This window comes from Antechinus flavipes, chromosome 2, assembly GCF_016432865.1.
Source record: "Antechinus flavipes isolate AdamAnt ecotype Samford, QLD, Australia chromosome 2, AdamAnt_v2, whole genome shotgun sequence".
Lineage (NCBI taxonomy): Eukaryota > Metazoa > Chordata > Mammalia > Dasyuromorphia > Dasyuridae > Antechinus > Antechinus flavipes.
Window position 1 is genome coordinate 296,377,891 of NC_067399.1, and position 249,594 is coordinate 296,627,484.

The following is a 249,594-nucleotide window of genomic DNA, read 5'->3' on the forward strand; positions in this document are numbered from 1 at the left end:
TGAAAGGTTATTTAAATTTGATAAAAATTACTGGAAATTCAAAAGCCGAAACTGCCAAATAAATATTGACTGAGCTGTCAGATTATCTACTAATAAATCATTACCCAAATAATTCAGTTTCAGTAAGTTAAAGCACAGAAATGCAACCTCTAAGCAACCCAGCACTGCTAATAGCCATTCAGCTACTTGTCATGGGCAATTAAGTAGCAAAGATGTAGATGTCATTTCTGTATTAGCTCCTTGGCACACCAGATTTTTTGATGAAATTATACTTTATCTGTTAATTTTGGTTTTTTTAAGTTTTATTGTTGCCTTTTGTTTTTGCACCAATCATTTCCCCTTTACTCCTTCCCAACTGGGATTTCTTCAAACAAAAAACATTGACCCAAAGCCATCTAGCAGCCATGTCTTAATATTCTCCATTCTGCACCACGATTCACCTCTTTTCCTTTAAGGTTAAGGGGTTTCATAATCAGCCCTTCATGATAGAAATTGTTCATTACCATTCAAGACTGCTTCTTAATGTTATTTATGTTATTGTAGATGTTTATATTCTCTTCTATATCCTGTCTTCCAAGTTATTTTGAATTCCACATATGCCTTAAATCACAATGATATTTCATTAATGACTACAACAATTTTTTCTCAACCATTCTCCAATCAGCTTATTTTGTCTCCAGTATTTTAGTCTGGTAATTTTAAAAATAGCTTTAAGTAAGTGCTAAATCCAGGTAAACCCAGGACTTGAATTTCTCTTTTATCTTTTAATCCATTTTTTAAAGTGAGAATTTTATTTTTTAATTTTCATCACTTTTATCACAGTTCTCAAGAGCCAATACAAAGGATTTTGAAATTTCCCATTTCGCCAGTGGTTTCATACACTTGAAATTGGACTGTTTTCTGGATTTAAAACTTACATATGCACAACTTTTGAATACTTTGAACCATGAGATCTGAAAATTGAGACAAAACCATTTTATTAAAATACTTTTCTACCCAAAACATCTCTATGAAGGTAGGTGGATAAAATCAGAACAGAAATGTAAATGATCCAAATGATTACCCACTCATTCTGAGAAATAATTGCTGTAACAAAATTCTCATATAGCCAAAGCAACTATCTAAATTCTTTCATAATTTATTGTAATGAGATTTGACCATCTCCCTCCAGAATATTTTCAAATTGTTGTTTTCTTCTTTTATATGGGATCTTTTAAAGTTCTTCACATTTTAAGGGAAAGTTTGTTGAAGTGGAAAAACATTTCCTTTTTTCAGTATAGTTATCCATATACTTCTGGAGAGAGATTGAAGGAAATGTCTTGATAGCCTTTCTTGACCCAACTGTTGGATGTTTTTCTAATACTCAAAGTTTGGTTTTATTCTCCTGAGATGTTTAGGACCAGAGAGGCATGTTGTGCAATATTCCCTAATACTGTAGTTGGAAGGTGGATTTTTAATGGATTAGAATTTAAAATTGGTAACCTTGTCAATGGGACACAAGTAGATGGAATTATTGATATTTCTTCCAATATACTTTAGTATTTTAAAATAAAAATTCTTACAATCCTATAAACCTCTAAAGGGACCACCATTTGAACCATCATGGGAGAATAGATTACCTTTGGGAAGGCCCTTTAGAAATCCTCTAGTATTCATTTTACAGATTAGAAGAGAACAAACTCCAGCATGTCAATTAAGAGGTTTCTAATGAAAAAATCTAGCCAGAAAAACATTAGCATAAATTTTAACTTAAGCAAAATTTTTTAATGCTATTTTTTTATTTTGTGTTGTTTAGAGCAGTGGGATGAGTGAACTGGTCAAATTTGTGGCCTTATTTTGATTCAGTGTTGTAATTCACAACAAAGTGACTTTTAGGCAGCAAGTTTATAACCTTTTGAATGCACATTGTGTATTTAAGATAATATGGAAATAATTGTTCAGTAAAATATTTTATATCCTCACTGATTTATTCCAGTTACTTAAATTCAGAATAGTTTATCTGGAATAGACCTCAGGATATCCTTTTCTGGTCACTGTGCCAGTGAGTGCCCAAGTCATTCAGGATAAAATTTAAATCCATTCAAAAGTCAAAGCAAATGACAAATCTGGGCTTTGTTTCTAGAATAATCTTGTTTCTGTTTAAAGATTATCATAGTTCCTTTGGCTTTCCTACTCTCAAAAAAGTTATCTTGATCCTAAGATTATAAGATATATATATGGTAACAAATATAGATGCAGACACAAAGTTAATATTTTAAATATCTGGATGTTGGTATCATTTAGAAGGAAGTATACAAATTGATTCCCAGATTTTTGCTTTTTATCTAGATGCTTAGGCACTGTAGCCATGACCTAAGGGAATTTTTGATCATGAGTGCAAAATGGAACAAACACAAAAAAGAGACAAATTTCCCAAGAAAGATAACTGAACATGGCTTATATTGCTGAGATTTGTTTCTTAAAAGTAATATTTAGGGTAAAAAAAAAATTGTGTAGGATAGTTTTTTAAAGAAAGCAAATTCTTTTATAATGCTAAAAATTATTCCCTAATTTATATTTTGGGTAAGATTTTTTAATTATAGGACTGTAGATTTAAAACTGGAAAGGACTTTGGAAATCTACTTCAACTCCTTCATTTTACAGTTGAGGAAATGAGGTCAGGTGACTTACATTTATTATTAGTAAAGTGACTGGGAATTAAATCCATGTTCTCCAATTCCAGATTTCTCTAGGGTTTGCTTAAATTTATAAATCTTTGTTAAGAGATGATGTTCTGAATCCATGTACTTTGAAATGAATTCTTTTACACTGGGATTATCGTACCTTGATCATATAACTGGTAAATAGGAGATAAAATCCTACGGCCTATCAAGTGGTGAATGAATTTACTTTGGTCATTTTTCTAGCCATTGTTAGAAATAATTTAAAATGGATAATGTCAGTTTACTATCAATGTTAAAAAGTTTAGAAATTTCACAGATGAGAGTCTCATTTTAGTAGTATTAATGGTAATAGTTTTGACCAAGATACACTTGAATCTTGTATGTTTGGCCTATTTTATCCCTGTTTTTAAAAAATCACAATTTAGACTGTACTATATGAAAATGTGAAAAAAACCAATACATGCATTTTGAAGTGTGCTGATTTATGACCGTGTTAAGCTAGCCTAAAATTTTATAAAAGGAAAGACTGCTTTTTTTTTTTTTTTTTTTTTTTGCCAAGTTTGAAAAAAAGGATGGAAAAATTGAGAGAAAGTGGAAAAAATGGTATAATGGGTACTGCTGAGATGGGAATTCATCATGCCTAATTTTGCATGGTGAGTTTTAGCACATCTCTGACCTCATTCTCCTTATCTATAAATAGGATTGAATCTGAAGATTGGGCTAAATGACCACTATGATTCTAGTTGCACCAGTGTTTGATTCAATATTTGCTTCATTGACTAAGCTATCTGAAATATTCAGTAAAATATAACAAAAAGAGCAATATACTTTCATATAAACATAATCATAAAAATGGAGTCACCCCTGGAAAAAGTTAAGTTTTAAAGTTTGCTCTATCATGATTATAATTAAACTTGGACAAGCCTCTGTCCTTGTTTCCTCATTTGTAAGATGTGTTGTTGGACTAGATAGTTTTAACATTACTGGGATCCTTCCCTTTTCCTTCAGTCAGATTCCCTGTCCTTGAGCCACTGCCTTGTTAATGATTTTTTTTTTTTTTTTTAACATACTGGAGGGTCCAGGTGTAATGAATTTTATTTATAAATAGTCTAGCAGGATGGAGCCAGGTTAAGTCAGAAGCTTCAAACAATGTTCTCTGGCTGCCTATTCCAGTGGGAAGGATTAACTCTGTACATTACAAGTGCTAGAAAAGTTGCCTAGCTGGTGCTTTCTCACGGCCTGGCTCCTTAGAATGACCAGGCCTTTTATGTGACTTTGAACGGGGAGAAGAAACCAAAGTCAACACTTTCCCTTTAAGCATCATCATGGTCAAAGAAACCTCACAGAGCTGCAGAACCTCATTGAAGATATTGTCAAGACAACCCCTACCATATAAATGAAATTCCAGTTCCTCCATTAAGTTATTGTGGATTGCCCAAGAAGTGCTTCCCTGTACTATGAAACATAGAGCCTTCTACATTAGAGTTCTTGATTTTGCTCCATCATGGGACTGGCCTTGGTGTCCCACTTCTAAAATACATAAATCTTTATCTAAATGTAAATAGCTTAGTCTCCATGCATGTATTGGTTTGCTGTTTCTGTGCTGCTGTCTGTATGTTCTGTACACACGCCTGCATATATACATGTCTTAAAAGTGTAAGCTCCTAAAGAGCAGGGTCTGTATTATTTGTATAATTTCTAATACACTTCTGTGCAATGGGGTGTATTTAATAAATGCCTTCTGATGATAATGATGAACACGTGTTCCCTGCTATGCACAGGAAAGCAGGACCACCATTTCCTTTGATTTTTCTTCTTCCAAACCAACTAGAATTGTTAGGTCCTGAAAAGAAAAGCATTAGTTATGCGCACTATAAATATATTTTAAATTACTGTTAAAAACAGAACATTCTAGTCCATTCTAGGAATGAGGCTCCTGAATGCATGACAGCATTGACCTGAGAACTTTCTGAAGCTATCAGTTCAGTTGCCACTGAAGAAATGAATTATGCTTAAAAGTTGGCATTTCTTAATATTTCCAAGTTATGACATTTTCTCTTTTACACCTTTGTTAAGATTGATGACTGTGGTTTAAAAAAAATTCAACATCTTATAATTTTCTCAAAACGAAACTATTAGCTAGGCTAATCTTTTGCTCCAAGCATCATGATCAGAACAATCCCATGGAGCTGCAGCACCCCACTGAAAACACTTCCAAGATAACCTCCATCATGTAAACAGTTCCTAAAACTGCAGTTTCAGCAGACTATTTTGGTTGAGATTAAATTTTTTATTATCAGATTATTTTAATTGAGATAGTAGTTTATTTGAATACTTCATTATGGTAGAAATGCTGGATTTGACTAAAGGGTCTAAGTCCAAATCCTACTTTTTTGAGTTTGAGCAAGTTGATTCACCTTGAGCTTTAATCTCTTCATCCATAAAATGAGGTTAGACTAGATTATTTCTAAGGCCCCTTCCAATTTTAAATCTATGGTTTTTTAATCTATGGCCAGGTTTTAAATCTAAGATTAAATCTGTACATGTAAATTTAAAACCTGGCTGTTTGTTATCTGTGTGACCTTGAGCAGTCATTTAACTTTTTTTATTGGTAAAGATATTAAAATGACTGCTAAAACCTTTCCTCTACTCCAAAGAAGCTGGTCTGTCTGCCAAGGTCCAGGATCCCAAATTTGCTCTGTTCACGCCAATCTCCACAACCTAGAATGTTTTGCTGTTTGTTCTTCCTCACCAAACTTATTGGGCCCAGCTCAAGTCTTGGGAGTAATTCCCCACCAATCCATAAGCATTTCTTTTTGGAGGGGAGGTGTTCAGTCACTTCAGTCCTTGTGGTCTCCTTTGGGGTCTTGGCAGAGCAACTAGTTTGCCATTTCCTTCTCCAGATCATTTTATAGATGAGGAAATTGAGGCAAATAGAGCTAAGTGACTTGCTTAGGATCACCCAGCTAGGATTGTCAGACCAGATTTGAAGTCAGGAAGATGAGTTCCTGACTCGAGGTTTAGCAATCTCTCCACTGTCACCTGATTTCCTGAACAAACATTTATTAAATACCTCCTACATGCTAGGCATTGTGCTAAGCACTAGGGATTCAAAAAACAAAGAAAACAATTCCTGTCTCCCAGGAACTCATCATCATCATCATCACAACTAGCATTTATGCTTCAAGGTTTGCAAGGTACTTTACAAATGTTAGTCTCATCAAACCATTATACTGGGAAGTGAATGCTGTTATTCCTATTTTACAGATAAGGAAACAAAGGGAGGGTTAAGTGACTTGCTCAGGATCACATAATATCTGAGGCCAGATTTGGACTTCTGCCTCCAGATCCAGTGATATATACAGTGCTCACTGCTCCCAATCTAAGTAGGGGAGATGTGTATGTGTGTGTGTGTGTGTGTGTGTGTGTGTGTGTGTGTGTGTGTATACACACATACATGAGTGAGACAGTATGATAGCTTGATGAGATGGTAGTGCATAGTGAGGGATTTTTAAGGATGGGGGAAATATGGGCATGTTTATCAGAAATAGGATGAAGCCTGTAATTAGGGAGATAATGAAGATTAGATAGAGGGAAGAGATGATTGGGAACAATCATCTCCAGCAATCTGCTGGAGAAAGAAATGGATATGATTCAATTGAGGGTACACATAATAAAGAGTTGATTTTGGCGAAAAAGTTCCACCAAGTCATCAGAGATTGGACTAAAGGGAAGAGAATGGAGAAGGGAATGATGTCAAAGAGATTTGTGTTGCAGAGAAAAGAAAAACAGGAAGCCTGCTGAGAAAGACCTCCTTTTCTTTTTTTTTTTGCTGAAGCAATTGGGGTTACATGACTTGCCCAGGGTCACATAGCTAGGAAGTATTAAGTGTCTGAGGCCAGATTTGAACTCAAAAGACCTCATTTCCTAAGTATGAGACCAGGTTTTCAACAGGAACATAAAAGAAACTTAAGAAGAAAAGAGGTTTGGAATAATTTTGGGGAATATAGGATTGAAGAATCAATTACAGAAGAAAAAAAAAAAAAGGATTGTATTCCTACAGTAATGTGACAGCCCAGTTAGACGTAATGAAAAATTTGTAGAGGATCCAATCAGTATAGTTGTGAGACTTGTCCAGTTCTGATCACCAATTTGTGAGTATGAAGTGATGGTAGGGGGTAATACAGAGATGGGAGTTGGAAGGTATGACCTACACAATGTTTAAATAGGAAAAACCAATAGGTAAATGGGAATGCAGAATTTGACACTAAGGGAGTGTGATAATAATTAGCATTTCCATAGCACTTCCAGATTAGCAAAGTGCTTTATAAATAGTATCTCATTTGATCTTCACAATAACCCTGAGAAGTAAGTGTTATTATTATCCCAACTACATATTATTATCCCAACTACAGATAAGGAAACTGCCCAGGGTCACAGATAGTGTCTAAGGCAGATTGGCACTTAGGTCCTCCTGACTCTTAAGTACAGTGAAGTATTCCCTATGTCATCTGGATGCCTAGTGTAGAATTGAATTGGCTAAAAGAGTGAGATCGGAAAGGAAGGCCATAACAGGGGGTGATCATAGGTTAGAAGGATGGAAAGATAGGAAGTTAGGGGGACAAAGAATAAGTTTAGGGGGAGTTACCTACTCACTTTCCATACACCACTCCTCTACTCCACCTGAGTTAAATGGTCATACCTGTACATCCACAGGTGGTGTACTGTCATGTTCAGGAATTCTGAAATCTCCTTATCTGACTACAATCTGTTGGTCCCCATATCATATTGTTGATTACACCCAGCCAGACTTTAGCCATTTCCATCATTTTCACTTCTACACATCTGTTGCTGAAAAGAAATAGAGAAAATCATGGGACCATTCTGACTAGGTCTATTACAAATTTATATTACACAATCTCAACTAGACCATTACTGCTGCAAGGTAATCTTACTATAACTCCCTTATGAATTTATTATCTCACTTCACAATAGCTCTTCTTCTAAATCTTTTCATCCCTCCTCAAATCTTCCATAGCTCTTCCTCCCCTTACTATCTCAGCTAAGAACCCTGCCTAATATTTTATGGAAAAAAATTGAAATCATCTGGCATGAGCTTCCTCTCCTCCCCTCTTCCTCATCTATCACTCAAGGGCCTTCTGTAACTATCTCCTCTGGCTCACATGATGAGATGGCCTTACCCCTGACTAAGACTTACCTCTCTACTTATTCCATCTCCAATCTCCAATAGATTGCCTTTTCTGACATTCCCACTCTTTCATTTACTTTCAATATCTCCCTCTCCAATGGTTCATTTCCTACTGCCTATAAATACTCCCATGTCTTCACTAACCTAAAAGACCCTCCATTTGATCTTTCTATCCCTGCCATTATTATATCTCTTTTGCACTTTGTAGCTAAACTCCATAAAAAGGTCATCTATATTTAAGTCCTCCACTTTCTTTTCTCACTCTCTTTTTAATCCTTTATAATCTGGCTTTCAACTTTATTCCACAAAAACTGCTCCATCCAAAGTTATTAATGATCTCTGAATTGCCAAATCTAATGTTGTTTTTCTCAATCCTCATACTCCTTGACCTCTCTAAAGCCTTGATATTGTTAATAACTCTTTCTGCCCTGGTAATCTTTATAATTTTTGGTTTATCACTCTCTCCTGGTTCTCCTCCTACCTAACTGCTCCTTCTCATCTTTTTTGTTAGATTCTCCTCCTCTAACTATAGTCTGTCCTGGATCCTCTTCTTTTCTAATTCTATAGTACTTCACTTGATGATCTCAGCAAATCCCGTGAATTTTATTACCATCTCTCTGTTAATGATTCTCAACTCTACATTTCCAGCCCCAATCTGCCCACTTTCAATCTGGCATAATTAATTATCTTTCAGGCATATTGAACAAGACGTCCAATAGACAATTTAAATTCAGTATGTCCAAAACAGAATGCATTATCTTGTCCCTTTAAACCTTCTCCTTTGCAACCTTCTCTTTTTTATTATAGATGGCAACACCATCCTCCCAGTCCCCCTCAAACTCCCAACCAAGGAATCATCCCAGATTTACTATTTCTCACCCACCATATCTAAGCTCTGGTCTAGATTTGTTGATTACACCTTTGCATCATTTCCCAAATATGCTCCCCTCCCTTCTCTCCCCTTACACTATCAATAATCAATACTCTAGTACAGGGCCTTATTACCTCACACTTTGTTTTTGGATGGATCTACCTGCCTTCAGTCTCTCTGCACTCTAATCCATTGTTCATTCAGCTACTGAAAGGCTCTTTCTAAAACACAGGTCCAATTATGTCAGTCCCTTAATACTCCAGAAGTTTCCTCTGGCCTCCAGAAGCATGTACAAATTGCTCTGGCATTCAGTTTTTTCTCCACAGCCCCAATACCTTTATTTTTTTCCCACAAATAGTATTTTTTGAAGATGCCAAACATTTTTTAAAAAATAGTTTTTCTTTTCTTTTCTTTTTTGCTGAGGCAATTGGGGTTATGTGACTTGCCCAGGGTCATACAGCTAGGAAGTATTAAATGTCTGAGACCAGATTTGAACTCAGGTCCTCTTGACTTCAGGACTGGTGCTCTATGCATCACTCCAATTAGCTGCCCTAATAGCTTCTATTTTCAAAATGTATGCAAAAATAATTTTCAACATTCATCCTTGCAAAACCTTGTGTTCCAAATTTTTCTCCCTCCCATCTCTCCCTTCAGCCCTCCCACCCCTATCAGCAAGTAATCCAATATAAGTTAAACTTCTACAATTCTTCCATACATATTGTACTGCACAAGAAAAATCAGATCAACAAGGAAAAAAAGATGAGAAAGAGAACAAAAAGCAAGCAAACAACATCAAAAAAGGTGAAAATACTATGTTGTGGTTCACACTTAGTTCACATGGTTCTCTCTGATGGTTCTCTTCATCACACAATCATTGGAACTGCCCTGAATCATCTCATTGTTGGAAAGAGCCACGACCATCAGAATTGATCGTCTTATAGTCTTGTTGTTGCTGTGTGTAATGATCTCCTGGTTCTGCTCATTTCACTCAGCATCAATTCATGTAAGTCTCTCCAGGCCTCTCTGAAATCATCCTGCTGATCGTTTCTTTCTTTCTTTCTTTTTTTGTTTTGTGTCCCAATTTGTTTTTTAATTCTTTACATTTTCTTTGATCCATTCCTGCATTCTGTTTATCATCCTATTATCTTTACTTTTTCTTACTTGCTTGGTTGTTCTTTTTGATCACACATTTCTTGGATGATGCTTTTCACTCCATTTCCTTTAAGCAAGACATAGTTGGCTACCTGCTGATAGTTTCTTACAGAACAATAATATTCCATTACATTCATATATCATAACTTATTCAATCATTCTCTAACTGATGGACATTCACTCAGTTTCCTGTTTCTAGCCACTACAAAAAGGGCTGCCACAAACATTTTTGCACTTTCCTTTTTTTTTATGAACAAACATTTTTTAATATGAAAGACTACACTGATGTATGCAGACTCTCAGTGAAATTTTCTCTTGTCTTGCCAGTTTCCTTCCTTTTTTATTCAGATTTTCATTTAAAAAAATTTATTATTGTCATTCAGTCATGTCTATCTTTTTATGACTCCATTTGGGGTTTTCTTGGTAAAGGCACTGGAGTGTTTTGCCATTTCCTTTTCTGGGTCATTTTATAGATGAGGAAACTGAGGTAAACAAGTGTGATTTGCACAGGGTCATAGTTAATCACTGTCTGAGACCAAGATTTGAAATCATAAAGATGAGTCTCCCTGACTCCAGGCTCAGCATTCTATCCACGGTACTATCTAGATGCCCCTTCCCTATTTTATGCATCCTGGATTTGAAATATATAAAGTGTATTCTTCGCTTGTGAAATCCCAATTGGTTATCATTTAGTGATTTTTTTTTAGCTGAAAATTGTGTCGGTTTGTAATAAGGCTTTAAGAGTTGGAACTCACAGGTCTTAGAATTATATGTTGTATGCATTTATTTATGCATTTAATAGAGCTAAATATACATCAGTTCCCATGTATTTGGGATACTTCTCTCCTCCCCAAAATTTCTCTGAGAAATCATATGTTCCTCTAGCAGTTATGGGTGTGATGGGACTACATATTTATGTATATGCATATATATACACATACATTTATACATGTATACATGTATATGTATAATAAATATATGTTTGTTAATTATTTATGAAGAATTCTGCTAGTGTGGTAAAGTAGAAAATTTCCTATTGACTATTAATAGGAAGTATATCCAGAAATCAGTAAAGTCAAAAGAAGATATTAGTAGAACAACTAAACCATAAAATACGCATTTTAAATATATTCACAAGTTATTTTTACATCCACATTATAAATACAAAACAAAAGAAAGCTTTAAGGGATTTAAAAGTCTGAGGATAGATTAGACTTCACAATAATTTTAAGAATTCCCAACAGAAGTTGCTAACAGATATTAGCCATCCCTCCATTTTGCAGCTTCCTGTGTATACATTAATAATTTTTTTTTTTTTTTTACAATTAGGAATAGCTCCTGCTATCCCACCTAATTCCTGATGTGGTCTGACCTTCCTCTAAGATGTTAACTAAGATCGTGATTAGGAACATGACCCCTAGAGGTTAGCGTCTTCCTATCTAGCAGCAAGATACTGGAGCCAGCACATTCAATCACATAAGCAAGTATAATGAAGATGGGGATCAAAATCTTGAAGGTTTTTAAGGGAAATTATTGGAGAGGTTTTGTTCTTTGCTCTTCCTCTCTCTGACTACCCTAATGTAAACAGAAATGATTCATCCTCAGGCTTGTATTCAGAACCTATTTGGCTTATAGGTCATAAAGAGAAATTATTTCTTTGGTTCTGAAACTCCATTATGAGACTTGAGATGCAATGGTGTGGAAACTTCCCTTAGTTCCTCTTGGGTTTGGTGTCCATGACCCTATTGGGGGCAGAGGAAAGGCACTGAAGATACTAGGTGAACTGACTTGGATATAAAAGCTGATAAAAATGTAATCTTATTTTGATTCTTGTGGTAGTCCATTACACTGATAAATCCACTCTGAAACCCATTAAGTTTTGTTTTTATGGAACAACATTCTGATTCACTTATGATGTATTATTTTTTCAGTGTCTTCCCTCTGCCCTAATGTGGCAAATATTTCCTTAACATCCTGAAAATCCTGCAGTAGAATGCAACAATTTTGTTTCATGCTCTTGTCAGATTGTTTCCATCAGATGTGTCTCTATACACAGTGCTGGAGTGAGAAGAGAGAGCCACAGAAACTTACTGGAACAGTTTTCATACCTTTACTTATAAAGAACCTTCTCCCATTACCATCCTGAACCTAATCACATTCCTCTTTTTCTAGCAGTGAAAGATTCAGACTATTTTTACCTGCCTAATACATAAACTAGAAGTTTCCAAACTTGCTGGTCCCACATTTTTATCATTTAAAAATTTTGAGAATCCACTCCAAGGTGTATATATTTTTTATTTATAAGTTAAATCCCCCAGGGAGCCTCCGGCATTAATTTTAGAGACTCCTGATTTAAATTATGATATATAATTGGAAAGGAATCCAGTGTACCTGTATTTTGGATAGGCATTGTTGAGACAATTTTTACCTGCCTACTACATAAATTAGGCATTTCCAAACTTGTTGATCCTATACTTCATCATTTAAAAATTTTGAGTACACACCCCAAGGTACATATTTTCTTATTTAAAAGTTAAATCCCCCAGGGAGCCTCCAGCATCAATTTTGGAGACTCCTGTTTTAGATTATGACACAGTGTTGAGGAGGAACCCTGTGTGCCTGCATTTTGGATAGGCATTGTTGATAGATGATAATAAGGTGGGAGAAGAATTAAATGGGAGGAGGATTTGGGGGTAAATCATAATTGGAAAACAACACGGCATTTTACTGATCTGATGTTTCTCACTACTATACAAGCCATTCATTTTAGCACATTCTCTTGGTTTTGCTAAATGGCTTTGAATCAAAGAATGCCATCATCATGTCTACATACACAACACATATTGCTAGTGTAAAAAAAGTATGAAACACATGATGGGTATAAGCTGGGTGTATACCACATTATTAACCAAGAAAAGTGACTGGATGGTATACATGTGGAGTTGGGCAGGTGCCAAATGTTACCAAATCTAGAGATGGTCTAAGTGTTCTATTACTATCCACTATTCACCAAATATTAAAAAATGCAAAGGAATGTTTCTAGCCTGTTGGATGGATTCTCTATGGAAAATGTATGAAAAGGCATGAACCAAAATTGTTCAAGGTCTGATGATGTGTGCACTAAAAAAAGAGATGCTCACTTTGACAAAATCACAGGGTAATTTGTAAGGGCCCTCAAAAGTATAGAGTTCAGCCCCTTCATTTTCTTTTTTCTCCCCTCTTAATATATTTTATTTTTTACAATTACATGTAAAGATAGTTTTCAACATTCACTTTTGTAAGATTTTGCATTCCAATTTTTTCTCCCTTCTCTTCCCCAAGAGAGCAATCTGATATAGGCTCTACATGTACAAACATATTAAACTTATTTCTATATTAGTCATGTTGTGAACAAAATCAGAACAGAAGGGAAAAACCATGAGAAAGAAAAAAACAACAAAAAGTGAAAATAGTCTGCTTCAATCTGCATTCAGTTTCCATAGATCTTTCTCTGAATATAGATGGCATTTTCCAACCCAAGTCTATTGGAATTGTCTTGGGTCACTATTACTGAGAAGAGCTATGTCTGTCACAGCTAATCATCACACAACATTATTGTTACTGTGTACAATATTCTTCTGGTTCTGTTCATTTCACTCAGCATTAGTTCATATAAGTCTTTCCAGGTTTTTCTGAAATCAGCCTGCTCATCATTTCTTATAGAACAATTGCATTACATTCAAAACCACAGGTTTTTTTCCCCAATCATTCCCCAATTTATGAGCATCCCTTCACTTTCCAATTCCTTGCCACCAGAAAAAGAACTGACACAAACATTTTTTTGCACATGAGGATCTTTTCCCCTCTTTTATGATCTCTTAAGACACTGTTGGATCAAAGAGTTTGCACAGTTTCATGGCCTTCTGGGAACAGGTTCAAGTTGCTTTCCAGAATGTTAACCCCTTATTTTTATTTTTTTAAACAATAACAACAAAAAAGTGAAAATACTATGTTGCGTTCCACACAATTCCCACAGACCTCTCTCTGGTTGTAGATGGCTCTCTTCATCACTGAACAATTGGAACTGGTTTGAATCATCTCATTGTTGAAGAGAGCCACATCCCTCAGAATTGATCATTATATAGTATTGTTGAAGTGTACAATGATCTCCTGGTTCTGTTTGTTTCACTTAGTATCAGTTCATGTAAGTCTCTCCAGGCCTCTCTGAAATCATCCTGCTGGTTGTTTCTTACAGAACAATAATACTCCATAACATCCATATACCATAACTTATTCATCCATTCTCCAACTAATGGACATCCATTCAGTTTCCAGTTTCTAGCCACTACAAAAAGGGTTGCTACAAAGATTTTTACACATGCACAACCCCTTATTTTAAAGATAATTATTGCATCTGGAATTATGCCCAAAAAGTTATCAAACTGTGCATACCCTTTGATCCAGCAGTGTTTCTATTGGGCTTATACCCCAAAGAGATACTAAAAAAGGGAAAGGGACCTGTATGTACCAAAATGTTTGCAGCAGCCCTGTTTGTAGTGGCTAGAAACTGGAAATTGAATGGATGCCCATCAACTGGAGAATGGCTGGGTAAATTGTGGTATATGAATGTTATGGAATATTATTGCTCTGTAAGGAATGACCAGCAGGATGAATACAGAGAGGCTTGGAGAGACCTACATGGACTGATGCTAAGTGAGATGAGCAGAACCAGGAGATCATTATACACTTCAACAATGATATTGTTTGAGGATGTATTCTGATGGAAGTGGATTTCTATGACAAAGAGACCTGAGTTTCAATGGATAAATGATGGACAGAAACAGCTACACCCAAAGAAGGAACACTGGGAAATGAATGTGAACTATTTGCATTTTTGATTTTCTTCCCGAGTTATTTTTACCTTCTGAATCCAATTCTCCCTGTGCAACAGGAGAACTGTTCGGTTCTGCAAATATGTATTGTATCTAGGATATACTGCAACATATTTAACATATATAGGACTGCTTGCCATCTTGGGGGGGGTGGAGGGAGGGAGGGGAAAAAACGAAACATAAGCGAGTGCAAGGGATAATGTTGTAAAAAAATTATCCTGGCATGGATTCTGTCAATACAAAGTTATTATTAAATAAAATAAAATTTAAATTAAAAAAAGATAATTATTGCATTGACATATCAAAGTACAAAATTATGGGTGAGTTTTTTTTCTTTACAGGTAAATTCTTAAGGAATGTCTCATAAACTAAGGGAAAGAAATTATCTAGTAATAACTAAGAACCACCATGGATTCTTGGATGTAGGAGAATTCTTCCTCTGGCACCTGTGTAATCTTGGACAGGTCATCTAACCAATCTAGGTCTGAGTTTCCTTATGTTTAAAACTGAGGTGACAATTAAATGTTCTACAAGGTCTCTTTTCAGCTACTCTAAGAATCTATAAAATTCTAGCTCTATCTGTTTGATCCTTGAGCAAGTTGTTTAATTTACTCATCTCTAAAATGAAAATAATACTTTACTACCAACTTCACAAGCTTGACAGAAAACTGTTCTGTCAACCTTAAAACATTATAAGAATGTATTATTTTTATGGTAGAAATCCTGTGGTTTGCTAAAGTATACAATGAGATTATTCTCCTTGGGAATTCTACTTTCCTAAACATAGAATCTCTTTTCAATTCAATCTCCTCTCCCACACTTGATCTCTTTCCTCTCCAGGGAATTTATCCCCTATTTGGGTAAACTAAGTCTACATTTTATTTCTTTGGGTATTGATAGTTAACAGAATTGGGCTGCAGTACCATACTTTACCAGGAGGTGCCATAGTCCCAACACTTTGCCATTTTTAAGCCCATTGCCACTCTGGGCGAACAAATTACTGTACCTTGTTTTACTGGTTCTGCATTGTAAATTCTGCATTATTTATTTAGGATAAAAGATACTCTTTATCTTTTCAAGATGGTTTATGATTCTCACTGTCTGGATGCAGCAGAATAGACTAAGTTGCTCACTTCATGTTTTCATTCATCCCTAACAATTTTCTCTTTGGGAATGAAATAACTTTTGTTATTGGGGAAGAGCTTCTTGGTTATGGCTTTGGTTTCTCACTTTATAAATCTATCCCCCCATTCTTTTCAAACTTTGGTGACAAACACACCCTGATTATTTACAAACAATATCTATTCTGAGACCATCACTTAGGTCCAGGATTCAGCTCAAAATCGTAGTCACAGTATATGAGGTAAAAGAGATGTAGTGGTCATTTAATTCAAATTCCATTTTACAGAGAAGGAAATTGAGTCTCTGAAAATGGAAAAAGATTGCTTACCTAAGTGCCCTGGAATTATGCCTTTTCTCAGGATTAAAACTGCCTATCAGAAAAATTGTCAAGACAAATCAGTTCTGGTTTTATGTGTATTTACGAATTTTTTAAAGTTCAAAGTTTATTTCAGGATTGAGATTTTATATCAGAATGATAGGTGAAAAAATGAGAAATAATAGTGTCCAATAAAAAAAAAGTTCTAGCACCAACTTTGAAGGAGCTTATTATTGTTTTACTAGTTCTGCATTGTAAATTCTGTATATTATTTTATTTAGGATAAAAGATACTCTTTATCTTTTCAAGATAGTTTATGATTCTCACTGTCTGGATGCAGTGGGATAGACTAAGTTGCTCACTTCATGTTTTCATTCATCCTTAACAATTTTCTCTTTGGGAATGAAATAACTTCATTCATCCTTAACAATTTTCTCTTTGGGAATGAAATAACTTTTGTTATCGGGGGAATGGGAGAGATAAGGCATGGACACCATCAATATGTATACACTACATAGTGGAGAATGATGGGGACAAATGGGATATAGGGATGAAATAATTTGTGGAAACTTAAAGAAATAATACCTTGGCGGTGCGTGTGGCTGCCTGAGATATAAAAGAAAAGGATTTTGAAAGGTAGACTTAGGGGCATGTACCCAGTGAATCCATAAACACAGATCTGCTTTATCCCAAGGCTGCTTCCAGGCCAGGCTGGAGCAAGTGGGTTTGACAGATAAGGAAATAAGCATTTATCAAGCATCTACTATGTGCTAGGAACTGTGCTAAACATTTTACAAATACTAGCTCATTTGATCTTCCCAACAATCTTTCATTTTATAGTTAAAGAAACTGAGGGAAACAGATTTTTTTTTTTTTTAAACTGACTTTCCCCAGAGTCACTCAGTATCTTAGACTAAATTTCAACTCAGGGCTCTATTCACTGTGCCACTGGGCTGCTTGGAGCAGAAAAAGATCTGAATTTAGTCATTGGATCAGTGTTCAGTTCAACTCAACAAATGTTCAAAAAGGGCCTCTAGTATGGCAGACACCATTTGGAATTGGGGATATAGTTTCCATCCCACAGGGGAGAAATAGCACACAACAAAATAAATTTAAGAGCTGCTGGTAGGAAGTATGCTTGAGCATAACCTCGAAGGGAGCTGGGGTATTTCAGTTTTCAGAAGTGAGCAGAAGTCTTTCTAAATGTATGTTTGTAGTCTCTTGTACAGGGAGCATTAACCAAGCCCATTCCAGCTGTATAACCTTGTGTGAATAATTTCATCTCTCGGCCCCAGTTCATCTGTGTTGTTTTTTGGTGTTGTGCGTGTGTGATGATCTTTCAATAATCATTTATTAAGTACTTATTAAGTGCTGGGCACGGACATAAATCTAGAGATACACAGAAAAGGTAAAAGAATCTTTTCCAGAGACTTTATCACTTTCCTCAAAATCAGATATGTAACTTAAAAGATTTAAATCCCAGGGACTTCGAGAGCTTGTGACCTGCCCAGTATGTGTCAAAGGGGAGACTTGAACCTAGGTCCCCTAAACGTGAAATGCGCATGATAAAACATATATAGATTGCATAGATTAGATGTATTTTTTCATACATATCTATTTATACACCACACAGTTGTTGGGGGGAATGGCTTAACGCTGTAAAGAAGCCTGAGTCACAACTGTGGGAGTTTCCCCAGCTCCTTAGGACACGTAAAAGTCGCCTCGGGCTGAGTGCAGCTGCCTCCTAGTTCGGGTGGGACGCTTTTTGCAGTCTCTATTTCGAGGAATGATCTCTGCTCACACGGCTTTGAAAAATGCTTCCTAAATGCCCACCTACTTCACCCACAGAGATGCCATCCAAGGCCACTGTAGGAGAAGAGGCGAGGAAACCGGGTTTCAACACCTGGTGGAGGTGCCCTCGGGGCCTCTTAATCTGCCCGCCGCGGGTTTCCTGACTGCAGGGCGGTACAAGGAACTCCTACAGTCCGCTCACGCCCCACCCTCCACGGCAACGGTTTCTGGGTGCCGCAAAACTTGTTTCGTTTGACTCCTCCCAACTTCCGTGGGGGGTGCCCAGACATATAGAGCAGTGCGCTGTGCAGTCCTCTCCCCCGCCCACATTCAACCGTGGTCTCAGGGGCAATGAACCCTTCCTCTCCCCACCTCCCGTGGAAGGTGAAGTCAGCTTGTCTTTTGCAATGTGCCCGCCCACTCCCCCTCCCTTTTCGCGCAGCAGTATTCCCACGTGTAGCGAAGCCCTTCCCCTCCGCAAGTGGGTATGTGCTCCAGTACAAGTCCCCCTGCACTTACTGCAGCCGTGATCCCGCTTTCAATGAGCCCTTAACTTCCACGTGTGAACCGCCCCCAATTACGTGCAGCGGTGTTCCCACTTACAGTGACCGCCCCCCCCCCCTTTCGTGGGGTTGTTAGTTCCAAGAGCAGGGTGACACCCTCCCTTCCTTTAAGGATGCTCCCAGTTGCAATGATCCTCTTGCGTCCCACGTGGAGCCATGGTCCCTGAGGCCAAAAGCCGCCTCTCCGCAATACACCCTTACTCTCTTCCGTGCCAGTCGTGTTTTCAATTGCAATGAGTCTCTTTCCCGCAACTTAAAGGTATGGTGACAATACCCACACTGTGCAGCTGTGTTCTCACAACCAATGAATCCTTTTCCACCCACGTGGAGGTATCGTCCCAAGGGCAGTGAACTCCATTCTTCCCTCCAGTGTGCCTCCCTAACCCCGAAGTGCAGCCACGGTGCCACGGGCAGTGAGTGCCTTTCTAGATCCCCAAGGTAGGCAGGACGAAGGCCTCGGCGGGCAGCGATCACCTCCTCCAGCTAGGTCCTGCGGACAGAGACGATTGCTCCCTCCCTCCCTCCCACATCTCTTCCCCATTTTCAGTCCTGGTCCAAAGTGCAGACACCATCGCTCTGCTTCCCCCACGCTCAGCCCCGGCACAAAGTGCAGAGACCACCCCTTCTTTGCCCCACGCTCGACCTCGGTTGCACGCTCTTCGAGCGCCAGAGCGCTTTCCGCCCGGGGGCAGCTGCGGAGCTGCGCTGCGGAGGCGGCGCGAGGGGGCTGCCCCGGGGACCCGAGGGGGCGGGGCCGCCTGCTCATTGTTCCTTGCCCGAGTGAGTGCCGGGTCCCTCCCACCCTCCCTGGGCTCTTCCCTCCACCTCCCCTGGGCTCTTTCCTCCACCCACCCCCCTTCCTCGCGCGCGGGGGACGCGGAACATGGGCTCGCGCCCCGCCTTTGTCTCCCGGGCGCGAGCCGCAGCCCCGCGCAGCGCCGCGTAGCCGCCGCTCGGCTTTTGTGCCCGGGCGCCCGGGGGGGACGCGCAGCCGGGGAGCCGCTGGTCGGCTGCTGCGGCAGCATGGACGTGACCATTTCGGAGCTCTTGGAGCTCTTTCTGCAGAGCCCGCTGGTGACTTGGGTGAGTGCCCTCCCGGGCGCCGAGGGCTTCTGGAGGGCATGCGGGGTGGGGGCACCGCGAATGGCAAGCTGCCCGGGGTCCCACGCTTCCAGTGTAGCACCCACTGCCCAGTCGGACTGGCACAGGATAAAAAGGGGGCGGCGGAAGGTTGGCCTCGTGCCAGGGAATGTTGGCCCCTGTTTTTCCCCTCACACTCCTCCCTTGAAAAGGTTTGCACTCTTTGTTTGGAAAGTGTGCCCCCTCCCTCGCCTTATCCAGTACGGTTCCATGTGGGGTCCGCGGCACTCCCCTCACTCCTTCGGCCTGACTAGGGTTCCGGAGAGATCCCCTTTGCAACCTGTCGCCCTTCCAAACTCGGCCTCCCCTGGCCCGGGAAACTATGCGCCCTGGTCTGGAGAAGGGACGCAGCAGGTGGTTGTTGCCGACTCCGGTGGGTTGGTTTAATTGGGGGAGGGGAAGTGGGAAGAGGGTAGAAGTTATCTTTCCAATACCCCCAGGCAACTAAAACCTAGTTTTCTCTACCCTTGCGCTAACTGGGGCGCTGGAGCTGTAATCTCTTTATGGAATTAAGACTTTCTCCTTTTCACCTGTTTCCTCTGCTCCCGGAGCTGTATGGGAGAGGCTGTCTGTGTCCCAGAGAGTGGTCATCCCGGAATTCCCGGTGGATTTGGCCTCCTCTGAAGGATCCACAGCGACGGGGAATGGGTTTTGGATGTTCTCTCCATCCCTCCCCAGTGCCTTCTGCGGCCGTTTCTATAGTTCCGACTGGAAGCATTTCTAGGCAGTTTGGAGAGAAAGCTTCTAGGCAGCTAGAGACATGTGGGAAAATTGTTTTTCACTCATCTTCCTTGTACAAGGCGGCTTGAATGTGTGCCCACGTGTACGCAGGCTGTTGGGTATTCTAATCTATTAGGAAGGGCTTGTACAATTACAACTTGGGCTTGGATACCTCCTTAATCTTGCCTTCTTTTCCCGAAGGTGAAAACATTTGGTCCATTTGGAAGCGAAAATGAAGACAATCTGACCATGTACATGGATTTAGTGGATGGCATCTTTTTAAATAAAATCATGTTGCAGATGTAAGTAACTTCTGGAAGGGTCAGGGAAGGGAAAGAGACTTTGGGGGCGATTGCCTTGGGATTGATGCAGACTGGCAGGTCTGTTTCAAGGTGGGCCATGCATCTAATAATATTTTAAGGACCCCAGAATGGGGTTTGTAGCTTCTTTTGAAAGTCGAATTTGAATGGCCTCCATTAACAGTGTTGCAACGAACAATTGACTTCAAATAGGGTATTGACTTGATGGGTTGTGCCCCTATGAATCCAAAAGCCCCTCTTTTCTATTCTTGTGCATGAAACTTTTATGTGTGTGTCTGGTTACAGGAAGTGTTAGGACTAGAGCATCCACAAATGAAGATAAAGTTTCATGCTATGTTGGGAGTACTTTTTCAAAAATGTTTTTTCATTCTAATCTTTTCTGTCAGTCGTAGGATATCAGATACAGTTGGGAAACCATCTTTCCTTTTAAGTTGTTTCAAAAAGCTAGTTTTCAGGAAAAGCACAGGACTTTAGTGCAGTGGTACCTGTTACTTGTCTTGAAAAATGTGACTCAGAACAATTTTTTGTAAAAGTTATTTTACTTGCTCTCATGTACTCTTGACCACATCCGTTTCTGTTGCTGAATTTTGCATGCTTGGGCTGCCTGTTTGACAGGCAACCTGTCTTTTTGTATTTTATTGGTGTTTCACTCCCATGATTCTTCAGTAAACCTATTCAAGCTTCATTTCACTGTGAATCAACTGATGTTTGAAGAAATGCGGACTATTGGAATTTTTTTTTAAAATTAAATTGTTTTTCTTTTTATTTCTTTATATTTCCTCTCTCGTCTCCCCCTTTCTTCACTGAGAAGAAAAGAAAAAACAGAATCCCTTGTTACAAATATACATATTCAAGCAAAACAGATTCCCATATTAGCATGTCCCCCCAAAAGTCTGACTGCACTTTTAGTCCATCATCCCTCTCTCAGGAGAGGAGTAGTGTGTTTCATCATGAATCCTCTGGAATCATGATTGGTCATGGTGATGATTAGAGTTCCCGAGACTTTTAATTGATTGTTTTTACAGTATTGTTATTGTATAAATTGTTCTGGTTCTGTTTACTTCATTCTCCATCAGTTCATGCTGGTCTTGGTTTTTCTGAAGACCTTTATTATTTCTTACAGCACAATAATTTCCCATCATATTCATCATGTACCATAACCCTGTAATATAGGTTTTTTAATATTTGGGTTCTTTTCTTCTCTCTTTGATCAATCTATATTTATTGGGCACCTACTCTTTTCCAGGCAGTGTGCTAAGCAAAGAGAAACAAAAGAACTGAAAAACCTAATGGTCTCTTTGAAGTAGTGACCTAGTATTGATATTGTTATAACTTAAAAAGTACATACAGATTAGAAGTTTTTTCATCTTTTTTGTTTTTTAAATAATGGACATAGTTGGAAACTTGTGGAATGGTGGAGAGAACTATGCTTTAAGGAAGTGGTGGACCTGGATTCTAGTTCCAGCTTTACTATCAATTAATTAGCTGTGTGAACTTGGTTGGATACTTAACACCTTACTTTTCTGGGTTCCAAATTTCCCATTTGAAAAGGGAAGAGTAGAAATCAGCTAATTGTGGAATATTAGTTTATACTAGATGATAAACAAAAAGAACATTATACCTATAATCAAAAAATTTTCTTTTTTGGGAGAAGAAAAACCTAATTTCATTTAAAAATGCTATTTAAAAGAAAAGGAACCTTTTTACTTATAATCAAAAAAAGCTTTCTTTTTTTTGGAGGGGGAGGAAGGGAAGAAAAATCTAATTTCATTTACAAAATGCCATTTAAAAACCTATAATTACAAAGCTTAATATTGCCCATTTATTTCCCTTCCCAATGAGTACTTTGAGTCTTTTAGCAAATTATTAGACATTAGAGTTTGGATACTAGCCTTCTTTATATAAAATTACTAAAGCCCAGTGTTTGATTAAAAGCTTAAAAAAAGAAAAGATGACTCCCTTGTTTCAAATGGAAACTGTTTTGGCAGGTTTACTTGGTGTGCAGAGATGAAACTAAATTCTCTCTGGAATGTCTGTGATAAATGTATTATTTTGGCTGTACTTCTTCATTCTGTCACGCCTGTTAAATTAGTGGATTCCATTGGTCCAGAATCAATGAAATACCAAGCTTTTTTTTTTGTTGAGATATAGAGGTTGTGTAAAATTAAGAAAACTGAGTATATATCTACAACTTTTACACATAGACCTCAAGGGGTGTGTGTGGTGTGTTTACTGCCGGACGTTGCCCTCTCCACTGACCACTGGCATTCATCAGGCAGTGACTGCTTACTTTTAAAATCAGAAAGCTCTTTCTGACTGGGTCAGACAGAACAGGAGGGGCAGTCAGAAAAAATGCCAGCTTGTCAATTCCTCAGGTTTCACTTGTGGCTCAGTTTCAGCTGAAGAGCTCTTGCTCTAAAATTACTCTATTATGATTGGATTTTTAAAAACATTCAATTCAGTAAATATGTATTAATGTGTTTGCAGAGCCATGTGCTTGCTAGATGGTAGAAAAGATAGAAAGTTTAGATAGAGATAGGCCCTGTCTTCATGATGCTTGTAGTCTAATGGGATTTTGAGATAAAATAATGCATATATTTAATTAATTAATATACTATATTAATATACTAATAATGTTTATATTTTTCTATTTAATGCAATATATTATAATATAATTTAATATTTAACTAATATCCATTTAAGCCAGCCCTAGAACATGCTTCTCATTCCATCTCATGATCTTTCAGGAAACATCTTGTCATCTGTCCAACACCCCTCTCCCCCTTTTCTCCCTACACTGAGACTAGGCCCCACCCCCTAGGGAGAAGTAATTCACTCACTTTTGGAACTCTCCCTGGATTGGGCTGCCCTGATTGGTAGATGAGTTTAGCATCCAACCTTTCCCCAGAAAATCAGGACCTACTCTGGCCACCTGAGGTGTGGAAGTCCCCTCCCCCATCTTCTCCTACTGGACATCCAAATTCTCAAAGCTAAATTCCTCCTTATCCTCAAATTCACTCCACCTCCAAACTTCCCTTTTATGGTGTAAAGTACCACCTTCTCTCTAGTCATCCAGGCTCACAACTTTCCATCAAACTTAATTCTTCACCCTCAAGCCTTACATCTCAGTGGAACTGGCTTGCAGCAGGCACTTGATAAGTGTTTATTGAATCAAAGTTTTGTCATTTCTACCTACACCACATAATCTTGGTTTGAGCCCCCTTTCTGTACGCTGTGGAGATTGTTTCAACAATCACCTGGGGGAACTTGTTGTTCTTATATTAATTATTATTATTAATTATTTTTGTATATTGTGTATAATTATATAGTAATAGTATAATTAATGTTAATTATTTAATTTCCATAAAAGATGACTATGCTTGTTTGGGCTTCTGAGAATAAAATACTGACTTTAGACAGAAAAATTTGATTCTTCTCTTGATATTGTTATGGAGGGCTTGCTGGGTGGTTCAAAGGCTCAACTCTAAAAGGAGAACTCACTTGGAGTAAGATATAAAAAGAAGGAATAGGAGAATCCCTCTTAAAATTAATCAGAGGAAATGGCTAGGATAGCAGAGATGAGAATTTAATCTTTCTACTCTTTCTTGGGAAAAATCAGTTTTACTTGACACTTTGGAAAAACCTTGAGGCCAAAGACTTTAACTTTTTGTGTGTCAAAGACCTCTTTGGCAAGATGGGTGAAGCTTGTAAATGTGTTTTCAGAATCACTTTTCAAAATATTTAAAATAAAATATGTAGAAATGCAGAGTAAAAGACTTATATTGAAATATTTTTAAATTGAATTGAAATAAAAATATTCTAAAAATCAAGTTCTTGGATGTGATCTTGGAAAATTTATATTTTTCTGGGATTCATTTTCTTCTTTTAGAAAGTGACAGGCTGATCTTTAAAGTCACTTTTATCTTTTGAACTAGTGATCCCAAGTACATGCAAATAAGTATTTGTGTGTATCTTTGATCATGTTTCCTTGCCGCAGTGTTGTTTCCTCTTGACAAGATAAGATTTGTTCCCCCAAATCCAATTGGGATTGCAAGATTGGGGCAGAGAAGCCTGTCCCAGCTCCCTTTCCTCAGTCCCAGGGATCTGCTACAGAGTTTAAATTGTTTGCTTTTTTCAAACTTCCCTCATGCCAGGTGGTGGTGTGGTTCTTGTGGGATGATCAAGAACAGACTTATTACTGGCTGTTAAAAACACGATGTTGTATTGAAAATGGAGCCACAAATATAGAGGAGACTTTGGGTTTGGATTGTACTGAGATTTATTTATTTTTAAAAGCAATTTCAACCTTTTAGACTTCATGTTTCTGTCCTTTGAAGGGTTGTTTTTTAAGTTACAAAAATGGAGACCAAAAAAAAAAAAAAAAAAGATTGACTGCTTGGCTCTGAAGAGGTAAAGGATTTGTGCTCTAGCCAGAATTAGAATGCAAGAATTTCTGGCTCTCAGCTCCTTCCTTGTGGACTTCCGTGAGAGTCTTTCCCAGTCCTGTCCTATTTTGACTTTCTTGTGGACTTGAAAATAGTTTTAAAACTCAGGAAATTATCAGATGTCTCTCAAGATTTGTTAGAAGTTAAATCATCATGTTTTCTCCAGAAAACAGAAGAGTGTCTTTTTTCATTTTCTAACAAGATGCATTGAAGAGAATAGAATGTTGAGTTGTTGGCCTGGTGACATTTGGACATGTCTTACCACTAGATGTTGATTCCTTATAAAAGAAGGAAAATATTGGATGTTAGGAGACCTTCCTTATTATGGCTGTAATGCTAACAGCTTTGTGAATCTAGATATCAGGGTGCCAGGTTTTCTCCCTTCTGCATCTTTCTCTGAAGATGGGATTTAGTTAGGATTAATAAAATACTAATAAAAGACTTATGTTCTTCTAAATAAAAGAGGCTGGAGATTATAAAAGATGATGATAATCATTATCATTAATTATGGAATCCAAGGAGCATTGGGTTTTTCTGATAACCTTGTTTTTCTGTGATTTGAAGATGGAAAAAAAGAATCACTAGTTTTCTGGTGAAGTGGAAATGGAGCTGAAAAGAAACATTTTAATTTCCTCCCACTCATTTTTACAGATGAAATGAAATGCAGCTCGTCTGTCTTTTGTATTTCTCCAACTTCTCTGTACATTGTAGGTGTCTAATAATTGGTTTTGGAAGGGATAAAAGGAAAAAACCTTAAGGCTTAAAAGGATGGTGGAACTATACTTTTTAGAATTTGAAGGGATCTTAGAATTCATCTACTATCATCTTAGAAAATAAGATATTGAAGCTCTGAGAGATTAGGTCAAAGTAATAGAGGTAGTAAGTGTCCACACTGGCTGGGATTTGAGCTCAGGTGTTTTTATTTGTCTCTGTGGCTCCCTAAAGGTATATAGCTAGTTGCTAAGATTTGTCCTTCTGAATTAATCTTCTGAATTAGAATCAGTTTTTCTCTCCTACCATCCCAGGGCTTGTAGTGTGGAGACAGAAGAAAGGTATTGCTAAAAAAGGCTCAAAGCCAGTTGAGAGATTTGCTTTCCTAAATAGTCTTCATTTACCCTGGTTCCCTCATAAACAAGTAGTGACCTGGTCATGATCCCAGCCAGTTCCAAGGTAGGTGTCAGTGTTCCTTTGTACTGGTGTTCTCAGTTAGGGAAGTGCTTCCCAGAACTGGTTGAACAGTCGCAGGCCCCCCTTGGCTCCCGCCTGGCTCCCGGGTCCTATGTACCTTTGTAAAGCTGTGTGCAGTGGACAGAAATGCATGGTTCTTTCACTTTCTGCTTGTAATTTCTTCCTGTGTTTGTCAGAAGCCACTCGAGTGACATCTGCAAATGGGGATAATGAAAACAACTAAAGTCTCCCCCTGCCCCTTTTTAAAATTTTCCTCAAAACTTCCAAGGCCTAAGACTGAAGTGATGATTTGGGTTCTTTATGACCATTTCTTGTTCTAAGTATTTTTAAAAACATATATATATATATATATATATATATATATGCACATAGACACATATACAATATACATGTAGATATACATAAATATATATATGTATATGTCTATACTATCTCTTCTCTTTCCCTCAATTTTTTTGGGGGATTTTTATCACTATAAAGGCCTTTTGGTTTGGAAACTGCCTCTACTAGTACAGAGGAATAATTTATCTATAATAATTTATCATCTTAGTAGCCTGGGCACTGAGAAGATTGACATAACTTAATAGAAGTTAAAGATGGAAGAAGTCTTATTAGAAGGCTGTCCTTTTACTAACTACATTGAACTGTCTTGTCTCCCTTTGTCATTTTAAGATGCTCTGATTAAAAACAAGAACAACAAGAAAGACCCAAGTGTTGTAGCTTTAATGTAACACATTAAAAAATACCCCATGGTTGTTATATCCTGAATATATTTATATTCTGTTATATTCTGAAATTGCCCCATCCTTGTAAGTTCGTTTTCAGAGAATTACCTTCACCCTCAGTTTCTTGGTACTGAGGAGATTGGAAATAAACATGTAAAATGTAAATATTGGCCCGCTGCTATTGAGGAACAATAAGATCACATGGCTACTGGATTGGGCAACCCTAGCTACCCTAAGATGCCTGTATTTCTATTTTAGGGACAAACAACGAATTATAAAATTGGTAGCTGGGTTATTCTGTAGCAGACAGGGGCGGGTATACATAGGCATAAGTGGTTGTTATTTAGTGGATTTTTAAAAAATTGGGTCTAGCCAAGTGTGAAGCATGTTAAGTGTTCAATAAATACCTTTTTTTCCCCTTGACTTTTAAACAGAGCTACATAAAGCTATTTTATTTCTAATGGTATTTTAAAAGAATTCCTCTTGTAGACTTTCCCTCCTTTATTGGACTTTTGTGGGCCATTTATCATAGAGCTTTAATTCTTTAACTCCAGAAATTCCCTATCCCCTCAGCTTCTAGTCTTTCCTCAGTCTTAGATACCTATTATGTGTCAGGCGTTGTGATTGGGGCATTTATAGATGTTTGGCCCTCACGACAACCTTGGGGGGGTATCTCTATTTTACAACTAAGGAAACTGAGGCAGAAGTGAACTGGCTTGTCATTAGCAAATGTCTGAGTCCAGTCCCAGCACTCTCTCCCCGGCCTCCTTCCTACCTTTTCTAATCACCACCAGATGCGGTAAGGTATTTACACACTTTCTGAGGGTAACAGAGAACTACAGCACTCTTTCCCCCTCCCTGGCTCCCTTATTGCCCTGACCACCTCCCCCAAGAAGCTCTTACCTCTTAACAATCATGGCACAGTGGATAGAGCACCAGACCCAGTGTCCACATGGCCCGCACTCCAATTCTGCCTTAAATTTCCTAGTCATGGGACCTTAAAGAAGTTAGAAGCTTCTCATCCTCATTGTCCTTGTCTGTAAAATGAGGATAATTATAGTATCTACCAAGGGCACTGTGATGATCCAATCAGTCTACATTTATTAAGGGCCTATGATATGCTGGATCTTATGCTTAGCATTGGAGATATAAAAAATTAGTTTGCTACTCTCTTTTTTAAAATTTATTTTTATTTTTAAGGTATTTTTTCTAAATATATGCAAAGGTAGTTTTCAACATTCGCCTTTGCAAAACTTTGTGCTCCAGATTTTTCTCCTCACTCCCAAAGACAACAAGCAATCCAATATAGTTTAAACATGTGCAATTCTTCTAAATATATTCTCATATTTGTCATGTTGTGCAAAAATATCAGATCAAAAGAGGAAAAAACATAATAAAGGGAAAAAAGTCACAAGCAAACAAACACAATAGCTGTTCTACCCTCATTTTTATTCAGTTGTATCTCCTATCTAATCCTGTAGACCATAAGGCTGTCCCCAGAGTCTTTTTGGCAAAGATTCTGGGATGATAGTTTGCCCAGGGTCAGTAAATGTCTGACGCTGGATTTGAACTCAGGTCTTCCTGATTTCAAATCCAGAACACTGAGCCATTTAGCCACCCTCCTCCCTTTTTGTTGTTGTTGTTCAGTTGTTATAGGTGTAAAAGATACTCTGTGACCCCATTTGGGCTTTTCTTGGCAGAATTACTAAAATGTTTTGCCATTTCTTTCTCTAGCTAATTTTTTACAGACGAGGAAACGAAGTGAAAACAGGATTAAGTGATTTGTCCAGGATCACACAGGTAGTAAGTGTCTGGAGGGGAGTCTTCCTGATTGCTGTCCACTGAGCCATCTAGCTGCCCTCTGGAAGTTTACAATCTAATCCCCAGTAAATGGAATAAGGTGTATATAATAAGTATAATTTAACTACCTGCCTCCAAAGGGTTGTGAAGATGAAATGAAGTAGCATTTATAGTACTTTGCCAACCTTCAATTTAGCACTTTATAAATGAAGAGTATAAATAATGAATAAATAAATAACAAATTTTCTATAATTAAATTATTTATTTGATTAAGTCAGGATCCTGGGATTTGAGACCTAATCTCTGAATTTCCTGAGGTAGGACTTCGAATAAGTTGTGGAGAAATGCAAAAAGATAGGTGCTGTAGCAAGATCTCAGGGCTGTCCCTTTTGTGCCCCTTTTCAAGTAATATTGCCTCAGCTTCCTCCTCTAGTAAAATAAATAAATTAATTAATTAAATTGAGTCACAGAGCCCTTTCTGGCTAAAATCCTAAAATGCTGGACTTGACAGCTTCCTTCTGTGAAATGAGAATAATTTGTATTGCCTCCTCCTCCCCAGTGGATATGGGAAAGTCCTTGGGACTGTAGAAACATGAATTGCTGTTCTTTTGCAAAGCAGCCTCTGGTAAATGTGTCTCTGCTCTGTAAATAGGACTGTGTATGTGTGACATATTTACAAAGAAATGGGACAGATTTCTCGTGTGCACATCAGCCCAGTGAAGTCACTCTTTCCTTTGGTTTCGACTCCACAAGGGCTGACTGAGGTTGGGAAAGAAATGGCAAGTCCCAGAGGAATTAGTGGTGTTCCTCCCTGGGTTATTCTGTCGTGGGATATTTTATGTTCCGAGTATTGTTGCAAATGGGCTTTTTTTATGGGCAGAGACTACAAGGCCCCAGAATCAGACCACCATTCCCTTCTCTGGTCGATTTAACACGCTCATCCGCTGCTCAAGTCCCCCTTTCCTATAAGAAGATTTTCCCAATATTCTCTAATCTTAGTGCCTTCTGAGATCATCTCCAGCTTAATCTGTAAATACCTTGTTTGTTCGTAGTTATTTAAACGTTGTCCCTATCTCTCTCTCTTTTTTTTTTAAATAACTGTTTGTTGATAGAACCCATGCCAGGGTAATTTTTTACAGCATTATCCTTTGCATTCACTTCTGTTCCGATTTTTCCCCTCCCTTCTTTCCCCCCTCCCCCATATGGCAAGCAGTCCTTTACATGTGGAATAGGTTACAGTATATCCTAGATACAATATATGTGTGCAGAACCGAACAGTTTTCTTGTTACACAGGGAGAATTGAATTCAGAAGGTATAAATAGCCTGGGAAGAAAAACAAAAATGCAAGCAGTTTATATTCATTTTCCAGTGTTCTTTCTTTGGATGTAGCTGCTTCTGTCCATCTTTGATCAATTGAAACTGAATTAGCTCTCTTTATCGAAGAGATCCACTTCCATCAGAATACATCCTCAAATAGTATCATTGTTGAGGTATATAATGATCTCCTGCTTCTGCTCATTTCACTTAGCAACGTTGTCCCTGTCTCTCATTAGTCTGTGAGCTTCCTGAGGATAGGGGCTTTATTTTTTATTTTTACTTTTTTGTATTCTTTATATTCTCATTAGAATTTCATTTATTTAGGATTCTTAGGCATTTAGTCCCCTTTATTTAGGATTTGGAGATGGGAGGAATCTTACAGGCCATCGACTCTAACATCCTCATACAGATGAGGAAACTGAGATTCAGGGAAATGATTTGATTTGCTCATGTTCATGGTGAGCCGATTTGATTTCACAGTCAAGATGATCAGGGTCCAATTTATGCTGTCTCTATAACCATGGATGGATCACTTAATTTAAAAAAAAATAATATTTTACTTTTTCCCCTTTTATATGTAAGGACAATTTTTAATGTTAATTAAAAAAAATTCAATAAAATTTTATTTTTCCAATTACATGTAAAGATGGTTTCTCATTCATTTTTCAAAGATTTTTGAGTTCTAATTTTTTCCTCCCTCCTTTCCTTCCCTCCTTCACCTCCCAGACAGCAAATAATCCAATACAGGTTATGTATTTAACATTTATTTAGAAAAAATATCTGTAATTTATGGAATAAAATAATTTTTATGACCTAGTACAATAAGAAAGATGATTGCACATGAAATTTGCAAATCTCCTATGTCCAACTTGTTCTATTCCATTCAAATATATAACAAAGTGATCATGTAAATTTCTTTTTTTTTTCTCCCTCCCACATGGCTACCATTAGACAGCAAAAAATTTGATATAAATTATACATGTTCAATCATGCAAAAATTTGCTAAATGTTGGACTTGGAGTCCAGAAGAATGTAAAGTGACTTGCCAGCCTTAAAGCACTCTGTAAATGATAGAGATTATTATTTGAATTTGAAGGCTACCTCATGGACAGCTTCATGGAGAAGTGAATGGAGCTTGGCCCTTGGACTCTGAAAGATCTGAGTTGGAATTTTTCTTTAACTTAGTAGTTTGTCTTACTTGCTACTGGAGATGACAATGAATGCAATGGGAGCCTTATAAAGCTAAAGCCTTTAACTTGATTTTATTTAAGCTGTGAATCTCTTCTCTCCTGGCATTGTGAGTCCTTGGTAAAAGTTCTCATTAAATTAGTAATAATATTGAACATTTACATAATTATGAATATGATATTTATATAGTGTTTACCGTGAGCCAGGAAATTTACAATTATTATCTCATCTTTGATCCTCATAACAACCCTATGAGTGAGGAAGATTTTGTTAACTATCCCCATTTTACAGATGAATAACTGAATTAAGCAGAAATTAAATGACTTGTTCTGTGTCACCCAGCCAAATTTGAGGTCAAATTTGACCTTGGGTTTTTCTGACTCCAGGTCCAGCAGCTGTCCCTTGTCGATGCCCCATTTCAAAAGGTGTTTGACTTTTGGTGCTTTTCAAGAAATGTCTCATTTCTTCTTCTTTTTTTCCTCTAGAGACCCCAGGCCAACAAATCAGCGGATCAACAAGCATGTTAACAATGATGTCAACCTTCGGATACAAAACCTCACCATCCTGGTTAGGAGCATTAAAACCTACTACCAGGTACCTCTTGTTTCTCAAACCCTTCTGTTTTGTTATGTAGCTGATAGGACACTGTAAATAGGGAATAAATATGTTCTTTTAAAGTTCTATGAACCTGAGTTTCTGTTGTCAGGTGCCTATTAAAAACCTTTTAAGAATGCGCAATTAATCATCAACTATTGATTAAACTTTTATTATGTTCTAGGCACTAAAGGCATATGGGGACAAAAATCTAAGAGTTTATATTTTCTCAGTGCCGATTTTCCTTTAATCTTGATGCTTTTTAATAAAGCCTAGAAATTATCAGTGAGATTGTTTTTCTCTTAAGTGACTTTTCTGTGTTTTTTTTCCTAGTTGGTTGTCATGGTTGGTGAAAGACCACTATATTTTGGGTTCTAATATGAGAATTAAAAGCTTGTGCCTTAGTTTCCCCAAGTTTACCATAAGACTATGTGATTGTATATCCCTTTGCTCCCATTTTTTAGCTTCTAAAACTTTAGACTTTAAAAGTCTTTAGCTCATTCTGGATTCAATCCTTAGCCCTAGACATCTTGAATTCTGGGAGGATCAGTTCTTTGTACACTTTTCAGAAATTCTCTTGATTCTCTTTGCTTATTCGTGGCTATGACTTTGATTCCATTAATGGCAACCTTGGTATAATCTTTCATGTGTATTTGTTTATATGATGTCTCCTTGGTTCAAATATAAGCTATTTTTTTCACATAATATTTTCAAAAGTGCTTGTTGATTCTCGGTTTGTGTCCCATGTTAGGGTATTTAATGCTGTAGTTCAACCATTTATTGGGCCCCCATTCCCCTGGATACAATCAGGTACTTACGTAATTTTAATCTCTCACCTACTGAATATTGGGGGACAAAAATAGAGAAATGTTTGATTTTTGAGGAATAAATTTAATGTTTTTGATATGCCCTTTTAACAACTGAGAGGTCTAATGCAAGGCTTCTTGGAGTATTTTTATGGTTTTTCCTCTGAGTGGGTTTTTGGAGCCCATCTCATTCCCAACTGGGTTAAAAAGGCTTTGGAGAAGAGGTGGATCTCCGGACTTGGGAGGAATGCTGCTGTTGGGGGATGCCTTCTCTCCCCATCTCCTTGCATCTGCTTGCTTTGTTCCTCCCTGGGAGACCCCTTTCTGATCAGAACTAGCCTGATAACTTCAATTATAACCATCTGCGAAACTAAAGAAGTAGTTAAGGGGAGCTTTCTGCTTGTTAGAGCTGCAAAGGCTAAGAAATGTAGGACAGTGCATTCACCCTGAATGCTTTTGGTCTTGAAGGAGCCTGAGCAAGAGTGATAACTGTAGTGTAAACTGTTGGCTGGGATAGCCTGGTGCTGAAATTCATCTCATTCCCTTTTTTTGACAGGGATTTCTTGTCATGTTGTGCCTTTTATAAGGTATTTTAATTCTAGGATTGTAGGATTCATGGTCATCTAATCAATCCCCTCATTTTATGGAGGTCTTATGATCAGAATTGAAATCCAGATCTTTCATTTCCAAATGCGCAGAGATAATTATTTACAAATAATATTTGTGAAGTGCCTAGAATGTTAGAAACTGGTATATAGTGGATGCTTAATGAATGTTTGTGCCCTCCCCCTTCACCCTTTTGACAATACTGTCCTGTCCCAAAGTTTTTTCTGCTTTTTTCTGTATTATTAGATGGGGAAATGTGAGTTGATGTTAGGGGTGTTGACATAGTTGGTTGGAAAAATATTTACAAATAGTGTTGATGGTGACTAATATGGTTTAAAATGATTGTACTTCAACATAGAATTTCTACCTTTTTTGTTGTTGTTTCCTTGTGTTTTTTCTCTTTCTCATTTTTTCCTTTTTGATCTGATTTTTCTTGTGCAGCATGATAATTGTGAAAATATGTTTAGAAGGATTGCACATGTTTAACCTATATTGGATTACTTGTTGTCTAAAGAAGAGGGGGGGAAGGAAGGGAGAAAAATTTGGAACACAAGGTTTTGCAAGGATGAATGTTGAAAACTGTCTTTGCATATATTTTGAAAATAAAAAGCTATTTTTAAAAATTAAAAAAAGATTGTACTTGTATAACTTATGTTACATTGCTTGGAAGGAGAAAAAAATTTAGAACTCAAAATTTTAATGTTGAAGGTTTTCTTTATATGTAACTGGAAAAATAACATACTGGTAAATGGAAAAAAAAAAACAAATAGTGTTGATTTATGTCATCCTTGAGGGAATTTCTACTGCCATGTCCAAAGGGCATGTGGGATAGCCATTGTGGTATTAAACCCATTTTATAGAAGTGCTCTGATGCTAATCTCAATGTAATTCCTAACCTACTAATGTCATGATGGTCCTGTTCACTTTGTATAGGAGATGATGAAAATGTCACCAGATTGGATATATTAAAACTTCCCACAGAGCCAGTGAGCAGTACTTTATGTAGGTTCTGTGCCTCATAAGATTTATTTTCCCTCATGGCTGAGGTCTTTTGCTAAGCAAGACAGAAAGAGAGTGCCAAAATAGGAGTTGGGAGAGCTGGCTTTGTCATTGACTAAGACTTGAGCTTCCTCATCTGTAAAATAGGCATAACAACATACCTTCTTTACCTACCTCATAGAACTCTTGTCAGGAAAGCACTTTGTATCAAGATTTGCTTTTGAGAGGAGGTCATGTCATCTTTAAGTGCTTTTTGTCCTTTACCCCTAACCTAACAGGTTGCTATTTAGCTTTAGCTGGCTTACCAAAGTAGTGAGCTCCCCATCACCAGAAGTATTCAAGCAGAAATGAAATAAACATGTTTAGGAATGTTATGAAGGTGATTCCTGCACTGAAAAAAAGGCTGGGTTAGATGACCTCTCTCTTGAAGTTATATGAAATTGTGGGTATCTGAAACTCCCTTTTTTGTTTTTATTTTATTTTATTTTTTTGGGGGGGGGGACAAACAGGATTAAGTGACTTGTCCAGGGTCACACAACTAGTAAGTGTCTTAAGATTGGATTTGAAAGCAGATCCTCTTCCCTCCAGAACTAGTGCTCTATCCCCTGAGCCACCTTGAAACGTCCTCTTGGCCATTATTTCCTCATCTGTACAAAGAAAGGGTTGGATTAGTTAGTCCGTAAAGTTAGGTCCAAGATTCTTAGGGCTAAAGACTCCAAGGTAGACCCTCAAATTAAATGCAAAAATGTATATTTTTGTCACTGGCTATTGTTGTAAAGGTACAATGCCAGAAGACACATCAATTAACTTTTCAGGGGAAAACAACTCCAAATGAACCTGCTTTTCTGTTTTAAAGCCTCCATTGCTGTAGTGCTAATTTAGAAATGAAGAGAGAATGAAGAGGGATGCACTGTGACTGAGGAGTGAACTTGTGCAGATAGTGGAGGGACCCCCGAGGAGACCCGGTTTGACTGGAGGCAAGGTCAGCTTCCCTTTCTCCTGATGAGTGGAGCTTGTCTGGGGCACGTGCTGGGCTAAGCGAATAAGCTCCCCCACTTTAGTTTTTGGGACCATCACCTGGCTGACCACTTCCCAGGCAAACAACAACAAAAAAGGTGAAAATGCTATGTTGTGATCCACATTCAGTCCCCATTCTCTTTGAATGCAGATGACTAGACAATCCATCACAAGTCTATTGGAATTAGAACAGTAATGAATTGAACCAGTTACATCCAGCGAAAGAACTCTGGGAGATGACTATGAACCACTTATATAGAATTCCCAATCCCTCTATTTTTGTCCGCCTGCATTTTTGATTTCCTTCACAGGCTAATTGTACACTATTTCAAAGTCTGATTCTTTTTGTACAGCAAAATAACTGTTTGGATGTATATACATATATTGTATTTAACTTATACTTTAACATATAAAACATGTATTGGTCATCCTGCCATCTGGGGAAGGGGGTGGGGAGAGGGAGGGAAAAAATTGTAACAAAAGGTTTTGACATTGTCAGTGCTGAAAAATTACCCATGCATCTATCTTGTAAATAAAGTTATAATAAAAAAAAACAAGTTTATTGGAATTGACCTAAATCACCTCATTGTTGAAAAGAACTAAGTTCATAAGAGTTGATCATCACATAATTTTGTAGAAATCCAAACTTTTTGATGATTAGAATTCTTTAAAATTAGAATTGCTATTCAGGTATGTCTGACTCTTTGTTAACCAGGGGACTTCTTAGTCTGTAGGGATTTGTTGGCAGAGATATTGGAGTGGTTTACCATTTTTTTCCTGAGTGGCAAGCACTTGAGGGTATATGGGAAGTTCCTGAGGCTGAATTTGAACTCAGTTCTTCCTGACTCCATCAGGTCAAATAAAATTGGGAGAAGGAGCATAAGTTAATTACATCATTGTGGTTTGAAACTTCTGGAGATTTCTGTGTTTTTCACATGTTGAAAATATATTATTGGGTGGGGGGAGGCTACATAATGAACATCTTTTTATTCTATCTTGATCTTTGTGGTTGAGTTAATATTGTGGATGCCTTGTTTGAGTTGAAGATGCTTGGGCCTGATAACTCTGAGATGGTAGAATTTGGAGACCCAGTAATCATTGAAGTTCATGCTGTCTCCCTTTAGGGTAAAATGTGAATGTTTAGAAGCTGGTCTTATGTAAGGAGGTGGTGGGACCCATGTGTAAGACAGGAGACTATTTGCTGTTTCTTATTGATATGTTCTTATCTTCGGGCACATACCTTTCCCTGCCCCTTCATGCTACTAAATTGTTGTTGAATAAATGAATGGATAAATATCCCTCCCTGTTTTGCACCCCAGGTTCACTCTCTGCTCCCGCTACTATGATCTCTGCAGTTGCAAATGCCCTGTTTTCATATGTACTTGACAATTTTTCTATTAGAATGCAAGCTTTTTGCAAGGAGGACTTGTAAAAATGTTGCTCGATTGTTTTGTTCCATGTTGACTTGGTCTTATGGAAAGTGATTCCCAACTTTTCTTTTAGACAAATTTCGATTAGAATATAAGCTTTTTGCAAGCAGGACTTATTTCATTCTTTGTATATATTTCCCTTGTGTCTAGCTCAGAGTGTGTTGGATAATTAGTAAGTATACATTGGTTGATTTGTTTTGTTTCATGTTGACCTGGTCTTATGGAAAATGATCCCCAATTTTTCCTATAGACAAATAGGGTATTATTCATAATATGGGCCACATTGTCCCTCATCCTCTCCTCCAATGTTCTGAGTAAAGCTTAACTATTTTTACTTTAGAATCAATACCTCTGTATATTTTCTTTCCAAAGAGAACTTATTTTAGGAATGTGACCTATATGTAAGGTGGCCTATATTTAAACCAATATAATAAAATGTGTTTAAGAGATAAGCGGAGGAAAAGTCTCTGGAAAAATGAATTGTTTTGTTTTTTCACAGCTGAAAAGCAAATTCATGGAATACTATTTTCCATTGTTGCTGAACTTTTCATCCAGCCCTTAGAAACCTTTTCTAAATAATTATGAGTCCATCCGTATGTGAAATTTCATTTTGGCAAACCTATTTAAAGTGCATGCCAGGTATTGTACTAAACGGAGACAATGATGAAGAGTTTCTATCTCCAAGGAATTTAGATTTCTAGAGGAGAGATATATATACAGTTACAGATAAATCAACACAATACACTATAAAACTGTAACATACATAAATATGAGAAGAATGGCATTTATGTCTCTCTCACCTTCTGTGTGCCAGGCATTGTGCTAAGTATTGTGCAAATATCTCATTTTGATCCTCATAAGCGACTCTGAGAGGTAAGTGCTATTATCAACCCCATTTTACATTTGAGGAAACTGAGGGAAAATGGTTTAAATGATGGTCTAGGGCAGGGGTCCTCAAACTTTTAAAATAGGGGCCAGTTCCCTGTCCCTCAGACTGTTGGAGGGTCGGACTATAGTAAAAACAATAACTTTGTTTTGTGGGCCTTTAAATAAAGAAACTTCATAGCCCTGGGTGAGGGAGAGAAACGTCCTCAGCTGCTGCATCTGGCCTGCCGGCCGTAATTTGAGGACCCTTGATCTAGGGTCACCCAGTTAATGTGTCTGAGGCTGAATTTGAACTTAGGTCTTTCTGACTTCAACTCTATGGTGACAACTAACTGCCTCTATAATTTGATTTAAAGAGGGAGAAAGCTGGGGCAAAGTTTCAAAGAGTGAGTTTATGGATCCCCTCTTGGACATGTTGAGTTTGAGATGCTCACAGGATATCCAAGTCAAGCATATCACTGGAGAGATTAGGGCTGGAAATTGTGTGTTTGTGTGTATGTATGTAAGACATAAAATATGTATATTTAAATATATATCATGTATGTGATTGTGTGTGTGAATATATGCTATTAATATGGAGATAATGTGAGAGCTAATGAGATGAACAAGATGTACAGAAAGAGCAGGTCTCCCTCAGATAATATATGTAAATATGTGTGTATATGTGTGCACACACATGTGCCATTAGTACAGTGTCATTGCTAGCAGCGTTGTTCGAGCCCATGAGGTGAAGAAGTCATACATAAGAATATGGCTCACTCAGGTGTTTGACTTGGGAATGGAAGGGCACCCTCTTAGGAAGGGGGGAGATGGCTGCTGATCCAGTAATTTGAGAAATGGTCAAAAAGGTGTTGGAGAATGCGGCAGGAGAGCAGTGTTAACAAAAGGAGCTTCTAAGAGGATCGTGGGACTAATAAGGATTTTCAGAAACAGTATGAAAGTCAAGGAGATTGGGGCTTGAGAAAGAATCATTGAGTTGTAATTTAAGGAATATTTGTTGACTTTGGAGAGAGCTATTCAGTCAAACGGTTGTGTTGGAAGTTAGATTATAATGCATCAGGAGAAAGAAACATCATGTGTGAGAAAGGACACTTTCTCTGCTATGTTGTCTTGCTTTATTTCCTCTCTAAATATAAGGTAATGGTGAAATCCAGGAGATCTAGCCCTGTGATTCACTAGATTTTCTTTATTTTGTCCTCAATTTCCTCATTTATAAAAGAAAAGAGATGGATGAGAAGATTTCCAAGGCCCGTTCTTTGATCATCCAAGACAGTTTAGACTTTAATTAAATTCAGCTTGAAAAACAGCTAATTGAATTTGTGATACAATCTACCACCAAAGAGGCATTTAACACTTGGTGAAATGTTACTCTACTTCAGTGTCCAAAGTGGCTTCTCAAATGTTCTTTCTTTTCAATTAATTAATTAATTTACAAAGCATATGCATAGGTAATTTTTCCAACATTGATCCTTGCAAAACCTTTTGTTCCAAATTATCTCTTCCTTCCTCCACCCTCTCCCCTAAATGGCAGATGGTCCAATACATGTTAAATGTGTTGAAATATATGTTAGATCCAATATATGTATACATATTTATACAGTTATCTTTTTGCACAAGAAAAATCAGATCAGGAAGGAAGGAAAAAACTGAGAAAGAAAACAAAATTCAAGCAAACAACAACAGAGAGAGTGAGAATGCTATGTTGTGGTCCACACTCAGTATCCACAGTCCTCTCTGGGTATAGATGACTCTCTTCATCATACAATCATTGGAACTGGCCTCAATCATCTCATTGTTCAAGAGAGCCATGTCCATCAGAATTTATCGTCTTAGAGTCTTCTTGTTTCTGTGTACAATGATCTCCTGGTTCTGCTCGTTTCACTCAGCATCAGTTCGTGTACGTCTCTCCAGGCTTTTCTGAAATCATCCTAATGGTCATTTCTTACTGAATAATAATATTCCATAGCATTCATATACCATAATTTATTCAGCCATTCTCCAATTGATTGGAATCCATTCAGCTTCCAGTTTCTAGCCACTACAAACAGGGCTGCTATAAACATTTTTGCACATACAGGTCCCTTTCCCTTCTTTAGTATCTCTTTGGGCTATAAGCCCAGTAGTAACACTGCAGTAACAAATGCACAGTTTGATAACTTTTTGGGCATAATTCCAGATTGCTCTCCAGAATGGCTGGATTCATTCACAACTCCACCAACAATGCATCAGTGTCCCAGTTTTTCCCCATCCGCTCCAACATTCGTCATTATCTTTTCCTGTCATCTTAGCCAATCTGACAGGTGTGTAGTGGTGTCTCAGAGTTATCTTAGTTTGCATTTCTCTGATCAATAGTGATTTGGAACACCTTTTCATGTGACTACAAATAGTTTCAATTTCTTCGTCTGAGAATTGTCTGCTCATCCTTTGACCACTATTAATTGGAAAATGGTTTGTGCTCAAATGTTCTTAATTTATCCAGGAAGCATTAGAATAAGCTTATGACTATCACTCTATATCTCTGTGGTCTTATCAATTGTGCCCATTGAAACTAATAAACAAGGGTTTGATAAGCAAGTGATATTGACTCATAATTATAAGTTTTATTGATGCTTTTGAAAATATCACAATTATTTCTCAGCATAATCTCCCTCAATAAACTTTCCTTTTAAAGGAAAATTCTACCAAAACTAATTGAGGTAGCAATTGCTTCAGAAATCATTCTGCCCCCATTTTTTTTTTTGGTTCTTTACTGAGGGAAGATGGTATTACCAAATTCATTAGATAGGTTTTATCCTTTGTTCTTTAGGACCAAGTGTGATCATCATGGTTTTATCATACTATATTCTGCTTAATTTGTTATACAACAGTTCATAAAAGTCTTCACATTTCTACATTTGTATATGATTTGTTCAGCTAATTATTCCTTGATGATAGGTGCTTCCTTTTTATTTTTATTTTTAAAGCAGTTAGATGGCTCAGTGGATAGAGCTATCAGAAAAGATGTTCAAATCTTTTTGTCTCAATCAGAAAGATGTTCAAATATGACTACTGATTCTTACTAGCTGTGTGACCATATTCATGGGGATAATAATAGCATTTACCTGCTGAGATTATTATGAGAATCAAAGGAGTAACAATCATAAAGCAATCATTATAGTGTCCAGTGCAGATTCTTGCTCTCAGAGAGCTCATGGCCTCATGAAGGAAGCAATATGGAAACAGCTTTGTACTGAAAAGATAAATACAGGATAATTTGGAGATAATCTCAGAGGGAAGGCATGAGGATTCAGAAAGAACTGAAAAAAGTTTCGATGTGAAAGGTGGAATTTTAGCTGAGACTTGAAGGAAGCCGGAGGTGGAGAGGAGGTGAGATAGCAAGTCTAGCATCTTCAGTTCATTTTTACAAAGAAGGAAAATAAGGCTCAGAACCCTTAATTACCTTGTCTAAGGTCCACAGAAGGAGTGTGATAGAGAACTCAAAGACAGTCTTCTCTGATTCTCTGTGTCCAGCTGCTTTCTGCCTCACAGATGCACTGAAATTTGAGAATGAGAAATGAAAACATTTTTTAAAGTTTCTGTTACACCTGTCTTCCAAGGTTTCTCTCCTTATTTCTTTTTTTTAAAAATTTAATAATATTTTAAAATTACATGTAAAGATAGTTTTCAGCATTCATTTTTGTAAGACTTGGAGTTCCAAATTTTTTTCTTTCACTTTCCCTTCTTCCCTTCCCAAGACAGCTAACAATCTGATAGAGGTTATACATATAGTCATGTTAAATATATAGTTCCACATTAATCATGTTGTGAAAGAAAAATCAAAACAAAAGAGAAAACCATGAGAAAGAAGAAGAAAAACTAAAAATAGTAAGCTTGAATCTGCATTCAGTCTCCATAGGTCTGTCTCTGGAGGTAGAGAGCATTGCCCATTCCAAGTCTATTGGAATTGTCTTGAATCACTGTATTGCTGATAAGAGCTAGATCTGTCATACTTGACTATCACATAATCTTGTTTTGTTCTCCTGATTCTGCTCATTTCTCTCAGTATCAGTATAAGTAAGTCTTTCCAAATTTTTCTGAAATCTGCCTATTCATCATTTCTTATATAAAATAGTATTCCATGACATTCATGTTCCACAACTTGTTCAACCATTCCCTAATTGATAGACTTCCCTTCAATTTCCAATTCTTTGCTATTACAAAAAGAGCTGCTACAATTATTTTTCTACATGTAGGTTCTTTTCTCTTTTTTATGATCTCTTTGAGATACAGACCCAGTAGTAGGTTTTTTTTTATTGGATCAAGAGATAGACTCAATTTTATAGCCTTTTGTGTGTGGTTCCAAATTGCACTTCAGAATGGTTGGATCAATTCAGAACTCTATGCAATAGTGCATTTTCCCCACATTCCCACCAATATTTGTCATTTTTTTTCTGTCATCTTAGTCAATCTGATAAGTGTGAAGTGGTACCTCATAGTTGTTTTAATTGGGCATTTTTCTATCAATAATGATTTATAACATTTTTTCCACATGTTTATAGATAGCTTTAATTTCTTTATCCATATCCTTTGATCATTTATCAATTGAAGCATGAGTTGTATTCCTATAAATTTAATTCAATTCTCTATCTATCTTAGAAATGAAGCTTTTATCAGAATCATTGGCTGTAAAAATTATTTCCCATTTTTCTGCTTCCCTTCTAATTTTGGTTACATTGATTTTGTTTGTACAGAATCCTTTTAATTTAATGTAATCAAAATTATCCATTTTATACTTTATACTGTTATTTATTTATTACTTGGTCATAAATTCTTCCCTTTGCCAAAGCTCTGACAGGTAAACGGTTCCTTGCCCTCCTAATTTGTTTAAAGATGCTACACTTTATGTCTAAATCATGAGCCAGTTTTGACCTTGGTATAGGGTGTGAGATGAGAACATTCTATTTTAAAGTGATGTTCTTTTGGGTGGACATGGTGGTACCCACCTGTAATGGGGAAGGTTGAGTTCAGTGGTTTATGCAGTGCTTGAGTTTAGGTGTTCTGCGTTTTGTGGTAGGATTAAAGTACCAATAAATTTGGTACCATTTTGTTTACCACCCCAGCAGAAACTCATCTGCCTATGTAAAGAGGGGTGACCAACTTAGGTCAGAGAGGGTGTAGGTTAAATCTTTAGGGATCTTGAATGGGATCTGGCCTGTTCCAAGCTGGACTTGCTAGGGAGATCTAGGTTAATTAATAAATAGATAGATTTGGTTCTTAAAATAAAAAAATACTATTCCAATCTGGAATCCCAGAAATGGACAGTAACTGTTTCTAAAGGAAGACTTAACTAATTCTAAAGTGCTTATCTACTTTTTAAGGGGACCACTACATAAATGATTATTTCTTCTGAAAGGTTGAAGACTTTTTATGTTTCTCTTGGATTGCTTAAGTCCCTCAGGCAATTTTTTTCTTTTGCCTTGGAGAATTTCCTTCTCTGAAACTTAGAAGCCATTTGATATCTTTATGGAATATCTCCAGCAAAATTACCCTAACCACCAGTTGTTATTTGGGTCAGAATTCATTACAGCATTGATTTTAAGCTTATCATTTAAAATACTACTCCTTACCCTCAAAATTGGAAGCTGTTGAAAGTAATTCATCAGAAACTGATCCTTCTATCAGCTATCAGTTCTGGGAGCAGTTTGTTAATGTTCAGACAAACAGGAAGGTGGTCAAGGTTGCTTACTTTTTCCGGTTAAAGTCCGAGAGAAAACCTTCAAGGCTGCTTTGGAAACTGATAGTTGCAGCTCTAAAAAGGGGATTGACCAGTTTGTGGGTCTCCTTTGTTCCTGTTCCTTCTCTGCCCCATGTTTCTTCTCCCTCACACTAGTGTTCACATTAACTCCCCTTCTCTGTTCCCCTGTATTTTTTCTTACTATTTCCTCCCTCTTTAGCTTTTGTGTTTGATACTGCTCTGTTGAGGCTTCTATTTTTTTTTTCTTTTCTTTAAGGCAGACACCAATATTTTCCCCATCTAGCTGTAATAAGCACTCAGAGATTTTTTCCCTCTTGAACTATTGTAGTTCCTTTTGGCAATCTGGTGAAGCCTTCAAACATTTTCCCAAAATAATGACTTTAAATGCATTATAGTAAAATACTTAGTATTACAAAGGAAATTAATTTTATTGAAGTAGTTGTCAAATTTTTAAAAAATTCACATAACTTCCCACTCTCCCCTGGAAATCCTATAGACTGGTAAAGCCCAGTTAAGAACCCCTGCTCTATTAGGTGCTCTTTGGTGGTTTGCTGATATTTTAGCTTTACCAAGATATGATAGATTTTTATTAAGGACTTACTATATGTCTAGAATGTGATAAGCATTTGGGATACAATTTATAAATAAGCAAGAAAGCTTTTGTCCTCAAGGAACTGGGGGAAGACAGCACATAAAGGAGAGATGGAAAGTGGGATAGAAGGGAGGACACATTGAGAAGGTCATGGAAAGAAAGATCAACCTTATAGGTCTTGTCTTCTCCAAATAATACTTTTTAAAGAACATCAGCTTCATTTTTTTACCCACTCGCAAAAAAGAATGATATTAATAGTCATATAATTTCATTTGTCCATCTATGGAGAGATGCTAAAACTAGAATCAAACTCATACCCTCCCTTCCCTCTTCTAAAAAAGAAAAAAAAATCTTGGAGATTGAGGGTGAGGGAAAGCAAAGAAAATGAGATGTTGGTTTGAGATCCAGCAGATGAAGGCAGCTGGGACTTGGGCTTTAGCTTTGTGGCTTTGTTTTTGTAAGGATGGCATTGCCAGTTTTTTTTTTGGAGGAAGCCAGGCTTTTGCCAACTCTCTCTACATTTCTTGGCTTGGTTCTCGTACCTTGTCATTCTTCAACTTGTGGAAAATGGGCTTTCCATTTTTAAGGATGTTGGAATTAAGTTTCTTTCCCATTTTTCCCCCTTTCCATTTTTAAAAAAAAGGTCATCAAGATGCATTGAAAGGCAAACGATACTCTCCAAGGACTAAATTTGGGTCTTAGCCAATGGTTTTTGTAAAACCCACAGTTTGGGATTGTTTCAGCAATCTTTTGGCTGGCTCTGGCCATGAGCTAACATGCCACTTTTCAATAACTGGGATTAACTAAGCTGCTAAAAATGACTTAGCAGTTGGGTGGTGCTAATTTTTATCCCTTGTGTTTGATTTAGGGAAGTCAGACAAGTGTCCAACATTATTAGCTCTTAGAATTTAAGACTTGACAGGGTCTTAAAGATCATCTCGTCCAGTTTCCAGAATAGGGTTCCAAGAATTTAAGCTAAGACACTTCAGCTAAGAGCCTTGTGGCTCTCTGCTATAGGACCCCTTTGGTAACTTTTCCTGTGTGGGTCCTCCAATAAAAAAAACCTGATTAAATGGCTTGCTCAGAGTCACACAGCTTTAATGTGCCAGGTGCAGTGTTTTTATAATCATTGTTTTGACAATTGAGACAATTATTGTTTCAATAATTTACATTTATTATCCTCATAGAAACCTTGAGATGTGGATGTTATTATTTTCCCCATTTTATAGATAGGGAAACAGGCAAACAGTTAAGTGAATTGCCAAGAGTTACACAGTGAGTTGAGTCAGGATTTGAACTCAGATTTTCCTGATTCCAGACTCCAGGGCATTGTCCCCTGTACCATCTCATAGTCCTGAAGCTCAAATAAATGTCAGAAGAGCTCTGAATCTCCTGTGTCAGATTGGCCAGTGCCCTTGGCACAGAAATCTCATAATATCGTCCAGCTTCTGGCTTATGTGGAATTTTATGGGGCCAACTGAATTGGTTGCTTCTTCTTTCCCCAAGTTTTGTTTTCAGTTTGCAAACCTCCCTGAACTGTCTTTTCTAAGCTTTTCTTGGATTTTTCATCCCTGCTCTTGACAAATTGTACTGTTTGTCCTCCAATAGCTTGAAAGCCCGACTCCCTCCATAAGGATGGGTCATGTCAGCAGTTTTATGGGATAAAAGTCTTAGAAATTCACTTCAGTGGATAGGTAATTTCTCCCTGTGTCCCCCTCCCTTGGGTTTGGAGATTGGAGGCAGTGTGGATCGGTCACTAAGTTGCCACTCTCATTGAAATCCTGCTTGCCCTTTAAAAGTCCAGTTCAGTATTTCTTGTTTCTGTCAAGCCCTCCCTGAGGCTTAGAATGATTCCTTCTTAAAACATGGACCATGCTGGGAATTTCAAAGAAATAATTATTAAAAGAGTGATATTAAAAAAATGTAATGATGGTGGGATTAGTGGTACTGGGAGAATCAGGAAAGGTTCCTAAAAGAAATAAAAGCAGCTTGTTTCCCTTTAAAAAATATTTATTTTCTGAAATCCCAGACTTAAAATAGAAAAGAAAACGGGGATCATAGGTATCAGTTGCATTATCATAAACAAAAGGGAGTCATTCTCCTGAGTTTTCTGAAGGAAGAAGAGAATTTCTGTTGACTTATGTGCTCAATGCTGTAATCAACTGCACTAGTGTTGTGGCTTGAGGCTTGTCTGAAGAAATAACACCATTTGAGGTCGTGTTTGGGCAAGCAGATCCCTATTAGTAAAGATCATGGTGGCATTGGTTCATTTGTAGGACTAATGACTTTTAGAAGGTTCTTTTTTTTTTTTTAAAGTGTTTTGTTCCTCTGAAAGCAAAATTCCAGATGTGCTTTTAGCAGATGCTTACTGATACCAATATAGTTTCAAAATCTATGAGAAAGATCTTTTAAGGGGAAGAGGAATTACTAATTTTAAAGTTGTCAGTTTGCCTAGACTCGGGGTTTTAAATCTTTTTTTGTGTGTCAAAGGGTCCCCACTGGCAGTCTGCTGAGGCCTGTGGATCTTTTCTCAGAATAATGTTTTTAAATATATAGAATTACAAGGGAAACAAATTATATTGAAATATAGTTAGTATATTTTTAAAAATAAAGTTAATGTTTTAGAACTTTTGGTCTCAGAAGGGTAGGATATTAGCTTTATTGGACTAGGTAAAGGGTTTCCCCCCTTTTTTAAAAAATTAAACCTTTTTCTTTTCAAAACATATGCATAGATAATTTTCAACATTTACCTTACAAAACCTTGTGTTTCAAATTTTTTTCTCCCTATCTTCCCCCTCTCCCTCAGATGGCAAGCAATTCCAATATTTGTTAAATGTGCAATTTTTCTATGTCTGTATCTCCACAATCATCATACTGCACATTAAAAATTGGATCAAAAAGAAAAAAGTGAGAAAGGAAACAAAAAGCAAGCAAACAATAACAAAAAAGTGAAAATACTATCTTGTGATCCACACTCAATCCCCACAGCCCCCTCTCTGGGTGTAGATAGCTCTCTCTTTCACAAGATCATTGGAACTGGTCTGAATCACCTCATTATTGGAAAGAGCTACATTCTTCAGAATTGATCATCATATAGTCTTGTTGTTGAAGTGTAAAATGATCTCCAGGTTCTGGTCACTTCACTTAGCATCAGTTCATGTAAGTTTCTTCTGGGCCTCTCTGAAATCATCCTGCTGATTGTATCTTATATTATACATAATATATATATAAAAGTATATATAATAATATTCCATAGCATTCATACACCATAATTTATTTAGTCATTCCCCAACTGATGGGCATCCACTCAGTTTCCAGTTCCTTAACACTACAAAAAGGGCTGCCACAAACATTTTTGCACACGTAGGTCCGGTAAAGGAGTTTTTCAACATTTATTTGCAATGAGTGACTTTGGAAGGGGAAAGAAGGGAAGAAGCCAAGAATTGACTTATTAACTGGTTCTGTTGGCTTATATAGGGGTTAGGTTTTCTGTAAGCTTGTTCTAAGGGTCCCAAGGAAGCCAAAGGGAAGGGGGGGAGACTAAGCAATGCTTGCAAGAAACTAGGCTGTGGAGGGAAGGCCCTTGCCTTGCTTTTGCAAGCACCCCATGTGCTAATCCCTGGGGGTTAGCCTGTCTGGCAGGGTTTCAAAAGGTACTAATGAGGTTTGCTTTTACAGTCAGTGATGGCAGGTTAACCAGTGTTAAGGTGGAGTAGTTCTGCCCCCTCCTCTCTAGAAACTTTCTAGGATTGGTAATAATGATACAATATTTCTCTAGTCCTTTAAGATTTAGAAAGTGATCTCCTGCTTTTAATGATAATAAATGATATTTATATATGCCTGCAATTTTGCAAAGTACTTTATATGTGTCTGCAATTTTGCAAAGTACTTTGTCTGCCTTATTTCATTCGTCCCTCACTAGAACCCTGTCAGATATTGTTATCTTCTTTTTTTTAGAAGTCTGAACCTGTGATTTCTGTCTTCTAGGGAAGTGAGGAAATTACCTCTCTGTAGTATAGACAGATCAATTCACCAATATATTGTCTTAGAGAGTAGCTAGGGGTCCTGAGAGGTTAATTGTGAGTGTTTCTCCTTTACTATGGGAAATAAGCTTTGCAAATACACCCTTATTATAGAGAAAGCAAATTAAGCCACTGAGGTTTGGAAATTTGCTGAAGAGCAATGCTTTTTCCTCAATTAATTAGTGGCACCAGACTCACCAAGTAAAACTGAGTAAATGTCCCACCAGTAAAAAAAAACAAAACAAAACAAAACAAAACTGGTGGTATTTATGCTCTTAAAAACCTTCTGACAAGGGGTCCATAAGCCTCATCAGATTTCACCCTGTGTCTTCATGAGAGAAGCAGGACTAAATGAATGTGATACTTCTTGTTCCTCTCTCCTCCTGGGGGAGGGTTGCCACCTCCCCCCCTGTTTTCACACAGACAGGCTTTTAAAATGTTGATTTTCCCCCTTGCAGATAGAGATGCCATATGTCAGATTCCCTGGGGCTCTGTGCCCCTGATGGTAGGGGGAGGGGAGAGAACTGGAAGGAAGGAGTGGAAATTTAAATTGATTGTTTTAAACTGTGTCTGGCCTGCCTGACTCCCCAGAGACTGCTTGTTTTTAGGCTTAACAAGGACATTTCTCTCCTAGCTTCATAAATTTATAGATCCCCTTTATAAGTCTTCTCGGTCCATCTTTTTATTCCCCCAGCCTTTGGTATATAATAACTTCTATTATGACCACACCCTGTCTTCATATTTCAATATATAAAAAAACAATCTCTTGATATGGTTGTTGAAATTTGGGGCCATTTGTCCCTAATGGAAGAGAAAGCTAGAACTAAAAGGGGTTCTTATAAGAACTTCTTTAATACCCCTCAATTTTTTTTTGTTTTACAGTTGAAGAAACCAACAGGGGGGGCAGCTAGGTGTTGCATAGGATAAAGCACCAGCCCTGAAGTCATGAAGACCTGAGTTCAAATCTGGTCTCAGACACTTAACACTTCCTAGCTGCGTGACCTGGGCAAGTCACTTAATCCCAATTGTCTCAGCAAAAAAATAAAAATAAAAAAGAAACCAAGCTAGGAAGTTACTTGCTCATGAAATAAACATTTAGTTCCTGACATTTCAGCTTTTGCAGAACACTGTTTTCAGATCAAGAATTTATAAGATTAGAATTCAGAGTTTGCAAAATTGGATTTTTCAGGTCAATCTAATAAAGAACCTACTTTGTGTAAGGTACTGTAGTAAATGTTGAGAATTCAGAGATAGAAACTTGAGAACCCTGCCCTCAGGTAACTTTTTGTTGGCAAAGATAATGGAGTGGTTTGGCATTTTCTTGACATAGACTTGTCCAAGGTCATACATCTAGTCTGTCAGAGTCTGGAATCTGGTATTTTCTATAGCTGTGCAAGTGTGGTATTTCTGACTGAATCTTAAAAGAAGGGTATTGATCTGCTTGAAGAGAATTCAGAGATAGCAACTTGAGAACCCTGCCCTCAGGTAACTTAGAGTGTAATAGATTTGACATGCACAAATGAGTAGGACACAGTGCACAAAGCACAATGCATTATAGCAGGTGTTGGGAATTCAGAGAGAGAAAATGACGAGGACCCACCCTCATGTAACTTACAGTCTTAACTGGAGATTTGACTTGCACGGATGAGTAGGGTGCAAGGTATATGTAACAAGATAAAAGAGATCCAAACAGTGCTTTAGGAAAATTTAAGAGAGATCATTTTCCCTAGAAGAGAAAGAAAAGACTTCATGGAATAAGGGTCACTTCAGTAGGTCCTTAAAGAAGATTTTAAAACTTTGATATATTAAAATTTTTGGGAAAGAGAAGAAAAAGCAAGTGATTTTTCATATCTTTTCACCCTTTTTCCTTTCTTTACTTTAAAAAATTGCTATTGGTACCTCATGCTTTTATATTACAGTCATTTCTGAATAGGCACACCCTTTGTTCCCAAACAACAAAGAAAAACTGACAGGGGGATTGTGTTTGACAGCTTGGCTCACACTCCTCATTCTCAATACTCTACACTTCCCCAGGAACAAAATTATTAGTCATTTAGTGTCTGGCTTTATTTTAGTGTTCTTTCCTATTTTTGTAATTCTTGTGTATACTGTATTTCTGATTCTGTTCATTTACTTCTGTATCAATTCATACAAGTCATCCTTTATTTCTCTACTTCTTCATAGCTGCTGCTTTGTGTAATACATTACATTCATGGAACATAGTTTGTTTAAGCCATTCATTCCCAGGTTGATGGTCACTCATAATCTTCCTGTTATTTTGTTAATACAAAAAGTGCTGCCAAGCATATTTTGGTATTTACATGCCCTTTGACCTTTTTATGGCATTTGCTGAATAGTAAGGTCTTTGGGTCAGAGGTAAAAATAATTTTGTAACCTTTCTTTCACAAGTCTAAATTATTTTCTGGAAAGACTGGGTATAGTTAAACTTTTTTTAACTCAAAGGAATTTTGCTGTTATTAATTCAGAATTTATTTGCCCAAATTCCAAGAATCTTTTGTGGATTGCTGTGTAGTTTTGTGAATGAGGACAGAATTTTTCTGATTTGAGGCTTTTTTTCTTTCTAATTCTATAACTAACTCCTGTCATTTCTAGGTTTGGTTTATAATGTCTTTAATATTCACCTTTTTTTCATTCTTACTGCTGTCTTGGAGACCCTCCAGGCCTTCTTCTATCACATCTGGATTTCTGTGACAGCCTGGTTCTAGTTTTCCTGACTTCCTGGGCCTTCCACCTCATCCTTTCTATCTATTATTGTCTGATTAATTATCTCAAGATGCTGCCATTTTGGTGCAGTAGAAAGAATGAATGTTCATTTATGATAACTTATTTCACATTCTTCATTGTATCCTGTCATTAAGCTTGAATTTTTTTGCCAAGCTTTCAAGAACTTTTGTAATTTGGGTTTATTTTAATCTGTCCATTTTTATCTTCTACTAGGATTTAGCTCTGGTAGTAACAGAGTCAAGATTTGAACATAGAGCTTTCTGATTCCAAATCTTTCCCCATAATAATCTTGTTCCCTCCCCTTCTCTCAAGGAAGATCTCTCATTCTAGTCAGTTTCCTTATTGATCTTGTAGTAAATCATCCTGACTTCAGTCCTTGAAATTCCTTTTCCTTTTCATGGCCTCTGAAACAGAATCCAATTCCCTTTCTACAATAGACTTCCTCTTTGGAGCCATACTCATGGTTCTTTTTGTTGGTAAAGATAATGGAGTGGTTTGGCATTTTCTTGACATAGACTTGTCCAAGGTCATACATCTAGTCTCTGTCAGAGTCTGGAATCTGATATTTTCTATAGCTGTGCAAGTGTGGTATTTCTGACTGAATCTTAAAAGAAGGGTATTGATCTGCTTGAAGAGAACTCTCACTGATGAAAACAGTATTGATTACCTATTAACAGGATTTTTAGGTTGGGCAGTAAGGGAGATACAGGTTTTGGGAAAATGTGGAACTAACCGACTTTGGGTAAATCACTTCTACCTGCCTCAGTTTGCTCAACTACTTGTAAATCAGGCATAATAATAACGCTGGGTTGTGAAGATCAAATAAAATATTTCTAAGTGCTGAGCACATAGTATGTGGCCAATGAATGCTTGTTTCCTTCTTTTTGTTAAAAGTGGAATTCAGAATTTTATGGACAGATTTTTTTTTCTTTAGGAAATCTCTTAGTTTCAATAAACCTTCAATAAAGCCTTTGAAACTGACAAAAATGAAATCAATAAAACCAGTTCAGTATTTAGCTGAATTTCCTGTTTTCCCTAGATTTTTGACTTTGAAATTTTATTTCTTCCCTCTAAGGGAAGTCCAAGGTGGTCAAGTCTAGTTACATTATGGCTTATGTCACTATTTATACTCTGGACATGCATGTGTACACATGTGCACACCCTTCCAGTTTTGAGAATAATATTAATTCTTGGCAGGGTAAATATTAGTACATTCCTGAGTGTTTCTAAGCTCTTCTATGGAATGATAAGCTCCTGAAAGGAAGGAAGATTTTTCAAAATACTCCAAAAGAGTAAGAGGCACTCTGATGTAGTAGATAGAGCTCTGAACTTGAAGTCAAGAAGGCCATAATTCTCTGATTGTAGATAAGTCATTAATGTCTCTAGTCTCAATTTCAGGGTTTGAATTGTTGATCTTTAAAATTCTCTTGTAGCTCTAATGTATGATCCAGTAATTCAGGAGAGAAATCTCAGAGGCAAGGTTCTTGTCATAGCAGGAATGAGGATTGTGTGATAGAATTCACATCAGTTTATTTGGCCACTGGGTTGTGTATTCTCTATATAGTCTAAACATGGGACTATGTCATTTGTGATTCCATATAAAAATCTAGGTTTGATTTTTAAAAATTTCTTTTAAAAATAATCTGTAAAGGGGCAGATGGAAACATGGACAGAGAGATAGTTTTGGGTTCTAGTTCCTTTTCTGACATATACTTCACCATGTGATCCTGTAAAATTGCTTTTTTTCTCAAGTGCCTGTGAGATTTTTAAGTAATGTACTATCACAGGGATTTATATCTTGCAGGTGTCCTATCTAAATAAATAAGATCGCAGGTTCATCTTTCTCCTACCAAAAACAAGGAAATGGGATTTTTTTTAAACTTATAAAGATTAAAGATTTAAAAAATTGGAAGGTAACTTTTTTGAGACAACTGTTCAGTTCTGACTTTTTCTTCCTACTTGGAAAAGTCATTTAAGATTCTTACTATCTTTTTTTTAAAATTTTTATTTAATAATTACTTTATATTGACAGAATCCATGCCAGGGTAATTTTTTTTTACAACATTATCCCTTGCACTCGTTTCTGTTCCGATTTTTTTCCCCTTCCTCCCTCCACCCCCTCCCCTAGATGGCAAGCAGTCCTTTATATGTTGGATATGTTGCAGTATATCCTAGATACAATATATGTTTGCAGAACCGAACAGTTCTCTTGTTGCATAGGGAGAATTGGATTCAGAAGGTATCTTTTGATAATTAAGTCTCAGTTATTTTATCTATAAAATGAAAGAAGGTTGGATTGTAAATGGAAAGAAGAAAGGACCTGATTCCATTTTTTTTATTAATATAGCTTTTTAATGACAGAACATATACATGGGTAATTTTTCAATACTGACCCTTGCAATCACTTCTGTTCCAACTTTTCCCTTCTTTCCCTCCACCCTCTCCCCTAAATGGCAGGTGGTCCCATACATGTTCAACATGTTAAAGTATATCTTAAATACAATATATGTGTATATATTTATACAGTTCTCTTGTTGCACAAGAAAAATAGGATTTAGAAAGGTAAAAATAACCTGGGAAGAAAAACAAAAATGTAAGCAGTCCACACTCATTTCTTTCGCTGGATGTAGCTGATTCTGTTCATCACTGATCAATTGATTCAGTGAACTGAATTGATCCTCTCATTGCTGGAGAGAACCACTTCCATCAGAATTTATCCTCATATAGTATTGTTGTTGAAGTGTATAATGATCTTCTGGTTCTGCTCATTTCACCTATCGTGAGTTCATTCTCTACATTCTCATGTAGAGAATACAGCCTCTCTGTATTCATCCTGCTGGTCATTTCTTACAGAACAATGATATTCCGTAACATTCATATACCATAATTTACTCAATTATTCTCCAATTGATGGGCATCCATTCAATTTCCAGTTTCTAGCCACTATGAAAAGGGTTGCCACAAACATTTTTGCACATACAGGTCCCTTTCCCATCTTTAATCTGATTCCATAATTTTAATGACTACAGTTGGTACCAGACAAGAATTGTGAGAATAACCTTGTCCTTTATTTTTAGAGGAGAAAGTATGTGGTTGGACATGGTAGATTTGTTGGAGTTTGGGGATTTTTTTGCCTCTCCTTTTAATCTTTCTTATTTACAGCATTCTTTGTTACAAGTGCTGGTTTGTCATCTAGGGAAGAGGATATAATTAGAAAGGAAAGCAAATAAAAAATATCAATAAAAATCAGATTAGAAATGTGAGGGTGGAAATTGATTGATTGTCTCTAAGGATCTTTCTAGTTTGAATCCTATGAAAAGTCACTTCTTTATTACCTGTCTCATTATAAATCATCCAGTCAGTAAGCAACTACTAAATGCCAGATGGGCTGGGAATCAAAGGGATCCCCCCCAACCTCTAATGAGGGAGACAAAATGATAACAAGTATGTATTAAAAACAAGCTATAGAGATGATAAATTGAAGATAAGCAGTGGAGGGAAGCACCAACATTAAGGGGGATTGGAAAAAGTATATTGTAAAAGATGGGATTTCAGCTGGCATTTACTAACTCAATACTGGGCATTTACCTATGTCAGGATTTAGTCATGTATTAGTGACCATTATTCATTTGAATCTGCCAGATATTTTTTGAGTGCTTGATTCCAATGTTATAAATTTAGCACTGTGCTTGGCACATAGTAGGCACATAATAAATGTTGGTTGATTATAAACTAATTAAAGGCCCTGACAGAAGTCAACTTTGTGCTTGGTTTCAAGGCCTGTATCTAGAAGAGTCCAATGACAATGTGAGGGAGAATTTGGTTCCATTTTCTTCTCTTTTTGTTCCTGGGAGTCTTGAAATAAAAGAGAGATCAATTGTTGGTTTGATAGAGAGACAAAGAGAAGATCAGACTTGAATTAAGGTGATCTGGCTTCTAATAAGTACTGTTATTGCTGTATGACTCAAAGCATAACATGGAGCCATGATTTAAAAATTTTAAATTGCTATATTATTATATGTACTTCTATATTCTTTGTGCAAAAACACATCTCTTTTAAGTCTGATTGTTAGTGTTTTTTTCATTCTTCACAGACCTTGAAAAGTTGTAATCCAAAAGAATGTGATTGGGATTATTTCTCTCCAATTTATTTTCCTTATAACCAATGTTGAGTCAGTGAACTAGCATTTTTTAAAACACCTGTTATGTGCCAGTCACTGTGCTAACAACCCCCTGGGAATACAGAAAAAAAGCCTTTCTTTTTAATGAGTTCAGATAACTCTTCTTAAAGTTCTCATTTTACTTTGTTACTATAGTGTTTGAGGAATTTCAGGAGCTCTCAGTGACCTCCAAAATAAATGACAAATTTTCTGTTTAACGCTGGGAAGCCCTTCACAGCAATCTAACTCAACCTCTTTTCCTAAAGTGGTTTCCTGATACTTCCTCTCATGGATTTCCAGTCAAACACCCCAGCTTTCTTTCCTTGGTATAAACCATTTCATTTCTCCCCTTTTTGCCTGTTCAGCTATCTCTTATGCATGCTATGCCTTTTGTCACCTCCGCTTTAAGGATGTAAGCTTTAGCTAATCTCCTTGTTAACACTTTGTATTTTCTGTGTGTTGTTTCCTTTCACAGTGGAATGTAAGCTCCTTGAAAGCAGGTAGCTGTTTTAGTTTTGTCTTGTGTATCCTTATGATCTTACATATGATTTAGCATATAGGCTTTCAATAAATGTTTGTTGAATTGAATTTTGAAATAGTATCAGAGTGAAAAGTTTTATTTTTTCAAAGAGACTGAGAAGCATTTACTTGTCACTTGTGATACCTGATGTTTTTAATCAGTTGGGACTGCAGTCTTTGTTACACAAGTTTATGAATGAAGAGTTGCTTTTATATATATATATATGTATGTATATATATATATATACATATATATATATAATTTTTTTATTATTAAAGTCTTTTATTTTTAAAATGTATGCACAGATAATTTTTCAACATTGATCCTTGCATAGCCTTGTGTTCCAAATTTTCCCCTCCTTCCTCCCATTCCTACCCTACATCTGTCTATATTTTCAATTGAGAGTCTGTTATTTATATACTATTAAAATGTATCAGTGCACCACAAAATATATCAATATGAACCATATGGCACACATATATTATAATATTAAAAACAAATTCTTGTTTTTTGTCTTGTAACTATTATATTAAGATTTCTTGTATCATACCTTGTTGCTAGATTATGAGACAAGAGGTTATTATACCCCTAGGTGTTCAAGGATGCCTCTGTTGTCCATCTTTATAAAGGTAAAGGGAATTGATTATCCTGTGCCAATCGCAGAGGGGGTTCTTTCTTGTTTATTGCTGGCAAGATTCTTGTTAGAGTCCTACTTAATAGGCTGACCCTCCCCCCATTCCTAGTCATCTACCTTGAGAATCAGTATGTCTTCAAAAGGGGCCAAATACCAGTTGATATAGTGCCTAATGCCTGACAACTTGAGGAAAAATGCCAGGAGTAGAACAGAAGTCTGTATATATCATTTGTAGATCTGACCAAGGCCTTTGATACTACACTTGGGAGGATTTATGGAAAATTATGTCAAAATTTGGTTGTCTGGCGAAATTCATGTATAGTACATCAATGGTGGGGATGGGTCTATCTACTTAAAAAACCACAAATTAACATTATTTGTGTTTTGTTGTATTTTTATTATTTTGTTAATGATTTCCCAGTTGTATTTTAATCTACTCTAAATCAGATTGTTTCGCTGCAGCTTGTTTGCTGTCTTTGCAGTAACCGACTGATATTTCAAGGCAAGAATTGTCTTATTTCTTTTTTTTTGTATCCTTATTGCTTATCCCAGGGCATTGCGCAGAATAAACTCATAAAAATTTTGGTTGAACTGAATTCAAATACCTCTTCCTAGTTCCCAGTGCAATAAATACTCGGCTCTGTTTGATGCTTAGCAGAAATGCCTTTTATAGAATAAATGCTTGAGTTGATTTTTGCTATAGTGAGTGATCCCTGCCAACCATATAATAATAGCTGGAAGGAACTTTAGAAATCTTCCCCTTATTTTTATAGAATAGGAAACTGAGGCCCAGGGAGGAAGTAATTGACATTTCATCATTCAGTTGCCTTGTAGCAGAAGGTAAACCAGGAGCAAACTGTAGGGGCAATGGTGATTTTTTCTTTCTTCATACTTTCTCCTTTTTGATGTCATGTGGAAAGGTTACAAGATATTGTTTTAACTTGTCTTAAGAGGTCAAAAGAAAAGTGGAGGAGATAGTATAAATCAGGGATATAAGTCACTTCCTAAAATGGTCTGAAAGAGTTAATAGCATCTCACACACTCCCATTCAGTCCCAAAATAGGCATGCTACACATTCTTTAATTGGTAGCATCAAGGGCAGTGATTTCTTTTTAAAATGTTAATGTTTTTCTTGGTTGAAACTTGATGCACTTGAAGATCTGTGTTTTTATAGTCATTTCCCTGTTTTCTCCTAATTGACATTCTGTGACAGCTTGTGATGTGTCTATCTTATTTACAAACTAATTGAGAATAATTATCTTGAGATTCTTGTGTTAAGTAGAGAATCTGTATGTGTGATATCACCAAAGAAAGCAGAGAGCCAACTAGAGAGCAGCATAAAAAGTAGTAGATTTCGTTGGAGGAATTGTATTAAGAATTATAGCTTTGCCCTTTTATGTTGGGCTGGTAATTTCCCCTCTGACTTCTTATCTTCCAAAAATTCTGACTCCAAATATTTGTATCCAAGTATTTTCGCTTGTCTTGTATCTTTCACAGATTCAGGCTCAAATCTTGAATTTTTCCTTAAGTCAGGGGTTGTTAACTTGAGGTCCACAAACTTCTCTGTGTGGTTTTTTCCTTGTTTTGAAATATTTGATGTCTGGGTTTCAATATAACGGCAATCCAGAAGCAGTTCTGTCGATGGAGATGGAGATTCCTGTCCTCCTTGAGTTGAAAGTGGGATGTTAAGGTGAATCCCATGACCTCTGGCTATCCTCTTTTGTTGTAGGATTTTGTCCCTGAGCCTAATTCCTCCTTTTCCTTCCTCTCTTTCTTTCTCTTTCTTTCTTTCTCTCTCTCTCTCTCTCTCTCTCTCTCTCTCTCTCTCTCTCTCTCTCTCTCTCTCTCTCTCTCTCTCTCTCTCTCTCCACTCTCTTTTTGGGGGTATAAAAAATATGTTTACCATTTTCTATGGATGAACTTGGCCAAATTTAATTTCTCTGGAATTTGAAATGGGCAAAAACAGTGCAGAGATTTCTGAAGTGTTAGGACCATCATTTCAAGGAAGGAATACATGTAAAGCAAGCCCAGTCCAAAGACCATGGATTCCCGAAGTATTTATAGAGTGTATATATTGTGCCAGGTGCAAGGGAAGTAAAAGGACAGTAAGTCACTCTATCTTGGGGAAGGAGACTAAAACACATGAATTCCAAGAATCCCAAAGGGATCTTAGAAGTGATCTAATCCCATTTGTTCATTTTGCACGGTGTGAGAAAACTTGAGATCTCCTCCATGCAGATAATTCAGATAAGACAAGATCACTGTGGGCTGGAATTTTTGTGAAGGGGAAGATGCCTTTTGAAACTGATTTTGAAAAATGGTTTGACTTAAAGTGACAGAGCAACCCAGAAAAGACTATCATTAGCTGAGACATACGTGTTGAGAATGAACATCATCAGACTGGATGAACAGATGACCAAATTATTTTGTTCCTTATGTTCTCATTTGGCCAGGACCATAGACTGTGTAGAAGAACAGCTTTCCATAAAGTGATTTAAGAAGAGGTTCTGTGATAATATTTTAATGCTTCCAAGGAAAAATTCTGATTTCAATTATTTGTATCCAAATATTTCAGTTTGTCTGTACCTTTCACAGATTCAGACTCTAATCTTTAATTTTTTCTTAAGTCAAGGGTTGTTAACTTGAGGTCCACAAATTTCTATGTGTGGTTTTTCTCCTTGTTTTGAAATACTTTGTGTCTGGGTTTCAATATAACAGGTTTCCTTTGTAATTCTATATATTTTATTTTCTACATTTAAAAACAATCTGAGGGCGGGATCTGTAAGCTTCATTAGATTGCCAGAGGCATCCTTGATACACAGAAAGGTAAAAAATCTCTGTCCTAGGTGATAAGACCCCTTATTTTTCATAAATAGATTTGTGAGACACCTTGCTTTGGGTGTGCATTGCTAATCTACAAATCTGTCTGAAGAAAAATTATTATTATTATTATTATTTTAAATAGTCTTTTATTTACAGGTTTATGGGTAACTTTAGAGCATTGATAATTGCCAAACCTCTTGTTCCAATCTTTCCCCTTCTTCCCCCCCACCCCTTCCCCTAGATGGCAGGATGACCAGTAGATGTTAAAAATATTAAAGTATAAATTAGATACACAATAAGTATACTTGACCAAACAGTTATTTTGCTGTACAAAAAGAATCGGACTCTGAAATATTGTACATATCAAAAATGCAGGTGGGCAAAATTATAGGGATTTGAAATTCAATGTAATGGTTCTTTGTCATCTCCCAGAGTTCAAGAAAAATTATTTTGAGAGTCTGAAGAACTATGTAGATTTTCAGGGTTTAACACAAATAAATGAAATACTAAGTTTCTGTTTTGAGTATGGCTTTGGAAATTGGGAAACTTGAGGAAGAGATCCTAGAATGAGGCCACAAAATAACATTTTAGTTATATTTACATTTTACATAATTACATTTTAGGTATTTTACAGGATACTTCATCTGTACCTGGGCTATTGTTTTTAGTGTTGCATTGTTGAGGGTATGTGTATATGTCCAAGTTTTTTTTTTTTTTTAAACAACATCCTTTTGGTGCTTTCATGCTCATTTCCATGTATTTTTGTAGAAGGGCTGGTTGTATAGCCTAGCAGTTCCTCACTTGAATGTTTAGCTGGTTTCTGGTAGTTGTACAAAGACTAAGAATCCAGTCTCCAGCCCCCTGTTGGGCTGAGAGCTGGATTCCCATCCCCCCTTCTTTTTAGAAGCAATGTTCCAAAAAGCAGCAAAGCAGAAAGAGCAAGTAATAAAATTATCTCCAGGCTGTTGCCTTGTGAAAAGCACTTGTCCCCTTTAAGCTCTGTTGAGCCTTGTCTTAGTGCAGGATTTGGAGACAAAATTCCTTTTTTTAGTATAAGGGTAGAGAAAATCCTTGATGTTTCCCCTCAAAATTTATAGCCTCTCTCATATGCTATATTTTTATATATTTATATAAATATAGGCGTTATATATTTTTCTTTATTGGTGCATCTTATTCAACCCTTTCTGAGTGCCTTCTCTTTGTTAATTATTTCCTATTTATCTTGTAAATAACTTGCTTTGTATATATTTATTTGCAATTGTCTCTCCTATTAGATTAGAAGCTCTTTGAGGGCAGAGACTTGTTTCTTAATACTTTCTGCATCTTTATGGTTTACATTGTGCTTAGCATACAGTAGGTGATTAATAAATGTTGATTGATGGAATGTTTGTTTCATTTATTTCCCATTATTTAGGGTTATGGGGCATTATTGAGACATAAAGCTGCTGCTGAGGCTGTTGATTAAAAAAACAATCGCTAGTATTTGTTGTTCAGTTTTTCAGACACATCTGACTTTTTGTGACCTCATTTGGAGTTTTTTGGGCAAAGATATTGGTTTACTGGAGTTGTTTGCCTTTTCCTTCTCATTTTACAGATAAGAAAACTAAGGCAAACAGGGTTAAGTGACTTGCCTAGGGTCACAAATCTAGTAAGTCTCTGAAGTTGGATTTGAACTCAGGAAGTAAAATCTTCCAAACTCCAGGTCTGGCATTCTATCCACTGGACTATCTAACTGCTGTAGCTAGCATTTATATAGTCCTTTAAAGTTTTCAAAGCACATTTCCAATATTTTCTCATTTTATCTTCACAATGACCCTGGCCATTGTGGTAGGTACTCATGATACTCATTTTGCAGATTTATTTGAAGCAAATGGTTTGGTTAAGTGAGTTTGACCAGGATCACATTCCTAGAAGGTATCTAAGGCTGATTTTGAACTCTTTAGTTACCATTAGGTCTACCATCCTGAGTAGAAAAGTGGAGAGGGTAGAGTGAGTGTGCCTTAACTCAGTATGAACTCTCTGGGCTAAACAGGTTTGATTGGAGTAATCACATTCCTTCACAGGGAAATGAGCTTCCTCCTAGATTCACTTCCATTTCATTTCCCCAGGAAGTATAAAGTATTTACCAAGAGCTACCTGTTAAACGCCGAAGTCTTAATCTTCCTATTAACACTGGCTCTTGGTTTAAATTTTCTGGAATTATACTTTATTTTTTTCCATAAGAAAATCCTAAAGACTAACCATTTTGGGAGCATTTAAAAAATTTCCTTTTAGTACTGAGGAATAGAGGAGGTAGAACTTAACTCTTCTTCCCCCTATTGGAAAAATTTCTCCTACTAATTGTGTCACAAGAAGGTAAGAAACATGTCCATACATACACCATGGAGAGAAGACAGAGGATGCCCTGAAGGATTGTAGTTGTTAAACAGCCATCAAATCAGGACTGAAGCTGGAAAATGTGTTGAAACCAGTCTTAAGAATAGAGATGTTTAAGTGTATATGTAGTTTTGTATATACAATGCAGCCTGTAATTTTGGGGTAAGCCTGCAGTTGTAAGGAGGTTTTTTTTTTTTTAAAATCCAAGGTGAGTCAGTTGAGAAAATTATCTCACTAGGAAATAAAACTTTCCATGTTAATTTAGACCATATAAGGACACCCAGCAAAAGTGTCCAATAAAATTAAATTATAGAAGAGATGGAAACCACCATTTGGAATTGTTTTTTCCCATACATGTTGTTAATAATTCTGCAGCATACTTAATAAACCAGCATATTCTTTCAGCCCTGTACTTAATTTTATTTCCTATCTTCTGGATTCACAGAATTTAATAATATTCTATTTGAGGATATTAGAATGTAAAACTTTCTTTTCACTTAATCATATTTTATTTTTCCAAATTTCATGTACAGATAGTTTTTAACATGTATTTTTGTAAAATTTTAAGTTCCACATTTCCCTCTCTTTCCCTTTCCTTCCTTTTTCCCAAGACAGCAAGCAGTCTGATGTAAGTCCTACATGCACAATCATGTTAACTATATATTTTCATACTAGTCAAAATGTGAATGAAAAATCGGAACAAAAGGCAAAAACCAAGAAAAAGAAAAAACAGAATAAAAAAGTGAAAATATTATGCTTTGATCTGTGTTCAGTTTTCCCATAGTTCTTTTTCTGGATATGGATGTATTTCCCATCTCAATTCTATTGGAATTATATTAAATTACTATATTGCTGAGAAGAGCTAAAGTTATCATAGTTGATCATCACATAATCTTGCTGTTACTGTGTACAATATTCTTCTGGTTCTGCTCACTTCCCACAGCATCGGTTGATATAAGTCTTTCCAGACTTTTCTGAAACTTACCTGCTCATCGTTTCTTATAGAACAATACTATTCCATCACATTCATTTACCACTGCTTTTTCTAGCTATTCCCCAATTGTTGGACATCCTCTCAGTTTCAACTCCTTGCCATGACAAAAGAGTGAGTTACAATTATCTTTGCACACATGGGTCCTTTCCCCTTTTTAAAGATCTCTTTGAGATACAGACTCAGTATTACTGGATTAAAGGGAATGCATTGTTTTATAGCCCTTAGGGCATAGTTCTGAATTGTTCTCCAGAATGTCTGGGTCTGTGCAGGGAGCTCTACCAACAATCCATTAATCTTGAAATTTTCTGACATTCCCTCCAACATTTGTCATTATCTTTTCCTGTCATTTTAGCCAGTCTGATAGATGTGAGATAGTACTTCAGAGTTGTTTTAATTTGCAGTAGAATGTAAAATGTTAGGAGTTGAAAGAGGACCTTAGGTATACATATATGTATATATATTTTAATCTTTTTATTTTTACATATGAAAAAATTGAGACTTAGAGAATTGAAATGATTTCCACAAGATCACAAGGAGTGTTTAATGACAGAACTTTGAGTAGAATTCAGGCCCTCTTATCACATCTGCTTTCTTTCTGTTGTACCTCCTGGTTGTCATGCTGGAGACCACCTGCCTCTCTTAGAATTCTATAAGATCTCACGAGATTGCCTTCTTCCTCACCCCCTCCCTCCATTATGCCTTTTCAAAGAAAAGACAGGAAAAAAATAGATATGGTAAGCTGTTTGAATTTGAAGCTTCAGAATAGAAATAAAGTACTAAAAAGTTATTAGTTAAGGAAATATTTATGGAAGATAAGTTATGAATTCAGTTCAAGTTGCTCTGGTGCTGTTGGCCCTAACAATCCAGATCTGCCCTCTTCCCCCTTCCATCCCAGGCATTTTCCAGACTATCAGTTATGAGGCTACTTTAATCTTCCCTGGAATATCCTCTTTTAATTCAGTTTCACAAATATTTTATTAAGTGCCTTTTAGGTGAAAGGTAATGAGTGATAAAAGTGAAAAATTGCACTATCCCAGAAAAAGTACTTTTTTTTTTTTTTTGGCCACAGCAGCTCTTGGAGACCATGTATTAAATTATAGAGAGGTCACAATTATGTATTAGAGGGAGAACACACAATGAAAATATAAATCCTTGAACTCTTGAAGTAAGGCTGGAATGGCACTGAGCAAATTAAGGAAACCCATGAATGAATGCTAGCCTCTGAGACTTTTATGCTTTTGTTCTTCAGGCAATGGGAAGCCATTGAGGGCTTTTAAGCAGAGAACTGATGTGAGTGGTTCATTAGGAAAATTACAGGGTAGGATTAGAAAGGTTAGATTAGGGGGAGGGAGACTGCAGACAGAGAAACCAGTTAATTAGGATACTAGTGCCGTAATCCAGGGGTGAGAGAGCGCCTGAACTAGGGCGTTTACTGGGGTGGTGAGAGAGAGGCTGTTAATTTGAGAGAGATAATAAAGAATGGCAATGAACGGGTTAGATAATAGATTGTGGGAGTGGGTGACTTCCAGGGTCTGAAGAGGGGCATGGATTTTTACAAACCATAGATCATGAGAGACCAGAGATGAAGGAGGCTTATTTTTCTTGGCCAGAAATAGGAGAAATGGGTGAACATTGGGGAGAGATAGATTTATGACTGGATATCAAGAAAAGTTTGAACAGCCCCCAAATGGGTCTGATTCAGGAAGAGAGAGAGAGAATATGTCATATTTTCTCATTCTGGATATAGTTTGAAGCAAGAATCATTGCCTTGAATTCCATGAACTTGTTTTTAAAAAGTGTTTTAATAGGGGGTTAAGTGACTTGCCCAGGATCACACAGCTAGGACATATTAAGTGTATGAGGCCAGTAAAAATGTTTTGATTATTATATTTGAATGTTATTGTTATCCTTTGTAGTCCTATGTATTATATTTTTCATTTTGAAATATTCTGGGACTTGACTAGATTGTCAAAAGAGTTTATATCTTGAATATGAAGTCTCCAAGATTCTTTCCAACCCTAGATTTTATGATTTTTTTTTTTAAACAACTGAAGCTTGTATGCTGTGCGAGATGGTTGATGAAGTTGAAAAAGGAGACATAGCCTTCTTTAGTGTTTTGCATAGAGCTTCCAAAAGATAAAAATGCTGAACATGGTGAATCAGACCCTGACTAGTGTAAAAGAAAGTAATCCTGTTATTTTGCTTCATCATCTAGTAATACGTGATGAAATAGAGCTGTGAAGATCAGGGAACCAGTCAGGTTTTGCAAAGGTAGCTTTGCAGGTAAAGAGTGGAACTCAAGGCCAGGTAGAGAGAGAAGGGGAGAAAAAAACATATTTAGCAGGGTGATAAGAGTTTTCCACTTGGAATTTGTTTAAAAGGAGATGGGCCAGTGTGTAGAAAAGAAAGGGAATACAAACCACCCCACCACCCTCATCTGAAAGACATGACTTGCCAGCTGCTGGTGCTAACCACAGTCTTTTGTACACAATTTGGAATTAGGACATGCTCATGAAACTTTAATTGTGAGATGCCACCTTGTTTTTGTCTCCCTGACTGTCTTCTTTCCTATGGATGAAGTCAGTTGTTCTCTCTCTGCCCCGTTTCTGCTTTATTTGCCCTCTCCGGAAAAGCTTCCCTCAGCCTTTTTTATTTTTTAATATTAATTAGTCTGTGTTTGTTGTGCATGTCTTTCAGATCTTTGAAAATAGTTTATCCCACAAAGCCAGGGTAAGATGATGTTTGCACAAAACCAAACACCCAGATTTCCTCCCAAATCCAGATGCCTTAATGTCGTGTGCATAGAACATCTGGATATATATTGCTTGCCTAATCTCCATTTTGTTAATGTGTTTTAGGTGCTGTAAGTCACAGTCTACTTATGCTTATAAAAGGGAAGATAACCTTGGGTTGGAGTATTGGATGGTGGTTAACAAAAATAAAGATAATAATATTAACTAGTATTTTTATAGTGCTTGCTTTGTGCTGGGCCCTGTGCTAGTAAGTGCTTTACAATTATCATGTCATTTGATCTTCACAACAGGTAGGTTTTATTATTCTCATTTTACAGATGAGGAAACTGAGGCAGAGATCCATACGGCTATTAAGTGTTTGCAGCTTGATTTGAATTCAGGTCTTTCTGACTCCAGGCCTGGTGCTTTATTCACTGTGCCACCTTAAATTGGGATCCGTGAACTTTTTTTATTAATTTCAGTATTTCAAAATAATGATAATATTGATGATGATAGCATTTAAGTAGTGTTTGAGGTTTACAAAGTACTTTACAAATATTATATTTACATATATATTACAAATATTGTCACACTTTTTTCTTTTCTTTTTTTAAAATAGATTTTTATTTTTCAAAATACATGCAAATATAGTTTTCAACATTCACCCTTGCAATACCTTGTATTCCAAACTTTTCTTCCTCCCTTCCTCTCTCTCCCCTCCTCTAGACAGCAAGAAAAACAATATAGATTAAATGTTTTCACACTAAATCTTATTATTAAATAACTTGAAAGGATCACATAATGTCTGAAGTTGGATTTTATTTTATACATTTAATAACATTCTGAGGATTCCATAAGTTTCACCTAATAGCCAGAAGGGAATCTATGACATACTAAAGAGGTAAAAACCCTCTCCTCTTTGAAAAGTAGTATTCTTTGATCAAAGGCATTCCAGAGTTGGAAAGAAGAAAAATGTTTCTATAATTATGATGACAAGCTGTCCTTATGGATGCCAAGGTGATACTACTGGTTGCCTAGTAATAGAGTGGGTTTGTTTTTCTACCATTTATCACCCTTATTTGTATACCTGTATTTTATATCTTTTTATTAGATTATATGAAAACTTATTAGGAATAGGGGTCTTCTAAGTAAAAAGAGAAACTGGCTTTGGAGTTGTATGACCTGGATTAAAATCCTTCATCTGACACTCAATTGCAGGAACATGGTAGCAAGTCCCTTGGATTTTCTGAGTTCCAGTTTTCTGGTCTTTAAGATCAACTGGATGGATCTTTAAAGTTCCTTTCAGCTCTCAATTATCCTATATCCCTGTCACTTTAAAAACAAAGATAATATATGTAGAATTTACTTCTCAGGATCATGAAGACTGAATGAGGAATGACTGTAGTTTGCAGACTTAAAAAAAAAAAAACAACCACCACCATACGAATCTCAGTTTAAATTTTTTGAAAACATGTAAATAGGGAAGATGTAGTGGATAAGAAAGCTGGCTCCTTGTGAAGAAGATGGGTTAAAATCCAGCTTGTGATATTTACTGGTTACTTAATCTTTCAGTGCTTTAGTCAAATCAGAACAGTTGAAAATATTCGTTGGTAGAGGGAGTTTCATTACCTGGAATTTCCCACATCTCTGAAATTTAGAATCCAAACAGTATAAAAAAATTTGAACTGTTATTATTTATTATCCATTAATTACCCTTTATGTACCTCTCTTATGATGGATATGGCATTTTCAAAGAAGAGCTGGCTTTGATTAGGGGACCATTGAGAGTATCAGAGCTGCTTCTTTATACCATGAAAGGTTTAAACCACATCATCTCTAAGATCCTCTTCAGCTCTGGATACAGTGATCTTCCGACCTGACAGTTTATCAGGTCCAATCTGACCCTACCTCTCAAGTGTTCCAACTGAAGGGATCATTGGAAACATTCCCCAGTTGGAGTAACCTGTATCAGGGACAAGTGGAGTTTGAAGAAAGTGCTGTTAGTCTCTGCTGGACAAGGACTTCCTCAAGTTTTGTATGAAAGTGTTTGTGCCCATATCTTCCAAAGCTCTTGAAATGATTTATCCCACTTATAAAAATTTTGGATCAAGTCTAAGACCCAGAGATTGGATGTTTTTGATTTGAGTAACAAAATGTCACTATCTCTTTCCCTCGATACTTCCCTCCTTCCCTTCCTTCCTCTCTCCCTCTTTCTTCAACTCTGTTCCTCCAGCTCCTTCCCTTTGCTCCCTCCCTTGTTCCTTTTCCCCCTCTCTTCAATTCCCTCCTTTCTCCCTTTTTTCCTGCATTCTTTACAGATTTACTTAGGAATTTCTTCATTTCTGTCCTGTATTAGTTTTTTTTTTTTCCCTGCCTACTTCCATAATTCTCTTTATTGGTGCTGGACACAAAGTCTACACTCTCAGCCTTAAACTCCCTCCCTCACCCCCCATCAGCTCAGAAGTCCTGAACTCTGGAGATCAACAAGCTTCAAGAGAAGGACTATAGGTGTATTCCATCATTTGGGTCCACTGTCTCAATTTCAGAATTTGTTTTCAATGTTAATAAACATTTCATCTCTGAGATGAAAGTATTCTTTGGACAATTTGTAATCCCCAGACCCGAGCTCTCTTCATTACTCCTTCACTTTTTTGATTTTTTTTTTGGGTGAGTGATTTGGTGAGTGAGGTAGTAAAGTAATTAAAGCAAATTAATAGCATATTTTATTTTGGCACAACAAATGCTTCCAAACACTTGGACAAACTACATTCCCAAGTATATGTACTCCACGACAATTAGTTTATTGATTTGGTAATAGAAAAGGCAAGATTTGCCTTGAAGTTGATACTGTGGTACTTTGACCCTTCCATTTCACCATAATATTATTATTTTAGTGTTGACTTTATTTATGTTCTTATTTTTCTATATACAATTTTTTTCAAATTAGATACTCTCTAAGCATTAATAAATGAACATTTCCACCTATAAAGGAAAAAGGAATGTATATGAAACTGGGTATAGCTTGGTTTTTAAAAATTACATTATTTACATTATTTTAATATTTATCTTATTTACATTCTTTGTGTTGACTACATTAACCTTGTTCTTTTGGCTCTGTGGGAAGGTTGGTGTCTAGCATCTGGAAGACTGAAGCAAGTCTTGTTTCTGACGTGATCTTATGTGCTTGTCCTTTAACCCCTAACAACTTTCTAAGACAGTGACTCCCCACATTGATGAAATTATAGCTCTCGCTCCTATTCTTCCTGCTCCCACACATTCTTTGCTTTGCCATCACTTCCTACCTGTCTTCCCACTGAATTCTTTAGTTGTTCCTCATGCTGCAGTAGTCTCTCAGCTAATTCGTATGCTATCTGTTCAGCTGTTTCCCAGTTGTGGGATGCACATTTTGTCCTGGCCTTTTGTTACAAGTAATGTTGCTATGAGCATTTATGTGCATTAGGGCTTTTAGCTTTGCAATAGTCACCCCTTTGGAGTATGTCATACTCATGGAATTTCTGGGTTTTCCATTTAATAACTCTTCTTGCCCGAGTCCAGATTGCTTTCTGGAATGGTTGAACCATCTTGCTATGGCACCAGTAATGAATTAGCATCCCTGTCTTCCCACAGTCTGGAGGATGATTTTTCAGAGTTCTTTCCCTCAGACATTCCCTTCTCTGGAGATTTGGGCTTCATGCTTGGTAACTTCTCATTTAAAACTCCTTCTTTAAAAAACAAACAAATGAATAATTTTCATTGCCCATGGAACAGTATGACTCTAAGTAATGCACAGAGGGACTGTGCGGAGGACCTAAGCAAGTCTCATTAGCGCCGTGGTCTCTCACCAGCTGAGCAGACCAGCTGGACTGTGGAATGGCCAGATGTGCCCTGGGAATATGTCTTATTCATGAAACTGATCATCAATGGGGGGGCCATGTTTGCTGTTCCTTGGAAGAGACATCCACAGCAGATGATACATGTCTCAAAAATGCTGCAACATGGAGTGTGGTTAGAACTATCAAATTAAGGGGATTTTGGACTGGAAGGACCTTCTTATTTGAAAAATGGAGAAATGGGAATACAGTAAGCCTCACTGATTGGTCTCCCTGACTCTAGTATCACTTTGATCCGATCCATCCTACACATATTTGCTAAAATGGTTTTCCTAAAGTGTAAGTCTGGCCATGTCACTGTCTTATAGAACTAATTTTGGTGTCTCCCTTGTAGGATCAAACATAAACTCCTCTATTTGATATTTAAAATTTCTCATAATCTGGCCCCTTTCTGGGCTTATATATTATCCACTTTTTCATAAACTTTTTATATTCTTTTTATATTCACACTCAACAGAATATAAACTTTCTGAGGGCGGGAATTGTTTTTCTTTAGTCTGTATCCCTGGCATCTGTCCCTGTACCTAGTGCTTAATAAATACCTGTTGATTGATTAGTCAGGGTACCATGATACATTGGAAAGAGCTGTGGGTCAGAAAACCTGAGTTGGATTTCCAATTATCAGCTGCAAGCATTGTGTCCCCAAGCAAATCATTTAATTTCCCCTGGCCCTAATTTCATTAATTAAAATGGGGAAATCAATACTAAAATACTACAAATAAAAAAAATAAATTGGTATTTATGTTGAACTCTAATTTTGCATAGAATTATACATAAATTATTTCATACCATGAGGATCAAGTGAAATAAGATATATAAAACATTTTATAACATCTAAACTAGAATTATTAATAATTATGACTGCTACTTTATATTACTGCCCTTCCCTTCCCCTTTCTTTCTCCCTACCCCCACCCCCCAAAAAAACTAGAGCTATTGGTCAGATAATCCACAGAACTTTGATTTTAGTGAATTACATCCTGGAGCTTTTATTCTGTTGCATATAAAATTGCTCTTTGGTATAAATTTGGATGAAAGGAATGCCTTCCAGATGTTAAATGGATACTTTGGGTGGAAAAGAAAAAATACTGTCTGCATGCATATTTCAGTATATTAATGTTATAATCTCACTTTGCTTAAATTTTTTATATTATAAACGTAACCATAAAAAATTAAAATTAAACCATACATAAAAACCATAAAGTCCAAACCAATTATGATTTGCTGCAGAAAAGTATAGTATGTCAGCTTTTTTAAAAAATGCAACTACAACATGCTATTTGTAGAAACAATTTCTGTTTTGATTATGACATCTTATTTTGATGGAATTAAAAAAAACAGTTATAATCACTGTTCATATTTTGGTTTTGCCTTCTTTACCCTGTATCACTTATCATCATAACATTTATAGCTGAAAGGGAGTTGTCTAGTCCAACCTGATTTTACAAGTGAAGAAACTGAAGTCCAGAGAGATGAAGGCATTTGCTTAAGGTTAATAAATAAGCAGTAATAGGCAAAACTAAGGTTTTCCTTTGTCTAGGATGTGCTTTTTTTCTACTACACTTTGTACACACACACACGTAGATTTTTAAGTATTTATATGTCATTTTTAGTACACAATGATATTCTATTATATAGGTAATATACTTTTTAAGCTCTTTTCTAGTTGTTGAATGGATAGTTTACAAGTTTTTTTTTGTTGTTTTTTTCTATTACAATAAATACATTTTTGTAGATGCCAGTCTTTCTTTTTCCCCCTTTGAATATTGTATATACATAGATAGAATGTATCCTTTTGCTATGATCACCAGGTTTGCAGATCTGATTAATTGTGTAGATATTAACTATCTATTGCCATTTTGCTTTCCAAAAAAGATTGCATCAATTCTCATCTCTACTAGAAGTTTAATAGGGACAGATTACTAAAAAAGGACAAAATCCTGTTTGACAGGTATAAGGCAATAGCTTCAAGTTGTTTCAATTTTGATTTTTCTGATTATTATGGAGTTTAAACGGTTTTTCAGGAATTTGGAGTATTTCTATAGATGTAGAATTGGAAATGATCTTCTAGCACAGAGAGCTTGCCCAGGATCCACATTGTTCTTCCAAATTTCAAGACCATTGACCTCTACACTATACTGAACCACTTTTCATAATAAATGATAATTTGTGTTTTTTTGAGATCTGCTTATTTATATTCTTTGACAATGTTTTCATAAGGGGAAGGAGAGGGGAGGTTCCGATCCCATCTTGATTGGAGTTTATTCTCTTCAAGGTAGCAACCTGAAAATACGACTGGGTTTGTTTTTGTGTCTCCCAGTGGGTGAGGGGGAAAGTCTTCCCATCATAGTGGGTAGGTATGTTCATGCAAATCTGACTCTGAGTTAGGTTTATTACAAAGCACACAGTTCGTTCTTCCAGTATGCAGTGTAGAATAAAATGCTTTCTAACCCATGTAAAGGGCTTTTGTCTTTGCACAATCACTGCATTTCTGAAAGAAGAGCTCTGTTCCCATAGGTGTCCAGTTTCTCATCAGCCATTCAACCAGTTACTTAGTCTTTGGAACAGGTTTTACAGAGTAAACTGACACCTCTGAGCAATTCTAAGGAGGAGGATGGGAAAATTTTAATAAGTTACTTGAAAAATGTGTGTTGTGCCAGAACCAATTACTCTGTTTCCATTTTTTTTCTCTCTTAACTTGGGAAGCAAAATGCTTTTTTTTTTCTTGCTTGATGTTGGAAGTTGAGCATTTAATCAGTTTGCCAGTTTGATAGTCAGCCCATCAACAAGCATTTATTAAGCACCTATTCTGTGCCAGGCCCTGTGCCAAAGGCAGGACATACAAAGAAAGGCCAATGAAATATCACTTAGTGTCAAGGATCTCTAATGAGAGAGATGACTTGCAAAAAGCTATGTATAAGCAAGATATACACAGGATAAATTAAAGATAATAGCAGCAGGAGGATGTTACCAGGAGGCAAGACTCCTTTCAGAAGATGGACTTGAGCAGGGATGTTGAGGGATGTGGAGATGTCAGGCAGGAAATGGAGGGAGAAGGAGGGACAAAACAGAGACTTGGTTGGGCTGAATCGTTAAGCTTCTGCCTTTGGAGCTCTCCCATAACCCTGGGACTGAGGGTAGCTGGAAAAACCTGCACTTTAAGAAGAGAGACTCGGAGACCTTCTAAGGAATTACATTCCAATACTTGGAACACTTAGGCAGAGCTGGGGTAGTTGCAGGTTAATCTTTCACGAAATGGAAAGCCCTGTGGCAGATGGGGAAAAGAAAGGGGAGGGAGAACCTTGGGAGGCAGCTGCAGGCCTTTAAACTTTTCATGTGGTTTCACAGAAATGCCTTGGGGCCTGGAAATATAAAGTATACGGGGGTGCACTGGTGAATAGAGACTCCGGGAGTATATTGCTAAGTGGGAACCTTCCTTGGCGTGGTGATTGCTGGTTTGGATGAATGAATGGACTTTGAAGTGGAGAGCTTTGGATGGTCAGTAGCGGTGTAGTAGGAATGCGTTGGGAGTATTAACTTACAGGATGCTAGACTCCTGATGGGGTGATGATAGATGGTGATTGAGTGGGGCAGAAATCTTCACCTTTTGTGTAGTTGGTAAACAAATCAGTTTAAAAAACATTGAGACATTTTGCATAAGGCAGTATGGAGTAGTTTTGATTAGGGTTGATAAAGACTGCTGTTCTTGAGAATTAAGAAGCCTGATCTTCCTTCTACTGGCTGGATGTCCAGCTCAGACAGCTCCCTACACCTAGAAATTGTGGATTGTATTGGAGGGAGTTTCCACACTGGGACTCCTTTAGAGTGATGAAATGGTTCAGACCCCACCCCTAGTTACAGGGCAGAGGCTTTGGGTTAGTTGTTAAGTGTTGGACTTGAAACCAGGAAAACCTGTGTTGATAAACTATCTTTTCATTATCTCTCAGTAAGTCAATTAACTTTTATGTGCCTTGAATATTGAATCCTGGTACTTATCTAGTTAGATTGCTTTGAGCAGTGTCAAAACTCACAGCTTGTTTGAGTTTTGTATTTTTGAAAGATTATGTTCTGCTCCTGTTAGGTAATAAGGGTGGGAAGTAGACAGGGATTTCATTGGTATAGGATATGTCTGGAATGGTCTGGGGTCTAGAAGAAAGAAATTCAAATCCGGCCTCATATACCCACTACTTGTGTGACACCGGGAAAGTCACTCAAACTTTCTGTTTGCCTCAGTTTCCTCATCTATCAAATGAGGATAAAAATAGCATCTATCTCCCAGAGTTGTTGTAGGGATCAAATGAGATAATAATTGTAATGTGATTAGCACAGTTCCAAGCATAAAGAAAGAGCTATATAAACATTAAATGTCATTATTATTATTATTGATACACAAATATGATTAACTCACTCTATAGAGGAGATATCATCTATACATGGTAGAGATAGAAATAATAAACTGCTCTAGAAACTATAGTATCAAACATAAATAAAATTGGATGCCATTAAATTATACATAAGGGGCAGCTAAGTTGCCCAGTGGTTAGAGTGCTAGGCTTGGAATTAGCTACCCAAACATGGATTCTGACCAGCACCTCTTTATCAAGTTCCTCTTCTCTAGGTTTTTTTCCTCTTTGGAGAAGGTACCTTGTGGAGCTATGAGAAAATAGGAACATTAATGCACTGTTGGTGGACCTGTGAACTGGTCCCACCTTTCTGGAAAGTAATTTGGAATTATGCCAAAAGAGTTGTTTTATATTGTGCATTTCCTTTGACCAAGTGATAGCAGCTGTTAGATCTGTATCCCCAAAGAAATTATAAAAAGAAGATGTGAAAAAATATTTTAAGTAGTTCTTTTCATGGGGGGTAACTGAAGGGGTACTTAACAATTGGAGAATAGCTGAGAAAGTCATGGTATATGAAGGTGATGGAATATTAGTGTGCTATTAAAATGATAGGGGACAGTCTTAGAAAAACCTGAGAATATTTGTGTGAACTGATGCAGACTGAAGTGAGCAGAATAATTTATATAGTAACAATAATATCAAGATAAACAATTTGAAAAAATTTAAGAACTTTGATCAATACACTGGCCCAACTATGATTCCAGAGAACTCATCCTGAGTCAAATTATGCTACTTGCTTCCTGGATGGTGGTCTCAGAAGACATATTGTTGAGGCTGACATGACCAAAGTTGGAATTTGTTTTATCTAACTATATACATGTTTGTAACGGGGGCTTTGTTTTTCTTTTTATTATGAATAGAGGCAGAGAAAATGGGGATACAGAGAGATTGGGGAAAAAAAAGAAATTATCATCTGATCAACCTGATCAGCTAATAAATTGCTTCCTAATTTTTCTCAGCTGCAGTTTGGATAAAATCATTGCCTTTACAAGCCGTTTTGAAAACCTTTCTTTTTGGAAATCCTACATCTGGCATATTAGTGATTAGTCTTTCAAGGGATGGCAGGGAGAAATAGCCGGACCAAGTTAATTCAGAGAATCCTTTCCTTCTCTAAAATCGTCTAGCCTAACTAGGAATAATGGATATAAGTTTCAAAAGGGCAGATTTTGGATTTAATTCACAGAAAAACTTCCTAATGGAACTCTTAACAATGGCTCCTTTAGAAAGATGGGTGTCACTGGACATTTTCCAGAGGAAACTGAATAACCACCTATCAAGGATTTTCTGGATGGGATTGCCCTTCTATAATAAGAATTGGACTAGATGGCCTTCAAGGTCTTTTTCAGTAAGTTCAAAGGTTTTATGAGTCTGATTGTGTCCAGTGATGAGATCTTATAACCGTAGCCTTCAGTCTATTGTTCCTCAGGGTAGGGCTGGGAAGGTGTGCCCTTCTCAGTATTTGTATAAGCTTTGATAAATGATTGTGAACCAATATTGAAGTTATATTTTATTCTCAGTTGCCAGTTTTTCACTCTCATTTCCTCCTGTCTTATTTGCTATCCCTGATCCAGGATTTGTAAGAGGAAGTATGGAATCAGAGCAGGTTTGGGGGTACCCTATATCTTGGTGTTTATATCTCAATTTGGAGACCTCTTTGGCAGAATCCTTGTTCCTTTTTGGGTTCACTTCCAAATTCCATTCAATCCAATAAATATTTTATTACATGATTACTATGCACTGTGCAGGAAATTCAAAAGAAACAAGAACCCTCATCCCCTGTCCTCAAGGATAGGAGTTCAAATCTCACCCTTGAGACTTAATCTTTCTGTTGTGACTTTTGAGTACTTTACCTCTTAGCTGTAGTTTCTTTAACTATTAAATGAGGAGTAGGAGTGAATGAAGGTTTTTAAAAATTTGTAAAATATCATTTTTAATTAATATAGTCTCTCTTGGTTTGAGGGGCCCATTAGCTAGTGTAGTAGATAGAAGACTGGGCCTGAAAATAAAAAGATTCATTTTCCTTGATTTAAATCTGGTCTCAGACATCCTAAGCAAGTCACTTAACTTGGTTTGCCTCAGTTTCCTTATATGGAAAATGAGCCAGAGCAGGAAATAGCAAAGCACTCTAATATTTTTGCCAAGAAAACCCCCCAAAGAGGTCATGAAGAGTCAGACACGACTGCAAAATGACTGAATGACAGCAGAGGGTGAAGTTAGTGGAAATAGCAAGCTCTGGAGTCAGAAGACATGAATTCAAATCTTGCCTCTAGTATATGCTACCTGTGACCTTGGACAAGTACTTAATTTTTCTCAAACAGCAGTTTCCACAACTTTAAAATGAGGAGACTGGATTAAGTGGCTTCTGGTACCTTTTCTACCTCTGAATCTATGAACATTTTCATGCTAACTTCCAGGTCAGTTAGAGTGATAGTGTCTTGTAGACAAGCCACCAGGGGACTAGGCAAGACAATATAATTGGTGATGTAAAAGGCACATACCATAGGTTGAAAATTTTTGAATTTTATTTCAACTGGACTCATCAGGACCTATGGAATTATAGGTAAATATTATACCTTAGATTTCTCATCTGTGGAATAAATTAAATTCCTTTATGTTACATACAATAACATGATGAAATCACTTGTTTTCCTAATATGAGGGATTTTGTATATGGTCCCTAAGATATCTTCTGGTCTTCACACTGTGATTTGAGGCAGTATAAAACTTGGTTTTTGAATAGGTAATAAGATTTCTATGGTTAATAAATATTTTAAACTGTTTGTGGCCTTGACTTTTTGTTTTCATTTTTAAATAGGTTTTCATTGATTAATTTTATTATCAACCATAAACTTTCCTCTCCTGCCTTCCTGAGTCATCCCTTATAACAAAATATTTTAAAAGAGGAAGGAAAAATACTTACACAAAATGAAAATCAACATAGGACTTAGATTTTCAAAGAAGCAAAGACCAAGTGTTAGCATAACATGCTAGTGTGTATTTAAACCTCATGCCATCATCAAAGGATGTGAACAAACAATTTTCAGATGAAGAAATTGAAATCTTTCTAGTCATATGAAAAAGTTCTCTGAGTCACTATTGATCAGAGAAATGCAAAATTCAATTCTGAGATACCACTACATACCTCTCAGATTGGCTAAGATGACAGGAAAAGATAATGACAAATATGGGAGGGGATATAAGAAACACTGATACTTTGGTGGAGTTGTGAATAAATTCTGGAGAATAATTTGGAACTCTGTTCAAAAAGTTATCAAACTGTGCATACCTTTTGTCCAGCAGTGTTTCTACTGGGCTTATATCCCAAAGAGATCTTAAAGAAGGAAAAAGGGATATGTGCAAAAATGTTTGTGGCAGCCCTCTTTGTAGTAAACAGAACCTGGAAACTGAGTGGATGCCCATCAATTGGAGAATGGCTGGATAAATTGTGGTATATGAATGTTATGGAATATTATTGTTCTGTTAAGAAACGACCAGCAGGATGAATACAGAGAGGCTTGGAGAGACTTACATGAACTGATGCTGAGTGAAATGAGCAGAATCAGGAGACCATTGTACATGGCAATAACAAGACTATCTGATGATCAGTTCTGATGGACGTGGCTCTTTCCAACAGTGAGGTAATTGAGACCAGTTCCAATGATCTTGTGATGAAGAAGCCATCTACACCCAGAGGACTATGGGAACTGAGTGTGGACTACAGCATAGTATTTTCACTCTTGTTGTTGGTTGCTTGAATTTTATTTTCTTTCTCATTTTTTCCTTTTTGATCTGATTTTTCTTGTGAGTAAGAGAATTGTATTAATTTATTTATACATAAAATATTTATACATATTTATACATATACAATTAGATTTAACATATTTTTTTACCATGTTTAATATATATTTGATTACTTGCCATCAAAGGGAGAGGGTGGGAGGGAAGGAGGGGGGGAAATTGGAACACAAGGTTTTGCAAAGATCAATATTGAAAAATTATTCATCCATATGTTTTAAAAATAAAAAAAAACTTAAAAAAATAAACTTCATGCCATCAATCACCCATGCACTTAGCATACAGGGTATTTTTTGGTTTTATTTTAATCATTAATATGCAGGAAAGGAGAAAATATATTATTGTCACAGGCTTAATTTTATATAGAAAAGATAAGCATCCAAATCTTAGGTCTTAATAGAGCCTTTCTATATCTTCCTGCTTCTCATCTAGATGGAATGCTAATTTCTACTTGACCAGATAAAGAAAGTCCTGTAAATTGGTGGCTAAAAGATGTGGGATTTTATCCTTTGGATGGTTAATGACCAATCCTCAAAAGTGCGTCTAAGAAACAGCAATGAATCAATTTTCTGATACACGGGGTGTCTCAAGAGTCTTAGTGCTGTTTTAAATTATTAAAACTCTCACAGGACTGTCATGTAGTTTCTCTGTTCTTGAAAATAAAACCAAAACATAATCTTGAAGTTACTAAATGCTTAACACAGCCCTGAGACTTTTGGGGCACTTTATAGTTTATTCCCAAAGAGTGAGGAGAACCCACCTTTCCGCTTCTTAACTCCTATCTGAATAAGTCCCTAATTGTACTTTTAGGGTACATGCATGGGAGTGTTTCCAGTGATGGGAGTGTTAACTTTCCCCTAAGCGGATAAGCAGAATTCGGACAGAGGTTCAAAGCTCTTGTTTCTAGCGTCGGATTTCTGTTTGGCCATTTTCAGATGGTTGAGGTTGATAGTTCTTTATTCTAATTTATAACTTGCCCCTCTTGGTTGAGAATCAGCCCAGCCCCTCAGAGAGTAACTCCATCCTCCAACCTCTGGCGCCATTGCTTTGATTGAGTGACCTCTTTTTTGACCGGTTTTTTGTTAAGCTTCAGACAGTCGGGCAGTCTCCTGATTTCCATGGTAAGATATACCATGGGCTGCTGTTCTCGGTTGTGTGTGGTCATAGTCATGGGATAAAGAAAATATAAACCATAGAATGTTATTTCTCTGTGTTGGCCATGAAACTTGGAAACAACCAAAACATTAGGTTATTGGGATACTGCTGTACTTCCTAAATCTGTTTTTAATCTTACTTGGAACATTCTTTTTCTTCCTCCTCCTTGTCTGATCCTACTTTCTGAAGATGTCTGACCTGGGCCCAAAAAGAACAGGTATTCTTTTCTTTTAGATTTCAGCCGGATGTGGGCTGAAATTTTTTTTATAAAGAATTTTTAAAAATAAAGTAATACTGTATTTCTGAATCTTACAATTTTAGAAATGTGTTGTTTTTCTTAAGGTGTTGCTATAGAACAATGTTTCTTTCCTCTCCAGATTTTTAAACAAGTAAAGGAATTCCTTTTTTTTAACATTTTTTTTAATAAAGCTTTTTATTTTCAAAACATATGCACAGATAATTTGACATTGACCCTTGCATAGCCTTGTGTTTGTAGCGGCAAGGAACTGGAAACTGAGTGGATGCCCATCAATTGGAGAATGGCTGAATAAATTATGGTATATGAATGCTATGGAATATTATTGTTCTATAAGAAATGACCAGCAGGATGATTTCAGAGAGCTCTGGAGAGACTTAGATGAATTGATGCTGAGTGAAATGAACAGAACCAGGAAATCATTGTACACAGCAACAAGACTATACAATAATCAATTCCGATGGACATGGCTTTCTTCAACAATGAGATGATTCAGACTAGTTCTAATGATCTTGCAATGAAGAGAGCCATCTCCACCCAGAGAGAGAACTGGGTCATAACATAGCATTCTCACTCTTTGTTGTTGTTTGCTTGCATTTTTTCTTACTCGTTTACTTTCTTTTTTTGATCTGATTTCTCTTGGGATATAAGCCCAGTAGAAATACTGGATCAAAGGGTATGCACAGTTTGATAACTTTTTGGGCATAATTCCAAATTGATCTCTAGAATGGTTGGATTCATTAACCAACTATTCTACCAACAATGTATTAGTGTCTCAGTTTTCCCACAATCCCTCCAACATTCCTCATATTTTTTCCTGTGATCTTAGCTAATCTGAAAGGTGTGTAGTAGTATCTCAGAATTATCTTCATTTGCATTTTTCTGATCAATAGTGATTTAGAGCACCTTTTCATATGACTAGAAATACTTTTAATTTCTTCATCTGAAAATATGACCATTTATCAATTGGAGAATGCCTTGAATTTTTATAAAATTGAGTCAATTCTCTATTTTAGAATTGAGGCTTTTATAAGAACTCTTAAATGTAAAAATGATTTCCCAATTTATTGCTTCCCTTCTGATCTTGTCTGCATTAGTTTTGTTTGTACAAAACTTTTTTTGCTTAACATAATCAAAATTAATTATCTGGTGTTCAATTATGAATTCCATTTCGTTTTTGGATACAAATAAGGAATTTCTTCTTGTCTTTAACCAAGGTGTTCAAACTCTAGTTCCCTCAATTGTCATGTGGTGGTCATGTCATGTGGTGGTACAAAGTGAGCAGGTGTTAGCAAGGGGTTTTGCAGGGATGAAATCTTATGGGTAATGACTGGAAGGGTTTCTGGGGAGTGAGCACAGGTAGAGAGAGTTTATTAGCATCAAGCTAATTGAGTAAGAAGTGTATTGGGTGCAAACCATATCATGCGTTAGTGAAGATAGGAAAAGGAGGGAGAAACCCTAACATCTGGGTGTTCTCTCACTTCAGCCCCTGGGGCAGAAAGGAAAAAAAAAAAAGAAGACTCAGTTTATTCATTACCCCAGACAAACCAGAAAGAGATAAAAAGAGGTTGGTATTTGTATTCATCTGAGTTTTTGTTATTGTTTTTGTTTTTCTCCCCCATATCAAATCTTGATTATGGTTTTTGGTGGGATCCTGGTGTGTTCTGGGCCTTTTAGTCTTTTACCTTACTAGGTGGTTTAAGGTAGCTTAAAGATTTTGATATAAATCCTTCAATTTACATTTGAAAATGTAGACCAGATGAAGTCCCTCCAGGAAGACTTTCCTAATAATTCCAGTCAATAACTTTCATTCTCTTGTTATATATTTGCACTAAAAGTAGATGCTAGTTGTGTTTCTTCTATATATGTCTCATCATTTGTTTTTCTTGTATCATCTTCCACAGTGTATTAATTAGCATGTTAATCCATCTACAAGCATTTACCAAAATGCTTTACTATGTGCTTGGCATAGTATGCGCAGAAATATAAATGTAAGCTCTGTTCTCAAGTAGATATGATAATTTTTATATGTAGAAAATGGCATATCCAGTTTGGGCTTAAAAGGAACTTGCTGATTGACACATTATAAACTGAGACATAAGTGAAAGTTCTGCTCTCAAGTAGATATGATGGTCTATCATATATAGAAGTTAGAAGTCAGCATACTGACTTCTTGTACACAAAATGTACTTGCTGATTGTTTGATTTTTTTTATATCATAAAGTAGGATTGATATTTACCTTCTGAGACTCCTCAAAATCCACTCACCTGACAAGAATCAGTTCAACTATGAAAATCTTCATAAAATTTTTACTATTTCACTTAAGTTGTTACTTTTCTCTTTTTGTCAAATTATCTGTTGCTATAGATATTGTGGATGTGCTATCTCTTATATAGGGGTTCTTAACCTTTTTGTATCATGGACTCCTTTGAAAGTCTAGGGATAAAGCTCACAATAATGTGGTAGTGATTAAATTCCCTTCTCCAGTTTTAAAAAATCATTGTTTAATCTCTAGTTTCTTAAACTCTGGTTTGGAATCCCATATGGAGTCTCATACCTGAATGTGGAGGTTGCAGAATTATGATTTATTATCAGTAAATGTTTGATTTGTATATCCATTTTTTATATACCTGTATACCTTAGGACATGTAAAAATTTCTTAGGCAAAAAAGAGTTGAGTAGAAAAAGTTTAAGAAGCTCTGGTTTAACCCACAACTTGTTCATACATAATTAGCATTTTATAAATGGTTCATAGGAAAATAGATTTTGAACTGGAAGGGAAAGAATGTTCCTGTAGGTGAATGAACATCCGTTACCACAGAGTGCCAAAGATTTCTATCTTTAGTCCTATTGCTGTTCAACAATTTTATTGTTGCTTTCATTAAAAACAAATGGCATACTTTTCAGAATCGTGGGAGAGATAAAGTTGGATAGGATAGTTCATATGCGAGCTGACAGAATTGGTAGGCTGAAACTAATAAGATGAAAGTTAATAAGGCTTAGACTTCACATCAGGAAGGATGAGTGGGAATATCTAGAAAACAGTTCATGGGGACTACCTGATCTCTTTTGATAGCAAAAACAAAACAAAACAAAAATCCTAAAGTAATTTAGTGTATTAATAATGATACAGCACATACAGAATGAAAGAGATGATAGTTTTGTCATATTATGCCTTGGGAAAACTCTTTCTGGAATATAGTATGTTTAGTCCTGGGCACATTTTAGATGGAAGTATGTCCAGGAGGGAATCAGATTGGTGAAGGGATTCAAACCATTCATTGAGTAATGATTGAAAGAATTGGTGATGTTTTTCTGGGACAAAAGCAACTTAGAGGTAGCTCATATCAGTCTTAGACGTATTTTAGAGGATGTCATTGAATTAAAATAAGGTTATTAGATTTATCCTATTTGAGACCAGAGAGGAGGAAGAGGACTAGTGAGAGGAAATGGCAGATAGGCAAATTTTGATTCAAGATAAGGAAACAGTTTCTAACCATTCATGCTGCCCCAAGTGAACTGGGCTTCTTAGGTAGCAAGTTTTCAGATGCTAGAGATGCTTAAGCTAATGCTGAACTCTTTGAAAATAATATAGAGGAGAGAATTTCTGTCCAGTTTCTGGTTGATCCCTTTCAACCCTGAGATTCTGTGAAGAAGACACTGCCCTTGCCTGCAGGAAACTTAGAACAGGCTTGATGGAGTGGGGAACATGACAAAATTCATTCAGTCTTTGATATTATCCTGCTGTATAGAGATAGCTGTAATACTACAAAATTTAGATAATAGCTGCTGTATTCCATTGTTTACAGATATATACTTGTAAATATACTTGTAAACAGTCATCATTATAATGTTAATATGTGTGTGTGTGTGTGTGTATATATATAATTCTTACTATGTGCCAGCCCCTGTGCTAATTCTTTTTTATTTTTCAATAATTTAAGTGGTATCCCATTTTTCTTGGCCCCATTTGGGCTTTTCTTGGCAAAGATACTGGAGTGGTTTGCCATTTTCTTCTCCAGCTCATTGTCCAGATGAGAAAACTGAGTCAGGTATGATTAAATGTCTTACCCAATGTCAGAAAGCTTCTAAGCGTCTGATTTTGGATTTGAACTCAGGAAGATGTCTTCCTATTTGCAAACCCATTGCTTTATGTATAACCTTTGCTTTATTGCTATATATATATGTGCATAAATGTAACTATAATCAAATTATAATGTGATATATAATGTGATAGGTGCTTTATAAAGGGAACAAAAGTAGTATGTTGTGGACTCAGAGCATCCTCTATTCTGTGTGTCAAGAGCATGCTGAAGTTTGGGGTGTTTGCTCATGCATCTGTGAGAAGCCAAATTCCTAAATTCTTAGTGCTGCTTAATTGTTTTGTTTGTTTTAAGATGTCTTTAATAATTTGCCCTTAGGAAGGATTTTTAATAACATATGATATAGTTTAAAACTTGTAGTTCTGGGCATCTTTTTCTGGCAAAAACATCTCAACACCCTTTTACTTAACCTTTCTAATCATGAAAGACCTCATTCCAGCAGTAATTTAGGGGTTGCTTGGGTTTCAGTGAAAGCTGTTGGAAAGAGAAAAAAGCGTCCAAGATACTCCCAGTTTGGATTTGACATGCTTTCTTGTTCTCTATTCACTTTTGCATTTTCCTGATTAGTCGAAGGACACTTGAGTGTTAGACAGACTTCCCTGACCTCGAGGGTTATTTTAGCCTGCTGATTTTTTCCGGAAAGTTTGACTTGAGTGGGTGTTAAACATAAATGCATATTATTTAGAAGATTAGGAAAAATGAGCAGAAGCTTCTATTGCTAGCGATCTTAAACCCATTTTACAGATGAAAAAAATCATTGCCAATAGAAGCTGTGGGGTCTGTCTTGGGTCATACAGCCCTTTAAAAGAAATGTACTAGAAACTTCAGAATGCTAAATAAGTGTGAGCTTTTTTTTTTTTAATTGCTAAAAATACAGCCTGATTTTCTTTGCCACTATTGATAGTCTTGTTAAGAGTCCCCTCAGTTCAGTCATACAAATAGGAAATGGTTGGTTAACAACTCTTACTTAATGAACTAATATTAACAATTAGACACATATAATGCATTAAGATTTACTAAACACCTTACAAAATTATTACTTTGTTTTGTCCTTGCAGATATGGGGATATTTTTATCCCCATTTTACAGATATTTCCTACATATACCTTCCCTATTTTTCTTTTGTTCATACTATTTCTCTGTCTTGGAATGTTAGCCATGGGTCTTTGGATCATAGAATGTAGAGCTTGGAGGGTATGGGTAGGAATGAGATTTATCTAGAACTGCCCCATAATTTAAACTAAGGATAAGGAAGGTGGGGGCCCGAAATAGTTATTTGTAAATAGGCTTCTTTGCCTATCCAAATCCTACCCTTCCTTTAAATTCAACTTCTTTGTTTCAATTCCACTTTCTTTGTTTTGTTTATATGTTTCTATTTGCATTAATTTTATTGTATAAATTTGTATTTTGATGACATCCAGATTTTTGATTTTATGTCATCCAGATTTCCCCCTTTATTTTGCTTCCCTTCCCTCTCCCAAGAGAGCTGTCTTACCTTATTCTATCCCATCTCATCCTATCATGTATGATTTATAGTCATATATAACATAACATATGTTATAGTAGTGGTGTTTAAATTTTTTTTTTTTTAAGAAAAAGAGGCCACAGAACTGATTGAAAAATTTGATGTTATATTCAGTCTGTAGTCAGTCTTCCCCACCTGTGTCTCTCAAACTCTGCAGAGGAATTGGGGGAGTTGCTTTTAATTTTTCTCTTTGAGACAAACCAAGATTTTTTTTTTAATAATTGTGCAAAGTTTGGTTTTGATTATTTTTAGGTAATTCTGTCTCTGCTTACTTTACTTTGTATCTGTTCATATAAACCCTTTCATACTGATTTGTATTCATCATTGTTATTCCTTACAGCCTTGCTATAACTCCTTAAATTTATGGACTGTTTTCCCTATACCTGTCTAGGCCTCACTTTGTTCATCTGTAAAATGGCAGAGTTGGACTAAGCGGTCTCCAAAGTTTCTTTTATAGAAGAAAAATTCTGGGAGGTATTGATGATGGAAATAGGATTTGTCAAGATATATGACTTGCTAGTAAATCAGCAGGCATTTATTAAATACTGACTGTGTACCAGGCAAAATAGCAGGCCCCCCAAAAAGACGAAATAGTAAGCTTTCGAGGAAATGAAATTCTATCAGAAGAGATAACATGTTTGTATTATACATGTACATAAACAACAGTATATATTTATAAAAGCATATCTAAAATTAATGTATATGATATAAATAAATAGAAGTGGTTCTGTAGTCAGGGAAAAGGGAGGACAGAAAGTCTTCCAGTTGAAGGTGGCCCTTGATTTCCAGAGATGAGGAAGGAATTCTTTCAAGCATATGGAACAACCTGTGAAAAAGCTTAGAGAGGGAAGGATAATTGTATGGGAGGCACAGTCAGTAGCCAATCCAGCTGGACAAGAGTGCATAGATTATGAAGCTGAAAAGTTAGATGGGAGCCAGAGTAGGAATTTTAAATGCTGAGGAGTTTGCACTTCATGGAGGGAATCCTCGGTGCATATAGAGCAGAGGATTCAGAACTTTGAACTTTCTTGGCTTTGTGAAGGAAAGATTGAAGAAAGGAAAAGCTTGGCTGAAGGACTAATTAGGATTGAAATGAGCATGAGAGGGATGATGAGGGCAGTGGAGGCCCTTTGAATGGAGAGAAGGCTGTTAGAGATGTCTCCTAGATAAAACCAACAAGAGGTGGGTGCATGGGATGAGGAAGAGCTGAGAATTGAAGGCAACTCCAGATTTTTAAGCCTGATAGACAAAAAGGACGTTGAATATCCTTCACAGAAATAGAGGTGTTCTGATAACCCCTCCCTTAAAAAAAAACAACATGTTTTTCCTTTAAGCATCATTCTTTTGATGACAGATCTTGAGACAGAATTTCTTGGATTGGGAGCCATTGCTGCTTTCCTGCCCAGCAAAAAATAGTTTCTTCTGTTCTGGCATGTATTAATGACATAATGGCATCTAGTATTATTTTATAAATGTGTTTCTTATCCACCCAGGAAGGTGTGAATTTCTTAAGGTTAAGGATTAAATTTTAAGACTTTCCTAGAGAACCTCTAAGAAGACTTAGCCCTTCAGTTGTTCATTCATTCAATTTGTGTATGACTTGACCCCATTTGGGGTTTTCTTGGCAAAGAAATGGTTTGCCATTTCCTCCTTCAGCTCATTTTATAGATGTGGAAATTGGGGTAAAAAGGATTAAATGATTGCCACTGTCACACAGGTAGGAAGAATCTGAGACCAGACATGAATTCAGGAAGATGTGGGATTTTGTGCACTTCACTGCCTCACTGGTCTTAAGTACTTGGCTAATTAAAGGATTATGAGGTCATCCTGGTGATCATTGCCTTCTCTGTTCAAATCATTTGAGTTGAACTCAGAGAAGAGTGCCTGCATCCAACTAATTGGGGGTAGTTTCTTGTGGGTGTTTGCAATCCAATATATGGGGACTGAGAGTCTGTCAGACTATTTAGTCAGTCAGTCAATTGACTGGTGAATGGTGTCCTTGAGGCCATGGTCATAAGTTTAATCCTTATATAGATACCGATATTTTAAAATATAGCCGTGGTGATATTCTTGACCACAGCCAGCTGTCTCAAAAATCTTTGTTGTTAGTCATAATGGGGCCTGGGCAACAGAAGGTGGATGGCTCAGCCCAAGTCTAACTTGGGCTCAAAGAGCACTTCTTGGATGCCTATTGGTAGGGTCAATTTCATGTAGAAATAATAATGCTAATAATATTTGACGTTTATATAGCTTTTTGTATACTTACTGTTCTAAAGTCGTGTGCCCTTATTTCAAGTCACTTATAAGGAACTGAATATAATTCTTTTTTTTTTATTAGAAAACACAGAGATAATTAGATTCAATAAAAAGTGATTTGTGAAAGATTTAAACAGACCACAAAAAACCAAACCCAATCCAAATAGTTAATGTCTTAAACCTTATAAGCCATTAATCAGAAGTGATGTTAATATGTCATCTCCTCTCATTTAGTCATAAAAAGTGGCTCCTTGACAATGATAGTTAAAATTATTATTCTCATTTTACCAATGCAGGACCATGTGAGATTAGATAATCTACACACAACAGATGAATGGTTAGGCTGGCCTTTTGAACATACATCTAATTACAAATCTAGCTTTCTTTTCTACTTTGATCATGGTTGTCTCTGTTTGAGAGATCTCTACCTTAAAAATAGTGTTCTTCATTTACAAATGAAGAAAATAAAAGTGAAAGGAGCAATTAAGTGGGAATGGAAATTCAAACTCAGGTGTCAACTCCCAATTTTAGGAGTCTTTTTTTTCACTTTGGAAAGTACTTCTGTCTTAAAACAGGAAGGAATTTGCCATATGCTTGCCTTGGACATGTGACTTTAGATATGGAATGATTTGGCATTTGTTGTTAAATTTGGAGTGTGCAGCTGTTTTGTTGTGGCCCAACAAGAAGACAGTTTTAATTTTTTGTCTTCTTCACTAGGGAATCTCATTGGCATTTTACCAATTCAAAATTTATACTTTAAAAATTTCTTAAGCTCATCACTCTTGGTCTTAGGTCACATAAAATGATTCAGAAACATTCCTGATAGTTTGTCATTCACGTGGTACTTTTAATCCAGTTGTTCTGACAGTTGCCCAGAAAGTCAGTTAATGCTTGGATAGTAATTGGTCTTGTTTATTTTGTTATTTTCATGCTTCTTAACAAGTTCATGCTACTCTTAGTAACCACTTAGATTAAGACAATTAACTAAGGGGCCTGGGAATGATAACAGTGAGACCCCTCTGCTTTTATCTTTAGGAAGTAATAAATATCTGGATTTAAGAATCAGCCTTTGTTAAGTACATATTATGTGCCAAGTACTGTGATTAAAAACAACCTCCAAATAATTCCTGTCTTTAAGGAGCTTGCATTCTTTTGGGGAAGAGAACAGAAAAAAAAATTTCATATAAACTCTTGCCTTCAAAGAGCTTATATTCTTTTTAGAGAATACAATGTTGTAAAAAAGATAAAATAATAATAATTAACAAAAACACACACTCTTGTTCTCTAGGAGTTGGCTTTTTTTTTTTTTTTTTTTTTTTGCTGAGGCAATTGGGGTTAAGTGACTTGCTCAGGATCACACAGCCAAGCAGTGTTAAGTGCCAGAGGCCAGATTTCAACTCAGGTCCTATTCACTTCAGGGCTGGTTCTCTATCTACTTTGCCACTTAGCTGCCTCAGAAATTTGAATTCTTTTGGGAAAGAGAGTATAGAAGAAAAAAATTTGAAGTAATTCCTTAAGGAATTTGATATTCTTTTGAGCAAGGCATTATGTATAATTAAGTGTAAAACATATGTATATTTATAAAATATAACGAGTGCCACTTGTTGTCGTCAATTAAAAACAAATCTCAAATAACCATTTGTCAAAGATCTTATGGAAAAGATTTATCTATAGATTAGAGACAGTGTGACTAGATGGCTTATAAGGTTCTTTTTATTACAATGAAAAAAATGCTTATCCTGGAAATCAGTAGATTGGGTTCCAGTTTCCCCACTGGTACTGACAAACTATATTAATTTTCTTCTCTTTTTGATTTCTCAATTATAAAATGAAGGAATTAGATTGGTTTTTTAGGCAGGGATATAAGAAAAAAATTTTTTTGGGGGGGATAACTATTGCAATATAGTTGATATCCTGCATATTTTAAAATATTATTCCGAGGAGAGGTTTGTAATCTTTACCAGATCTTTACCAAAAGGGTCTCTGGACAAAAACATGTTAAAAAGCCCTCAAACTTTCCCTCACCCAAGGTCTTTTTCAACCCCAAAGGCACTTCCTTTATATACTCTGGTTATTTGCTTTTAACCCACTAGCAATGTCCATATTGAGTCACCTGCCTTGAAATTGATGTCTGTTGAAATACTAATTTCCTGCTAAAATATTAGTCATAAGGAACCACTTATTTCTTCATCTCCTCATTCTTAGGCCTTGGACTCTGACCTTGGTCACCATGTTTAAGCATCATGAGAAAATTAATTACTATTGTTAATTTATTATATCATTATTAATACTGTTAATTAAAAACTTGCTATTTCCAGATTCTTCTCTTTTGGGATATTCTTGAGGCTTTGCTGTGAATCTCTTTTAGTAGATGTAGGATTCTTCTAATTCTAAGAAATGACTACCTTAAAAAGACAGAATTGATATTGGGATAATGGCACAGCTCTTAAAGGTTTTATTTGGAGGTTTTCTTTCAAAACCCATTAGCATACAAAAATAATTTTGACATATAAATCTTCAAGAAGATCCACCAGACTTTTAGAAATTAAATTATTTTTAAAATTAAATGGATAATAACACAGGCTGTCCATTTGTCATGGGAGTAAGATTATAAGTGTCCCCCTGAAATGTCTAGAAATGGCCTGACTTGGTCTGGCTGAAGTGCCTGCTAACCAACTGTGGGGTTAAATATCTCCTTATTCTCATGATCTACATCCTTTAAATCAGGGGTCCTCAAACTTTTTAAATAGGGGGCCAGTTCACTGTCCCTCAGACTGTTGGAGGGCCGGACTATAGTAAAAACAAAAACTTTGTTTTGTGGGCCTTTAAATAAAGAAACTTCATAGCCCTGGGTGAGGGAGATAAATGTCCTCAGCTGCTGCATCTGGGCCCGTAGTTTGAGGACCCCTAAATGCTCTCCCCCTTCTTTCTCCATATGAGTTATGCCGCCATCTTGGCTACTCTCCACATAATAAGAATATTTGCTAATAATTATTACATATAAGTTTACAAAATGACTTCCTCATAATACTCATTTGAGATAAGGATTCAAAGTGAATGGGACTGTTTGAAGTTTTCTCAGTTTATGAGACTAGACCTAAGTCACATGATCCTTATACCCAGAGTGGAAAGATGAAGTCCTGGGCTTCAGGTTTCAGGAAGTCACATGATCCCCATTCACTGTCTTAAACCCTGGGTTGCAGGGAGTCACGTGGTCTCTAAAGGTCAGACCCACAGGAAGTGATGTTACCCACAGGAAGCAGACGGCATTGGTCAAAGGTGGTCAACGCCCTTTTAGTCTATCCAATGAAAAAGCTTGGATTTTTCTTTTTTAAAATCTTGGGCGAGCCTGAAGCTGATCAGGTTCACCAACACATGGCCGGAGCTAGGATGGCTCCCAGTTGTGCCTGGGCCTCTCCCTGCAGGAATTAAATAAATGCTTTTGCTTTGCACCGGAAGATGTTTCTAATTAGTTACTTTGGGAAAAGGGGTCTAGTATCTAATCCACGCAAAGGGTCTCAGTTTTTCAGATGAGGAAAACTGAGGCTTCCAGATAGATGCCTTGATCCCGGACACATAGCCAGAATTTCAGAACCAAAATTCCCAGCTGGACTTCCTTCCGTACTGTGCTGGCTGCACCGTCACAGGACAATAGCTGCAGAGAGGCTGTTCATTTAGGCCATTCTAGTTTCTAGAATGCTGGAGGGAAACCTTCAGTGAATATTTATTAAGTTGAACTGAATATAAGAATGGGTATTGGATTTGGATTCAGGACTTGTGTTCAAATCCTTCCATTACTGCTACCTGACTAACTCACCTATTTCTTCATTTGAAAAAAGCGATTGAGATAGTCTCCCATTTGCATCCCTCTCAGCACTATCTCAAGGATCCCGTGATTCCTCTGTGGCTCTTACGGTCTTAGAGAGTAACTCAGAGCTCCAAATACCAAAGGCTAGACTTGAACCCTGCTGTCTTGGGCTTTGAGGGCAGCTCTCTGTGGAGTGAGGGAGGGAGGGTAATAAGGAGGGGACATCATATTGATGAATTTCTCTATTGGGAGAAGGATTTATATAAATAAATTCATAAAGATCCTCCTTATAGAATTTACCCAGGATTATTATGTCTTTTGCATTGTTTTAAAATTCTGTTTCTGGGTAATATGGAAATATGTGCTGCATGACTGCACATGTGTAATCTGTAGCAAATTGCTTTTGATTTCTCAAGAAGGGGAAGAGCAGAGAGAGAGAGAAAGGGAGAATTAAGAGCTCTAAATTTTATAAAACAAATGTTTAAAATATGTATACATGTAATTGAGAAAAATGAAATTTTAAAAATAAAATAAAACTGTTATGTTTCTAGAATTTAACCTGATTTTATCAAGACCAAACTATGAGATCCAGGGATCTATCCAAGCTCCCATTGCTAGTGAATTTTCAGAATGACATTCATAGGATTTAATGCTAGAAAGGACCATAAGAGAGAATCTAGTCCACAACCTGCTGTTTACAAATCAATACCAGAATCAGAATTGGAATTTGTCTATTGGTACTTCTTTTGGATTCCAGAGTTCCTTCTCTACAGCAGGGATTTTGTGTTTATACTTCTTGGTGGACAGTTCTTGACCCCAAACACTTAGAGCTTCTGGCTATAATCCTGAGAAACTGTAGCGGCTATGGCCACTAGAATTATGTTTGGCGAGGCCCTGGGGAGAAGGTGGAGGGAGGGGGAAGCCTCCAGCAGTCAGAAGCACGCCCTTTTGGCCCTTCCCCCTCAAGCATTTTTTTTTCCTTTTTTTTTGGCTGCCTGTTTGACTCAGGAAGCCTTCCTCTGGGCTCTGGCCCATGTCTGTTAATCGCTGATCTCATTCACAGCCTGTCTTGCCGAGTGTTGGTTGTTTGTGCCTGGCTTTAGGTTCGGTTCCCAGCTGGGTGTTTCATGGTGCTGTTCTTCCCCCCAGCCTTAATCAGGTTCATGTTTAAACAAGCTTACTTGTTGGTGTGGGGGAAACCCACCTGCAGCTGGAAGCTTCTTAATATGCCCTTCTATTCCTGCTCCAGCTTGCCTATCAGCGATGAGAGAGCCAACATCAAAATCATTAAGCATTTATAGAAACTCCTTTTGTGGTGGCAAAGATTCAGAAATCAACAGGATGCCCATCGATTGGGAAATTGCACAACGAATTATGGAATTGGATTGTAATGTAAAACTATTTTACTATATGAAATGACAAGCAGGATGGAAAGCCTCACATGAACTCATGCAAAGCAGAACCAAGACAACATTGTACAGTTTTACAAACTGTAACGGCAATTTTTAAATAAAGGTTTTTATTTTCAAATCAATACATAGATAATTTTCAACATTCACCTTGCAAAATCTTGTGTTGCAAATTTTCTCTTTCTCTTCTCTCCATCATCTCCTCACACCAAGTAATCCAATATATGTGCAGTTCTTCAATACATATCTCTACAATTATTATTATTGTACAAGAAAAATCAGATCAAAAAGGAAAAAAAAGAGAAAGAAAATAAAAAACAAGCAAACAACCACAAAAAAGTGAAAATGCTATGTTACAATCCACACCCAGTTCCTCATAGTCCTCTCTGTGGGTGCAGATGGCTCTTGTCATCCAAGACTTTTGGAAGTGACCTAACAGCAATATATATATGGTGAGGACTGGTGAATTCTGAATACAGATTTGAAACCTATTTTTAAACTCTTTATTTTTCTTGTTTTTTGTTTTTTTGTCTTTTGCAACATGGCTAATATGGAAATACATTTTACATGATTTTATGTATATAATCAATATCAAATTGATTTCTTGAGGAAGGGAGAGATGAGGAAAAGGAGAAAGAATTTACAACTTAAATTTTCTAAAAATGACAGGTAATTTTTACCTGTTATTAAGAAATATTTAATGAAATTAAGAAAAATAGTTTTAAAAATTAGGTATCTGAAATGGCGGCATCAGATGCTCCAGTTGTGTGGGATTGACTCGGGGTGCTGATGGACCTTGATATTGAATGGGTGATGGTATATCTTAAATCCCTTTTCCTATAGTTGTATCAGAGGAAGGCTCTTGTCCTATCCTGGTGATAAATGCTCTTAGGGCAGATAGGCAAGACTTCCAAGAACACGGAATAACGGCTTGTTTGTGGGCATCTGAGAAGCAACTGATTGTTTCTAGTTTCAAGTCCTCTCTGATCCTGTCCCATAACTGGGGGCCTGAAGCTGCTTGGTTCAATCCCAGATACTGCTTTCAGGACCTCACCCCTGCGGCCAGAGTTTGGGGCTAGAAGGAGCCTTCAAAATAGAGTGGTTTCATCTCTTCGTTTTATAAACGACATGTGGCCATGGGAGAAAAAGAAGGCAGTGGAAGCGGGATTCTCTGATTGCAAATACTCAGAAGCCAGGCGTTTTCTTCCAACCTTCATCCTTTTCCTTTAGGCAGAATTGTCTCTACACCATCTGAGGGGAATAAGAATTTATATTGCTGTTCTTTTTAAAAAGATACTCAGAAAGGTTCTTCAATCACCCCTTCATTGCCCATTCTATTATCTTGACAGCTCTTGTCTTGAGAGTTATATCTGATCTTAAATCCCTCAGGCTGCTGTTCAGTCTAGCCCTGCAAGCTCCATGTGGCAGAGAATGGAGAGAGAAGACAAGAGAAAGGGAATAAGCATTATTTATAGTGCCCTCTGTGTGCCAGGCTCTTTAGGGAGTAGAGAATAAACATTTATATAGCACCTACTCTGTGCCAGACATTCTAGAGGGGAGGGATATAACACCTACTGTGTGCCAGGCTCTGGGCTAAGTACTTTACAAATATTATTTCATTTGACTATTTTGTCCTGTGAACCTAACCTATTTCACTGATCGATTCCTCTATTTCTTAGCCAGTACCAAATGGTTTTGATGACCATGCTTTATAATATAATTTTAAGTCTGGCACAGCTATGCCATCTTCATTTGTATTTTTTTCACTAATTATATTATTTCATTTGTTCTGCACAACAACACTGCAAGGTAGATGCTGTTGATATCTTTGTAACATTGTTGAGAAAACGAAGGCAGACAGAAGTTAAGGAAGTTGCCAAGATGAACTTTTCTTCTGCATCACCCAGTTAAGCAACTGTATTTATTAAGTAATTTCTTTCTGCAGACACTGGCACAGTAGAAAGAAAAGAAAGATTCCCCTCTCTTAATCCTAATGCTCTCCCTCTGTTGATTATTTCCTAATTTATTCTATGTATATGTTGTTTGCATGTTACCTCGCCCATTGGATTTTATGTAAAAATTGCTTAGCACAGTGCCTGACACATTAAAGTCACTTCATAAAAGCTTGTTGACTGATTTCCTATCAAAATGTCTAGCTGCTTATTAGATGTTTCCAATTGGATGTCCAAAAGAGAACTCATTATGTACCCCTATATTTCTGCCTTTCTAACTCCCCGTAGGACCCTACTTACCTGCAAGACAACCTGAGTTGGAGTCCTCCCTGATTATACTTAGCCTCCCTTATTGGGAAGATCAAATTCGCCATGGCGCTTTCAGCCAAAAAAGCAGCTTTAAAATCTGTTGTTTTTTTTCCTTCAAGGCTATTTCCCTATTTTAGGAACTCATCACCTCTCACCTATTTTTCTAGTCAACTTTTATTAGTCAACTAATGGCTCTCTCTGGCTCCAATCTTAGCTCACCCCAGTCCGGACAGTTGCCAAAATATTTCTGACGCATAGATGTCTGGGCTGTGCTTTCTTGCTCAGAATGCTCCAGTAGTTCTGTGTTGCTTCTAGGGACTAAACAAACTCTTCTGTTCGACATTTTGACATCTTTTGAAATCTGGCTCCAGCCAAACTTAGTCTTCTTGCTGTTTCTCCTATATGATAATCCATCTCTCAATCCATGCCTTTGACAGGTGACTGTCCCCCCATGCCTGGAATGCTCACCTCTGCCTTTTAGAATCCCTAGATGTCCTTCAAAGCTCAGTGTTACCTCTTACATGAGACCTTTCCTGATTCCTCTCCCATTCCCTAATAATTTTATTTATAGTTTATATTTACTTAGCACCTGCTGTTTGTTCCAACAGAATATAATTTTTTAAAATATATACAAACTATATTTGTATATGTATATATATGTATAATAAAAATATTAGATTTGAGGGTAGATGCTGTATCCTTATAGCCTAAATATATATATATAGGATTAAAGTAAACAATTAAATAAAATATAAATGATACTTAAATATTTATGGATAACTAACCAAAAGATTGCTTATTGAGTACAGATTGCTAACTTGTTGGGGATGTTATGGAGTTTTTTTAAAAGTTAGTCCCTTGAGATGAAAAAAAATTCTAATAGAGTAATTCTGAGATTTGTGCTTCTTCATACTTTGTTTAACAACATTATCACTGATTTGGATAGAGGCATAGATTAATCAAGCCACTTAATAGCCTATTATATGTCTATAATTGTATTATATTATACATTTGTATAATACAATTATATTAAGCGCTGTATTAAGTGCTGGGGATTCTGTGAAAAGCAAAAAAAAAAAAAAAAAAGTTTTCGTGCTAAAGAAGCTCCCAGTAAAATCAGGTAGAGATGCTTGTACAAACAAAATATGTAGACAGTAGTTTATTACTGTAGTTGTAGAGGGAAGTTACTAAGATTAAGGAGGGTTGGGAAAGGCTTTTTACAGAAGGTGGGACTATAATTGAGACTTGCATGGAGCCAAGGAATACAAGAGGAGGCATTGAGAAGGGGGAGAAATTCTTGGCTCGAGGGTACAGTCAGTGAAAATGCCAGAATGGCCTTGTCATGAGATTGAGGAGTATGCAGAGAAAAGTATTCATATACTAGAAATGTAAGAAGTCATCAGATAAGTTACATGGTTTATTATTAGTCCTCTGCAATTTTGGTAATTTTCAGAGTTCAAAGGGTTTGTCTGTATAGTATTGTTATTATCTAAATTATTTTCCTGGTTCTGTTCACTTTACTCTGCATCAATTCATACAGGTCTTTTCATGTTTCTCTGAAATCATCTCATAATTTTCTTTTTTTTAAAAATTGTTTTATTTTTAATTTGTGAAATAAAACAAGCATTCCCATAACATATTAGAATTTTTAAAAGATGATTGTACATGAAACTGCAATTCTACTATATATACAACTTACAACTCCTTATAATTATATATCAAATATATGTAATATATTTATATGTGACATATAAATATATTCATATATTCATAAATTATTTTGTGAATTTTTTCCCTTCCATCTATCTGTAAAACCATTGTTTACAGACTTCTATTGATCATTTTTTTTCTCTGGATGCAGATAGTGTTTTCAAAATCATTCTTTATAGATTTCTATTGATCATTTCTTTCTTTGGATTCAGGTATTGTCTTTATGTGTGGGTATTTATAACTGTCAAAATGATTTAGTTTTCCAAATTTGTTCTTAAAACAGTGTTATTGTTATTGTATACAGTGCTCTCTTGGTTCTGCTCATTTCCCTCTCCATTATTTCATGCAAGTCCATCCATGTTTTTCTAAGATCATTGAGTTCATCATTTCTTACAGCACAATAGTATTAGTCATGATCATACACCACAACTTGTTCAGCCATTTCTTTCATCATTTCTTATATGACGATAATATACCATTACATCTGTATATCTTTATTTATTCAGACATTTCCAATTTTTGAGCACTTCTGTTTCCATTTCTTTGCTCCCATAAAGAGAGCCACTATATGTATTTTTGTTCACATGGGCTTCTAACCTTTCCTCTGATCACTTTGGGGAATAGACCCAGGAGCAATATTGCTAGGTCAAAAGATCTGCAGTTTTAGTAACATTTTACAATGCTGTGATTTTCAGAGAAGTCCAGTTTTTGTGCCTGCAGCTAATTTTTAATTTTTTTTAAAAAAAAGAACATATGTAAATATATATAGTTTGTACATACTTAGCAAATCATTTCCTAAGTATCATTTGCTCACAGAAGGTTCTCTTTGATGTGGAGATTCATATTTATTAAAGAGACTATATGGGACAGCTAGCTAAGTGATTGAGACTCTCAGGTACCTCCTGACTTCAGGACTGGTGCTGTACCCCTATGCCTTCTACCTGCCGCTAGTGCTGAGCATTCTGTTATAAATATGTTACTTGATCCTCCTAACAATCTGGTGAGGTAAATACTATTCTTCAATTTTGTAATTGAGGAAACTGAGAGAAAATCTGATTTCACCATCAAACACAGTGAGTATAGATGTGGAAATCATTCCAAGGGCTAAATCAATTAGGTCAATATTTCTTGAAAGTTCTGCCTATTATATCCCAAAGAGATCTTAAAGGAGGGAAAGGGACCCACATGTGCAAAAATGTTTGTGGCAGCCCTTTTTTGTGTGGCAAGAAACTGTAAACGGAGTGTATGCTCATCTTTTGGAGAATGGCTGAATAAATTATGGTATATGAATGTTATGGAATATTGTTGTTCTGTAACAAATGATCAGCAGGATGATTTCAGAGAGGCCTGGAGAGATTTACAGGAACTGATGCTAAGCAAAATGAGAAGAACCATTGTATATGACAACAGATCATTGTATATGACAACAACAAGATTATAGGAAGATCAATTGTGATGGATGGGGTTCTTTTCAACAATGAGATGATTGAGGCCAGTTCCAATTCTCTTGTGATGAAGAGAGCCATCTGCATCCAGAGAGAGAACTGTGGGAACTGAATATGTTTCACAACATAGCATTTTCACTCTTTTTGTTGTTGTTTGCTTGCATTTTGATTTCTTTCTCATTTTTTCCTTTTTTGATTTGATTTTTCTTGTGCAGCAAGATAATTGTATAAAAATGTATGCATATATTGGATTTAATTTTTTTTACCATGTTTAACATATTGGATTACTTGCCATTTAGGGGAAAGGGATAGGAGAAAGGGGGGAGGGAATTGGAACACAAGATTTTGCAAGGGTCAATGTTGAAAAATTACATGTCCATATATTTTGAAAACAAAAAGCTTTAAGAAAAAAAGAGAAAGTTCTTGGTTTTGCTACTGCAGTAATGGGACTCATAGGGTAAGGAAGGTAGATGTGTATACCCCATCCCCCCTAACCTCATGTGCAGCACACAGGGGTATAAATAGGAATACTTTTTCATGGGACTTTTTATGGATATGACTATTTTTAATGCTAATAAATTCCTTTCTCCTTGGAATGAGGGTATTCATTTTGTGATACACCAAGTGGTATGCATTATAGTCAAGATTCAAAGGTTCCTGTGGCTGGCCAGCAGCATTTGAGCAATGTAGTTTTCATGTATTGCTAATAAAGGCACGTGAGCATTTTTTTCCTTTTTTTTTCTGACTCATTTTATAGCTACTTTCGGGCTGATGATGTGCCAGCCTGCCAGCATCCCAATATAGAAAAGAGCTAGAACTAGGAGGCCTTAGTTTTAATTCTGGTTTTATTACTTATTCCTTTTGTGATTTTGGCCAAGACATTTCCTCTCCTTGGATCTCTATTTCCTCATTTATAAAATGATAGGGTTATTTAGCCTCCAATACTTTGGAGGTAAGCATTTTCTCCAATGACCTCCAAGCTTTTTTCTATGTCAGAATTTTGTGATCTATCTTTCTGCTCAATCCCTCTTCTTTAACATCCCCACGATGAGGACACCATCTCATGCTTAGGAAGAAAGCTTCTCCACTCATTAGCAGCATGACATCAATTATCTAAAGTCCCAGTGAGTTCCAATTCTTAAAAGTGCAGCCTATTTATTCTCCCTGGTCCCTTCTCCCTCTCTCAAAGCCTGCAGACAGAATGATACCATTGACTCAAAATTGGTACTTAACCATGGTTATCAAGTGCAGCTGGAGATTTGATATGTAAGTGTTAACAATTTATTCCACAGGATACCCTATTCCTGTGCCCTTCCAGCTTTGTGTACTTGTGTGGCAGTTTTAAAATTTTTTTAGGTATTTATTTCTGACTTCTTCTCCATGGTCAAATCAGAAGAAAGGCATTTCTTCCTGTCTGTCTCAAATAGACTTGTCCTGTCTCTCTAAGCAGAGTCATTAGGATGGTTGCTCTGATTATCAGATTATTAAGTATTTGGCAGGGAGAGTGTGCATGGTACTTACTGCATAATGCCTCATTGGGAACTTACTATAGAACTGGATGTTGTTTAACTTGGACACAGTTGACTCACAGATCCTAAATCTCAGTGAATTAATTTGAAGATGCCAGACAACTTTATCAAGCCAACTAGATTGTTCTGTGTGCGTGTGTTTAGAACTGTTAGGGGCCCTAGAGACCACCTCAGATTAATTGAAATGATGAGAAACAGATGGATCGAATCTAAGGGTAGCTTTCAGAGACAGCCCTTTAACAGAGCACACTTCATTACCTACTCATTTCGCTATTAGTGAAGCTCTTCAGGACTAGTTTGAGAATGAGTTTAAAAAAGCAAGAAAAAAAATAATGGAAAGCATTTGTCCATGTGGGATTATAAACACATGGTGCTTTTGGCCTAAGCTCTGAAAGGAGATTTGGAGCATTAATCAGCAGGTTTTTTATTTCCACTCAGTAGTAAAGTTAGTAAGTAGATATGCTCTTGGCTATAAGATCCAGAGAACAGAGGCTAATATCTGACTCATAGACTTAGAGAATTTAAAAGCTGGTAGGAACCTTGGGGATTTTCTATTAGTTCATTTTCCCAAAGGGAGTTCAGGAGAGAAGGAACTTTGAGACATAGCCAAGATTCATACAAACAGCCAGTGGAATGGCAGTGCTGTGGCTAGAACTTAGCTCTGCAAATAATTTTTTTTTCATTTAATAGTATTTTATTTCTTGTCCGATTACATACAAAGAGAGTTTTTAACATTCATTTCAATAAGATTTTGAGTTCCAAATTTTTCTCCTCTTTCTTCTCCCTTCCCCAAGGCAGCAATCTGATAAAGGTTATATATGTACCATCATTTTAAACATAGCACCATATTAAATATGTTGTGAAAGAAAAATGAGAACAAAAGGGAAAAGCTATAAGAAAGAAAAAGCAACAAAAAATGAAAATAGTGTGCTTTGATCTAAATACAGTCTAATATACAATTCTTTCTCCAGATGTCAATGGCATTTTCCATCCCAAGTCTATTGGAATTGTCTTAAATCAATGTATTGCTGAGAAGAGCTCATAGTTTATCATCACATAATTGCTGTTACTATGTACAGTGTTCTCCAGGTTCTTCTCACTTCATTCAGCATCAGTTCATGTAACTTTTTCTAAGTTTTTCTGAAATCAGCCTGTTCGTTTCATTTTTTTTTCTTTTTCCTTTAAAAAAAATTTCATGGCATTAAAAAAAATACATGTAAAGATAGTGTTCAATGTTCATTTTTGTAAGACTTTGTGTTCCATGTTTTTTTCTCTCCTTCTGTTACTTTCCCCCTCCCCAAGATAGCAAGAAATCTAATATAGGTTATACATATACATTCATTTTAAACATATTTCCACATTAGTCATATTGTGAAGTAAAAATCAGAACAAAAGGGGAAGCCATGAGAAAGAAAAAAACAAACAAAAAAGGTGAAAATAGTATTTTTCAATCTGCATTCAGTCTCCCAAGTTCTCTCTCTGGATACAGATAGCATTTTCCATCCCAAGTCTATGGAAATTGTCTTGGACCACTGTATTGCTGAGAAGAGCTAAATCTGTCATAATTGATCATCAGATAATCTTGCTGTGTATTGTTCTCCTGGTTTTGCTCACTTCACCAGCATCAATTCATATGTCTTTCCAAGCTTTTCTGAAATCTACCTGCTCATCTTTTCTTATAAAACAATAATATTCCATTACATTTATATACCACAACTTTTCTAGCCATTTTCCCATTGATGGGCATCCACTCATTTTCTAATTCCTTGCCACCACAAAAAGAGCTGCTACAAACATTTTTATACAGGTGAGCCCTTTTCCCTTTCTGCAAGTAACTCTTAATCCAGTGCCTTAAATCGCATTATACTAGCATCCTACTTCTTACCTTTCTGACTCTGTCTCTTGATTCCAAGAAATTAATTACAATATGCATTAGCTAACAATAAAATCCTTTTTGACATAGGTCTTCAGGTGACCCAACAATCACTGTATTTTAGAACTGGAAAAGACCTCAGATATCATTTCTAGCTTCTTACACTGTGATTCATGACTCCATATGAAGTCTCATTACACTGTGGGGGTGCAAAATTATCATTTATTATCAGCATATGTTTGGCTTTTGTATCAATTTTTATACATTTTAAATATGTAAAAATTTCTCAGGCAAAAAGGGGTTCCAAGTAGAAAAAGTTTAAGAAGCCCTTATCTAATCTAGCTTCTTCATTTTATAGATAAGGAATTGAACCTAAGAGAAATTAATTGACTTGCCCAAGGTTACATAGCTAATAAGTTGCTTCTGAATGTGTATCAAATATCTTCCAAGTATAATATGTGTTTCTTTAGTCTTTCAAATCAAATCCTAGAATTGTTCTTTGAAAAAGCAAACACATCAAAGGGAATCTCAGGGGTGGGGTGGGGGTGGGGGGATTGAGTTAAGGCGTGATGCAGGGAAGAGGGGGAGGAAGAGTTTCACCAAAAATTGAGAGGGCACTGAACATCCCAGGCTGCACTTTTCTTTTAAATCAGTATTTATGGCCAATGATTAAGAGGTATCCAGAGGTAGCACAAAGGACTAATGTTATCAGAGGTGCATAATATAAAACTTAAGGCTTTTATTACTATATATTTTTATTTTCAGTGTGGATTCTTAGTCTGAAATTGCTCTTGCTGATTAATTGCAACAAAATTATTATTATGTTTGTAATAGGTTTATTTTTCCCTAAATAGAAAGGAACTTCAGAGAGAAAGAATATATATATATATATATACACACATATTCACACATACATATATATGCATCTATTTAACTGTATCTGTATCTATATGCACACATTTCAGGAGAGAGCGAGCAATACAGTTTTTCTGCCTTTGTATTTTCTATTCCCAGTGAGACTTCACTGTATAACTGTCAGGATCAATTATTCAGAAAGATGAAGTAGTGTGTGCTGAATGGCATTTCGTTTATTTCTATTTGGGGAGATGCATTTTGCTTTAAAAAGAAAAATTGGACTTCAATTAATTTTCTGAAGAGCTGTATACAAACAGTGAATCATTGCAGAGGAAACTAAAATTCTTAATCAATAGTTGGGTCATGTCGCTGATGAGTGTGCTAGGTTGTCTAGGAGACAAGGACCTCAAAATACAATTTCTCTGCATGAAATAGAATGTATGTAATAAACCCATGCAGTTAGGAATTGAAACTATTATCCTCTCTCCTTGAAAAACCCTATTATGTCATTCTTTAAAACACAACAACAACAAAAAACCCACCATACATCTGTGATTTCATTGGTGTAATGAACTGTGGATAGGAAAATTTCTCCTATCAGTACAGAACATTATCCTTTTAGAGAGTTAACTGGGGCAGTGAAAAGCTAAGTGACTTTTCCTTTAGAATATAAATGATTTGAAAGTAGAGATTGTTTTATTCATTGTGTTTGTATTAACAACTCTTAACAATGCTCTGCACACAGTAGGCAACCTAACCTAAGTACTGCTGGGCTTTTGCCATCTGTTCTGCTTTTGTACCCTTAGAAATTCTGGGTCTTGCTATCTGCCCTGTAGCTGAATTTTGCTTTATATGTTTTGTCCTTCTATTAGAGTGTGAGCTCCGGGAGAGCAGGGACAATCTCATATTTTTTTTTAATATTTGCAGACCTAGAATTTCCAAGCACATAGTACATCGTAAACACTTAATAAATGCTTTTTCATTTATTCAATAAATTCTTATTGAAGGATTCCCAGAGTTACACAGGTAATTACTGAGTAACACAGTTATTCTTGATTTCCAATCTTTTGCCACAACAGAAAAAAATCACCCCTATAAATATTTTTGCGTACGTGTCCTGTAACTATTTCCTCTCCAGGTTGCATTCTAGACTTTGTATTTATCAGGCCCTGAACAAGATGCTTTTGTTTCTTCTTTCTTGATAGCAGCCTGTCATTCTTTCTGCTTGAATTTATATTCTCAGCCATTGGTATGATGCCTGGAACTTAAGAAACAATTACTAAATGCCTTTCTACTGATTTGAATCCAGATCTTCTTAATTCTGAGACCTGTTTCCTTTCTTGCCTTTCATGCATTCCATATTTTTGTAAATTGATATTTGGTATTTTGGTGAGAAGTGTTGGGGTCTCCGTTCAAGATTTTTATGCTATTATTTTTGTTAATCTGGTCAAATGCAGGTGATTTTTATTAAGACCAAGGGCTTAAGAGCATCTAGGTGGCTCAGTGGACAGAGCCCCAGCCCTGAAGTTAGGAGGATCTGAATTCAAATCTCAGACACTTAACACTGTGTGACCCTGGGCAACCCCAATTGCCTTGCCAAAACAAACCAAAAAAAAAAACCCACCCAAAAAACGACCAAGAATTTGTTATTACTGATTACAACTCACACCTATGTAGTAATTTTTGCAGAAAACCTTTTTTTTTTTAATAAGAAAAGTTATTGTAAAATAACTCTGCAGTGGCCATCATTTGCCTTAGCCATAAACCTGAACACACTTATCACTTATCACACTTAGCCTTTAAGGCCAAGCAAACAGCTCACAAACTCTTAATTAATTAACTAATTAATTATCAGAGTTGATCATCCATATTACCCTTTTTTTGCCTTTCAGATCAGATCCGTATCTACTTAGTAGAAGTTGTATTGTAGGATTATTAAACATATATTTGTTGGTGGCAAACACAGCTCTGTTTTGGGCAGTGTGATTTTAAAGAACATTGATAAGCAGCATCTCTTCTTCTGGGGAGCTTACAATCAATCAGCAAACATTTATGTATTGTGCTTAATATTTTCCAGACATTATGCTATTTATAGGTATGTCTCAAATGTTCTTTTCCTAGTAGAGAGTATGAAAGGCATATAAGAAAAGTTGTATGCAGTGTTAGGAAAACAAACAAGGGAGGGATCATATGTAGCTTTGGGGTAGAAGGGGTGATTTTAAGGGGAGACCTGGAAATGTTTTGTTTCAGAGAAATAGATGAGAATTTTTGTGAATCTGTGATTTGTGTTTGTATATTTTCTCATTCATTTTTGTTAACTCAACCCTGAAATTTCTTTAGATTTTCCCTTTTTGTTTTGTTTAACTTTGATTTAACTAAAATTGAGATTTACATGTCTGGGTCAGTGAGCCAAAATCCTAAAGAAATATGCATCTCTCATTTTACTTCCCCCTCCCTATATTCCCCATATTCCAACCAAAACAATCTCTAAGTGTATTCTCAAACATATCTTTTGCATTCTTATCTTCAGACTTTTTAAAACTTGGTGCTTTTCCAAGAATTTTTAGAGCTAAAAGGAACTTCCTTTAACTTAAATGATTCTTGACCAAGATTCCTTCCTACAATCTGACTGGCAGATCTATCTGCTCTATTCGCTTCTGTATAGCTCTAATTTGACTTGATGTCATTAAACACTGTGTCTGTCACTCTTCACCTTTTACCTTTTGATCTCAATTCTGGTCTTTGGAGTTCAACAGAACAAATGTGATCCCTCTTACCTTAAAGACGGCTCTCCAACTGTCTCCCACCTCCCTGGTCTTTTCTCTGCTAAACATCTACAGTTCTTTCACCTGAATAATTTGAACAGACATTTATTTATTTATTTGTTTGTTTGTTTATTCATTCATTCATCTATCTATTTATCTAAAGTGGTTTTTTATTTTTCCAAATACAGGCAAAGGTAGTTTTCAACATTCACCTTTGCAAAACCTTGTTGAAAAAACATTTAAAAGCATCTTGTATGCAAAGGACTATAGTAAATGTTGGAAATACAAAACCAAAAATAAACTTTTGCTATGTCCATAAGGCTGACCTTTGAAGGATGTTAGAGATTCTGGGAAGGGATTGAGTAAGGAGTATCTTTTAGATATGAGGACAATCTATGACTTTTATGACTCATGCTCTTGGATAGAGTTTAGTTAATTCCTCTAAATCATTTTTTAAATTTGTTATTCCACAAACAACACTGTACTCCAGATCTGATCGTTCTAGTATTTCCCTCATTCTGGATATCATATCCCTCAATGCTGCTTTGATTTTTGGCTGCTTTGACCCATAGTTGACTCATTGTTCATGCAATTCATTTAAAACTTCCATATCTTTTTTCACAGAAATTCTTATTAGCCATAACTTACCATTCTTTATTTCTGAAGTTTTTTTTTAAACCCCAAGTATAAGACTTTAAATCTTCAATCTATCCTATCATCATGCTCACCTGTGCAGACCTTTTTACAACTTTATTTGATCTTCTCATTTGTTATCAAGTCTTCCCAGCTTTGTAGATTGGCCACTTGCCTTCTATACTTTCATTCAGGTTATTGATAAGAAGGTTGGACAATATGGAGCTAAGTATAGCTCTCTGGGACACTCCATTAAGACTTCTCCAAGTCTTTGGATATTCATTAATGATTGACCCATTAATGCGTCCTGTGCCCAAAGTAGCCTCCCTGTGTTGATAATTGTATCCAGTTTTCAAGACCTAATTCAAGACCCAGAATGCACTTTTTTTTAAAGAAGTGTGATGTCACTAGCTGGAAGTAATTTCTCCTTCCTCTGACCTCAGAGAACTTTGAAATATTCTCATACAGATATTCTACCTGGATCCTCATAAAGAGAAAATATATAAATTGGAGAGTGTTTTTTAAGATGTGGAATCAGCACACCTAGTTTCACTCCATACCCCTACACTCCCAATTATCTGTGTTAATTTGTCTATATTATTTAAACCTCTCGTTAAATAGAGATGAGTTTTCTCATCTCTAAAATGAAGGGATTGGACTGGATAGACAATAAGAACGGCTAGAGAAAGCTCCTCCTACAAATGCAGATCAGTACGTTTTACATGAAGGAATGAAAAAAAATTATAAAGTACATATTATGTGCGAAACCTTGCAGTTCTTTATCATTTTAGTTTTCTGACTATAGTAGATGCTTATTTACCAAATAAATAAACTTGATTTCTGTATTAAGAATTTAAACTTTATTAAGAAATTTAAATAAAATTATTTTTTCTCCCATGCTCTTTTGGCTCTGTTCAGTTAACTTCAGCAGTCAAGTAGTTGTTGATTATAGAGCCCTAGTAGTAGCATATTCAGACCTTGTCTTAAAGAGAATGTCTTGAAATATGGTTCTCTCTTTACAGTTTTTCTTCCAGCAGAGGAGACAGGACAGATGAATATAACATGTACCTAATACAAATGAAAGAGAAATATAAGTCTGTCAGTATCAACTACAATTATCACTTTATCAATAGTCTTTTATTTTTCCAAATACATAACTCTTGTAAACATATTTCCATATTTATCATGATGCACAAGAAAAAGCAGATCAAAAGGGAAAAAAAAAACAAGAAAGAAAAAAGCAAGCGAACAACAGCAGCAATAAAAAAGGTGAAAATCCTATGTTATGATCCATATTCAGTCTCCATAGACCTCTCTCTGGATGCAGATAGCTCTTTCCATCACAAGGCTCTTGGAATTGGCCTGAATCATCTCATTGTTGAAAAAGCCATGTCCATCAGAGTTGACCATCATGTTATCTTGTTGTTGCTGTATACAATGATCTTCTGATTCTCTCACTTCACTTAGCATCAGTTCATGTAAGTCTTTCCAGGCCTCTCTAAAATCATCCTCCTGATCATTTCTTATAGAATAATAATATTTCATAACATTCATAAACTGTAACTTATTCAGCCATTCCCCAACTGATGGGCATCCACTAGTTTCCAGTTCCTTGACACCACAAAAAAAACTGCTACAAACATTTTTGCACATGTGGGTCCTTTTCTCATTTTTTAGGATCTTTTTGCAATACAGACCCAGTAGGGACACTGCTGGGCCAAAAGGAATGCACAGTTTGATAGCTCTTTGGGCATATCAGCATTCATTTCTGTAAGACTTTGTAGTCCAGATTTCTTTGACCTTCCCTTCCTTACCTCCTCCCTCCCCAAGACAGCAAGCAATACAATAGTTAAAACATGTACAATCCTCCTACACATATTTCCATAATTGTCATGTTGCACAAGAAAAACCAGACCAAAAGGGAAAAACCACGAGAAAAAAAGCAAACAAAACAAAACAAAAAGTGAAACTACTGCTATGCTTTGACCCACTTTCATTTTCCATAATTCTCTCTCTGGATTTGGATGGCGTTTTCCATCCCAGGTCTGTTGGAATTATCCTGGATCATTGCACTGCTAAGAAGAGCTAAGTTTATCATAGTTGATCATCACACAATCTTGCTGTATAGCTATCATTCTTAAGGGCAGGGATTGTTTCTGGCACGTAGCAGAAATCGAATTAATGGCAGTTGATTAGTGGATTGATTCATTGATGATTCATCTGATCTGATGGAGGATAGTCTATGTAGATTTCATGGAAGAAGTGGGTCCTGCTGAACCTACTATTTTGGAAAGCAATTTGGAACTAAGCTCAAAGGGCTATCAAACTGTACGTACCTTTTGACCAACAGTGTCACTACCGAGTCTGTATCCTGAAGAGATCATAAAGAAAGGAAAGAGACCCACATGTGCAAAATGTTTGTGGCAGCCCTGTTTGTAGTGGCTAGAAACTAGAAATTGAATGGATGCCCATCAATTGGAGAATGGCTGAATAAACTGTGGTATATGAATGTTATGGATTATTATTGTTCTGTAAGAAATGATCAACAAGAGGATCTCAGAGAGACCTGGAGAGACTTCCATGAACTGATACTGAGTGAAATGAACAGAACCAGATCATTTTACATGGCAACAAGAAGATTATATGATGATCAATTCTGATGGACATGACTCTCTTCAACAATTAGATAATTCAAACCAGTCCAATTGTTCAGTGATGAAGAGAGCCATCTGTATCCAGAAAGGGGACCATGGGGACTGAATGTGAATCAAAGCATAGTATTTTCACCTTTTTTATTGTTTGCTTGCTTTTTGTTTTCTTTCTCATTCCCCCCCCCCTTTTATCTGATTTTTCTTGGTCAGCTTGATAATTGTGGACATATTTATATGTTTCATATATATAATGGATTACTGTAGATTGTCCAAGGGAGGGGGTGGAGGGAAGGAAAGGAGAAAAAATTTGAAACACAAGATTTTGCAAAGGTTAATGTTGAAAACTATCTTTGCATATGTTTTGAAAATAAAAAAAATTATTATTAAAACAAAACAAAACAAACAAAAAACCCCCAAATATCAATGGGCTCAGCAATCATATCTAACTTTGTGACCCAGGCACAGAGTTCTTTTGGATCCAGGTACTTAAAGTCCTCAAGCCTACTTACGTGCTCTTTTCATTAAATGAAATCACTATTCTGGATTAAGTAAACAAAAGGGACACACATTTATTCTTATTACATATTTTGATTATCAAGCTCCTATTAGATATTTTGATTCTGTTGTTTCCACTCCAATGATAATTCTCCTTGCCAATAAATACAAAAACAACTCAAAACCAAAAAAAGAAGTGGATTCTGGTAATAATAATAATACCAAATAACAATGATAATGATAGCTAATATTGATATGCACTTACTAATGTGCCAAGGACTGTTCTTAGTACTTTCTATTTGTCATCTCATTTGAGTCAAATTCTGATTGTAGGTAATTTTGGTAGAAATAAAGGGAAAGACTGATGAGAAAGTGGTGATGGAAATGAGGAAATTTGGTAGCAGAGGTGAGATACTTGTGTTGGAAAAAGAAAGTATGTGGCTCCCTGGGTATATTAAGAAAAATTGAAATAAGCAATAGTACTTCTGTAGACCCTGACAATGTATAAATGATAGTTAATGGCCAGTTTGTTGGTCTCTAAGGGCCTAAGTGAACTCCACCCCAAATGCCCCCACCCCTTACTTACTGTGTTCAAGACAGCATCTAAGAGATTATCATCATATGCTTTGACTATTAACTTATTATTCAGTCAAGTGTTAGTTTAGCAGGTAAAATCATTAACTAGATCTCTTCTGGAACTCATTAACTGTTTATATCTTTTATTCTTCCCGTTCCCCCTTATCTCCCACAGAGCATGAAAAATTTTCATGATTCTCACACTTTTGGCTCCATTGTGGCCCTTTCCTTTAGTTTTTCTCCTTCTCTTGATGTTTTCAAAAATAATTGAGTAATTTATGGCAAGAGCAAGGAATAAGAAAAAGTAGAAGAAAGGTTTTGCTTTTTCCTGTAGCCTTCCTGTTTTTGACATTTTAATCCAGAGCATATATGATTTTCGCTCTTCTTGCCTTTTAAAAAATGCATTTTTAATTTCTGTACTTTGTTTTTTGCATCCTTGTATTTTCTAATTAGCTATTATTTCAAAGGAGTGAGGAAAATCTTATATATTTTGTTCCTGGTTATTTACAACATATGCTGTTTCTTTTTCATCTGCTTGACTCTTCCTCATCACTTGCAAACACAGATGCATCCCTTCTTTGGTGGCAGCTGGTGTGATAGACCAGTGTTACAGCTTCTCTGGAAAGATTACGACATAGTTACATTTTCTTGGCCAGTGCTACCTATGTTTCCATGAGGCTTTTAAAAAAATTGTATTTTATTTTTGTTGATGCTTTTTTGTTTTACATGGCACTCATTTCTCTCGGAGAACCATCCTTTGTAAGACAGATTTAAAAAGAAACTGGAGAAAAAAGCAGTTATTAAAACTAATACATCAATTCATGGCTCATAGTATATATGATATTCAATCAATTAATACATTTTTCCTAAGCTTTCATTGTGTGCCATGCACTGTGTTCATCTTTACAATTTTCTCAACTCTTCTTTGGGACTCATCCTGATCATTATAATTACTTAGGATTTAAGATTTTTATTTTCCCTTATTCTTACCGTTTACATTGTTGTAGTTGTGAATATTGTTTTTCTGGTTCTACTTATTTGACTTTGTATTAGTTCATATAATTCTTTCCATGGGTCTCCATATCCTTAATATTATTTCTTACAGTTCAGTAATTTTCATATGACAACAATTTGGTTAGCTGTTACCCAAATAAAGAACACTTATTTCAGCTCTTTAGTGAATGGATGGAAAGAAGTATGATGCATAATATAATGTGTATGGGATTTTTCTCTTCCATATGCATATATATATGTATATTCATGTGTAGAGATTTATATATATGTATATATGTACATATTATGAATATATATATATATATATATATATATATATATATATATATATATATATATATAAAGAGCAATAGACTCTTTGGATTAAAAATATGGATATTTTAGTAATTTGATTCCCACAATTCCATATTGCTTTTCAAAGTGGTTGACTGAATTCACTGATCCATTTTGTTTTTTTGGGGGGGAAAGTGGTTTTTTGATGATGTACTCCAATCACATTCCCAGGTTATTGTCCACAATCTATAATCTCACTAAGATTCCATACCAGAAACTTTTTAGAAAAGGGTTAATTTATCAGCCATTCCTAAGGAAAACTATAACTCTTAGTTGGGCTAGAGCACTCATCCAGATTTTGTATTTTAGGCTCTTGAATCTTAGGGAACTGTATTCTGTAAAGAATTACTGGGTGGGTATGAAATCGGTTTTTCCCCCATTTCTCTTCCCCTTTTATCATTACTAAGGACTTTCCATTCCCTCCTCCCCCACTTTCTAAGCTTCTCTGACGGATCAGGAAGACCCTCTAAGGTCCCTATTTTGTGTTTTACTTTCAGTTAATTATGGTTGATTACCTATGGGGAATTATGCTATAAAACATTGTGTGTGCTTTCGAATATTAGACAGAAAATACAGGGTTTCCCCCCTCTGTCATTTTATATAGAATCTCTTCTTTGTAACCCTTTGTAAAGGGAACTTAGATCCTTCAAGAAGAAAAATGCTAGGGGCCAGAGGACTAGCCTTTAGGTTCCTCTCCTAGGCACTCCCACCCTGCAGAGAAGAGTCAGTGGGAACCCTGCAAACTTTTGGCAGTCTTCTGGGTCTTGCGGCTAAGATCACAATGGATCTGTGGGTTAGACAAAAACAACAGGAATTTTTTATCCATTCTTGCCTCAGGACTTTGAAAATACAGTTCTCTTGCTTGCCCAGCCTCCTCCCCCTCCCTCCCCCTTGTTTAAAGGAACACTAAGGGGTTGGGGGATGTTGAAGTCAGGGTGTTACAAAGCCGGTGGGCAGCTTGTTTGGTGAGAAACCCCACAACATAACTTGTGTTACACCTTTCTGAGACTGCCAAATTTTGGTTGAGCCCTTTGCCTGCGGGAAAATGTATAAGAGAGCTTTGGGATTGTGACTCAGAAAATTGGCCTTGAGTTTTAAGTGCCTGTGGCAGTCCAGGACTTGGTTAAGGGGCTGATTGTGGAAGATTGTCTGATTTCTAATGGAGGGGGTGGGGATGGGGAGAAAAACAGAGAGAGAAAAAGGGGGAGTCAAGTCTGTGTGTGTGAGTGAATGAGTGAGGGAGAGGAGAGGAGGAGGGAAGGAGGGGGAGAGAGACAGATAGAGAGAGAGAGAGACAGAAACAGAAAGACAGAGAGACACACACAGAGAGACATATAGAGAGACAGAGATAGAGACAGACACAGAGAGAGACAAAGAGACACAGAGAGACAGAGACAGAGAGAAAGAAAGACAGACATACAGAGAGACACAGACACAGACAGAGAGAGAGAGACAAGAGACACACAGAGGGGAAGAGAGAGAGAGAGAGAGAGAGAGAGAGAGAGAGAGAGAGAGAGAGAGAGAGAGAGAGAGAGAGAGAGAGAAACAGAGAAACAGACCGAGAGAATGCTGAGAGGGAGAGTTGTTGCCCTAACAATCGTTTTCTGTTTGGCCATCCGGGCCCTGGGCCCTGGGCTCCTGCTCTAAAGAGCAGTCTCTACTCTGGATAGACGCTGTCCAAGCCTGTCGGAAATCTCCTCACGTTCCTCTCGGCCTTATAACTGGCTCCATCAGTCACCAGTGTTTCCCAGAGGTCCGAGCTGGTGAATGGCTTTTTGGAAAGAGTTTACATGATGATGGCACAGAGGGAAAAGTGTTCCATCTGATTGAAATTCAGCCTCCCTCTGCTTTGGTTGAATTAGGAGTTGGGGGCATCGGAGGAGGGAGGGAGGAAGGAAAAACAGAAGTATCTGATTGTTCATAGAGGGTCTGTCTCTTTTATGAGTTTTGTGACATTCTTGATGGTTTACCTATTATTGAATACCTGGAATGCATTCCCTCTGAAACGCTGCCAATCTCTAGGTTCCTTGAAGGCCCTCCTTAGCTGCTAGCTTCCCTGAATGAATGAGTGCATGAATAAATGAGTGAAAGACAAAGTATGGCTATGGGCCGGGCACTGTGTTAATTGTCAGAGATACCTACTCTTGAGGAATTAACATTCTTCCTGGGGAAAGCAAGAAATAGAGGAGAGCCCCTGGGCAGGCTGGTGATGGTGAGGGGTGTGTGTGGCTGCTGGGCAGATAGCAAGGCTGTGAGGGGCTTAGGATACCCCAGTATGTCAAAGGGTAGCGCCCGGGGTTTGGAGGATGCAGCAGCAAGACAGATAATGAAGCTAGTGGTCCTCCATGTAATTAGAAGGACTCCAGGGGCCAGCCATATCCACTCTGCGAGGAAGTGTGGGAGTGGGTTGGAGGTCCAGTACCCCCTTGGGTACTTAGGTTTTTAGGATTGTCAAAGTGGAGGCTCCAGGTTCCTTCTGATGGGGTTGGAGGTAGTGAGGTATCAGCATCCAGCCAAGAAAGAAAGGGGGAAAGAGATTGCCCTGAAGATTGGGAGATGGCTTCAATACCTGGTAGATTCTAGCCTTGGGAAGCCTTTCCTGATACCCTCAATCTTTGCAAATTATCTGTTATTTAGTTATTAATATATACTATATCCCCAAAGTGGACTGTAAGCACTCTGAAAAGAGTCACTTTTTTTAGTTTTTTTTTTTATTCTTAGTATAAACATAGCAGGTCTTTAATTTATGATTGTCAAGTTGAAATGAATTTCATCCGTTAAAAATTGATCAAAGTGCAGGTTAATCTGAGGATAGCATCAATTCATCAACTACTGGGTTTAAAGCAGAAGTTTGTAAATAGCTCTTGGTGGTTTTTAAGCAAATAAGTCTAAATGTCCCTATTATTTCAAGATTGGTCAGCATAAATATTATACATTCAGATACCAAATGTGCCTCCTAAAGGAAGAAAGAAATGATTCAGAATGTTCTAAATATGACTGGGAGCAGGGGTGGAGGAATCCTGAGTAATATCTCAGATTTCTCTTCCTAACAATGATTTGCTTGCGTTTACTATAATGATAATCATTTTATCTTTATATAGTGACATTAGGCTTTACCAAATGTTTACATACATTTTATCTTATTTAAGCCTCACAATACTTGTTTGGTAATTGGTACAAGTATCATTGTTCCTATTTTACCGGCAAGGAAATTGAAATTTGAGAGAAGTCAAAGAATTATGGACCTCAGAAATGGACTAGACAAACCCTATGATTCTAAAATTGAGGAAATTGAGATCCAGAGAAATTAGTTGTAGGGTCACAGGCATCACAGTAAGTAGTGGAGTCAGAATTTGAACCCTGGGCTTTCTGACTCAGAATTCAGCAAAAGGAGTTGTTCAGAGTCATAAAGCTAGTTAATGTCTAAAGCAGGTATTTCTGACCCCCAAGTCCAGCACTCTTTCTAGCATGCAGTCTTGATAGTATCCATGTCTCTTCTCCAAGATTTGGCTGCAGGATGACATTTTTTTTTTTTTGGCTGTAACAATTCTTCAGTAGAAGGGATTGGTATGATTGTGAATTGGAGATATGACTCTGATATTGGAGGGAATATTCCCACTAGTGAAATCACAGAAAATTGAAAGATTGAAATAATAGTTCATATTTTGGTAATTTTTAAGGCTTCCATGTGTTTTCCTTTTCATTCATATAACAGACATTTATTAAGCACCAACTATGTTCCAAGTAACTTATGAAATGTCATGTCATAAAGACAAAAATTAGAAAAATGCTTTTCCTCAAATAGCATACTTGGATGTCTCCTCCAAAGAACATTGTCAGGTAGTGAGTGTAAGCTTTTATTCACTTATTAATAATAAAGATGTAAATTATTTTATAAAACTTGAAATGTAATAGAAATATTAAATCATAAAAAGATTAGAAATGTTAGAATATTAATTTTCTGTAGAAATATTAGTTATTATTATTCCTATTATTTTACATAAAATCCTTGATTAACAGCTAAAGGAAGTTTAGAGGTCATTTATTTCATTTTACTGTTGAATAGCTGAGACCAGAGAAAACAGGACCTCATCAAGATCAGGGAATGCCAGATTTTTGGACAGGATTTTCTAAACAGATGGATGGAAAGATGTTGTCAATATTGTTTACCTAGATTTTAGAGAAAATATCTCATAGTATTTTTACATAAGAGATATGGAGTAATCCATAATGCAGTCAAATGGGTTAAAAATGGTTTGAATAGTGGGACTCAGTTTCAACTCCAATTCAGCTCCTAGATAGGAAGTGCCCAATGGTGTACCCCACTTGTGTTTGGTGCTGTACTCTTTGTATGACTTTGTATGACTTTACCATTGTAAAGATGCCTTGCTCATCAAATTTGCAGATGCCAGTGGCGTCCAGGATGGATAGCTAACAGATTGCATGATGAGAGGTCAGGATCCAGAAAGATTTTAATAGACTAAAGCATTTGGGCTGAACCTAATATAATGAAATATTTAGGTTCAAAAAAGTCATGTTCATAAGAATAAGTCTGAAATGGTTAGAAATGGTTAGAATGGTTAGAAAAAGATCTCTGGTGGTTTAGTGGATAGCAAACCCAACATGATAACAGTGGTCAAAAAATCTAATACCATCTTGGGTTGCATTAAGAGAGGTATAGTTTCTTTTTTTTAAATATTAGCTTTTTATTTTCAAAACTCATGCAAAGATAGTATTCAACATTCACCCTTGCACAATCTTGTGTTTCAAATTCTTCTTCCTTTCTTTCCCCCCTTCCCCCTCCCCGTCCCATAGACAGCAAGTAATTCGGTATAGGTTAAACGTGTGCATTTCTTCTAAACATATTTCTATATTTATCATGCTCAGATCAAAAAGGGAAAAATGAGAAAGAAAAAGCACTCAAACAACAACAAAAAGGTGAAAATACTATGTTGTGATCCACATTTAGCCCCTATGGACTTCTTTTCCTCCGTTACAAGTCTGTTGGAACTAATTTGAATTAATCTCATTGTTGAAGAGGGCCACGTCCATCAGAATTGATCATCATATAGTATTGTTGTTGAAGTATATAATGATCTCCTGGTCCTGCTCATTTCACTCAGCATCAGTTCATGTAAGTCTCTCCAAGCCTTTCTGTATTCATCCTGCTGGTCATTTCTTACAGAACACTAATATTCCATAATGTTCATATACCACAATTTATTTAATCATTCTCCAACTGATGAGCATTCTTTCATTTTCCAGTTTCTAGCCACTACAAACAGGGCTGCCACAAACATTTTGGCACATTTGGGTCCCTTTCCCTTCTTTAGTATCTGTTTGGGGCATAAGCCCAGTAGAAACACTGCTGGATCAAAGGGTATGCACAGTTTGATAACTTTTTGAGCATAGTTCCAAATTGTTCTCCAGAATGGCTGGATATATTCACAGTTCCACCAACAATGTATTAGTGTCCCAGTTTTTCCACATCCCCTCCAACTTTTATCATTACCTTTTCCTATCATCTTAGCCAATCTGAGAGATGTGAAGTGGTACCTCAGGGTTGTCTTAATTTGCATGTAAGAGACATTGTTTCCAGGAATAAGTAGGCGCACTCTCTGTACTCTACCCTGGTTAACCACATCTGATTGTGCTCTATTCTCGGCTCCACCGTTTTAAGGAAAGCACTGATAATCTAGAGAGTGCCCAAGAAGGGGAGCTAAGGACGAGGAATAATGCTGAGGTCATGAGGTACAGAATTAGTTGATTCAGGACACTTTCTACTCAATCTCATGACTTTGGTTGGCGCATCTCATGCACTGGATGGGGACCTGGCCTTAGAATCTGCAATATTACTTTTCTTTTTCTTCTATGCTGCAGCAGAATTGTGAGGATCAAATAAGATAACATGTATAAAATGAAATTGTTAGTCTTTATTATATAGTTCACTTGGGTATTTCCACTGCAGATTGAATGGTAGTCTGCAGTATCTTTCTTCCTGCTAAGTCAAAGAGAAGTATAAGAATGATTTGAGATTTATCTAATTCTTTAGGTTTTCCATAGGGTGGCTAGCCCATCATCCCCCATTTGTTGCTGTATACATCACTCCTTTTTCCTTTTCTTCAAGGCTAAGACTGATCAACAGGCAGTGTGATTGTTGGTTTATCTGAAAATGTAGAATATCTGTATCACAATTTTTCTTCCTTAGCACATTTTGTGGTTATTTGAGTTTTATAAATGGGACACACCTTTCTCTACACACACTAAGGCTGCCTTGAAAGTTGTAATTTTTAAAAATTATTGAGTACAGTCTTCACTAAATACTAGTGGAGTTTGACATTAAAAAGAATCCCAGAATGAACTTATTTTATATGGTAGCTCTCCTTCTATTTGGACAAACCTCTAATTATATAGAAAGATATTTGGAGAAGAGGCCATTGAATTTGGTCAAAGAACTTGGGTTTAAATTTTTACTTAATATTTGTGTGACTTAGGGCAATAATCCTATAACTTTTCTGGTCCTGAATTTCCTTCTACATAAAGTGACAGGTTTAGATGATCTCTATCCAGTTCTAGTTCTTTCAGTCCTCTATATTTTGTTCCTACATTAGATTTGTGTTTTTTTTAAATTTAATTATTATTAAAGCTTTTTATTTTCAAAGCATATGCATGGATAATTTCTCAAAATTGATCCGTGCATAGCCTTGTGTTCCAAATTTTCCCCTTCCTCCACCCACCTCCTTCCCTAGATAGTAAGTAATCCAATATATGTTATACATGTTAAAATATATGTTAGTTCATATACTTTAACATATTTAATATATATGCCTGCCATTTAGGGGAGGGGATGGGAGGAGGGAAGGAGGGGAAAAAATCAAAAAAGAGGGTTTTACAAGGGTCAATGCTAAAAAATTACCCATGCACATATCTTATAAATAAAAAGCTATAATATGAAAGAGAGAGAAAGGAAATATATATATATATATATATATATATATATATATATATATATATATATATATATATGCTTGGAACTAACATACATACATACATATATATGTATATATATGTATGTATGTATGTTAGTTCCAAGCATATTAGATTTGCTTAAAGCTAGGGAGACCTGTATAAGAAAAGAGGAAAAAAAGTCTCATTGAAGACTCAATAAATATTTTGCATGGAAAGCCTGCATGAACTGAACCTATGTTTTATATCTCTTTTAGCCTTTATTCCTGGACAGAAAAATGCTTGCATTTTCCTTTATAGTGAGTTTAGGTGTCTACCGCTTAAATTGCTAGAATTTCCCCAGCATCTAGAGAGTAAAAAGACTTTAGTCAACACACACTTTGAGATATGGCTGATAGCCTTCTTCGCAAGAAGAGAGAAAAGAGGTAGAAAGAGAGAGAATTTAGAACTCAAATTTTAAAAAACAAATATTAAATTTTTTTACATGTAATGGGAAAAATAAAATATTTGAAAAATAAAAAAGTACTTAAATGAAATGACTGCTAGACAGTACCAGGATCTCCTTCCAAGGGTACTCATAATAAGGGTTCAGAATGTATCCAATTTCCCCAACCACAGTAGTCAAGATAGAGAATAGATTAGCTGTGTTTTATATGCATTCTAGAGAAGTCGGTGTTCTTTGAACTTAACAATTTGCAATGTTTCTCATTTGGGACTTGCCCCACATGACCCATTTCAGGTGGTCTTCCATCCCAAACTTCTTCGTTGTACATGAAATAAAATCTCTCTAAACTTTGCTTTCTGTCCCCCCCTCTTTTTTTCCAGGAAGTCCTCCAGCAGCTGATTGTAATGAACTTACCCAATGTTTTGATGATTGGCAAAGACCCCCTGTCTGGTAAGTATGTTCTTTCATCTCCCAGTGCTGTCAGTTCCACAGGCAAAGGGCTGCTGGGTTGGATCCAATACATGTGGATTTCCATGGTCTCCAAATTTAAAGTGATAGGTTTATTATTAGAGACATTAAGACAAGAGCACATTTCCTGTATAAGGATAAATCACTTTCTGCTCTCCATCAAGCTGTTTAGGGTAGGAGACGAGGTATCCTTCAGCTCTGAGATCCTCTATCCCCAGAACTGAACACTTGGCTTGCATTTTGTCTTGCCTTTACTCAAAGAAGGGCTTGTCTATGTCTCCCAAATAAAATGTGTGGGCATATTGATCAATAGTGGAATGGATGTCATGTATATATTCATTCATAAACATGCATCAAGCCCCTAGCCTATGCAGTAGTATCCAAAATTAAGCAGCAGTTCTTCCATAAAATTAAATATACAGAATAGGGTTCTGTTGCCTGGAGCCCGACACAGTAGGACCTTGTTAAAATAGCTGTAGATGGATTGATGGATAAGCGGGGCTAAGACCTTTGTTTTCTGAAACCCATTTGTTCCTGTTGCCATTGCACTTTATAGGTGGGTGGTGGACATAAGCTTTCAGTTCCAGAGAGATCGGGTTACCACACTGTAACCCTTTCCTTCTCCCCTTGATACTTCATTTTCTCATCTTTTAACTGGGCTAGTAATATCATATTTATTATCTACTTCCTTAGCTGGGAAACCAGCATGTATTTGGTCCCCCCATGGGAAGAGAAGGTAGCCAGCATTCATTAAGCCCCTACTATGTGCTGTGGACTGTGCTAAATGTTAGATATTTTTGAGTTTCACAACAGCTCTGGAAGGGAAGTGCAGTTTATATCCCCTTTACACAATTGAGGAAACAGAGAGGTTAAGTGGCTTGCCTAGGATCACATAGCTAGCATCTGAAGTAGGATTTAAGCTCCTGTCTTCCTGATTCCACCACGAGGTGCTCCAAGGTGTGCTAGAACTTCTGATCTCCCTCCTAGTAGTTAGTTAGTCCTGTGTAATTAGTCTCATTGCCTTAGGGTGAGGGTCAAATGGGAATATACATATAAGGCACTTTGCAGACTTTAAAAGTACTACCTAAATATCTGCTCTTGTAATTGTTACTCATGTGTTCTGAGCAACAAGTAGGCAAGTAGGAAAATCAGCCAAGTCCAAATCAGTAGGAAATGATGAAATACAAGATAGTCATTTGAAAATGTATTTTAAGTAGTTTCGATTTACCAAGACACTGTACTAGGGGCTAAGTATGCAAAGACCAAAACCCCTCCCCTAAACCCCCCAAATCTCTGCCCTTGAAGAGCTTACCTCTGAGGAGCAGGATCTCAGTGCAAGGATGCTAATAATACAGATAACTGAGAAAGGAAAAACAGCGACTAACTGAAGTAATGAGGGAGTGCTTCCAAGAGGAAGAGACAGACTTGAGAAAAGACAGGAATTCAAATGAGGCAGTATTTGTAAGTGCTTAGCATAGTGCCTGGCACATAGTAGGTGCTATATTCTCTTCCCTTCCCTTGTTCAAAGCATTGATAACCTATTTGGACCCCTCGGGATACGTGGTCGGGCAGAGCTGCTCTCTGATGGCACAGAGACAGAGAGTTTAGCAAGCAGAAATACATTCTCCCTCTTCCCACCTGCTGCACCTAACTTCCATCTTTGTTTAATTTGGGAGAAATCTGAATGCTATCCTCTGGAGCTGTGTATCTTCATTTTTTTGGCTTTGAATCTCCAGTGCCCAGCCCAATATCTGACAAATATGTTGTAGGTGATTAATGCAATGTTTTGGATTAATTAATTGACAAGGAAACAACACACACCTATGGATCACAGAGGAAGAAAATAAACTATTTTATTTTAAACTATTCACCATGGGATAACATCTTTTTTTTAAAGGATGAAATTAAGGGGTGGGAAGAATGTGCTAGGAGAAAGGGAAAGGGAGAAGTAAAAAAAAGAGACAAGAAAAAGATTTTACAATGGACAGATAAGGGTAGGAGAGGGTAAGTGAATGAATTGACTCAAATAGGAAATAACATTTTTACTCAATAGAGGTATAGAAATCTGTCTTACCTTGCAGGAAAATAGGAGGGGAATGGGATTTGGGAAGGGGGCATATTGGGGAAGGGAGTGATCAGTAGCAAAACACTTTTGAGAAGGGATAGGGTGAAAGGAAAGAGAATAAATGCGGGAGGATACAATTAGCAATAGTAATTGTAAAAAAAAATTGAAGAATTTTCTGTAATGGAATATTATTGTTCTCTGGAAAATGACAAGCAAGATGTTCTCAGGGAAAAAAATCCCAGAAAGTGCTCCATGAACAAAGTGAAATATACCATATACAAAGTAACAACAATGTTCTGGATGACCAGATGTAAATGACATTTTTTATTCTCAGTAGTACAGTCATTAACACCTACAATGAAGGATTTAGGATGAAAAATTTTATCCATATCTACAGGAGGAACTGATTATGTCACTATAGATTGAAGTATTCTCTAGTTTGTTCTCTCTCTCTCTCTCTCTCTATTTTTAACTTAAATTTTCTGAGGGTTTTTATTTTCGTTAGAGCTGGATCTATGTTTTCTTTTGCAACTTGATTTTTATAGAAATGTTTTGTATAATTTCACATGTGATTTCTTAATCGTGGATGGGGATAAAGGAGAGAACCTAGAACTCAGAAATCTAAAAAAAAAAAACTCTTTAGAACATAACTGGGAAAATAGTAAATAAACAAATGAAATATTCACTCTGGGTTGAAATGCTACCTTTTCAGTTTTAAAATCCCAGGAATGCTTTGGGACATCCTGCCTGATAGTGTAATGCTGGAGAAACTGAGGCAGGATAGAGATTAGAGATTTTTTAATATTTTATTTGAAAGGGAGAGATTGTGCTGGGACCAAATGGATCCAGACCTGAATGAGACTATCATCTCCAAGAATCCAGCAGTTAATGTGTATTTCCTGTGAAATACACACATACATACACACACACACACACACACACACACACACACACACACACACGTACACACGTGGCTCCAAGCCACCGTGGTAGACTGAGGCAGAGGTGAAGTCAGAGCACTGAGGGTGGAAACAGACTATCAATCTGGTTCTGACAGGTTAGGGTGTGAGAACCATAAATTCTTGATGACTTAGGAGGAGTTAGGAGCCAGGAAGTCTGAACTCCCCCTTATTTTGAGTTTACACATTTACAATTTATAACCTTAGAGTAACTAACTCTAAGTTATATCAGTCCTAATGATCAGGAGAGGGGTTGCAACCAGGGGGATTGAGGCAAAACAATTCAAGGATCTGAGCCAGGACAATTTAGGGAAACTGAGGCAGGACAATTAGGGAAACTGAGTCAGAACAATTAGGGAAACTGAGTCAAGACAAAAGAGAACTGTGGCACAACAATAGATCTTGACATCTGAAGATGGAAGGATCTTAGAGATTTTTTTAATGTACTATCCCATTCATTTTATTTTTTCTTAAATTCAGTTTTATTTTCAGTTGTAAATTATGCTTCAGGAAGAACAAAGCACATTATAAATATGTATAGTTATACAAACCAAATTTCCACATTAGTTGAGTAAGAAAGAAAGGAAGTAAGAGAAAGAAGAAAAGAAAATATGCTTTGATCTGCACCGAGTCTGTCTTTTTTCTGTTTGGAGGTTCATCATAAATAATTTGGAATGGTAATTGGTCATTGCAACCTCCTCATTTTAAAGAGGACTCCCATAGAGTTGAAGAAAGTTGGCTAAAGCCACAAAGTTATTAAGAAACCCGGCATTTGGACTAAATCCCAGTGTTCTTTCTGTTCTACCCCGCCTTTGTCCCAGTCCCTTGGGTTAAGTCAGCATTAGGGATCCACTTTTATTTCTGTTCTGTACCTGGCTGACCAGCAGTCAATTTTTTAGCAGATTCAGAGAAACAGATTTACTTAGGCTTAGAACCAGCTGGATCGTAAACACGGTGTAGCAGGAAACCCCATTTGAGTCACTGGGGACATTGACCTTTTCCGTTCCTAGTAGTAAACACCTCTAGTAAATGTTCCTTGTTAAAATCCTTGAGAAGTGAGATCCTTTTTCACCAATTGGCTTTTCTGACTTTGCTTCCCTGTTTTGTTTCACAACTCTCCTGAGGAAAGACTTTGAAATATGAAATACAGATTTTCTCCTCTTAAATTCCGCCCTTACTGTGGGTACTGAATGTGGATCACAGCATAGTATATTCACTTTTTTGTTGTTGTTGTAGTTTTGCTTCTTTTTTTTTTTCCTTTCTCATTTTTTCCCCCTTTTGATCTGATTTTTCCTGTACAGCTTGATAAATATGGAAATATGTTTAGAAGAATTGTACACGTTTAACCTATATGGGATTACTTGCTGTCTAAGAGGGGTGAGGGGAAAGGATGGAAAAAATTTGGAACACGAGCTTTTGCAAGGGTGAATGTTGAAAACTCTCTTTGCGTGTATTTTGAAAATAAAAAGTTATTATTAAATTCTGCTTTTCTGCTTTTCTTGTTCTCATGTTAAACTTCATTAAGAAAAAGTGGGACTTGAATGAAGGAGACCCTGCTGACCTGCAGGTCACTCCCCTTTGGAGTTCGGGGCTCAGTATTTTAAGAAAGACATTAACAAACATTAGACTGGACTCAGAGGGTCCTGGTGAAGACTGCTTAAAGAACTTGAGACCAGATTATACAAAGATCAGCTGAAGAATTAAGAATTTTTCATCATGAGAAGACTTGGGTAGGGATAAGGGACTAATATCTCTATCGGCACATATTTTGAAGAGGGGCTAGATTTGGAGTTCAGGAGGTCAGAAAGAAAGAACAATACACAGAGCTTGTAGAGTCAGAGCTTGTCTCTTGGTAAGGGAATACTGCAGTTATTGTCATTGGGAATTGGATTGGATGGTCTCAGGAGGCATTGAGTAGAGATCAGATGACTGCTCAGGTGTGTTTTAGTGGAGTTTATGTTCAAGTACAGGTTAATAATAATGAATTATAATAGTGGTTGTCTAGTCATTTTCATTTGTTTCTAATTCTTTGTGGCCCCATTTGGGATTTTCTTGGCAAAGATATTGTTCCTTTTCTAGTGCATTTTACAGATCAGAAAACAAAGCTAAATAGGGGTGACTTGCACAGAGCAAATAAGAATCTGGGGCCAGATTTTAACTTAGAAACTTGAATCTTCCTGACTCTAGACCAGGTATACTATCCAATGGCCAAGATATATATAATGCATTGTGCTATGCATTTTATAATTATTTTCTCATTTGATTCTCAGGACAACTTTGGATAGGTAGGTGCTATTATTCCCATTTTACAGATGAGAAAACTAAAGTGAGATCAAATGTTCAGCCAGTAAGTGTCTGAGAAATGATTTTAACTTAAGTTTTCTGACTCTAGGCCTGGTGTGCTCTCCAGTGCAGCACCTATTCTTTGACATTCCTTCCAGCCATGGTATTCTATGGTTCTGTGAGAATGGTCGACAATCTTTACCATTTGGCAATCCTTCCTAGAATGAGTGATTCAGAAAGTTCTCCTTGCCTACGAATGGCAAGTACCTTTGTCTAATTTAGGCTGAAGGTTATATCTCTCAAAATTCATTGGTGCCCACTTAGACTATGGCATTTCCTCTATGAGAAGAGATGATTTTTTTTTCCATTGCAGCTGTGATCTTGGCTAAGATGAAAATGCCATTTTCACAAATCATGTAGGTCTGTACATCATGGGGGGAGGGTTCTTTTGCCATTTTCCTCTACCTGCTCCCAATTGGAAAGGACTTCTACAATTTCATTCTCTGATTCCATTCTTTTTTTAAAGTTACCAGATAAATACACCTTAGACTGAATCCCCTATGCTTTTTTTTGTCCTAAAATTTTCTTCTTTGTAAATTTAGGGGATTGGACCAGAGGAAGGCTTCTAAGCTTTTTCTGTGGGGATTTTGGGCAATCTGGTGAAGTCCCTTCTCAGAATCATGTTTTAAATTACATGAAATGAAATACAGAGCATAAGTTCCAAAGGAAACCAATTATATTGACATACAATTGTCAATTTTTTTTTATTTTATAGATGCCAGGCTAAAAACTCCAGGACTAAATTTTTTTTGAGATACCATTCTGACTTATGTCCTGTAAGTTGGGCATAGTACATTTACTTTAAAATCTTTTAAAATCCCCATCTCATTCAGTCATGGTGGCAGTGTATCTGTGAGTCCTGTTATTAGGGGAGGCTGAGACTGGTAGATTGCTAGAGTTTGGGAATTCTAAACTGTATTAGGGTTAAAGCTGATCAAGATGGCAGAGATTAGGCTGACTGATGGTTCCTGAACCCTCATGTCTCCCCCAAAAAATCATTTGAAAGAATTGGAAATATGTAAGACTGGATAGAGAGATGAGATTTAAAGGGGTAAACATAGCTTTCTTTTAATATTTGAAAAGCTGTCATGTGGTCACTAGCTATTTCTTTTTTTATTTTTTATTATAGCTTTTTATTTACGAGATATATGCATGGGCAATTTTTTCAGCATTGACCTTGCAAAAACCTTTTGTTCCAATTTTTCCCTCCTTCTCCTTACCCCCTCCTCCAGATGGCAGGTAGACTAATATATGTTAAATATGTTAAAATATATGTTAAATACAATATATGCTATATTTCTCTTTTTAAAAAATCATTAAGTTAGGGGCAGCTAGGTGGTGCAGTGGATAGAGTACTAGCCCTAAAGTCAGTCCTGAGTTCAAATGTAGCTTCAGACAACACTTCCTGGCTGTGTGATCCTGGGCAAGTCACTTAACTCCAGTTGCCTCAGCAAAAAACAAACAAACAAAAAAAAATATTAAGTTGCTTTTAAATTCTTTTAATTTTTATTTAATTGCTCATTAAAGTTAATTTAACATAGTTATCTTGGACCTAATTTTTTTTTATTTGCTTATACAATGATGGCACCCACATTAGAAATCATATTGGTAGAAATAATTTATTTCAGCACCTTTCCTTTACAGGGGAGCAGAATAATTAGGAAAGTGAATTGTCAGTTTTGTTTCTGACCAAAGAAAATTTTTGACTAGAAAAATCTCATCTGTAAATTGAGGGATGTTGGATTCCTAACATTTTATTTTCTTTGGATGGTAAATGAATAGTATGGTATAATTTCCAAGAATAGGAATGGACCTGACCCAAGTCATCTTGCCTGTCTTTCCACCTCTAGACAGGGCTATATTTAAGCCATGTTTAATAGATAAGCATCTATCTTATTTTGCAAGATTTTCATCGAAGATCATTTCATGCCCTTCCTTTTGTTCAATTTACCGTCAGCAGATTTTCCTATAGGTATAAATCTCTTAACTAGTTAATGATATTTCCTATTTTTGTCAGCCTTGTTCAAGGGCAACTCATTGTTATTTTATGTATAAATCCTCTGTATTTTTAAAATGTGATTTACAAGTCTTTCTCTGGTCTTTTCATCTTGAGTTTCTTTCTATACCCTGTTTATTTTGTATCATCTTTGTGGTTTCCACCTCCTGAATACCCTACAAGTTTTGCTTCTTTTCTCTTGTTCAGTAGAGATTGACTGATAAAAGCTTATTCACTGCTGAGCTTGATATGGGATTTACCTCCTTGTCTGCTTTTATTACTGCATGTTTACATTTTTGTGTCCAGTATCATATTTGCTTTTTAAACTTTACATTCCTGTCCTCCTTGGTCTGAATTCAGTTTTCCTTTATATTCTCACATAATGTGTAACCTATTTTATAGTCAAGGGGTGTGTGTACCCTTACACTCTAGGACCTTAGGGATGAACTTTTGCCTTATCTTACCAGAAAAAGGCCTTCTATATATTCCTGCCACTTTTAAAATCCTAAAGTCTGCTCTCTACCCCTCCCACACTAGCTACCCTTTTCTTTCCTTGCGTAGTTATAAGCTCCTTAAGGGCAGACATTTGTTTTATTTGAATTTACACTTTATTCTTATCAGATGCTAAGTATATACTTTATGGTTAGCCTGGTAATAAGATTTCATTAATGGGTTTTCTCTTCCCCCATTTCAGCTTCCCTCCTCTCTCCCTCCCCCTTCCTCTCTGTCTTTTTGTTTCTGTCTCTTCCCTCTACCCCCTCCTTCCTTCCCTCACTGTTCCCTCTTTCTCCTGTTTCTCTGCCCCTCCCCCCTCCATCTCTGTCTCTCCATCTCTGTCTCTCATCTCTGTCTCTCTCTCTGTTTCTTGTCTTTTGCTATCTATCTCTTTTTGTCTCTGCCTCCCTGTCTCTCTCTGAGTCGTAAATGGGGTTATTAAAAGCCAAATACAACTGAACAACTACTTATTTTTCCTTACCACTGAAAAACTGAACAAATATTTTTCCTTGAATTTTTTATTTATATTGTTTTTCTTTATGTACTCTACATTTCCAACATATCCTATTTCCCCCACCAAAACAATCACATATAACAAAAAAGTGAAAAAGAGGGGAAAAAAGGGTTGAGCAGAATTAACAGATCAATAATTAACAATTATTTCTACCAGGAAGGACATCAAAGAAGTTAAATGTTGAAATATTGTCACAATTTTGCAGTACTCAGTTTGCATTGTTTTGTTGAAGATGTGTATTTTGTTTTTCTTATTTTGCTTCATTTTGTATCAGTTCATGTAATTCTTCCCATGCTTCTTTATGTTTCTTCTTTTTTTTTTTTTTTTTTTTTTTTTTTTTTTTGAGGCAATCAGGGTTAAGTGACTTGCCCAGAGTCACCTAGCTAGTAAGTGTCAGAGTCCATTTGAACTGAGATCCTCCTGATTCCATTGTACTACTTAGCTACTTCCCATTTTTATTATTTCTTATAGCATAATAATATTTAATTGCACTTATGTATAAGAGTTTAGCTGTTCATCAATTAAGGATCATTTACTTTATTTCTAATTTATTGCTACTACAAAAAAATGCTTCTATGAATATTGGGGCATTTATGGGCCCTTTTTTGTTGTAATTGATCTTCATGGAGCTATGTGCCTGGTAATGGAATCTCTAGGTTAAAAGGTTTGGCCAATTTAGCCATTTTCTTTACAAAATTCCAAATAGAACAAGCATAATTTTTTCATTCTTCTTGTTTATTGATAAAAATGTCAAGCATCAGTGAACCAGCTCTACTTACATCCAGGCCGTAATCTCTCTGTTTATCTCTCTGACTACCTTATTCCAGCCAACTTTATTTGATTTTTGGGAAAGGAGAAGGCATTTCAATCTTAAGCAAGGATATGAAGAAAAAATATTTGGAAGGAGGAAAGCTCAAAACATTTGCTGGATAGAAATTTGTATTCTTTGTCCATATTTTCAAGATAATGTGAAAAATATTTTATATTTTTCAGCCTTTGCAATATTACCCAATTGATGAGTGGCCTGGACACAATGGAATTGGCAGCATTGTGGATTTTTGTTTTTGTTTTGTTTTTTGGCAAGGCAATCAGGATCACACAACTAGTGTCATGTGTCTGAGGCTGGATTTGAACTCAGGTCTTCCTTAGTCCAGGACCAGGGGTCTATGCACCATACCAACTAGCTGCCATAGAACTGAAGCCAAGAGAAACTTCTTTCTCTTTCTCTGTCTCTGGACAATTATGGTTACTTTTTTCTCTGGACCAAGCAGGTTTATCACTCTTATCATGTAAGGAGATTAGATTACCCTGACAAAAAATATAAATTAATAAACATTTATTGAATGCCTACTATGTTCTAGGCATTATGTTAAATGCTGAGTAGAAAGCAAGACTTATTTTTTTTAAATAATAGTTTTTATTTTCAAAATATATAAAAATACTTTTCAATTTTCATTCTTGCAAAACCTTGTTTTCCAAAATTTTTTCCTTCCCTTAATCCACCTCTTTCCCTAGACAGCAAGTAATCTAACAAAGGTTAAACATATGTAGTTCTTCTATACATATTTTCATGTTTGTGATCCTACACAAGAAAAATCAGATCAAAAAAGAGAAAGAAATGTCAATTCACAAAAACAAAAAGGTGAAAATACTACATTGTAATCCACATTCAGTCCCCATAGTCCTCCCTCTGGAAACAGATGGCTCTCTCCATCACAAGTCTATTGGAATTGGCCTTAATCACCTTATTGTTGAAAAGAGTCACATCCATCAGAATCAATCATCCTATAGTCTTGTTGTTGCTGTGTACAATGATCTCCTGGTCCTGCTCATTTCACTCGGCATCAGTTTGTGTCTCTCCAGGCCTCTCTGAAATCATCTTGCTGGTCATTTCTTACAGAACAACAACGTTCCATAATATTTATATATCATAACTTATTCAGTCATTCCCCAACTGCAGGGCATCCACCCAGTTTCCAGTTCCTTGTCAAGCAAGATTTATTCCTAACCAGCATGCACAGTGTAACGATTTACTTTTTGTTACAATCCCCACCTTACTCCCCCTTTTTGGCAAGCCTAGAAGCTGTTCCAGGATGTCATTTTATCATCCAGGCATGTATATAATAATACATTTGGCAAAGGAAATTATATACATGTAATAATAATGGAATGTAAGATCTGAATCAAACCTTTCAACTGTCTAGTCTTCATTTTCAGATAATAAAACAAGGCAAAGAGGAAGGGACAGGTCACAGAAAAAATGATGGCAGAGCTGGCGCTGAAATCCAGGTGTTCAAGTCAAGTGCTTTGTTCACAGCATCACCACACCTCCTGTTTGTAAAAATAGAAGCATCTGGTCATAGCCAGGAAACTGCTACCATCATTTATGTCTGAAGGCTTAGAATTCCAATGAGCCCATTACATGGACTCACCATCCCTGTACTCCATCCTCATTATGGCTGATAAAGACAGAGATGGCACTTGAGAATGGTCAAAGAGAGGGTTTCTATCATGTCTGTCTCAGTCTTTAAATCACACTTTTCTCAAACTGTATCCCTGGTGTGACAATAGAAGTAGTTTTCAATAGATTTTAAAGTTCTTTTGGAAAGGTAAAATTTAAAACATAAAAAGATTGTATAGCGTATTTTTTCAGGATTTTAATTTTGTCATTTGGGTAAACCTACTTATTCATTCTTTTATTTTTTCTGTTGCCTTTTAATCTCCCTTTAGGATCTCTGAAGTTGAAGTTTGTTTTGCTTGTGATTCTAACTCCCTAATGTTCCCTCCCTTCCAACCACTCCCTCTCCTGCCTGCTTCTCTGAGTGTAGTGTATTTCTGTACCAAACTGTCTGTATGTGCTTTAGATAAGAATAAGATCCCTCTAATTCCTACTTTACCCATCCCTTCCTCTGTGTATGTATGTATACTCATCTTCTTGATTGATATTTCTTTTAATGAACAGATTTTATACAAGTAGGCACTATTCATACAGGAAGGTACTTTTTTGATCATTGATAATATTACATTTCCTTTGATTTTTTTCAATCTTTGTATTTTGTTCTAATATTTCATGTGGTTTCTGAGTCATTGAATTCTGTTTTCTTTATTTTTTGTTTCAGAAATTCCAAAAGTACCACTGTATGTCCTAAAGCTATTTTTCCCTTCAGAACTCATTCATTATTATTTTTATTATCACTATATCTCTTGCTTCTTTCCCATACTCTTGAAGTTTTTTGAGGCCAGACTTTAATTTCCTGTGAGAGCCTGCTCGTATTTGTGCAGTTACTCTCAACTTTTGATCCGGTGTGCTTTCTTCCTTGTGTTTGGTGCCATCTTCTGTTTTCTCATTTTCCCAGCCTCGGTTACTGGTTGGGGACTACGTGCCAGAGTGAGGTTCCATCCCTCCCACACTCTGGAATGGAGCAAGACCTCGCTCGGTGGGATCCTGCAGAGCTTTGGAGAGTTTCAGCTTCCCAGAGTGCTGCATTCTAAAGGGCTCCCTGGAATGTCTGTAATCAGCAGCTAACAGATTCATCCTACCTCCCCATCCCCAGCTTCCTTGTCGGAACACTCCCTCAGAAGAGCACCCCAGCCTTAGGGTATCTCTGAAGCATTGTGGGTCAGCTCTGGCAGTCTTTGGCCATTCTGACCAGAATTCCTTTGGATGTTTTTAGTAGACCCCTCTTAGTGCTCAGCGACTTCTGCATATTTTTGATCCAGGCCTAGTTTGGATAAAAGTTTATTGTTTTTCTCCTGAGATTTATTCATCATTATGTTATATGAATTGGAGTATATGTAGCAAATGTGGGCCCTTGTATGACCTTTCTTTTTTTTTAATTGAATGATAAAAAATAGATTGTTGTGAGAGGGGAAAGGGAAGGGAAGAGAGAGAGAGAGAGAGAGAGAGAGGAACAGAAGAGGCCAGGAAGGAGGGAAGAAGAAAAAAAGGAAGGAAGAAAAAGCCAAGAACACTTGGTTTTTGGAGGAAAGAGGAAATATGGAAGAGGTCAATAGAAGCAAAAGTAGGTTCTAGGAAATAAACAGTAATTAAGGCCTCCTTTGGGCTGCAAGATTTGAGAATTAGTGTTATGGAACTTTCAGTTTCTATCTATGACCTTTCTTAACCAGAAACAAGTGGTTATTATTCTAATGCTGCTAAGACCAGGGAAGGCTGGACATTAATAATAATTTATAGTTACGTTCAGTCCATTTGGGTGAACACTTATTGCATTAAAGTAATAGCTAGCTATTTGCCCAATAAAATGATAGAGCTGCTTGGTAAAAACTTTTATATCCAGTCTGGACTGGTAGCAATTTGTAGTGGTTGAGATAAGTCAGCATGCATTTATTAAGTGCCTATTGTGTGCCAGCTACTAGGGAATAAATGTTCTTGCCCATCATTTTGAAGCATTTTCTAAGACTGAAAAGAAATAGAATTTCAGAAGACCTGGGCTCTAATCTTAAATCTGCTTAGTACTTGTTTTTTCCTGTTACATTTTCAAGCCTTACTTTTTTGACCTCCATGAGAATCTTTCAGCTTTTTATGAGTTGCCCTGATCCTCACAACTATTCATCACTCTGGTGAGCAAGGAAAACTTACTGACCTCCATGCTGGAAACACAACAAGTTTTTTAAAACTCAGTATTTGAATAATTGTTAGAAAATTGCCTTGTGATATATTTTAAAGTATTTTACTTGTATAACCCTTATTAAATTGGCTGCTGTCTTGGAGAAGGGGAAGGCAAGGAGAAAAAATTTGGACTCAGTCTTACAAAAATGAAAACTATCTTTATATGTATTTGGAAAAATAAAATAATATTGATAAAAACTGCCTTGTGCAGCCTCATGTTGTACCTCTGAGAATAGTCCTATAGTATGTAAGCTTTCTTTCCTCCCTAACCCCTGCCTAAGCCATGTCAGCCTTTGGGGAGTAATAAGGGACTATCCCAATAGAAATTAGTCTGGTTGTACTGGCAGTCACTGAAAGGGTGAAGTTTCTGTTCCTGCATACCAGTGAGATAAGAAATTGATCCCAAAGACAAACGGTCTTGCCTGGTTCTGACGGTCACACCTGGTTCTGGTGGTCACCCATCCTCGCCACGGCGGGGACTAGGAGACGAGTCCTTGGGATTCAGGGCTGCTTTTCCCAGAACCTCGTGGGTACTAGCACAGGAGCGTGGGGCGGCAGGCCCAGCCAGCATGCCAAGGTTTACCAGTCTGACTGTCAGATGCTGCTGCCTGGTTACCAAACTTTGTTTGCTAGACTTCTTAGAGACCGTCTGTGAGCACAGAGACTGCAGCCAGCCTTGAACCCACAATGGCTTCCAGCAGAATTGCCTTTGCTTGTGGCATTGGTCTTAGGAGTGGAGACATGTTGCTGGTGAAAGGTCGTTTTGTGGGTCTACTAATGTTGGGGCTCTGAATTTTCTAGATAACAGTATCCTCTCTCCTACATTGTGTCTCCCTCCTCTCCTCCTTTACCTAATTGATTCTGGGCCTGTCACTAAAATCTTTGTAATTTGTAAGTAAGCTACAAAGTTTGTAAATTTTCTCTTATTCTTCCTAAGTTTGGAGTTAGGAAATGAACTGGATTCGGTCTGTTGTTTGGGTAAGAGTGGGGCTGGAGGAAAGTGGTGTTTTGTTGTCATTCTGAGATGCTCCTATTCTTCTGGTTGGGTCTTTGTGGTAAGTGGGAAATCCAGCTATTTTAAATTGCACTGGGAAGCTATTTCATGTGCTAAGATTAAAAACTGGTTCAAATCCTGCCTCCAAGCATCCTGCTTGTGAGACCTTATGCAAGTTCTTGCTTGAATCTGGGTTGGAATTGGATGAGATACTTTTCCTATTCGAGATCTATGACTGATATCTGGAACTCTTTAGGGACACTCAGACGCAAACTCTTTTAGTGGGGAAATTCCCCAGCCCAGAACTATGAGTTAATCTGGCGTGTTGTATTTGTCTGTGGCCAGTAGTGGGGGATTCTGTCACTGCTGTAAGATTCTTGGTGAAGGATCTTGATTGGAGGAGATTTTGAGGTGTCCCCAGAATGCGTACGTCGTTTGGGCTACCTCCCTTACCCCCGGCTAATAACCCAAGAGATAATTTCCTCCTGAGCAGTGTTCTGAGGAGAATTTAAAAGGAGTTTTTGGTCTACACTAGAAGTATAAAAAACCAATAGGTGCCCCGTTTATTAATATTGGAGCTCTGAGTTTTCTAGATAATAGTGATCCTCTCCTCTGGACCACCTTCCCCTGCCCTCCTTCCCCATCTAGTTGTTTCTAGATTTGTCACTGAAATCTTTGTAACTGATCATGATTTCTTCCTAAGTTTGGAACTAGAATTTGGGTTTGATACCACTGGCTTACGCCTGTGGTTCTTAAAAGTGTAGTCCTTGGGGCAGCTAGATGGTGCAGCAGATAGAATACTAGCTCTGGAGTAGTCAGGGGGACTTGAGTTCAAACCTGGTCTCCTACACTTAACAATTAGTAATAACCCTGGCAAGTCACTTAACCCCAATTGCCTCCCTTTCTCCTTCCAAAAAAAGTGTGGTCCTTGAGGTCAAAACTAATTTCCCAATAATATTAAGATGCTTTAATTTCTAGTATGGAAAGTATCAATAGATATAACCCACACAATCAAAAACTCTTATTAATTTTCAAGAATATAAAAAAGTTTCTCAGATAGTAGACTATACAGATCTGAACAGGGCCAATGGTTATGTAAAGGGGGATTTTTAATGGTGACATGACAAATCACAGGTGGACTAGAGTGGGGATTTGATGACGATGAAATTCTAAGAGAGACAAACTGGGTCATTTCCAGAGAACTCAGTTATTCTGAAAGAATGGTTGGTAGGCTGTGCTGATGTGACTCACTTTAAAAAAAAAAAAAAAAAACCTTTCTTACCCTATAATCATGCTTAGGAAATTATCAGTATTTAAATCGACAAGAATATCGTCAGATGTTGACTTTAATATGCAAGGCATGAAAGAACAAAGATCTAGAGAATTTTCAGTTATCTTTTAAAGCTTCTCATTGTGGAAGGCAGTACAATAGATAACATTTTTACGTTTTAAGGTTTGCAAAGCATTTTGGGTTTACTATCCTATTTGATCATCAAAACAATTCTGTGGTACATTAGTCTTGATTCTTTGTAATCCCATTTGGGTTTTCTTGGCAAAGATACTGTAGGGCTTATTATTTCCTTGCCCAGGGTCACACAGCTTAGTAAATGACCCCATTTGGATTTAGTTGATTTTTTTTTTTTTGCTAAGACACTAGAAAACTTTATTTATTAGAAAACTTCTCTAACACATTTTTACATATGAAGAAACTGAGACAGTTTAAGTGATAAGAAGTATCTGAGGTTGGATTTGAAATCAGTCCTTTCTGATACTCTATCCACTCTGACACTTCATTGTCCTTAATCCTGTCAGTGAGACACTTTTTATTTCTCTTTTACAGATGAGAAAGTTGAGACCTAGAGAGAGCAAGAAACTTCTACAATTACACAGCTTTTGTCAGAGGCAGGATTTGAGTCTGGATTTACCCAGCTTTTAAATTCACTGCCTAACTGTTCAATAAATACAGTGGTCTCTTATTTATTCCAAGCAGTATTTTCTCTTAATAGTGAACATTGATTGGGTTGCAAGCTATAAACAAAAAGCCTTGTGGGTGCTTTGTTGGCCAGTGTACCTCTGTAGGTGTTGAGTGCCAGGCCAGTGTCAGAGATTTCCCATTCTCCCTCTTATCTCTGCCATTGGTCAGTCTCTGCAGACAAATTAACACTGTGAGCTACAACAGCCTCAGCGGGGGCAGAGTGCTGAGTTGTGGGGAGATCCCCCTGGTAGGGGAGATTAACTGCTTCTCTTTGTTAGCCAAACTGAATCCCCTAGTGTAACACCTCTAAGTGAGAGACGGTGATGCATGTTTTAGTTCTTTAGAAGCCCTGACAGGAAAAGCAGTCATGTACAGGGGGGTAAATTCTATAGATGCACAGAATTCTAGAAGTGGAAGAAGACAGGGAACAGGGAATGTTGAACTAGCTGGGGGAGGTATCATTTAGAACCATGATTTTTTGCTGTTCTTTCACTAACTCTCTCACCCCACCTACTCCATTACCACCATGGGTGGGTGACTTTAGACAGTTTCCTTCTGCTTTAGAATGGATTGCTGTAAACAATTTGCAGCTGTGTATGTTGTTTGCCTGCAAATGTCCACCTCTCATTTTTTGCCAAGAAGTCTTGAGATAGGTCAATTTGCTTGTTAATCTCCAGGATGCAGATAATACAGACACATGTTTTCCTTAGGCTTTGTGCTTCTGGCTTGTGTTCTCGGTTGGATTTCCAACATGATTCCCCCTTTCCAAATCTCCCCAGGGAGGCAGTTCTGCTATGGAATATGCTGAATGGTCTTTCCAGATTTCTTACCTCAGCAATGTGAGTGCTTGAGACTCATAATAGGAATATGTATTTACTTTTTCTTTGTATAGATTTGTTGTCTTCTCCAGTAGACTATAAACTATTTGAGGGCAGAAACTTTTGATTTTTGTCTTTGAATCCCCATCTAATGCAGACTTTTTGCCTATTTATCTGCCTGTATAGCCATCATTTGCTGTTGTTCCATCTAACTTATTTTTTTCTTTTCTTTTCTTTTTCTTTTTGATAATATTTTATTTTTTCCAAATATATGTAAAGATATTCAACATTCATTTTCTAAAACTTTGTGTTCCCAATTTTTTTCCTTCTCTCCCCTTCGCAAGATAGTAAACAATCTGATATAGGTTAAATATGTGCAATACTTTTAAATATATTTCCATATTTATTATATTGTACAAGAAAAATCAGACCAACAGGAAAAACCAATCCAACAAAAAGATGAAAATACTATGCTTTGTCTATCTACTTAACGTATTTCATTCCTTCATTTATTGGTCCAGACTTTTGATTTCATTGTTTGAAAAGCAGCAAGACAGGGGAGACAGAGTGCTGAATTTGGAATCAGGACAACCTGGCTTCATATCCTACCTCATACCAGTTCATGTAACCTCTCAAAGCCTCAGTTTCCTTATTTATAAAATGAGGGAATCAAACTCAATATCAAGGTTCCTTTTAGTTCTGTGATCAGAGGATTCCAGGGGGGGAACCTCCCTTCCTTCCCATTGATGCATCTCCTGTCTACAATTCTTCAAAGTTGTGTATATCACTGACAGACCAAGTGATGTTTTCAAAGTTACACAGTTAATTTGTGTGAGAGACAAAACTTGAATCCAAATTTTCCGGATTCCAAGACTTGCCCTTTCTTTCATAGACTCTGCTGCCTCTTGTTTTACAGATGGGTCAATTCATAGGTCCCTAATGAAATTAGATGGTTATTCCAAGTTAAAAATAAGTCAATCTAAGAATTGAATTCAGGTCCTATAATTTTAAATTCAGCTTTCTTTTCATAATACCACTGGCCTGGGTGCTACTTGGGTGGACTAGAAACATTTGTAAATAACTGTTATTTAGTAGAAGGTGGGAGAGGTCCAGGCAGAGAACTGCTGTGAGAAATTTGAGGAAGGTAGAAGTCACTTTTAGCTAGCTAATTGCAAAGAGTAGGGCTGGAATCAGTTACCAGATTTTATATAATTATAACTTCCAAGAATGCCATCAAATACAGGCTCCCACATCAGGGGGAGTTCTTGTTCAGTCTGTACTTGTCTATACATAAAATGGCTAGTGGTGACTAGAATTGTATAGGGGGGCGGAGAGGAAAGGAGAGAGAGAAAGAAAGAGTGAATTAATTTAAATTAATTAATTGTGGCTCTTCTTTTATTTTAGGTAAAAGTATGGATGAAATTAAGAAGGTCCTGTTACTGGTGCTGGGCTGTGCTGTTCAGGTTGGTGCATGGGGAATTAGGGTCTGGTAAGGGGTGAGATTGTTGTAATCATATGTGGTGTTTTAGTTGGTTTTGGTACAACCCGATGATGCATCAAAGACAACTATTCTAGGACAAATAAATAACTAACAGTGTCATTAATTAACTTAGCAGATGTGCCTAATGTATCAATGACCTATGAGTTTTATGCCCTTGGAAACTTCCTTCAACCATGAGTGTTGTAGCTCTCTCTAATTTGTATAATCTTAGAGGAGGTCTCAGAACTATTTGAAGTTAATTCTTTCTGACCTCTTGTCCACCATTTTATTCTCGGTCCCATGCTACTCCTATAGGAACTTGCCATTCCTATAATAAATTATACTTTGTGTAGGTAAGCTAGGTAAAGGGAACATGTTATGTGCTGAGTTGAGATCGGACAGTTCTTTGTTAAGTTACTACATGTTGCTTTTATCTTTCCTTAGTATAAAGAACTGGCTTGGGACACAGATAGGGTAATAAGGGACACACAGCTAGTATATGTCTCAGGATCAGAATTAGAACTCACATCTTAGTGACTGAGCCCAGCTCTCTGGCTGTTTTGTCATTTTGTATATGTGTGTATGCATTTTTATGTGAGAGTAAGCCATAGTGTCTATAGGGCTAGCTTTAGAGGCAGGAAGATCCAGGTTCTGGTACTTATCAGACATACTGTTTGACTCTTGTACTCTCAGTTAAAGATGAGCTTTTAGCTTGACATTAGTGGAGGGCATTTCAACACTGGAGTTCCCCAAAATGATGAAATGACAGGTTGAGCACTTCTTCCCACCCTAAAAGTGTATGTGTATATGTTATTTATCAGGCTGACTGCTCCAATATAGTAACTCTTGAGAATGGAAATAGATCTGATCTTCTAATTTCAAAGAAAGAATATCTCAGCCCAGAGAAGTAACTTGTTCAGTGGTAAAAGTAGGTGAAACCAGGTAATCATAATAATAATAATAAGGACTAACATTTATCTTGTGCTTTAAACTGTCCAATTGTATAGATACACTTTTGGGTTGCTCAGCCTATTATTTCATCATTTTAGGGAATTCCCAGTATGAAAGTGCAATCTGCAAATATCAACTTGAAAGTTCATCTTTTACTTAAAATTTGTAGATGCTACTAGCCCTTAGAGATTAAGGGACTGACTTATAAGCAAATTTCTATAATGACTCTGAGAGTTAGCTGCTGTAATCCCCCCATTTTACAGATGAGAAAACATAGGCATATTGAGGTTGAATGACTTGCCTAGTGTTACACACCTACTAAGTGTCTTTGGTACGATTTAAACTCAAGTCCTCCTGATTCTTCAGTCCAGCTGTTTCTCCACATCTATACTAGATATGTTTCCATATCACCATGTGGTGACCAAAAGGAGATTTTTCTGGGATTGGGAACTGACTCCTATGATCAATCAGTGCTATGGGGTAAATGCCAGCATTGCCGATAATTTGCAGTGCTTTTTACTGAAGAGTCTCTGCACTGTGCCCATCATTGCTTTTTTTTTTCAGCATGACCCATGTAATTCAAAGGAGTAAGGCTCAGTCCCAGTAAGGAAACATGAATGGAAATGTTCACCAATGTTAATCATGGGGGGAACTTCTTGGACATTGAGAAGTAACCAGATTGGCAAGAAGGAAGTTACTTTTTTTTAAATGCATTTATGTACCTGAGGTAGTTTCTCAGTTAAAAGATGGAGCCCATTGTTGGCCAAGAAAACATCTTTCATTAACATTTCATCCCTTTGCAGTGTGAAAGGAAAGAGGAATTTATTGAAAAAATCAAACAGCTGGACATCGAAACCCAGGCTGGAATTGTGGCACACATCCAAGAGGTAAGATTTGTTCTTTTAAGCTTTTGTGGGGTGGGCTATATCTTTATAGGTACTTGGCTGTGGAGTATCATGCTAGTGAGGTTTTAGCTCACAATAATATAATTTTTGCAAATACTTTCAATAGTATTTTGTTTTTCCAAATACATGTAAAAATAGTTATTGACATTCATTTTTATAAGACTTTGTGTTCCAAATTTTTTTCCTACCTTCTATTACTTCCCCTCATTCTAAGATAGCAAGCAATCTGATATAGAAGGTCATTACAAATGAATGAGTTTTATTAATTTGGAATTTCAAACAAAACAATTATGTTTGGAAACATGGTCATAAGCCAGTTAGATATGTATGTATACACACACCCACACACACTAATTTTTTTTCCTCAATTAAATCTCCTTTTGTTTCCTACTTATTACCAAATATGGACTCGGGCTATTTTTAAGAGTGATGGTGTCAGTTGGTTTAAGCTCTGAATTGATTTACATACTTCTGAAATGTCTTCTGGCAAATGTCACCCTGCTTTCAAATATTCATTTCTTTTTAAAGAAAAAGACTCTGCTACTGTCAGTAGCAAAGAGAAAAGACACTGATTTGCTGTCATTTTAAAGGATGACATCAGAAAGTTCTATAAGTGCTTCTCCCTCCCCCCCAACTCTCGTGCAGCAAGAGCACACTTGGGTATTCCAGGGGTGGGGGTGGGGGGAGTTGCAGCTCTCTCTCTCTTAGAGAAGGAGGGGGAGAGGGAGGGTGTGCATTCAAATGTATGTGCCCACATGCTTGTCTTGGTGAGTCAACCATTTTCCTGTAACTGTCACACTCTTGAGACAATAATTGGGAGCCTTTTTGGTACTTAACCCTTTCATCTTGATCAAGTAACATTATTACTACTACTGTTACTACTACAACTAATAGTAATCATGGTTATAACCATCTTAAGGTCTTCAAGCATGGCAGTGATGGATACTTGTAAGGAGTGTTGTAGACAAAGAATTAGAATCCTACTGATTAGTTGATTTGTTATAAAGATGAGACCTGGGAGACTTGAATGTATTGGGAGAAAATGTCATACTCAGGGGCAGGGTAATTGAGGAGGGGAATCTGCTTAGTGTCATAAAATTGATTTTCAGTTTTAGATTCTTGACTGACAAGTTAAAATCTTTTTTTTTTTTGACAATAGTTTCTTGGGTTAGGACTAGTTAGTAGAACAATGCATCCAGTGTATTTTTAGGGCAAGTGTGGCTTTGTTCAGTAAGACTTAATTTAAGATAATTTGAAGTGCTACCTCCTTTCTGACTCCATTTGGCAAATTGCCTCAGTGATGGGATTAATAATTCACCTACCTTTTAAATGAGACAGGTGTTCGGCAGAAATTTAAAGCTCACATCTTACATTTGTTCTGATCCATTTACCTGTTCATGATTAACTTGAGCTCTGTTCTTGCCTTCTTTTCCAAGAACCTGAATCCCACCCCCATCAACAGTGTCTCTGGTTGTTTGCAGGTGACCCAGAACCAAGAAAATGTGTTTGACCTGCAGTGGTTGGAGTTGCCAGACATGGCCCCAGAGGAGCTAGAGTCTCTCTCAAGAAACATGGTGTTTCATCTCAAACGGCTCATTGATGAGAGAGACGAATGCACAGAAGTATGTCTGAGAGGTCCCTTCAGTGTTAGAAATAATAGAATGGCAGAGGATGGGGAGGGATTGTACAGAAAGGCCACAGTGGATTGGTGATGGTACAAATCTTTGCCAGGACCTCGTTGTCTCTCTTGTTTTTTCCTGAGATGTGTTTTTAATTTTCTCTTTCTGATATTAATTCCTCTTAAGACTCATCCAGTTTAATATTCCCTCTTCTCCTCTCTTTGCTCTCTAGTCCATATCTAGAACATAGACTTTAGAACTGGAGGACCCCAGGAGAATCTCTTTACAAGAATTAGGGAGATTCAAATATAATGCAATGGATTTGGAGTAACAAGTTCAAACTCCACCTCAGACCTTGCCTCATACTCACAAGTTATGTGACTTTTGACAAGGATTTAACTTTCTTAGACTCTATTTCCTTGCTTGTAAAACTAGAAACTGTACTCATGTAAAGATCCCTTCCAGCTCTAAATCTACGATACTGTGATACATGAAATTGTTTGATGAGAATAAAACATGAGTGGTTTGGGGGAACCATTAGTGTATGGCCCTCAGTTTGCACCTCTATAAAAAGACTTTGTGAGATGGATCTAATGTATGATTCCATGCTTTTTCCCTCCCTTCTAACTGAAGTTAATAGTGGACCTTACGCAGGAGCGAGATTATCTGCAGTCTCAGCAGCCCCCCAGCCCTCTGAAAGTGTCCAGCACTGACTCCACCCCCAGCCCAACAAGCAGCCTCTCCAGCGAGGACAAACAGCATCTGGCAGTGGAACTCGCCGACACCAAGGCCAAGTTGCGGAGGATCCGGCAGGAATTGTGAGTCCTGAGGAAACTTTTCCCCTCGTCAAAGAAACCAGTCGTGTTTTACAGTTTTGTTTAGTTATGTAATGGGTGAATTTTGTTTGATTTCATTCTCATTATATTCATTGTGTTGTATTTTTTAAAAATTTAATATTTTATTTGCCTTCCAATCTCATGTTTTAAAAAAATTTTTGCACTCATTTAAAAAATAAAATTGAGTTCCATATTCTCTCCCTTTCTTTCCCCCCTCATTGAGAAGGAAAGCAATTTGATACAGGTTATATATGTATAGTCATACAAAACTGTGTTGCTTTTCAAAAAACATACACTCACCAGGACTCTTTCTTTTACCCCTCCTTCTTCCCTCCCACCCTGTCCAACAAATTATGGGTTGAATTAGACATGACCTTGTTATGCAGATTGTCCCAAAAGTCTTGAGGCAATTTTAAACCTTAAACTTAATTCTGTCAAAAAAAAAAAAACTGTGGGGACACTGTTTAACAAACAGTTGGTTTTTATTACAATTCAAGGGTATCTAGCTGATGCAGTGGATAGAGCATCAGCCTTGAAGTCAGGGAGGACCTGAATTCAAATCTGGCCTCAGACTCTTAACACTTCCTAGCTTTGTGACCCTGGGCAAGTCACTTAACCCCAATTGCCTCAGCAAAAAAAGATTTAAATTCAAAATGGCTTTATGACTTTTGGGACGCTATATTTTCTCAATTGGAGACAAACTTAAATGTTGTTTTTCTAAAATTTCCCTACTTCCCTTAGGCTCCTTTGTGTTTCTTTCCATTGTTCATTTTCAGGGTGATCTCTATCTCTTCTCACCCTTTTGTTGCAGTAGGTATCTACTCCTCCACCCTCACTGGTACTCCCCAAACTTCTTGGTTTGGGGGAGTCGGCTGGAAGTTGCAGCAGGAACTCAGATGCCTGGGATCAGACCTTTATCATAAGAATAATTTGTGGAAAGGGGGTCTTCTTTGTCTGGTACAGGTAGTACCTGTGAATCTATTGTGTCTGGTGAATATGAGTTTAGGGAAAGGCCACGAGAAAACAGAAGGAATTCCTAAGGCAGACTCATTTCTGCAAACTCCATTTACATTTATGAATTTTCCCAAAGGACTCGGATTTCCTTTCCCCTCCTACTCCCTTTTCAACCCTTTGCACAATCTTTGTGGAAACAGCAGCTCCTGTTCCAATCGATGGTTGATGTTATCTCTGAGCTCTCACCTCTCATCTCTTACTTCAGGGAGGAGAAATCAGAGCAGCTAGTCGATGCTCGGCATGAAATTGATCAGCTGGTGCTGGAACTGCAGAAAATCAAGCAAGAGGTAAGGAGGGAGAGGCTTCCACCCCGAAAATGCTTATTAAGCACTTGCTGTGTACAAAATACCACGTTTTAAGACTAAGATTAGAAGTATAGGATTGGGAAAATTGACTGGTGTCTCTCTCTCTCTAGTTAATAATTTAATTATTATATTATAAATAATAATACAAACCAAGAAGTTCTTTATCAGAAATTTTTTGGTTTTGTTTTTTGAACATTTTATTTCCATTATATTCTCTTAAAAGTTTTCTGGGGAAAAAAGTTGAGAATATTCATAATAGTCATCTTCCGTAATAATGCTCTGTATGCATTCAGCCATCCATATAGTTGAGGAGTGCTTCATCAGAAGTTATTTGTTTTGGGTTTTTTCGAAGCAAATGTACAGTTATTTTCCATGATAGTCCCTTAAGAATTTTCTGAGGGTAAAGTTGAGAATATTAAAAACTATAGTAGTAATAACTGTTTCCTGCAGCTAGGGCCCAGCCATTCACTTGGTAATGGTTGGTACAGTTTCTCCTTTTCTCTGCAATTCCTGGATACCCTTAGTTCTCCATGTTTCCTTTTCCAAGCAATAGATCCTTCTCTCCCTGGCTCCCCAACCCTAGGTAATACCATTCCTTAACAGAAGTTTTCTCCATTCACTGTGCATTTATCCAGAATATCCACCTTGGGGCTGATGCTCGATCTGCACGAGCCTACCGGGATGAACTGGATTCTTTGAGAGAGCGGGCCAACAGAGTGGAGAGACTTGAGATGGAATTGGTCAGGTGTAAGGAAAAGCTGCATGATGTGGATTTCTATAAAGCACGTATGGAGGTAAGGCCTTGGGGAGTTTGTCTTCTGGGGACCAAGGTTGTAGCCCCTGGTTGGTCATTTGGGATAGATCTGTCAGTGCTCTTCTTTGAAGGAGAATATCAGGGAAGGGTTCCTAAGGTTCCCTCTACTTTTGAACCAGTGCCGAACTCCCCAAAGTATCCCTCTGATTTTCCTCTTTAGAAGGGTCTTGGACTGGAAGTCAAGAGAATCTAGGTTCAGCTTCTGATAGGAACATTTAATAATTATGTGTGTCAAGATAAATGCTCTTTGCTTTGCAAACTAGGAGACATGATTAGGACTTCTGCCTTCTCTTCTACCTGTAAATCTATGACTCTTCTCTCCGCCAGAGCCTCCAATGAGTTTGTGGGGATGGAGGATGCTGGTGCTCAGTCTGTGTTAGAGGTGGACAATCTTGCTGCAAAGAGCTGGCTTCTGTGGATCTGAAGCTTTAATAATCATCTTTTTGTCAGTTCAATAAACACTTACAGAGCCCTGTATGCGATGCAACAGGCTGGGTGCTAGGGTGATAATGATAAAATGTGATCTCTTCTTGCTAGAGTTTGTATTTTAGTAGATAAGAAAAGACACCAACAGACTAAAATAACTGTGGAGAAGGGTGGAAAGTACACAGAATTTCAGAATTGAGGGAAAGGTCACTTGTGGCAGGGAATAGAGATCATGATAGACTTATTTTTTTTTTAAATGGCATCAGAAGCTAGGCCTTAAGGGATATATATAAGATTTCACCCTTTTCATCACTTTGCAATGATTGTCTTGACTTAAATAAATTGAGGTATTTCTGAGAAGCAGCAGGTAAAAGAAAAATTATAGTAATCTGGGAATTTAGAACAAGGAGAACAATGGCTAGGATGAAGAAGAGCAGATGAAATAGAAAAAGGTAGAAAACTTGAGGTTCTATGTTTTTCTTGTTTGGGGCAAGTTGATTACTTCTAAGTTCTATCTTCTGTAAAATGAAGACTTTGGGATTCTTGTAGAGGTTCTTTCTCCCTTTTCCTTGAATGAGAAAGATTGGAAGTGATCTATAAACATCATAGATAGTTCTTTTCAGTTTCCTTAAAGATAAATGGGAAGTTCAGAAAATGTAAATTAAACTAAATTTGGATAAGAAGTACATATAACATAAAAGTTTGAACAGTAGGAGTCTTGTTCTTTGATTTTCCAAGAAATAACTCCATGGTTTCTTGCTTCATTTACTCGTGAAGCCTTTTCAGTTAATTAGATACAAATCTGGGAAATAACTCTTTATTTTCGTCCTCTTAGAATGCTGAATCCTGCTGTGATGATGTCATCAGGTTTATTAATAAGTTAAGATCATTTAGTTGAATTAGGTGTTCATAGCAAAGAGAGAATCTGGTACCTTTCACTTCCTACAATCAAGTCCCAGGGCCCTTCATGAGAAGGATATGGAAGATACATTGTTTTGTTTTGTTTTGTTTTGTTTGGGGGGGGTTTCCTACCTTCCTTTTTTCTTTTTCTTTTCTTTTTTTAAATAATTAATTTTTTCCAATTACATGTAAAAACAATTTTTTTTCAAATTTTGATTTCCAGTATACTGTAACCTATTTAACATGTAAAGGACTGCTTGCCATCTGGGGAAAGGGGTGGAGGGAGGGAGGGGAAAAATCAGAACAGATGTGAGTGCAAAGGATAATGCTGTAAAAAATTACCCTGGCATGGGTTCTGTCCATAAAAAGTTTAAAAAAAAACAAATTTTGATTTCCAGGTTCTCTTCCTCCCTCCTCAGCTCACTTCCTTGAGAAGGCTAGCAATTTGACATAGGTTATATACAAGTAAAGTCATGCTGTGAAAGAAAACAGACAAAAACCCCCAAGAGAATTAAAGTAAAATGTAACTGGGGAAAAACAAACTACTAAATAAATTTTTAAAAAAGGAAGAAAGAAAAAGTATCTTTGATCCAGACTTCCCCAATTCTTTTTCTAGAGATGAACAGTAAATTTCATCATAACTCATGAATATCTATTGTTGTGTAAGTCAGTGAAGGAGGATTTGTCTTGTCACTTAGTGAATGCTAGTGAAGCCTTAACTCACCTTAAACCTATCAGGAGAGAACCATTAATTTATATTGTACAATTACAAGCTGTTAAGGTGTGATCTCCTTGGGAACTGAGGATAAAAAAGGGCTCCCATCTGCCATCTTTATTTTGGAAGTCATCTGCTGGCCCTGATGATTATTAATATCTGTATTGATTCCTACTTTGATCAAGGAAAGTTTTTTAAAAGTGCTCATTAGAAGTACTGACCCGATCTACCATGGATCCAGGGTAGTCTTGTAGTGGTCTGCATTCATTATACCAGGTACACTCTTTGCTGAACCAGCTTGACAGGGAGCAAGAATGGTCCAGTAGCACACATACCAAAATTAAGACTCAGATATTCCAGTCTTTTAAATCATCATTATTTCAGTTTTTGGATCCATACACATGGCATCTACCCAATTGAGAATCCAAGTTCTTTTTTTCTCTACTTGTTTTCAGTTTTCCTTATTTGGGCTGGACTTAAAATAACCAACATTTATATAGCATTTAAAACTTTACAAAACACTTTCTCACAGCAATCTTTGTTGTATGTAGTATAAGGATTTTTTTAATTGTTATTTTACAGATGAGTCAACTTAGACTCTTCTCCATCCTAGCTAAGTTCCCAGATTACTATAATAATAATAGCATTTTTTTTTGTTATCTGCTGCTTCTCAGAAATAACCTCAATTTCGTTAAGTTAAGGCAGTCATTGCAAAGTGATGGGTAGGGTGAAATACTATATATACATATATACCTTAAGGCCAAGCTCTGATGCCACTTTAAAAAAAATTAAGCCAAAGCAGGGAAATAAAGCTGGTGATAAAAATCAAGACTCTTGCTCTTGTATTCTGACTTAAAATCCATTGCTTTCTGCTCCATACTATGTAGTAACATGCATGGTGATTTCTGGAGAGAAAATATCTCTCATGCCCTACTAATGGTTCCTGAAATCCTATCATTAGAACTTTATTACTTTGAATTATTACACTCTTACTGTTTAAAATGCAAATGTCCTTGGGGGAGATAATGAGGTTGAGTTTTAATAAACAGCTTAGCATGAATTAATTTATCAGATTTCCTTAGGGCAACAGAAGTGAGAGGAATTAGATGGAAAGCTCTCAGAAATGAGATTCTGAATTCCCAAGAAGAAATTATTCTGATGAGGAATAAGTTGAGCTGGTTAAAGAGACTGATATGAATATACAAAGAACTCATTGGGGACAGGGATAGTCTCTAGATCTGTATTTTCATCAGTATAGAAGACTTCTGAATGGGGAAATTCCCTTCACCAATGCAAGTCATCCCTTTTCTTCAAGGTATTATCTTTGTACCTAGAGCACAGAAAAAGGAAATGATTTTTGTGGGCTTATATAGCAAATGTGCACGAACATGCAAGATTTGAACCCAGGGCTTTCTTACTTTAAAACTGATTCTCCATTTTGCCACATTTGCCAGATTGACATAGATTTGTTTTTTAAATTTTTTTCACTTAGTATCGTATTTTTTCCAAGTATATGGGAAGCTAGTATTTGACATTCATTTTTGTATTTGTTTTTTAATTTTAAAACTTTATTAAAGCTTTTTATTTACAAAGTGCATGGGTAATTTTTCAACATTGACCCTTGCAAAACCTTCCTGTTCCAAATTTTCCCCTTCTTCTTCCCACTCCCTCCTCTAGCTGGCAGGTAGTCCAATACATGTGAAATATGTTAAAATATTAACATTCATTTTTGTAAGATTTTGAGTTCTACATTTTTTCCTCCTTCCCTTCCTTCCCTTCTTTCTTCCTATTGGCAAGCAATAGATCATATATGTACAATAATTTAAAACCTATTTCCATAATTGTCATGTTGTGAATGAAAAATCAGAACAAAAGGGAAAAACCATGAGAAAGAAAAAATTAACAAAAAAGGTGAACACAGTGTCTTTTGATCTGCATTCAGTCTCCATAGTTCCTTCTTTGGATGAAGATGGCATGTTCCATCTCACAAGACTTTTTAGAGTTTTTAAAAAGTATGCATAGAAGATGGAACCAAAGATAAGTAATTGAGGATTAATAGGAATAGGAAAGAGTAGAATGGTCTTGGAGGAATTGTCAGACATTCGAAATCCCAAAATGACATGAATTTGGCAAAAAATGCTAAGGCCAACAAAAAACTGGACCACTTCTTGGACAGAATGGGGCAATAATAGAACAGATACTTGTTAGAAGACTGAAAGCTTCAACTTAATTTGCTTTTGTGTTTTTCCCCCAAGGATAAGATCTTTAGGCCAAAAGAAGAGGGGAAGAAGTTAATAGGAAGTGGAAACCCAGAATAAGTGAGGGAGATGGCTAGATAGTGGTCACTTGTCCTCAGTGAGTTCAAGTCAGCAGGCCTAGATCATTAACATCCCAGATTCTGAAATAGATAGCAGCTGTCATTGCTGGGCCTCCGTCAGCAGTCTTGGAAAGATCTTGGAGAATGCCATAAGGCTAGTACTGTACCAGTTTGGGGGGCAGGGAGGAGGAGAGAGAATGGGATCTATAAACTGTAAACCAGGGAGTCTGGCTTCTGGAATTTTGCCAACAACAAATAGGACACTTCAAAGGGATGGTTTCCTTTGTAATTCTACATACTTTTATTTTGCACATTTAAAAATATCATAAAAGGTCCATAGACTTTATCAGACTGCTGAAGGGGTCTTCAGAAGGAAAGTTACAGTAAATCTGGACAGCATACTAAAAAAGCAGAGATATCACCTTGCTGACAAAAGTCTGTATAGTCAAAGCTATGGTTTTTCCAGTAGCAGTTTATGGCTGAGAGTTGGATTTATATGGAAAGCTCAGTGCTTCAGAATCGACACTTTCAATTCTGGTGCTGGAGAAGACGTTTGAGAGTCCCTTGGAGAGCAATCTGGAATTATGCCCAAAAAGTTATCAAACTGTGCATACCCTTTGATCCAGCAGTGTTTCTATTGGGCTTATATCCCAAAGAGATACTAAAAAAGGGAAAGGGACCTGTATGTGCCAAAATGTTTGTAGCAGCCCTGTTTGTAGTGGCTAGAAACTGGAAAATGAATGGATGCCCATCAATTGGAGAATGGCTGGGTAAACTGTGGTATATGAATGTTATGGAATATTATTGCTCTGTAAGGAATGACCAGCAGGATGAATACAAAGAAGCTTGGAGAGACCTACATGGACTGATGCTAAGTGAGATGAGCAGAACCAGGAGATCATTATACACTTCGACAACGATATTGTATGAGGATGTATTCTGATGAAAGTGGATTTCTATGACAAAGAGACCTAACTGAGTTTCAGTGGATAAATGATGGACAGAAACAGCTACACCCAAAGAAGGAACACTGGGAAATGAATGTGAACTATTTGCATTTTTGATTTTCTTCCCGAGTTATTTTTACCTTCTGAATCCAATTCTCCCTGTGCAGCGGGAGAACTGTTCGGTTCTGCAAATATGTATTATATCTAGGATATACTGCAACATATTTAACATATATAGGACTGCTTGCTATCTTGGGGAGGGGGTGGAGGGAGGGAGGGGAAAAAAATGAAACATAAGCGAGTGCAAGGGATAATGTTGTAAAAAACATTATCCTGGCATGGATTCTGTCAATACAAAGTTATTATTAAATAAAATAAAATTTAAATGAAAAAAAAAGAATACATTTAAAAAAAGAGAGAGAGAGAGTCCCTTGGACAGCAAAGAAATCAGTCAGTCAATATTTCAAGAATTAATTCAGGCCTTTCCCTGGGAAGATCAGATACTAAAGCTGGACAGGACTCTTTGGTAAAGACCCTCTGGTTGAGAAGATAGAAGGCAAAAAGAGAATGAGATGGATAGAGTGTCATGGAAACCAATGAACATGATCTTGGATAGACTTTGTGATAAGGTGAGGGATAGCAAGGCCTGGCATTCTATGGTCATACCATAGGGTCCCAAAGAGTCAGTCAGACATGATTAATTGAACAATGCAGGTGCATTTGAAAAAAAAAAATGATTCAGTCCCCTGGGGCTAGATGATACTATGATTACAGGGATTTAGAACTGCATGAATAACCATAACCAAACAGTCGTTACTCACTTCCATATTTTTTTTGCGTTATCTGCCTTCTCAAGCACTCAAATCAATTTGAACTTCACTAGCTTAATATATTTTAAGGTTTACAAAATACTTTCCTTTAACAGCCATTGAAATATTGTAAAAATATTGTGAAATATTGTAAATATTGTCCTTGTTTTATAGATGAAGAGATTGGAACTTAGACATTATCTCTTGTCTATAATTATCTCTGAGATGATCCACCTTTATATGATATATGTTGGATGACCCAGGCTTCATTTTTTTGTGTCATTAACTCTTCATATTTTTAAGTTCATAAAATACATAAGATTGCCAATTATATTGAAAAACTTACCAGATTTAAAAAAAAAATCAAACACATGGACCTTCTTCTGGGATTCCAAAAAGATCTTGAGAACAATTAAAAGATGTGATGGTCCAAATCAAATAAGATAAAACTCTAATAGGAATAAATGTTAAGATCCACAGTTGGGTTCAAAAAAACTAATCCTATTAATGCACGATGTGACAAGATAAGAAATCTTTTAATGAAAAATAATCTGATAATCTTATTTTGACAAAAAGTTCAATATGGGTTAATAGTTTGAAGTAGTAGCCAAAGAAATAGCAAATGCTCTCCTCTTAATTTAGAATCAAAGTACCCAAAACATAGGAGGTGATAACAATTAATAATAATAATAAATAATATAATAATAATTCTATTCCTTGGTTCAGACCACACCTGCTATGTACTTTGTTCACTTCTTAGCACCATTTTTTTAAAAAATGAATTTTTTTCTTTTTATAAATACCATCTGTCTTTGCCAGTGCAGATCTTTGTCCACCTCCCAGAAGGTCATATCAGATAATAAAGAATAAAAAAGAGGAGAAATAATTCAACAAAATTAACTAATTTAATTTACAAAAAAAGTCTGATTATGTGTGACATTCCATAGTCATAGTTTCCTACTTCTGCAAAGAAGGAAACAGTACAATTAAAAAAAAAAGCTGGTATCTTTTATCTCTCTATCACCTACATTTCCTCTATTCCATATTTCTTCCCTTCAGTCAACTCATAAAACAATTTTTTTTTAAAAGAAGAAAAAGAGAAAATAACACTTAGCAGGCAGCTACATGATACAATGGATAGAGTGGAATCAGGAGGATCTAAGTTCATTTTAGGTCCCAGACACTCACTAACCAGTCACTTAACCTCAATTACCACCCCCCCCCAAAAAAAAAGGAAATAACATTCAAATCTATCAGATCATTGAACAAAATTTAATCATATATTGTACACCATATTTTAAGCAAGACTTGCAGAACAAATTTAGAAGAGAGTAGCCAGGATAGTGACAGGAGTAGAGGATTATTAAAGGAATTAGGGAGAGTTTATTTTGGAGAAGAGCAGATTTAAGGGGAATCTGATGACTGTTTTGAAATATTTGAAGTGCTAATCATGTGGAAGAGTGATTAGACGCTTTCTACTTGGCTTCAGAAGGTAGCACTAGAAACAATGAACGGAAATTGAGCAGTAGCAGCTTTAGGCTTGAGGTAAGATAAATCATTATGGCCCGAATGCAGGGGGATGCCTGGAGGTTCACTCTCATTGGAGGGCTTCAGACAAATGCTTCAGGGACAGGTTGAGCTGGAATCTTCCCATGTTCCTTTCTGCTTCTTAGATTCTGTGATTTTCTCCTTTGGGAGGGGAGCTAGAAGAGAGATGGGGGAAATATTAAGAATAGTAGCAAAACAATCCAAAAAATCTTGAGTTTGTCATGAATTAGATAAAACTGGAAAGCATTGTCCCGTCCAAAGAGGGGGAGACTGGCTGCAGCAGAATGGGGAGTCATCCTGCCATGATATGTGTGTCTGAGTCTGGTCTCAGTTGCTCAGTGAGCTCCAGAAGGATTCTTGGCCAATGTGGCTGAGCATTATAGGAAATCCTTCTCATTGTCACATAGCTCACAGGGAGTGACCAAAGGGTATTGGTCCAACAGGACCCATTTTCTGAAAGTGACAAGCATTCATTTTTATTTTATTTTATTTATTTACTTAATGGTATTTTATTTTTCCAAATACAGGCAAAGATAGTTTTCAGCATTCATTTTTGCAAAACCTTGTGCTTGAAATTTTTCTACCTCTCTCCCCTAACCCCAAGACAGCAAGCAATCCAATATAAGTGAAATATATAGCCCTTTATTTTAAAAAGATGCATTCTCACCGTCACTATTTCTCCCACCCCCAGAGGGTGACGATAGAGAGGGGCTCTAAAAGTCATATGGCAATTATATTAAACCTATAACATAAGCATCTTCCTTGAAACAGTTAAAGACAGTAAGAATAGCTGCCCATCAGGACAGAATTCCTTGTCATGCCAGATTTCAATGGCTTCTTTGAGGAATTTTGTCCCACTGGGTAAAATTAACCTGGTAGCCTTCTTTGGGGAATGTCATGTATAACTTGAAATCCAGACTGCTGCATAGGCCTGGCTGACACATTTAAACAGCCGCCCCCAGCAAGGACATACCAGCCGCAGGATTGTTCCTTCAGGAAATACCGATGGGATTTAGATGAAATCCTGGCGAATCTGTCTGTGTTCAAAGCAATGGAAAAACAACACTGCCTTTTTTTTTTTTTTTTAACCCTAACTATACACAATTGGCTATGTTAATTGGATAAAAATTGAACTGTCATTTCCTCTTCTATGTTTATGAATATATCCATATGCATACTTGCATGTGTGTATATATACATGTGTACAGACATAGACCACATGGCATTTCTAATTATGCACATAGTAAGCTATTGCTGCTAATGGGTGTGCCTAAGGACATAGATAATTTAAAACCATTCCATTTGGATTAGGACTGCTTGGGGGTATAATGAAAATTTAGTGTTCTAATTATGTATTAGATTAACTAATGAGATATATTTGAGAGGGGCACTGTCCTAGAAGGCAGGAGCTTCTTGTCCCTCTGACCTTAGTTCTGGGATCCTGTCCAGGCCTTCCCTGCCTCATCTATAAAACGAGAGGGATGATACCTTACCTGCAGGAAAGGATGGGGCTAGATATATTAGATGCTCTCCTGAAGGAGCATCTGAAAATCTGAAAAGGACTGGGCTGGTTACTGGGAGTGTAAAAACTCTCTCATTAGGAGCTAACCTTTATTGTTTGTGAATTATGTGTAAATTCATTTGCTCTTCCTAACAACCAACTGATCATAATGCATTTATTAAGTGCTTGTTATGTGCATTAGGAATGGCAGAAGACAGCCCCTGCCTTCAAAGAAGCTCATAATCAAATGGACAACATAGCATGCAAACGAATGTATATAGATAAGCCATCGACAAGATAAATAGGAAATAACAGAGGGAATGTAAGTACTAGGGCAACTCTATGAGGAAGGTACTATTATTATTGTCATTTTACAGATGAGGAAACTGGGTCAAGTTAAGTAACTAAAGTCAAATTCTAGTAAATGTCTAAGGAAATTCAGATCTTCCAACTCCAGGTCCAATACTTTAACCACTTAGCTGATTCTTACAATTATTTCTATCAATATTAGTACCTTCCTTTTCTGCAACTTATTCTTTTAAATATATATATATACACACACATATATATTATACATGGGTACATATATATATATACATATATATTAATTTTTTACATTCATTTTTGAAATTTTTGAATTCCAAAATTCTCTCCTTTCCCTCTTCCCCTCCCCTACTCATTGCAAGCAGTATGATTAAACATGTGAACTCATGCAAAACATATACAGAGAAATCACACAGGCAGCATTTGCCAGTGCTCAGATCCATGTCTTCCTGGCAGCAGGAAGTGAAATAGACTTAAAATCAGGCCCACCTGGATTCAAATCCAATTTAAGACACTTAAGTATCTGTTCAATCTTTGATAAGTCAGGTAACTTCTCTAAATTTCAGTTCCCGTTTTGTAAAATGAAGGGATACGACTAAATGTCTCTGCGGTATCTTCCTGTTCCAAATCGATGGTACTTTTAAAACTAATTTTTATTCCCTGAACATAGACCAACTCATTTCATTCACATGCAGCCTAGACATGTATTGGGTATATTAGTAAGCTGTCTTGAGATTTTAAAAGATTGATCTTTGATATTCCAGAGTGAATATAGAATATTTATGTGTGCTTGAACACACATGCAAGTGTAGCAAGTATAATAAAGTTTTAAAATGCTTTGCTAATTAATGCATTATATGAGTGTCCAGCATTGTTATTTAATTCTTCCATGTACTTTAGGGAGGGATGTGCTAAAACTAACTTGTATCAGCTCTCAAGAGCCAGTTGTTAAATTTGAGCATTTATTTGCATTTGTTTGAGCTTTTATACTTTGGAAATTGACAAACACTACAAACCAGAACTTGGTTTATTATTTTGTTGATTGTGTAGACTTAAAGAAATGATGGAAAATGTGTTAATAATGTAGTTTAAACTTAAAAATGTGTCATGAGTACTTTTTTGTGGAAAATTGGTTGTTAAACGTTTACCAACATGTATCTACCTTGAACATAAATAGGATGAAAATGTTTTAATATATGAACACATGTATAGTTTCACTAATATGGTTCTATTGATGTAAGTCTTTATACTGTCATACTAAAAGGGATGGTTTCTGTGACTTGCTGTGATGAGAACAAAACATTTTCACCTCATTTTATAGTTAAACTTCTGGTAATGATCCTGTCTCAATCAAGAAGCATAACAACCCAGACAGAAGATTATTTGGTTGTATTTAAGAGACAAAGTCACAAAGAACCATATGAGAGTTCAGGAAAAGGTTATTAATGGTAAGAAAATTCACAGAGGAGGTAGCATTTGACTTGGGATTTAATGGTCAGAAAGGAGGAGGAGAATAACCCACACTTAGGGAATGCTATGAGCAGAGATAGAGAAAACTCTTGAGAGTTTCAGGAAGAGAATGTTTCAGCATTCTGGCTTAACTGAGATACTTAGTTGATGAAAGAAAGAGATGAGATAAGCCTGGATGTATAAGAGAGTATCAGATTGCAGACGATGTTGAATGCTCACCTGTTAAGTTATCACCCTCTAGACCCTCTAGACTTTTTTTTTTTTTTAAGAAAATTCTGTTTTATAAAGCAAAAGAACCAAAGGAAAAGCAAACAATTGGGACATATACTGCATTCCAGTGATCCAGCATATTTATTAGATGAAGAGATATGGACTAGATAATATAATTAAATGCATTCAGAACTGGGGTGAGGGATAACCAGACTCAAAGCAGAATCATTAATGGTTCAGTGCCAGCGTGGTAAGAGGCCTCCATCTGTGCTTGGCCCTGTTCAATAAGCATTTTTATTAGTAACTTGGGGAAAGGTATAATATACAATTTACAGAAGATATCTGTCTCTGTGGATTAGTTCATATACTGGGTAACAATCAGAATTTAAATGATCTTGGACAGGCTGGAGCATAGAGCGGAGTCTAGTCAAATAAAATATGATAAGGATTGATATCAAATCTTGTTTTTGAAATGACAATATTAATAATAATGATGATTAGCATTAAAATATCACTTTCAGGTTTGCATAGATTATCTCAATTGATCTCATTAGAAATCCCATGAAGTAATTGCTTATTATTTTTATTCACATTTTATAGCTATAGGAAACAGAGGTACAGAGAGGTTTGTTTGTTTTGTCCATAGTTTTATTTGGATCTGTTTATTGTTAGTTAACAAAAGAAATCCCTGCCAAGCGCTGCCTCTGGAAATAAAATAATTAAAATTACAGAATGGGGAATTTTTTATTGGTCCTATTGAGGAAGAGGGCTGTGTTTACTTTGAGGGAAGAACTTGGTGATCATGTTTTTGAACTTTGGTCAACAATATTAGATTTTTAATAAATACTTGTTGATTCAAGGGCTTTATGTAGTTTCTAGTTAAGTTTATACTTTTTTTTTTTTTTTTAAAGAAAATGCATGTATTTTTTGTGGATTTAGGAAGTGGAAGAGATTAATTTTATAGGGTTATCTGTGTTTGAACCTGATCTTTTGTTTCCCTTTGAAAACATCATTGTCTCTGTACTGTCAGGGTGACAATCACTTGTAGATGAGAAAACTTCAAGGAAAGGGCAAGCAAAACCAGGAATTTCCCAGATTACCTTCTTTCAAATGTCCTTTTCATTGACTTAGACTTTCATTGAATTAGACTTAGATCTTCCAAACATTGAGGTCAGCACTTGAAAACACAACCTTCTTTGTTCACTATTGCTGTTGGTATCTGTTCATGGAAGTTGTGTGAGGTACTGTTTGTCAACTTAAGTTCAGCATCCAACCAACATTTAAACATCAAGTATGAGTGATCTAAAATTTAAAGAAGAGATAATTCTTGTCCTCAGGGAGTTTATAGTCTGTATAAGAAATGTGATACTTTTAAAGTTGTCTATAATACTCCAATATGATTTGTTTCCTAACTAGTTTATACTCTTTGTGTGTGTGGGAGGTATAATCTTTAGGACAGTGAATTTAATTTCTTTTTAAAAAATTATTATATGTTAAGAAGAATTACATGTATTTAACCTATATTGAATTACTTCCTGTCTAGGGGAGGAGAGAAGGGGGAGGGCAAAAAATTTAGAGCACAAGGTTTTGCAAGGATGAATGTTGAAAACTATCTTTGCATGTATTTTGAAAAATAAAAAGCTATTATTTTAAAATTATGATTCTTAACATTTAAATTTTTTTTGAGTTTGAGATTCTTTCCTTTAGCCCCTCCCTCTCACTGAGAAGGCAAGCAATATGATATTCATTATATATATGAAATCTAGTTTAGAATGTTCTAATCAATGTAGTCTCTCTTGTACAAAGAACTAAGACTTGGTTGGAGCAAAGATAACCTATCTCTGTGATTCTCCTGTATCAAGAGCATATTGGAAATAAGCCTATCATTGTAAGAACATTTAAATTGACTGATCTGAGATGTGAGGAAGAGGAGGAAGAGGGTTTCCCCCTTTGAATCACTGCTTATAATCATTGTGTGGTTACTTTCTCTCCAGTTTGAAATTTTAAGTGTATCTCTTGATCTATAATAATTCTTGATAGTGGTCACTATTGTTTTTGGTTTCCTCATATCTCTCTTGATTTTCTTCCAGAATTGAAGCTTCTTGCAAGGGATAGACTTTATGTTCTGATATGCTTTTGGGTGATAATCATTCCTGCTTGTTCTTGGCTTCTGGGTGACTTTTTAAAAAATTAATTTCATTTTCTCCAATTACAAATAAAAAACAATTTTTGGGTTACCTATGTACATTCATTTTTACATATTTCTATATGAATCATCTTGGGAGAGAAAAATCAGAACAAAAAGTGAAAACCATGAGAGAAACCAGAAGAAAAAAAAAAGAGATGAAAATTGTATCTGTTTGATCTACATTCATTCTCTATAATTCTCTCTCTGGATGCGAATTGTGTTATCCTTCCAAAGTTTATTGAGATTTCCTTAGATCATTGAATCATTGAGAAGAACCAGGTCTATCGTTGGTTGTTGCACAGTCATGTTATTACTGTATACAATGATTTCCTGGTTCTGCTCACTTCACTCAGCATCCGTTCATGGAAATCTTTCCAGGCCTTTTTAAAATCAACCTGTTCATAAATTTTTATAGGACAATAATATTCCATTACTTTCACATGCCATAATTTATTCAGCCATTCTCCAGTTGATGGTCATTTACTCTTTTTCCAATTCCTTGCCACCACAAAGAGAGCTACTACAAACATTTTTGAACAAATGGGTCCTTTTCTTTCTTTTATGATTTTTTTGGGACACAGATCCAGTAGTGGCACTTTGGATTAAAGGATATGCACAGTATGCATTGTATGTTTAAAAAATGCTTGTTGATTGATTTTTTAAAAATAAGTTAATGTTTACATTTTTAAAGCATTTTTAAATACTAAATAAATTTAGTATTTTTAATATTTAAATTTTAAATTAAAATTTTAAACTTTAGTATTTTAGTATTTTAAAGTTTAAAATTAAAAAATTTAGTATATAAAAATAGCTTCTTTCAGTTGTCACTATTATTAATTTTTTTTGGTTCCTTTTATCTGCTTCTCTGGTTTTCTTTTGTGCTTGGTTTTAGTTGATTTTTCTAGTTGATTTAATGAATAAAATTTTTTTGCTGCTTTTTATTTTCATATCAGATATGTTTCCCAGCCCATTTCTCTCTTCCTTCTTATCCTTCTCAGAAATTTATCTGTTAGAACACAGAACAAAAGAAAAGAAAGAAAAAACCCAGTAAAATTAACCACATTGTTTCATACTCATATCTTCCTACCTCTGTTATGAAGGGAGGAAATACCTTTTCAAGACCTACTTTTCTACATTTCACCCTTTGATTAAAACTTTGCCCATTGACCAAACTGAGTGATTTTTTTCCCCCATCAGTCCTTTTGGATTCCAGCCTAAGTGTGCCCCAGCCAGTCTGTCTTGTGTCTCTATGGGCATCTAGCCAGCTGCAGGATATGAATGACCTACCTAACCCTGTTCTTTGTGTTATAATCAGTGAGAGTAAGGTGGGGTAGAAAAACTAATAACAGACTTCTTGTCCACCTAGAAAAGGCTGTCCGGTTTCCCAGTGTGTGCTTGAAGGCATTCAGGGGTGTGTATAGGAGGAATTCTTGCATGACCTCAAAATGGCTCTTCAGAATGGTAAAAGATAAATACAAAGAAAATTAAAACATTTGTCCTAATGTGGAATGCAATAGTGATGTGATGGAAGAACACAATTGTTTCCTTTAAATTTGTTAAGCAATTGATCTCAGGGTTAAAGTGGTAAACATACCCCTGCCCTCTTAGATCTCTGTGGGGCAGACAGAATTGCTTTGTTTCAGTTTGGGGCATTATTTTTGCTGGACAATGGTCCTCTTCTAAGCGCATGATGAGAACTTATAATTTTCCAAAGGCATGGATGTGCCATTAGAAAATATATTTTGAAAAAGAAAGATGGTCTGAATAGATAATTCATTACCAATTGCTTCCTTGAATCTCTAAGGCCTCCTAAATTATTTCAAACCTGTGTGCTTCATCATTTTTTAACTTGCATTAAAATTAAATTAATTTTAATTTTTAATTAAATTTTAATTAAATTTAAAATATTTTCATCTCTTTTCTCTTTCCCTTTCCTATTTTAGTCAATAGGTCTTCAAACTCAGATGTTCAGATCTTCTGTTTTTCTCACTTGTGACATCCCATCTATCATCTCCAATCCATCCTACACACTCTTACCAGAGTAATTTCCCTTAAATATGGATCTGACTATATTACTTCCCTACTTGGTCAACTTAAATGATTTATATTGCCTTTTGGATAAATAATAACTAACATCTAAATATCACCCGGTATGTGCTAAGCACTATGCTAAGTAAGCACTTTAGAAATACTATCCCATTTGATCCTCTCAACCTTAGATGTTATTGTTATTATTTTTATCCTATTTTATAGATAAGGAAAAGGTATATTTCAATTGGGGTTTTTTAGAATATAGAAAATTGATTTGAATTGATCTAATGAGATGATTGTTGTTAATGGTCATATTCATAGAAAAAACTTTCTACACTGTGTTTATTTCCTAGATGTCTTTTATTTAGACTCACTTTGCCAAAATAACTGGAAATGATAAGGGATAGGTTCTCAATAAAGAAATTCTTTTTACCTAAATGCATTATGTTTGTTTATATTGTCTAGGAGTTGAGAGAAGATAATATCATTCTGATTGAAACCAAGGCAATGTTGGAAGAACAGCTGACCGCTGCTCGAGCTCGAGGTGATAAAGTCCATGAGCTGGAAAAAGAAAATTTGCAATTGAAATCTAAACTTCATGATGTGGAACTGGTAATGAAGTTTTGTTATTAAATTATATTTGAGGATTGTCAATCTTATCACCTTTTAGTGCTTTTTTTTAATAGAGGGTATAGACATCTGATAGTAGTAATTAACAGCACTCATTTACAATGTGCTTTTTTTGCATTTAATTTTTTTCAAGTAAGAGATAGCTAGTTACCTTTTCTCTATCTATCTCATTGTAACTTTCTCTCTCTGTGTCTTTAGGGGCTCTCATGTCCTAAGCTGTCTTAAATAGGTAGTTTTAGACTAAGGGTTCTTGATCTAGGAGCTCTCAACTTTAAAACAAATTGATAACACTTGATTAAAATAAAGTTGAATTTTAATTAAATTTAATTAATTAAAGTTGAAATTTAATTAGATGAATTAAATTTTAAAAATCAGTTACAAAGGAAACTAATTATATTGAAACATAATTTCAATTTAATTAGTTTTTTAATAATCCTAGGTTTGTTTGTTTTTTTCTTCCTGAGGCAATTGAGGTTAAGTGACTTGCCCAGAGTCACACAGCTAGGATGTATTGAGTGTCCGAGGTCAGATTTGAACTCAGGTCCTCCTGACTTCAGGGCTAGTGCTTTATCCATCTAGCTGCCCCTATTTTATGTTTTTAAGAAAATTCTTCTGGAAAGGAGTCTGTAATTTTCAACAGATGGCCAAAGGATTCCATGGCATTAAACAAAAAAAAGTTAAGAATCCTTTCCTTATTTTTTTTCCCAAAGTCCTATTGTATGACCTAGAGTCAAGAGATTTGGAGTCAAATTTTAACCCTCTGAATTTTCCCATTTTTTGTAACTATTAGCAATAAATCTTTGGTGAACAAACATTTATTTCATGTTATATGCCAGGTTCTATGCTAAGCCCTGGAATGAGGATACAAAGAAAAGCTAAAATCCTCTCTCTCCAAGAAATGCATTTCAATTCCCTCAGACTCAGTTCCCTCATCTGTAAAGAGGCAATAATGATGCTTGTACTATTTCTTCCCAGGATAGTTGTGAGAGAAGTACCTTGCAAACCTATCTAAGATACCACTAACTGCTAAATTACTGTTGCCTGGAAGTGATGTAGCTTGCAGATATTGCTGTGGCTGCTCTAGCAGCGTTCATATTTTTGATAGAGATGCACATCTAAGTTTTGAAAACTGCATCAGGTCTTGTTCATCCTTCATCCTTTTCTTTTGATGGCTTCTTATTGATATCCTCTCTTTTCAAGCCACCTGAACATCCTCTTTCCCCTACCTACTCTTTTCTTAAAACAGTCCTGACATGGCCTTTATGAAATGTTTCATGCTTCTGGCCTTCCAGGAACAGCTGATCTGTTAATGAAAAGAACTGGTCCCTACACCTGCCGAGTTTTGTACTTTCTTCCTCCATGTTCTTCCTTTTTCTCTAGGACAGGGACACAGATAAGAAGCGAATTGAAGAGCTTTTGGAAGAAAACATGGTCCTGGAGATTGCTCAGAAGCAGAGTATGAACGAATCTGCCCACCTGGGCTGGGAGTTAGAGCAGCTGTCCAAGAATGCGGACCTTTCAGACGGTAAGTAAACCCAAGAGACAGTGACTCATTCTTAACTATCTTTTCAGTTTCTATCCCAAGGAACTAAGTCTGACATCATTTCCCTTGGAGTCCACATTAAGCCTGATAACTTAATCCTAAAGACCTAATTATCTTTAAAATGCCACTTAGAATTGTCTTTGTCTATTCCCTCCCCATCCCTTGAAAATAAAAAGTTTTCTCTGGAGTGAGAAATATAGATTATTACTATGTCACTCCTTTTCCCTATGGGAACTCCCATGACACTCAAGTATAAGTAGCATAGAACTCAGGGGCCATCTTAGTCAGATTTATGAATGACTAAGAATATTTGATGGCGGGGGAAACTTAAATGACCATTTATTCCCAGTGAAGTCTGTGTTTGGGGCATTATTATGCCCATTATACATTTGCCAAAGTGGAAAAAGATATCAGCCTTTTCCCCCTAACTCTCTTAAATATCCTAAATGGGTTTTTTTCTTATTTTGCACAACTCAATAATCATTTATTAAATATTTACTATGTGTCAGGCAGTGTGCTAAATACTTGTGATACTGAGAAAGACAAAAACAACATGCACCAGTCTGTCAAATTATTGGATAATTTGCCTACTGGCTTATTCCATGTATACACTGTTACCCACTGAAAAACTTCCTAGGCAGGGAGTCTCCTTCTTGAAAAGGGTTTTATGAACAAGGAGTCAGGATTATACTAGGAAGCACTGGCACCAAACAAATAGTAGGAGGTTCTAAAAATGAACATATGTGTAGTTGCCATTGGGTGGTCATTTAATGTTTTTATTAGTATTTAGGATTTGCAATTTTACAAAATAGTATTTTTTTGTGAACTAAAAGTTTTTTTGTTGAACTTTTGGATTTCTCAGCAGAGGAATAAAATCAGTTATTAGTTCATCAGAAGTATTTCAGTATTAATTATAAAAGAGCATAGTTTAAATCTTGATCATTAATTCATTCTGAAGGTACACATTAACAGAGATAGAACTATTTATGCCATTCATTTATCTCTTCAGCAACAACTTTATTTAGTGTTCACAAATTCAATTCATATAACACTTATTTTATCCATCCAACCTGGCAGACTTTATTAGGAAAATAAGCATTTTTAAAATTTATTAATGTCTTCATTAGTATATTATTAAGCACCTCTTCTGTGCAATGTGTACTATGAGGCAATAAAGATATAAAGATAATGGAAAGCAGTCTGATCCTCCAGGAATCTCTCTTTTACTAGAAGACCTAATAAAACGTAGAGTGGGAATGCTGACATAAGATATCAGAAAGGATTCCCTGTAAGAGGTAGCATTGTAGCTGAGCCCTGTGGAAAAGGCATGGAGGAGAAGGGGTAAGTGCATTGTAGTTGTGGAAAACAGCTACCTATTGGGTAGGCCAGTTTGGTGTAGGTGTGACTCAGGAAAGTGATAATAAGGATGGAAGGGTGCCCTGGGGCAAGATTGTGGAGGACTTTAAAGGCCACACTAAAAACTTATATTTTATGGAATTCTATTGAAGTTTTAGGGTTTTTTTGTCTTTTTTAGTTTAATTAATTAGTTTAGTTTTGTTTTGTTTTTAAGTAGAAGATAAGGACAAAAGGATAGGGTAATGGGGACAGCCATGGGGTGGGGGTGATGGATGAAATGCTGGGCCTGGAGGATTTGGCCTTAGAATTTACATGACTCTCAAAAGTCAGATAATCCCTGTTTGTCTTGGGAAATAGGAATAATAACAGCAGTTACTTCTAGGGTTGTTGTGAGGATCAAATGAAATCACATAAAGTACTTAGTATAGAGTGTCTAATTTGGGGAAAAGTCAGAATCCCAGTTTGTTTGGAATTCAGAATTTGTTAAGAGGAGTAAGATGATAAATAGGACTGTGGGCCAAATCGTCTTTCTCTTTTTTGGTCACTATTTATTTGATGGTGCAGTGGGAAAGAGCAGTAAGTTTGGAGTCAGGAAGAACTGAGTTCAGGCAGGACCTCTAATGGGCAAGTCATTAACTTCTCGGGCTTCACTTGCCTCATCTCTTGAGTATGAATAATAATAGGATCTACAACAAGGTTGTTATGACAGTATGGAGGAACAATATGTAAAGTACTTTACAAATTAGCATTATTATTATAGATGTGGGGCACAGTTTCTGCAAATGCATAGAAGTGGATCTGTAGGTCAGTTTGCTGCAGAAGTTTACTATAGTCTATCAGATGTAGCTCAAACTCTATCCTGGCATTTAAAGCTCTTTATCCTTCTTTTTTTAAAAGTTATTTAAAAAAATATTTTATTTTATTATTGCATAAACATTACATTTCCATCTATAGGAGATAGTATATGGATTATATGCTGTAAAGAAAGCTGTAAATTAGGAGTGAAGGTGAACATGGAAGTAGAGATGGGCAACAGTCTGAACAAATTCCCCCTGATTTTTCCAGCCTGATCTCATGCAGTCCTCCACATGGGCTGGCTTCTGCCCCATTAAACTAACTTCTCCCCCTTCTCTGTACATGTCCTGTGCTGTTCCCTTTTCCTGCTTTTGCTTGGACCAAAACATAGATGCAGTTAATTGAATATCATTGGACACCCATGAATTTTTTGAAAAAGTAAGCTCTGTGATTCAGGTTTTTAGCACCTTCTTTGATCAGTGCAGCACTTGGAGTAATGCTTTGGGCATTGAGATATTGTCACTTGCCCAGGGCTACATATCTAATCTATGTAGGAATAGGATTTGAACTCAGGATTTTCTGCTTTTGAGATCCTCTTTCACTACACTGTCCTGTCATTCATGATATAAGCTCAGAAATCCTAATTATTTCCTTTATAAGCTCCTTAGATTGGTTATTTAAGGGCCTCCACAGTCTGACCTCAGTCTACCCATCTTTAATACAGGATATGCTAAAAGTCTTAGTGTAGCTACAACTTTTTGTTGTTTTGTTTCGTTTTGATTTTTTTTTTTTGAGGCAATCAGGGTTAAATCAGCTAGTAGTAGGTGTTGACACTGTATTGAACTAGGGTCCTCCTTACTCCAGAGCTGATGTTCTATCCACTGTACCATCTAGCTGCCTAATTAATAGCTTTAAACTAGGACTTTTGGGATACCTTGTACATGCATATATGTGTTTAACTTCACTGCTCTGGCCTAACCCTCACTCCCCTTAAAAAAAATGCTCTTTGAGAGGACTGTGTAATTGTTCACTTTTAAAAAAAACACTCCCAGTCCTTAAAATAATGACTTTTATATTTTTGCTTTAGTTTCTTGTTTTCTTTCATTCCTTTATTTTCATTTATCTCTTCATTTGTTTATCCATTCCTTCATTCATTTTTATTTATCTATTTGTTTGTTTATTTATCCGTTCATTTATTTGTATCTATAGCGGTGATTTTTGCAGTGCCTGGAACTCCCAGGTGATGAAGCTCCTTCTACAAGTGCAGACCAGCATTGTTCAGTAATTTATGTTTTAGAGAGAATGGCCTGGGGGACACTCATAAGTTAAATGCTTGCTGTCTGTATCAGTGTTAGTTCTTGAACTCTGGTCTTTGTGAGATTGAGCCATTATTCCTTCTCTCTCACAAGTAACTATGTAATTGGGAGTGCAGTGGAAGTGGAATTAATTCCCTTAGGATGCTTTAGAGTGCTGAATTTTGATCCTGACAATCTTCCTCCAGCATCCAGGAAGTCCTTTGTGTTTGAGTTGAATGAGTGTGCCTCGAGTCGAATTTTAAAGCTGGAAAAGGAGAACCAGAGCCTTCAGAACACCATCCAAGAGCTGAGAGATGCTTCCCTGATTGCAGAAGAAAGCAAGTTAAAATTTGTGGAGCTTGAAACAGAGAATCACCAACTCAGCAGAAAGGTACCCCACCCCCTTCCTTCTGCCTGACAGCCTATCACTGAGTGGCCATTAAAGCCCAAAAGGAGATGCAAGGTCAGGACAAAGGATGTCCAGTAAAGAAACCTTGCCTTCACCTGTACCAAGGTCCTGGGAAAGGATATGTAACAAAATCAGTAAATAACAGCAGGGATAATAAGAACAATTAATAATTGATAGTGAATAAGATAAATAAGGTCATGCAGTAAATAGTATTTTTTAAAACCCTTGTGTTTAAAAAAAGTAAAAATAAGACATTGGACAAAAGCTATTTTGTGATTGAGTATATCCATGAATAAGCTAAGTTAGACTCCCAGTGGCAGCGGAAGTAGGAAAAGCAGAACTAGAAATCAGAAGACCTGGAAGAGAATCACAGCCCTACAAATCCTTTTACTTTGCTGCATGAAAACTTTCCGCTTTATCTATTTCTCTATTCTGTTGAAGGTGTGATAGTAGTAGGTGTTGAGACTGGGAAATTTGGAAACTCTGGGAATATAAAGGCAAAAAATGAAAATGCTTTATACAAAATGTGAGTATTATTCTACATATAAAAATGATGATTGGGTGATGTGAGTTTTCATGGCACATAGAAAAAAAAAGTGAGACAAGATGGTCATTGCTCATATAAGTGCTTATTGGGGTTAGAAACAAAGCATGACTGAACTAGTATGCAAAATGGGCTTCCTGGCCCAAGTTTCCTATGGTGAAACTGCTGTAGGCAGTCTCCCTTCACTGGTGTAGCACATAGAATGTTGGACTTGGGATCAGGAAGACCTGATTTCAAATATGGTCTCTTGTGAAAGTCATTTCAGTTTTCTCATCTGTCAAATGAGGAAATAGTGGCAATTACCTTCCAGGGTTATGTGAGGTTCAAAGGAGGTATTTGTAAAGTGCTTTGTAAGCCTAAATCCTAGCTATTATGATCTTTATCCTTTTTTTCCATCCCCTTCCCCATCCCTACCTCTTTATTCTTTTTAAAAAAAATTTTATTTTCCCCAGTTACATGTAAAATATTTTTTGGTTATACAAGTGCATTCATTTTTTACATATTTCCATATGAATCATGTTGGGAGAGAAAAATTAGAACAAAGGAGGAAAAAAAAAGAAGGGAAAAAAGTGAATATAGTATGTGTTGATTTGTATTCAGTCTCCATAGTTCTCTCTCTACATGTGGGTGGCGTTTTCCACCCAAAGTTTATTGGGATTATCCTGGATCACTGAATTGCTGAGAAGAACCAAGTTTGTCATAGTTGATCATTGCACAGTCTTGCTCTTGCTGTGTACAATGTTTGGGTTTGTTTCACTCAGTATCAGTTCATGTAAGTTTTTCCAGGCCTTTCTAAAATCAGCTTGTTCATCATTTTTTATAGAACAACAATATTCCATTACTTTCTCATACAATAACTTATTCAGCCAGTCCCTAACTGATGGACATCTCCTCCAGTACAAACATTTTTGCGCATTTGAATCCTTTTTCCCCATTTATAATTTCTTTGGAATATCCCTTTTCTCTTACTCTTTCCCCATCCCCATTCTCATCTTTCTGCAGGTAGAAATCACAGTTCCTTCACATATTTTTATCTTGCATAATTCATGCCTTTGTCTCTGTGGGTACCATATTCAGAACCCACCCAACATTGTAGTTCTTTTTTTTTTTGGATTAGTTTACTATCACAATGCAGCTCTTAGACTGTTTTCTCCCTATTTTCCATGTTCCCTTCAAGACCAACTTTGTTTTCTTTTGCCCTTTGAGTAAAGGAAGGTTTCCATAAAAGTACTTTTCTCCAGATGGTACAATGTAATAGGAAGAACTTTGACCTCCTGAGTTGAAGCTTACATTTATAGTTTATCACACAGTTAGCTGTATGACTATGAACTTAGTTTACCCGTTTGTAAAATGCACAACTTGGTCGAGATGATCCCCAAGATCCCCTATGTGAGCTCTAAAAGGATTTCACACTTTCTCAGATTTGATGCAGGAGTAACGTGGCATTTATTATACCCATTTGCTAAATGTGGCCCTCACCCCTTTTTACCTTCTTCATTTAAAAAAATCAAAGTGTTAGATTAGATACTTCCCAAAGTCCCAGATCTAATTTCAAAACTCATTATCTTTTCCTTTATATCTTCTTATAGTATAAGTTTTACCATTTTTCCTGTTCCCGGACTATTTATTACATCTGTCCAAAGTGCCACCATTTTTGGAGTCACTCAGGTTCACTATTTCAATGTTTGAATTATCCTCAATTCCTTACTTCACATGTCTAGTCAGTTGCCACTCTTGTCCCTTCTTATACAACATCTGTCCAATCTGTCCCCTTCTCTTTTCTCAGGGTCAACATGTTCTTGATCTGGACTCCTCTAAGTGATTTTCTTGATTCAAAATTCTCTCCTCTCCAATTCTTCTCCCACGCATAAAGCATAGACCATGTTATTACTTTTCTACCCAATAAAACCTAGTAGTTCTCTTTTAACTTTAGACTCACATAAAAATCCCATTTTGTCATTTAGAGCCCTTAAAAATCTGGTTCCAGCCTACTTGTTCAGTCTTAGTATAAATTATTTCCCTTCCCATATTATGTAGTCCCATCTAACTATCCATATTTCTCTTCCTAACACAAAAATGCTCTTCTGTTACACCCCTATGGACTACTCTAACCTGGTAGCTCCTCTTTGAGCTACTCTTAATGCCCATTAGTCGACGGCATGGCTAGTCCACACTTACCCATCTTCGGGCACCACCCCGGATCCCACAGACAGACCACCAGGAGGTAGGGGTGAAGTGAAAGAGAACTTTATTCTTAGCACATATCTATACCCTCCTGAGGTTCTGGGGGAAGGAGAGACCTCCCTCTAGGAACCCAGCATAATGGGATTGGCCCGAGAAAAGGGAGGGAGGCGTGCTAGACTTTGAGAGCACTAAGGAGGGAGATAGGGTGCCTGGGGTCAGACATCCCTCCTGAGGCTATGCCCCACCTCCACGTAGGACTTGCCTGCACCTCAGAACCTCTCATCCCTCAGGTCCTCCCTCATGCCTTAAACTGCATTCCTTGCTCCTAGAGGCTTTTTAATCCTTACATCTCCCCCTCTTTTATTAATAAGACCAGATGTTCTCATGTTGACAAATAAGAAGCTCTTCCATAAGCACCTCTAAAGAATTTTTTTTAAGAATACATATAAAGCATCCTAGCAAAGTAGGCAAAAGCAAAAGAAGCAACAATACAAAATGGCTCCATAGGGCCCATGGGATACAATAGAAGGGGATGGGAAAGGAAGTATGTTGGATCCAATCACTAAGCCAGTCCGGCAAGGGTGGTCATCTCTCTGCTATGACGCTGTTTCGGGCGTCTCCTGGGTTATCTCCTTTTCTTCTTTAGCCCTTTCTTTAATAGGGGCAACTTTCCTTGTTCTTTCTGGAATCCAGTGGCCTTCCCCATCAGGACCTGCAAGACATAAATATCCCGGCCCTCTCCAAAATATTAAAAATGGATCTTGCCAATGTCCTTCCTCGTCCTTCCAAAGGACCTTTTGAATGTTCTCCAGCACCTGAAGCACTGTTTTCATGGAGCTTAATTTTCTGTCCTGTCTATAAGATTATGCCAAATATATCATTCCTGGAGAGAGGCTGGTATCCCTATCCAAGCACAAAAAATTGTACATATATAAGGTCTTATCCACATTCACCTGTGTGGGCCATCGGGGTTTCTGTCTACTTCCTTTCCCTTTCTGTTTAATAAGGGTGGCCTTCAGAGTACGATGGGCGTGTTCCATGAGGGCCTGGACCTGTGGATGATAGGGAATCCCTGTAACATGTTTAATGGCAAACGTGGCGAGGAAGGTGGCCATCTGCTTAGAGGTATAAACTGGACCATTGTTAGTCTTTATGGTATTAGGAACTCCATGAGAGGAGAAGCAACTATACAAATGTTTAATGACTGAAGGAAAGTCCTCACATGAGGCCACTGTGGCCCAAAGGAATCTAGAAAAGGTGTCAATACTGACGTGGATGGCCACACGGCCCACATGTGTCATGTCCATTTCCCACAAATCATTGGGGAATAAACCCTGGGGATTAACTCCTTTACTAGGTGGAGGAGGGAGAAACTGAACTCACTGTTTCCCTATCTGTCAGGCTTGTTCCCAGGTGAGGCCATAAAGGCAACATAGAGAATTAGTGAATAAGTGGAGAAAATCGTGGGCACGTTCAGGGGGTGTGGTGACCGTGAGAAGGGAGCATCGTAAAGCACGGTCCGCCACCTCATTGCCAGCATTGGTGAGAGTATCCATGCAGGATGTAAATGGGATGTTTCCTAGTCTGTAAAATCAGCTGCAAGTCAGCAAGGAGATCAGCAATTGAAGAGTTCTGAGGTTGTGGGACAGCATCCTCAATGCTTCTGAGCACTTGGACAGCATATAAGCTGTCTGAAAGGATGTTAATGGGCTCTGGGTATCTCTTGCATCCTTTTAAGATGTCATATAAGGCTGCATCAAAGAAATAGGAATAGGGGTACAAGCCCTCAACTATTGAATTTGTCCAACCAGTTTCTGAAATAGGTTCAGAGTATTCACCTTGTCTAAGTGTAAGTTAGGTATCTGATGAGTAACTGCAGAAGTCCCCATGTGGAGTCCCAGGTAAATGCTGGGATACTTATGTCGGATCTTTTCTGGGGCTGCCACCAGTCCATGTGGAGCAAGAATGGCTCATGGTCTCTTTAAGCAGGGCAGAGAGATCTTTCCCACTGCTCACTGATAACAGTATATCATCCATGTAATGCAGTATCATGGCATGAAGCCACGCCTTCCTAATTGGTTCTAGCACTGGCGCTATGTATGCCTGACACAAAGTGGGGCTACAACAATCCCTTGGGGGAGAACTTTCCATTGGTAGTGCAGATCAGGTCCTGCATTGTTTATAGAGGAGTGGTAAAAGCAAATCTTTTCTTCTCCTCTGGGGCCAGAGGGATGGGGAAGAAACAATCTTGTATGTCTCTTACTGTAACTGGCCAGCCACTGGGTACTAGATTAGGGGATGGCGTGCCAGGCTATAGGGCTCCCATAGGTTCATTAGTAGCATCAGTGGCCCTAAGGTCCATTAGCATTCTGAGTTTCCCAGATTTTTTCTTTATAATAAATACAAGGCTATTCCATGGGCTGGACATTGGTTCTATAGGTCCGGCCTTCAATTGTTGTATAATTTCATGTAAGATTTGGGCTTTATAAACTGAGAAAGGCCAGTAGGGCACCCAATCTGGGGTGTTAGATTTCCATGTTAATGGTGTGGGTGTGATATGAAAGGTGGTGCCCAAACCCTCAATGGCCCCAATTAAAAATCCTGTGGAGGTGGTATATAAACTGAGGCTCCACAAGCCTTCAATATGTCTCTGCCCCATAGATTGTACCTGAGACCTGCGACCCCCAGAGTTTGGAATACCCCTGTTTGTCTGCAAACTACCAGGGCAGGTCTTCTGCTGCCCCCCTTGTAGATATAGCAGCTGCAAGGACATCCATTTGAAAGGCCCTGGAGCCGACATTCTCACATCTCTTTATCATCTCTTCCAGGCCAGCCTCCCCATCTAAAGTCAGCGTGGCCTTCTGGCAGTTAGTATTAGCATTCTCCTGTGCCAATTTCTGTATGAGGCTGGAGGCTTCTCCTTTGTGCACTGACCTCTCAACAGCTGCCTGTAGGCAGGCCACAAAATCAGGAAAAGGTTCATCTGGGCCCTGTTTAATCCTAGTCATTGAGGACCTTTGCTTTCCAGATGCTTGAATTGTGCTAAATTCTCATTAGACACATTGGGAGACAGCTGCATATCCTGTTGCAGCATATTGCATTTGATCCTCATTTCATACTTTCCAGCTTTCTGTATTATTTGTCCTAAACTTGTCTGGGAATCTCCAAAGCCTTCACAAGCAGGTGCAGAGGGAGCAGACGGGAGACATATCTCCTTAGGGAGGGAGAAGGCCATGCCTCGGAGATGGAGGTGACCTTCCCTTTGTTTGCTTTCTCCTCCCTCATCTTATCACCGTCCTTTTCCTCAAGGTCATATGTCTCTCTGTTTACTTTCTTATTACTCATCTTATCCCTGCCCTCTCCTCTTCCATCATAGCCACTTCCTGCTTCTTCCTCACTACCTCTTCCTTCTTTCACGTCACAGCCACCTCCTTGTCTTCCTGTTTATTTCCTGATTCTTTCCCCCAGCTGACTTCCATTTTATGGGCACAGCTGGTCCCAGTGAGTGCCAGTTTGCAACCCTCATTTGTTTTATGACTCTCCGTGTGCACTTCATTATTTACTTTTAATGGATTGAGACTTGTACCTCTTACAATGCCCCCAATCACTTGATGCCATTCCGGGATGGCTCCCGGAGTTTCCTTATCATAGGAAGCCATCTGACTACCTACTGCCTCCCACTTTTAAAAATCCATTTCCAATCCTGCTTGCTTCACTATTCTATAAGCTTCTTTCCCTGGTACCTCCTGGTCTGGGACCCTCACAACAAATGTCCCATTTTCCTAACTTTCTACTCCCTCTAGAGCAGAGTTTTGTCTCTCTTCCCTCCTGTAGGCCTGCTACAAGGGGAGGTCCTAGCCAAAATTGCCCCACGTTGGGCGCCACTTGTTCCGCCCCTACGGACTACTCTAACGTGGTAACTCCCCTTTGAGCTACTCTTAATGCCCGGCCCTCGACGGCACAGCTAGGCCACACTTAGCCATCTTCGGGCACCAACCCGGATCCCCCAGAGACAGACCACCAGGAGGTAGGAGTGAACCAGAAGAGAACTTTATTCATAGATAGCACATATTTATACCCCCATAAGGTTCCGGGGGAAGGGGGAGGTCCTCTAGGAACCCAGCATAACCGGATTGGCCCAAGAAGAGGGAGGGAGGCGTGCTAGGCTTTGAGAGCACTAAGGAGGGAGATCAGGTGCCTGGGGCCAGACATCCCTCCTGGGGCTAAGCCCCATCTCCATGTAGGACTCGCCTGCTTCTCGGAACCTCTCATCCCTCAGGTCCTCCCACATGCCTTGAACTGCATTCCTTGCTCCCAGAGGCTTTTTAACTCTTACATTCTTCTCTCATTTTTCTTCCACATTTTGCCTGTCTCCTTTACTTAGAATGTGCGTCTTTCTTTCAAGTCTTAGCATTTTTATTTTCATTTAACTTTTTATGTGAAGGTTTTTGTGTTTTTGTTTTGTTTTGTTTTTGATGCTTCCCTGGATGCTAGAGTTTATCATAAGTTAAAATACCTTATAATTTGTGTGTAAATATTTTATATGCCTACACATATGTGTATGGTCTCCTTTTATAGAATATAAGCTTCTTGAGGGCAAGTACGATTTCATTTTATAGTCTTTGTGTGTCTCTGGTACCTAGTACAGTGCTGATATGTAGAACCAGCAGGAGCTGAATAGAGTACTAAACTAGCAGTCAGGAAAACCTGATTTCAAATCTGGTGTAAAACATTATTTTTGGGACCCCAGGCATGTTGTTTAACTTCTCTTTATCTCAGTGTCCTCATCTGTAAAATGGGAATAATTATAGCACCTACTTCCCTGGGTTGATATGAAGATAAAATGAGGTAATATATGTAAAGTATTTTGCAACCTTAAAAGTGATGTGTATGTGCTAATTATCAGGGTGATTAATAATAATGATATTTTATGATAATAAATTCCAATTGATCATTTTATTCTTGTGCTCATCCTAAGTATGTTTTTTCCTATCTGGGATGCAGTCTCCCCACTCCCATTCCCATTTCTTTATTCTTATTTTTATTTCATTTATTTATTTGCTGAGGCAATTAGGGTTAAGTGACTTGCCCAGGGTCACACAGCTAGGCAGTATTAAGTGTCTAGGTCAGATTTGACTGACCTCCAGACTTCAGGGTTGGTGCTTTATCCACTGCACCAACTAACTGCCCGCCTTTATTTTTATTTAAAAAATTTTTTTCCTCCATTCCCATTTCTACTACCCATTTGTCCATTTGCATAAAGTTTCAGCTGACCAGAAGTTTTTCTTTTCAGTTCTAGAGGAAAACCCCCCTTCATCTGTTGCTTATATCTTCTGATAAAAAGCTAAGAATACACAATTATTGGGCTTGTTTTGTGGGTCCATGTGAATCCATTAGAGGAAATGACTGGATTAAGAAAGCATTCCAGCCTTGCTCCAGATAAGGAAGATTTGACATTTAGAAAGACGAGGATTATAAGGTTCCAGGGAGTCCCATAGAGCTGTTAATTGAATGTTAATTGAAAGACTGGAACGTAATCCTAGTATATAGAGGTGATTTCATATTGTCCTCCCTGTAGGTTTCAGGAAATGCTTTTTTCCCCTCTAGTTTCCCATTGTTCTTTTTACTGCCCTCATATGCCACCCTCCAAACAGTCCTTCCTGCCTGTACAAACAGGAACTGGCATTCATTGCTGGCTGAAGAGCCTTCTTATTCTTTGGTTTTTCCCTTTCCTAGAGGGGCCTCCCCTTCCATTTTCTACTTTCTGTTAGAGTTCCATCTGGCTTTTTTAATTGTCAAAGAGGGGGAAAAAGTGTTAAAGAAAAGCCATCAGGCCTTGGCAGAATTCATAGGGAAAAGGCACTTTATTCCCTTCCTTTCCACTGTGACAATTCTGGTACCTGTCTCAAGAGTTTTTCTAGAACATAGGTGAGATGATCTATATGAAAACTGCTTTGTCAACTGTAAAGCAGGACTTCTTGGCCTGGGGTCCATGAACTTGATTTTACAAAATACTTTGAGAACTTTTTCATTATAATTGGTTTCATTTGTAATGCTATGTATTTTATTTTAAAGCTTTATTATTTTTAAGTTTATTAAATTGAATTTCTTATTTAAAAACATAATTTTGAGAAGGGTTCTGTGGACTTGACCCAAGTGCCAAATGGGTCAGAGAGACAAAAAAATTTAGAAACCTCTGCTTAAGATCAGTGTGTAAATAAGTTATTGTCTTAAAAGCTGATGATAGCTCAGATTTATGTAGCATTTTAAGGTTCATAAAATGTTTAACAAACATCATCTCTTTTGGTCCTCAAAATTACCCTGTACAAGAGCTGTTATCATATTCTAATTTTACATATGAGGAAATTGAAGGTGAACTTTGGCCTCTCCAGGCCGGAAACACCCTTATCTGATGCTTATTGTTCCATTAATTTAATTGTTGACTGACCTAATTTTTTTCTTAATACTTAGGTTCTTGAAGGTGGACTATAACATAGCATTTTCACTCTTTCTGTTGTTTGCTGTCATTTTGTTTTCTTAGTTTTTTTTTCCTTCTTGATCTGATTTTTTCTTTTGCATCAAGATAACTGTATAAATATGTATACATATAATGGATTTAATATATATTTTAACATTATATCATCCTGGTGTTCAAATTCCTTTCTCTTCTGTGTTGCCTACTTCACTTTTGGATAAAACACGTCATCCAGCTTTTGATCTGATTGTAAATATAACATCTCTCAGGTAGGGGAGAGCTTAACCCAATGAGTGACTAGCTTAGACCTGGAGAAGATATTGGGCTGCAGTGGGGTGGGTCCCACTTACGTTAGCAGGGGAGTCTTACCCCCAGCATGAAGTGCTAGACGGCCTCCTAACTCAGGGCTCACGAGTTACAAGCTGCCAGGGTATGATTGGATAGAGTGACAGTTTTTAAAAGATAAATGAAACTTTTAGGTATATTAATGTGAGGGTTTTTCTTTTATCATTAGTAGCCTCTGGGAACTTAAAGTCAGATACTACGATCTAGACAGAGAAGATGATTTAAGGAAAACCAAAAATCTCATATTATAATGGAATGGCATTGGCCAATGTAGCAGAAATTAATTTTTCCTAAGAAGTTGAGGAGAACAGCCAGCACTTTCATTACCAGAAACAAAAGCAGATCTTTCTGAGACTTTGTGGCCTACACAGCAGAATTTGGACTCTGGCCCTGGACCATAAAAGGGTGGGGAGGCAGGAGGTGGGGTGAGGGGAAAGGCAAAAGCCACCAACGGCAATGTGGAAGTCTGATCACTGATGAAATCACATTTTAAACCTGAAATAGAAAGACTGAAAAGGGAGGAAATAGCATCGGCTGCCCTTGGCCTTTGGTTCTTCAACCGCAAAGTGTAATAATTCCTGGGAGGTTCAGAAAGAATTAGGGAGTGATAAGACCATCAGAAGTTTACCTGGAGAGAGGGATGCAGAGGTTAAAAACCTATGGGAACATCCTTTTCATCCTTTAGCCATCTAGAGAGCATGGACCTCAGAAGTTTGAGAAATTGAGTAAGGCCATTGAGGAGGGCTTGCCCTCCCTTAGGTAAAGGAAGCCTGAGTTAGTCTGGATGGAATGAAAGAATTGTAGATTCTCAAAGTCAGAAATACATCTCTAGCATCCCAGGCAAGTAATTGCCCAGCCTTCACTTGGAAGATCTCCATTAACTCACCATCCCCGGAGGCAGCCTGTTCCATTTTTGGACAGTTTTAATTTACAAATTACTGAGAGATGAGGTTATTTACAAGATAGAATGTTAGATTGGAGGGAGGAATAGCTGAGTTTGAATCCTGTTTTATAATTATAACTATATACATATAATTATAATTTTATAAGAATGAAGAAAGTGGGCAATGTTAGATTTCTTAAGGGATGTTCTTTTCAGTTCTGAATCTCTCTTTACATTAAGCCAAAATCTGATTCTCATTGCTTTCACTTCTTCACTTGATGGCCATATAGAATAAGCACAGATAATACAGATTAAAGTACTTAACTATTTGTGTGTGTCACAAATGCTTTTCACAGCCTGGTGAAAAGAGTGGACCTTTTCCACTACCCATTTTCTTTTCTTTAAAACTAGAAACATTCCAGGATTCATCAGTGTAATACCTAATCAGGTGTAATCATGCTGCCCTATGATAATTTCCATCAAGTCCTTTATCAGAGCTTCCACTAGCTCTTAATGGTTTGTGTAATACTTTATATATTTTTTCTCATTTGATCCTTACAATACCCCTGTAAACTGGGTGCTATTTTTATTATCATTTTGCAGATGTGTGGTTAAGTGACTTGCCTATGGTCACATTATTTGATATTACCTTTCCTGATTACCTTTCATAGATTGCCGTAAGGGTAGAGCACAATGACATACCTAAAGTGATTTGTATGTTCTCATTTTTACATAAATGTCCACAATAATAATGATGATATGGAAGAATTAGATGATGATAACATGTACTCTATAAATGCAGTCTATATGGGGAGAAAGGTAATAAGCACTTATTATATGATTATCACTTTGCGATATTAATATCATTTGATTCTCACAGTTGCCCTAGGAGGTTATCCTTATTTTACAGTTAAGGAAACTGAGGCAAAAAGAAGTTGAGTGATTTGGCCAGAATCACAGAGGTGGGAAATGTCGGAGGTAGTCTGAAATCAGGTCTTCCTGACTGATGATAGGCCACTGCTCTATTCTCTGTATTCACCTAGTTTCCAGGAAAAATTCAGGGAGTTCACAGGGTGATCTCTTTGCTGTTCAGTTGTTTTCAATAACCTCATTTGAGGGTTTTCTTGGCAAAGATACTTGTGTGGTTTGTCATTTTTTTCTTCAGATCATTTTATGGATGATGAAACTAAGGCAAACAATATTCAGTGACTTGCTGAGAGTCACACAGCTAGTAAGTTTCTGAGGCAGGATTTGAACTGAGAAAAATGAGTCTTGCTCACTCCAGGTCTGGCATTTTGTCTACCGCAACATCTAGCAGTCCTCTGGTCTCATTAGGAAGCATCGTTGTGATACTGATCTGGAAAGGAAAATTGCTTAGGTTTTTGGTCTCCTGGAAATTTTTTTTTACTAAAGCCTTTTATTTTCAAAACATGTGCATGGATCATTTTTCAACATTGATTCTTGCAAAACCTTGTGTTCCAAATTTCCCCTTCTTCTTCTCACTCTTTGCCCTAGATAGCAAGTAATCCAACATATGATAAACATGGAATATTTTAAAATAATGACTCTCTTTTCTCTTTTCTTTTGCTTTTTGACTTTGCTAAAGATTGAAAAGTTACAAACTCAGCTTGAAAGAGAGAAACAGAGCAACCAGGATCTGGAGACCCTCAGTGAGGAGCTGATCAAAGAGAAGGAACAGCTTCAGAGTGACATGGAGACGCAGAAGGCAGATAAGGAAAGACAGGTACAACCCTCATGTCTAAAATTAATCAGTTTCTCTTTAATACCATGATATTTTCACCTGTGGCTTCTCAAAATCCGGTGGACAATTTTAGCAATTTTCTAGATTATTTACAGGGGCTGTGGTGGTAAGACCCTTTTCTCAACTGTTAGATTTTCAGAAGAAAAAGTATTTATTATATCATCGTTGTCATCATTGGCTGCATTTATATAATGACTTAAGGTTTGCAAAGCATTTTACAAATATTTTTCATATACCTGTAGGAGATAGTTGCTATTATTTACATTTTACATTTGTGGAAACTGAGGCATATGGCAGTTAAGCAGTTTGTTCAGGGTCACAGAGCTAGTTAAATGTCCAAGTTTGTTTTCAAACACAAAGCTTCCTTATTTCAGGTTCATTTCTTTATCTACTGTGCCACCATAATTTTCTCAGTTTGCCTTTCTTTAAGTATATACATTACCTTATTGCAAAGGAACTTGACTTTTTCTTATGTCTTGAACTCCTTTGGGAAAGATTGTCCCCACCTAATGTCCCAGTAATGTTTTTAATTACATAAAATAAAATACATGGTATTATAAAGTATACTATGGGACAAAGTAATGACCACTGCTTAGCACAGTACCTTGCATGTAGGTACTTATTAAATGTTGATCGACAAAGGAAACCATTGTTTCATATAGTTAGAATTAAGTAAAAAGAATAGCTTCACAGATCCCAGGTTAAGAATTCCTCCAGTCTTAAAGAGTAAATTAGAGTTTAGTTTGGGTGTTTGATGTTCCATCACTACTGAATTCTAGGACATTTAATTTCAACTTAAATTTAAGTTCAGATCATATTTTTAAAAATAAATAAATAAATAGAATTTTATTTTTAAAAATATATGCAAAGAGAATAATTTCAGAAAAGCCTGGAGAGACTTACATGAATGATGCTAAGTGAAATGAGTAGAACCAAAAGAACATTGTACATAGTAACAACAAGATTATATGATGATCAACTATGAAGGACTTGGCTCTTCTCAACAATGAGGTGATTAAGGCCAATTCCAATAGATCTCTAATAGAAAGAACTATTTTCATCTAGAGCGAGAACGATGGAGACCAAAGGTGGATCACAGCATGGTATTTTCACCTTTTTTTGTTGTCATTGTTTGCTTGCTTGTTTTTTTCTTTCTCATTTTTTCACTTTTGATCTGTTTTTTCTTGTGTAGCATGATACATGTAGAAATATGTTTAGAAGAATTTACATGTTTAATCTATATTGGATGACTTGTTATCTAGGAAAAGGGATTTGGGGGTAAGAGAGGGAGAAAAAATTGGAACACAAGGTTTTGCAAGGGTGAATATTGAAAACTATCTTTGTATGTATTTTGAAAAATTAAAAAGCTATTATTAAAATTTTTTAAAATAAAAGCTATTGAAAGTATCTTTGTGTTTGAAAAATTAGAAATTATTATTAAATTTTTCAAAAAAGCTGTTGAAACTAATAAATACTTGCAAAAACTTATGTTCCAGATTTTTCTCCCTCCCCCTCCAGACAGCAAATAATCCAATATAAATTAAACATTTGCTATGCTTCCAAACATATTTCTACATCAAATCATACTATATCTGTATGACCATGGGTAAATCACTTTCCCTAAGTTTCCCCATCTGTAAAATGAGAAAGAGATTTGATGGATTGAAGATCCCTTTGGGCCCCAGATCTGTCATCCTACTTAATGTGAGGTGGCTAAATGGTGCATTGGAGAGAAAATGATGGACCTGGGGTGAGGAAAACTCGAGTTCAAATCCAGACTCAAACACTTAGAAGGTGGGTGACCCAGAACAAGTCACTTCACTCCATCTCAGTCTCCTCTTTTGCAAAATGGAGAGGATCATAGCATCTACCTCCCCGGGATTAATGTGAGGATCAAATGAGGTAATAATTGTAAAGCACTTTGGAAATCTAAAAGAGCTATGTAACTGCTTACTGTTAGCTGACTAATCTCTTGGATTATCCCTTTTTTGTTATTGTGTTTTTATATAGATAAAGGACCTTGAACAAGAAAAAGATCATCTTAATCAACTAGTTTGGTCCTTAAGGGAAAGATCTCAGGTCAGTAACGAGGCTCGAGTAAAAGACATTGAAAGAGAAAACAAATCTCTGCACGAAACCATTACAGAGATGAGCAGCAAACTCAATAAGACTGAATTTGAAAAGAAGCAGCTGCACAAGGATTTTGAGCATGTCAAAGAAAAGGTAGAACGGGTGGAATCGATGGAGAAGGAACTTCACCGGCTAGAAAGAGAGAATGAAAAGTTGACTCAGAAAATGACGTCCATGAAAATGGTTACAGAGAAAGTCGAAACCCTGGAGAATGAAAATGGGGGTCTGGAGCTGGAGAACAGGAAGCTGAGGAAGTCGCTGGATACCTTACAGAACGTCTCTGTACGCCTGGAGGGTTTGGAGCATGACAACAAACAGCTTAATGAAGAGAACTTGGAGCTGCGGAAGATGCTTGAGACGATGAAGTTCACGAGTGCCAAAATGGCCCAGATTGAAATTGAGAACAAGGAGCTAGAGAAGGAGAAGGAAGAACTCCAGAAAACGATAGAGCTGCTGAAAGCCCTGAGCAAGAAGTCAGAGAGACTCGAGCTCAGTTACCAGGGTCTAAATGCTGAGAACCTGAGGCTGCAGCAGATTCTGGAATCCAGCAGCAGGAAGACTCAGGAGCTTGAGAAGGAACTTGAGGAAGTAGAAACGCAAAACCAGACCTTGCACCGGAATCTGGAAGAGCTTAGGATGACAAACAAGCAGCTAGAACGCTTTGAAAAGGAGAAGAAGATGCTAGAGCAGGAAGTGTCCCAGTTGGAGAAAGATAAAAAAATGCTGGAGAAGGAGACGAAGCGCTTGTGGCAACAGGTAGAGCTCAAGGATGCCATTTTGGATGATAATGTCGTGAAATTAGCAGCTGCCGAAAAAGAAAATAAAACACTAGAAAAAGAAATTTCTCGGTGTAAGGACTCCTCCAATAAGCTGAAAGAATTAGAAAAGGACAATAAGGATCTTACCAAGCAAGTCACCATACACATGAGAACCCTCACAACACTAAGAGAGGTAAGTCATTGGACATGCTTCCTATTGGTGCTGGATCACCATTTTATTTCATCTCTCATCTTTTGGGGAAGACGTTGGACTGCTCTAAAGACAGTGCTTGCATATAATAGAAATCTCAAGTGCTGGGCTCTGTTTTCTCCTGCAGTTGAGAAATCCAAGAAAAGGCTGTTTAACCTTTTAGGTTTGTAGATGCTTTTGTGATTTTTTTGTGTCAGAAGATGAAGTAGTTCAGGCATCCTTAGCTTAGAATCAAGTTCAACACCTAAGTTTGAAGAATTACAAGCAAATTAGGATTATAGATTTGTAGTTAGAAGGATTAGCATAAAATCTTTTTTTGGCTGATTAACAAAGGAGAATACCATAACATAGATAATGTGGTACTAGGTTGGAAGCTCCATGCAGCGGCAGAGGTCCTGTCTAAATTTTATATTTCTTGTAGTGTCTAGCATATTATTCTGCCTATTGTAGGTACCTAATGCTTCCTGATTGAATAAATGAATGATAGGGAAATTCAGAAACCTGGATTCAGGTTTAAGCCCCAGTACTTTAAATTACTACTTGTGGTCATTGACAAGTCACTGATTCTGAACTTCATTGTTAAAATGGGGATGACATTAACCATGTGATCTGCATCACAGAAATGCTGTGATTAACACAGCCTTTATGAGATTTTATGTAGAGAAACGAGCAGTTAATATTCACATTGTTAATAATTTTGATAATAGTAACAATGTAAACATGGCATTTATTGAATGAGATAATTTATAATAAATAATAATCATATAATAAAAAATCCATTTATTCATTCAAAATACATATTAGGTGCATACTGGACTTGGTGTCAGGAAAATTTTTCTTCCTGAGTTCAAAGTCAGCCTCAGACATTTATTAGCTATGCAATTCTGGGCAAGTCACTTAACCCTGTTTGCCTCCTCATCTGAAGCTGGAGAAGGAAATGGCAAGCCACTCCATCTTTGCCAGGAACAAAAAATGCCAACTGGAATCACAATAAGTTAAATATGACTGAACAACAGCAATAATAGCAGTATGTTATAGAGTGAATAAGATAGAATCCTTGCCCTCACAGAGCTTGTAGTTTAGTAAATATCACCAGGTTATCTTGATCATAGACTTGAGCTAAATGAGACCAAAGAGGTCATCTAATTTAGGTGGGCCTGAACAGAAGTTCAAGTTCATAAATATTCAAGTTCAAACCACCTTTATGTTGACCTCAGTAAGACCTGCATTGAAAGGTGGCCTCCTGAAGTCCACTCTTTTTTTTTGTACAAAAAGGAAGTTTTGACTTAACTTGAGTCAAAATTGTTGATACAGGATCAGAAGGTACTAATGGAAAAAAATCCCCCTTTCCTTTTTTTTTAGCCTATAATTCAGGGTGGAGGGGGAAGTAGGAGGGAATATGGGGCAGTATTATTTTTTATCTTTTATTTGTTAAGCCAGTGTAGAAGATCCAAATCTGTCTCAATTTGAGAAATTGACCTGTGTTTGTGTGTGTTAGAATTACAATGGATTAATAGGTAAATCTCCGGTCTTGCTTTGTGTCTTATGTTACTTGGTTAATGATGCGAATGTTGTTATTGCAGGATCTGGTCCTTGAGAAACTGAAGAGCCAGCAGTTGTCCAGTGAACGGGACAAGCTGAGCCAAGAACTGGAAAAAGTTGGATTGAACAAAGGCCTCCTGCAGGAGGATGATAACAGCAATGATGACAAGTGAGGAAATTAACTCCCCTAACGGCTTCCTCTGCTGTTTAGTCTGAAGCTTAATATATCTGTCGCACAGAATTTGCCCAGCATGGTTGTTTTCCCTGTGTTTTGATTTGTAGGGCATGTGTTTATAAAGTGAGCAAGGCTCTTGTCGCTGGGTTTGCTGTGGGGCTATAGAAATGGGAACTCTGGTGATGAAGTCAGAAGTTTCCACCAGCCTATTTCATGAAAACAGCACCTCCTGTCTTGAAGGCCTTCCAAGTGAGCCCAGAAATAAATAGCCTAGAATTTTAAATACCCGTTAAAATCTCTGCTTAACTACTGGTGTGACAGTTTTATGACTTAGCCACCCTGCAACAGTAACTATCAAAATAATCTTACTCGAAAGGTGACTTAATATCTTGGCCGGGTCAAGAATTATAATTTAACTAGAATTGTAACTTGGGTATAGAGTCGTGGGTCTAGAGCTGCTGTGAAGTCCAGTCCTTCTCATTTTAGGAGTAGTAGGTTTTGTCGTGGATAGAGTCCTAGATCCACAATAAGGAACACCTGATTCAAATTTAGCTTCAGCTATTTATTTGCTATGTGATCCTGGACAAGTCACTTAAAATCTCCATCTGTCTCAGTTTCCTCAACTATAAAACATGATAATAATCACTAGTACCTACCTCCCAGGGTGGTTGTGAAATTCAAATGAGATAATAATTATAAAGCACTTAGCAGAGTGCCTAGCACATAGTAAGTATTAGCTGTTATTATTACCCTCCTGGGTTATTGTGAATATCAAATGAGATTATAATTATTTTTACCAGAGTGCCTGGCACATGCTAAGTGCAATAATAAGGGTTAGTAATTATTATTTTTATTGTTACCTTCTAAGGTTGTTGTGGTGATCAAATGAAATAATTTGTAGCTCAGGGGCTTAATAAATACTTGTTTTTCTTCCATCTTATAGATAAGGAATATTTGTCCTAGATAATTAATGTGACTTGCTCGGGTTCACACACCATGATTTGAATTTAGGTCTTCCTGATTGCATGTCCAGGACTCTGTCCTGAGACCAGCTATTTTTACAGATTAGGAAATTGAGCCAAAGAGATTAGAATTGTAATGATTATAAGAATTGTAATTGTAACTGTAATAAAGCGAGTAGTCACATATAAATAGGGTCACAGATATAGAGTGGGGAATGGACAATGGACCTCAGAGAAGATAAAGTCTGTGCTCCTCATTTTAGAGCTGAGGAAACTGAGGCTCCAACAGGTTGAGTGTTTTGTCCAGGCTCTGAAGCAAGATTGGAGTGGTCATTATGCACCTCCCTTACATCACCTTAGGTGGAGCTCAGCAACATGAGTTTTAGACCTTCCTTTGTTTCACGTGGACCGAGTACAGGCAAAGAAACTGAACAGTGGGAGGAAGGAAGCATAGGTAATTGTGAGATTGGGGGTAAGTGGCAATAGAAAGGGACAGGGGAGGGGAGGAAAGACTGAGAGAGAATTTTTCCTATTGAACTTACTTTATAAATTAAGAGTGAGGCAGGATGTAATGTTATTGTATCCTCTGATTTCAGAAAATATAAGCTATTGGAGAACAGAAATGAATCAGCCCTCAGAACAACACTAGCCATGAAAGAAGATAAGATTGTATTCTTGCAGGCCCAAATGGAGGGGACTGTTAATTTAAATCATCAACTACAAAATGAACTAAAAATGGTGAGGCTCTGAATGTGAGGTGAAGGATTTGTTGTTATTTCTTTACCTCTTACTCTTTATGACTCTGTATGGGGTTTTCTTGGCAAAAGGTACTGGAGCATTTACCATTTCCTTTTCCAGCTCATTTTACAGATGAGGAAACTGAAGATTAAGAGATTTGCCCAGTATCATACCACTATAGTAAATTTCAAGGCTGGATTTGAACGCAGATCTTCTTGCTCCAGACCTGACATTCTCTCTCCTGCACTAATTAGCCTCCCCTTGAATGATCTTCTCTATGTTGTATATTTTGAGGGGGAAAATTATAAGAGAATTACCAAGTTTATAGTTGCAGGATTTGATTATTGAATGTTTCCTACATCTCACTTAACTGTGCCTCAGAAATCCACAGTGGATAGGGTGATTATTCCCAATCTCTACACTTTACTTGGATTCACCCATGTATTTCCATCTTTTTCATTTTTAAAATTATATTTTTCCAATTACATGTAAAACCATTTTAAACCTTTTTTTGTGCAATTTTGAGTTCCAAATCCTTTCCTCCCTTCCCTCCTATTTGATTGAGAGACCGAGCAATTTGATAAAGGTCATACAGTGCAGTCATGAAAAAAACATTTCCCTAAATATTTCTTTCTAAAGTCTATTTTTGCTTATTATCCCTCCAGATGAAGAAAGAATATGAAGTACTCAGGCAGAGTCAGGAAGAAGGAAAACAGTTGCAGAATTCTTGTAAACATCCAGTGGGGAAAGTAGCCCTCAACCACCAGGTCAAAGAGAACTGGGAGACTGGCCGAGATGCTACTATGGAGCTGTTGAAAGTCAAGGACAGAGCCATAGAATTGGAAAGGAACGTAAGTCTTTGTAGACTTGAACCTTGGTTCCTCTTCCCAGTTCTATTCTGCTTCCATCTCTATATGGGAATACTTTCTTTATTCTTTGCATGGATTTTCTAGACCCTGTTCTGCCTTTCATTGGACACTCAATACACAAGCCTGGTAGAGATTTCAATACTGCTTGTTAAAACACACCAGAAGAATAGAGCTGACATTTCTGGCCTGATTTCCTCTTCTAAAGTTATTTTTAATACTAATTTCTTCTTCTCTTCCCTCTATTCTCAACCTCCTATTTCTTCTTTGCCTCTTATTGTTGTTTTTGTTATTACATGATTTGGAGATGTTCCAAAGTGAGCCTCATAATGTCTCCTCTTCAGTCTGATTAGAATATAATATTACTAAGAGATGCATTATACAGAAGACAGTCCCATAGGGTTTTTTTTTTACCTGTCGTCTAATCACATTAATAACTGATCGTGTGTGGTTTGCTCTAGAATGCCGCCCTTCATGCAGAGAAGCAGCTGCTCAAGGAACAGCTCAAGCATTTGGAAACCCAGAACATGACCTTTAGTAACCAGGTCCTGACACTTCAGAAGCAAAGCGCCTTCCTGCAGGAGCACAACACAGTCCTGCAGACTCAGACGGCTCAGCTGCAGGTCAGTGGCCCAAGGCCGTTGCTGCAACAGGGGCCATTCGTTCAAAACTCAACCTCAGACCTCCAGTTATGATGGGCTGATGGCAAGAAATCAAAGCATAGTTTGATCCTGAAGTGGTGATGGTACGATAATTATAATACCTGCCTGCCACAGTCGTTATAAGGATCAAAGGAGAAAAGTTTGTAACTTATCTGTGATTGGCACATAGTAGGCACTTAGCAGTGTCCGGAACATAGTGGGCACATAGCCGTATCTGACACATAGTGGGCTTTTTAGCAGTGTCTGGCACATAGTAAGCACTTTATAAACGTTAGATGTTATGATCATCATTTAATGGAGATAGCATGGGAAGGTAGAAACTCCCTTACACTAGGGATGAAGAGCTCTGAGTTCTAGTCCCAGTTCTACCTGTGTGACCTTAACCTTGAAGGCCTTCGGTTGGACTTTGCCCATAAAATAAAGAGGAGAGATTATTGCTGATTCTCAGACTTTTTGATCCTGTGACCTTCTTTTCATTCTTAAAATTATTGAAACTCCCTTTCCATTAATTACTTTATATGGGTGATCTTTATTTCCATTTGATGGTGTTTAGTCATTTTTGAGTCATGTCCAACTTTTTGTGACCCCATTTGAGTTTTTCTAGGCAAAGATACTGCGTTAGTGTGCCACTTCCTTCTCCAGCTCATTTTACAGATGAGGAAGCTGAGGTAAATAGGGTTAAGGGACTTGCCCAGGGTCTAATAAGTGTCTGAGGCCGGATTTGAACTTAGGAAGATGAATCTTCCTGACTCCAGGCCCAGCACTCAATGCACTATGGCGCCACCTATTGGTCACTATTGCTATTTACAGCATTAGAAATTAAAACATTTTAATATTAGTATGAAAATGATTTTGATGATACTGAGTCTCTGAATGGGTTTTCAGTAAATTTGGTGATACCTATATCCTTTCTCTTTCAATAAATACTGTGAACTCCTAAATGCTCTCCAATTCTGGAACAGGTAGAAAGGCCAGAAAAAAGAGAAGTTAATCATTAATAGATCAATATCATTTGGGAAGGAAGTCTGCCGTGGGATACCCCACAGATCTACCTTATCTAGTATCTATCATTCTGGTGCTGAATGTTCCTAATCAGTGTCTTTTACAAAGACATTGATGTCATGCCTTTAGGATTTTCATAAAAGTTCGGAATGATCTATAAAATGACAGATGACAGGTGACAAAAAATCTTGACAGGCTGGAACAATGAGCCAAATCCAGTAAGATTAAATATAACAAGGGTGAACTTGAAGTCTTACAGTTGGGTTCAAAAAGCCAATTTCATAGGTTTGACTATAAACTTGATAGGAGTCATTAGGGTGATAGCAATGATGATTAGGTCATCAATCAACCCTCTCATTTTACAGATGAGGAAACTGAGGCCTGAGGAGATTGTTATTTGTCTGGCATCACACAGGCGTTGCCAAGAAGGGGGACTTGAACCCACATCCTGTTTCTCCAAAGCCATTATCCTTCCCACTATACCACTATGATCATCTTGTGTAATCCGTCCTGATCAGATATCAGAGATGTTGTATACTAGGCGGCAAAGTTAAGAGGACATTTGATAAGTTGGAAAACAGTTGGGATAATGAAGAGCTTCAAGCCCATGTGATCAGAGTGTGATTTGAAGGAACTAAGGATTTTTAGCTTAGAAAAGAGACTGTCTTTGAAAGACTGTCTTGTGGATGAGGAATTACTTTTATGAGTGGTCCTTTTCTAGAACAGAACTTGGAACCGTTATTAATAGGAGTTGCAGAGAGTCAGAGATTCAATGAAATGGTGAGAACTGTGCCATTATGGAAATGGTTGTATTGGGGGTGAATTCAGCTTTTCAGTCCAGCTTATTAGGAGATGTGGGGTAGGTATTAGCTTACAGGATTTCCTTGGAGAAACATCACGTTGGGACTAGGATCCCCTATAGGGGTTAGGAAGTTTGGCTCTTGTATTTAGTGTTTGAATTGACAATCCTGCCTTCCAATGTCATCTCCATCTCATCTAAGAGCATTGTGCCATGTTTTTCTGTCTCTGAAGGTGGAGAACTCAACCTTGAGCTCTCAGAATTCTTCTCTCACAGCCCAGTACACTTTACTCCAGAACCAGCAAGCGATGAAGGAGAATGAGAACGAAAACCTGCTGAAACAAAAGGAGCAGATGATGACGGCCTATGATTCGCTGCTTCAGGACCATGAGCACCTGAGCTCCCTGCACGAACGGCAGTCCACGGAGTATGAAATGCTCATACATCAGCATAGCTGCCTGAAGACCCTGCACAAGAATCTGGAAGTAGAGCACAAGGAGCTGGGGGACAGGTAAGGGTCTGGAGAGAAGGCTTAGATACTCGAGAAAGCACTGAGGAGATGGGCTTTGTTTGGAGTCCTCTGGATGGGTTTGAAAAGAGGGGGGAGCTTCCCCCCTCAGCATTACCTTCTGTGAAACTCACAAAAGCTGACTTTTGCTAATAACAAGGTTTACAGAGCTTTTACATACCTATCTCCTTCAATTCTCAAAAGCAACCTTATAAGGTATAAGTGTTAACAGTTATTATAATTATTAAGTGAAGTGAAATGTTATTCTTGTTATCTTAGGTGAAATGAATTCTAATTATTCATTATTTTATTAAGGGAAATGCAGTATTCCCATGTAATTATCTTATTAAGAGAAATAAATTATTATTCTCATTATGAATTTTTATTACATGAAATGAATCATCGGTACTATTATATTAAATGATTTATCATTATTATTATTTTATTAAGCCAAATGAGTTATTAGTCTCATTATTAGTTATCTTATTATGAGAAGTGAATGGCCCATGTTCACATAGCTAATGAATATCTGAATCAGAATTCAAATACAGGTCTCTTCCAATCCCAAGTTCAACCCTTTGCCTCTTAAAATAATAACAGTTTCATTTTATAAAAGGTTTTAAGATTTGCAGAGCATTTCATATGTAATCGCATTTGATCTTTTGAAAATAATTATAACTTCCTCAAGGGACAGGAACCATGTCCATCATATCCTTTACAATATAAAGTGCCTTAAATTTTGTCCATGTCTGCATATTTTAAACCATTTACGGCATCCTTGGTCCTCTTGGACCTGATTGAAAATAAATTCAGGCCCTAGCAAATTAGAATTAAGAGTTATTTTTTCTCCCTAACTCTGTAAGAGAATTTGACAGAACTCCCAGATATATGCCATAGATGGAACATTGGCTGATTTTTCTATAATGCCCCAACCTCCCCAATCTCCCCAATGCCACCAAGAGCCCCCAACACTCAGAAAAGTTAATATTTGGTATGTGTTCTTCTAATCCATCACACAGGAAACTGAACCCCACCCATCTCACCCTGCCTTATTAGTCATTTTTTTCTTACCTCTGTGTTTCTTCCCCTCCCTTGTCACAGGAAGGAAACTCTATCAACAGTATTGAACAATCTCCCCCTTTTTCCCTCCCCCAAAATTAGAACCTATATGGGATTCAAATCTCAGTTCTCTCACCTATATGATCTTGGCTGAGTTGTTAACAAACAGTTATTGAAGGTAACATTCATATTATTTTAAAGGTTTACAAATTGGCTCGTGGATATTTTCTCATTATTCCCATTTTATAGATGAGGAAAATGAGACTCAGAGAGATAAAAAAACTCACTCTGTTCTATATCTGAGTCAGTATTTGAACTAGAGTCTTCCTGACTCCAGGACTAGCTTCCTCACAAGATGGTGAATTATCTTCTCTCCTACACATTTACTCCACCCTTTACTTCCTCCCATTTTTGTCTCTTTCTCTTCATTGTCTTGGGTTCCATGAACTTTCCCTGGAAGCAGTAAATAAAAACCCTTACTACCTCTGAGATATAGACAATAAGATGCAAATCTAGTTAATTCACACATATTAGAACCTTTCTCTTCTTAGTTTTCTCATATTCATTATTACCAGCCTACCTTTTTCCACTCACATTACTCCAGCTAGTAAAGTAATGACATTTATACTAGTTAGTATTTAATTTTTTTTCATTTTCCCCAGTTACACATAAAAAACAACATATTTTTGTTATACATGTACTTTTTTTTTTAACATTTCCTTATGAATCATGTTGGGAGAGAGAAATCAGAACAAAAGAAAAAAAAACCATGAGAGGAAAAAAAAACAGAAGAAAAAAAAAGTGAACATAGCATGTGTTGATTTACATTCATTTTCTATAGTTCTCTCTCTGGATGTGGATGGTGTTTCCATCCAAAGTTTTTTGGGATTCCTTTGGACCATTGAATTAATGACAAGAATTGAGTCCTTCATAGTTGATCATGGCACATTCTTGCAGTTATTGTGTACAATGTTTTCCTGGTTCTGCTTTTTTCACTCAGCATCAGTTCATGTAAATCTTTCCAGGCCTTCCTAAAGTCTTGTTCATTATTTCTTATAGAACAATAATATTCCATAACATTCATATACCATAATTTATTCAGCCATTCTCATTATTATTTCCAAAGCTTTCAGAATGAATAAAGTACCTGATGAACAGGATCTCATTTGGTCCTGTTGGTAGTTTGATTATTATTATCCCAGAGGAAACAAGGGTTAGAAGTGAAGTGACTTAAAAGTTAAAGTGACCCATGAGGGTCAAGGGGGCTAGTCCTGGAGTCAGGAAGACTCTAGTTCAAATACTGTCTCAGATATAGAACAGAGTGAGTTTCTTCATCTCTCTGAGTCTCATTTTCCTCATCTATAAAATGGGAATAATGAGAAAATATCCATGAGCCAATTTGTAAACCTTTAAAATAATATGAATGTTACCTTCAATAAGGTATGTATTCAGTTTCCAGTTTCTTACCACTACAAAGAGGGCTGTCACAAACATTTTTGCACATATGGGTCCCTTTCCCTCCTTTAAGATCTCTTTGGGATACGGGCCCAGTGGAGACACTGCTGGGTCAAAGGGTATGCACAGTTTGGTAGTCCTTTGCACAGTTTCAGAGTATTCTACCATATAGTTGGATCAGTTCACAACTCCACCAGCAATGTATTAGTGTCTCCATTTTCCCATATCCCCTCCAACAGTTATCCTTATCTTAGTCAATCTCAGAGATGGAAGGTCTACTTAGTATTTATAGAGCACTTTAAAATTTGCAAAAGTTCATCAAATTTGCTGTCTTTTCATGCAATAATCCCGAGGAGGGTTGGCCTTATTAGTAACTCCATTTTACAGATGAGGAAACTGAGAATAGGTACCAATAGATGTCTGAGGCAGGATTGAGACTCAAGTTGTCTAGCCTCCAAATCCAGCATTGTACCTGATTGCTTCTGGTCCTGTTTTCACTACCTGAGAAACCTTCCCCAGGCAGAGTACTGATTGCTTCTTTTTTGCTTTATTTAAAGAGTTATCAACTTGTTTACAGAATAATCTGGTGATTGAGACCTCTACAATCCATTCCTAACCCACATTTCGAGCCTTCTCATGACATTCTTTATCATATATAATGTGATATAATAATATAATTATATAGAATTACATAGAATTCAGAATTTTCTCTGAATTCTAGCCAAACTAGGCCATCCTCCATCCCTCATTCTCACTTCCATGTATCACATCTCATTTCTCTCTCCATCCTTTGCAGGGACTCCCATCATTACTGATTGCTGAAATTTTTTGTTGAAATTTTTCTCTTCTAGCTAAGCTCAGGTGTCACCTCTTCCAGGAAGTCTCCCCTGGCCCCTAAGTTCAAAGGGAGCTCTCCCTCCCTACATTTCTAATTATCCTTTGCCTGGACATCCACATTAAGGTTATATCTTCCTGTATAATAATTACTTAAATACCCTTTTTCTCTCCTTTAATTATGGTATGGTTCTTGAGGAAAGCGATGTATTCTGCAGTATCCAGTATCATGTCTTATTTTTTCAGTGGATTTGTGATTTTGTTTTGATTCTCAGTCCATTAGTATAGGTCATCATCTTCCCTAACTCTCCCAAATAAGTGTCCTCCATGAGTTACTGTGATTAAAAATTCATTGCTCTGAAGCCATCTAACGGGGAGATTCTCTGTAGCTCAGATGACAGACCCACAGTCCGTGTCAGGGTCTGTACTCTAAACCTTTCAATCAGTCAGGCAGGCACTTGACCTGGAAGCATTTATTAATCATTTACGACATGCCAGACATTGTGCTAAGACTGGGGATACGGAGAAGAAAGTCAGACTGGCTCTCTTTTCATGGAGCTCCCTGGGGTGCAGCACATGAACAGGGCTGATGGGAAGTGAGGTTATAAAAAGTCCGCTTTCCTGTCAGAAATAATAGTGGGAAAGAGGGCTCCTCCAGACCTTGTAGGCCCTGTCAGATGCTGAGTGGTGGTGGGGCCTCAGCCAGCAGTTTTAGAGGGGAACTGTCTTGGGTGCTGGGGAGGGTCAGGATGGAAGGCAAAATTGGGCTTGTGATGGGGAGAGTCATCTGCACCCAGGGGACTGGGGACCTGAACGGGGACCACAGCACAGCATTCTCACTCTTTTTGTGGTGGTTCTCTTGCTTTTATTTTCTTTCTCATTTTTTTCCTTTTGGATCTGATTTTTCTTGTGCAGAATTGATAAATGTGGAAATATGTACAGAAGAATTACATATATTTAACATGTATTGGATTACTTGCCATCTAGAGGAAGGAGTGGGGAAGAAGGGACAGAGAAAATTTGGAACACCAGGTTTTGTAAGGGTGAATGTTGAAAATTATCCATTTTTATATTTTGAAAATAAAAAAACCTTTAATTTTAGAAAAAAAGAATGGAAGGCAAGAGAATTGTACATAATCAACTCCAACTTGCCTGTTCTTTCCTTTACACAATCTTCCCAAATGGGTTCTGAGAAGGGTGTTCAAAGAATTCCAGATATCCCAAAATAGAATGGATTGTCTCAAAGATTTGTGGAGTTTCTCTTTCCTAGGTGGGAGATTTTCAAGCAGGAACTAGATGCTCCCTTTTTAGGTGTGTTGTTATATATATTGTTTTTTATATATATTATATATATGTATATTATATAAAACAACACACCTAACAAGGGAGCTTCTAGTTTCTGCTTGAAGAAAAAGTACGTATATGTATATCAGAGTTTCTTAAACTATGAATCATAACTTTCATAGATTCATGTAATTAAATGTGGAGGGTTGCAAAAAAAAAATTTGGCCACCGTAAAAGGTTTCTTAGTGCAATGACCAAAAATTAATTCAAAATCAAATGTATAATGAATCCAAAATGTTTGCATCATGCAGCTTTACTGCAACCTTGTTTCTGAACACACAGAATATTCACTTTGAACTTTGCACACACTATCGCTCGAATTTGAGATGGGGTTATATAAAACTTTCTTGGACAAAAAGGGGTCACAAGTGGAAAAAGTTTTAAAAGCCCTGTTATATATGTAATTTATTTGTGTATTGAATTGGACTAGATGGTGACTGAGGTGTGTCCACCAATTCTGATTTTTTGATCTTTGAATTTGAATGCAGTGGGGGGGAGATTCTAGGAATATAACAGAAGTATTATCATCTCTTAAGTAATTGGTGATATGGTAGTGCCTGGAGTCCTGAAGACCTGAATTCAAATCTAATGGGCACTTCACTTAACCTTTCTTTGCCAAATTATTCTCAGCTATAAAACATGGACCGTAATACCATCTACCTTCCAGAGTTTGTTGTGAAGATCTAATGAAATAATATTTTATAAAGCACTTTAGCACCATGTCTGGTACATATTAAATGCTTAATAAATGTTTGTTTCTTTACTTCCTTCACAATGCTTAAATATTGAGCTTCTGAAAAACTAATTAAATTTGTATTGTACTTTAAGGTTTATGTGTGATTTTCTTTACAACAGTACAATGAAATAGAAGTAATAAATGTTATCCCTATTTTCTGGATGAGGAAATTGAGCTTTAGAAAGTAATTTGCCCAAAGCAAATGGTGGAGCCAGGAGTAGAATTAGAGTATTCTGCTTGAATTAGAATATTCATTGTGTAGTTGCTATGTGAGAGGTATGATTATAGGAATTAGATTGTCACTAGGTTTGGAGACCACCACTCTTAATTGTTTCCTTTACTTGTCACAGACATTTGTTTCATATTCTTGCTTCTGATGACTTGGCTGTTCCCTTTGTTCGTGCTTCAAGTTAAAATGCCTTCCTACTTTTTTCCTCTGCTTATCTAAGCAGAGCTAATAATGATAGATACTATTATTCCCATTTTACAGATGAAATCTGAGTACCACAGAAATGAGTTATCTTGCCCTCGAATGATCCTTCTGATGAAGGGTCTACACTTTGGGACTAAATCCAGACTTTTTGACTCAACTTTCAGCATTCTTTTCATCTTCAAGGCTCAGTTAAACTTTTACCTCTTCTGTCAAGCTTCTCTGACTTGCCTGGCGACCAAAGTATTCATTTTTGATATTGTAGGAAGGACATTGAAAGATTGGATGTCAGGCTGGGAAATTGTGCAATATGTAGATCATCCGAAAGAATTAGAGATGTTTATTATTGTATAAAATCTTCTACTTACTTCACTTTGTATTTGTTTATACAAGTCTTCCCAGGTTTCTCTGAAATCATCCCCACCCTCGTTTCCTTTTTGCTTTTCTTTCTCTTTCCCTATATCTCTATTTCTATGTCTGTCTCTCTTAGATTTTCTTCTAGTACTTTTTGTTTCTTGTATCACCATAATTATCCCAAGTAATCTCTCTCTCACCTTCCCAGAGAACCATCCCATATGAAAAATAGCATTTTTCTTTTAGACAATCAAAGCAAAAGTCAAGCATAACTGCTCTGAAAAATTGGGAAAAGTCCCAAAACTTGTTTGAATGTGTTAATACCTCCAGACTTCTCACCTCCACAAAGCAGTAGGTTGAGGGCAGTTTCTCATTTCCCTTCATTCAGTTAATTTTGTTTGTTGTTCAGTAATTTCAGTAAGGTCTCACTGTGGCCCCATTGGGTGTTGGAGTGTTTTGCTACTTCCTTCTCCAGCTTGGTTTATAGGTAAGAAAACTGAGACAAATGGGATAAGTGACATGCCCAGTGTCACACAGCTAGGAACTGTCTGAGCTTAGACTTGATGAGTTTCCCTGACTCTAGGCTCAGCACTCTATCCACTGTGCCCAATTTATTTTTAATTCTTTGGATTGTAACAGCATTTCCTTATATGCCTTAATACTAGTACCTTTCCTCTGGTGGCTATGCTGGTTGTATTTTTTTTTTTTTTTGGTATAAAGTAGAGTGCATTTTGTCTCTCCCATTAGAACACATACATCTTGAGTTCAGTCTTTCACCTTTACCTGTATCTTTCTTTTTTTCTGAGGCAACTGGGGTTAAGTGACTTGCCCAAGGTCACACAACCAGGAAATGTTAAGTGTCTGAGGCTGGATTTGAACTCAGGTCCTCTGACTTCCTTTACCTGTATCTTTAACATTTAGCACAGTGCTTGTCACTCAGTAGCTATTTAAAACATGATCAGTGAGTGATTAATAGTTTGGACTTGGGAAAGTTTTGTTAACCTGAGACTCCTGTCTATAGGCTTCCAAGAGGGGCTCCCATCAGCAAACCATTTGTGATAAATTGGTTCCCCTTACAAAAATCCTCTTTAACCCGAGATCCAAGGAAGGAATTGGTGTCAGGGACAACTGGTGTGATGGCCAGAGACCGAGTTCCCATAGCAACCCTCTGGGTGGTCTTTGTCTGGGAGTTAGCTTCCTCCTGACTTAGGGGCCTGCTCTGGCCTGAGCACACATGGCCCTGTGAGACTGTGGGACAGACAAGGTGCAATGAGCCTCCGCGTGTGAAAAGAGATTTCTCTATCCCTAAATCTTCTATTCGTTCTAACACATTGTGCTGCCAGGAGGGAGGGACACAGGGGGGTGTCAGGAAGCCAGTGAAAGTTTATAAGTCCTTAGAGGGGACCAGGAAGAAAAAAATCACTCCAATTTTAGGTAGTTTAGGTGCTCTTATCAAACTTTTGAGTCTCTTCCAATTGCCACTCTCTGTAAATTATAATTTATTTAGCCAAAAGAATCAGTAAGTACCAAGAAAGAGAAGACTAGGAAACCTTTTTTAATACTTGTGAATTTAAATTAATTTTCTTTGCCCACAGTAATAAATTGTCTTTCACTGTGTATGATTTTTTTGGTAAACTGAAAAGTGCTTTCTTCACTACCCACATCTAGAGAAAGAACTATGGAGTCTGAATGCAGATTGAATTTTTAATTTTTGTCTGTTTTTTTCCCTCTTTTGTTTTATTTCTTCTTTCACAATATATAAGTAATGTGGAAATATGTTTAATATAGTTGCATATATGAAACATATCATATTGCTTGCCTTTTTGGAGAAGTGGGAGAGAAAAAATTTGGAACTCAAAATATAAATGAATGTTGAAAAATGCCTTTACATGTAATTAGAAAAAAATGAAATATTATTTACAAGATGAATAGAAAAAATAAAATGCTTTCCTCACATCACTACTGGGAGATTAAGTAATGTTGCTTGTTTGTATCTTCATTTTATAGATGATTTATTTTATGATTGTTTTATAGATAACTTAATAGATTTTTATAGTGAGGAGACTAAAACTCAGAGAAAAGAAATAATTGAAAGAACACTGAATTTGAACTGAAGGGACTTGAATTTGAACCTCAGCTCAAATTATGTGTTTGTCCTTGGCCAAAGCTTTTAACTTTTTTTAAGCTTCAGTTTTCTCACTTGTAAAAATAAGGGGTTTGGAATAGGTGATTCATTAGATCCTTTCACTTTTCATCTATCTGAAGTTCTAGCCTTGTATGTTTTATAATTTTGACTTGAACCCACAGCTCCTGATTCTAGATCCATTGTGCTTTTTACTGTATCACGTAATACTTAAATCTGAGATTTTTTTTTGCATTATTTCTTCTTCCCTTTATATCTGAGTGCTTAGAAAGCATAGAAAGCACTTGATAAATGCTTTTTCACTTACGTAAATAACTTATAGATAATTGAGAAATCCTTATTTTCTCCTGGAGGCTCTCAGCAGTTCTTGATTTAGAGAAAAGAACGAATTTAGAATAGTCAAACATTCCAAGTAAATGAGGGTGATGATTTTCTTTTAAAAGAATTAGTTCAGGGAAGATTTTAAAATTTATATTCAATAAGCATTTACTCTGTACCAGACACTGTGCTAAACATTAAAGATGAATATCACCACACAGTGAGAGAAGACAGCATGGAACAATTGTGTGCAAACGAGATGTAGACGGGATAAACCAGAGGTAATCAACAGAAATCAGGGACTAGAAGGAAGAGAGAATCTGGAAGGACTTCTTGTAAAGAGCTAGGATATCAGCTGAAACTTGAAGGAAGCCAGAGGGTGGATATGAGGAAGGAGAGTCTAGTAGGCAAAGTCAGGAGGTGGAGTATCTTATTTGAGATAGGGCAAGGAACATATCAGTAAAGCTTAATAAAATTTTTTAATTAAAAAAATTTAAAAACCAAAGATAAATTCATGGACCCCAAGTTTTAGAATCCCTGCTCTAGGAATTTGAAGTGATTTATATACATTAAGGGAAATATATAATCACTATCTTTAAAGCCAGATTCTCTCCTTGTCTTATGGCCTTGTGAGTATGTGTTTCTCAAAATCATTTTTACCAATTACATCTTCTAATTTGACTGCTTCTCTCAGTGACATTAATAATTGTGTCACTCTAGAGAATTCACAGCCTTAGTTTCTTCAACTGTATAATGGGAGTAATAATAGTGTCTATTTCTCAGGGTTATTGTATGGATCAAGTTTTTGTTACCTTTTTAGTTACCAGGTTTTCATGATAATCACTTTCAAACCATTCTTTTTTTTCTTCTCTCTCTGCTCACTACCACTATATTCATATAGGCCTTGGTTATTACCATCCTGGATATTTGAAGTAACTTCCTAAATAGACCTTTTTGTGTCACATTGCCCCACTTAAATCCACTTCACAACAAATTAAGATATTGATTCTTTTTTAAAATGTGGGATAAATAACAGTTTCTACCCATAGCTTACAGAAATAATCTAGTCCCTCAAACTTCACACAGCTCTTTGTTTCTCACTAATGCAGAGATGTGCATTTAAATATATGTTCTAGTTCTTTGTAGTGAGAGATAGCATGGTATTGTAGATAAGAGAGCTACTCTTAGAGTTAAGACTTGGGTTTAAATCCTGTATCAATTACATTTTTTATGTTTTCTTAAGCTTTTTATTTTCAAAACATATGCAGGATAAATTTTCAACATTGACCCTTGCATAGCCTTGTGTTTCAGATTTTCTCCTCCTCTTCATCCCCTCCCCTAGATGGCAAGTAATCCAATATATACATATTATATACAATAATACAGATCATATACAATAATACAGATCAATTACATTTTGACTATATAATCCTGATCCACTCATTTAAGCTCCTCTACTTGTTCCAAGCCCCAGCTTCTTAAACTGTGGGCCATGGGAAAAACATACCAAAACAAGAAAATGTAACATCTATACAGTGTAACCATAATCATAGCTGGTAGAAGTGGCAGAGAGTGGGTTGAGAATGCGAAAGAAAAATATCAACACCTGGGAAGATCAGGAAAGCACTTGAGCCAAAGGGAATCTAGGATTCCAAGAAGTGGAGGGTGAGACAGGGAGGGAAGACAATTTGGGCAAAGTAATAAAAATGGAAGTAGAGTAACACATGTTTGAGTCTCTAGTGGGGCAATAATGATTTTACTATAGGCAACAAGACATAGGGTCTCGTAACAACGTGAAATTATAATTTATTGTCAGCAAATGTTTAATTTGTGTTTTATATACTTATATACTCAGTATCACATAAAAATTTCTCTGGCAAAAGGGGGGGTCACAAGTGGAAAAAATTTAAGAAACTTTGCTCTAAGCAACTATCTAAGACCATATATTGTATTTCTAGAGAAAAATTCACTGGCAGGGCCTTATATTGATGAAACCAGAGGTGTCATTTTAAAAAATTACCTATGTGTGTGACATTCCTCTCCTAGACTGGATATTCCTCGAGGGCAGAGCCTAACTTACCTAATGCTTCTGTTCCCTAGTTTTAGTCCAGTATTCTACAAATCTTTAGAATTTAATAAATGTTTCCCAAAATAGATAATTTATCCCCATCCTTGTTGCCTATAGTAAAATCATTATTGCCCCACTAGAGACTCAAACATGTGTTACTCTACTTCCATTTTTATTACTTTGCCCAAATTGTCTTCCCTCCCTGTCTCACCCTCCACTTCTTGGAATCCCTAGATTCCCTTTGGCTCAAGTGCTTTCCTGATCTTCCCAGATGTTGATATTTTTCTTTTGCATTCTCAACCCACTCTCCGCCACTTCTACCAGCTATGATTATGGTTACACTGTATAGATGTTACATTTTCTTGTTTTGGTATGTTTTTCCCATTACTACCCTTGGAAAATACAAGTTCTTTGAGGGCTAGAATGATTTTATTTTTGTCTTTGAATTACTAAGGCCTTCTACAGTTCCTATCACCCTGCATCTCCACATTTGTGATTTCATTGGTATTGAATTAGGACATTTTTAAGGTGGAAACTCACTTATCAATACAGACCAGTACCCTCTATAACTTAAAACCTTATTTAAATTTAAAATTCTCTTTCTTTTCTCAGAGTTGCCTTGGACCCTGATGATGGTTATAGAATTAGTATATGTCAGGGCAGGACTTGAACCAATTTCTTTTTGACTCCAGTACTTCCTAGAGGAAGCTCAATAAAATGCTTTCTACTGTTCCTACTGGATAATATTTTCATAGTGTTTTAAGATTTGTAAATGTAGTATGCAAGGTGTATATTATATATGTATATATATATATATATATATATATATATATATATATATATATAAAATTTAATCCTCATTGTGGCCCTGTGAAGAAGAGTTATCAAAATAGTTTTAAAAACATGTCTATGCACCTCCAGGTTAAGGACCTCTTTTTAGGGGGAGAAAAAAGTGAATTGGAACCAAGAGGAGGACATCAGTAAAAATCAGGGATGCTTCCAGAAACTTAATATTTGAAGGTTGTCTACTCTCTTGGTCACCAGCTGGGAAAAAAGGACCATAAATTAACCATAGTGTTCTTAATAACTCTCCCTTTCCCTTTTTCACAAAGTATCTAAATAGAATTCGTTTCTTTCCAACAGGTACAGTGGTGTGATGAAGCAGAAATCAGAGTTAGAAGAGCTGGAGAGCATTTTAAAGACAGAGAGAGAAGCTTTGCAGCAGGAGAAGAGAACAAATGTGATCGCAGCTGGAGAAAACCAGAGGCTAAGAGAAGAACTGGACAGGTGAGACTTGGGCTGGATGCTGGAAGAAGGCATCTGATCCTGAAACTAATCATGGGTTTTGTTTGGAATAGATTAAGCAATTCTAGTAATCCTTTCATGATAGCATGTTTTTTCTTTATCTTGACCATGTGTACCAAACAGCTTTGATGACTGGTAATCTGTTTTTATAGATTTCATTATCTGGCTTAGGTGTAAAGATCTGCATAGTGTCCATGCTTCCCTGTGGTTCTGTCTTTTCACCCAGCATTGTCAGCCAGCAATCTGCTGGTAAATATTTAACAACCAGATCTGTGTTTAACAAATGTGTGCTTAACAACACACCTTTTAAATTTAGCCTACATTATGAATATTTTCTCTATTATTTGGTTAAATCTAGACAATGTCAATCCCTAATGTGAAACATTTATCAGTTTCCAAGATATGTATATGTTCACACACTGAAAATTTAATAATCAGAGCTTAAGCCAGATTCTTGATGATATTATCCCCCAGCTCAATATCACCTAAATTAAATCTACTTTAAAAATTTTTTTTAAATCTACTCCTCAGAAATCCAAGAAAAAAATCTAAAATTGAACTGTGTGTCATTTTGAGAGGATGAGGAAGGTAGGGAAAGAACCTTCTCCAAAAAGGTGCTTGAGCCTCTCAATCTTTAATTACAGATTTAAAAAAAGCTAACGATTCTTTTTGGACCCCTTTGGCAGTCTAGTGAAACCAATGTGCCCCTTTTCAAAATGAAAATTTTAAATTCACAAAATAAAATTCATAGATTTAAAAAGGAAACTATATTGAAATACCATTATTGAAATTTTCTTTTAAAAGCAGAGTTCACAGCCCTCCAGTTTCAGGACCTCTAATTTAGGAGAAGGAAAAAAAAAGTAGAAGCAGAGGGTTTAAAGACATTAGTAAGATCAGGAATTATTCCTGGAAGGTTACTATTTGAAGGGTATCCACTCTCTTGGTCATCTTTTGTGAAAGAAGGGACCATTGATTGATCAAAGGGCTCCTAATAATTCTCACCATTTCTTTTTCATAGAGTATATAAATTCTCATATGAAGGTTAAAAGCAACTGGGCATTTTACAGCTCCATTTTATCCTGTCATAGGTTTGTTTAGATAAGATCAGTCTAAGGAAAAAAAAAGGAAGAGTGTGACTAGGATTAAGGTTACATTTACTTAGTGTTGAAGTAACTAATTTTCAATCCAAGTAACTCAGTAACCCTGTAGATACAACTTTGACTTTGTGTTAGCACTTTGACTGAAATATAAGATAGAACTAGCTAATGGTCAGTGACTGTCCCATCCAGCCTTTAATGGTATGTTTACACCAGTCACTTCTCAATCAGTCAGTAAACATTTATTAATCACCTACTATGTACCTAGGCATTGTGCCTCAGATCCAGAAATACAAAAAGAGGCAAAAGATAGTCTCCTCAAGAAAGTCACAGTCTAATGGAGAAGAGACAATGTCTTTTCCCCCCTTCTTTCTTTTAAGTTAATTTTTTTTTGGTCAGCAGATAGAAAAGAGAGACAGCAGAGAGATTTCATACCCAAATTCTCAGTACATTTCTTTCTCTTGGACAATACATTTTCCTTATCTTTTTAAGAAATTCAGAAACTTCTCATGCAAAACACCAGGGGTTTTTGTTTTGTTTTATCAGCAAAGCCCCCTAAAATCTTAAACCCAAGAAAATGGTTTAATTGATTATATAAAATTTTGTACAGAAAAAAAAGGCAAAACCTTTTTGGTGAGTCCAGTTAGATAATATTAGCAATAATGGTAATTACAGGAGATAGTTTGTTAATTTTTTTTCTGTACATATTTCCACAATTATTGTGCTGCACAAGAAAAATCAGATCAAAAAGGAAAAAGAAATGAGAAAAAAACAAAAAGCGCACAAACAATAACAAAACAAGTGAAAATACTCTGTTCCCATTGTTCTCTCTCTGGGTGCAGACTGCTCTTCCCATCACAACTCTATTGGAGCTGGCCTGAATCACCTCCCAGCCCGCTTCTTTTGCATCCAAGGAAACTGAGACTCAGAGACAGTGCAGCTTGATGAAGTTCACATAGAGCCCAGTTATAGAGCCCAGCCTTCCTGGGGCATAGATCATAGGACTATCTCGTTAGAGCCTGAAAGATTTTAATGGCCATTGAGTCTGACCTCTTCTTTTTACAGATGAGGAAACCAAAGTTCAGTGGTTACAAGTGACTTTCTTGTCCAGGAACCCAACCAGCAAGAGTCTGAGTCAGGATTAGAACTTTGGTCTTTTTGACTTTAAGTTCAGAACTCTCATCCTCATCTCACGTAGCTGCCCTTATTTCATTTATTTTGTGGTTTGCCTGTTGACAGAGTGAATTTCCTGCATGGCCAGCTGAAGGGGGAATATGAAGAACTTCACTCCCACACAAAGGAACTGAAGACATCTCTCAACAATTCCCAGCTAGAACTGAACCGCTGGCAAGCTCGATATGATGAGTTGAAAGAGCAAAATCAAAGCATGGACATCTCCATGACCAAAATGGATAACCACTGTGAAGTGAGTCTCTTCTCACTTTGTTATGCTGGCTATTATCCCTGCCCAAGCTACTTTATGAGCTTTTAAAAATTACTCTTAGCAGATTTACAGCTGAAAAGAACCGAGCAGCTTGTCTTATAGTAGAATCAATGAGAAGCTGGTCTAGAGACATATACACTGAAGTGACAGAAGCCTTGCATTTGCAGGTTACAGTGTCCCCAGGGAATTTTTGTTCCAACTGTTACATTGTGATCTTTTTTCATGGAGTTTATTCAAATTATTTGAGAGAACAAGATTTGGAGTTGAGGGAAAATTACTTTCCAGTCTGTTTTAGGGAGAGATGTTGGGGAAATAACTTCTTTAGATATTTTACATTTATTTATTATTTATTACTTTTATTTAAATTATTATATATATACAAATTATAAATGTATTATTATTAAATTAAGATTTAGTTACATAACATAATGAGGAGATAGGATTTCCCAACTAATGTTGGGAAAGATTGAAGGTAAAAGGAAAAGGGGATGGCAGAGGATGAGATGGATAGATGGTATTATGGAAGCAATAAATATAAGCATGGACAGACATCAGGAAGTAATGGAGGATAGAAGGGCCTGGCTTGCTATGCTCTATAGGGTCACAAAGAATCAGATATTGCTGAATAGCAACAACAGGGGAAAGGTGATTTTAACTTTTGCCAAAGGCAAGAAGAAAACAGTGCTTTTAATGGCTGAGTACTAGGAATATCTATTCCTAAGGGCTTAGCTGCCTGACTTTTCCTATGACCTTTTTGGTATAATATTTTTGCTTATGTTAGAAAAATGCCTTCATTTGCCCCATTCTTGAATTTGGGAGAGATTTATAGCAAAACTTTAGCTCTTTCTCAGGGGCCAAGAAGGTAATTAGAATTCAGGTATCTGGGTATTAAGGACTTGATTTCTTTTTCTTATTTTTTAAATTATATTTTATTTTTCCAAATGAAAGGATAGTTTTCAATATTCATCTTCGCATAACTTTGTGTTCCAAATTTTTCTCTCTCTCTTCCTCTTCCTTCCCTCCCCTCCCAAGACAGCAAACAATCTGATATAGGTTAGATATGTACAATTATTTTAAACATATTTACATATTCATCATGCTGTACCAAAAAAAATCAGATTAAAAGAAAAAAACAAGCAAACAAACAAAAAAAGGTGAAAATACTTTGATCCATATTCAGTCCTCCATAGTTCTCTCTCTAGCTGTGGATGGCACTTTCCATCCCAAATCTATTGGAATTGTTTTGAATCACCTCATTGTTGAAAAAAGCCATGTCCCTCAGAATTGATCATCACATAATCTTGTTGTTGCTGTGTACAATGTTCTCCTGGTTCTGCCCCCTTCACTTAGCACTAGTTCAGGCCTTTCTGAAGTCAACCTGCTCATCATTTCTTATAGAAGAATAATATTTCAATACATTCATGTACCATAATTTATTCAGCTATTCCCCATCTGAGGGGCATTCACTCAATTTCCAGTGAGGACTTACTTTATTACATATGTTAGTCTTCATGCTTCCCCAAGAAGGTAACTTAAGATCAGTGATACTGTCAGTACTTAATCTATTTCACACAGTAAATTCTGTTGGGTATTTTTGTTGAAATAAGGAGCAAATCCATGATTTTATTATTGTAACGATGTAGAAAAATCTACCAATGCAGACTCTTAATTCCTCCAGTCACCTAAAATCATAGATACAGCAAGTATGTATTAAATACTTGCTATATATGTATAAATACATGAATACATGCATACATACATACATACATACACACGCACACACATGCACACACATAAGGCACTCTTTCCTCTGACACTTGGAATCATATTATCCTCTGTTGTTCTAACTGTATAGATAGAACATTTATTAAGTACTTACTGTGTACAGGGCACATGCTAAATACTAGGGACCTGTATAGAAACAACAATTACTCTTGGTGAGTTCCCATTCCAGAAGGGAAAGACTTTTAAAACATAAAGAAAAACTATAAGTAGGGTGGGGGGTATATTGGGTACTTTCCCACTAATGGGAAGGTGGGGCAGACCAAAAGGGCATAAAGTGAGAAGCATGAGTGGGACCCCCCAAGAAATGGCAATACTGTCTAGAAGCACAGTAATGAGGAGATGAGTCTTGGGTGAAATCATCCTGAAATGGGCTTTTTAAGACTGATAGTTGGGAGATGAAATATCCCAGAGAGTGAGTTGAACTGGGAATGAACACAATCCCTTTAGGCACTGAGAGGTTAAATCAGTCAATCAGTAAACATGTATTAAGCGCTTGCTGTGTACCAGGTACTATGCTGCAGGTTAAGTGACTTGCCTACTGTCAGGTATATTCGTATATGTCAGAGATAGGATTTGTACTTTTGGCTTCCTAACTCCAGAGTCAGATTTCTTTTATGAAGTACATGCTGTAAATATTGGAAGTAAAATGATTTTCCCTAAGATTCACAGCAAGTTTATCTTTAGTACTGGTGACTATTACATTCTGGGATTCTTTCCATTGCCCCATCTGGCCTTATTAATTCAGAGACTTTTACAATCCTTATTGTGCCTTGTAGCCAGATAGTTTTCCTGGAGATGCTCCTTTGGGGAATTCTATAAAGAATATAGTATCTGGGGTCGAAGAAATCAGAACCTTTAGCACCATCTATCAGAGGATAGGGATATTATTATAGATTAATAGGATTTAGATCTAAAAGGGATTCTAGTATTCTTCTAATTAAACATCCTCAATTTATTGGTTAGGATAATGAGGAGCAAAGAAGGAAAGTGACAGGCAAAGTTAATAAAAAAGTAATAAAAAGCTAATAAATTCAATGTAATCCTTTGACCTCAGATCCATTTAAATGTAGCCATAAACATTTAGTAGTTGTGTGGTCCTGGGCAAGTCAATCTGCCTGTTTTCCCACCTGTAAAATGGGGATGATGATCGCACCCACCTCCCAGAATTGTTGTTTATTTGCTTCAGTCTTTCTAACTCTTGATGACACAATTTTAGGTGTCAAAATACTAGAATGAGCTCTCTTTTCCTTCTCCAGTTCATTTTACAAACGAGAGAATCAAGGCAAATGGTTAAGTGATTTGCCTAGGGAAACACAGCCAGTAAGTGTCTGAGGTCACATTTGAACTCAGAACTTCCTGACACTCTATTCACTAGGCCATTTAGTTGCTCTTCTACAATGGGTGCTTAATAAATAATAGATGCTTATTTCAATTCCCCCTTTCCATTCCATTTTTAACCCCAAGCTTTCATCTCTCTAGGATGTCCATTTGTTGATAATTATGTTTATGTTTTGTTTTCCCCCCTGAGCTGCCAGTATTTAATGAGGTAAAATGCCATCTGATGTTAGGATCATAATTATTACAATCTATTATATTAACTATTAACTATAATACATAATCCAATTATAGTCTCCACCACTACAGGAAGGGAGAAATTGCATTTGTCTCCATGACCTCTGTAGCATTACCTATACCTTCATTCTTTCCTCTTTAGACTTGGAAATTTGTTTCTTCCAACTGGGAGCAGAGCAAATATTAACTGTAGTCCATTACTCTTGGGTCGATATTTAATACCTGGGCCTAATGGAACTCTCCAGGCCGTGACAAATGTTTATGAGCCATCATTTGTTCTGTGTTTCAGCTGCTTTCCCGTCTCAAGGGGAACTTGGAAGAAGAGAACCATCATCTTCTGAACCAGATCCAAATTCTGAGTCAGCAAAACCAGATGCTTCTGGAGCAGAATATGGAGAACAAGGAACAGTTCCATGAGGAGCAGAAACAATACATGTATGATGGAGGCTGGGGAGTCTCCATGCATAGCATAAAGGGGCTTTGTCTCTGCGATTCTGGATGCATAAGGCAACCATACCTAAGGCAGAGAAGGAAGTCATGATAACTTACATTTATAAGAAACTTGATGTTTTGAAGATAATGAGGGAAGGTGGGGAGTAGGGTCTATACCTATGAACTCCAGGTGACTAAACTCACCTACCAGTGTGGATCAGCCCCTTTTCTGCAGTTTAGTATGTATGCACATATAATACATATTATATGTGTATGTTTGTATACACATAAAATATATGTATGTGTATATACAGAGAAAGAGAATTTGGAAGTCAAATTTTTTAAAAATGCAATTAGGAAATACTTAAAAATAATTTGTATATTATTTTAAATCTATATATTATATTTAATAATTGATTTCTATATATCAATATGTATTTATGTACATTTATTGTAAGTGTTTCTCAATTACATTAAATTTTTTTTGACATTCATTTAAAAAATTTTGAGTTTCAAATTCTCTTCACTCCCTTGAGAAGTCAAACACTATGATATTAATTATACCCTGTGAAGTCATGCAAAGCATATTTCCATATTAGTTATGTGCCACTTAAAAGAGTTGAGGAGAGGGCTGTGAGGTTAGCTGATTTTCCCAGAAATACGTCACAGGTGAGATTTGAACCAAGGTCTCCCTGGCTTTAAGAGTCATTCCTTATCTACTATACTATGCTTCCTTTTAATAATAACTTGTATGTTTATACTCTATTAAATTAGAAAACAATTTTCATGCTTTACCTCATTTGATTGTGATAGCAGCCCTGTGAAGTAAATGGTATAAATATCATTAAATGGCCCAGTGGAGAGAGTGCTGGACTTGGAGTAAAAAATTCCTTCTTCCTGAATTCTTCAGACACTTTTTGCCTCAGTTTCCTCATCTGTAAAATGAGCTGAGAAGGAAATGGCAAATCATTCCAGTATCTTTGCTAAGAAAAACTGCAAATGGGGGCATAAAGAGGTGGACACAACTGAAAAAAATGACTGAATTGTAAATAAATATATGGTTTGGTATGATCCCTAATTATGGATTAGGGAAGCAAAATTCAGGAAAGTTCAGCGACTTCCCTGTAGTCACAGGATTGTGACACTGCTGATATTAGTGACAACCAGTCCAGTGTTCATTTTGTTGCACCATTTTACTTTCGTATTGCCCAATGACTGTATAATCTCCTCACTGACCTCTGCCTCTGGACTTTTGCCGTTTGGAGATGAATCCTCTGTTTCTGGCAACTTATACAAGATGTATGACAGAGTTGTTAGTTAGCAGGTGTCTGTCATATGGTCAGGAGTCCCATCTTATTAACACACCATTAGCTTTCTGACAGCAAACTTCTTCAGGGGCCTGGCAGAATCCAAAAGTGCCCTACAGAGATCCCTCTCTTCCCAGTGTGATTTTTCTACTCATCACTGCTGTTATATATTTATCTTTATTTGCTCTACAAAAACTATAGCCTAGGTCCAATGTACTTAGGGCCATTTCTGATTTTTTTTAAAAGAGCTAAAACACTGATTGAGCTAAAAAAAATCAGCCATGCACATTGGTTTTTGCCCAGTGCTAAAAAGCATTAAACAAATCTGGCAGGCAGCTGAAAATAAATATAATAAATTCTTCCTTCCTTTCTGTTAACCTATAACAGTATTAATAGTTGGCATTTATATAATTATTTAAAATCTGTCAGGCAGCTGAAAATATAATAAATTCTTCCTTCTTTTCTGTTAACCAATAGCAATAATAATAGTTGGCATTTATATAATTATTTAAGGTTTACAATTTGCTTTACAAATATGTCATTTAATCCTCACAACAATCCTAGGAGTTATCTGCATTTATTACTCCATTGTATAGATGAGAAACTGAGAAAGAGAAGTTAAGTGACTTTCCCTGGATCACACAGGTAGTAAGTTTCTGAAGTTGGGTTTGAACTCAGGTTTTCCTGAGTGTAGGTTCGGTGCTTTATCCACTGTGCTCCCAACTTGGCTTTCTCCTTCGAGTTTGCCTCAAAATGGATTTTTGCAATTGAATTTAGAGCATATTAACAGTAGTTTCATTCATTCAGGAAATTTTTAATGACCATTATGTACAGAATATGGTTTGGCACAATGGAAGATACAGAGATGAGTTAGCAGTGGTCTCTTTTCAAGGAGTAACTATAAAAGTCCTATTTTTTATAGCATCATAGCATTTTAGAACTTTGAGGGACTTTAGAGGCCATCACTTCCAACTCCTTCATTTAATAGATGAAGAAACAGACTTGCAGCTTAGTGGGAAGCCTGTCAAAATGAGTTTATCAATACACATATTTTGGACAAGTGCTTTAGTTGTAAGATGAATTGTGTTCGTAATTTGGGAAAAGGAAATAAATCTGGTTTACATTAAAACTACAAAAGTCCATCTCTTTAAGACCACTGTTCTCCCTTTGCTGCTGAACAGACACGAATGCTATGGGTAATGAGAAGATTGTGGTGGACATGAACAAGCAGTAAGAGGTCACCAGTCATAACTTACTTGTGAGAAAGGATCATTAAAATATTACCAAGCACTTATATGACTAGAAAATGATAAAAGATATTCCCATTAAAGAGGGAGAATGAGTAACCCAGGAATTAGGCCTGGAGGGCTATGTTGGAATTTCCAAGGTATCAAAGGAACCAAAATCTCCACCATATTGTTACTGACTCCTGTGAAAGATCTCTGGAAAGTCATAGACAAGAATTTTAACAAAATGAGAAAGTGTAGTAGACGTTGCAATTTATAAAAGTGAAGTAGCTACCCACATTAGTCAAGTCATATATCTTCCAGAGATATTAAATAATTCAGAGAAGCATTTAATATAAGTACCACTGTTGTGATGCATACAGTGATGACTTATATATGTCTGGGAGAATAATATTGAGGGTTGATATTGAAACTGGATCTTGTGATTTTGATGAATGACAGTCCAGGGGGAAGGAATTGAATAAGCAAAGGTGCTGAGTGGGAAAGGACAAAGTTTTAGAATGACCAAACCAAAATCTCTCTTCATCTCATCTAGGTTGGTTTATAACATTATTTTTTTTTTATTCTTCAGTGATATTTTATTTTTCCAATTACATGGAAAGACAGTTTTCAATATTCATTTTTGTCAAATTTTGAGTTCCAAATTTTTTCTCTCTCCCTTCCCTCCCTTATCTCCCCTCCTTCAAGATAGCAAGCATTCTGATGTGGGTTATTCATGTACATTCGTTTTAAACGTTTCTATATCAGTCATTATGTGAAAGAAAAATCAGAACAAAAGGGAAAAACATGGGAGCGAAAAAAAACGGTAAAAATAGTATGCTTCAATCTGCATTCAGTCTCCATAGTTCTCTCTCTACATGCAGATGGTATTTTCCATCACAAGTCTATTGGAATTATCTTGGATCATTGCATTGCTGTAGAGAGCTATGTTTATTGTAGTTGATCATCACATAATCTTGCTGTTACTCTGTGTACAGTGTTCTGGTTCTGCTCTTTCACTCTGCATCAGTTCATGTAAATCTCTCCAGGCCTTTCTGAAATCACCCTGCTAGTCATTTCTTACAGAACAATAATATTCCATAGCATTCATATACTGCAATTTATTCATCCATTCTCCAATTAATGGGAATCCATTCAGCTTCCAATTTCTAGCCACAAACAGTTTTGCACATGTGGGTCCCTTTCCCTCCTTTAAGATCTCCTTGGGATACAGCCCAGTAGAAACACTGTTGGGTCAAAGGGTATGTACAGTTTTTATAGCCCTTTGGGCAGAGTTCCCTATTTTTCTCCTGAATGTCTGGATCAGTCTACAACTCCACCAACAATGTATTAGTGTCCCTTATGACATTATTTAGTGTCAGCAACCAGATATCTTATCAATTCTAAGAAATGATTCATGTTGGCAAAATAAACAGATCTTGGTCACTTGTTTGGGATCATTCAACAAAAAAAGGTTGTTATTAAATCAGACTTGTTTGTCTTGACATCTGTGCTAAATAAGTGATATGTTACTATGTCCTTAGAGAATAGCTGAAATAATTAGGGGAGAAATAGGGAAACTTTGTTCTTTTTAGTATTTTATTGTTCATTTCTTTTGGTCATGTCTAGCTCTTTTTGACCCCTTTTGAGATTTTCTTGGCAGACTGGAGTGGCTTGCAATTTTTTTCTCTAGCTCATTTTACAGAGGACAAAGCTGGGCAAATGGGGTTCAGTGACTTGTCTAAAGTCACACAGGTATTAAGTGTCTGAGGTTGGATATGAAATTGGGAAGATAAACATTCCTAACTCTAGGCCTGGAACTCTGACAAACCGCCTATTTCTACTATATCTACCCAATCAGATAGAGACTTTTTTGTTTCAAATTGTAAATAGTTTTTGAAGCCAGATATATCTACTGTTTGGTAATTTACATAAAACCATGATACAATTTAATATTTGAGGATATAAAAAGCCATAGATTTTTTAGAGCTAAAAGAGTAGTCCTATACATTCATTTTTAGATGAAAAAATGAAGAACCCAAGAGTCAGATGACTTGCTTCAAAGTTCACAGTTAGTACATGTGTGAGACTTTTAGTCTCTTGGCTCTCAGGAAGTTTTCAGTACTAAAAGGCACTTGACATTCCCAAAGTTTTTTTGTTAGTAAAATTCAAGGGTTGGTTTAAATAATCTCTAAAGTTCCTTTCATCTCTAAATCTTAGGATCTCATCCATGACTTTGGTTTAGTTCTACTGTGGTTCTCAGCTTGGGGGTTCTTTTAAGATTAAAACAAAAGAAATCAGTTCCAATATGCCAGTGAGGCACATCTTCAAGTGGACATAGTCAGGACTTCCATTTTATTAATTTTACTTTCTTCCAGGGTTGAGTCACTCTGAGAGCCAGATCTGTGTCATTTAATTTTTAATGTTTCCCAAGAGTCTGGTATAGTCTCATGTGTTCCAAAAGTGTATTAGGAACTCTTTATTGACTGATTAGTAGTTTTAGTCTTTTTAATTCAGATAGTTGGGGGGAAAAGATTTACTTCCTTGAATTACAGTACAGTTAAGCTGAATATCTTAATAATTCATTAAAAGTGGCTTCAGTGCTGAGACCTCGCTGAGTATTTACATTTGGTGTTCTTAGGTATCTCTGCTGATCAACTAAGTTAAATTTAATTTTGATACCTTTGTTTCTTGCTCTTTTCTCAGAGACAAACTGAATGCCTTAAGAAGACATAAAGAAAAACTAGAAGAAAAAATTATGGATCAATATAAATTCTATGATCCTGCTCCAAAGAAGTAAGTTCTGTTGAACTCTATTGAAGCTCTATTGCTATTTACCTTTTTTTAAGCTTTTAACTATAAAGGAAGGAGGCACCACGGTACAGAGAGAAGAACATTTATTTAACTCAGAAGTAGATACAGTATTACATATGCTTTGTGTATTTATCATTGGAAATATAACATTCAATGTTGTTTCTAGCCGTTGGCCCTTTAACCCTAGTCAAGTGCTTGTTAAAATATAAACTGGCTGCACCAGGATACCATTTCTGATTTGAATACAGCCCCCATTTGTAGGCCCTATTATAAAATTACAGAATCTCAGAGTTGGAGGGAATTTCAGGAGGGGTATAGGACAGTCCCTCCATGAAATAGCAGCCCTTCACCTCTGTGGAACCTCCTCAAAAGCCCATTCATTCTGTGGAACCATTCTGATGTTGAAGAAGCTTTTCCTTTTACTTAGCTATAATCTTATTTGCTATGTCTTCCATTCACTAGTTATAGTTCTGACCTCAGGCAGAGGTCATTATTAAATCTCTCTTATGGGAAAAAAAATTATGCTAGATAGTAGGGATACCAAGAGGAAAAAAAAGTTAAAAAAGCCTTCTCCCCAAGGAGCTCACATTTTACTTGGAGATGCAACATGTAAGCAGGTAAATAAAATACAGGATTATTTTAGGAGGGAGAGGGCATCAACAATTGAGTGGAGTGAGAATGGTGAGAGGTCTTAAGGTAATTGTATTCAGCTAGAAATATCCCATCCCCATGTGTTAGCCATGCTTTTCTTCTTTATCCTTTCAGCTTTTTCGTTTTTTTCTTTTCCTTTCTTCTCTTTTGTTGCCTCAGGTCTTGGTAGGAAGCTGCTAATTACCAGTCAAAGGTAAATTGGAAAGTCTGCTATAAATTTATAAAGTAAAGCAAAAGGCAGTTTGCCATGACATTAGTGAAATTAGCCATGGGGACACCCATAAAAATTAGTGAAGACGGAGGATCTTTGAAGGGCATGGGGAATTTAGCAGTAGTAAGCACAATGTTTATCTTCCTGCTATTGCCAAGTAACTGCTATGTATGCACAAATTATGGCTTGGCATCTGTAGATGAACTGTTAAAAGAGCCAGAGGAACACCTTCCCAGGCTTCAGGTCGTTAGGAAAGAACAGAGTTTTCCTTGAAAAAAATGGAAGTGTTGTTTCTTAAGGTTAAAAAAAAAACACAGGAGGATGGGGTGGATGCACACAAGGGTATCCTGACCCTTTATCACCAATCTATAAATAACATTTCCCTCTCTGAACTAATGATACTTTATATATGTAAAGTAGTTTACAAAGCATTTTGTCAAGATCCTCCCAAAAAGCGACTATGTAAGTATATTATCTCAGTTTTATAGATAAGAAAGTTCATGGTTAGAAAGGTTAACTTAATTGGTCTGTCAGTCACATGGCTAATAAATAGCACTGGGATGAACGCCATTATAAAAATAGTGGCACCTGAGGAAGGAACTTCCCAGAAAAAGAACAAGAGAAATCTTTGACTTAAGTAATAAACTTAATCATAACCCATTATAGTATTTAATAGTAGGTAGTTACCAAGTACTAAGCAAAAAATACTGAATAAATATTTAATAATTAGGAATACATATTAATAACACTTAATAATGAGGAATAAGACTCTTGCTATAATTATGGCAGACTTACTTCCTTGAGAATGCCTAGAGTGATGGTTTGGATCCTCAAATAAACATCAGGAGACAGATCATCCAGTTAGGGTCAAAAGTAGGAACTGTTAGTGGTTGTGGTTGAGTCTCTGCAGAGGGGGCCCAGGCAGCTATTGGTCTACATGATAAAAGTACCATACCTGGTACTTGGGTCAGGTATGATGGGTTCATGCAGACCAGTGATCTGGGTTCAGAAACACATCAGAGCTTTTGATGGGCTTAAAAAAGAAAGGGATTTTTTTCATCACTACAGAAGTTAGGTTATTACATATCATGTGACTTGTCCAGCTAGTAAGTGTCAGAGGCCGGATTTAAATTCAGGAAGGTGAGTTTTCCAGGCCTGGTACTATTCATTGTATCACCTAGCTGCCTGCCATTGTACAATAACTAGCTGTTATTGAGAGGCAGGTGTCTAGGACTAAGCATGTGGTATGTTAGTCACAATGCACCTGGAATGTCAGGTTCCATTCTGCATATGAACAGATCCATAGGTCCGATGACAAACTGGTGTATTCCAAAGAGAAATCCTAGATGGAACCTCAGGATTAGTGGAAGCTTTCTCCTGATTGCTTCACAAATAGGGGAACTGTAGGTATTGAGCTTGGAGAAGAGAGAACATAAGGAAGAATGACACAATATTTTAAAAATTTAAAGGAAGAGATTTCACTTGGGCCTGTTGGGTCCAAATAGAACCATGAGAAATTATAGGTGCAAATTATTGATTGGCAAAAACGTCCTCACAGATATCTAAGAGTAAAGTAACAATTGTAGCTATTATTCTCTACATGAGAACATTTCAAGTGGTAGTGATGACTGATACATTAAAAATGCTTGTCAAATTGATGACCTGTAAACTATAGGCTTGTTGTGACAGTTCATTGGGCACTTTTGGTGGTATTCTGTTAGCTTTGTTTTAAATTTTGGTCTCATAGACTTCAGAGATGCCAGATGGATGGAATTAACTATTTTTAAGACATCTCCTCAGGTCACAAACCTTTCAGTTTGTGAAAGTTGGTCCCTGAGGAACACAGTCTGCTAAGGAAAGGAAGAGAGAAATTTTAGATCTTAACCTGTACCTGATTCCTGAAATACCCTCATCGAAGGGAATTTGACCATTAGAGCAGGAAATAGCATTCTAAATTAATCATCTTGTCTGGACTCTCCATTTTATCTATCTTTCTGAGTCCTTTTTTAGAGTTTTGAGGGAGCTAAACAAACAAGCAGAAAGCTATTTAAAAGTCAAAAGCATGGGGCACATAGCAATGATTCCTCTTTGGGATATATGTTTTTAAGGAGGAATCCTATAATTTGATTATCTAATAAAATCTCTTAATTTTACAGATGAGGCATCCAAAAAAGAAGTATACAATTCCAGTGACTTAGGTCTTCTTATTCCAAGTTGAATCCTTCTTCCACATTTCCATGATGAAATCAGCTTTCAGTTAGCCACAAGCTTATTATCAGTCTGTAAATTATTATTGTTTTTGCTGCTGTTGTTATTATTTTCAGATTAACTTCCATTTCATTCAGTATTCTAGATCATAGTCTCTTTAGGAAATACCATTTATTCTACAGTTACAGCATGGCATCCCTCTCCTAACTCCCTCTCTTTTATACCAGAAGGGCATTCGGGTTTTAATAATGTCACTCACTGTACCACCCGTAATCCTGTGCCTGGCTTGACTCCTGGCATCTCGAGGGACTAACCCAGCCCCCAGATTGGTATTTGAAGGGTTGAGCAGCCTCAAGAAACAGAATTTCCAAGTGTATCTTATGGTAGTATCTTCTGGAAATCTCTTCCCAAATAGAAAAAACCACTGGATTGGAGCCAAAGCCTTAGTGAAACTCATCAAACCAAAGAAAGAGGGTTCAAGAGAACGCGCCAAATCAACTGCTGAGAGCCCTCCCTGGCAGCTGGACTCCACAGATCCGGCTTCTCCATCTGCTTCCCAGCATCTCCGATTGCAGCAGGAAACCCCAGATAATATTGCTGCTGCAGGCTCCAACAGCCAGGAGGAGAGAGATGCTCACAATGGATCTGGGGGGAAAGGTAGGGCTGACTGACCCCATGGGTAACGTAGGTAACCAGCTAAATGATTGATAAGGAGAGAGAGCGTGTGTGTACGTATGCACACTTCCAAGTCAAGTAGGCATTCTATGATAGACAGGTTGTTTCCCAAATTACAAAATATAAGCATCTATCAGTTGGTCCTAAAATTCCGTCGTGTTCTAATAACTTTCATCATAGAGCTAGAAGCATTACTTATCAGATAGGGAGTTTTGAATATTTACAACTTCTGTGCTGTCATCCTAGCTGGTGCATTAGAGAAAAAGTACATCTATGTATGTTTTTAGTATATCTGTGATGAAATATTTCTTTGTAAAGAAATAACACATCTTCACATAGCCTGTAGGAACCCTCAGGATCTGCACAGAATTCTTGGGCAGTTTTAAGTTTTAATAACTTTACTGGCAAGTGTTACTGAAGCAATATATAAATAATAGTTCCCTCTCTGTACTAATGATACTTCATATTTGTAAAGCAGTTTACAAAGCATTTTGTCAAGATTCTCCCAAGAAAAGACTATGTAATTTATTATCCCAATTTTATAGATAAGAAAGTTCATGGTTAGAAAGGTTAATAACTTAATTGGTTCATCAGTCACATGGCTAATAAATGGCACTGGGATGAACATCATTATAAAAATGGTGGTGCCATTATAAAAATCCTCCACTCCCTAACAGCCAAATCTTACCAATGCAAATCCATCATTCCTTTCTATATGACGTGTTTTCTCTCTATTTTAATTTTTTCTTGTTGTTGAGGGGGAATTCAGTTTCACTTGCAAAACAAATTTCCATATTACCTATGCTTCCTTCCAAAAAAAACAGTCAAAGAAAAACATCTCAATGTGTAGTCTTGAGACTACCAGATCTCTATCTGGAAGTGTTCTATCATGAGTCTTTTGGAATTGTGCTAAGGTGTGCAAATCAGAAATACCAGGTCTTTCCAAATAGTTTACCTTTATAATGTTGCTGTTATTATAAATTGTTGTGTTCTGCTCATTACACTTTGCATAGATTCATAAAAATCTTTCCCAGTTTTCCTACAACCATCTTTTCCAGTACAACTAACATCATAAGAGTATTCCATCACATTCATAAGCCATAATTTGTTTGGCCATTCACAGCTTGATGGGCATTCCCTCAGTCTCATATTCTTTCAAGTGGTAAATTATTTAGCTAATTTACAAATGCATCTAGCTATTGCCATTAGATGCATATTTTCAGATATAGAAACAGCAATACATACATATCTATGCCTAAATAATATTTAGTGTCTATATTTGGAGGTAGGGAATCTTATATAGTCTGCCTCTGGCTCTGACATTAACTTGTTTTGTAACTTGAGGCAAGGTACTTTCTTCCTTTGTGAAATGAGGAGTTTAGATAAGCTGGTCTTAAAGGACACATCTACCTCTACATTAAGTAATTTACCTATATTTATATTGCTAGTATATGTCAAAGGCGAGACTCAAACTCACATTGTTCTAACTCTGAAGATAGTTCTCTATCTACAATGACCTGGACTTGCTAGTCTTTTTAGGATAATTAGACTTTTTAGACTTTTAAAAAATTAACTTGACTTTTTGATACCCAAACATTTTTGTTTCTTGATATGTGTTATATAGCACTATAAGTGGGCGGTTTGGTGCAGTGGATAGAGTGCTGCACCAGGAAGACCTAGTCTCAGCCACATACTAGCTGTGTTACCTCAGTTTTCTCATCTGTAAAATAAAATGGAAAAGGAAATGGCAAAGTGCTCCATTATCTTTGCCAAGAATACCCCAATTGGGATCATGAAGAGTCAGACATGACTGAATACCAGCAGCAACAGCATGGGATGGAGAACTGGAAGAAACCTTAGAAATCATCTATTTAGTCAAATTTCCTCATTTTATACATGAAGGAGACTCAAGCCCAAAGATAATAAATAATCGTAACTAGCATTTATGCAGTGCTTTGGGTTTGCTAAGTGATCTGCATGTTTATCATTTAATTCTCACAACAATCTTGTAAGGAGATACTGTTATCATCTCCCTTTTTGGTTGTCTTTCACTATGTTGGAGGCAAGTTTCAATGTGTTCAACTGTGGCTGATCAAATCAGTACAAACTTGGGATGCTCTATCACAGGTTGGGTACAAATAATCTGTGTAGACATTTGGAATAGAGGAGTCTCTAAATTTGTACATCTCATATTTCTTTTGAGCTACTAATACCATCCCTATTCCCATTTTATAGATAAGAAAACTGAGTTTGAGAGAGTGTGACTTGCCCAAATTTACCCAGCTAATGAGTGTGTAGGGCAGGATTCACACTCAGATTATCCCAACTCTCTACTATACTCCTTAGCTACTTCTAGAGCTAGATAGAATTTATCTAGTCCAACCACTTTACAGATGAAAAAATAGAACAAGAGACAATTAAGTGATTTTGATCAAGATCACACATATATTAAGTAGCAGAACAGAGCTTCTAACCCAGGCCCTCTGTAACTCCAAATCCAATCTTTTTTCCTCTATTCCAATTTGGTATTTATTGGAATTTGACTTCATCAATTATGATGAATTATATGAGCCTAAATCAGTAGAGAAAATTGCAGAAATTAAATCTCCACTCTAATGCATCTTGGTAAACTTACCTATGTGTGAGCAGGTTATTTACACACACACACACACACACACACACACACACACACACACATACACACATAAAATGGGGACCTAGATCATTGTTTCCCTCTTCAACTTGCATTACATACTTGTAAAATGCCTAAATTTGATACTGTAGGCTCATTTGCCTTCTGCTACCTTCCGATGGCTCAAAGCATCTCAAAACATGGATCAGGGAATCGGGGAAAAGGATTGATTAGAAGAGAAGAATTTGATACAAAGAAATAGGAATCTGGATTGTGTTTTGTTTTTAAGATTATATAGATTTTAAGAAGTAAAGAACTTTGTTTTATATCATTAATTCTGCAGGCCAGTAAAAATTGCTATGGGCCAGTGTCCATGGTTTTAAAATTTTAGATTAAACCTGATACAATTTAAAAAGAAAAAAAAAAGAAAGAAAAATTCTACAAAATCTCTAAATAACCCTATGGATGTAACCAGTATTCTGCCTGGTGTCTTTACAAGTCTGTGAAATGAAATATCACCAGCAGATGGCACTATAGGTGAACAAATAACAGCACAGAATGAGAAAAAAATCTAAACCATTAAAATTGTTTGGAGGAATGAAAAAAAAGTATAATCCATGGTGATGGTTAATTTCAGGTTAGTTCCTTGAAGTTCAAAGACAGAGTCTTAGTGCAGTTTAAAACTATTAAAAACTTATATCTGATTCATCAAAACATTTGGGTAAAAATAATCATTTCTTAAAATCCAGAAATAAATAGTTGAATGGAGGGGAACTAGAGTAGAAAAAGAAATTATAGCAATGTAGAGTTTGTGAGGTTCTTTGGTAGGGTAACCTGGTAAAAAGCAAATTAGAATTCAGACTATAGAGATGTTGTCTTAGAAAATCAAAGAAAATTGTAGTATGTGCTTTTGAATTAAATTAAATTTTTTTATTTAAATTTATTAGATTAAAAATTATGTCACTTGTTTGGAAGACCCAAGAATTATGTATTATCAAGATATCCAATTAGGAAAAGAGGCCTTAGGAATTTGTATTTGCAGTTTTTTCTGAAATAGCAACTATAGAATTCTGTATTCTGTGCGCTAAATTCATGACTCCCTTCTATATAATAGCTAAAAGTGTTACATTTAAATATACTTCAGATTGTCTCTCCCATGTTCGGGGTATAATTCTCCACCAGTGTTGTATGGATGGATGAAATTTTGGCTTGAAGATATTTGCCATGATCGACAAGTTTGATCCCAGTTCTAATTGGTGTCTGAGTATAGTGCATGACTTTTCTAATCATATCAGTCAATCATCATTCATTAAATGCCTTAAATGTGTCAGTCACTATGTTATATCCCTTTCAAGTTTTATGAGGTAATGTTGGGATCTTAAATCTGTTGAGATAATTTTGTTTTCATTTCTGCCATTTCTGTACATTTCATTTATTTTGTTTTCTTCTTTTTGGACTACCCGGGTGATGATAATTTAGCAGCACCACGCAAAAAGAGTCCCTTCTTGAGAAGCAAAAGCAAGGACAAAGAAAAGTCTCCAACAGCTCTCTCTAAACGCCTGCGATTCTGGTCTTCCTCCGACATCCCACCCTCTCCTAACGAATCTCTCTCTTTCTCGGCCATTGGAGATTTCTAATACCACCTTTTCTTTTATCATCTTTCTTCATCACGTACCTTCATTCATCTCTGGAGTTCCAAAACAAAAACAGTAGTATAAATGCTAAGTGACCAGCAGCGGGCATGAGTGACCCTCCCTTCCCTCTTGATACCATTGCTATACCATTGCTCCAAACACAAACCCAAGCCAAGTTTTAAACTAACCAATATGGATTGTAATATCAAAGTAGAAGATGAGTTCTTACACCTGCTGGATTGTTTCTTCAGTGCAATAGTTTAGGGGAACCTCCTGGTATATACAGCACATGTATGTATCTCTTGGACCAGGGCTCCATAGTAAGTGAGCAAAGTTGTATGTGCTTTCAAGTCTCCCTTGTCGTTGCAGGCTTATTTCATGTCCGGCTGTAAATTGGCATTGGTCAGCTATTGCTACAGTTCCTAAAATGTAATGCTTTCCATAAAGTGGGATTAAAAACCCCTTATCTCTTGTGCAACTGAGTTTTAAATACCTTTTTCCTGTTACTGTGTCATAGTATCCTAACAAATATGACCACCTGTTACATGCTACTGTTATTAAAGGCTCAATTCCAATGTCTCTATGTTCCATGTTTGTTTTAAGAGATCTGCTGCTCCTTTTATGTATTTGAAAAATTGGATCAGTCTGTCCTAGGACAGACTCCAACTTAGGACAGAGAGAGCTCTGTATCTACAAAAATTGTATATGTAAAAATAGCTATAGACAACACCGTAACTACCAGGAAAAGGAAGAAACAGCCGGTCAGCACAAGCCTTTAGATAGAGCGCAGCTGCTGTTTTACTCTTTCTTTCTGTCTTTCTGGCATGTTTTCTAAGACCATATCTCTATCCTTCATGCTAACTGCTCATTTCATCTCATCTCTGCCCTCCCTCCCATTTGGTCCTTTTAAAACTTAACTCCTACATAATTTGTGCAGATTCATTTCACCAAACTTGAATCTTGCTTCTCATCAAGGTTACCTTCCAAAACACAAAAGGACCATTTAAATGATTGGCGCATTGAGCCCAATTCTCTGATTTCTAAGAAATTAGGGGAAGGTCAAGTTCATGAAGAAATAACTTTGGATTGTAGGTAGAAGGACAGTTGACTAAAAAAAGGAATATAATACTTTGGTCATCAAAATGAAACATTTTTAGAATGTTGTTGATTTGGTTTTATTTTTCATTTATACTAATGTCAGGAAAATGTGGCTGTTGGGCAGACTTGTACTTTGTGATATAAAAATGCCATTCACCCTTTTCCCTTTTTACATATCCAAGAAAAAATAGTTTTTTTTTTTCTTTTGGGATAAAGAATATGCGTTCACATTTTTCCACTTTAAAAAAATCATGAGATTTTTTTCATGATTATGAATAACATTAAGTATAATAGAAAAATCATACAACACAGTCCAATTTCCTGAGCTACTTAGAGTTCTAGTATAAGTTGTTTTTTTTTTTTTTTTGTAATTTTATCTCAGAAGATACTTTTTTAAAGATGTTTTCAAAATGTGGGTAAGCTGTTAAGAGTTTGCCCCCTCACTAATCTTTAAGGACTTATCTTCCTTTCTGTTTCTTTTCTTTGATACTTCCTTTATTTTTCCTTTCTCACTCTTTGGATTGTTCCTGATGTGACAAGGAAGAGTCCGTTTTAAAGCAGGCCCCAAGAGGCCTTAAATGGAATCGTTTTTTGAAATAGGTTGTTCAGGGGGGTAGAGGGGCTGATGAATAGTTTGCCCATCAAGCTGCTTGTTTGTGCGGTTCTGTGTGTGTCCTTCCTCCCCCAGCTTCTTGGTCTTCGTGATCGATATCCTGGGAGGAATCTTTTAACACTTAATTTTTCTTCCCTCCTCTGCTGTTTGCGCCTTAGTTCCCAGTGATCTGAAGCAGAAACGAGGCTCCTCTCACGGAAGCAGCAGTGACCACTTTGAGGCTTCTACAGACTCCGTGCTCAAGCACTGGCACACAGAGCTGGGCTCAAGGGCTCACTCCACCTCGGCCATCCACTTAACCCCTTCTAGCTCGACCCCCATCGCCAGGCACACAGGCCTGCCCAAAGGTAAGTGGGAGAGAGCCGCCATCCCTGTCACTGTCATTTATCCATATTCTTGGGCTAGATCTCAAGACATTGACCTTGATCTCACGTTTAACCAATCCTTGAAAATGGCATTTTGCATTCTGATTTCTAATACGTATGGTGGAAAAATGTATTCCATTTCCATAAAAACTCTATATAATAAATAAATTATGGGAAGCAGGTAGCCTATGATTCCCTTAAGCTATCATATTTGCTTATATACAATAATCCGGACATTTATCAGTTGCTTCCTATATATATACATGTCATTCACAGTTCTGGACTTGCCAGGACAAAAGTGAAATGGTTCCTGCCCTCAAGGAACTTAGTTTCTACAAAAGAGACGATACCAAAATAAGCATATACATAGTGAATAAAAAGTAATTTTGGGAGGGAGCGGGGACAATCCATCTCCAAGTATTTATTAAGTACCTACAATGTGCTAAGCAATATGCTGTAAATATAGGTAGAGGCAGGTAGATGATGCAGTGTATATAGTGCAGAACCTGAAGTCAGAAAGACTCATCCTGAGTTCAAATCTGGCCTCAGATACGTACTAGCTGTGTGACCCTGGGCAAGTCACTTATTCCTGTTTGCTTCAGTTTCCTCAGCTGTAAAACAAGGTGAAGAAGGACTTGGCATATCATTCCAGTATCTTTTTTAATAGTATTTTATTTTTCCAAACACATCTTTCCAAATTTCAACATTCATTTTTGTAAAACTCTGTGTTCTAAATTTTTTTCCTTACCTACCCCCTCCTCAAGACAGCAAGCAATCTGATATAGGTTAAATATATGCCATCCTTTAAAATATATTTCCATATTTGTTATACTGTGCAGGAAAAATGAGTCCAAAGGGAAAAAATATGAGAAAGAAAAAAACAAAAAGGTGAAAACATACTATGTTTTGATCCATAGTCAGTCTCCATAGTCCTCTCTCTGCATGAAATTGACATTTTCTATCCTGAATCTCTTGAAACTACCTTAAATCACTTCATTGTTGAGAAAACCCAGATCACAGATGATTATCACATAGTCTTGTTGTTTCTGTGTATAATGATCTGCTCATTTCACTTAGCATCAGTTCATGTAGGTCTCTCCAGGACTCTCTGAAATCAGCCTGCTCGTTATTTCTCAGAGAAAAATAATAGTCCATTATCTTCATATACAGTAACTTATTCAGCCATTCCCCATTTGATGGGCAGCCACTCAGTTTCTAATTCCTTGCAGTACAAAAAAGAGCTGTTACAAACATTTTTGCACATGGGTTTTTTTTCCCCTTTTTTGTGATCTCTTTGGGATACAGACCCAGTAATGAGACTACTGGATCAAAGTGTTTTCAGTTTTGTAGCCCTTTGAGCATAAAACCATTCCAATAACTTTGTCAAGAAAACCCCAAATGGAGGTTACTCATGAAGAGTAAGACATGGCTGAAGTGGCTGAACAACAAATACAAGTGCAAAGATCAATGAAACAGTCCTCATCCATTGACAAACAAGATAATTTCAGGTAAACTGTTAGCAGTTTACTCAGAATTACCTAGCTTGTTGGCAAATAGGAAATTCTCCAAGTGATAAGGAGGTTGAAATGATTACATAATTTAATTCCCAATGGGAAAATGTGACAGCACAAAGTATTTGAATATTGGAAATAATATGTGAATGTTCTTGGTATAGGATCAAGAGATAGATAAAAAGGCCTTTGGGTTCTTCACCTTTTTTGTGCCATTTTTTTTGCCCTTCTTGGAATAATGTTTTTTTTAAATAACTTTTTATTGACAGAACCCATGCTAGGGTAGTTTTTTACAACATTATCCCTTGCACTCACTTCTGTTCCGATTTTTCCCCTCCCTCCCTTCACCCCCTCCCCCATATGGCAAGCAGTCTTTTACATGTTAAATAGGTTACCATATATCCTAGATACAATATATGTGTGCAGAATCTAACAGTTCTCTTGTTGCACAGGGAGAATTGGATTCAGAAAGTAAAAATAACCCGGGAAGAAAAACAAAAATGCAAGCAGTTTATATTCATCTCCCAGTGTCCTTTCTTTGGGTGTAGCTGCTTCTGTCCATCCTTGATCAATTGAAACTGAATTAGCTCTCTTTATTGAAGAGATCCACTTCCATCAGAATACATCCTCAAACAGTATCGTTGTTGAGGTATATAATGATCTCCTGGTTCTGCTCATTTCACTTAGCATCAGGTCATGTAAGTCTCGCCAGTCCTCTCTGTATTCATCCTGCTGGTCATTTCTTACAGAACAATAATCAGAATAATGTTTTTAAATAATTAAAGGAAATGCTAAATTTCTGTTTGAAGTTAGTGAAAATTAAAAAAAAAATTAACCCACCTTGTTTACAGTCGCCCTGCCTAGAATTTCTTCATGGATCCCAAGTAAAGAAGCCCTGATGTGGACATTTTCAATATGAGAAAACTGAGGCCCAAAGTGAGGAAATTATATCTCTAAGGCCATTTACCTTTAGGCCAGATACCTAAGGCATCTAATAAATGTTTATTGAATTAACATGATTATAAGTTATTTTTTGCTTAATCATTTCAGTCATGTCTCATTCTTCAGGCCTCCACCTTGGAGTTTTTTGGAATAACTTGGCATTTCCTTCCTCAACTCATTTTACAGATGAGGAAACTGAGGCAAACCTAGTGGAGTCAGGAAAATTTGAGTTCAAATCCAGCCTTAGACTGGTTTTCTATCCACTGCACCTATCTAGGGATCCCTTGATTGTAGATAGTAAATGAAAAGTATAATATTTGAACCTTTGTCCTCTTTCTGTGAAATATCACTGAGTTAAACATTTGTAACCCAGTATATCGATGTCTACTTTTGGGGAGGAACAACAACTTTCAAAATCCTAATTCCTCTCAGGACCAGGGACTATTTCAGAGAATAATTTGCCTTGGAATCCTTTTCTTCTTGATATATCTTCTTCAAGGTTCATTTTTCTAGGCTGATCTACCACCTAATTATTTCAACTAGAAGCCAGTTGAAACTCTAGCTAATGGCTTCCCCCCCCACCCCCATCTTAGGGCCAGGCCTGATCGTTGTCATTTATCAAGTCCTATGCACAAGATATTGGTGGGATGTTGAAGTTATTTCTGCTCTTGTTACTATACTACAGCCAGTTTTTGATACAGCTAAAACTCGTCCTATTTGTTTCCCTATTTGATTCTGTAAGTAGCTTGTCTTTAAGTATCCAGAGCACATTATATGTGCATGTACTTAGAATTTTTGCTAGTATGGAAGGCAAAATTTTGCTTTTGTAAGGGAAAATCATGAATTTTTGCCAAATTAGAATTGGACTGGGCCCCAGCAGGTTTTAAGAAGAGGACATTTCCCCATCTTTCCCAAACAAAATGGGAATTAATTTACAACATTTCATTTCCTGATGGTTCTTTGCTATTATGAGCTAATCTTAGAGAGTTTAGTTTACTAAGCAGTTTCTGTCTCCCCTGGCTCAGAGCATTTCCCTTACCTTATTGTTGCTTATCCTTCATTTTGGAAGAGGACCGTGACATCAGGGAGGTGATACCCTGTCATGCAAGTTGGGTGTGGATTTAGGTGAAGGAGGGCTGGGCAAGGTCACCTGACTCACTTTTCCCTCCAGAGCCGCATGGTCCAGGAGCCAGATACAGATCAGGATGATTGGAGATGGCCCTGGATACAGTGGGAGACTGAGACCACATGTGCCATTCAGTTGATTAAGGCTGGGTAGCAGTTGAGGCAAAAAAATCTCCTCTTTCACCTAGTCCAAAAAAAAAAACCAATAAATGAATATATAAATCCAGAAGGGAAAGATCCTCAGGGTTTCTGACCAGAGCAGAAAGGATTGTTATTTATATTCAATCTGAGTCAATCAGGAATCAAATAGTGACCAAATGGGGCTTGGCCTAGGACCTGTTGGTGGCCAATTACAATCAGATTGGTTTTGGTTCAAGGCCTGGGCTTTAAAAGAGAAATCTATCCATCAAACCCCAAGATATTTTGGAAGGGTTCAAAGGTGTGAAAGAGAACAAAATTGCTTTTAAGAGCATCTGTATGATATCTTATGTGAACAGAGGAAGGGAAGAGAGGAAGGAAGGGAAGGAGGGAAGAAGAAAAGAAAGAGAGGAAGGGAGGAAGGAAAGAAGAAAGGAATGAAGGAAGGAGGGAAGAAGGAATGGAAGGAAGGACTGAAAGAAGGAAAGGAGAAAGGAAAGACGGAGGAAGGGAGAAAGTAAAAAAGGAAAGGAAGGAGGAAGGAAGGAAAGGAGGAATGAAGGTAGAGAAGGAGTCTTCCAGTTGGCCACTTCTTTCTCTTATCTTGTTCTTTATGGAGCAACAACATTTCTGTGATACTATCAGATAATGGTAATTCAGTAAACATTTTTAAGTGCTTACCATGTGTAGTATGTGGATATAAACAGATAAAAAAAATAATCTCTATCCTCAAGGATAATCTAATGTGGTAAGACAACATGCAAACAAATATATACAAAGCAAGCTACTTACAGAATAAATAGGAAATAGTTAAAAAGAGGGAAAGAAAAGGGACTAAGAAGGATTAAGAAAGGCATCTTATAGAAGAATTTTATTGGAACTTAAGGAAGCCAGGAACAGAGAAGGGAAAGTATTTCAAGCATAGGAGATAGCCAGAGAAAATTCCAGGAACTAAGAGATCACGAGTGTCTTGTTCATGGAAAAGCCAGAAGGCCAGTGACACTGGATTAAAGAATGTATGTAAGAAAACTGGAAAAGTAGGAGGGTGCTCGGTCATCAAGGGCTTTAAATGCCAAATAGAGCATTTTGCATTTGCTTCCGGAGGTAAGGGGGCTCACTGGAGTTTATTGAGTAGGAGTTAACATGATCAGACCTTAATTTTAGGGAAAACACTTTAATTGCTGGAGGATGATTTAAAGTAGGGAGAACTTGGGACAGGTGGTCCCATCAGCAGGTTCTTGCAATCATCAGAGCTTGAGGGGATGGGGGCCTGCCCTAAAGTGGCGGCAATGTCAGAACCAAGAAGGAGGCGTATTCAAGAGATTAGAGGGGTGAAATCATCAGGCCCTGGCAATATCTTGGATATGGGGCAGTGAGAGAGAACGAGGAATTCAGAATAATTCCTAGTTTATAACCTGAAGAAATGGGAGGAGGATGCTGTCCTTAAGGGAGGAGAGAGTGGGAGAAGATAATTTGTTCTGATTTGGACATAATGAATTTAAGGTGTCTGTTGGACATCTAGTTTGAGATGTCTAAAAAACAATTGGAGATGCAAGATTGGAAATCAGTAGAGATTTGGGCAGGGTGTAGGTAGTTTTGAGAATCATCTCCATGGAGATGTTATTAAATCCATGGGAGCGGATGAGGTCACCAAGTAAAATGTCATATAGAGAGAAGAGAAGCTAGCAATAATAACAATAATAATAATACCATCTAGCAATTATTTAATGTTTTAAAGTTTACAATGTGCTTTAACATGTTATCTTATTGGATAAATGAGAAATATTCCATTCCCCCCCCATCTTCCATTGTTTGGGAGTCCATTATAGAGGGCAGATAATTACAGACAGAAGCTATAACTACACAGTCCCATTTTACTTGGTACAAATATTTCATTTTATCCTCAGGACAACCCTCAGAAGCAGACACTATTATTATCCTCATTTTAAAATGGGGAAACTGAGGGAAACAGGGTAAGTGACTTGCCCAGCAATTAATAAATGTTTGAGACTAAATTTGAACTTGGGTCTCCTAACTGGTCCAGCTCTTTCTACCAGAGAATCAACCTCAAAGCCAGGGAGATCCGAGTTCATATCCAGGCAGATTTCTTGGTCTGTATCTTGGAAAAAAGGCTTTGATACCCATTGATGGAGGGAATTTCTTTATGTGGGAGGTCACCATGTCATTGAAATCAAAGGGTCCCTCCCATTCCTTCCTTTGTCAAGAAGTGTGGACCTATATATAATTGATAATGCATTGCTTGGTTTTCTCAAAAGGTGGAGGAAGGGTGAGAGGGAAGAAGAGGATTTGGAACTCAGTTGTTTAAAAATGAATGTTAAAAAATTTCTTATGTAATTGGACAATATTTAGCAAAAAAAAAAAAGTTTTGTGTTTTAAAAAAAACAGGAAAAAAGAAATGTGGATTAATCTATAATCAGTAATATATTGCTTATCTTCTCAAGGGGTAGGGGAGGGATAATTGGGAAATATTTAGCAAAATAAAAATAATTTTAAAATCTTTCAAAAACAGAGAAGGAAAAAAAAAGTGGACCAAGGTGATAGACTTTTGTTAATTAAAAATTCTGGTGAGCCTTTTCCAATTCCCTTGCTCCTTTTGCTCTCTCTCCACTCCAAGGGAAATAAATAAAAGTCCAGGCTACAGAAAGACTAATTAATTGCCTTCAGGGTCACCTCCTTTTGGTGGAATTGGCTTTGATGCTGAAAAGCATGACTCTGGTTTAAATATTAAACTCTTTTTATTTTATCCTTAGGCTAGTTTTCTTCTGAGTACTTAAAGTATCCATATTGTTTCAGAGAGGGAAGTAAATTCTGCGAGGGTTAGAAGGCACTGAACAAAACTCTCATTTCTTCAACAAACGTGTATTAAACTCTTGCTGTTTACAAGTTCCTGGAGAAACAAAAACAGATGGAGGGTGGAAGAATTTGGAACTGACAATTTTTTTAAATGAGTATAAAAATTTTATATGTAAATTAGGAAATAGCAAAATAAAAATATATTCAAGAAGCTTTTTCATCAAAGGCTGAAGACAAGGAAATTCACATAGTTTAGATAATGCTTACTATGTACCAGACACCTTGCTCAGAGCTCTATAATTGTTATCTCATTTGGTCCTCACATTTACCCAGGGAGGTAGGTGCTATGCTTGCCCTGTTTTTGCAGATGAAGAAACTGAGACAAAGAGAGATGAAGTCACTTGCCCAAAATCACACACTACATTTGAATTGAGGTTTTCCCCGACATTAGGCCCGGCCCCTTTCTCCATTTCCCTTCCTTGTAAAGTGCTGTGGGGAATTTGAGGAGGAAAAGATCACTTTCAGGTGGGATAGGATAGATAGGCCCACTGAATTGAAGGAAGAAAGAAATTTCAGTAGAAGAGGACCCATTCCAAAGATATTGATTGGAGACATTGGCAGTAGCACAAAATTGAGAGAATGCAGCATGACAATAGGAGATAGAGCAAGAAGATATGAAAGAGAGTTCTAATATGTTGTTTTAGAACAAAGTGTTTTATATGTGTTGTCTGTCATAGTAAGAGATAAAACTGGAAAGGCATATTGGAGATTGTGAGAAGCTAGAGGCTTGAAGGCCGGAATCAAAAGTTTCTATTTAATTCATTAGGCAATGGGGAGCATCATTTCACGGTTTTTAAAAATGAGTGGTAAAAAAACTAAGATAAGCGAACTAAGATTTCTGAGGTGAGATTTTGATGCAGAAAGCCATTGACTAGCTCCCCTTTTCAATGTCTTTACTTGTCCTCTCTCCTAGTCCTGCCCAAAATTTTTAAATTTGCGGAACTTTGAATCAGGTAAATGGATGTGAATTATTCTGATAATTTGTATTTTTTCACATAGGTTATAATTCTGATGATAACCTTTGTGAGCCAACCCCAGATCTAGAGCTCACCAACCACAGACAGCATGGTAAGTGTCATTTGGCTGGGAAAGTGTCTCATTTTAGGAACATATCCCCCTAAGCAGTCAATTAAATAAGCATTCATAAAGCCATTATTATATGGGAATCCGAAGACCACCACCCCACCCTGTAAAGGGCAGGAACTTTGGAGAAATATACTTAAGGCTCAGTATGATTAATTTAATCCTACAACAAGGTGTTAACTCAGTGGAATCGATAAGACAATGGTTATCTAGTTTAGCATGTGAGTTCTCTAGTTCAGTATGATTGATTTACTCTTACAACAAATAATGGTTCCCTAGTGATATAATGATTGGTTTATATTCAGTATACTATAATGATGTAATTATAATAGAGCATGTAAATTGGGGACAAACAGCCAGAAAGAGAGAAGACAGAGGACTGGAGGCTGGAGCTCAAGTTCTCGCACTCCAACAGACTGGAAGATAAAGACCCTCGTGGTGGCTCTCCTGCTTCCTACACTTTGAGAGAGAAGACTTGATCAGCCTCTGGTGGCTCTCTCCATCTCCCGCTTTCTTTTATTTTAGAACATAGGTGGTCACACCCTCCCTGACTTCTCAGGGAGATGAGAACCCCAAAAAGGAAGTGATCATGCCCTTCCTAACTTCTCAGAAAAGGAGGTGAAAAACGCCAAAAAGGAGGGAAATGGGGAGTCAAACCAGATTTTGTTAACGGGTTTCTGAAGGGTCTCACTTGAAACAGCTATGCTTAAATCCATCAGCATGGGAGGTATTACACAAGCACATAGTAATATAACACAGGCTATTAGTGATGTAACAAACAACATGAATCAACATGAGGAACTATACATGTCCATAAGTCCTAGAAATAGTCCAAAACCAATCTATTGTCCATTACTTCATACATCGGGGAATCCAATGATTCCTGCACGTTTTGAAGTCCTGCAATAGTCTCATCATGTGTCAGGGAATCCAATGATTCCTGCTGGTTTTGAAGTTCTGCAACAGTCTTATGAACAATTTTTTGACATTCATGAGTAAATTTCCATACACATTGGGTTAACAGTCATGCTTTTTCAGTGGCAGATGTTTCTTAGGTCTTCTCTACACCAACCCATTCCCCCCCCCCCCAGAAAAAACCCTTCCCTCAAGAAACTTGCATTCTGCTGGAAGAATGAGATCTTTATTGTCTGGTTTTCATGAGAACCAAAATATTTCTTTTTGGATGTTGTGTCTAATATGGTGTCCAATTTGGGATGCTTAGTAAAATTAAGTATATGAACTTGGGAAAGGTAACCAGCCTCAGTTTTCCTATTCTTGTTTTCTCAATTGATATGTAGACCTTAAAGCATGCTTACTCACTTGTTCTCATTATCTCTCTCTCTCTTTCCCCCTATCTCTCTCTCTTTTTTTTCTCTCTCCCTCTCTCTCCGTCTTTCTCTCTCTCTCTCTCTCTCTCTCTCTCTCTCTCTCTCTCTCTCTCTCTCTCTCTCTGCCCCTCTTTCTCTCCTCCCTCTCTCTCTGTATCTCTCTCTCTCTCTGTCTCTGTGTGTGTGTGTCTCTCCCCCCTTCTCTCTCTCTCTGTCTCTCTTTCTCTTTGTCTCTGTCTCTTTGTCTGTCTCTCTCACTGTCTCCTTCTCCTTACCTCTTTCCCTCTGTTTTCCTTCTCTTCTTCCCTTTTCCTCACTAGATAAGATATGTGTGGATGTATACATCTAAAATTCACATATATCTATACATGTATGTATGTATGTATGTATGTATGTCCTTCCTCCTCTTTCCCTCTCAGCTTTGGGGCAGCCTTTCTAAGTGTTATATCATGTTGCTTCTTAACGTTATTTTTGTTTTTATTAATGATGTTATTAGAATTAATTTCTGATAGCAATTTCTTTGTAAAAGATCTTGTCTTATTCCATCCTTTGCTAATCTGAAGTATTCATAGAAACATCTGTAAGAGCCAGACAGGCAGTTTTCTGTACTTGTCAGGTTGAACAATGGGCTGTCCTCTTTAATCAAGTATAAGTCAGAAGCAAATGAAACAAACAGGCTGAAGAAATAATAATTATAAATTGCACTTTGTCCTATTGATTTCTGTTAAGGATACCTCCAAGTATGGAGCTGGGTGCCAGAAGAAATACAGAATTTAAGGAAGACATTGTCCCCAATTGAGGGGACTATTGAGCTAGCAATGCAGTCAAAGGGATGTGACTTATATGTAAATGACTTACAAGACAAGTGCATTTAGGGATGTGTTGGAGCCAGCTTGTGCGCACCAATGGTTTTGTCAACATGAGCATTTACACCTCAGAAATCAGCAACCCCTCTATCCAAGGCTTGATTCATTGCTCTTTGATTGTCTAGACTTAGAAAAGTGATAGTGAAAATATCAATAATTGAAATTTAGGGGGGAGTATGTGGGAGGGATAAAGAGAGAGAAAGAGAAAAAAGAAGGAAGAAAAGGAAAGAGGGGGAAAGGGAAGAGAGAAGGAGGGAGAGAGAGGGAAGGAAGGAGAGAGGAAAGAAGAGGAAGAGAGAGGGGGAAAAAGGAGAGGAGAGAAGGGGAAGGGAAAAGGGAAAGGGAAGAAAAAGGGAAAGAGAGATAAGAGAGGGAGAAAGAAGGGAAAGAGAGGGAGAGGCTAAAGAAAAAAGGGAGGCAGGGTTGGGGAGAGGGGGTGTTAAATTTTTTACCAACAGAGTCTGGGGTATGAGCAAAGTATCCTGTGAAGTCCAAGGAAGGAATGCTCATTACTAACTGGGGAGAATCGGGAAGGTTTCTTTGAAGAAGTGACCCTCTGGGCCAGGCTCTCAAACACTGGTATTCAGACTGGAGGAATAGTGTGAAATGGGACTGGGGGCTGCTTCAGGGAGAGAGGAAGGAGTCCCAATTGGATTGTAGCACAGTTGTAACATTGGGGAAAGGCGCAGTTACTTGTCTAAGGTTGCTATTAGAGCTGCCAATCATTCTCCAGCTTCTTTAAGAAGAACAAGGGTTTACCCTCAGTACTGTTGTAAAGTGTGGCAGGAGGAATGGGAAAGCTTTCATCAAGTTCTTACTTTGTAGCACTTGGGATGTATCGGTCATTGAACTAAGGAAATGCAGTGGGAAATTGACATTCCCTGCTCTCAGGGGGCTCCGGTGCTAATTGGAGGTGGCAAAGGCATCAAGTATTGCTGTAGGTGCTTAATGAGTGCTCGATGGATTTAACAGAAATATATGCAAAACAAACGCAAGGTAATTTGGATAGGCTTCAGTAACTAGGGGACGGATATTAAGAAAGGCATGATGTAGGACGTTTCCTTTGAGCTAAGCTCTGAGAGATTCTAGCAGGCAAAGTGAGGGGGAAGAGGAGCATTCCAGACATCTGATTTGTGCTGAGCTCTGAAGGATTTTACCAGGCAGAGTGGGAGAAAGTGGGAACAGCCAGTACAAAAACATGGGGTCAGGAAGCAGGGTGGCCTGTGTTAGGAGCAGCAGCACTGCCAATTTGGCCAAACCAAGGAATCCTTATGAGCCTAAAAAGGACAGTTACAGTTCACACATTCTTGCTGATCTCCTCAAGACCCTGTATGTACTCAGGCTGCTCTCTCTGTGTCTCCTTCTCCTTACCTCTTTCCCTCTGTTTTCCTTCTTCCCTTCTCCTCACTAGATAAGATAGGTGTGGATACATACATGTAAAATACACACATTTATACATATATATGTGTGTGTTTCTTTCCTCCTTTTCTCACTCAGCTTGGGGCTGCCTTTCTAGGTGTTTGTCAAGATGCTTGTGATCCTGAGCTCTTCTCAGGTAAATAGGTTGGGCTTTCCCTCCCCTCTTCACACCTTTCCTCCCTGACACCACCAGTTGAAGTGTAATACCCATCTTTTACAATTTGTCTCTTCTGTGGAGTAAAGATTTAACAACTGTATCTCAAAAAATGCTGAAGTTCTTCTCCTAACCATAGCATTTCCAAAAACAGAGTAAAAGTGATGGATGATTTTATTAGACTGATTGTCTTTCTGTCTGGACTACATCTGGTCATGGACTCCTGAAATAAATATTGCTGTTCCTTTTCAGTGTCCCGGCCCCATAGTCTAGAGAGCAGCAGGACTGCATCAGGCAATAGCTCTCCTCTTAACCTAAAAGGTAAGCACTGTAGTTCTGTTCCTGGTGGGTTCTTAACAGGCTAAAAGGCTGCACAGAGGAGCAGTTGGCTACAACTTTTAAACCATAGTTTCTTCCAGAGTGTTTGTCTTAGGTACAATTTTAGACAACTCATCTTGATTCAATGAGAAGAGTACTTGGCTGTAAAGTCAAGAAAACATATTTTAAACTCTAACCTCTGACACTTGCTACTTGAGCTACTTATTTACTCTCACTGGGCCTTAATTTCCTAATCTATAAAATGAGAGGATTAGACTATATGGTTCTGTGGAATACTGACTGGTGCAGTTGATGAAAGTGCTGAGCCTAGAAGAATTGTATTCAAATCCAGACTTAGATGATTACTAGCTGTGTGAGCCTGGGCAAGTCACTTAGATGCTGTTTATCTCAGTTTCTTCATCTGTAAAATGGGCTTAATAATCTTACATATACCTCTCAGGGTGAAGGTCAGATGTTTATCACAGTGTCTGACATATGTTAGACACTTAATAATTACTTATTTCATGTCTTCTTAGATCTGTGATAGGTTGGTTTGATATATAGTTATATGACTTAATTAGTAAATATAATTGTATATGATATTAATATATGATATTAACAATATGTAATTATATGCTATATATTTAATAAATGTGTTAGATATTGGAGAGAACTTTTAAGCATATGTTATTTAATTAAATATAAAATTATATTTAGTGTTAAAATACTTAACATTAAAATTTTATGAAATAATGGCATGCTAAATAATCGTATAGAAGTTGAATTCATGAATTAAGCCAATCTTGGCAGAGTTTCTGTTACCTTGGAAAACAAGAGTGTCTTAAAATAAACTAAATAACTAAAATAAAATAAAAAATAAAATAAAATCACTTCTAAAAGGAAAATAGTGATTAAATAGTGAATTAAGAAGAGCCACCAAAAAGTATTGCTGTTCTCTTGCTTGACTAGATAGGTATATTCCAAAAAAGAGCTGTTTTGAAATAAAACTTTTTGTAAATAAAAATCAATTTTTACATGCACTAAATGAGCTTTATTAAAGAAACTCCATAGGGGATCTTTTTAAATGAGAGATAATTATCTATTACTGTTTTATGAGGTTAGCTTTTATCTTATCTGCTAAATTGTTTGTTTTAATAAGAACCAAAGATTTCACTGATGACCTTCAAATTCAAATTAGTCTATTATATTTACCTAAAAGCTGTCCTGAGGAAAAATGAGATGAATTAAGTTTACAAGTGTTTTGTTTCCTTTCCTGAGGGCAGGTTAATGAACTATGAAGTGATTAACTCATAAGGAGGGGGGAGAGCCACCAAGAAGAAAAGTATCCAAAAGATCTATAATTGAAATCATAGGAACATAAATTTACAGGTATTACAGGGAATGGAATACTAGGTCTGGATCAGGAAAACCTGAATTCAGATCTTACCATAGACATTTACTATCTCTGTGATCCTGAGCAAGTCACCCTATTTCTGTGTTAGTTTCTTCACCTGTAAAATAGAGATAATGATAGCATCTGCCTCTCAAGGTTGTTGTGAGAATCAAATGAGATTTTTATAAAGCATTTTGTAAAATCTTAAAATACTAAATTAAAAATTCATTATTGCTACTACTATTATAACTAGAAGGAACTTTATAGACTAGTGAGTTCATTCCCTTCATTTTACAGATGAGGAGACTGAGAGACAGTTTGTTAAAATAGACTTGCCCAGGGTCATACAGTTAGTAAGTGTCTAGGATGGAATTTGAACCCAGGTCTTCTTATTTCCACATTACTATTATGTAATCAGATCTAGGATAGAAAACTCCAGTATCAGTGTGGTAGATTTTAAGCACACGTGCATGCACACATACATGTGTACATATTTGTATAGACCATTAAACTTTTTAGGCAATTTTTCAACTGCATTTTATTCTAATACTTAGAAAATCTACAATCTCTGGTATGAATCCTCTTTTATATCTTAAAAGAGAATCTCATAAATCTCTGTGACTTAAAAAAAATCATCAGCAGGCGATCACCCTTCTTCAGTCAACAGCCAGTCTGTTATTGACTGGTCTATCTCAGGGTCTTTACTGCTTCCTCACACCTACCAGTACTCCCAGAAGCCCAAACTTGACCTCCACATCATAGTGAAGCACAGAAGGAAAAATTTACTAAAGGTTTACTTTAGATTTGCTTTTTAAAAAAATTTCTAGTGAAAGTTTCAAATTCTTCTGAAAGTTTCAAAATTTCCTTTAAAATCCCGTTTATAAAATCTTTTAAAATCTCTAGATTTTAGCATTAAAATCACTGATACTTTTTTCCTTTTAATATCTGTTCAAAATTAACTTATAAAATAAAATTGTCCGTTGAAAACAGGAAAATATATCTGCAATGTGGTTTTTCCTCCATACCTTTCCTCCTGTTGAAATGTGAGCTCCTTGAAGACAGGGGCTGTTTTTGCCCTTTTTTGTTTTCCCAGATCTCATCTAGCACATAGTAAATCACAATAAAGACTGATGGGCTATCTGGCTTCCACCCCAATTTAGGTTCTTCTGACCGTATCCATGGCAGATCTGAGAGCTTTGGGAGTGAGGATCTGGTCCCCAGCAGGGATGTGGCCACTTTGCCTCGAGATGTTGCCTTGAGCCGCTCAGCACTGTCCATGAGCAGACCAGAACATCCTCCCCCCAGGAGTGGGTCAGTCCCCCAGGAGGCTTTCCAGAAGAACACTCCCGGCCAGCCTCACGCCAGCAGACAAAGCTCTGCCTCTCCAGGCAGCGAGATGGTGACTCTGGAAGAGTTTTTGGAAGAGAGCAACAGGGGATCCCCCTCCCAAGTAAGTTAGGCATTGCTAGTGAATACACAGCTTTGGTGGGACATACTTATACTTGTGCTTGTAACAGTCACTTCCACAGCATGATAACATTGGGGGAAAATTTAAGGAAGGTAATCTTAGGGTGCATCATTTAGAAGCATATGAAGAAGATAATATTGTTTTATTCTGTTCTAATTTCATCATCCCAAGAGCATTGCATTCAATATTAGGTACCACACTTGCTCAATTATGACAAATCAGTATGTTTAAGTAGAAGAAGAGAAGACTTGCGAGAGAAAAGTTAATATTTCAGGGATTGTCCAGCAGAAAAGGGACTGTATTGTTCAGTTCTTTGAGCATCCAAACTTGAGTCTGTGGTTGTAGAAAATTGTAGGAAGGCAAATTTCAACTCAGTGTAAGGAACTTTATAGTAATTAGAGTTGTTCAGTATTTGAATGGACTGTTTGGTGAAGCATTCATTTAACAGACATGTATTAAGCACATTTATTATGTATTAAGAACACTGAGTTGGGCATTGGAGGAGATACAAATTTTAGAGAAGGTGTGGTCCTCACTTGCAGAGCTTATTTAATAGTTGCTTGGGGGAAGAAAGATGAGTAATATATTATTACATGGTGAATGCATGTAAGAATTGCGAAACAATTTTTTTTTTAAAACAGTCTAAAGTTATTGCTGATTACAATGGCTCAGCAAAGGCTTCTTGGAATACATAGTATTCAGGTTGGAATTTAAAGAATGGGTGGGAATGGAAAAGGTGGAGAAGCAAGAATATGGAATTATAAGCAGAATTCCAGAAATAAGAAACTACGTGATAAAGCAGAGCAGAGAGAAGCTCAGTTGAGCTGAAGAAGAGAATGCAGAAGACAGTAATAAGAGGTCCAAAAAACTAGATTGTAAAGCATCAAACATCATACAAAGGAAATCCCTAGAGAATTTAGAGTAGTGAATGTCATCATGGCTGACTAGAGCTCTATGCAATATAAAGAAGTATTTTCTCATCAGTGTACAAGATGATTTGTTATGGGGAGAAGTTGGAAGCCCCTGATAGGCAGGAGACTGGTGGAGTAGTCCATGGTCCGGGTGGGGACAGCAATGAAGGCGCTTAGTGGAACTAAAAATAAAGAGAAAGGGGCAGATTTGGGAGTTGTGTGGAGCTTGAATTATCAAGACTTGGGGTCTGATTGGGGAAGGAGGTTTCAGGGTTTCAGATAATGGTGTTGTTAATAGACAGGAATAGATCTAGGGGTGGAACATGGGGGATCAGTTGTAACTTGAGCCTTTGAGTTTGGGGTGCTGATGGCATCGCAGATTCAACACGTCCAAAACAGAAGTTTAAGGAAGGTAATCTTAGGGTGCATCATTTAGAAGCATATGAAGAAGATAATATTGTTTTATTCTGTTCTAATTTCATCCTTTCTCCGCTTCCCTGTTACTGTCAAGGACATCTATCATTGAGATTCACAGCCTTGAAATCAGCTCTTCTCACACTTACCCACCTAGCCAGTCTGTTGCCAGAATTTTCATTTCTCCCTTTACAATGGCTCTTCTGTGCTCCTTTTCTCTCCATACATGTAGCTGCCACCCTGGAATCGGCCTTAATGCCTTATCCCCAGACGGTTGCAGTGGTCTTCTGGTGAATGTCTCTAGTTGAGTTTCTTTCTCCCCCCACCCCCTTTCATTCTCCTTTCAGCTGCAAAAGTGATTTTTCCTAAAGCTCAGGAAACTCTATTGACTCCCTCTTATCTTTAGGATCAAATATAAACTAGAAGCCCTTTGCAACCTGGCCTTTTCTTGCCTTTCCTTAACTGCCTTATTACACCATAAGCTAGTGATCCAACTGTGATGACTGCATCTTTAAAATCAGCCGGAGTCAGGAATTCAGGTTAGGGGAAAATTATCGATCTTTATTCTTAGTAGAGGTAAAGAAGGATCGAAAGTGAAGGGGAATCGGAGGTGAAGGGGGGGGTCATAATAGCAATGTGAGCAGTTGTGTCAAGAAGCCAGCCAGCAGTCTCTCTGCTTCCCTCCCCACCCCCCTGCCTCCATCCACCAAAATTGTCCTTTCCTATACAACACATCAGGACATGCACAAAGAGTGGGCGGGGGCCATTCTTTCTCCAAGCTTATATATTAATAGAGTATGGTCCAATTACTATTTAGCCTCACGTGCTTGGGACCTCAGTGCATCGACTCGAGCCTCAGCCCATTACATCCAACAGCTGGCCTTTCTATGCCTTTTATGAGATAACTCCCATTTCCTGTCTCTATGCCTTTTCACCAACTCCTCCACCAGGAATATCTTCCTTCCTTGTCTGCTGTTTTCTCTGACTTTTTGAAAGAGTCAATTCAAGTCCTAAACCTCCTCATTGCTACTGCCTCTCCTCTAAGTTTGCCTTCACTTTATATTGTATATGTTTTCTGTATAGAAGGTTATTTTTGTGTTAGAATGTAAACTTCTCGATGTGCTTTTGCCTTTGCATCCCAAGAACATAACATGTTCCTTAAATGTCTCAGCTTCACTAAGCAAGGCCTTCAGCCAGGCTTGTGAAGTCTCTAGGGCTCCTTCCTACTTGAGACACATGACTGTGCCCTGATAGGCACCCAGAGCTAGAATTATGAACCAGTCCCTGACCCCAAACACTGGTATGGGACAAGAGTATGCATCTCCTCTCTGGTCCTGTGTATTGCCTCACTTTGCAGAGACTTCCCTTCCTAAGTCTGTGCTCAGAAAGCTTACATTCTTTTTGGAATGCCTGTTCTTCCCAGTGATACAAAGGGAAGTAGAAATCATCTAAGTGACTGGGAGCAACATCCAGATTGGTATTAAAGTTTGCCATAATCCTAAAATTATATCATCTCTATGCTGGACATCTTGCATTTCCACATATTTAAATTTGTTTCCAAGATCACTGTCTGTCTTCAATCCCATTCCCATTCTCTGATCCATTGCTTATTCTCTTTTAGCTGCGATAGATGATTTCATTGCAGCAGTTTCTGTTAGAAGCTGACTCACTTTACCCTGGAGTCTCAGGTCTTGGGTCTTGGGCCTTGATTCATCAAGCGATGCTGAGGCTCGGAGTGGGCAGAGCTGGTTGGAGAACAGCTGCCCTGTATCTCTCAAGGGTACTATTCCAGTGCTCAGGGCCCCTGACTCACCCTGTCTCAAGCAGGCTCATGGGCAGCTGACTCTGGATTTGTGTTAATGCTCACAACTCCTCAGAGCAATAACCAAATCACTTGTGCTTTCACTGCTTGGATATGGAGAGTGTGGGATGACTGTGACCTAATGTGGGACTCTGGTCAATGTGGGCAGCCAGAGTGGAGAATAATGAGATTTTTTGAGAGATTTTTAAAATTAGGTTCGTACAACATACTTGGTGTTGGCCTTGAAGTCAGGAGGCCAAACTCTGCCTTTTCTCTTTGGGACTTTTGACAAGTCATATCATCTCATATTTTCTCTGTAAAACAAAGAGTTTTAGACTTAATCTCTTATGGCCCTACCAGCCCCAGAATCCTATGATTCATGTGAATCTCAGGTTTTACTAAGCCTAGCAACTATAGCCCAGTCTAGTTCAGCTCATTGGAGATTCCTTGCAAGTAGGAATGATTTCCTCCTTTGCATTTGTGTATCTAGTGCCTGACACATAGTAGATACTTAATAAATGTTTATTGATTGGTACAGCTTCATCACCTTTAGTACAAAAATGTTGATAAAAGCTGGATTAAGCTTCCCTTTAAGAGGAGCACTGGACACTCAGTTCACTAATAATTTGCTGTTTGCTAAGCCCTACAGCATCACCTATTGAAGTCTCACTCTCACAATCTGCATGCCTTCATTTTATTGTCATGACTTTGGAAAGGAATTGGGATGGTTCAAGGGAAATGTGGGAGAGAACAGGGCCAAATTTCTCACTTGAACAACCCCAAAGACTTGCTACTGTGATGGCTTTGATAAGCTCCTGCAGAGATGCTACACAATGTGATCAAATATTGAGTTATGTTTTCTTCCTTTGCCACCAAGTTAATGGTAAAGGCTTCACATAGGGAGAAAAGGCACTGATTATGATTAGTTCTCTGGTTTGGACTGAACTGGTTCCTCAGCTCAGGTAGTGGGAATCCCTGGTTGCTGCTGCTTGAGTGATTAAGAAACTGGCAATCATTAGACTATTAATCAGGATGTCTCAGTGTAAATCGTTTTCACATGCATCCCATTGATTATTTCTTCTAGATTCTCCAGCTTTCTTATTCTGATATTTTTCCTTTTCTTTTTATTTTTGTAAGTTTATTTATTTTTAATATACACTGCTTATGAATCATGTTGACAGAGAAAAATCAGAGCAAAAGGGAAGAACCATGGGAGAGATTAAGAGACAGAAAAAAGAAGTGAACATACCATGTGTTTCTGTCCAAAGTTCATTGGGATTGCTTTGGATCACTGAACTAGTGAGAAGAACCAAGCCTTTTATAGTTGATCATCACACATTCTTGCTGTTAGTGTGTACATTGTTTTCCTGGTTCTGCTTGTTTCGCTCAGCATCAGTTCGTGTAATTCTTTCCAAGCCATTTTATAATTAGTTTGTTCATTATTTTTTATAAAACAATAATATTCCATTATCTTCATGTACCACAGCTTGTTCAGCCAATTGATGGGCATCTACTCATTTTCCAATTCTTTGTTACCACAAAAACATCTTTCCCCTCCTTTATGATTTCCAGTAATGGCACCATTGGGTCAAAGGGTATGCAGTTTTATAACCCTTTGAGCATAGTTCCAAATTGCTCCTTAGAATGACTGGATCTGTTCACAGTTCCACCAACAATGAATTAGTGTCCAGTTTTCCCGCATCCCCTCCAACATTTTTCATTATCTTTTCCTGTCATCTTAGCCAATCTGACAAGTATGAAGTGATATCTCAGAGTTGTTTTAATTTGCATTTCTCTAATTAATCTGTCATTTTTCCTATCTTCTTTCCCTTTCCTCCATCTTCCTTTTTCTTCTCTTTTCCTTCTTCCTCTTTCTTCTTCTCCTATTTTTATTCTCCCCTTTCTCCATTTCTTCTCCTGCTTCCCGATGCAGAGTAGTTGCTTACTGAGATATTTGAAAGGAAGATCTTAGGATGGTGAGCACTATCAATCTTCATTAGCCAATTTATGGGTTATCTATCCCTTTTGCCAACTCCAGTTAATTCTGATATTCACATCTTCAAGGTGAAAACAAAAGGCAATAGGATTCAGATCAATTGGTTTTCTAATTTTTGACTTGTTGAATAGAAGAGAACTTGTTTACGTTTCAGTCCTGGCTCTTCTACTACTAAATAGCTGTGTGACCTTGGGCAAGAGATTTTCCTTTTTAATTTTCTCCTCTATAAAACAAGGCAATTTTTGGCAGGGCTCTTTCTGTCTCTAACATTCTTTGGTTCTTTAATCTATTATAGAGTCTGATTCTATAGGTTATCCCCTCCATTCCCTTACTGCAGCTAATCAGTGGAGGGTTTCCCACACGGAACAGCAGGGGCAGCTCACTCCAGTCCACTTTGGCCCATTTGTGTGCCTCCTGCCATGTACTGCGTGCAATTCCACCTGACACCCTAGGACAGAAAATGGATTTTCAGACGTGTCCCTTTGTGTTCTCGCTGACTTGAATTTTTCCTCCCTGCTTTTCCAGGATGCTCCCACGGGCCGGGACGACCTGCTGAATGACTACTTTAGAAAGGCCAACGATCCTCCTGCCATTGGAAACCCCCTGGGCCCCCCGGTCAGGAAAGAGGGAACAAAAATGCCCACCAACTTTGTGGCCCCTACCATCAAAATGCCGGTCCACACAGCAGAGGGAAAGCTGCTGAAACCAGGACAGTACGTCAAGCCCAACTTCAGACAGAGCGAGCCCGAGCCCCCCGCCGGCACTCCCGGCCCCCTGAGGCTGGCCCCACCCCCCCAGAGCCTGCCGCTGGGCAGGCCCAAACAGGCCCCGCTTCCGCCTCCCTCGAGCACCCCAGCCGGGAGGAGTGCTTCATTAAGCAGGGCCTTCAGCCTGGCATCAGCAGACCTTCTTCGGGCCAGTGGGCCAGACGGATACAAACAAGACCCTCCCCAGAAGCTGGGGGGGGATGCCCACGGAGGAAAGGAGCCAGTTAGCCAGACCCTCCGACCCCCTGCAGCCTCCTCCGGCCTGCACTCCCTGTCCAGGGAGAGGCCCCAGTCGGCAAAGATCGGGGGCTCTTCTCAGGGCCCCAGCCCCCGCGCCCGGCAGTTTGATTCGAGGCGCTTCTCCTTGGCTCCCCCAAAGGAGGAGAGACTGCTTCCCCATCAGCAGGCCTCCGCGTCTCCCGCCATTTCCACGAGTGGCAGCGGGCCGGGCACTTCCCAGCAGCAAGAAGGTCTCAGTCCCGGACTCGGACAGCCTTTCTCCTCCATACCCGTCTCGGTGGCCAGGACCAAACCCAAGGCCCCCCCGCACTCTGGGGAAGTGGCCGCCATTGCCCCCGTCCGCATGGTGCTTCCCGAGGGGGACGGGGCCTCTCGGCCAGGCCAGAATGATGGATTCACGGCCAAGAGCCAGACTAAAGCTCCCGAGTTGGCTCCCTCTCTGGGGCTGGATGACTTTGGCAGAGGAGGGGGCTCCAAAAGTGCCCCTGGGTCTCCCGAGCCTGGCGGGGACCAGCAGACTGTGTGGTACGAGTATGGCTGTGTGTGACCCGTCCGTTCTAAGGGCGCTTTGGTATTGGAGTAGGCTGGTTCACCTTCTTGGGGTTTGTTTTTTGCCTGTGGTGCAGGGAAGAAAGGGGCAGTTTTAGAAAAAGGGAAGGGATTCTGAGGAGTTTTTTTTTTTATCCTTGAAATACTGTGCCAAGTCTTACAGAGCGTTCCACCCCAAAATTTGTAACATGTCCCGTTTTATTTGCTGCTTCCAGTATTTATTTCTCCTGAATGAAGTACACTTTAGCATGGTCAATATTTAGAATTAAATGTTAAAACTTCTCTTCCCTCTGTTCCAGACGCTATCATAAATCCCTACTAAGACACTTAATTTGATTTTTGTACTTTTGGAACCAGTCTAAGAACAGACATAAAATTGAAAGGTGATTTGAAGTAGGCTCAAGGTCTCATCAGTATGAGTACTTCATAGACATGATCTCTCCACACGTTAATAATAGTCTTTTTGACTTACTGTTTCTCTCTCCCCCTCCCCCCAAAAATGTATCTTTTGGTGGCCAATTTTCTGGTGATAACTATACAAATTTAGCCAGTGTGACCTGCAGATAACAGACATATATTCTGTCACTAAGTCCTATACTCAGAGCAATCTGGATCTGCCCAAGCTTGCAGTCCCCTCCTGGAGAGAATGCTTGAAAAACAAGGTATCGGAGGGCTTGAGTAGAATTTGAGAATTGGAACAGGGTTTGTATTAGGCCCAGGTCAATCTCAAGAGACAACTGAGAAGCTTTATGTTACCAACCCAGATATCATGGGGAAAATGTCCCAGAACTGAATTTATTTTTTTAAAAAATGAAGCCTCCAAGACACCTAGATTTTACAAGTCCCAAGTATCGCGTAGATCTTAATCCAAGAATTCTTAATTTCTTTTAACACTGGTGATAAATAGAGTTGGTTAGGGCCAAATGATTACCTGCCAATTCAAACCATGTAGCCTGTGCTTCTGCTCTCAGTACCCAAGACCAGAGCTGGGTTACCTTTTCTTTAATTTTTCTACAAACACTGGAGCTAATATGTGCTGGGTCTTAATGAAAAATGGCCCTGGAAAGTGAGAGGGGCTATATCTCCCAGGCCCAGCATTTGTAAATAACATGTAAATGAAAAAAGGCTTAGGGGCTTCCGCCCCCTCCCCCCCTTATAGGGGATGACTATTTCTCTCTCTGAATAATTTTCCAGAGTAGAAATCAAATTTCTTCTAATATATTATATATATGAGCTATAAACACACACACATTTTGGGGAAGAGGGAATCTATTTATGTTCCGGTGGATATTTTTCTTTTCTGTCAGGAATCTCCTTGACTGCTTTTATGTATCCAGTCAGATTCGTGTCATTCATTCTGTCTCAAAGTTGTTTATAAAGGTGCTTTTCCTGTAATATATGAAAACCTGTTGATTTATTTTTTTCCTCCCTAAAGATGTTTCTTTTGGTGATTTGCTGATGATCTAGTGAGAGGAATACAAGGAAATTGTAAAATGTTTATAAGATCACTTTAGGAGTTGCTCCTGGTAACTTGTATTAAACCACGCAAGGACAGGATTTTAATAAAACTGCTGGAGAAAAAAAAATGCTGGGCTCTTATTTTTGTATAACAGAATATTTCTTTAGAAAGAGTTGCCAGCAGTTTTCTGTCTTTACTGCTTAATTATTAAGCTGTTTTCATTAACAGTCTGGCTACAGGTGCTATTAATGCTTGCTTTCCTGAGACCCTTGTTGACAGTCAGGCATTTTAAATGTGCTAAAGAGCACCGGAAAATATAATTATACTTTTCTTTATACAATAGAGGCATTCTTGAAAAAGTGGATAAATTGAATTATTTCTTAATCTTATTTTTATTAATATTTTTAAATATTATTTTCTTTTCCAACCATTTCCCTTGCCTTAGCCAGAGAGATTTTTTTGAAAAGAAACATAAAAACCAACACAATCAACTTTAAAAAAAAATTTCCCCAGTTACATGTAAAAAACATGCAAACAATTTATATATATATATAAACAGTTTTTGTTTATATATATGTTTATATATTCATTTTTTAACATACTTCCTTATGAATCACGTTGGGAGAGAAAAATCAGAAAGGGAAAAAACATGAGAGAAAAAATAACAGAAGAAAAAGAAAAGTGAACATACCATGTGTTGATTTATATTCAGTTTCCATAGTTCTCTTTCTGGATGCAGATAGTATTTTCCATCCAAATAATCAGCTCTTAACAGCATATGTAGTAGTGCACACCCATATCTTTCTTCTACCTCTGCAAAAGAAAGAAAGAAACTACCTTTTCTCTGCTCTTCTTGAGGAAGCCAAGTTTAATCATTATAGTTTATTTAGTTAAATGCTAAATTTGAGGGGTTTGTACCTTACGTTTTATAGGTATTGTGTATGTTTCTCTAGTTGGTTTCTTGATTCTTATCAGTTCATGTGAATCTTCTTGTTTTTCTCTAAAATGGATGGATTTTGGTAAATTAAGTCTAATATTAAATATCCTTTAAGAGATGTATATTAAGAAAATCCAGTGTGTAGTTTTGTGATGTTAACTTATTACCACTCTGTAGTAAATAGTGAATTAAATTGGGCAGGACAGAACACCTGAGTCCAAAATCTGATTCAGCTACTTGCTTCAAGTCAAATCCAAGCCTCCCTTTACTCATCTGCAAAATATAAGGTTGATGCAGATTAAATGTAAATCAACATTTGCTATGTTCACTTTTCTTTTTTCTCCTTTTTCTTAATTTTTTTTTCTCTCGTGGTTTTTTTTTGGTTCTGATTTTTCTCTCCCAATATAAGAAAATGTGTTTAAAAAAATGAATGTGCGTGTATAACCAGAAAAAATAAAAAATAAAAAAGGTTAGACTAGATAATTCCTAAGGTCCTTTATACCTCTCATACCCTATTTAAAAGGCAAGATTTTTATAAACATCATTTTTAACTGTAGAAATACAGAGTAAAGGAGGCATATTAGATTAGACATGTGAGATGGAGCTGGATTTTTTTGTGGACTTCAAACTCTATATGCATCAATAGTGAAACACAGTAGCCCGAGAAACTTAGCATGGATTTAGGTATAATGTCCGGAGCTAGGTGGTACACTGGATGGAGTGCCAGTTGTAGAATCAGGTAGACCCCTTTTTCTGAGTTCAAATTTGGCCTCAGACACTTTCCAGCTATGTGATCCTAGGCAAGTTCCTTAATCCTGTTTGCCTCAGGTTTCTCATTTGTAAAATGAGCTGGAGAAGGAAATGACAAACCACTATAGTATCTTTGTCACGAAAACCCAAATAAGGTCGTGAAGACTCATCCACAACTTAAAACAACTGAACAACAATGTCTGGAGCTGGGAGAAGAAAGAATCTCAGTAATATTAAGTCATAGGTCGTATCTGGGTGCGTTACACTATTTTCACAACATTTTAAGGTTTACAAAGCATTTTGCAAATATCCCATTTCATCTTCATAACTCTGAAAGCTAGATTTTCCTCTGTTTTATAGTTGAGAAGCAGATGGGGATTAAATTATTTGCCCCAGGATATGTGTGAAAAGCCAGATTTGAACTCTTTCTAACCCAAGGCTCAGCACTCTATCAATTTATATTATTATAAAAAATTTTGGTGAGGCAACTGGGGTTAAGTGATTTACCCAGGATTACATAGATGGAAGGGTTAAGTATCTGAGGCTGAATTCTAATTCAGATTCTCCTGACTCCAGGGCCGGTGCGAATGGTTATTTCAAAACAGAAAGGACCATCTGGTCTGTCCCCTCGCTACAGACGATACACCTGAGACCTGGATGACATCCAGCTACAGGAATTCAAACTTGGGTCTTCTGAGTCCAAAGTGAATTCTCTCCAGTGTACTGGCCTCCTTTGAGTTGCTTGATCAGAGTTAATAATAAAAATAACCAAGATTTATATAGTGTTTACTCTGTGCCAAGCATTGTGCTAACTAAGCACTTTATAATTTTTAATTCATTTCAGCCTCACAATGACTGGGATGGAGGTGCTGTTATTATCCCTATTTGGGAATCAAAAGACCTGAACTTAAATTAATTTAATTTATGAGTTAAATGAATTAATTTAACTTCCTTCTCTGTGGCTACTTCTGTGGACATTAACCTTTGTAGGATTTAGTTCTTTATCTAAAATGAAAAGTTTGGACTAAGGTCTGTGCTCAGCTTTCCTGAGTGGTTTGGTAGGTATAAAAGATACAGTACTTATGCTATAAGAAGGAGGAAAGCTAGGTGGTGCAGTGGACAGAGCCCTGGGCCAGATGGGAAAACCAGTATTCAAATCCTGTCTCAAACATTTAACTCTTAAGTGTGATTCAGGCCAGGTCACTTAACTTTTGCCTGCCTCAGTTTCCCCAACTATAAAACAGACAAATTGATAATACTTTCCAAGGTGGTTGTGAAGGTAAAATAATATTTATATTATTAATCAAATATATATAATGAAGTAAGGGTTTGGAATAGGCAAGCATGTTTTATTAGGTTAAAGATAAACTGGTATCAGTGGCAGATTGTAAGCAGTCATAGCAATGGGATGGGACAACTGGGCAGGCTACAAGAGACCAAGACAGGGTGCTAGTTCAGTGAATCATGAAATACAGAAAAGAACTGGCAAATGGCCCCTGGGTGTCCAGGGGGTGGAGATGGGGAGTGCATGAGGATAGAAAGAGAGAAATGGATATTGTATGAATTAAGAGCACTATATGGAGAGTCAAGAAGATATGAATTCAAATCCTACATCAGACACTTAATCCACAGTGTGATTGGCCAAACTAGTCTCTCTTGATCTCAGCTTTTTTAATCTGTAAAATGGGAAAGACAATAGCACCTCTCTTTTAAGATCGTCATGAGGAGCAAATGAAATGATATAGGTCCAAGGCAAACTTTAATATCTCATTTGATCTTCACAACAACCCAGGAAAACAAATGCTATTATTTTCCTTATTTTACAGATAAGGAAACTGAGGCAGAGTTCAAGTGACTTGCCTGGGGTCTCACAACTAATAAGTATGTGAGGTCAGATTTAAACTCTCCTTCCTCATTTATAAAATGGAGGTAATACCTCTAGTATTTATTTCACAGGGTTGTGAGATGAATGTATGAAGCACTTTTACAGATGTAATGAGGTACTTAAATGAGGTGTCATTATAGTTTTTTTGGAAATAATACTGGATTTAGAATCTGAGGACTCCAGTGAGAATTCTTGCTCCACTGCTCTCTCATTGCATAATGCTGACAAGTCCCTTCACCTCTTTGGACCTTGGTCTTCCCATCTGTAACATGGGTGAGATATTTGTGCTACCTGCCAGTGCAATCAAAGGCGACTTTTGCTATTATAATCCAATAGATTAATTTGATGTGATCCCTGTCCTGACACCTGTGCTCCCAGTTACCTTCCAGATGTGGCAAACTCGTTATGCTCATAGGGGTTCTACGCTGATAGAGTCCTAGATTCTGTTCCAGGATAGAAGGTCTGGCCCATCTCAGTGCTCCAGGTGTGTTTGTTTGAACTGCTCCTGAATGGGAGGGGGGACTGACTCTCAGATTTGGCATTTCCTGATTTGGCAAGTGATTTGTCCAGTAACACAGCTGGATACAGCTTAGGCACTTGTCTAAGACTGGATTTGGGGTCTGACTCTAATACCCCACTGTGCCACATAGCTGCCAAGTTGTCCCCCACAAAATGGGCAAGACTCATCCTAGCTCTTAGAAGCAGACTTGAGGATAGAAAAAGATCATCAAAGAACTTTCTAATTTTAAAGTCGATAGAAATGTAAAATGTCAGTGTGTGGCAGGAATTTTTTAATCTTTAAAAAAAAACTTTTTCAATTAATAAGTATTGTTTTCTCTCCATTCCATCTTTTCCTTTTTGTCTTGAAAACAAACAAGAAAGAAAATCTTTCTAACAAATATGAGTAGTAGAGCAAAACAAAATGTCTCCCTTATTTTGCATTGTGAGGATATCCACTCTTCCTCAGATAGGTGAGGAGAATCAGTCCTCAGCAGCCCCTGGAATCCTGATTAGTCCTTAGTGTGATCAGATTTCTCAGTTATAGTTTAATTGTGTGTAAAATATGATGTAATTTACTACTCTGTGACTCCCCAGACATCTGGGGATATGTTCATTGACAAAGAAAACGCACTTAGTCTAATTTAAAAGCAAAAGAAGCAAAAACAACAAAACACCTTTACCCACCCTGTCCTGGCCTACGGATGTTTTCATACTACATCATTGATTGATTAGTTTTTCAACTCCTAACCCCAAACTAGCTTTGTCATAGGACATATGATTCAGACATGGGAAGTACCTTAGACATGATTTTATAGGTAGAGAGATGAAGGCCCAAAGAAATGGCATTATTCATCCATTCTGTAGGCAATAAATTAGTCAGAATTCAATCTGGATCCTTAAGATTGTGGTGTAAGAAAGCTGTTGTTCAGTCACTTCAGTCATGTCCAACTCTTCTTAACCCATTGGGAGGGGTTTGCCATTTCCTTCTCCAGATCATTTTACAGATAAGGAAACTGAGGCAAACAGAGCTATGTGACTTGCCCAGGGTCATACTTGGGTAGTAAGTGTCTGAGACCAAATTTAAACTCAAATCTTCCCAACTCCAGGTTGGATATTCTTCTCTTTATTTATATCCACTAGTGGTACTAGTGGTGGTGGTGGTGGTGGTAGTAGTAGTGGTAGTACTAGTAGTGGTGATAATAGTAATAGTAGCAGTAGTGGCAATAGTAGTAATAGTAGTGGTATTAGTAATAGTACTTGTAATGGTGGTAGTAGTCACAGCAGTAATAATAACAGTAGTAGTAGCAGTAGTAATAGTAGTAATAATAGTAATAGCAGTGGTAATGGTAATAGTAGTGGTAGTACTAGTATTGGCAATAGTAATAGTAGCGGTAGTGGTGGTGATGATGATGGTAATAGTGGTAGTAGTAGTAGTAGTAATAGTACTAGTATTAGTAGTGGTGGTAGTAGCAGTAGTAATGGTACTACTAGTAGTGGTGGTAGTAGTAATAGTAACAGTAGTTGTGGTAGTAGTAGCACTAGTAGTGATAATAGTAGTTATAGTAATAGCAGTAGTAGTAGTAGTAGTAGTAGTAGTAGTAGTAGTCCTAGTAGTGGTGGTAGTAATGGTAACAGTAGTGGTGGTGCTAGTAATAATAGTAGCGGTGGTGGTAGTAGTAATAGTAGCAGTAGTAGTGCTAATAGTAGTAGTAATCATAGCAGTAGTAATAGTATTTAATAGTAGTAGTAGTAATAGTAGCAGTAGTAATGGTACTTAATAATAATAGTAGCAGTAGAAGTAGACATAATGGTAGTAATAGTAGTGCTAGTAGTAATAATAGTAACAGTAGTGGTGCAAGTAATTAGTAGCAGTGTTGGTACTACTTAGTGGCAGTAATAGTAGCAGTAGTAGTGCTATTAGTAATAGTAATCATAGCAGTAGTAATAGTACTTAGTAGTAGTAATAGTAGCAGTAGTAATGGTACTTAATAATAATAGTAATAATAGCAGTAGAAGTAGACATAATGGTAGTAATAGTAGTAGTGGTAGTAGTAGTAGTAATGGTAGCAGCATTTAGGGTAGCAGTAGTAATGATAGTAGTACTAATAGTGGTGGTAGTAGTAGTAACAGTGGTAGTGGTAGTAGCACTAGTAATAATAGTAATAGTAGCAGCATCTAAGGTAACAGTAGTAGTGGTAGTGGTGGTGGTAGTAGTAGTAATAGTTAATGGTAATAGTGGTAGTAACACTAGTAATACTAGCAGTAGTAGTAATGGTATCAGTATTTAGGGTAGCAATAGTAATGGTAGTAGTAGTACTAGTAGTGGTGGTAGTAGTAAGAGTAATAGTGCTAGTAGTAGTAGTAGTAGTAGTAATAGCAGTAGTAATGGTAAGAGTAAACAATAATAGCTAACATAGTGCTTCATCGTTTGCAACAAACTTTACAAATATCCTTAGAAACAATGTGTGTCAAGTCATGGGATTTGTGTTCTGAACCCAGCTTTGCCCTACATGTGTAATTTGGAGCAAATCATGTAATTTCTGAGCCTCAGTTTTCTAGCTATCAATTGAGGTTTGGGCCACTGCTTTAAG

At 37.1% G+C, this 249,594-nt stretch overlaps 1 protein-coding gene across 1 annotated transcript; it reads left to right on the top strand.

The window, feature by feature from the left end:
* The first annotated feature begins 19,522 nt into the window (after positions 1-19,522).
* Positions 19,523-243,057, top strand: CCDC88C (coiled-coil domain containing 88C). The gene is made up of 30 exons (XM_051977393.1): positions 19,523-19,641; positions 20,620-20,720; positions 31,888-31,996; positions 117,604-117,673; positions 135,885-135,943; positions 137,715-137,798; positions 139,298-139,438; positions 140,069-140,253; positions 141,491-141,572; positions 142,226-142,384; positions 158,256-158,402; positions 159,801-159,945; positions 163,616-163,800; positions 175,856-175,993; positions 178,022-179,092; positions 180,694-180,821; positions 182,386-182,527; positions 183,193-183,378; positions 183,855-184,016; positions 186,090-186,367; positions 198,249-198,392; positions 200,747-200,933; positions 204,598-204,743; positions 209,980-210,069; positions 213,573-213,814; positions 219,968-220,156; positions 227,764-227,832; positions 231,867-231,935; positions 234,486-234,775; positions 240,441-243,057. The coding sequence occupies exons 1-30, from the start codon at positions 19,582-19,584 to the stop codon at positions 241,467-241,469; spliced, it is 6,087 nt and encodes a 2,028-aa protein (XP_051833353.1). The 5' UTR covers positions 19,523-19,581; the 3' UTR covers positions 241,470-243,057.
* The last annotated feature ends 6,537 nt before the right edge of the window (positions 243,058-249,594 follow it).

Bases quoted from the DNA above. Each gene is read 5' to 3' on its own strand.
- CCDC88C (XM_051977393.1), top strand. From the start codon at position 19,582: ATGGACGTGACCATTTCGGAGCTCTTGGAGCTCTTTCTGCAGAGCCCG. The intron at 179,093-180,693 runs GTAAGTCATTGG...TTGTTATTGCAG, and splicing joins CCCTCACAACACTAAGAGAG to GATCTGGTCCTTGAGAAACT. The intron at 227,833-231,866 runs GTAAGTGTCATT...GTTCCTTTTCAG, and splicing joins CACCAACCACAGACAGCATG to TGTCCCGGCCCCATAGTCTA.